This window comes from Bolinopsis microptera, chromosome 3, assembly GCF_026151205.1.
Source record: "Bolinopsis microptera isolate Bmic1 chromosome 3, MBARI_Bmic_1.0, whole genome shotgun sequence".
NCBI classification, from domain to species: domain Eukaryota; kingdom Metazoa; phylum Ctenophora; class Tentaculata; order Lobata; family Bolinopsidae; genus Bolinopsis; species Bolinopsis microptera.
Window position 1 is genome coordinate 12,099,810 of NC_087074.1, and position 267,698 is coordinate 12,367,507.

General features: G+C 38.3%; 14 protein-coding genes and 1 long non-coding RNA gene across 20 annotated transcripts; 7 read left to right on the forward strand and 8 right to left on the reverse strand.

The window, feature by feature from the left end:
• Window positions 1–17,105: 17,105 nt before the first annotated feature.
• Window positions 17,106–43,337, reverse strand: LOC134812393 (segment polarity protein dishevelled homolog DVL-3-like). The gene is made up of 6 exons (XM_063819791.1): window positions 43,277–43,337; window positions 19,940–20,067; window positions 19,550–19,681; window positions 19,266–19,354; window positions 18,380–18,464; window positions 17,106–18,251 (listed from the first exon to the last, which is right to left on the reverse strand). Exons 2-6 carry the CDS (start codon window positions 20,052–20,054, stop codon window positions 18,016–18,018), a joined length of 657 nt encoding a protein of 218 aa, XP_063675861.1. The 5' UTR covers window positions 20,055–20,067; window positions 43,277–43,337; the 3' UTR covers window positions 17,106–18,015.
• LOC134812394 (uncharacterized) lies at window positions 42,933–44,654 on the reverse strand. Its single transcript, XM_063819792.1, has 5 exons — window positions 44,561–44,654; window positions 44,133–44,286; window positions 43,900–43,986; window positions 43,686–43,790; window positions 42,933–43,411 (listed from the first exon to the last, which is right to left on the reverse strand). Exons 1-5 carry the CDS (start codon window positions 44,623–44,625, stop codon window positions 43,283–43,285), a joined length of 540 nt encoding a protein of 179 aa, XP_063675862.1. The 5' UTR covers window positions 44,626–44,654; the 3' UTR covers window positions 42,933–43,282.
• Window positions 44,655–45,228: 574 nt separating this feature from the next.
• On the reverse strand, window positions 45,229–160,716 carry LOC134812098 (inner centromere protein A-like). Its single transcript, XM_063819282.1, has 13 exons — window positions 160,706–160,716; window positions 62,138–62,405; window positions 61,768–61,898; window positions 61,143–61,327; window positions 58,696–58,805; window positions 49,507–49,667; window positions 49,049–49,192; window positions 47,438–47,641; window positions 47,079–47,262; window positions 46,657–46,867; window positions 46,491–46,544; window positions 45,758–46,333; window positions 45,229–45,603 (listed from the first exon to the last, which is right to left on the reverse strand). Exons 2-13 carry the CDS (start codon window positions 62,362–62,364, stop codon window positions 45,529–45,531), a joined length of 2,262 nt encoding a protein of 753 aa, XP_063675352.1. The 5' UTR covers window positions 62,365–62,405; window positions 160,706–160,716; the 3' UTR covers window positions 45,229–45,528.
• Window positions 68,598–76,626, forward strand: LOC134812822 (uncharacterized). 2 transcript variants are annotated; one of them, XM_063820398.1, is made up of 4 exons: window positions 68,602–68,864; window positions 74,074–74,194; window positions 74,318–74,789; window positions 74,950–76,626. In XM_063820398.1, the coding sequence occupies exons 1-4, from the start codon at window positions 68,804–68,806 to the stop codon at window positions 75,370–75,372; spliced, it is 1,077 nt and encodes a 358-aa protein (XP_063676468.1). In that variant the 5' UTR covers window positions 68,602–68,803; the 3' UTR covers window positions 75,373–76,626. The 2 variants fall into 2 exon arrangements, with proteins under 2 accessions (XP_063676469.1, XP_063676468.1); XM_063820399.1 differs by lacking the exon at window positions 74,074–74,194 and having other exon boundaries at window positions 68,598–68,864.
• On the reverse strand, window positions 69,550–78,603 carry LOC134812823 (uncharacterized). The gene is made up of 4 exons (XR_010159962.1): window positions 78,394–78,603; window positions 77,606–77,722; window positions 77,353–77,428; window positions 69,550–70,595 (listed from the first exon to the last, which is right to left on the reverse strand). It is a non-coding gene; the product is annotated as an uncharacterized LOC134812823 (long non-coding RNA).
• On the reverse strand, window positions 91,178–94,749 carry LOC134812913 (uncharacterized). Its single transcript, XM_063820521.1, has 2 exons — window positions 94,689–94,749; window positions 91,178–94,539 (listed from the first exon to the last, which is right to left on the reverse strand). Exon 2 carries the CDS (start codon window positions 94,077–94,079, stop codon window positions 91,365–91,367), a length of 2,715 nt encoding a protein of 904 aa, XP_063676591.1. The 5' UTR covers window positions 94,080–94,539; window positions 94,689–94,749; the 3' UTR covers window positions 91,178–91,364.
• On the forward strand, window positions 112,369–114,222 carry LOC134813194 (uncharacterized). Its single transcript, XM_063820881.1, has one exon. The coding sequence runs from the start codon at window positions 112,369–112,371 to the stop codon at window positions 114,220–114,222; it is 1,854 nt and encodes a 617-aa protein (XP_063676951.1).
• LOC134812894 (BRCA1-associated RING domain protein 1-like) lies at window positions 131,149–134,162 on the forward strand. Its single transcript, XM_063820496.1, has 2 exons — window positions 131,149–131,324; window positions 131,471–134,162. The coding sequence occupies exons 1-2, from the start codon at window positions 131,171–131,173 to the stop codon at window positions 133,705–133,707; spliced, it is 2,391 nt and encodes a 796-aa protein (XP_063676566.1). The 5' UTR covers window positions 131,149–131,170; the 3' UTR covers window positions 133,708–134,162.
• On the forward strand, window positions 134,327–137,729 carry LOC134812153 (peptidyl-prolyl cis-trans isomerase FKBP4-like). The gene is made up of 5 exons (XM_063819393.1): window positions 134,327–134,388; window positions 135,131–135,269; window positions 135,525–135,667; window positions 136,247–136,448; window positions 136,608–137,729. Exons 1-5 carry the CDS (start codon window positions 134,344–134,346, stop codon window positions 137,444–137,446), a joined length of 1,368 nt encoding a protein of 455 aa, XP_063675463.1. The 5' UTR covers window positions 134,327–134,343; the 3' UTR covers window positions 137,447–137,729.
• LOC134813110 (uncharacterized) lies at window positions 139,763–148,209 on the forward strand. 3 transcript variants are annotated; one of them, XM_063820791.1, is made up of 3 exons: window positions 139,763–139,827; window positions 139,995–140,129; window positions 147,107–148,209. In XM_063820791.1, exons 1-3 carry the CDS (start codon window positions 139,768–139,770, stop codon window positions 148,007–148,009), a joined length of 1,098 nt encoding a protein of 365 aa, XP_063676861.1. In that variant the 5' UTR covers window positions 139,763–139,767; the 3' UTR covers window positions 148,010–148,209. The 3 variants fall into 3 exon arrangements, with proteins under 3 accessions (XP_063676861.1, XP_063676863.1, XP_063676862.1); XM_063820793.1 differs by lacking the exons at window positions 139,763–139,827; window positions 139,995–140,129 and adding an exon at window positions 146,353–146,898 and having other exon boundaries at window positions 147,107–148,201; XM_063820792.1 differs by lacking the exons at window positions 139,763–139,827; window positions 139,995–140,129 and adding an exon at window positions 146,353–146,951 and having other exon boundaries at window positions 147,107–148,200.
• On the reverse strand, window positions 148,275–153,835 carry LOC134813109 (histone-lysine N-methyltransferase PRDM9-like). The gene is made up of 8 exons (XM_063820789.1): window positions 153,619–153,835; window positions 152,879–153,419; window positions 152,487–152,702; window positions 151,597–152,357; window positions 151,129–151,335; window positions 150,741–150,950; window positions 150,355–150,471; window positions 148,275–150,185 (listed from the first exon to the last, which is right to left on the reverse strand). Exons 1-8 carry the CDS (start codon window positions 153,806–153,808, stop codon window positions 149,383–149,385), a joined length of 3,045 nt encoding a protein of 1,014 aa, XP_063676859.1. The 5' UTR covers window positions 153,809–153,835; the 3' UTR covers window positions 148,275–149,382.
• On the reverse strand, window positions 153,983–162,522 carry LOC134812097 (receptor-type guanylate cyclase gcy-7-like). Of its 2 annotated transcripts, none has more exons than XM_063819281.1 (19): window positions 161,736–162,522; window positions 161,289–161,509; window positions 161,032–161,154; window positions 160,760–160,877; window positions 160,172–160,645; window positions 159,819–160,012; window positions 159,521–159,631; window positions 159,299–159,370; window positions 158,872–159,043; window positions 158,331–158,492; window positions 157,999–158,084; window positions 157,748–157,851; window positions 157,496–157,642; window positions 157,261–157,341; window positions 156,769–156,877; window positions 156,229–156,412; window positions 155,689–155,793; window positions 155,221–155,357; window positions 153,983–155,059 (listed from the first exon to the last, which is right to left on the reverse strand). In XM_063819281.1, the coding sequence occupies exons 1-19, from the start codon at window positions 162,514–162,516 to the stop codon at window positions 154,421–154,423; spliced, it is 4,020 nt and encodes a 1,339-aa protein (XP_063675351.1). In that variant the 5' UTR covers window positions 162,517–162,522; the 3' UTR covers window positions 153,983–154,420. The 2 variants fall into 2 exon arrangements, with proteins under 2 accessions (XP_063675351.1, XP_063675349.1); XM_063819279.1 differs by having other exon boundaries at window positions 154,324–155,062.
• Window positions 162,523–180,211: 17,689 nt separating this feature from the next.
• LOC134813524 (probable serine/threonine-protein kinase DDB_G0267686) lies at window positions 180,212–191,269 on the forward strand. The gene is made up of 7 exons (XM_063821341.1): window positions 180,212–180,331; window positions 186,252–186,476; window positions 186,711–187,289; window positions 187,669–187,827; window positions 188,010–188,288; window positions 188,419–188,694; window positions 188,809–191,269. Exons 1-7 carry the CDS (start codon window positions 180,269–180,271, stop codon window positions 189,397–189,399), a joined length of 2,172 nt encoding a protein of 723 aa, XP_063677411.1. The 5' UTR covers window positions 180,212–180,268; the 3' UTR covers window positions 189,400–191,269.
• A 426-nt stretch (window positions 191,270–191,695) lies between these two features.
• Window positions 191,696–196,259, forward strand: LOC134813525 (uncharacterized). The gene is made up of 10 exons (XM_063821343.1): window positions 191,696–191,792; window positions 191,952–192,026; window positions 192,222–193,060; window positions 193,198–193,419; window positions 193,532–193,717; window positions 193,883–194,044; window positions 194,276–194,428; window positions 194,871–194,981; window positions 195,146–195,202; window positions 195,650–196,259. Exons 1-10 carry the CDS (start codon window positions 191,741–191,743, stop codon window positions 195,908–195,910), a joined length of 2,118 nt encoding a protein of 705 aa, XP_063677413.1. The 5' UTR covers window positions 191,696–191,740; the 3' UTR covers window positions 195,911–196,259.
• A 43,916-nt stretch (window positions 196,260–240,175) lies between these two features.
• LOC134812523 (protein scribble homolog) lies at window positions 240,176–264,614 on the reverse strand. 2 transcript variants are annotated; one of them, XM_063819995.1, is made up of 14 exons: window positions 264,458–264,614; window positions 264,047–264,153; window positions 249,927–250,180; window positions 248,724–249,125; window positions 248,139–248,263; window positions 247,298–247,430; window positions 246,705–246,812; window positions 244,035–246,489; window positions 243,824–243,884; window positions 242,121–242,193; window positions 241,794–241,898; window positions 241,546–241,667; window positions 241,229–241,323; window positions 240,176–241,030 (listed from the first exon to the last, which is right to left on the reverse strand). In XM_063819995.1, exons 1-14 carry the CDS (start codon window positions 264,586–264,588, stop codon window positions 240,927–240,929), a joined length of 4,275 nt encoding a protein of 1,424 aa, XP_063676065.1. In that variant the 5' UTR covers window positions 264,589–264,614; the 3' UTR covers window positions 240,176–240,926. The 2 variants fall into 2 exon arrangements, with proteins under 2 accessions (XP_063676065.1, XP_063676066.1); XM_063819996.1 differs by lacking the exon at window positions 246,705–246,812.
• Between the last annotated feature and the right edge of the window lie 3,084 nt (window positions 264,615–267,698).

The window sequence follows — 267,698 nt, forward strand, 5'->3', positions numbered from 1 at the left end:
AGACCTCATAGCAAGAAAAAGGAAGGAGAGATACTGTGATGTAGTAAGGCATGTGAGAACGAGGATAAGATTAGTAATGCTGAGAACAGCTCTTGTTGCTCTACGAAGGTTCCGAAGAAAGAAGGTGGAAACTAAACATCAGGCCCATCTATCATAAGTCTCACACGACCTCATCCCTGCCCCTGTAATGGAAGTAGATCGTGTGTTTTGCAACTTGTGCAGTGTGTATATATACACACTGCATATATATACACACTGCATATATATATATATGATTATTAAAGTTTAAAATATTTGTTGTAATGTATTGTGCATTGCCAATTGCAACACTTGATTTAATTGAATGTGTGTATTGTTTGAATGACCTTGTATTTTATTATATTATATTGATCGCTTCTCTCACGTATGCAGGATCTCGAAAAGACCACCGCACATAGAGACAGGCACACCTAGTATGTGGTAATACAAGTTGTATACCTTTTCGCGCGCTGCAGCTGCAGGCTATTCTTTCCTGAGAACATTTTTACAGCGTGTATCAATCCAATAGGAAGTGCACAATAAAATTAAATCATTGACCATTGTTTTGTTTTTTGAGAATGTCATGAGTTTTTCACAATACCAAATTTGTCATCCCTCATTGGAATGATTAGTGAGTTTTGCCTTGGTGCCATATTTAATGACGCGCGTATTTTGCATTTTGGAGCTACAATAACAATTGCAAATTGTCAACTGTGGCGCAATTTACTATTAGACTGGGCCTCGCCACAAATCAAATAATGTTTCTTGCAACCACTTCTTTAGAACGGTGCAGTGCACCACTATAGGCGCAGGGCTGCACCGAGCTGCGAATGACGAAAGATTGATATCGTCAATCAACAGTTAACAAGAAAATGTAAAAGTCGCGTAATTTGACGAAATTCATTGGCAGTAGATTTTGTTGACTGTTGACGGATGTTATATTTGATATTACTCGTTTAAATTTCTTCGAAGTAGCGCGCCGCTTTCTAATTTCTTTTTGATATATGTTGCGCCTTCGGCGGCGCGCGCTTCGCGCGCGAAACGTGGCATGCAACGTTGAACGTATGTCAACTTTTTCTTGAAATGGCCCAATGCAAGTGCTACGAAGTAGCGCGCGCCGGGCTAGTCCATTATTGACTATTGTTAATGATCTGGCCCGGCGCGCGCTACTTCGTAACACTTGCCATCGAGAAGAAAGCGGCGCGCGCTACTTCGAAAAAATTTAAACGAGTAACATCCGTCAAGTCCATTAACATTGGATAATTGATTTTGTTGTATTATATTATGTATTCCGTCATATCGTCAGTAAACATTATAGCTCTTTTAATTAAACTTTAATGTTTAAAAACGTTTATTGGAGAAACTTGGTTGATATTTACAACATACAATATTGGAGTTAATATTATGATGAAAAATAAAAATTGGGTTCACCTAATAACCTTGATTCACAATGTCAATCCTTCGCAGCTCGGCGAGGCCCAATGGTGCATTTCGCCGATCTACCGAAGAGAGAAGAATTATTTGATGCGCGACGCGGCCCAGTAGTGCATCGCGCTACAACTAATAATAGGGGTGCACCATAAAAATAAACTTGCTCGGATTTTAAAAATTTTTGTACCATTGTTTTCTAGAGACTGTGAGAATTTTCACAGTACCAAATTTGTCATACCTTTTTGAAAAGATCAGTGAGTTTTGCCTAGGTGCCATATTTGATGGTGCGTTAATTGACGATGTCAATTCATGGCAGCTCGGCGCGGCACAGTAGTCGCTGTCGCTGTGAGAAGCCTTATTGAGTGCGCGGCGCGGCACAGTAACGCATCGCGCTACAACTTTTGGAACAAAATTAGCTGTAAAAGTCGCGTAATTTGACCAAATTTGACCAAATTCGTTGATTTTTGTCGTATTATTTGGATATATCTTCAGTTCCTTGAATGAGATCATTCTGAAAATTGGCGACGACCTTCCAATAGGGCTTTCACAACTGTCCGAAAAATTTGGTGGATATCTTGTCATACGTTGTATGACCCGCCGCGCACGAAGTGCGCGGCTCCCCCTGTATCGTCAGGACGATAGTGAAACGACCGTGGGGGTCGCAACGTGATACAATGGATATCGGGGTTGATATAGTGATCAAAATGGGGCAAAATACGCTGCTTTTAGCTGTAACATAATGTCTGATGGTTGGATTTGTAGCGCGATGCGTTACTGTGCCGCGCCGCGCACTCAATAAGGCTTCTCACAGCGACATGCGCTACTGTGCCGCGCCGAGCTGCCATGAATTGACATCGTCAATTAAGTTGGATATGCTTTAAACTTTTCGGACACTTTCCTTGTAAGTCTATGAGTAAGCTTACCAATTTTTGTTGCAATCAGAGGTCGGGGAGGATACTTAATATCTATTTGTTTGAAGAAAATTGTGCTGGCCGAAATTAGCGCTAAAAAACCATCCTACAGTCGGCACGCGCGGCTCACTGTCGATGGCGCACTACCTACTAATAACCATGTGCTTGCTCTATCCAGAGCCCTTGCGCTTGCAGTAGCGCGCGCCCGCCTCACGGCGGTTTCTTGACTTGTGAAACAAGCGCGCCCGAAGTGGCTTCACATAGCCACGTGCCTACGCGTACTGCGTGACGCGCTTGTTTCACAAGTAGGATCTTTTGCCGCGACGGCGGTCGCGCGCTACTGCAAGCGAGAGGGCTCTGGTTAGAGCAACGAAGTGGCGCGAAAGCACATGGTTAGGTAAAACCATGTGCTTAATGTGGTTAGGTGAATGCTTTTGTGTTTTGCACCACTGTATTGTGTATTGGTGATTGGGATTTCACCTAATGTAACCTTGTATCACGTTGCAACCCCCACGGTCGTTTCACTATGGTCCTGACGATACAGGGGAGCTGCGCACTCGTGCGCGGCGGGTCATACAACGTATGACAAATGTAACCAGTAACCATGTGCTATCGCACCACGGCTCGAGCGCGCGCTACTGCAAGTGCAAGGGTTCTGGTTAGAGCAACATTGGGATTAGCTTAAGATGGAATACCACACATAACATTGTATCTTGTAGCGCGATGCGTTACTGTGCCGCGCCGCGCACTCAATAAGGCTTCTCACAGCGACAGTAACGTGAATTCCAGTTTTCCAACTCCCAGCTGCTGGGAGTTGAAACTACCGGAGCGCATTTTTATTTGAATTCTATTTGGAGTCGAGCGCTACGTTATACTCTTATATATAGCTCGTTTCAAGACGAAATCCTCATTTGTTCAGTTTGTCTTTCGATTACGTTTCTACTTTTATTTTAAATCGTGTATGCGAATCTTCTTCATTAATCTTATGAACCAGCTGATTTTCGTAACGGAAGAGATATCAAGAATCTGTCTTTTGAGCTTTAGTTACGTTTCTTCTCAATTTTGATAGAACATGGAACAGTTGTCGTTTTAGAACTAAGAACCTGTTGTGTTTTGTAGTAATTAAGCAATCTTGGACTGAAACCATTTAATTCATTAATTCCGTATGATCTATTACTCAGCAAATTGAAGGTCAGGAATCTTTTCATTTACATTGGGAACGGTACGATTACCAGCTTATTAAGCAAATACAGAAACTCGACTGACTTGTTTGAGTTTGTGTAAGTTAGTTCAGTTACTAGAAACTAATGTCCTCTTTTACAGGAACTTCAAAACTGTCAACGCCGGTTTAAATGCTTTTATACAGAAACTGATTTAATATATGTACATATATATATATATATATTGTATAAGGCCCTTTACTTATAATAAGGGTAAGTCAAGATCACTGTCCAATTTTGATATTTCAATTTTCAATCATTGATTTATGAAGTAGCATGGTTGTTGAATGTTGAAATTGGTTTAATAGGCTTGTTCGACTATTTAGGTTCTACTTCTGAGCAGCATAGGCCGATCATAACATATTTCCCCAAAATATCGTATTTCAATATCATTAATATATGTCAAGAGATACATTACTATGTTACCAGGCCGGCTGTTCGGATTAGTATCCATTATTGCTGAGATTAATTATACATGGTGAGTATATTGACCAATACCAATCGTTTAATCGGTATTTACCTATTATCGGTGTCGTATTTTTCACTTCTCAAACATTTTATTCACTTCTCAAACATTTTATTACATTATGTTGTTATCTAGTCTTGCTGCTAAATAGATAAGCCGACAGTGCAGCAGCTCATCGTGACGTGGCTTAAACGCTAATACTACGCACACTGACTACAACACTACAGATAACAGAGACCCCTAGGCTCGGTGGCCCCAATTTAATTGGGCCCCTCCTTCCACATAAGTCCACCGTAGCCCTCCTTGAAGCGTAAGTTTACCTTTCTACATGACTGAATCGACGGAACGCCCGTTTTGTTTCTCAACTGCAACCTGTTTGGAATTGGTCGATAAACTCATTGTATCTCAACTCGACCGTGAATTGCTGCTCTTTGGAGCGACTGAAGATGACCTTCAGTTATGCAAGCAATCCAAGCAGAAAATGCTACGTGCACACATTCTTGACAGTCATAAGTGTACCTCTACATTAACCGAAACTACTGACAAACTTATCTCTCTAACTCAAATTTTTTCGAGATCGTCCACTGATGCGATGACCGGCCTCCAGAACACCGTTAGTGAAGCACAGTCCCTTGTCCAGTCTCTACGTGACCATTCTGCTCACCCTCCTACTCAACCTACAACCACCCTCCCCGAAATACCTGCACCACCAACACCGGTCCAGACTGTGGAACAGCCCTTCTCCAAGCTCGAAACTGGTGACCAGCTGCAGAGGTTTGACTTTAAGAGATTGGACTCTGAATTAACCTATGATAAAGTTTTCTCGAATAGAAAGGTTGCATATTTTGGCGATGCTCCTTACAAGTATTTAGGAGGGTACCACAGGGCAAAGCAATTAGACCCTGAGACGTACCTTGCTGAAATACTTGTAGCAGTTGATGATGTGTGCAGAACCAACAACATCAACTATAAGGATTTCAATAGCTGCATGATCACCAAATATGAATCACACGTCTCGTGTATACCTCCTCATTCCGATGATGAATCGTGTATAGTACCCGACAGCACTATACTTACCATTTCCCTGGGGGGTAAAAGGGATTTAGTTTTTCGTAGACGTCCTCCAGGCGAGTATCGCGATGAAACCGTGACAGTTCAACACGGCGACTGTTACACTATGACGCGAAAATCGCAGGACCTTTTTGACCATGCTGTTCCTCCGCAAACTCAGGCGGATTTTGAAGGTCCTCGAATCAGCTTAACCTTTAGACAGTTGGCCTCGGCACATTCCAGAAAATCTAGCAGCCATCAGCTGCGACCTCTACCCCATCATAAAGTGAACCAGACCAAACGAGTGCTGATACTGTCTGACAGCAAAAACTGTAATTTTGACTGTTCTCAATTTCGTTCACCTGTCATAGCGTTCCGGGAAAACTTATTTTTCCTCCGCGACTTAAAGGAACACCGGGAATCGATTCAGCAAGCCGACATTGTACTCATAAGTGCTGGCATAAACGATATCCAGAAAAACAGAGCGAGTGCCGTCCTGCTGCATAATCACATCAGAAGTTTCATAGAACAGTTCCCGCGCACTATGTTCTTATTCGATGCAGTCAGTCCACTATCGATACATGCTGACCGATTCAACACCCACAACGACATTATCCAGTACCTTAATGAACTCATGTTTAAGTGCTCCCTTCACCATGACAACTTCAGACTCTTCGACAACTCAAGTTTTAGTCTCGCTCACCTCGCTCGTGACGGTCTACATCTTAACTATATTGGACAGAGTGTATTATCAGATTGCTGGGTAAACTGTGTGCTCATTGGACTGGGGTTCAGGCGTGGACCCCTACCTCTACGTGAGCACTTTAAACGTATGATATCTTATCCAATCCCTGGCCACTTTGGCACCTGAGCACGACGTATTTTATATCTTAATGTCAAATTATCATGAGAAAAATATCGAATCCTGAACAACTTTCCAGACTCGCGCTGAGTCGCAAACAATTTCACTAATCAAACAAACGTAACTTATTTGAACAAACTATTACTATATTACTAAATTTTCCGTCATTTCAAATCAAAATTAGAAACTTAAATCAAATTCAAACTCAAGCACATAGCACATAATACAACCAACTACTTAAACGAACTTTTCCCTTATCCAGATTCCCTACCTTCTCACCTTATCTATCACACCTTATCAGCAAAACGCGAAATAAACCCTGCTTGATAATAGTCCACGTCCCTACATCATAACAATCATTTCATATTATCTAATTCCTAACCTCATGCCGTACTCAGACAACGACGACGCAATATTTACATGATATCTACACAGATATTTACACAGTACTCATTATACATACATCACACATTACTGTACATTTGACTCTGTACATTTGACTGATCTGTACATTTTACTCTGTACATTTGACTCTGAACATTCGACACATACATTACTGTACATATGGAAATTAGGCTCATGCACGGTGAGCTGCTGCCATCAAGTAATAGAAGAGAAGTTAAAGGTCAATCATAAAGGTAAAGGTGAAGTTTACTTAATTACTGTAGATAAGTCACGGTACTTTCTACACACAGGACTGAAAGTCTTCGTTAGAAGTATCTGACTAGGTCACGTTATAATTATCATATTTTGTATTAATAGTAAGTCTATACTCTCTTAAATATATCATAATATAACTATAATACTAACGAATATAATACATTATCTCATAGTTCTATGAACGAATCTCAGCGTTGCAACAAATGTAATACACGTATTCCTAAAGCACGTTCGTTCCTGATTTGCAGTCACTGCGACAAAATAAAACATATGAAATGCATGAAGTTATCTAAGTCTGAGGCAAAAATAATTGTAGATTCTGGCTCTGCCTGGATATGTTATGACTGTACGCTGGGTTGACTGTAATGGACTTGCACTTAATCTAAAAAAGACCTGCTATATGCTTTTCGGTGTTAGAAATACTGATAATACTCCAAATATTCATATTGCAGACACACAATTAGAACGTAAAAGGGAAGCACGGTTCCTTGGCGTTATAATGGATGATAAACTAACATGGTCTAAGCATATAGCAGCTGTTAGATCAAAAATGATGCGGTATGTAGGAATTATGTATAAAATAAAACGTCACCTATCGATTCAAATAAGGCTACAGATATATCAAAGTTTTGTTCAATCGCATTTAAACTTCTGTTCAATTGTATGGGGGTTTGCAGCAAAAAATCACATTGAATCACTCTTCTCACGACAAAAACAGGGTATCAGGGCAGTAATGCCAGGTCACATTAATTACTTTTACAAAGACGGTCGACTGCCAGAACACACAAAACAATTTTTCAATAACAATGGTATACTCACGGTGCACAGTGTTATTGTAAAAAACACACTAATTCTCATGCACCGAATCAAACATTTCCGCAGCTCAGTCCCTCAACAAATCTGTATGACTATCCCAGAAAATGCACCCACTGCAAACTCAGATCACGTGACTGCAGCATCCTGGTTAGCCGAGTACAACACCACACATTTCAGATCTTCGATGTTCTTCAAAGGACCTTTACTCTCAATTTATGCTGTAAATGCAAATGTAAGCACCCTACCCACACTTTTTTCCATAAACCTTTTTAAATCGGCTACAAAACGCATGCTCTTGAACCTGCAGAGTGAAAATGACGATGACACGTGGCCCAGTTTCTTATTACATAATATTCCAGGTCTAAGAAGGTCACAACGTGTCTGAAAGTTACTGGACACAACGGTCATTATATCAGTTTAGTGAATTAGTTAATTAGTAAATCAGTTATTAGTCATATGGTTATTATTAAGTACTATATATTATATGATATTACAAAAATAAACTATGAATATATAAAAACTAACAAACTGATCACAGACTAGCGGCAACTAATATTAATGGATAAACCACACATCCTAAATTCCAGGTCCATATTTACACTGCCACATTCCCCACTATCACTATTTTCCTATCAGCACAAACCGTAATTAATTGATTTCAACAATCACAAACACTACATATCCAAAATAATGGCATGGCATAGCAATATCTACGATATCCTAAATCAGTCCCTAACAAACCTAGCGCGAGTCTGAAAGGCTGTTGGAAGCACAGAGTGCTCCATATTTTGTTTTATCAATAAACCTTTTTTTTTCATTTTCTTTCTTTTTTTTTAAATAAATTTATTAACTGCGTGCAAATTTGTGTTTCAGATTTGATCTATTTATGATATATATTTATGATTATGTAATAAAGTTATTAATATTATATTCGTAAACATTGGCTGGCTTACAAACCAGTCCCCAAACAAACAAACAGCTAAATATTAAACAATCGAAACTTAAAAGGACCGTGGCTGTAATTATGTACCCTCCTAGTCTTAGGTTATCATACCCCTATTTACCTCTTAATCACAGCCTAAATGTAGGAGACAGGAGTCATAGAGGAATTTGTTTCCCTTTGAATCAATCAAACTAGATGAATTGTTGTAAATACTGAGATCAAACTATCAATCTACAGGCTATCGTCAAACATGTTGCAAGGCGTCATCTTCAGTGACATAAGCCCTAGAAATTGTAAAAAGTTAGTAAAACCCAAAATTCCTTTAAAAATCTGAACACTCTTAAAACGGTTATAAAGTTAAAATTAAGATGTTAGGAGTAATGGAAGGCCAAAAGGATTTATAGTGTTAATTCCCAAAGGTTTTAAAGTCTTGAGTAGTTGAATATATTTATGTTCACGGACATCCAAAGTTTTAGGACTAGAATTATCAATAATTGACACATTAAAAATTTTGTTAAAATCTTCCCTTTGTCTAAAACCATGATCCAACAAATGTAAACCCAAACTATATTCATCACTTGTTTCATCTACCTTATCACCATTTAAAAGTTTATAATATTTGACCCTATGTTCTCCAGTCCTAACCCGTAGAGATCGAGTTGTGCGACCGACGTAAGCCTTTCCACAGACACTACATTGGAACAGATAAATGATGTTGTAGCTCTGGCAGTTTCCAGGGGAAGCTTTAACCTTCTTGCCGTTCACTTTGAATTCACGGGTGCCTTTGACAAGTTCACAACATTTGCATCTTGGCACATTGCATTTGCTGGTTGGGCCATGTTGAGCTCCTAAAGCAAGTTCTTTCAATTTGACGAGGCGAGATTTTAGGCTTGGCCCTGTTTTCTTTGTGTAACTGAAAATCGTCTTCCTAGGCGTGGCGGATGTTGAGGAGGTCTCTTGGGATGTTTCAGCAGTGTCAGGAGTCATACAATAACATGATTATCGCTTGGGCAAGTTACATTAGGTGAGCAGTCATGTAGATATATATTAGCTGTATTCGATTTAGGTAAGAAGTCACAGAAACTTGGAAGCTGATTTATTTGTATCTCTCCTAGTTCTGAGTAGGCTGCATTAAGGTTAGATGCTAGGGATACAAAATACTTATATTGAATTCATTAGCTATAACTCTGCGATCAGTTATCTTTTCATTGTCTATGGTAAATATAGGTCTGATATCACGTTTCTGTTTGCCACGAATTTTATTTATCAGTTCCCAGGTTTTCTTGGAGTTTCCCTGAGTTTCAAGAAACTTGTCAGAATAATATTCAGATACAGCCTTTTTACGAACCTTTTTTAGAGCCTTTCTATATTTCTATATGTAGTCATCATAACGGTATCTTTTATTACAGCAGATAGAACACAGACATGTGCCCCCTTTTGTGTCAGTTTCGCCTTGTTTACATTTAACTTTCCTGACTTTCGCCCAGTCATCATACAGTCCATGGCAGTGGTTTACTGAGGCTATAATCCCGCCAGTAATCTAGGGGTTGTTCTGGATAGTGCGCTTAGTGGTTTTGGGTACAGCTAGTTTGCAGGTTTCGTCAATGCTGTTTTTAAAGATATCATGAAAGTTAGTAAAATCTATAATTGGTTCATTGTCTAGTTTGTATTTCATCACTTGATTTAATTGAATGAATATATACTGTTTGACGCACTTCCTCTTGTCTAGTTTGTTACCCAAGACTTCAGCAAATTTATCAGTGTTTGATTTATAATAGTCATAATATTGAGTGCGCTTGTGAATATTTTTGGTCTTGCTAATTTCCCAGTCAAATATTGTAAATATAGGGAGGTGGTGAGATAATATGTGATCAGTTATGACATTAGGGCTGGAGTAGATAAGAAGTTGTTTTATCATTTAATAACCTGAATTTGTGTAGTCGATAAGATGTTGTTACCTTTTGTACTTTCATGCTTATTAACACTGCAGCATGAGATTAGTATCCGCTCTGAAACCATAGTGTATAGCGTGTGTATTCTACGATGTTGCCCACATAAAACAAACATACGGGAGCCCTTTCAAATCGTAGGTTGTGTTTTAGTACGGCTGAGGCATTTTGAAATGATGATCAACACGGCAGAATCAGAAAAAACACTGAAACAATTTCCTAGGTTGATATGACTTTATAACTACTAAATTTGCAGGAAGTATGGTATTAGATTCTGATCAGCTGTCTAGACGAATCTTGTCTCTTGCTGAATTGAATTTCAATTATTTCTCTCATCTAATGATGTCGCAATCAGCCTGACTGAAATTGTTAGGTAAGATGTTAAGTGATTTTCAGATTTAATTAATATATTTTAGCTTAGTGATGGGTTAAAGGGTAGAAACTCGTTGAGATAACTGCTTATTCTCTCATGATCAGTGTGTAACTGTCCATAATGTAAAAGTTGTTATCTCACTCTTGTTTACGCTAATATAATGCATTAAATAGGGGTACAATAACTGGGAGGGAGATAACTATTGTTATCTCCCTGGTCCATCATTAGTCGCTGAGATGTTGCTAATTATTTTAAAAACAGAAAGTGGCATAACTTATGTTCTGATAAATATTTTTGCTTCAAAATTTTACAGAATGTCACTAACAAGTAGTCAAACATTTGTGGCAAGTTTTGTGTGAGTGTGAGCTTCACTGAGCTTATTTGACCAATTTAAAATAATTAGCAACATCTCAGCGACCTGTAACAATTTTAAGAGATAAGGATGTGTCCTCTAGAAAGTTTGACTCTGGAATGTTATATGTAGTAATATTATCGGTCGTTAATTTCCGATGTAAATGCTGCATTCGGTAGCATCATTTCGTAGATCATCAGAGAATGCATTTACATCACTGCTTATAATATGATAACATGAGTTATATCCCTCGGTCAAACCTCGGGATACAACTCAAAGTTGTGAAAATAATGTTATCACATTATAAGCAGTGATGTAACTGCTTATTACACCATATAATTATAATACTATATAATAAATAGATTCATCAACGTGGTTCATCAACGTTTCTATAATGATTATAATCGTACTGAATTATCAATTTAGTTTACAAGTCTCTTCAGGTATCAAAGGGACACGCCCTGAAGAATGCAGTGATAACACTAAAGTTATAGAAGCCTACAATAACGATGGTTGCGGTTGGAAAGCTCAGCTCATTACGGTAGAGATTGGGTGTAAGGGCTTTTGGCACTGCATACTGTTCCAGCTCTACCCCACTACTTTGAACTTACGAAGAGAACGAAGAAGAAAGTACTGAATGAGGCTGCTTTGGTCGCTCTTCAATGTTCTTATGCCATCTGGTTAGCCCGTGACAGTAAGAAATGATCTACCTTCTACGACATCGCAAGGTAGAAGCCATGAACTGTGAAAGCTCATTATACTGGGCCCATAAAACATGTGAACGCTGCAACCAGGATCGCAAGTACTGGTTATACAGTATGAGTAATGGCTTGCTGACTAGATGTATAGATGGAGTTGCTATCGAACGATATAGATAACTCAGGTAAACACGTAAACCTAGGTTATTATAGTAATTTGTTGATTTTTCTCATACACATTATAGCTCTTAAATTAGAAGCAAATCAAAGCCTTCAGGTTGTGTAGCAGGTTGGTATAGGGCGTGGTAGGTAGCAGGTTGGTAGTATAGGCCGTGGACTGTGAACTAATTAAACTTGGTAATGCTGAAATTTAACATATTCGCACAGTACACTTTTCTATGTTATCATGATAGTAAATAGGATTTCGGCGACTCCTGGCCGACAGCGACTTACATTCTTACGTAGTATTTCGATCATGTGCAGATTATCACATGATCGAAATACTACAGAGATAAAATGTCACGAGAACGAGCTATAGTTTTCTTGTAGGCAGTGTAATATTATACCGCTTAACTTGTCATTTTCTTCACGGCAGTGCTGTTTTGTTCTGCTTTGAACTAACTATGCGTAATTCAAAAACAAAAAATTCTATCTGAACCGTACGTCGTATGACTTATGAGTCGGACTTTTTAAAGTTGCGTACAAGTATAACGTACTTTTCCCCCGAAACGAGTCCGTACTTCTCATCTTAGATCTCAAGCAACACCACTTTTTACCACTTTTTACCACATTCTTACCACATTCTTACCACATTCTTACCACACGAACTGTGAAAGCTCAGTACTGGGCCCATAAACCATGTGAATTCGAGGAACCATGGAACATTCTTTGAAAATCTCAGGTAAAATTGAATAGTTAGTATGTCACTCAGATCTGTAATCTATACACTCAGCTCGGAGCTTAGTCAACTCCCTACACACATTTAACATTATACACTCCAATCTAATTACCGTTAAGTTCAAGTATTTGATACTAGTAGCACGTGCGCGCGGCTCAGATCACGTACAAGTTTCATATAAAATACACTTCCTTTGGCATTGTTTTGTAAGTCTGCCCGCGCTACTATTCCGGCTGTTATCACTGGCGTGCTGAGGCGCTGGTAAAATATGTTACACTGGTAAAATATGTTACTTTACTTAATCAGCCGATAAGTTTAATGATCAGTGACTGTTTTTGTACGACGCCACCGTAGAATTTGCCACCAAAGATTCCCGGACCCACTAACACTTACAGTGTAAACTCTTGTTACCATGGAGACTTGTAAAATGAACCATACTATTAATTATTATAGCTGATCACTAACTGCAAAGGGGTCGTTCACATATTACGTAATCAATATTTGAGCAACTTTTACCCCACTCACCCCTTCCGTAATCAACCGTAATCAATACCCAACCCCCCCCCCTCCTGACAGCATCATTACGTAATCATGGCCTGACCCCCCCCCCCCCCCCCCCCTTGACTTTTTTCCTAGAAAACACTTTTATCTACGTTTCATGCTACCCTGATCATGCTATCATGATGAGCCGAGGGGGGGGGGGAACTTCGGTATTTTCTTAGGTACGTCACGTGAATTGTCAAGTGCAGACGGTAAAGTGAACGGTTTTCAGTGGTTATTTCCCTTATTTCCGTCGAAAGTTTAAGAAATACGTATGAAGGATGTTTACCTTAGTATTAATAGTTTTAAGAGATTATATTATGTGCAAATGACACGTGACATGGATCAATCAATATCAATATAGCCACATCAATCAATATCAATATAGCCACACACTGGGATATCATTAGACTTAGCTATTAAAGGGGGGGGGGAGGGTCCAATGTACGCTAAATTAGTGTACAAAAATGTAGTTGGACCCGCCCCCCCCCCCCCCCCTATTAAAATCCCAATATTTTTTACGCTAAACAGAACGGCTATGCTAGAAGCCCTAATAAATGGGTTTTATATAGAATTAAATTCTAAACGCACACTTAATTTTCAGGAGGGATCAACAATAAACAAAGACGATATATTTTTGGTCAGAAATTTGCGGAGTTCATTCGTTTTGCCATCAGTCTTGGCTGCAGTTGTATCTCTCAAAATCAGGTATTCACTATATTACTATCCTGCCTGGCTAAAACCCTGATTATTAAAACTAAAAGCCTTCTTGCATGTTCATCGTTAATTAAAAATAAATCAGATTTGTGAATAATTTACTGTCATCTCCTTGGTAATTTCATGATAGAATTTTCTCTCATTTTCATACGTAGTACCTTATTTTCTTTCCCTCAGTGACGGTTCGAGGAGACACTGCATTTCACTGCTCGGTGAAGACACGGGGATATGTTATCTCTCTCAGAGTCCACTGCACGTCGTCACAGAGCCTCAGTCCGATCAAAGCAAGCAGCAAAGATCAAAAGAGACTTTACGTCCAATGTCAAACAGATAAATTTCGACGGAAAATTCCTAGCAGACCTCGGAGGATTTAAGAAAGTGAACAGACTAGGCCCTAGTACAAGATGAGGAGAACAAGATACTCGCAATCTGTAAGACGAGTGACTCTACAGGGACTAGGACGAAGCAGACAAAGTGGAGAAGATAATCGACGACCGGAGCCTAGCAGATAAAATAATAGCCGTTGGATTTGATACGACATCATCCAATATTGGAGTTCACAAAAAAGCATGTACTATTCTTCAGCAATTTCTCAATCGACAGATTCTCTGGATGGCCTGCAGACATCAGGTCCTAGAGGCGCAGCTTGTAAGAGGATCTGCCTCCAAGCATCTGCAGAACATCGTCCTTACCGATATCCTTACTTGCTACAGGAACGACGTGTATATATAGTAGGAGACCTTCTATCCTTTATTATTCACATCCACCAACTCAACAACCAGCCCAGGAAATTACAAGGAATTCCTAGAGCTTGCTTAACTGATACATGGAGAAAGCATAGATATGAAGAAAGGATACGTCTTCTAGATACCAAGACCTGGAGCTGACCACCGTCCACCATGCCATCTGCATTAAGAAGATGGCTCTTCACTAGATTATCTAGTAGATACCATTTCACTGGACGAAGAAGAGAAACGTGTTCACTTTCTTGTCTTCGTTTACTTGAGAGCTTGGTTCAGCGCTTCTTTCCTTGAACCTGCAGCCTCCGACGACATCCGTTTCTTACAGAGTCTTCAGAAGTACAAGAGTGTGGACAGAGTATCAGCCATCACCACGATAGTCCTCAACAGGCACACATGGTACCTGACTGGAGAGCTTATCCCACTATCCTTGTTTGATGAATACCTACCTCTAGAGCGAAGAAGTCTCTTTGTAGCAAGAATAGGACAATAAACTCTTGGAGCAATTCAAGTTGGAACTTGAAAAATTGTTTGGTTGTTATTGAGCCTTATGAACGTCAATTAAGCCTAATTGATCAACATTTATTTGGATATATTTTGGTTTTATGAAACTCTTTATAATGACCAGGTGGTATGACCAAATAAGGATGTTGGTTTAATTTCTTGTACGGATTAGGGTTTTCAACATACGCTCTACACTCTAGTTTGGGTTTGGATTTTAAATAGTCACTAAGGACTACTTGAAGTACGTATGTTATGTATTAGTAAAGTGTTGAGCGATAAATCATCTTTGCATGTTTAGTATAGACCTTGTTGTGAAACTTAGTACGGTGCTCCGCAGTTCAAAGTTAGGAATCATGGTGAGCGATTTGTGTATTTCTCGTAAATCTATTTGCCAATAGTTTATACGAATGACTCCATCATGTACTGTTTGTTCTCTTTAAAGTATGTAATCAAATTATTAGAATATGAAAGTTAACTTACATACATTTTGTGATATGTCTACCACCTTTTCCCACTTGAAATTGCACTAACTTTGTGTAACTGTAAGGTTAATGTCCGCTATCTCATGTGTACACCTTTTGATTAAAAAACTGTTATCAATGGTCTATTTCAAAAGTATCATGAATCTATTACAAGTTCTTTTAGTCGAATGTGATAAGCGTCTTGAAAGTTTGCAGGAAGTCAATCCTTTAAAAGTATACTTCTTGCTTAGTAATTTCTACTATTACACGTGTGTCACGCCAAATTATAATGATATCAGTGTGTAAAGTAATCGTTGACATCACTCCGCAACTGCGCGTCTTTTGGCGCGTATCTTGCTGGAATTCATCAATTCCTGGCTAGATCGGCGAGATGCGCTACTGTGCCGCGCCGAGCTGCCATGAATTGACATCGTCAATTAACATTGTATCACGTGGTGACCCTCACTGTCGCTCCACTTCGACGCTACAGGCGACGCGGCGGGTCATACAACGTATGACAAACATAACAGGGCAGAGGTACTCAGATGCTGTGGGATACATTAGGAAGCGCCTTCGTTTCGAAATCTTAAGAACGACGGTAATTTCTCTCCGGGGAGACAGAGGGGCGAGAGACTGAAAGAACTTTGTCAATATAGACAGTTTAGATTTGAACTTGGAGCCGCAAGGCCAAGGGTGATTTTCAAAATATTGAGTTTTTGAAGGGTTATTTTTATATATAGGGTCATTGTGACATTATGTGTATACTGTTTGAAACATTTTATTATTGATTAGCTTGCCGGCCAGGTAAGCACGCTCGAGTGAACGCTACTCCTTTTTGTGTGATTAAACAATAAGCCATGTTTGTAACTTAGTTAAGTAGGTGTATGTACGTTGATTTCTTGTGAAATTGAAAGGCGTTGAGAGTACTACTGATATAATCTTGATCGATGTATTTTTGTATTTTAAACGCTGATAGTAATACTGATTGTGAATCACTCCGATCCCAGAACATGCTCGAGCTTAATTTGAGACCTCTGGGAGGGGGTACACTAGACTTTTTTACACTATTTTACACTTTTGCCTTTTTTGTGTATGGTGTAATACATAGTAAAAAGTGTGGTAAAAAATATACACTTTTTACATTATTTTACACTATTTTACACTTAACAAAATTATCCTCTAAAAATCTTCTTTCTTCCTTTTATTTTCCAATCAGTCTTCGCATAGTACATTTCCAAAGGTAAAACATACCTTTGGTGAGAAAAAAAGTTCACTTTTTTACACTTTTTAAGACTATTTTAGGCTATTTTACACTACAATTTTTTGCACTTTTTTACACTACACTTTTGCCTATTTTGATGTATGGTGTAAGAAAGTGTAGTGTACACAAGGTATAACAACACTAACAGGTAAAAAGAGATATTTAAATATTTCTACGATTTTTCCAATGAAAAGATGGTTCGATTTTAATTCATTACAATTGATGACACAAGAATCAGATAAGGGATTTCTTAAAACAGCATATTACGAATAACAAAATGCATAACAAAGTAAATAGGCAAATAGGAAACAGGCAATCTCATTTCAAAATTCAATTATCAATTTAATTTAATTGAAAGCAGTCTTTATTAGTCGGACTACTCTATTAGTAATATTACTACTATTACTACTATATAAGTATGGCAGAATAGACATAGTGTTAATCATAATATCAGTGGGAATCTTAAGTAAAGTGTTACAAATTAGGTATTAACTATTAAGGTTTATTAAATGTTAAACATTGGAAATTAACCGAAAGCACGAATAATAAGGAGGTTTCTAAATTAATTAGTTAATTAATTAACTATTTAATGTCTATTTAATAACAAATCGATAAGTTACAATTGAATCAGTAATTTTGATGTGAGTTTATCGACTTCATGTTTAATGAAAAATGTAAAATTGTTCACTATTTAAAAAATCAAAATGTCGAGCGTCGATAATCCCTCATCAAGTCATAACGATACTCTATATTAGAACTTAGCTCAAGATTATGACGTTATGGGAAATTTTATTGCAAGCAATTATATCGAAATCTTCAGTTTACAAATCTATTATAAAAATAGATCAAATGTTACCGTTACCAAAAACAGTTCATGTAACTTGTCAATCATAAAGAAAGACAAAAACTATTATTTATTAGCCATCAAAGCTGCAAATATCACAATAAATCAGCTCACAAATAAAATGTCTTTTGTTGTTTGATCATGGGTAAGTGAAAATCTCATCAAAAATTCAAACTCTCAGCAATACTGCGATTGCGGGTTCAATATCAGGTAAAAATTCCTTGATCGACGAATTGATTTCTTCGCAGTCTTCAAATCTCAAAACTCGGTCTAGTGAGGGGGACCTTGCTCGGTGTCCCGACTACACAGCGTTACTCTTGTAAGTATCAAAGATGAGGCTTCCTCGTCTGGTCAACTTGTTACGGACCGCCTGCCACGTCTTACACGACTTCGACCTGATGGAACTGTTTGAAGATTGGCGGGAGACTGGTCGCGGGGTTGCAGGCGAGGAGGGAGAGTCGAAACAAGGGTTAGAGTAGAACGTTGACTCCGGGGGAGTAAGGTGCTCGGAGTTCTTCTGTATAGCGTTAGGGTGGACTGAAATAAGGCGGAGTGTTAGTTTCCGACAGGCTAATGAATGTTGTTCATAAGTAATTGCTAAGTATGTAGGAGGCTGTAATAATATTTATGTTGAATTATTAAGACTTAAGTTATAAAAAACTCACCATGGCTATTGAAGTGAGGAGAGATGTGATAGTATCTTTGTTCTGAGAAAGTCTGATTGTTCACCGCCGAGACTATAAATCCTCCCTGAAAAGATATCGTTTAGTGATTTACTCTTTATCCTGAGAATCGAAAAAAAGACCTTCGCTGACATGAAGTTGCCATTCTTGTCCAGATAAAGTATCACATGACCTATTTGCCTGCAGTATGAGCTCATTTCGTTGCTGGCACCTTACTTCCCAGACCTATATAATCACTCAGCGTGTCCACAAATCCACCCATAATAAAATCTGGCGGAGGCTTCAAACCGCAAGTGTTACTTTGGCCCAGAATATTGTAACTTTTAACCTCATTCTCAACGATACGGAGATAGTTCTAGAAATCAAATTCCGTTAAGAAGCTGAAAGAATGTCAATGCTGGATGCGTCCTTATTTGTCGAAGCAAGATTTACCAAGATTTTTAAGACTCATATTGTAACCGTGTCACTGACCGCAAACCGGGGAGAAGAAGTTAACTCATTAGTCGAACAATCAATCATGGTGAGACTTATGCTCAGTCAGGCAATCACTTGTCTTACAAACCCCCAATGATTGAGGAAATCCGGACGTATGATCTCCAAGACGTCGCGGGCGTTGACATGGATCATTGTCTCGAGCTCATACAATTCACTCATGACAACTTCATGCTTCAGTAAAATGTGCGAATCTGACGTGTAATGTGACATCAAGCAGGCTGGATTGCCAGTACAGTATGTCTAGTTCAGTATGTTTCAGCCACTATAGGTCTGTTTTAGGTGGTTACCCAACTCCTTAGTAGATCATTCTACTCCAAATGAACTACTCCGAAAGAATTAAGGAAATTACTGTAAGTTTGAAAAAGTAACTCACTTTCAAAAGTCCAGTAGCGTATTTTCTAGCCTCTCTTCTGTCTGAAAATCCGTGGACGTTTCGATACAGCCAGTTCACAAGATTTGTTCCTGAGGTGAAAAAGTCGTTAAAAATAAAAATTAGCTGTACTTGATCTAAGCTACCTTACAAAATGCTATCACTTGACCCAAACCATTTTGATAACGTTTATCGCAGCCAACAAACGTTGATTCATGACTAACGGTATATTGACAATACCTAATTAAAACAGACAATACTCGAGCAACCAGTTCCATGGTACTAACCAGTAAAAGCATCCGGTATCTTGAGTTTCAGCCAGATCCTATCCCTGACGTCCAGTCCAGAGTTGTTCCTGCTCATCACTCTGACAACGTCTGACATCTTGTTATGGAGGGACAATCCTTGTGACTCGATATCTGAACAAAGGTCGCCGTTAGAAGAGCATTGCAATGACGGATAATTACTCATCGTGGTTGGTTATTCAACATGGCGAACAAAAGAATTTGTCATGATTTAATATATGTGTGACGACTATTCAGTTATGCAAAGTCGACATTCGTCCCGTTGTCTACTAGGTCCGTATTAATGTTAAATATCTAAATTTAATACTTTGATACAGACAATGCAGACAACAGGGTGAACGGTTTACAAGGCAACCAGACAGCAGAACAAACCTTGGCAGTCAGAGTTCTGATATGAGTTCAGCAGACAGATAGTTGATCCGTCCGGAGATACGATGAGTTCAGATGTGGTGCTGTTACATCTCGTTCTACAATCGTACACGGTCATGTTGACGATAGTTCTAAAAATAGATGGTGGGGTTAGGTCGAGAGAAAATGTATATTTCATTGATTGTTACGCTAGTCTTAAATCTAAATACAATTTATTAGGGGTTCTTGAAACACTTTTAAAAGTTGCAAAATAATAAAAGAATTGCAAGGTTCACTATAATTTTGATAGACATGGTCCGTAAAATCGCGACGTTAAAAACATGACTAAGCTAAGGACGTTTCGGGTTCTCCCTGGAGAGTTATCAAAGGCGCCTAAGTACGAGTACAAAACAACAAGACATTAAAAAGAATGTCGTATTGAGCATGCTTCATCAAGTGGATCATCGAATTTCGGCAAGATGTAATCGCAGTAATATTACATCTAATCATGCGCAGAAGATGTAATACTGACAGTGGGAAGACACGTTTGCCGGGTGAAGATCAGGTGAATAAAAAGAGTGACAGTGAGACAATGACTCCTGTAGATGTATCTGATAAAGTACTAGCAGTGGTTTTAAACTCATGATTCTCAAACCACAGCCGGATAAGAAGGACATTTTTCAGCAAGATTTAGACAGTTTCTGCCGAAAATGTGGATGCAATACCCGAAAATTTGCGGTAAATCGATAATCCGCGACGTAAATCCGGTTGGTAGTCGGCACACTAATTAGAATTTTAAAACAGAATATTTGGTTCTTAAAAGTTAGCGAGAAAGTCATGGAGAAACGAGTCTTCTACCTTCAATAGGCAATAGGGGCAAAGAAAACTTCAAATAAACTGGCTAAATAGCATGAACACTTACAACTTTTAAAATGCCATCCATTAAAGCTAATACAATCTCCTAAGTTACTTCATAAAATCAATAAAAGCTCAAATAACTGATCAATAATGGGAGACACATTACCAAAGTCTGTAACTCAGAGAGCGAACTGTGTGCCACTTAGTAAATATAGAATTATAAAGCAGTCGAGAGATTGAGAAAGTCTAACACATGTCATTAGTTAAACTGAAAGAGGATGTAACAATAAACGGTGTTGCCTGGATATCTCCAAATTGGATTGGCGGTTAGGAACAGGCCTGAAAGGAGCAGTAGGAGAGCTTATCGGGGCTGATTGTTCAGTCTCCCAGGGGTCCTCCTACATTTCCAAGCATACATCCTCCTAATAGTATATATAACACGTGTTAACGTGCCGTCAGGAAGCCTAACATTTAGGAAATTAACACGCCCTGTCGCCAGATTCTATTAAAACCGGTTTACTTTTAGGAGTTTTATTTGTCAGCGACTGTTAACAAATTACCTCCCACCTTTGCAGGCTTTTGGAAGAAGACGGAAACTAGATTTTTGTTTGATAGTTCAAACGACTGCCGGACACTTCTTAGTTTAGCAAAACATACTAACTAAAAACTAAAAACCGATAATGACCTATAGCAGGGATACCATTTTGTCGGCGACCAGCAAAAAATTACCCTCTAACTTTTAAGTCTTCTGAATCAAGCCGTGAACTGTATTTTTCTTGGAAAGTTCAAACGACTCCCGGAAAAGTTAAAGATTCAGGACGATGGAGTCGCTGATGCACACTGCATTATTTGAGAGCACTAACTAAAAACTAAAAAGCGAGAAAGATACAAAAGCAGTGCTGTAAATGTTGGGAGATATCATTGTAATTTGTCTAATCCCCATCATCAATGGGTTACTATAACAGCTGTAGAGAATCTATAACGTGGGTTCAAGAGCACCCAATTAATAGAATTACCAGAGAGCGAATCAGCGAACTATCCCCCTTACTAATCTAATCTTCCTCTAGCTAAAGTATGAACCGAGGGTCCAATCCTAATTATTTGAAAATGTTAGGGTGCGTAGTCAAGTTCAGGCTAAAGGCGCGAAATGACCTGAAGGTATAGTAAAATACAGTACAGAAAAACAATATAACGTTCAATTTTCAAACTGAGAGACAAAACTCTTAAGTGAAAACTTTGTAATGGATAGTGAATGGGCGGTAGGGTTTATATGAAAAGTGACAGGTGATATGAGTTCGTGTCGACACAAGGTAACAGTAGCTGCTTGTCGAACATATAACGAGGATCTGATTCACCAGAATATTCGAGAAAAACATAAACCACCAGATCTCCTATCATACGACACACGAGAGGGCGATATGAAGTATTTGAGATATTGACTCTCGGTGGAACCCATCAGTACGATTGTTAACGACGACACTCAATACCATGCATCACAACACCAGTATATATATATATATACACCAGTAGTAACAGACTAACTGAGGAATGGAGCAGGAATTTTATTAACAGATAATGATGATATGGAAATGGAGAGGGGAGACGTGACTTTCTGGCTTGTTATCCATGAATAACATACTAGAAAAGGCAGTACCGTGTGTTTACTAATGGATAATATTAAAAAGAGGAGCAGATGTCATGTTTTAGTAATCAAACAAGGAATGTGTTCCCGATACAGGAATGTAAATTTCAGACAGATGAGATTTGCCAGATACGGTAAATTACGAGCCCATGGTCGCACTTGAGCGGATCACTCATTGGAACAAGATGAAGATGGGAAAAAGGCCCGATGTTCCGATAATACTTCAAGTGAAATCCTAATAAAGTAATAAGCGGAGCGACTCCACAGCTGACGGAAGAATGCTGGGAGAGTCTGAGTGACCAATGCATGTCTAATGAGGGCCCTAACTGACCTCGCAGCAAGCAAACAACTCGTCTGATGAGATAAACGGTCAACCGCACAGGATATCATCACGGTGCACTTCCACCACAAGATGTTATCACGCTATCGATTGTTAGAGATATCATCCGTTAAAGAGATATCATCGGTTATAGACAACAGAGGATAATCAAGTAAACAGGAGCTAATGAGTCACAAACTCATTGTAAATACCTCATGGAATGTGTTAAGTAAAGTGCCCTCCTAAACCACAAAACTACGACTATTATTTGCGCAGTGATGACAATGGAACCATTCTGTAGGGCTGAGTTTCAATTAGGGTAAATTGCGGGCCATATTGTAAATAACATGGTGTCATCGTAACACGGTGTCATCAAAACACTTGTAGAGATTTAAACGTGTCTCTGGTTTCATTGGTCAGTTCCACAGGGAGTAACCGACCACTGAGAATATCGTTAAATAGTCACCTCTGAGGAGCAGGGAAGCAAGATAACTGTACAAACTTTTCCACAAACTCCGGAAATGAGACAAGTCTTAACCAATGGTAAACCATCTGATGAGATATCGAAGTTTGGGTAGGGTGGTAAACCACGTGGGTATGATGAGAAACCACGGTACAACGACCAATCAATCTGCCAGCCGGGGCAGCAAGATTTATACTTATTTTAATTGATAATTAATCGCCAAATCTTAGACTTCCTGCTAGCTCTAGATTTTGGTTTGTTGTCCGACGGTCCTTAGCTTTGTAGAGTGGCAACTCTAACTAGTAACCAACTAGTAACCAACTAGTAACCAACTAGTAACTAACTGGTAACTAACTGGTAACGGCATAGTGTTAGAATAGTGGCGGAAAAGTATTAAGTAATTGCATAGTGGCGATGATATTTTCACTTTGAAGGAGTTCGTCGTGACGTTTGCAAGCTTAATATCGTATCTTCAGTGACGAAGAAATAAGAATGAATTTTAAAGCTTTAGACAGAGTAATGAAAGCTGGTCCCTACTGCAACTGAACAGATTTATAAGGTCACTGCAGTGGGAGACCTAGATAAAATAGACATAATGAAACTGTCTGGACCATGTCGAAGTTTTAAAGCTCAACTGGTACTCAAATAAAATAGAATTTGATCATAAAGATCATTCCAATCCGGCCATTATCCCATTTTAAGCCTTCAATTTAAAGTCGAGCATTAGAAATTTGGAACATTCAGCACGATATAAAGCGTCCTCGACTCTACCTGAACAAAAGCAGAAACTCTCAGAGCAGCTAAAAGCGCTAATTTATACGGAAAACAATTACAGCGTAGTGTGTCGAGATTACGGCAAGCTTCCTTATTGTAATTGAATGTATATAACGTGCAGCTAACAATCTACTTATAATTTGAACTGCGAAATTTTGCTAAAATTTAGCTATCTCATTGTGCCATTTTTTATGGAGTGTGGTAATTCGAATAGGAAGAGAGTCCAAAGGGATTATACTGCTCCCGTGACTCCACGCATGTGGTTTGAGAACAGACGCATGGTGTATCGGAAAATCGGCAGAGATCGTCTAGACTCAATACGGTAAATCAAAATTTAGGCAAAATATGTCTGTGCAGCGGGCAGAAAATGAGATTTTGGGCACAAGCAAATTCGTGCTTCACCGTTGACCTGTCAAATTAACCGCGAGCCAGGGAAATGCGGTCATGAAAATTATTAAATTCCGTTAAAAACGCTAACAGTTGTCCGAGCAAAAGCAGCTACAGGATGCAGGATAATTTGCAAAATTTAAAAAAACGTCACCAGGAATGAGGGCTCGGGCACCAGATAAACAAATAAAGCAAGGCGGAAGAAATAAATCCAGATTTAAAATTGCTATGCTCTTCCACGAAACTTGTACTTGGTCCGAAAGAAAAGAATATACAGTAGATCATGATCCTCACAAGGGATGAAGCTGAGTAAAGTTTAGCGAAAAGTAGGATATAGAATAAGGTATATTAATAATTGTGTCTTGCAGCAAAGCTGCGGTCAGTGAACCTCCACAGTCTCTATTCGGTCGGTACTCTAAATTACAGCAACTCAGTGCCAACTTCACTGCACCCTATTCTGGCAAGCAATCAAGCAATACTCGTTACTTTCCAGCAAGCGAGATCTTCCCACGGAATTTTAAAAGAACCCACGAACAATAAAATAGTAAGATAAGCGTGAAGGGATGGAAATGTGCCAAATGCGGCACAATATACTCAGCGAACAACTCCCGTATCCGATATACAGGGAATAATGGAAATTGCATCGTAAATGACTGTTTGTAAATTGTAGCGTACGGCTGACGTTCCTGCAGGTAATTTCAATATGGGGCTGATGCCACCTGCGGCCCCTGATCTGTATTATACCTCCAGATGTAGGGCGGGAGAGTGGACTCATCTAACTCATGAGTTGGTGTTCTAACTTGTATCCAGTTCGAGACTAAACAACCAACCTTGAGGTGACAACCTAAAGACTGGACCCTGAGCATTGTTCGTGTTTGGGTTCCACCTTTTAAACAGGTTTGTAGAGAGTGGGTGTAATTATTTCAACTTAATGTCGGGGAGAGGGGTGGGGTTCGGAGCTCTGAAGACAAACAGTCAGCACGTGTCGGTGAACTGAGAGCCACGTGATGGTCCAGGCTCAGCACCTGGCTTCAATCAACAGAGTCAACAAAAATCTGGTAGCAAAACTAATTACCCAGTCAAGAAACTGGGGAGATGTAATATCCCTGCAGTTGACACTTCCTCTACTTAATATACAACGGGGAGAACTAATATTAGAACCTGATACAAGTACAACTAAGAGAAATAATATCAGAAATGACGATCGCAGAGTATTCATGGTTGAGCGGGTTTAAATATGGCTGGATGGTTTGAAGGACAGTGCAGTCTGATGAGCTGGCGAGACTGAATAGGCCTGGCGACATGACGTCACGTGACAACTGACTAGTTATATGATGTCACGTGACGGATATTGTGACGTACCGTATCACGTGACAGGCGCCGCTCCGTGCCGTCTGGTGTCCAGTGACTTGTTGACGGGTTAACAATATCAGGAGGAGCCTGGGACCGAAGGGACCACCCTGTTATTCGCCATTCTGGGGCCAATCTTAATGGAGAAGCAAACAAATAAGCGTGCTTAAGTGAAATTCTATATGATGGGTGTTATTTATTGAATTCAGATCAAGCTATATCCGGTTTAAGGTATACACCCATATAACACAATCAAGTGTACGTAATCGTTTAGAGCCTTGGTTAACGGATATTGCCATTACAGAAGAACAGATGCAGGCGCCTTCAAATTAACATTAATAATAATAAGACAAAACACTTGACAGCAGAGGAGGAAACGACACCACCTTACTCCCAAGTAAGCCAAACATTCCAGCGAGTTAACAAATTTCAGCAGATGTTGTTTTAGTCGCGGTACCTAGCTCAAGGTGACACGGTCTGAGGAATTAGCCTCCGACCAGGGGAAATGCTGGGTCCCCCTGAGATGATGATTAATGGAGCTGCAGCTGGATCTGGGCGGCTGACACCCTCCTAGACGGTCTACTTATCATGAGCAACACGGTCAGCCGGACCGAACAACAAAAGTGGAATACACAAACGTAATTGTCACTTGCCCGAAACTAAGGAACTCAAGTATCGTTCTAGTACTGGCACGCGACTACCTGATCTATTCAGTGACAAATAGAAGAGGGAATAGGATACAAAGAACGACATAAGTGCCCCTGAAAACTAATTACTGGGGGTACAAAACTTAACTCAACGCCGTGTTTTGCCCAATATTCTGTCTAAAAGATAAGGATTTTAGCGGGGATGATGGCGGGCGATAGGATTAGGAAGAGTCTGACAGACACCTGTGGTTGGACGATAAAACATGGCAGACGGCTGTGGTCGAGGGAGATAACATATCACTCACACATACAGACAGAAACCACTCCCCCAAAATCTGTTCTTCTTCTTTTTTTAAACTAGCTGAATAACGGCGACCGCAGTCTTATTCCTGCTCACTCCGGCCCAAGCAAAAACTCAACGTACGAGCTTGGAAATAAACGTGAAATGCGGTGGATATCAAGTGTTGTTTACGGAGTGGCCTGAGAAAAGTTAGAATTTAAAGAATGGTATGTCGCAAAATGTTACAGTTTTGAAGGAGAAATGATACAGTTTAGCAACTAAGCCTCTCTCCTACGCGGGTGTAAGATATGTTTCTCTAACCAGACTGAATTATTAATGCACATTTTTTGTTTAAACCATACGATTTATAGGTTGCGACGGTGCTTTCACGGAAATCGATTTGTAATAAAAAATAACGGGTTAAAATTAGAGTCAGACGTAAAATGAAAATAGATGTTTTGTTTATAGGGTTAAACTTGTTGTTTACAATTAACCTGGAGACCACCCATATATTTCATAATTTGAGTTAAGCTTTTTCTTGAATAGATTTTAAAACGTCTACGGTAGTAAAAATCAAAGGTGCACTTGCAGAAAATAAGAAATATCTGAAATACAGACCAAGATTTGACAAATTGAATTTTGCAAACGCCTTATTAATCTACGGATTAAATTCATTGTCTACTTTCAACTCCGAATGAACAACAATTTAGACCGTATTTTTTAAAGATTGGCATTAACTTTAACACGCCCTTAATCTTATAACAAAATTCTGACTGGAACCAAGCGATTAAGGGTTGTTTTAAGGCAGGTTGGATTTTTTAAACAAATGTTAGGTCACGATGTTAGAGTAATATTTAAAACTAGAATCCTGTTCAGTGCATAGCTTACTAATTGATGATAATCTTTTATTGTAAAATAATTACATTATTTCCAACAAATTGCGACGAATTCCCAGGATTACTTTTAGTACATATATGTTCCGATGTGTAATGTAAGTCTTACATAAAGTTCAAATTAGTTGACTTAAAACGATATCAGTAAACTTGGATACTATAACGACTATGATCACTTTAAAGACACAAAATTATCAAATACTACTACTTTGAAATAAGACTGTGAGCCTGTTGTTTATAATAAATGGAAGAAGCATAACTCGAGAAAATTCGAGAAATTACGGAACATAATTAACTGATGAACAAAGAGCGACCAAAATCTGAACACCGCCATATGTTAATTGACTCACACAAATCAACATTAACTCAACCAACGGTTCATCTAGAATTATGTATGATGACAGAGGAAATTCCATGTCAAATCACTCAAAGTGCCCATGTCTGAGAATGTGCACCTGACTCAAAGCAACCCCCGACAGCCCACGTGACCCTGTGTAAACATGGTACTCTGTAGTTGTGTCAGAACGGATCTCGATCACGTGGGCCACATCCGGGATACGGGACATGCTTTTCTTTGACCCTGCAACAATCGGCGAACTGGTAGCTACTGAAATAGCTGTGTCACGTGGTTAATGTACCGCTTTTAGGGCCGCCGAAATTGCTAACAGCAGCGTCAGTTTTACTGGCAAAGGCTGCCGTGCAAATGGTAAATAATAAATATCCTTGGACAAAACACTGGTTGTAATAGGTCAAAGGTTTCTCAATCTATTGCGGAAAATATTTGCTTATTGCTTTGCTGGATTCGAAATCAAAATTATGTAAACTAATTACAAAATATTGCATTATTAATCCCATTAATCCTTACTATCCTAATCAACTGCGTCAATTCGATGTAATTCTGTGCTTACTCACCCAATTCACATCAATTAACCTCAACAAATCAGCTCATTGAAAATCGCGTCATAAAGCGGCCGTCAAACTTGTCCACTTCTTGAAGTTGGTACACGCTGGTACACGCTGGTACAAGGGCATCCTACTCACATTATTCAGTTGCCGAGCTTATAGGAAGTTGTCAGCCGCTTACAACTTCCAACAACATATTGATATAATGTAGGACTGCTTCACCTGTTTAGAAACCTAGATCAAAAACAACCGTTCACTTTTTCATCCAGCTTGGCTCCGAGAGAACCACAGTGAGAACTGGGTACGGTCACAATGAGTCTAGGAGTAAGACTAAGGGTGCACAAAATGTCAGTAGAAAAATGAGATGAACACTGTTTTTTTTCTAGAGCTTAATCTCCGGACCAATTTACAACTCTACAAAATATGCACAAGACACGCAGAAAAATAGCATGAACACGCTGAGTAACAAGCTCAGATGGAATTACAACACTTTGAAGACAGCTTTGTGTAACTTTGTCCAAACCATACAAATGAATTCCATAATTTAAATAGATGGACCATCACAAAAGCAAGAATTTCTATCAAAAGAAAATGCAGTTCACAAAATTAAGCAAAGAAAATCTAGAATTAGCAAGTTTCAGGTTGTCAAAATCGCACAATTGTACAAGCGGTTGAACGCTAAACGAGAGCGAGACTTCTAAACGAGGCGGGGACCTATCCAATATGCAGCTACCCGCTCGTCAGGTGACATTCCTTTCGACACGACAATCTGCTCATTTCCGGGATAGGAACGCCGACTGTCACTTGTCAGCAGCATTCCTGGCACCTCTTCAACTCAATACTCTCCGTCATTAACGATTAAATAACAGGAAAATAGAGATGATCAAGTCTACTAAGTATGTAGTGTGATAGAAATAGTGTACTTGATTTACAGTGGGAATATGAGCGGGAATGTGCGGGATAATGTCTCCGCGGAGCCAGCAATTCTGAACTTGTCAGCAACAGACGCGTTTAAATTACCAGCACAAAAAACTTTGTACAGATATTAAGCGATATTTCATTACCAGTACGGATCCTAATTAGTCACATCAAAGGAAATGTTAATAGGAACCAATTATAAAATGCTCCGGAATGATCAGCAAAGGGTAAGTATCGGGACCATTAGAGAGTAAAGAAAGAGCGAAGAAGTCTTCTCGGACATTAGTTGAAGGGATCGAAAAATCTTTGATCTTCACTAATCAGAGCTCTCAAAGTCAAATTACAGCGCAAGTGCTGCCTCATATCTTCAAGCCTTACTACTGACATTGACTAAATCAAATTTCAAATGAATCAAATATTTCATAAACCTGTGATTTAAGCACAATGACTTTAATATCATCACTCATCAGGATAAAGGAAGTATCTCATTTATCTTGTCAGACTAATGCCACAGCGAAAAGGGGCGTGGAGAACCACAAACTGTTGCCAAAGAGAATACTGAAAAGGGGCAGGTTTAAACAAAACTTGGAATTCAGCACATTGAAACGAAATGACGAGGAATGTATAAACTATAGACCAACTCTATACCAAGCCATCCAGGCTATATATAGAAAGTAGTGCCTGTCACGTGGGGTTTTACCTTCCTGGAGGCATGGTTGATACTTGTGTAGTTATACCATAGGGTATTACAACATTTGCCTTTGTGTAACAGTTGTAAGAGCTCTCAGCTCACTCTTACAGCCGGCTCTCACCGCCTTCACGTGATGTTGAGTTTTAGTTTTCAAGTCACGTGATATTGAGTTTTAGTTTTCAAGTCACGTGATATTGAGTTTTAGTTTTCAAGTCACGTGATATTGATTTTTAGTTTTCAAGTCACGTGATATTGAGTTTCAGTTTTCAAGTCACGTGATATTGAGTTTTAGTTTTCAAGTCACGTGATATTGAGTTTCAGTTTTCAAGTCACGTGTCGAGGTAATATCTACAATAAGGCAGGGGCCCGAGCACTCTGAACATATATCTCTTTTAAATAGTTTGGTGGAAGTAATGGAGGTTGATCGAGATATAGATATTGTTCTCGCAAGCATGATACAAATGGGCTAATCAAAGGTAATGTATCTTTGGAGACGGTAGAATGGGCGGAAAGTCACTCTCGTGGAGCCTTGCTGATAGTTAAGAAAATCAAATCCACTAAAATAAAATTAACAGTGATATGGGGGAGGGAACGCCATTTCCAGAACATATGAAGACCTCCGAAATACAAAGGACCCAACGGGGACTCATTAGTCAAAATACTAAAGTAAATTACTGTTACGTGAATGAGAGTATAGGACGTTTGAAGCTTATTCTGGTAATGTTGACAAGTTCAGCATTAAAATTAACAAAATTTTTCCTGTTAACAGAAACGTTCAGACTGAATAGAAACACGTACCACAGTTCAACAACCAGAGTACCAGTCGTTAACAGCTAAGTGGGCTTAATTAATCTGAAAACTGAGCCAGAAAAAAGGAGTAACAACTGATGTATGTGACAATGACATCAAAATGTGATTCAGAGTCGGGCCTTAGACGTCCCCCGGAAATCTCCCAAAAAACTAGAACATGTGCGGGCTGACACAGGGTTAAATTGCACTGTTCGGTCACATTGTCAGCCGAGATATGTCAAAATAGTGCAGGTGTGGGGACTTAGTCTGATATTATCGAGTAGGGTACTAGAGGCAGACACTAATGGTACTGAGCAGTGTCAATCTGACGTCACGTAAACTTTCGTCTGTCACCCTCAGTACCTGCAGACGTGGGAGTAGTCACGTGGGAGTAGTCACGTGGGAGTAATCACGTGGGCGTAGTCACGTGGGAGTAGTCACGCGGTGAGAGGGAAATGTATCGGCCTAACGGAGTACGCAGGGACTAAGAATGGTATTTGTCCTTGAAAAATATCCCTTAAGAAATCATCAACTGTGCAGTGAGCAAATAGTAAACATGAGTGTCCCTAAAAATGTTACTTTAACTCACGTCGCCATATTATGGAAATAAAGGAATACTTACCACAAAATAGAGTGACGCCCCGTTTTTGCGGCTCACAGTCTAAATTGTTTGCGAATTGGTGTTTTAATAGAAGCCATTTCAGCTATAGAAAATAAAAGCGTATTTCCAAGAATTTTCCAATAACAGATTTTTCGTCCGGTCTAAGGGTGGGAAAAATGTATCAGTACTGGGGATAAAAACAGTGATCGGGAGTAAAACAGATACCAGGACTCTGGAGTAAAACAGGGACAGGGAGTACCCCAGTGCATATAATTAAAATGGACCCCAACAAGTCGACTAGTACTACACAAAGCCTATCGTAACGGTCATCTGTTTTATCTCGCTACACTCACATTAATGATTAAATTAAAAGGGACTTAACATCAACTGCAGAATTAAACCTTGCAATATTCGTATATCTGACTTCTTATCAGGTTATGATAAGCGATGCAACAAAAGAGCAGATCCAATTAGCCAGAAAAGTTACGTATTGGATGAACAACTTAATTACATCAACGAATAAAAATCCGTTGTTTGATCAATGATCTGGCTTAAATACTGATTAAACTTCACGGAATATTTATTAAGTTTAACTGAATCATGGAATCCAGCTGTGATTTTGGCTCGAGAATGCACCACAAAGTCTGATAAAGACTTATGTTTTGTTTAATAGTAAGGGGCCAGTAAGTACAGATAAGCAAAACATGGTTAATGTGAGGCTGAATGGGGTGATAGAGCTATTCATTAATTATTATCTTTATAAAGGTGGCACTGTTTATTGGCACTGTGTAGTGGCACTGTGCCATTCATTGCGTGACGAGATGGATTGTTCTAGAGTAAGTTTCGCATAAAGGCTCATATGTTCCCACAGGAATTTAAACTTGCATGAGATTGGAATCAAAACAACTCGTTTGATTATGGTGTTTATCAGAAGAAATCTTATTCAACAAATTCAGTTTCGACAATAATATTATGTGCTTTTTGTCTGCTGTTTAAATTTCCGTTATACAATAGGTATTGCCGAAATTAATATTTGGCACAAATTGATGTATTGACACTTTGCAAGATGTTCTTTAAAAACTGACACACACAAATTCACAAAATGAAGTGATTTGACCTCCAAAATAACCTTAAAATGAGAAAAAACAAGGAAATTAGAAAAGATAATACATAATATCTACTACTGAGCTATTCCAAGAAATCGAGATAATTAGGTTTATTCAATCTGCAGGAAAATAAATGTTACAATCCACGTTCTATATAATATCTGAGTGATTTATATCTAATTCTGTGATCCATACTGGTTAAATGTTCATGCTTAATGTTTACAGAAGGGATCTATCGCTGCTAAACGATACACCTCCTTTACTCGCACCAGGCTCAAGCCAGCTCCATCCTACCTTGGAGAACACGGCAGTAACTGTTAGCTCGGTTAGCTCGGTTAGCTCGGTTAGCTTGGTATTACTAGTGTCAATATAGTTATTGAGCACAGTATTTCTTACAGAGTTCTGTGTCTGTTACGAGAAATTAAAAGAAATAATTGTCGAGAAGTTGGGATGGATCCGAGCTTCGAGTCAAAAAAATGCAGTACACTAAATAGATGCTGCCTTTCCAGAAGAGCAATGGATTATGATTATGAATAACAAAAGATGATTTCTAAATTAGATTTTGTTGTTAAAATTATAATCGATTTGTTAGGAAGGTAGGTCTTTCAATTTTTCATAGCAAACGATTTGTTATAAAGTTACTGCTTAAGATTAATTCTAAACATTAATCCTAAACACTATTTCTAAAGGATTCATGCTACTAAAGATGACTTCAAAAGATTAATTACAGAAAGATTAAAGAAAATTGCCAAAGGTTATTCCGACAGATAAACACAGAGAAAAGTACCAGACAGTCGGTCAGCAAAACCGCAAAATGTAATTAATTAAACGGTCAATTCTTCAAGAGTCAAATTTAGAGGTGTGGATCACTTGGCCCTTAAAGTGTTAAGTACGAAGGAACTTAATCGTCATAATTGTAGGCTCTAGACTCTGATAATCATTTCCAGATGTAAGTAACTTTAGATTGTAACATACAAGTAGTGGTCCGAGACGAAAGGGAAACTCGTTAGCTTTTTGTGTTAAAAGCGATTCCTCGACGGTTATTCACCTCTCTAGATGATGTTCAAAACATTTTGACTCTATTGCACTTTTGTACTAAATGCAATACGGGCGTTTTCAGGGTTTCGCGGTCACTCGAATTTTTGTATTTCAGCCCAGAAACGTCGTAGAGACTATTTCTATTATGTACAACTTATGAAGCAATGTATACCTTAAAATACTTATTTTCGGAAATATGGCCGAAAAACAGTTTTTGGATTGACGCAGTTCACAATTTCCGTGATTTTTGACATTGCCGCCTAGAAAGGTCGTAGAGACTATTCTGATACACTAAAATGTACATAATGGCCACATTTATATACAACTTATGAAGCAACATATACCCTAAAAGGCTTCTTTTCGGAAATGTGGCTGAAAAACAGATTTTTGCCGAGCGAACAATGACAATATTCACAAATGGGCTATTGGACTGTTAACTAGAAAGGTCCTAAAGACTCATGAGCAACATAGCATTTGTCACAAGATGTTAGATGACTCACTTTGTGTCCAGAAACACCTAAAAAAATTGGAGAATGATCTACTTTATTGAGCATCTCTCTTAATGGGCCTGGCCAGCAGCATATTTGAGTCTTACGAAAGGGCAATTTTTCAAAATTACGGTTTTTTAGTAAAGGTCAAAGTAAAGGTCAAAGGGTCAGCTGCTAACAGCAAATTGTTCGCAATTGCCGACTCACGCACAACATATACTCAAAAACGCTCAGTTTAGGAGTGATTAGTAAATAAGTTAAACTACTGCATGATTTGTGAAAACTCCAACAATTTTTCATTGGCACCAATTTAGCCAAAATACATAATAACCAAAATTCAACTTTTAATTTATTCATTCCATGAAACTATGACATGTACTAAGAATACCGGATCTTAAATAATTCGGGATCCGGGCCAGATTGTTGCTTGATCGCTGACCAGTACCTGAGTACCCCACTTTATAATTGTGATTGACTTCGCTACCTCGACCAATATCGGTCTGTAATCCCTGGATTGAGATCTGTTGGCCGCAATTAAATTTAGCTAATTTCCTATAATACTGCAGTGGTTTAATTCCCACTTCAGAATAACCCCATATTCTTTTTGCAGTATTACTATTATGCTAAATGAGTTAAATTAAACTGCGGCCAACAGATCTCAAATGTCAAAAAATGTTGGCCGCAGTTAAATTTGGCTAATATACCATAATAGTAATACTAAAAAAAGAATATAGGGTCGTTCTGAAATGGGAACCAAACCACTGCGGTATTATAGGAAATTAGCTAAATTTAATTGCGGCCAACAGATCTCAATCCAGGGATTACAGACCGATATTGGTCGAGGCAGCGAAGTCAATTACAATTATAAAGTGGGGTACTCAGGTACTGGTCAGCGGTCAAGCAACAATCTGGCCCAGATCCCGAATTATTTAAGGTCCGGTATTCTTTGTAAATGTCATAGTTTCATGGAATGAATAAATTAAAAGTTGAATTTTGGTTATTATGTATTTTGGCTAAATTGGTGCCAATGAAAAATTGTTGGAGTTTTCACAAATCATGCAGTAGTTTAACTTATTTACTAATCACTCCTAAACTGAGCGTTTTTGAGTATATGTTGTGCGTGAGTCGGCAATTGCGAACAATTTGCTGTTAGCAGCTGACCCTTTGACCTTTACTTTGACCTTTCCTAAAAAACCGTAATTTTGAAAAATTGCCCTTTCGTAAGACTCAAATATGCTGCTGGCCAGGCCCATTAAGAGAGATGCCCAATAAAGTAGATCATTCTCCTATTTTTTTAAAAGCATCATCTAGAGAGGTGATAACCGTCGAGAAATCGCTTTTAACACGAAAAGCTAACGAGATGTTGGGATCCGACTATAGGTGCTCAATGCTCATCGGTTAGAACAGATGTGGTAAGTTCACTGATAATTAACTGAAAATTAGATAATTGACTGAAAATAAGCAGGATAAAAGAAAAGTAGTCGGAGTACGAGGGTACGAGGAGGTGATTTATCAGGACGGTCCAGAAACAGTTTATCGGAACCAAGCCCGATCATTAGTCACATATAAATCTGACATGAAATACCACCAGACATGATACAACATTCTGTGTAGTAGATCAATCTACTCGATGAAATAATTACGACACAGCACCGAACAAATCATTACACTCTTATGTCATAATGTAGGTATGAGGTAATGCCGGAGAGAAAGTCGGAGAAAACTTTAAACTAGTGACCACACTGACACACTGACACACACAGGCACAGCTGTGTAGCAAAATGAGGCTCGATTGCTGGAAAATGAGGAGCAAGGTGTAATATTGACATAAGATAAGATGTAAAAGCAGCTGATAGAACGCGGGGTTTGTTTGTTTTTCTTCGTGGGAGTGCATACAAACATAGAGAGAAAGCAGCGGAGCAAACTAGACCACAATGGTTGAGATACTTCCGATCAAGCGCAGTTGCGAGGGTGTGTGGACCCACCCTACTCTTGCTTGATGCTTCTAACAAGTCATCGCATCATGTAACTCAACAAATCAACACAATATTCCGGCTGGATATAATCTATTAATGGATCGGAAGGAGCAGAGGAAATGCTGTATCCAAAATAATGAATATTGTGACCCATTACACATTATTCATTAACGGATCGACATATAGCTCAGAACGAAATTAGATTGCAGACGGTATATACCGTGGTAGAAGTAAAACATAGCCTCCTAAAACTGCGAGCAATTGAATTTACAGAGCGAAATCAAATATAATCAGAAATGAACCGCCAATTTCATTGTCCGCTCGTTAAAGCGGAAACTCCTTAATAAATGTGTAGTTGCGGTAAAGTGGAATTCATTCAGAACTTCAGCAATATCCAATTTCTCATCCTCCAATTTAAGAATTTACTGCGGGTACTAGAGACCAATATCATTAACGATCACCATTAGTCACGGTATTTCGTGACCACAATGACTGATCAACAGGTCACTATTCCATATAGGCAATGAATTTGTAACATTGAAAGTCATGTACCTGGACAAGGGGCAGGCAAAGTGTCAGACGTTATCCTCTTGTGGGCCAAGAAGCCTGAAGAAGCGGACCCTCTAGAATGACTGAAAGTCACATACTATGCGGTAAAAAGGAACTGAAAGTGCGAGCAGTGCTCAGGCAAGAGTTCACCCTCGCAGATTAATGGTATCGGTGGGTACATGCAGCTACACCAACATGTTTTAATTTCTATTGTGTCGATGTAAACGGAAATCGGTATAGTGAGGTAAGAGTCCAGAATAGCGTCACAGCTCCATATTGCGTCACAGCACACTCTACCATACTGTTGGAAGGAAGAACCTCGACAAATAGCAACACAGAGGGGCACTAACGACAGGTTATTTTTGGAAAAAAATTATGACAAAAAGGAGTGCCCCCCTCTCTTGATACAAAAGAGAGTACAGAGTAATGATTATTGTTACTTCGTTAAGTCTACATAAGGTGTGAGATATGAGGTGTGCAGGATGACAAATATAGCGTTGAGTTGTGAGTTTTAACAGCTTTATTGATAGCAGCAGCACTGTTGAAACAACAAACACGGGGCTCAGGACATGGTATGTGCGGCTGGAAATTACTCTAATGAGTAATGACTAATGAATTTCGGTCTCCACAAATCTCAGATAAATTCATTTTTCGATCGTATGAAATTTGAGGGTACAAAGATCGTTATGTTTACAGATCAATGGATGTGTAATACAACAGAAAGGTCCGTTCTACAATAGGCTTGAAAAAGTTCTCGTAGCAAAATGTTCTAGCAAAAATCAAAAGTGAGCACATACTAAGATCTAGATATCTGTTGCTAGACTGCAGATGTACAGAGATGACGTCACTAGTTGTGTACCAAGTGTTAATCACGCTGTACAATAATGACAGGGTCCAGAATGAACGGGCCACACCCAAACCTGGTAATCGATATAAGATGAACCATCAGGGGCCGGTGATGACAGGACAAACGTCAGCCAAAGTATTTGAAGCATGCATAATGATTTGAGGAATATTACTGGGGCAACCTTTTACTAGATCATGATTATTGCGCAATTTGAAGTGTTTCTAAATTATTTCTCACCTAATGTTCAGAAAAAAGTTGCTACAAGTTTTTCTAAATTCGTGCTCGACTGCTAAGGTCAGGCAATCAAATCATTTTCTCGTTACATTGCAGAAAGACACATGACAAATTTCAAAAACAGTTGCGATTAAAGTGATTTCGAAATTCCTGGTAGCCTAATGAAACAACAAATGAAGTTTTCTTATAACTAAAAGTGCCAGAGACAAAGTTGCAACGCTAAAATTCGCGTATTAATGGTACCTAGACGGTAAACGTGAATAAAATAAATACATTTGGAACAATGACATTAGCAATAAAAAGGTGACAATTTTAAACGAATGGTCTGTCTAAGATGGAGTTCTACTTACATCGATAAAAATGTAATTTGTATTATTCCGCAGAAAAAAAGAGAACATATTATAAGCAGAGTTGCAGGAAGCCACACATATACAACTGACCCAAATAATCAAGGAAATTAAATAACAACTAAGATCGATAACAGTCGGGGTATCAGTCGGGACCAGGCAACAGCTGATGAGTTGTAAATCATTATTATGAATAAAAATAACTACGACCCTGAGAAATTTCCCAATATCATCAGAGCATTTTTGCGGGTAAAACTAAAAGTGTGTCGTAATCCTGGAAACCCCACCAAATAATACCCCTCACACATACCCCAAATAGGGTGACCCCACAAACCCACGCACGACTGACTCCAAAACCACGGACATTGCCTAACTACTGTCGGGAGACCCCGCTCTGTGACAAGTGTGATGTCGACCTCGTTTTAGACGGATTCTACCAGACACTAAAGTTCCTAAATAGGTTACCTGCTCCTTAACCTTACTGCCCACGAACGGATTACTGTGAGGTATCTGAAAATGCATGCCTATAAAAGTTGGGGTTATCGGAGAATTTTACAAAAGACAGGATGGAAAAGTGAGCTGTGAACCATGGGAACACAGAGTATACCCATCGGATCTCACCCCGAAAAGAACAAAAAGATTGTTTACTCTTGTTTAACTGAATAACTGACAAATGGACGGTTCGGTCAAAGGGCAAACGCGATGAATAACTCAGAAGGTAAAGCAAACATTTTTCTATATTGGATCTGTGGCAGGAGCTGTCTGTCCAATCGTCGTTAACCCCAGGACATCTGTCTGGCCAACTCTACCGATATCAAAATTACAACAATACACCAAGTGCAAGGACGGGTCGGACTGAAATTAGCACCATACGTAACCTATATCCGCATCAAGTTCAACGGTGATTCGTTATCAAGAACATCTCTCGAACTTCGGCAGCGAGTCAGAATCAATCTGTCCACTTCGTGGTAACACAAGAGCAAATATGTATGCTAGACTGCACTCAATAATGTTCCCCTCAACTTCAGGCCATCACGTCATTTCTCGTTATGTGCAACAAGACACATGACAAATTTAAAAACACAACACAACCCGTCTGAGTCTGGCCATGAGTTAGTTTGATGAAGGAGTAATGGAATGAGATAAAATTATAGGTTGGGTGGAAGAGTGGTCAATGCACTTCTAGTGCAATGACAGTCACGTGTAGGAAGCCACTTGTGTTCAATTAAATCAATTTCTATCTGAGTAGATAAGAACAAAAGATGAATTTCGGCCACCCCGTGACATCGAATTAGAGACACCCATTACCACTAACACTACTAACGCGATAAGAATTGGCAAAAACCAGCAGAGATTGGCCATGTATAATTATCGTTCTGACAGCAGGTGCGAAGAGGATGGAGGGGGGACTGAACCGTAGTTCACCGCCACACTCTTACTGGACCGGCTCTTTGTGCACCAGAGATGAAAAGAAAATACTAACTAGGTAATTGTCAATTAGTAGACGGAGCTGCCATCGGCTGATACCACGGTAATCAATATATTTTAGTGGAGGTGAAAGTGTTAAATTTGCAAATTGGTAAATTATTTCTCGTGAATCGGTTAGAGTACCTAGCGTTAATTGTCATAATTTAACCATTTAAAATTGAGTCCCAATTCATAAATTATACCATTATAGTCGATTGCATACGATTCCCGAAACGTTTAAATTTAAATCCTGATTCAAGTATGCCACCCACTTACCATCAGAGGACTGAAATCTCTGCTTGTCTGCTTGTATTCATTCTTTTAAAAGGGATATCTGATTTGTTGAACGTGGAAGTAACAAATCGCAGTCAGTATGGAGATAAACAGGCATTTTAAATCCCAAGCGTTTTAGAATAAAACTGTTTGAGAACTGCTAAACCCGAAACTATGACTCCAGTCTCCAATTACTCAGTAGACGGTGGTTATAAGAACTTTGATGAAATCAAAACATTTCCTGCAGTTAATCCTTGGATAGCTACTATTCCGTTAATTGGCAACAAAATTTGAGTTTATGAAGGAGTAAGAGAAGGTCTTAATCGAGAATCGTAGTCCGACCACTTCTCAACTAAGTGTTAATAAAACTATGGGGTATTATTTCTGCCCTTTTGTCTTTGGTGCAACGATTGTTTTTGTCGTATTTTTCTTAATCTTCATGAAAGCTTTGAACGTGAACTTCAAAGACCTATTTAGAAGAAAAGTAAAGCCAACCAATGTAACGGAAGGAGACCAGTATCTAAATATTGAAGTATTGAGACCTTCAGTGGTAAGGACTAAGATAAGGATGGTGATGAATGGCAGTGATCATTTAGCTTCGATGTATCGTTCATTTGAATCAATTACAATGATAAAATAACGTATTTCAGAATTTCCATTCGATTTGATAATTAACCCTCGTGGTAAAATTTGACCGTTCCCAATAAAACTTCTGAAGACAATATATATATATTATATAGCTGGATGGTGGTCTCAATCAGTCTTTCTGGCTATTTCATATTTGATCAGACATTTGAGTCGTTTTTACATTCTCAGCTCTGACGAGTAGGGGCAAGTTAACAAAGTGCAAAACTGTACTATTCAGCTAAATAATAGGCTGACGCAACTCCACTCTCAGCGTCCACACCATGCCCTTAATGAAAATATTTACGAGAGAAAGCAACGAAATCAACGTCTAAAACTGCAATTTTCAGGGTTCCCTTACTATCGAACAACCAATGAACAGAGGATGGGCATACAGTACTAAACGGATAATTGGTCGAGATGATGACTTTGAAGCAGCAAAAGCTGATCAAGACGAGATCTATTTGACAGACATCGTCCCGAAAGATACGGAGCTAGAGGAAGGTATACGGAGAGAAACCACTCCTATTGCTAGTCGTGCTAAAAGTTGTAGCCGGTTCTGCGGTCCCGTTGGCGATTAAATAATATTTTTTTAATTTGATAAACTGACAGTAAAACCTTTTTGCATATGACTTCAAGTTCGAGTATTGCACACTTAACCATGGAGAGTAATTTAATTTGATTTATTATTTTGAATTTTTAATTTGAGCAAAACCCATAATCATGGGTAGAGTGGACCGCAACAGTGTCTCTCTCTCCCAAACAAAAGGAAATGATATTAATTTGAATAACCGACCGCAAATGCAAATTGATACCGAGAATGAAATCGGTCGCTCGCTTTTCCCATTGGAAGCGCTTTATTACAATTGTAAATGAATGGGAAAAGCGAGCGACCGATTTCATTCTCGGTATCAATTTGCATTTGCGGACGGTTATTCAAATTAATATCATTTCCTTTTGTTTGGGAGAGAGAGACACTGTTGCGGTCCACTCTACCCATGATTATGGGTTTTGGTCAAATATCATCTCTTTTTAATTACAATGTCAGGATAATTTACAAAGTCAAAATGTAAACTCATAACTTCATTATTAAGGAGGTAATTTCAACGATTTCGAAACTTAACCTTTGAAAACATTTCCTTGCGTTTAGGTAGGCATATCTGTCGATAACTGACTGAATCTGGCACTTTTTACTCATTCAAGTTGGCATTAAATTCATTTATAATGCCATCTAAATGTCGTGGGAAAGCAGAATTTATTCGAAATCACGAATGAGCAAAATTCTCGCCTTTCGCACGTGCAAACTTTGAGCGGACGTTGCGTGCGCATACAATATTAAATCACCGTACATTTTTGCATGTTGGTGTTTTATATATTGTTTAATAAGCATGCAAAGTTCAAAATGAACTTGGATCACAACGGGACTCCAAAGTTGATAAAAATCGTGAAAATAGCAATTTTCAGTGATTTTAGCAATTTTCTATCAATTTGGGCGTGTCCTCACGTGTGCAACTTTTCGATTTTCAACTTTAAAACTAGCCTATTACAAAATTTAGACCTTTAGGAAGCAAACTTGAGCTCCACAACCCAAGGGATGGCCCAACACCAGAGAATACTAATTCACAACTTCAACTAACTTCAATAGCTTTATGAAGGAACAAGGTAGGAAATCTTTCCGATAGATTTTCAGAATGCTTGAACAATTCTCTAACTTGAAAATTTCCTCAGATTTTGAATAAAATTACTTCTTAATGGTGTAAAATCGATTTGAAAAGTTGTTATTTTGTCAAAAATCAAGTTTTTTTGATATAACGTAAACAGAAGTGTAAATGATTATCTTCTAGACCTGTGGTTCGAGATGACTGTATCTTTTATACTTCTGAATTTACGGACACTTGAATGTATGCTACAATTGACTGTCATAGCGTCTTTATATACATATATATATATATATAGATAGATAGATAATAGATATACTTCACGACAATCTGTTGTATAGTACAGGGGTCAGGGGTTCCAGAAAACCCACTTCCCGATACTGCTGAAACTTGAAACTTTTTTTACAGTCGATTTGGTCAACGTCTAGACTCCCTGTAAAGTTTCAGATCTCTAACTCAATTTAACATGGTTTTTAATGCACCTGAATATGGCGATGTTGGGTTTTTTACCGAATTTCGTATAGCAGTGCTGGTATGGGCGCTGGCGCGTATTTTGCGCGAATTTCTTAAAAAACCTCCTCATTACTATTTCTTATTCCTGGCATCTTTGACATTGAATTAGAATGTTTGAACTTGAAATATGCCTGCTGCACTACTTTTGCGGTGAGTCTTAATACCTGAAAACAGTAAAGGGGGTATAATAGTATAGGGGGTAAATAGTATGGTGAGTGTAATGTTGACGGTCATGCTTGCCAGCACTGTGACTAACCAATAACCATGGCATGATCTGTGATCATGATGTCGATTGTCGAGACTATATTGAACCCTTTATTAACTATATATAGTTATACATAGGATTTATTATTATTTGTAAGAGAAGGAAAAAATACTTTTTAAAACTGCCTTACTGACAAGTAGAATTAAAAGAAAATGTTTAATAGCTTTATAGTTAAATTCTTAAAAACATTTGCCGTGAGTTATTCGTTCCAGTACGAATATCGTACTATTTTGTACCATCTATTACATTTGCAGTATTAAAACGATTCGCTGTCCTTTGACCAAACTACCACCAAAAATCTCAAAATGACTATAATACACGTGAATCACGACAATAAAAATGAAGGCTGCTCAACAAGTAAAAACAACAGGGGTTCAAAACTCATAAATAAATAAAGTGATTAATCAAATAGAATATAAACCTATAAAAGATACGTATCTAAAATTGAAGCCGCAATTTACCAGAATTTATTCCGGCTGAGGCAAGCTCTCGACCACGGACAGCATAAACATTTGCTTTCTGATCTTCTGGTTATCAGTTGTTAGCTGCATTTCAGGGATTCCAGCAATGTCCAAATATTTCTGTTGGTCTTCAACCTATCAATGTGGTGTTAAAATTCGTAGATCGAGTTGGAAAAGACATAATAAGATGCGTATTATTTTAAAATCTGACTCGCGGTATCACTTCGTACCATAGTACTCGGAGAATTCAAACTGTTTTGATACTGTATAGAGCTTATATAAGTCAATAGAGCTTATATCTAGTAAAAGCTTTCAATTATATCAAGGATCCAAAAGTTGAAGGCAGTGAGAGATGGGATTAAATGATGATTCACATGAACTGATATTTGATGGCCGGATTGAAAATTACCTGTTTGTCAAGCTGATCAAGAACACCAAGATCAAACTTTCTGAGTGCCTCCTTTTCTTGTGCCTCTAATTCAACAGAATCTGCTTTAAACTCCTTCAGCATTGTCTGAAGAGAATCACTTTTTCAGCAACTATACAAATAATTGAAACTAACCACAGTTTTCTCGTTTTAATTTTTTGAACTTGATAAATCCTTAAGAATCTACGCAATTTACCTCCTCATTTGATGGATGAAAATTCTCGTCTGCCATCATTTGCTCGTAAGCTTCCCCCTGTGCAGATTCTTGCTGCTCTTTTTTGTCCTGAGGATACAGACATTATCAAAACTGAAGGGACAGCAGACTGCTAAGTGAGGCTTAGTGAATTTTATAATAAAGCGGGAAACATTTGAAAACATAATTGAACCTTCGCAATTTATCATAAACTATATTGACAGAAATGAAGAAACCTGGAAAGATTTAACAATGGAGTTCCTCTCTTTAGACAAGCTTGCGAGCTTGATTTGCTGAATTTCTTTTAATTCGCTGATGATACCAAAAACAGTTCCATCGCTCAACGACTCGGCTAACTTTTCTACCTCGTTGTAACTCAAACTACAATCCCTGGAGATAATTTAAACTTGATTTGACTTTGAGACTTCAAGTTATGATAGATTTGGTAGTCTGGAACAGAGCTACCCACCATTAGTCAAATAGCGAGCAATTAGTCAACAATGTTACGTAAAGATCCCTTAGTGTTATTTTAGTCTACAGGTTCGCTGGATTTGTCCCTATTACTGATTTTAGGGCATATTAATCTAATACGGGTATTGGCAGCGCTTTTGAAATAAATAACTGTCAAATTTTTAACCGATCCGGTCTCACAGTCCACACGTACTTGGGTGCAGTTGAATTCCTGGCAGAGATCTTCTGGATGTAAGTTTGTTTGGTCTCCGTAACCATGGTCACCGTACAAATCTACATGCCTATCTTGAAGTTATGATTGGATAAGCCTGTCATTGACAAATGGGACCGGGAGCGGCCAATTAAACAACAGTTACTGGGAATGAAACATATAATCGACAATGAAAAGTGCCATACCCGAGAAAGGCTGGTAGACTGAGATACAATCGAAAGTCTGTACTGCACTGAGAAGACCTAAGTTATTTCCAGATAATTTTATTGCGATGTTGAGGCTAGTTTGTTAGAAGAGCTTTGGACCTAGAATTGGTCTAGAATTTGGCTCAACATCGAATAATAAGTCCTTGTTGTATCTAAAACAAATAAAGTTAATACAGCACAAAAGCGAAACACTGAATATATAGCTCTCCTCAAAACAAAGTAATCTAATTCACAAATTGCAAATCAAATTAAATGTTAACCACCACGCCTCTCAATGTACCAATCAAATCTGCCTAACAATCAATTCCTCAGATTATTCAAAAGTTTCCCTTTTTGGTTCAAGATCTACCCAATAGCCATTAAGATTTGAATAAAAATATACTGTTTGTTTAAAAAAGCTTTGTAAAAAAACATTTTAATTTTAGTTATAATCTTTAAATCAAATATTATAGCGTCTGAGTGTTAGTTGAACTGCTACAAAACTTAAAAACTGCACAATTTTGTCATGCTGTCCTATCTGTTTTTGTGAGTGCAACAAAATGGGTGATACTTAAAATTCAAACCGCAGTTAAGTCAACTATATTAATCAAGAAGAAATTGGCAACCATTATGAACAGCAAAAATCCTTTTTCCGCGTTCATTCAGCTCTACCTACTAGCAAGTTAAGCAATCGGCCGGATGCAGCGATAAATAAAACAAAACATAAATCTTTGTAAACAAATCTCGGTGGACGAAGCTCCTTCGCTACAACACATTTGACAGTTGCAACTCTTCTGGCGACGTTATCCCGATCGTGAATTCGTTCGCTTCTTTCGTACTCTGAAGAAAGAATTGTTAACTAACACATCTCGTTTGTGAAGGACGACGTTGACAAAAATTTAAACTTTTTAGCTAGACCGTAACCAGAACTAATTCTATCCTTAGCTATAAGGCAATTGCAATCAAATAACGTATCTTTAAAATCAATACGTACCGCGGAATCGGGATGATTTTCGATGTATTCGTTGTTGACAGGCTTTTCGTCCGATAACATTACTAACATGTCCTGGTCCTGAGTTAGCCGCGTGTCGCCGTTAAAATTATTCAGCTCTTCGAGGGTATTGTTATTATTAGTAGGACCCTCTGATACTGAATCGTCGAGATCATCCGAAAAATCGATTAATATATTGTCATTAACATTCTGATCGACGCCATTATCCGGTGAAGGAGTATTCTGTTCGCTTATTTCCTCCTCGCGAATTTCTTCCTCACGAATTACTTCCTCGGATGTTTCTTCCGCGAGAGTTTCTTCCTGAGGAATAACTTCTCGAGGAATTTCTCTCTCAAGATTTTCGTCTTGGGTAACTTGTTCCGGCTGAAATTCTTCCTTTTCTACGTCACAAGAGATCTGATCTACATTAGAGTTCATTTCTCCAGTATTATTGCCCTCGTTTGAAGCATCATCTGAGCTGTCCTGACTGTCCTGTTTCCCTTGTTTTGATGCGGATGGTATATTAAGCTTGATGTTGTGTTTGGCGAGAATAGCACTGGCATTAGCTGATATCTCGCGCTGAAATAAAAGTCATTAAAATTCTATATTTTATAATTTTACATTTCTATGATCTCGTTTATTTCCAGGTAACTCATCGACTTAAACACTCGTAAACGGGCAAATGACTTATTATTAAATCAAGTCTTTTCAGGTAATGTGAAATTAAAGTACAAACCGATGGAGCAGTTTCGAGTTTCACCGAAGATCTCTTCAAAATGGCGTCCAGTTTCTAAAAAATATATCGTGTTACCCTAAATTGGTAATGAAACTCTCTGAAAAATGTTTAGATCACAAAAAGGAAGCAAACAGCTAAGCGAGCCCTTAAATCAAACGAAGTTCACCTTCTGTCGTTCACGCCTCTCCTCTTCCTGGGCCGAGCGTTCCTCTTCTGCCTTGCGGCGTTGTAACTGCAGTGTCTCTTGCTCGTCCCGCTGCTGTGACTCCTGACGATCTTGCTCGGCACGAATCCGCTCCTCCTGCTCCTTTTGCTCTTGCTCTGCTTGCTCGAACTCTGCTATTCGGGCTCTTTCCGCATCTTCTTCCATTTGTTTCCTGTTTACAAGATAAGTCAGGCTGGGGATTTCAATTAGAAAATTCGCTAGATATGAGATTTGAATAAAGAATCAGCTATGACTAAATTTCTAGAAATGGAACTTTTTAGATGATAAAGGTACGAGTGTATGGCAACTTTTAATTTGGGGCGATCACAGGAAACGCTTATATTGTAGTAACGATATAAATCCACGATTCGCATTTGGCTTACTTTCTTAGTTCTTTCTCTTTCAACATTCGCAGCCTAGCTTCCTCAGCCTCAGCACGTTTCCTCTCTTCTTCAATCCTCTTCTCTTCTGCAATCCTTCTTTCTTCTTCCTCCTTTATGGCCCGTTCTTCGCGGGCTTTCTTCCTTGCCTCCTCAAGTCGTAATTTTGCTTCCTCTTGTTGGTTCACTGTTTAAAATAGACATTCATTAGTCAATTTATTGATAAAAATCAGTGATTTCAATTATCAGAATATCAATCCCTCATACTGCAGTTTACTCAAACTTGCAGCCATAGAATAATTGAATTATCTATCTTCTTAAGATTAAAGTTATCTTGTCTTCAAGTTAACTTATTGAATTACCTTTAGCCTGCATTGAAGTGTTCATAACAGATTTGGTTGGTGATTCAACAGGTGTATGTTGCCGTGGGTCAGCTTTGCCAACTGATGATCTCCGAGGTTTTGGAGCAGAGGTTTTGGAGGGTGCTGTTATTGGCTTTGACTGAGTGGCTGCTGATTTTCTGTTCATACTGGACGTTCTCGGCTTTGTGTTCGGTTTGGAGGAATCTGCAACGAATTATGTTTGGAGTATCATTGTTACAATTCATTGAGCCTACCCAAACTAGACTATTGAGATTGTTCCTTTCGATTCCTTAGTATACTAACTCATTCAAATTTCAATAATTGTAAAAGCCAGCATCAAATCGATCATGCGATGTGAAATATACTGAAGGTTCGAAATGAATCGAAAGCGCGCGCGCGATCGATAGAATTGAAATTTATATTTATTATATTTATTTAATTCTAAATCTGTTGGTGCGCATAAAAGCTATAAATGAAACCCATGCGCGCTCCAAACGCCTTCTAAAATGGACTCTTCGTGTCCCAAGATCCATGATTTACAGCCATTGCATGCTCGTCGGTCAGTGTTCATACTTCATTATTGTGTCGCGCAATGAATAACTTTGATAAACAATTACGAAAATAGATGAATTATAAGATACGAATGAGAATTCTTCTATTAACTTTATGACTGTATATTATCGTACTTGCATGTTGAATTTACGTCGAAAAACAGTTGCATATATTTGGACAAGCATCCGTCACTTCAACATACGACAGCGATTTTCAACCGGCCAAATAAATTTAGAATTGCTTGCATCAAGGTTAAGGTATGAGTTCAATATAAGAACCACCGGTTCTACTTATTGGTTGAAAAGGATCAAATGTACCATGATTTATCTTCTGTACTGCATTAGTACTACTATAGTGCTGTATTAGTAAACTGTGTACAAGTTGGTAATTACATTTAGTAACAAATGATCCCGGTTCCTAGCAACTAGCCCGTTGTCCACGAGATAGCCGTGCTTTTCTCATGCAATATCCCTAACTTGGGTTAACGTATATTTGTTACTAAGGTGACTGTTTATAAGAATGACCAGTACAGCGACATTTGTTGTGATGTTCCTTCTAGCAAGTTCTAAAGTTAAGGGAGCCGCGCTGGGAGGCTATACTTCTATAAACAATACCAAATATCAAATATGATTGCTTTAACATTACACTTATTCCTAAGAATAGGTGTAGTGTACAATGAACATTCAAGCTCCCTTAGTTTCATTAACATGCAAATTTACAGTGTGTAGCCTCTATATCCTCCGAGTAAAAGACAGCATTACATCACGCACTGGGCCTCAGGACATATGTTACCATGCATTATACAATATGGTGACCACCTGCATGCTACACTATAGTCGGGACAGTAAGTGGTTTATAGTTAACATGGAGTAGAACGCGTGTATTTGCCGGCTACCTCACTGTCTGTAATTTTCAGGCGTCACGGTGACCTACAGTCAGGTTTAGACTTCTTGGAGGTTATGGAATATTCGTTAATTAATGCACTGTTGAGGCTTCTTGAAAAATTCACCATCTAATTAAGGCACAGTTATAACAATACTCAATTAACACTTAATTTACCTTCAGGAGTTCTTCTACCAGAGGGAGTAAAGTTAGAAACTTTGGTAGGCTTCAGAAGATTCTTCATATCAACCTTCTTCTTCATCGTATTCTTCTTATCCTCATCCTTCTTAGTTTGTTTTATAACGGGCTGACTAACTGTACCTTTTAAAACAAAATGACGTTAACTCTAAATATACCGAGTGATAAGTAAAGAACGTTAAGTAAAACAGGGAGAGGGGTGTTGTACTGTTAATAGTGTGATGACATATTGCCTTGTTGCATACTGATTTAAATGCCACCTGCAACCGAGTGCGAATGAGCATACCTTCGAGTTTATACTCTGGCGCAACCAGTAAACTATTGCGAAACAGTCAACTTTAAGTGAGAGATAGTTTTAATTAATCGCCATGTTGTGATGTTGCAACATTCATACAGGGGGGACATAATATGATATGCTGTCTAAATATAAAACTAACCTTTTGTAGATCTCGGGGCCGGGGTAACAGATTTTCTCAGTGACACAGTGTGTACAGGCCCACTTGTTGGCAAGGCCCCCATTGAGACTGGGCGCTTTAAACGCGGTGTGGTACTGTGCGGGCGCAACTGCACTTTGGGACTGGACAAGTTCTGTACTGACCTGAAGTGATATCATGTTACGGGAGAATATTCGGGGTATTTTGTTTCGGATACTTTTCTAGTGTATGGTATGTTGGTGGTTAGTTGAAAGATAACGTGAGATGACCATACATTCTGATATAATCTTTTGAACCATTGGCCTACGTTGTTGATTAGCATGTGTTTGTGTGTCGTCAGTTTTGTGATTCGAGCTTCTGGGCTTGACCAATTTAATTCGTTCGCACATAATCATGATAATCAGTCATCAAGCAGTTGATATAGCTGTGAGCCCTAAATAACATGCTCAAAACATAATCACAGTACTCAAGTTGCTTAATTGTTGCACAACCTCTCACTGCTGATTATATTAAAGCAGTATTTGTTGCAACACATAGACCACTGATAATTTCTATACGTCTGTTGGAGGTTGGTGTACAATCTCAATACAATAAAGAATGTAAGAGGTCTTAAGTATGTGCTCATATAGAATTCTGCACTTTGAATACAGTAATGTACTGTAATGTACTGTACTGTATGGTGATATCTAAAGTTATTCTTCGATAAGTTTAAAATTCTCGTATATTTCGGACTCACAGATTATTGTACTCAGAAGTCTGCCGTCTAAAGTTTACTAGCTACTGTTTGCAATATCTATTTCCAGCTAGATGTTCTGTTAATTGTTTCAATAAAGAGAGATGTTTGCCATTTTAGGAAATGGAACAGACATAGTACAATAGAACTACCAAAACGCGTCAGTAATTCATTACAACAATACGTGATAAACAGCACGTTCTCAAATAAAGTCCTTCCTGTTGCTGACCTTCTTCTTCTTTTTTGGGAGTTATAACAAATGTTCTTCTCTAATTGACGATCTTATCTGTGAGAGTTACATTATACATAAGATTAATAAGCACAATTACATTGACATCGATGTTTTGAGCAAACATCTGCATTGCCCATCTCTAAATGTGTGCAAATACCATTCTGCTGTTCGAGAGTGACAAGGCTAAGACACTTTTAAAAATTTATGGAAAACTGATTTATGGAAAACTGACTGACTGATTTATGGAAAACTGATTTATGGAAAACTGATCTATGGAAAACTTTTTGTTCACGGACAAATTTTAAAATATAATGATTGAAACTATCTCAAAATTATCTTCTTTCGATACTCACTACAAGTTTGTCTGATTTTATAACGAGATATTTCAATCTAAAACTAAATCTAATTGACACGTCTTATATAATGGCGAATTTTGGTTCTGAATCGCTCATAAATTCTATACCACCAACCAAGGCTAAAACTTTTATTAGTAACGAATAAGTAACTTTTAGTAACGGGTTTGAATACTGTACGCTAACTCTAATTTTGATAATTGAGTATTGAAAATACTTTTACTTGAACACAATACACATTGTGTAAAACAATATAATATACGTTACATTGTATTGTATTTCGTGCTTATCATAACTTGTATGTGATTACTAGTTTAACAATAAGTTTACCGTTATACCGTTATTAGAAGATAATGTTACATCTATTTATACTTGTTTTGTTTTGTTTTGATTCTACATTTGTATGCTACATTCTCAATCTCGGTGCTCTGTGCTGTGCGTAGTGAAGTTTATACCAGTGTGGTGAAGTTTATACCATTGTATGTTAAGGGGGCACACCCTCACATCAGCTTGATACGTTAAGGATATAAATACTGTATTCCATTTCATATAACCATAATTACCACTACTCGGCCACGTAACACCTATAAAAGGTGATACAGATTACCCAGCCCCACGCCCATCACCTGGCCAGACAACGTCACCGCTACATTACAGTAACAAAGGCGAAATGACCAGCTATCATATGTTGGGATTACCATTTACCGCGGTCCCAACAACAACAGCACATTGAATCTATGTCACGGATCAAATAACGTACCTCAACCTGCCATTACATAGCGGGGAGGAGGAATACCAGTAATTTTATTATCCAGGTGGTATACGGTACATTTACAGGTGTCAGTGGTATTAATATGAAGAAGTGTGGCTGTCCCAATATCCAGGGTCCTGATTTGATGAATTGGTTATTGAACTGAGTCATGAGTGGGTGTGGGACTGTGGGACGGTTAACCTAATGCTGGGTGAGGAGGATTAATACTAGTAACCACCTAGTAACCACCTAGTTACTACCTAGTAACCACCTAGTAACCACCTAGTTACTACCTAGTAACCACATAATAACCACCTAGTAACCACCTAGTAACCACCTTGTAACCACCTAGTAACCACTTAGTAACCACCTAGTAACCACTTAGTAACCACCCAGTAACCACCTAGTAACCACTTAGTAACCACCTAATAACCACCTAGTAACCACCCAGTAACCACCTAGTAACCACCTAGTAACCACCTAGTAACCACTTAGTAACCACCCAGTAACCACCTAGTAACCACCTAGTTTAATACCTCCAGTTATTAGCCGCCAACTGTTCCGGCTACTTGTTCGCTGCTACCTCAAGTGTACCAGCTTATTCACAAGTCATCACTAATACTATCACTTCTTCAACATTCCTCCACTCTCCACTCTCAAGCTGTTTACAGTAGCAGCTGGTCAGTATACATTCCACCAGTCAGTATACATTCCTCCGCCGATGTTAATTTAGTGGGGAGTTCCCTCTCACTGTATTATACTGTATGTGACTAGAGATTATTTATTCTTGGAAACTTATTCTAGGAAATAGTTTTACTTTCACATAATACACATCATATTACATTCTATAATCTATCAGTTAATTGCAGTGCACCACCTCCCACCCTGAAGTATTAAATTTGATTGTTACTTGATGTCACCGAACAGTTAGCGTAACTTGTAATTTAATTTAGAAATTAAGTCATAGGTACGCGGTGGTAGGTGATGTTCACGGTGTTTTGCCCGTAAAATTATCTCTGTTTTAGGAAGTTGATTGAGCTACTTTAGTGTGTTGCAGTTTACATGTGTTTCATTTTGCCGTGAGTGATTGACTATCATCTTGCTGTACACGACTTTCGTTTTGAATTTATATTGGTTATATGTTTTCTTGTTATGGTTTCCTACAATAATCATCCAAATGATTAGCTGATTAGTTATCGAACTTTGATTGTCGGCCGATAAAATGCATACAATTTTAGCTTTAAATGTGGACAAAGCACGTACTTGTAACTCATTTAGGGATATAAGTATTGCTTATTCTGCTGTGACACTATAGATCCGATCATGAGATTTTTGCTAGTAAATTTGGATGTTCTGATCTAGATAAATCATGGTAATTGAACCATACCATGTATACATGATCACTGATACAACTGTTATTTTGGCTTGCCTCGAGTTTTAAATTTATAGATTGAAGAACTTTTTGATTCTGCAGATTTCTCCAGGCTAACTACCTTATGTTTAGATTCACGACGCTAATTAAACCTAAATAAATGACAGATCCTACTTATCATGTCAAACGTAGATTATACAGATAATTCTAGTCACAGACAATGTTAGAGCATGGCTTGCACTTTAATTAAAACAGAGCATTTACCAAGCGACGTGATTTGCAGCTTATTTGCCATGTCTGATGAACTATTTCTAATCTTCCCTAGATCCTACAGCTGCTTAAACTGCTAGGCCACCCAGTATAATCCATATCTGAGTAGGCTCAATTTCACCAATTTCAAGCTACGCGTCCCTAATTTTTGGGGTCAGCGGATCAAATTTATGGCTTGGTTGATGGCAAACTTTGCTTACCAGAGTTAATTCTTAAAAGAAATTTTGTAAACAGATCCATTCATGACTTTCCAGCAATATGTACATAACTATCGCCGAGAATAAGGTGCAAATAATGAATCAATTTTGTCGGTAATTGAATCCGACAGAAATGAATTGATAAAAGAGACATAATGATAATTTGTTGATGGAATACCTACAATTATATAGTTAATTAATTTAACTTTCACACAGTAAGAAGACGAACGAAGATGTCTCCAGATTTTGCCAACATCATAACATTCCGTCTGCTAAGCGACAGAGAACGATACACTTGGGCAGGATTTTTAATAATGGTGGTCTTAGTATCTTTGTTGGCAAACACGATCATTCTAGTGGGTTCCATAAAATACCGGGCTATCAAAGTACACAGAATGATCATCACCTATATTGAACAAATGGCGATCTGCCACTACATATTTACTGCTTGCATTATACTGCCCAGTTCAGTATGTGCGATTCAAGACAAATGGATCTTTGGGAGGTTGTACTGCGTCTTTTCAGTCTACATTTTGAACTATTTCTACTCAGTTAATATGCTCCTAATTTGTGGCATGGCCACTAATAGACTACTCATTCTCAAATACCCTCTGAAGGCCAGATCTTTTTCAAGAACGGAGGGACACATCAAGGTGATCGCATCTGTTTGGTTCTTGGCTATGCTCTACCTATTTTTGTTTCTTGCATCGGACAACGGTGACTTTTTCGTCAACTACAAAGGATATACTTGCGACTACGGTTTCTCGACCAACACTTGGATTTTGCTAGGCCGTCTTTTCATCAGTCAATGTGTTCCTTGGGTTATAGCGATAGCAGAAGGGATTTTGGTATACCAACTGTACGAATCAGTTAAGGCAGCAAAACGAACTCGAGCAAAGTTTCAGTGGCAGGGAATAGTAACCGTATTGCTCATAGCGGGTGTCTTCATTATATCAACTCTGCCTCAAACTATTTACATCCTGTCTTATTCTGTTTTTTCCTTAGGAGCAAACGACGACTTGACAGTTGGTCTATTATCAAGTCCAACATATTACAGGATATGCACAGCCGGCTACTATTTCAATGTCACGATAAACTTTTTGATTTACTTCGTTATGATTCCGAAATTTAGAAGCTTCCTTCGAGAGCGAATATGTCATCCGGTGATTACAATTTCATCATGTTTGTCATCCTATCTTCTTCTATTGAATGTGACACCAGCAGAAGAAAGGACTAACGAAAGAAGAAGGGTACGAGCAGATACAGCCGTGTGAAGTGTGAACTCAGTTTATAAACTTGTTATGTTTTTACGATTGTAAAATGTTTTTAACCAGTAATTTTTAAATAGTTTTTGAAATTATTATTTATACAGATAAGACTACACAGTTATTGTTAAAACTACAATTAAAATTCTTAAACGTTGTACAAATAAATCTCAAACTTGACCATAACCTGGAATCGGTATAAAAATATGAATGGTAATACATCTCCTTCATACTTTCATATACTGGAGTTGTCATCTCCTTCTCGAGACCCTCGAACCACACATAAATACATGTTTCACTGCTGGGAAGTGTACTAGGCCTATGATCCGAGCTGAATGCTTATCTTTAAATTTCCGAAGCTGTACCATTTTACAACACGAACGTTTTTGAGTTAGCTGCGTTTTGTAATGCATTGATTTACCAGTTCCTAGCTGGATGGAAAAGGGCGTCTCCTTAATTTCATTGAGGCGACAACCTTTGAACCTTTTCGCAGCATTAACAGTGCATTAAAAAGGACTATGGTTGAGGACAGACGTCATTGACTGCAACTTAAAGGTGCAAAATCGTTGTACATTAAATATTTATCAGTCATATTACGGATATAAATGCTCATGCTCATAATATAAGATAAGAAATAAAACCTTATAATTGGCCGGACTTGGTCTGCATAAAAATCTGCAGAACGATATAATTAGTGGGCTGTTTAAAGTGTGATCACGTGATGCTACTACTGGATACTACTACAAATCACGTGATACTACGTGTCAGAGTACAGACTGGATATTATTTATGTACTAGAGGAGTAGTCAGCAGAGGACTCTGTCATAACCTATACTTGTGATTAACCTGAAGTTGTTGTAAAGTGACCAGGTGGTATGATTACCACATGTGTTATCTTATCTCAGTTATTACGCTTGCACTCTGTGGTAATATAGCCTATATTATATATATATATATGAGTGAGTTAACCGTATTTTAAAACTTCCGATTAGTAGAGAACACTTTATTCGAGAACGAACTGAACCTAGATTAGAACTAACCTTCCGGGAAAGATATGTCCATTTTTGACAAAAGATAACCTGAGACGGCCGATTTCACGTGTATTTTTGATTTTATTTTTACGTGTAAGACCAGTACTAGACCAGCAATAGACCAGTACTAGACCAGTATTATACCAGTTTGGTCACTTTCAAGTCGTAAATTTTATAGTTGTTCAAAAATTAGGATAATTTAACAATGTCAAATTTCCTACCAAATATACACACTCATGGAGTTACGTACTATTTACTGTTATATAAGGTCACTAAGACTAGGTGATTTATTTATTCTATAATATTGTGTGTAAGAGCAGTCGTGTGATGAGTAGTAACCTATCGTGTAAAATATTGAATGTAAATTTTAATAAATATATTGTACATGGTTTGAGGGTGTTTTTAAGGATAAACATTACATAAGTCCTAAAAGCTTGAGAGTTGAGAATCAACGCCGCAAATCTTTTAGTCTTAGGATTGTTTTGAAAAATATAACGTTCGCGTTGCATACACAAATCATATTTAATGTTATTGTAAGCCATGAATTTTGCTTACATTAGCAAACTATCAGGAACTTTAATAAAAATTATTAAAAATGCCTTCGTGCAAATTTGAGTTCAGACTTCAGAGCTGAACTCAACAAATACACTTGACATTTTATGTATATTAACCATGTACCATTATACCAGTAGTAATTCTGTTCTGATCGACTAATACGGGAGTACTTACTAATATAGGAGCAGTATATGTACTACAAACTAGGCGTTCTTACATATTTGCATATTAAAATTGCCTCTTCAACATATAGGATGTTGCAATAATTACAGTTTAAGTCAGTGTACTGATATCTTCTGGTACAGTTTCCTGATAGACATTATAAGCTGAAAGAGATTGACTTATTGATACACAATTAGATATTTATGTACTTATGACTATACTATATGTATGTTTCCTTGTAGCAAATAACGGCAGCTGACTTTGTTAATAATATAGAAACTTCGAGAATAACGTATTGTATGGTGAAAGCAGAAAGGAGACATGTTATAGAAACTTCGAGAATAACTTGATGGTGAAAGCAGTGAACATAGACAGCAGGAAAATCATCACAAAGAAGTAAAAATAGACTCTAATATAATAATAACAATTGACGCTGTGAGTGTGAAAGAGTGCGATGATATTTATGAAGGAGCACATGTAAATAGGCATTTCCATTTGTAGATGATAACCAAATCTATACTTTTCACAGTACTGAATGAGTGTTAGAGTTTGTATCTTACAAACTCTTACACTCACTACCTTTACTGAGATCAAGAAAGCTCTCTACTTTAATGACATTGAGATCGTTTCACAGTAGAAGCAGACATTACATCACCTCAATCACGTGACAATGGTGATTTAATGTCCCATCCCTCCAACTTGTACTCCCTCCTTGATTGCTCGTCTAAGAGATTAAATAGTGTAGGGCTAGGTATGTATAAGACAAATGGTTACAATCGCCCAGATCTATAAAATAACGTACTGACTCAGATAGATGTAGCTGCAAAACGCACACTGCACAGATTAAACTTAAGCTATAAACTTGGGCGTGATTAAAAGATGACTCTTACTTGGCAGAATAAAATAGATTGAGCTATGAGTGTACTTCAACAATCAGAGAAGGCGCTTGAGTTATACGAGATCCATTTACAGCGATTCAAATTGCACTTAAAATTGCGAATTTTCCGGAAATATTTGTTTAAAGATTCATATTTAAAAGATTTTGTTAGAGTAATTATTATAATACGTTAACTGATAATTACTTTGTACACGTTGTCGCTTGTCGAGTCACGCTCCATTCGCATTAGTGTTTCTCATGTGATTAGTATAATAAAGTAGGATTAAAAAGAACATTCTGTCCTGTTTTTCTGAGCCAGTAATAATTTCTTAGATGATGACCCGTAAATATAATAAGATAATAACGACCCATGGCCATATTATCATGACTATAATTACTGTGGTGTATAATAACCAGCTTTAGGCATTACAATTCATGATCACGTGACTGTTTGCTAGAATTAGTTCCATCTCACACAGTTGTAAATAATTTGATATATTTTGAGAAAGAGCACAAAAGTGTTCAATGAACGGCGTATAATAATTGTAAACAGTTTCATGTGCATTTAAATGTAATAGTACGGCAATACGTAGAATGAACAACTTTAATGAGGCAAGGGCTCTTTGAACAATATGTTGGCGTCGTTTTAACATCATTAATTATGGGGAATTATGCGGCAGTGATATTTAAGTGGTTGAAGATAAAGGCTTACTACGATCTAAACTAGTCGCACATGATTATATCAAATTATAATTACATAATATTATATTACTATGTTATTATTGTGACGATGATTATTTTATTATCTTATTATGTTTTATGGTTATGAAATAAAATAATGTGCTTGAATGCCGCGCCGGCCATATGAATAGCAACTGACAAAAGTGCCAGGGAATAACCCCCCCCCCCCCCCCCGGAGTAACCATGTCAGAGAGCGGTTCTAAAAGTTGACGTGAAACATTCAGCAACAAACAACTATATCATCTCAAAAATCAAATCTATTCAGAAAAAAAAACCTTTTACTATATCATATACATGTAGTTATCGTAGGACATTTTATTGATACATAAAACACTAAGATTAGCAATAAGCCATCAAAAATCACTTTTCTTTTATTCACGTAATATAGAAATCACAAGAAAATTTATCGGTATGTTACACGGTCACTAAAAAAACAGATACACCACCAACAAGGTGCGATGCAGTGATCCATCGGTAACAGGAGAAATATACCTCCACATCCTTGACAAACGTAGATTAAAGTTAAGTTTAAGTTTGACTAAACAAAAACTTGAATACTTACATCACCATTCACCACAGAACCTTTAATTCTAGCGTAATGTGCTACATATTATGTATAAAAAGTTTTTAAAAAGAAGGAAAAGTTGACGAACCCAGTTTTCTGCTTTTCTGCGGTGATGTTGAGACTCATTGAAGATCTTGATCTGACGGTGGAACCGAAAGCACCTGATTTTACTGGGCTGGCTCGTGAACGTTGTTGTAACTGAAATGTTGGACATGATATATACAATCACAATATATTATAGTGATTAAGACACGAATGTCTCAGTTAAGGAAACCACAGTTGTATTTTTGTAGCTAGCTTCATTCGTGCAGTGTGAACACAATTTGTATGTGCATAATGTATGCTCATACAAAATATGTAAGATTGCGATTGAAGTTAAGCGGGTTGATGGTTGTAACTTGTAAAACATACAAGGAGGATGTTTTGACAGTTGTTTAACTACTATGATTTACACCGAGTACACTTGTTGAGTGTACTATAACATGATTATAATGTAAAACAACATGCTGAGCTTATGTCATGTTTCACCTTTGGAATTCGAGACGGCCTCTCAACGACAGGAGATAGGGATCCGATGTCAGCGGACATGGCGAGAAGAGGGGAACCAGACAACTTTAAATTCTAGTTACATTCTTAACTATGCGATAATAACTACAGAGAAGTAGATATATTAACGAATGTTCGGTTTTTGGAACAACCACGGAGAAATGATTCTCGAACTACTAATGAAGTGATTTTAGCCGTATAAGGTATTATAACGATTCAAAATTGAATGCTCCTTCATAAAACAATCACCGTGTTATGAATTTGACCATTGCAAATCCAGCATTTAATCTAGCAAGTAAAGTGATGAACCATGAAAACTGGCTATGACATGACGTTGAGTTTCGATATTGCAGCTAAAATTCGATGCTCCAAATTCTAATCCAGTAGAACTCTAAATTCTAATCCAGTAGAACTCCTTAAAAAATATCATCTTTAAGGCGAGAAACAAATCTTTAGTGCAGATACCTAACATAATATAAATGCTGTCAGAAACGGCATGATCAATGTCATCTCACAGCCATCACTAGTTTAAGGACAGGTGATAAATACCTCGGCCTGGCTTATTTAAACGTCAGCTCAGAATTAAGATTAAATCATCCCTAGATCGGAACTGTCGGTTAATAATAGGTTATTACCATCGCTATTTGCCTCTATGAGTATGCGGTTCGTATGTTGAACAGACCGTATATTTTGATCAGTGCTATATCTACGTTCAACGTTTTATGAAACCTATAAGTTTTACTCATATATATTATATATGTTGTTTTGACAAAGAAAGAGGTATTAGGTTTGACTCCCTTTGACTACATTGCCGATTGATATTTTTTGTTGTTGATATTCCCGATCGAAAATACTGAAGTACAATAATTGAAGGCTGATTGACAGACAGGTTTAACGTTGATATTTGAACAATCAAGCTGCAGGATCAATGAGTACATCGGAAATACGATGCTGTCCGGTTAACTTTTAACCCAGATTAGTGTTTTACAGTAAAAGCTGAAATACAAACTCTTGACTAAACAGAATACTTGCAGAAGTGTACCAGAACAGGAATGTCCACTATATCTATATATATATAATATATATATTAAACTCAATCTGCACTGCTCATTCAATTAGATATTCAATGAAAGATTGCACGAGATCCGGTCCGTTCAACTGAATTTTCTATTGCTAAGCTGGTCCCGGTTCGGTTGGAAATTATTTATCCAGTCTGCTCCTAATATTATGTAAGGTAAAGTAATACATGTATTTTCCAAATCATTTACAACAATAAACTTATTTACAAGTTGATGATTGGTATCGGTAGGAAATATTGATTACTAATTTATTTAACACATTTAGATTGGTTATTTGAGTCTGCAATTCGAGTTTAGATCTATTTTCAAGAATGACGATTGGGTATGTTGAAGTTTACTGTCCAACTAGACAACATATATCGGAAACTTTTGCCGCATCTCGCCGTAACCATCCTCGATGACTGATGTTCTACCCTAACCATGTCATATTATACCAAAAATGTAATCCTGACTCATGTGTAATTCCGCGTACACTAAATGTAAGCATACAATCTGAGTTGGCAGAACGACAAACCCAAACACAAGAACGAATACACGAATACAAGCGCAGCACAACGAAATGAGCTCTAAAATATGCAACAGTACACATTGCATTGACACTTGCCCTGCTGTGGATAGCACTATTTTCAGTAATCTGTTTCCTGTTGGAATGCAACGTTTGCAGGACCGGAGGCAAACAAGTGGGTAGAAGTGAGAGTGGCAATGTACTAGACAGCGACTTAGCAGTGCAGACAGCCAAAATGAAACAATCTGAATGAACCTCGAAATGAACGATCTGAGATTTGATCGGTGAGATAATAATCACCAGACGCCATGTGCTGACACCTGGTGGTCACAGCAGGGCAACCTGTCAACAACAATTCAAAGTATGTGTGATATGTTCCACACAGCGACCCTATTAGGTATTTACCCGGCGGTCTGCGGCTTCGTGTTTCTTCAGTATTGCCATTTTCTTCTTCTCCAATTCTTCTGCTTGTTTCTTCCTTCGCTCGTCCAATGCTCGTTTCTTTTCCATTTCGCGGAGTTTGAATTGTGATACTCGTTTCCTGTGATTCTCAGGGGAGAACACTCGCTTTGTTGTACTGGGGGATGCACCTGAGAAAATACAATTCATTATTCGTAGCATGCCTAATAGTAACGTTGACGTTTTGTAAAATTCTTATCAAGTAGTATGATAGACCATGGTTAAATACATTTCCATTAACTTATTACTTAGCCAATGAGTTATTAACTATTTATACCACGTCGTCTTGCCCCACGAACCCCTGTCTAGGATCTTGTGTTCAACCGAGAAATCAAACATGGTCCTTTACACAAAACCTAATCTTAACCCTGACCCAAACTATTTAACCTTAACACGACCTCAAGAAATTTACTACAATGTTGTTGGGCTGCTTGGGCAGGTGACGGGGCTGGTCACCAATAAGATGATAACATTTCAGAAGATTGATTAATTACAAACATCTTCGTTAAGAGCCATCATCTGATGAGCTTGACTCATTTATCAGCCAAAAAAGGAGTAGAAATAAACTAACTTTTAACTTTACGAGGACTGGTAGGTGACTTGGAGAGAGCTTTAGTCGGTGTCCTAGACGGTGACAAACTCTTCTTACTCTCCGGAGAGCTCCCTGATTCCATCTTGTGAACTTCAGTGCTGGGCAATGGCCTGAACAACAAAAAATTATTTATTCTTATTTCAATTTCAATTGAAATGCTAAGCATGTCAAGATTAATGGAAAGTTAAAAGTTTTACTGCATGCCAATACGATGTATAGCATAAAACAGGCATCGTATGCAATCTCTGTTTATGTACAGTAATATAAAAAACTTATTTTCTAAAATGTGATTCAATACAGTGAAAATGATTCTTGTTCGAGGGACATATTGGTAATTATTCAAACTTACGTCAGAGAAATTATAGGTTCTGCTGAATAAGTAACTTCAGATTCAGACTCATTGAGTTCACCATTATTTTCACTACAAATTTTTTTAATCTCTTCATTCTCATTATCTTCAAACTCCGGGGGCACAACAGGCGAAGTTGCCGAAGGTGATACTGCTGCTGCTCCGTTGCCTGCAGACGCCTCACCAAGTAAGTCCTCTTGAGGAACGAAGCTATCCATCATTGACATGATGTTGGTAAATTGGGGAGGGAATTCACATCTACATTCACCTAAGGTTACATGATTGTGATTATCATAACGAGGACCATCTTGTAATATAATTCATTAAGACATGCTTTTAAAACACAGTAAAATAAGTTACAACATGCAGAACTTACTTTCACTGTTGTCAAAGTAACCCAGCTTATAATTATATTTACTGCCACTGTGTTAGAGCAGAGTCAGTCTATATTCTACAGTGTGCATGTGAATTGTGCTGGCTGTGATCCACGATGCAAACATAATTACAAACATAGTGCCAGCTTTTACTCTTTAACATTATAAGATATCCTAAAACAGAATATTATCAAAATTGCTGAAAAGCAAATTAATTGTAACTAAATGAACCATCAGCCCAATCGGCTGAAACCATTTCAGACAATCAAATTCAAGATATTGTATAAATAACTTGTATTCTGAGTTCCAGCTGCAGTCTGCACTGGAGGGTCGGAGATGGCTCTTTAGAAGAAATCGATATAGAATTTACCATAATCAAATACACAAAATTACCATAATTAATTCAACTAAATACAACCTTGGATTTATAGAAAGCACTATTAATTAATACCCACACTTATTAGTTCTACTCCATTTTATACAATCACAATACTGTCTTACCCCTAGACCATATTTCAAAACTTTTACCGGGTTGCTATTTTAAAGTGCATTGTAACCCTTAATTGTGCCATCAAGTGCCCCAAGTTATAGGAAAATGATTTTGTGTCATCCTGAGTGACCTTGCTAGATGGTCATTCAAGAAGCTTCTCTTCAAAACATGTTCCAAAATCTCTTCTTCTATTCTGTTGATTTTCCGTTAATTAAAGGCTTCTTTGGAAATAGAAAGCTCAATCGTGTCTTGTGTTATCCTCAGTGACCTTGCTAGATGATCATTTAAGAAAAATTCAGTCAAAACAGTGAAATTTGGGTCGCAGAGGGGTCATTCACATATTACATAATCAATATTTTATCAATTTTTACCCCCTCCATAATCAACCATAATGAAGACCCAACCCCCCCCCCTCCCCTCCTGACAGCAATATTATGTAATCATGGCCTGACCCCCCCCCCCCCCCCCCCTGGACTTTTTTCCCTAAAAAACACTTTTCTCTATGTTTCATGCTACCCTGATCATGCTATCATGATGAGCCGAAATCATTGTTATGATATCCGGCCACGCACCTTCTAAACTACTTACTATTATAACCGGATATTCGATAAATTTCTAAATTTTATCACTTTCAGAGTGAAATTGAGTGGAATTTGAATTAAAATATTGTCAAATTGTTAATATTCTAGACGGTAAAAAGAAAATTTGTAATACGTAATCACTCTCACCGACCTCACTGATTGGTCACAGGTCAAAAATTGAGTGAAAACCGCGAAATGTCGGTCAACAAGACGACAGATAAGGTTCCTTCAAAAATCTTCCAAAATCTCTTCTTATAATATGAAGATTTTCCGTTTAAATCAAAGCTATCTTTGGGAATCGAACTTTCAGCACCTTAATCGTGTCTTGTGCCGTCCTCAGTAAACTTGCTAGATGGTCATTCAAGAAAAATTCAGTCAAAAAAGTGAAATTTGGGTTGCGGAAAGCTAAAATCAGCCTCACTATTACAACCATCCTGTGACTACAGGAAACTTTGCTGAACTATTACGTGACAATTGCGAACATTGTCCGACTATCACGACTATCACAACTGTCGCATGATCATCACTTACTTTGAGTAGTTATTGAGAACAAAGAATCTTAATCTTGTTGTGTTTGAGAAGTCAATTGACAAGATTCTGTTTGCCGGATGGAATGAAAGTACAGTATTTGTTCAATTGCGATAATAAGCATGTGTGATGATGTGATGTCATAAATTTTACTTTAATTTCACTTTACTTTACTTTAACAGTTAGATATTAGGTGTTGCTTGTCAATTTGTAACTTGTAAGTGAATTGAATTCGCCCTGTCAGCATTTGAGCACACCTTCTTTGATATAAGGGTGTCTCATCTCTCATCATAGACAAAATTCGTTCCAGATTATGCAGATTATGCTTCAATCTACTTCAGAGCACCCTGTTTGAGGTATCAGAGGAAAATCTTTTAAAGTAACTCATGCCGGTTTCTTTTTTATTGGATGTATAATTTTCTATTTTATTTGTATTTTGAAAAGGGGATAAAAAAAATGAACCCAAGTCATGACACATAAAGCTGATACATTTTACAGATAAAAAAATATGAACAATAAACCACCATAAACCAAGAATACGATTCAGGTTTGATATGCTACGAATTACACTGAGGGGAACCAGGAAAAGATCAACAGCTTAGTAGCGAGCGTGCTAAATCACTCTACACTCGAACTTAGAGATTTTTCTAAAAAGATCCCTGAAAGTGGAAACCAACTTGAATAGATATATTTTTGAACGCTGATTCCGAATCACCTCACATGACATATGACAACGATGTAACAGATGTTGCCACACCATGTAACGATGTTGCCATGGGGTGCCAAGTCCCCATACATCGTGGTCCGGTAGATTCATTGCGTCTTAATATAGGGTTAAAATGCTCCCCTGGAGAGATCGGCGAAAAACTGACTCGATCATGTGATATGACCATACAAGGAAGTTGGTATAATTTTTCGTTAAGGTCGTTAGGGTTTAAACGTATGTGATATGCTTCAGTTAGGGATTGGGCTAGGGTTAACGTTGGGGTCAGTGTAGAGGGTTAGGATTTCGAACAGTCCTTCATTACTGGGTGGCGATCGCGGATCTGGGCTCGACTTGTCAAAAAACCTGAGCTCACCAGGGCCAGGTAAAGGAAAACAAAGCACAAAAGACCATCAAGACAATGTGTTAAAACAGGCACGTGACAGTTGATCGAGTGTAAAGGAATTAATTATAATCATTGATCATCATCCGCTCAATATTATCAGTGTACATCATAGAAGCTGAAAGTCACACATCATAAAATTAAACAACTCTGACGTGCTTAAATTAATTTTGAGTGTACAGTCACTGTACAGTACAGTGACTGAACGACTATTCGAAACTTTAACCCTCTTATCTTATCCCAAACCTAACCCTAACCCAATCCCTGACAAAAGCATATGCTGAAACCCCAACCCTAACGAGAAATTCGACCAACTTCCTTGGCCTTATAATATGGTCATATCATATCACGTGATCAAGACAGTTTTTCGCCAATATCTTGCCAGAGGAGCATTTTTACCCTATTCTGAATCAGCGTCCGAAAATACATTAATTCAAGTTGGTTTCAACTGTCTAGTGCCCTTTTTAAAAATCTTGAAGATCGACTGTAAAGTGATTTAGCACGCTCGGAGCTGTAAATGGTAAACTGTAAATGATTGATATTGTGAATCAACCCAAATTCTTGACCAGCTTATATTTGTTATTTTACCTGGAACCAATCATTTATACTACATACTAACTTTGATTCACGATGTCAATCAATACTTCGCTGCTCCACGAGGCCCAGTGGTGCATTTCGCTGATCTACCGAAGATGTGGTTTCGAGAAAAATTATTTGATGCGCAGCGCGGCCCAGCAGTACATCGCGCTACAAGTTTCACAAATAAATTCCTTTGGCGCCTTCGGCGGACGCATTAGTGCCGCGCATTGATAGCTAATATTATAACTTAAGTGCAGAGCCCTCGCGCTTGCTGTACACAATACACACACGTACATTAACGGGTGATACTCGTAAAATATCTGTTCCATATATTATATTGGAGTCCAACTCGGCGCGCGTCCTGGACCCTGGTAGGTTATAAACCTACAAACACGTACATAGCGTGTGTCCATCATTGTGAAACAAGTGCGTACGTCACGCCATCACTGATCATGTAGTAAGCGTAAGCACATTGTTAAAATTACCTGTTAACTGACACGCCAGTCCCTGTGCGCGGCGCTCTTTTCAAGTTACCTGGGGACCCCATACTATAATGTTCATTAACATATAAAAATTTGGTGGAATGTCAAGCTGAGCTGCATGTGAGCGTCGCCCAGTAATTGTAGCGCGATGCCTTACTGTGCCGCGCCGCGAACTCAATGAGGCTTCTCTCTAGATCGGCGAGATGCGCTACTGTGCCGCGCCGAGCTGAGATGAATTGACATCGTCAATTATGAATTAACCCATTAAACATGAAACAATGTACTTTGCAATTTGAAAAATGTACTTTTCGTATGCTAATAATTCACTCGCCATCAATTTCTTATTGTTAACGGGTGATACTCTTAAAATATTTTGTATTTGTTCCAGCGCGCGTCCTCGTAGGTTATAAACCTACAATCATATTGCAATAGTGCAGTGCTTCTCGTTAGATCGGCGAAATGCACAATTGGTCTCGTGTATTAGGTATGGGCCACGTCGATCTGCGAAGGATTAACATCGTCAATTAAGCATTTTAACATTTACAATTTAAGCGAAAGTTATCCATTTTTCTTACTTTTTACGCACTTGCAACGCACAGGAAGCCTGCATACAAATCAACCTTATCGTGCTGCACGGTGAATTTGTATTATGCACACTTATACAATAGACATTAGAGGCAACTTTTGGTACAAAATTTATCAATATCGGAGACCAACTGGGCATATTACTTGTAGGTTTATAACCTACCAGGACGCGCGCCGAGTCGGACTCGTTTGGATCAAATATTTTAAGAGTATCACCCGTTAATATATTAAATGGACTTTCAATCAAATAAATCGTGTCTTAAAATTATACATTGTACGTCATTATATATACAGGGGAAAAAGAGCTGCACACATGTTTTATTTGGAAAAGAAAGCCCGACCACTGTCCGCAGACAACTGCCCACGGCTGGGGTAAAATTTGGCAAAAATAAGTAAATTAGTTGATTTTTGAACTACCCTTTTATACACGATATATATATATAATAAAACGTCCTCCAATGATAATAATATACATATATATATTAAGATCTTTACTTAGTATATTCAAACTTCAAGAATGCCAAATCTTTTTCCCTACTATAATTGCCGAGGGAAAAAAATATCGTAGGGAATAAGTAATCGGGTTTGGATATATGAAGTGGAAAAAGGGGGCTACGTTGACGACAAAAGTCTGCTTCTTCGCAATAGACCACTCCCCTTTAATTATTTGTTTAGGAAGCGTCAGCTATGCGTTAATTAATTACACCGAAGTTCCTCCTCATTGTACAGGGATGGTTTAACTACGGCCAAATTCTCGTTTTTATGCTCAATATTTCAACAACTTTATTAACTGGTTAAATCAACTATCTGAACCGATATTTTGTGCAGGAAAAAAGAAGAGAAGAAGCCGGAAGTAAGTAACTATAGAAAGTTGGTGGTTTCAATTTAGTAAGCCGGCTTCACTTAATCTCCAGTTTGGGCTGTGGAAAGAAATCAAGACATGTTAACCACATTCCTGACTGCCACAAACAATTTGACTATCGAGGTTATGATCTGGAAACACATGATTGAAGGAAACTGGACGAACGTTCCATCATATGGCTACCGTACTCTTTACTATAGTGTGGCAAATCCAGAGAACGATGTCATGTTTACAAGTCTTGTCGTCCAGCGTGTAAAAGAATCAGATGTAACACAGCACCGTGCAGTGATAGTCAATGATGATAAGCAGCAAACTTCCGACATGATACCAGTGACATTATCTCCAACTGATATTTTTAAATTATTCAGTTTAACTGTGAAAAAAGCCTTTTCATTTTCAAACAAAAAAGAATATGAAACACTAACGCAAAGTTACTGAGTATAAATCAGCCGACAGGTGCTGAAAATTAAATATATAATGCCTACTGGTGAGACCAGCAGGCATAATGTCGATCTGAGGGGCTAACCCTCACCAGGTCGTGATTAACTCCAACAAATCCGCGGCTCAATTCCCCAACTCCATAATTGCGCGGCTTTCATGTTACTTATATATGTAAATATACGTTTCAGCACTGTGTTACGAGGCAGTAGACCCCCCCCGCGCATTTGATTGGAGTTGATTGTCGCGCGCATTTTGTGGAGTTGGGTTACATCTTGGTGACAGTAAGTAAACACAGATCAGCAATTTAACAGCAGTAAATACAAAATATTATACGCGCCGCGCATCCGAACAAGTGATCTAGCAGCAATTTCAAATATTGTTACCACTTCCTCCGCAAGCTATTGCGTAACGCGTGAGTCAGCGTAAGGTTGGCTAGAGTTGGGTCACGTGATATTAATGTGCTATTACCGTGCTCATATGATCCAGCATATCAGTTTGTTTTATTTGAGATCTCAACTATTTTATGAAGCGGTGCACCGGATAAAAATGTACACTACACAGCTAGCTAGCGCTCACACCTTCACACCCTTTCACCAACTTATTATCGATTTTGTATTAATTTGTATATACATTCCTGAATGTATTTCCTTGAAGGGATGGAGAATCGCGAAGACGATATATTGGAGCTTTCCGATTCTGGTTAGTGAGTCCGATTATGATTTCATTGTAATCTGCTCGCTTGTTTTTTGTCCAACAAAAGAACATGTTTTACTTTATCATCTCTAGTCGTTCTTCTGTGTCGTATAAGAGGATATGTAGTAGAGACAGGTGTGCGGGGAGTAGTTGAGTCAGGTTAAGGTCAGGTCAGGTCAGGTACAGGTTCAGGCTGAGCTAGAGTAGGTGTAGGCTAATAATACAATAGGTATCAGAGAGTGAATACAGTCTTCATGTCTTGTGCAACTAGATCCGTGTATTGTGCGTTCAGTGACAAATTTAATGAGACAGTTATGTTCTAATAAATTTCTAGTAAAATACTGTGGGCGATTTTTTTACGGAGTTAAGCCCCTTAGTCTCCAGCGGCTGGTACAGGGTTCTGTAGCAATGGGAAGTCAATCTGGGAAAGCGGGTCGCAAGAGTCGTAATCGTACTGTTTGGATTGTATGCTGCTGCCGATACTGCTGTAGCTTTCCTGCCCGTACAACGAAACTAAGCCAAACAGCACAGCGCTGCGCTCTCCTCCAAGTGAGGCGATTATTCCATATACGGCGCGCACGTGACCCTCACGTGACACACCATGTATGGAATAATCGCACTTATTAACGGAGATGTCAGGTATGAGCTGGCTGCTGCATTGTAACTCGCGAGGACTAATAAAACGGCACAGTTAAACCTTTAAACAATCGATTACTGAAACAAAATCATATTACCAAAACTAAATACTAATTTACATATTGGAAAAGGGGGCATGGTTCATTAATTCTGTAAAGATTACCCGTTACAGGTCAACTCTAACTAAGCCGTGGTCAAGACTATTCTTATTTCTCGACTGCATGAAGCCGGTTTGAACCCAGATTCGACAAAATGTTGACGGGACAGGTTGTAAATATGTTAATCCTGGTGGTTCGGATAACATCCATGCTGCAGGTCCCGTCAATGTGGGGCCGCCAACGCAATAATAATGTGATCGAAACACAGTTAATCCATTTCTAGACGGTGAATATTCATCTAGGATTTATGTAACGAAGCTAAATAACGTGTGGTATAAATTGACAAACACAACCTTTCTAGCAAATTAGCCATATAATTTAACAGAGCATACTAGACCGTGTTTATAATCGAGACTGTGATATAAATTATTGTACTAGATCTCTAGATACAGCGGATTTACAGGCGTCAGACCTGTTAAATTATTACCACTATCACAACCTTAACGGTTGATGTGTTCTCAATCTTTCAACCAGAATGTATACCGGTACTCAACAGTAAGTCTACTTAACGTTTACTGTTGCAAACTAATGATTAATCGTGCCAGAAAAACGGATTCATGCAATTTTATCAGGATTACAAAGTATTTTAAAAGATAGCTTTGGCACCAAAGATGTAATCCTCAGTAAAATATATCAAAATAACCTTTCTTGTAGATCTCGACTACTGGGTATATTGCTGTTTCAAAAAATTCTTCAGGCTTGAAAATAGAACAGTTGAAATTTGAATGCCCCAACAATCTCCCGTTATTAGACTAATTCAATAGCATTCCCTAACACAACACTTCTTTGTACCCAATGTTTACGTTGCGAATTTACGCAAACACGCACAGCAACACAAAACGTTCGTAACATCGTCTGTAACAGGAGGTCTGTTCGCTCTTTTAGACAGCTTTCCTGTTGGCTTCAATCCAAGTTATCTGGCTCTACTTTCTCTGCAACATCCCTGAAATAGTAACATGATATTTTTATTGGACAATGTTTTAGACTTCTCTCCATTCTGGAGACTTCTCGTTAAATTCAGGAGACTTCTCACAGTGAATGTAATCAATATTAAGAGGCTGTAAAACTAGCGGACTGGCAACATGAGCCAGAATACATGTAAACCAATCTGTGTATTTTGGTATCGGTACACTGGATACCAGGAAACTGGGGCCATTAATAACATTTACACGGTGTACACTCGGCTGTGTAACTCAACACAGCCCAAACCAGCTGATCTGAGCAAATTAAATCAGTGTGGTGCGGGCTTCTGCTGACAAATTAACCCCTCGAACCGCAGTAATGAGGTCACGTGGTCTAGAGCACGTGGTTAGGGCTCAGAAACAATGTACTGCTCTGCTGTATAAGTTCGTGAACACTACCATAACCAGTTTGTTATGCGGGCTGCGGCCATGGAGACGAGTTAACAATAAAATCATGTTTGTTAAAAGCCGCAGGGCTCGTTCCAGGCACGTGACTGAAATGGAACCTAGCAATTGCCAAGCTCACAGTTCATTATAAATTAATTCGCAAGATTTAAGAATATTCTGCCACGCCACCGACTCAATTAGTCCATAACTTGTTAAAACAAGGACAATTGCAGGTTTTAACCATTGCTGGTATAGCTTGACTGTGTAGACTGCAGATACATTAAATTTGCGTGTGTACAGTGTATCATGCCAAGATATTTGATTTTGCGAGTGACAATACCTTACGAATTTAGGTGTATCTAATGTATTACACTAGGTACAAGAGGTTGCAGACTTTATATATATATATACATACTATATGCTATACCTAATGGCATGGGAGCCCAAGATAAGGTTCATAAAAAATTACTTGTGAAAATTTAGATATCAACATTTATGGTAGCTGCATAAAATAATAATGTCAAGACAAAACCGTTTAGCAAGTGTTAAAATTTCGTAACTTTCCAGTTTCGGATATAATCCCTTATTGCGCTTCGAACTATGACAACATAATACATAACATACCTACACACCATAAACCATTCCTGTGAAATTACTATAATGTACAATTATTAGGTGAGCTACTTTATCTAACTAAGCAAGTATGAAGTTTCACAGTTTAAGTTCAATGGTACTGGTGAGGCCGCATTAGGTGTAGCAAGGAAGGAAGATTGAAGTGACAGTCATGTCATTGGCTTCTTTGTATCCTCATAGCATATCTGGTATTTCGAGCAAGGTGTTGCATCAACTATCGGAAAAGAAAGACTTGGCGAGCGCCGAGCACCCATCAGTATGTACAGTAGACAACGCAACCAATTACTAGACTACTATTTCTCTAAAGTCACTGGGAACGTCTTGGGAGCCTTACTTTTGCTCAACTTCGCTTGAAGAAAAAGAGTAGAACTCGGTCAGTGTCTCTAACTACAGCAACTCAGCCTTCTTCTACGGTTATTTGTAGCTGGACTGCAACAATTACAAAGCCATGCTGAAAGAACGTCTGCTCTTTTGAAGAACCGCCATACATGTCACAATGTACATTGGGTGAATATTAAAATATGTGCCCGCAAGTACACGGCTCAATTCTTTACTCGTTGTTTAGCAGACTAAGTCTAGATTTCAAGGTTTCTTCAGAGAGTTTTGAGAGCCCCTCATCCCATTAGGAATTGTTGACACCTCAGATCTTTTGACTTTTGTGTAGAAACTGAAGCAAGTCTTCTTGTCCTTGGCATGTATAGTGTATACTGCATTTAACTCATTTGCCAATGACAGAATATTTGAAGGGTGGTGTTAGAAGAAGTATTTTATGAATGGTATCATGGTGCTAGACCACAAACAGTCATTAAATTCGCGTGTATAATCTAGAATATATGAAGGTGTTCCCTTCTATTTTAAAATACTGTAGTTGTTTGGCTTCAAACATCTTTAGGTACTAGCAAAATTGACATATTTTTCCAAATTTACAGAAACAATTGACACTTTTTGGTACTAGAAAGAGTTGAATGATTCAATTTACGACCCGTAATATTGATTGAAAGCAAAACATAATTTTCCACCAAATGTCTAGAAAAATCTTTTGGCAAGTTAGCAAAGTTCACATGGCCTTCTACACCAGATCTGCAACCTTCGAATAAGATAAAACCCTATAGATAATAACCACTTTATCTACTACTTTCTACAGAAACTTCTTTGGTACAGTTATCACAATTAATGAGAATGTCCATAGCTACAATATTTAATGGAGGCAAGTTGAATTAGCCACATAAAAATAAGAAGTACCTTTTTAGTTTTTATTAGAAGTTTAAAATTTCGTCACAGTTGGCCGTTAGTTTGATGTTACACTGCGTTTAATTTTTCTTAGTTCAGCATTTATTTGTCCAAGACTTGTCCATCAAAGGTACACCAACTTTTGTGACGGGTTAACATCATATGGTACTTTGTGTTTCATAATTGATCCATGTTAAATTACAAATCGAAGTGTATTCTGTAAACATACTGTTAATATGTCATTATCCATTCGATTTTCCTACAATGATGACAGATGCTATGAAAAAGTACTAAGGAGTATCCACAAATTTCGTCGTTTACTTTAAGTGCACCTGACCAGTAACCAAGTTCGGTCTCATACAAATGAAAGTGCATATAATTCAAATATAGCATATTTAAAGATAGGATGTACAAGAAAAGATAAGAAACACATGACATTTAATACAACTCAACATGCAGGTCGCTGTCAAGTGACAACTCTAAACCAATCGAATACTAGGGGTGCTGTCACGTGTTCAACAAATCACAACGGCTAGCAGACCAGTTTACACGGCCTTATGCGAAATCCAAGGAAATTTGATAATTTCCATTTACCAAGTATGTGACAGGCTTGTTATCGTGTGGTTGCTATGTTATCAGGACTCATTCGAGTAACATTTGAAACACCCTGTCAAGAAACTAAAGGCCGGTTGGGCAAGACCTTTTCTGTAACCTACTCGTTATAAATAATACTCAGCGTTACTCAGCCTCTCATTACCTTCAGAGACAATGGCGGACGCCTCCCTCTATTATTCCATATATGGCATGATCAGGAAACATAAAGCCGTACACTAAGACAGGGAGCAGATGTTGAAAATAGTGGACTGAAGTGAGGGAGAGTCGGGAGAAGTAAATTATCCTGTGCGCTGTACTAGGATAATACGTGAAGTGTATTATATTACAGCACCTCCATTTGTGAATCATGAATTATCTGACGTACGTGACTTTGTGGAAATGGCAGTAGAGTTTGGGTACCTTGCTCAATGCTAACTGCAGTCTCCTGGAATGTAAAACCCACTATTAAGTCATGTTGCATAAAAGTCGAGATTACCACTGGGATTAGGGCCGGGGTAGGTGAGAACACAAGATCCACAAGTAAGTAAAGCGAGAATATCTTGAGTTTAATTATGGTAACAGTTATCTGTCCTGTCTAACGACAGTCACTTTCAGAACTGGCCACCTCGTTTCCAGACAAGGGCCCGACCATTGTCCAAGCTCTGGTTTACAAACGAGGGGAGAAGCGGCGGCCTGAGTACCTGCTCAACCACCACCCCTTCTCTGCACCTCTCAGGTATAAAACCCAGAGCTCGTGTGAAACTTGAGAACTTTCAGTTCTTATCAACAAATCTAATTACCTCCCTAAATTACTGGGCACACTAAATTAATGAGTGTTTGGTAACAGAATGTTTGACAGGCGGTTCCTGAGGCTGCTCACTCTGATGGTGGAAACGGACGGGACGGACAAATACGACACAGTCGTCACCACATTGACTTGCCTCATCAACAAAATGGAGCGCAACGAGGTGCTCAAGTTACTGGAAGTGTGCGACGAGCCTGAGAAGATGAAACCCCTGTTTTTAGCCATACCAACCAACTCTGTCTGGAGCGATCAAATCACGGACTCCTTTGCGTTGATCTCGGCGGAGATAGCGGAGAAGTGCAGGCAGTGTCTGGACTGGTGGAACTCCAACGCTCACACATCGCCAATGTATTGGACTATGCCGACTAAGAGAGTCCCAGATCTCTCCATTGAGGAGACCATGAAGTTAGCTTGTCAAGCAGTTCGTGAACAGGCAGGATTTAGTGTTAGACCACATCCGATTATTAAACCCATTTCATTTGTTGACGATGAAAGCGGCACCAAAACCACCATCTGTCTATGTCAGGTTGGTTTCGTAATTAACTTTAAATCTCGTTGGTAAATTTGCATCATGCCTTTATGAATGAATTGAGAAAGGTCTATATTTACGTAAAAAGTTATTACAATAAATAATAATAAGCATTGCGCAATTCAGTAATGAACAGCTAAATCTTCCATGTTTTCAGATTCTAAACGAAGACAAAGACTTTGATGTTGACTCCGTGCACAGGATGTTCTTCCCTCTGGCAGGAGCACTCCAGCACATTCGAGACCCACAGCACCTTCACACTCCGTCCCACGTGAAACATTTCCACAGAGAGCTGTACAATCTAGACCAGACTATCATCGACAAGAGACAGACAGCGCGCCGCTTATCTGAGGACAGCCTCATTTGCTCCCCTTCGCCACTGTCCGACGATGGTCGCAAGCGCAGGATTTCGTCTAGCAGCGAGACAAGCGATGGTCGCAGCCCAAAAAGCCCATGCACAAAATCGCCCCTGTACAAACGGACACTGTCAATGCGGCCTCCTCCAAGCTTTAGTGGAGGAGTAAAACCTATTATTGAGATGCCAAATCTTATTAAGGACCCTAGATTGAAGAGCTCTTGATAAGCTACAAGCTGATGATTAGGTTATAGTTTTTTAAGTTTGGTATTGCATTTATTATACTAGGGCACTGATGAAGGGAAATTCTGGTCGAACTAGACTACATATTTAGGTGGCCAGTTTAAGTTAAACATAATTCTCCTTGGTGTGCTCTGATAATCGTTATAAATTTGTTAAAACGGTTGAAATTGAAGGATGTAGTCGTAAAAAGAAAGAGTGCAGATTAATTTAATAAGGCAAATCAAAGCACTTAAAACATAGTTAATGTAGAATTTTGACAAGCAGATTCTTTTTACTACTACACACTACTTCCACAAATACTATCTTATCTTATGCATTTGCTATTTTTATGGCTGAGTCTTGCTAAAATTCTAGTCCCGAGGATGAAACTACTTCCAGCTTTAACTAACTTCTGCAGTCAGATGTAGATTAAGCTTTTTTTATTAAGTAACTTATAAATGTTTGTGAATGTACGGTTGTTTCCCAGTATGTTTCTGTAAGCGGAAAAATGTTACCTTGACAAACATGTAACCGAGGTAAGGTTGGACCAATTTACCAAAATGCTTAGTACATAATATAAATAATTGCGATTATAGATAGAAATTTATGGAACGAAACGCGACGAAAGATGTCAACAAGTTGAGGCGTGACTAATAATAGATTCCTTAACAGTTTGTTGGGAAAAATTTACAATTACTGTAAAAAGGTAAAATAGCTTTGAAGATTGGTTCAAACTCCATAGTTGTGGAAAACTGATAAATCTCGGTTATATTTTCATAAGAGGTTAATTTAAATTCTATCTTAATTACTCGGCATAAAAATGACAAAAAACGAGCTGGAAAAGATAAAAGGTGTACAGTGTAAAAGCTTGAAAATGGTAGCAGCCAGTTACCATTTCAACTCGTACAGTGATTGTCACCTTTTCAAGCTTTTATACAGCCACAAAAATATTTATCGAGATTTGAGCGTTGTATTTTGATAGATTTTATTGATTAAACTAGATATTTGGATTACTGTTGAATCTACATGCAAAGTAATGTTAAAGTGTTTGAGGCAACATCATTATCAGGTAAAAAAATTGATCCGGATCGGGCCATGGACCTCTGTTATATTCAATATTCATGTTGTGAGAAAACCATCTTTATTTTTAACTGTTTGGGTTTAATCATGTTCAGAAAAATCGCTTTTGGTTGTTTTATCGTGAATTAAGGTTTATTGTTATTACTTTCAAGTTACTAACCATCACATTTTCTAAGATGAGAGCGTTTTATTTGTTCAAGTATAGAGCTTGCACGTCTAAAGATAATATGCACGGATGTAGTCTATTATAATTACGAACAAGATTCAAAACTGGGGTTTAAACCGGGGGCCCTGAACTTGTCTGACTGTATCGCTTATGTCAAAGGATACCAATTTCCATCTGCACATACGCAAATTCCAATTATCAAATGTTGGTGCCTCTTAACAAGCCATTAGAAATGTGTTGAATTTATTATAATTAGTTTGCCAGCTAAAGACTCTTAAGATACAATGGTGATACATATCTACACTGAATAGATCATCAATAACATTTAATCAATGTTAAAGTGTTGTACATTCTAGTGGTTTTTGTAACAAGACTACAACTATGAAATCACTCTTTTTTGTATTTGAAATGAGCTCTAAAGACTAAAATTGATACGTTTGAGATTTGGGTAAAATTCCCAAAATTAAATGTTCGTAGGTGTTAAGTTAATTAATTAAGTTAATTAAAACAGGTCTTCTATTCACTAAATCGCGACGAAGAAACATAATTCATGCACATAAATAGGAGATGCAACGACTAGATTTGAGTATGATTCAATCTCCTTTCTTTTAAGCCATCCCCAGACGCTCCAAACCATTTCGCGACATTTAACTTATTAGCGTTAATTTTTGTAGTCAAAATAAGTCGTCGCATCCCCAATAGTTTAATGGACATAAATAAACACATGTAGGACTTACCACTTTTTCCTAAGAGTGAAGAAAGCGGACATCTCGAGGGTTCAGAATTCACCAACTCTGGAATCACCCGTGCTTTCTGAAAATCGATATAATAATGAAAAACCACAAAATTCAAACGGAGCTGAGTCAAGTCAGAATGATGTACAAATTAAAGAGAAGTGTAAAATCAGGAAAAGAATCATTATCATGTGCGTTTTTAAACAAACTTTTTTTAGGAAAATAGACAAGAACTTTCATGGAGAAATTTACAAACCTCATTTATGTGAAATGTACAAGCAGTGAACAATCTGATGTCGTTCGCAAAGGAACGAGCTGCAAATTATCTTCCATACAGACTATCAGCCGGCTACAACTGCTCAACAACTATGATCTGAAATTGATAACATGAAAAACAAACTGACGGCGGAATAGCTCAATTATCACATCAAGTTAACTCTTGATCAAAACTGGACAGTGTGACTGAAGTTGTATTATGGTCTAATAGATGTGGATTCTGGGAGAGGCATATGTTTTAAACATCTCTATCCAAATAATTGCTAATTTTATGAGGTGGGTTATAGAAGTTTTGTACGAGAATCGATACAAATTTTAGAAACGTTTGTGTAAATTGAAGGTGGAAATTTGATGCCGAAAATTTCAAGAAAACGAATAAAAATATAATTTTGTGTCCAATTTTGTCTATATTTGCCCAGACAGTGCCCTATTTTCTGAAGAAAAAAAATCTCGTTATACAAGCAGTGCAGAAAAAGTCAACTATTGCGACAAAAAATTCTGAAATAAATTAAACCTTACATCATATCAAAGATCAGAAATCAAGAGGAAGTTGATTGAGTGGTATCGGTACCACGTGTAGATAAATAAACCAATAAATAATTGAACAAATTAATTAATTGCAATTTTGGTTCTTGATATCAAAAAGGAGATGTTCAGTGTATATTACAGCAGACACCACAGTTTAATCGACCTGTGGAACACTCGCTATGTAGTTGCAACATACATCAACTTCATAAGTAGTGTGAAATAAATATGTCTCTAACTTACCACGGACGTTTTTCCGTGTAACATCCAAATAAACTTCAACCATATGGTCTCTGAGTGATAATCATGTCAAGCTCCATTGACACACACATCCACAGACATCCAAAATAACACCAAACCAATGTAAAAGTGATAGGCCCTGCAGCCGACTTATCGCACAAATTCAGCGAACAGCGACGAACGCTAAAACTGATGTTCACTGTATTACCAAAATAGAGTGGGACATATCTGCATGATGTGCTAAAAAACTAGCATCACGCAAATCTGTACCTGTATAGAATTCACAAATAACGTATGCGCGCGCACAACATTTCTGTCATGTTGCGCGCGTAAATCTTAAATAAATTATGCAATCACAAATCAGGATTTGTGATAGTCATGTACACATTAAATCGACGTATCAAGTTTGTACATGAAATTACCAATTACCAAGTACCAAAACATAATAGGTAGTAAGTGTCAAGTGGTGCAAAATTCTACAAAAATGCGAACAAATCTTCACCTTAAAATGGCCCACAGGGCACAGGAACAGAACACTAGGACATGATGCAAAGCAAATGGCAGAAGTCTTTTGAGACTAATTTGATGAAATTGATGCTGACTCAACAACATCTGATGGGAATAACCCAGCAATGATATTTAAAGCCTGAAAGCAACCGCTTTCAGAAGCTCTGATGATCATTTGGGACATCTCCTTCAGAAATGGTCAAGTTCCTTCAGTCAGCAGTCTATACGGAACAGTATTTCACACATGTGTTTAATAAAGGAAACAAAACAGTCCCGGAAAATTAAAGACCTGTCTTATTAACTTCCCATATGATCAAAACGCCAAATCACGTTTAAATGTGGGACAATTATGAAAAAATTACCTGAGGTACAAGCAAAACTGCGCGTTTTGCTCTAGAAACACACTTTTTTAGAGATTTTACCGGCGTATAATTTAACGGGTGATACTCGTAAAATATTTGTTCCAAATATTAAAGGACCGTCGACGAGTCCAACTCGGCGCGCGTCCTGGTAGGTTGTAAACCTACAACGTATAATCTAAAATCACCTTATTTTTCCAATTTTACGTTTCTACTAACATTTAAGAGGGGAGGGGCGCCAACAGGCAACGTTACGCCACTGCTTGGGTTCTTTGTTCTTGGAGAGTTCAAAGACGTGACAAAACCTGTGATGCAACGAATCTTGGAATAGACTCACAACTCTGAACTCAGGGAACTGAAACTCAAATCCCTGCAAAGACGCCGAGAACGCTATACTAACTGCTAACATACATATTCTGTGGAAAGTTCTCCAGGGTATATCTTCAAATGATCTAGATATACAGTTCAGTGAGAATGCCAGACTTTATGCACACTCTACCTACGACAACTCATTCGCAGTGAGATCTGGAAAACTATGGAATGTTCTCCCCAAAAGTATCAATAGATTAAACCCCGACATAGCATTGTGTGAAGTGAGCTATGTGCCCATCCTTGGAGAACCCGGCGAATGTCCTTGCTGTACGGCAGTGTTAAACAAGGAACTGAAACCGACGGGTTCCGTTCAGGCCCTTCACACTTTGCTTTTGTCTAGTTCTAATGTACCGTCACAATAGTGACTTTAATATACTGCGCAACGCGATTTACCGCGGCAATTTTCTCTCCCCCAAATAGGGCTTAACATGCATAATATAAACAAACAAAATCCCAATTAACCACGGACAGCATGTTACAACTCACAATATATGAATTGTGCTAAGCTTGTTAAGATTGCTGAACACAAACCAACTTTATTTTAACTATGTGACTGTGATACGAGAGAGAAAATGAAAAGTAGCATTGTTCAATTCCGATATTTGGATACAGAAACCAAGCAGTTACACACCTGCTAATTTTGAGCAATACTTTAAAATATGCTGAGATATATTGGAAACAAGATGAAGCGAGAGCAGAGTTCGGTTTTCGGAGAGAATCACAGCGAAAATTTTGCTACACGTTGTATACTTCTCGTGCACGCGCGATCAAAAGGGGTTGCAGCGTGTGTCAACGAAAATTCTAAATGTATACCTAGATCGAAATAACCGTAGATCGAAATAAACTTCCACGCCATGCACAGTGTTATACACGGTGGAAAATTTGTAGATTCTATTCGTGCATAAAATAATAATCGACGATAAATTGGTAAACGCGCGTTTACTGTTATACTGACGATATTCGTCGCGCGCGCGATAATCGACGATAATCGTTTATATCAAATGATAATCGCAAATATGACAATTACCGCGCAATCAGACAACGATAACACGATAATTGGACGATAAAATTTGTTAAAACAATTTACACGTTTTCTAATTGATACCAATATTTCAAAGTTTTTATAACGTGATTTTATTGTTTTATAATGTAGTGCCGCGCATTTACGTTGGAGTTTTGATATCTTCAAATCTAACTTAGAATCGAGCGCTATTGAATTTCAGTGCCTGGTAACGCCGCGCCTATAATGCACGCTATAATGCAGCTCTAGACTCCCAATGCCGCCATTATTTCAATTTAGCATTTTGTAACGTTGTTCCTGCTGTGACGTCATTTATATTTTGCTATCTACAACATGCAACTACAAGCAGGCTGCATGCATGTTTCATAGATACAAATGCTGTCCTCCCCCGGTCTCGAGTGATGTCTAATGCTTCGAGGTATTAAATTAAATTGAATAGTATTTAACAAAGGACTCAGTTGTGTTTAGTTTAATCTAAGTTTCAAAAACTTCTATTTGATTGTCATCGTGTCATGCTTAATATTGTATGCTATACAATACGTAACTTATTAGTAATGCAATGACTGTACTATTTTTCAGCATCTCTGATTATGGACCAGAGAGCATAATTGATGCAAGAGTGCGTCTAGAACGGGAGAGAAGGCAGCGCTCACTGGTAAAGAAAGTCACAGCCGGTGAGCTGTTCAAGTCACTGAGACGATGATTTGTTTGTCATGTTGCCCACAATAATCTTGTATGAGGCCATGTTTGTTTCTTGAGCCCACAATAAAATTGTATGAGGCTCCATCGTGAGCCCACACTAATCTTGTATGAGGCCATGTTTGTTTCATGAGCCCACACTGAAATTGTATGAGGCTCCATTGTGAGCCCACACTAATCTTGTATGAGGCTGTTTGCGGGATTAACTGTAACCCGGCAGCTAGAAGAACAAAACTCTTAAATGTCCCTGCCACTGCTACCTCGCTCTCATAAAGGAAGGCTGCAAAACAACCCCTGTCGGCGACTCAGAACCTGATATCAGAAGTCCTTGCTGATGCTTCAACAGAAGTAAACCAGACGCTACCTTATATGGAATCCCTAGGAAAAGTCGTCCAACGAGCCAGAGCTTCTGCCTCCGGATCTGCCCAACATACCGAGTCGAAGACTTCTCTTGAATTCGTTCTTCCTCTCAGCTGCACATCTACAAGAAGAGACGAACAATTTATCCTCTTTGATGGGAAGACTGACCGAGATTTGAGAGAGCCTTCGCCACCAACAGGGACCTTCAGACCCTCGCAGAACACAACAATTGGATTGTTTTGTTTAAAAAATTCATTATTATCTGAAGAATTCTAAAGTAATATTTCAAACTGTAACATATTTGAAAAAATTATGTATTCTGCAGACTATAAAGGTTGGAACGTACATATGGAAAGCTTATACCACGCTCTGTGAAGATCTGGACTTTGTTTATGCCTGTAATGTTGCTGATGGGACCATGCCCAACACTTACAGCAGTACAACAGACTTTGGTTCCATGATTCACCAAATTGAGAAAGGAGAAGTGATTACTAAACGATCAAACAGTGGACCACATTGCTCGAAGTATGATCAGTTCATGAGGAGCATTAAAGTGATTCCTGAAGCCTATCATGGGGTATCACTTACTGGTGTACGCTCAGGATATTTCGTTAAAGCTAACCATGGACCATTCTGGCAGGATAACTTCTATAATAGCAGGTAATTAAATAGCATCATTCACAAACTCACATCACGAAGTATAATTATACCGATCACTAGGTTTAATTTTGCCAATCTCAAACATTCACTATTATTCAGTCTGATAAATCCGCTAGACAAGCAGAAATTCCAACCTCGCTTGTTGGCCCTCGACAGAATGAGGTTGGCATTCAAAGATGTGCTTCTCTCTGGAGGGAAAAATGCTAAGGTCGATAATGTCAGTCAAATCGAATCCTTAAAGAATGCAAGGGACAGATTTTTGGTAGAATACCGGCAATTAGCCAAGACAACCTCTGTCAAGGTATGCTTAACATCACAGTTTTGTCAATTGTTATTTTCCGTATCTAATCTATGACTTAATTTCAATTCATAATAATTGGAACATTCATCATATTAATAACTTGGTTTTGTTAGGTCCACATTTTGGAGGACCACTTTGTTGAACAGATACAGTTGTGGGGTATGTTCAGTGGATCTTGGAACGAGCAGGGTGGGGAGAGTACACACGCTCTCTTCAACAGGCACCAACATATGACAAATCACTACCGAAACGACGAGGAAAGAGTGGTGAAAATTTGTGAACTTACTACACGAAAGTATCTCCTCAAGGTTAAATCAAAGCAAGATGATACCTAATCTTGTATGAGGCTTAGTTATGAGCCCATCTATATCTTGTATGAGGCTTAGTCATGAGCCCATCTATATCTTGTATGAGGCTTAGTCATGAGCCCATCTATATCTTGTATGAGGCTTAGTCATGAGCCCATCTATATCTTGTATGAGGCTTAGTCATGAGCCCATCTATATCTTGTATGAGGCTTAGTCATGAGCCCATCTATATCTTGTATGAGGCTTAGTCATGAGCCCATCTATATCTTGTATGAGGCTTAGTCATGAGCCCATCTGTATCTTGTATGAGGCTTAGTTATGAGCCCATCTATATCTTGTATGAGGCTTAGTCATGAGCCCATCTATATCTTGTATGAGGCTTAGTCATGAGCCCATCTATATCTTGTATGAGGCTTAGTCATGAGCCCATCTATATCTTGTATGAGGCTTAGTCATGAGCCCATCTATATCTTGTATGAGGCTTAGTCATGAGCCCATCTATATCTTGTATGAGGCTTAGTCATGAGCCCATCTATATCTTGTATGAGGCTTAATCATGAGCCCATCTATATCTTGTATGAGGCTTAGTCATGAGCCCATCTATATCTTGTATGAGGCTTAGTCATGAGCCCATCTATATCTTGTATGAGGCTTAGTCATGAGCCCATCTATATCTTGTATGAGGCTTAGTTATGAGCCCATCTATATCTTGTATGAGGCTTAGTCATGAGCCCATCTATATCTTGTATGAGGCTTAGTCATGAGCCCATCTGTATCTTGTATGAGGCTTAGTCATGAGCCCATCTATATCTTGTATGAGGCTTAGTCATGAGCCCATCTATATCTTGTATGAGGCTTAGTCATGAGCCCATCTATATCTTGTATGAGGCTTAGTCATGAGCCCATCTATATCTTGTATGAGGCTTAGTCATGAGCCCATCTATATCTTGTACAATTTATATTTTATAACAATATTATTCGTACATTAAATCAATAACGCATTTTCATTTGTAAACCTTGGCTGCTGAAGTCATATGTGACCGCTCTCTAAAACAACCACCACCAAATTCTAGTTCTAAATTGAAATTTGCCACAATTAATAAACGGAATGCGCAGATCATATTAATCTTTGGCAACGTGAAATGTGTGTTCCTACTATAATATTTGTGCGCGCGAGACATTCTTTCATTTTAATCTGCCATAGGATCATATTTTAATTCGTTGTGTGGACTTTGCGATGCTTGATAATGTTGCAGTAGTGAACTATATATGGTCATGACATTCAATGGGACCGTTTTCCCGGATAAAATACTACCATAATAACTGAAGTTATGAAATATTTATGTTTTCGATGATAGTATGAAATAAATCGGAATACGTGCATCAGTCCTGTTCTTTGCGTGGGTAAACCATGATAACATTATTGATTATGATGATCGTTACCAATTAGAGTGTCACTGTTAATCGTAATATATATATGAGGCTTACGGTACATGCATCATATGAAATATCACCATAGAAGAAAAATAATTTTAATAGGTATTTATGACCTGGTATCAGTAAACGTTAATTAGGCCGGTAGCTAGCGTAGCTAGGTGCGGTACGTGTGCCAATTATTGTATCTACATTACAGCGATCATTATATTCCTGTTATCACAAAGTATGAATACCCAAATGCACCATCTTTCTAATTCAAATAGATCAGAATTCATACCATGTACATTATCAAGTCAACTGTAGTAACTTAGTAAAAGCTATTTTTGATATGTTCTCGATTATCGTGCAATCACAGTACGAAATCACAATTATCGTGCGATATCAGTGCGACATAACAATTATCGTGCGATAACAGTACGACATCACAATTATCGTGCGATAACAAGACGATCCTGCGATAATCACGCGTTTATCGTCAAGTACCGCGATAATCGTGCACCACAAACGATAATCGTCTCGCATGCGATAAACGCGCGATAATCGTTGCAAGATTAAAATCTGCGAAATGGTCAATATTTTCCACCGTGTATACTGTACACGTACGCGCGTGAATTAATAAACGAAACATGCGCTCGCGCTGCTTACCTTGAATTTCACACGTAGCGCCAGGCTACATTCGCGTTGTGTAGACCCTTCTCCCACATTCACGGATGAGTAGCATGTCACCAGTGACCAGACACCACCCTCTGCCATTTTCCTGCGAGACAATAACAAATAAGTTAATATGAATAGGCAACTAATAACTCCATTAAGATCTTTCACACCTATCTGATTTTTATAAAACAATATTGGAAACGTTTCACAGGAAGCATTAAAACACTGACGGACTATTTTAGTAAACCTAGGAATCTCATAAAACAATAACAGGGATACAATTACAAAATACAAAGGACACTTTATCATCTCACCAATCATCAATATCATATGCATGTTAACAACTTGCAACTAGAGCTTTTATCCGCGAACTTAAATGCCTTCAAATATCTAAATTGCACTCAAGATGATCACTTTGGCGACCATGAACCCGGCTGAAAAGTGTCTCCCTTTGATTCAGGCTCTGATTTGTCCTTGAATTTAATGTTAGGTCCAGCACTAGGAGCTGATGCATGATCTAAACCTTTGTTAGGAGAAAATAACTTGTCCATCCCATCAACTGGTGAGGGTTCCGATTTAAATACGGGAATTTGGGCCTCGTCACTGGAAGGAGGTTCACTTCTTGTTCCGGTTAACCACGCCTGCCAGGCTGGTGGTATATCGATATTGTTAGGGTCATTATTATCATTTTCATAATATCGCTTGGGCTGGGACGCACCTCTGAAGACATAGTAATAGGTATTTCCGAGAGTATCTTTACCTACAAATTCCATTCGAGTACCTCCGAGTACACGGGCGAAGAATTTTATCATTTTACAGTTTCACCGAGAGTATGTCATTGCTAGGGGAGTTAGTTATAATAGTTTGGAAATAGGTTCGAAAGTATATTATTATATTAATTTCTTTAAAATATGTAACCACACCCTAGCTAGACAGTATGTAATCGATTACGAGATGCGTTACGTGCCGTCTAGCTTGAACCAAAGACTCCATCTCGTACTGCAGTCTGTCTGCTATTTTATTCTTCCTTGATCAAAGTGTTTAATAGACAAGTGTGTTAACCAAACTTGTATCGAGTCTAAAAATTGAAATTGCGAACTCAACATGTAAAGTATTGGTCAGTTCGGATAAATATTTAAGACTTTAAGATGAAGTAACCCATTACGTGCCGTCTAGCTAGAACGACGACCGAATCACGTACTAAGAAAGTGCCGAACATGACAGCTTGAACGAATACTCCAACTCGTAATCGATTACGTGACGCGTTACGTGCCGTCAAATTTCTGATGTCGATTGTCGACGATTGTGTTATGATTCCAACAAAAAGAGTACTCTTTTCGATGATTTTAAATAAAGTGAAACATTGTTTAATAAATACTGTAGAGCATAGAGAATTAGAGAATTAGAGAATACATATATGTTTAATACAACGTTCAAGATTCCATTCCATACTGTATTTTTATTTACAAAATACATATAATACATTATAATATATACAAATTGATACATAACTCAGCTTCAGACATACTATCGAACATTATTGAATAAGAACTAAGTATAACATGATAGATGTATATTGTATATTTATAAATGATAAATAAATTCGAAGCTCGATGTACCAAGTCTCCCATAAGGCCATGCTTAGAATTCAAAATAACTTGGAGTATTAATACTAAAGTAACCTAAAGTAAGTAGTATACATGCGATCTTCATCCAGGATTATTACTAATTGGAAACCCTTCAAAATCAAACGTTCGTCACGAAATCTTGGCAATTTTGATAAGTTTGTTGTTACAGCCCACTCTGTATCTGACAAATCTTTCAAACTCTCTCTGAGACTCACCATCAAGCTGATCTTTACTAACTTTACTTAACACAGGTACTTTGATCTTCGAACGGAGCAAATTGTTCATTTTCAATCGGTTGTATTGGGAGTAAAATGGATGGTCTGTGGGCAAGGTGTCTTGCTTTTCTTGTGGAGTTGACTGATGAGAGGTCAAAACTGACAAAGAGTGTTGGATAAACTGAGATCTTGCCGAATACCGTGTCATCTTCAAAACACTAAAGATGAAATGTAGCCATGGTTTTCCTGATTAGATAGAAAATAAATTAGTTTGATCTCAGTCAGAGTTTTAATGGTACCGCGACAATTGACCCCCCGACAATTTACCCCCCGACAATTGACCCCCCGACAATTGACCCCCCGACAATTGACCCCTATGTAATTACACTGGGGTCAATTGTCGCGAAATTTAGGGCTGAGTACGACAATTGACCCCCGACAATTGACCCCCCATGTAATTACACTGGGGTCAATTGATCGGGTTAGGGTCATGAGGGTCCTGGATCAGGATCCTGGGTCAGGGTCTTGGGTCAGGGTTAGGGTTAGGGTTAAGGTTAGGGTCCTGGATCAGGGTTAGGGTTAGGGTTAGGGTTAGGGTTAGTGTTAGGGTTAGGGTTAGTGTTAGGGTTAGGGTTAGGGTTAGGGTTAGGGTTAGGGTTAGGGTTAGGGTTATGGTTAGGGTTAGGGTTAGGTTTAGGGTTAATGTCCTGGGTCAGGGTCAGGGTCAGGGTCAGGGTCAGGGTCAGGGTCAGGGTCAGGGTCAGGGTCAGGGTCAGGGTCAGGGTCAGGGTCAGGGTCAGGGTCAGGGTCAGGGTCAGGGTCAGGGTCAGGGTCAGCCGGGGGTCAATTGTCGGGGGGTCAATTGTCGGGGGTCAATTGTCGGGGGGTCAATTGTCGGGGGGTCAATTGTCGCCCACCCATTTTAATGTATGCATATTATATATAATAATATATAATAATTGTAAGCTAGCTTTGAACGTAACTCCTGTTCATTACATCAAGTTGATTCAAGAGTATACTGTATAGGTAGGTATCTTTAAGATTTTTAAAGTTCTAAAAATAATACATACAATTCGATAAGCAAAATATAATCTATAAAATAGACACACATACAAAAAGAAACGAACGCCGCAGGTTTTTACTAATACCTGTTGAGTATAAACATGTACAGCATCTGAAATTAAATTGATATTATAATGTAAATGGTATATTTAATTCTCTTGGTAGTACTGGCGGCACCTCCTAACCAGATCTACATCTGTCTCCTATTTCTAGCTCTCTTCCACTAATAACATCCTGGTAATCAGACACAACCTCTTCATACCACCCTCAATCCCATGGAAATTATTGAACGAAAAACTCAAAAAAATCTCTTTGTCAGATCTTGAAATCGCTCATTTTTCAAATATCCGTTTTAATAGAGGGATATATCTGATCTAACTGTGTGACTGCAATTACATCATATTTCCTGAAAGGTTATTCACTGACTATTTTAAGTTCGATGAATGTCTAGTGAGCATAACAACAATACAATTCGTGAAAGGATTTTATTTAGCATTGTAATTTCTGTTAAAGCCCAGCAACAATTGTGCTAACTTTGATGGATATTATGTTAATGGTATTTGCACTCCGGATGGTACTTTAATACAATTTCACGAATACTGACTAGACATATTAATCACGTAACGTGCGATGACTAACGTTACTAACGTCAACATAACAACATTAAAGTTGTACAATTTCACGAACACTGCAACTAGAGTCAGCTCCAACGTGGTGTAGACTAGTTATCATTTGTCTTATAGCTATACAGACTCTGATATTTCTGCGTGTAGACTAGTTATCATTTGTCTTATAGCTATACAGACTCTGATATTTCTGCGTGTAGACTAGTTATCATTTGTCTTATAGCTATACAGACTCTGATATTTCTGCGTGTAGACTAGTTATCATTTGTCTTATAGCTATACAGACTCTAATATTTCTACGTGTTGTGTTCATGCTTACTTGTTTTATAACTTCTCTCTATTACCAACTAATGAACTTATTTACAGCAATTGAACTACATCGTTCCGATTTTAATCAGAGGCAACATACAGGTTACATTTTGCTAATAGTGCGATACCGCAACTGCTTACAAATAGTAATTAAAAATCGCTAGAAGAATGGCTGAAATTATCACATCACCATTGATATGCACCTGCAGCTTGCGCCCGGCTCGCGGGGCCGCTGCGCCGGTACTGTCAGTCAGGAGGGGTCCGGAAAAGCTGTTCGGCAACCCGGTCCTGAGTTTAGCTGGCGGTTCGGCGCAGTCTGTTGTGTGGGACCTGGATGTGCCCCCGCTAGGGTGCATGCAAACTGAAGCTGCCCGTCACCGAGGCCTTCTATATTTATTTATGATATCACTTATATGCAAATAAAACCCAAATTTAATTCTTTCCTTTACTAAATTTGGGTTTTGGAGGAAACAAACACCGTGATTTAGCTGGACAATTGGTTATATTTGCAGCCTTTAGGTACTTTCAGGTTGGATAATTCAACAGCGTAGTACATAACGTTGCATTACACAATTGTTTAGTTTAACACATCAAATAACTTATTAATGTTATTTCAATTCAAGATGTAAAGTTTTAGAATTACCTTCATAGAAGCTTTCACAATTAGATGGACTGTGGTCCCAAGTTCCTCTTTTGTTTTATTTTCAATTATCGACAGTATATTACTTACCATCTGATTATATGCAATGATAATAAACTTCCTGGGGATATGTTTTTTGGGGGAAATATTGTTGTATACATCAGTTCCTAAAGATTTGTGCCTAAACCGCAAATCTTTTAGAATGTGTGTGTGTTTTTCATGATTTTTTAAAGCAATACTTTCTTTCCAGTGAAAGCAGGATTAATGAACGAATAGTGTGACATTGGGTTCTCAACCATGGAAATTTAGAAGTCCCTACATGCTGTTCTTTCTGGCTCCATGTGCTAGTTAGGGGTCTGAGGTATCCGAAAAATCATGTTTTGAGTACCCAAAGTGTTCTGGGTGCCAGGAATGAGGTTATTAAAGCGGCGAAAATGACCGATTTTGGACTATTTATGAGCTTTTTTGCCCATTTTCATGAGATAAAGAATCAGGAAAGCTGCTCTAGATGATTGAAATGGTTGATACCAATGAGGATACACCCAACACACATAAATATTCGTGATATATGTGATTTTAATGAGAAAAATATGATCTCAGGGCCCATTTTATACCAAAATTTGCCAAAACCACTCGCACTTGTCAAAGCTTCCTCATTTTAGACACATTTAATGATTATTATGGTATCTAACTTATGGTGGATCTGATAGGAGTATGTCTTAGCTTCATTTTAAGCCATCAATGAGCATGCTGGTGTGTATGAAAGTACTTTTATCCTCCCAGGCATCATGTAGCCTCCAGGCTCGACAAACCCCGACAAACCCCGACGCACCCCGACGCACCCCGACAAACCCTGACATATCCTGACAAACCCCGACAAACCCCGACAGACCCCGACATATTCCGACAAACCCCGACAGACCCCGACATGTCCCGACGTGTCGAGATATGTCAGGGTATGTCGGATTATGTCAGTTTGCCCAATAATTTCGGTATCAAATTGACGAAAATAATACTCTGGAGCTCTCATAACGAGGTAATTTAAGTGGGTATAAATATGTCGTCAGTCCTTCCTTCCTTCCGTTAGTTACCATGACAACTAGCGCGCAGTGCAGCGCGCGAGTATTGCTTGCGGATATTTAATGTATATATAGCTAGCATGTCAATGAATGCGCGGCGCGAGTGTATTTTAATGTATGCTATGTTATGTACAGTATTAGGTAATAAGCCCAATTTGTACATGGCATGCGTAGTATAATGTACTCTGTGTATATTATTATTATGAATTGAGCTGATTAGAGCTTATATTTATAGTTATAGTGAATGGAAATCTAGCGTCCGCCAAAACGAAACAACGGGCGCAATTCTTGTTAAAACTGTGCACTCAGTATAATAATAATCTAATACGCACTATGAAGCTATGAGCACGAGAGAAGAGTACGATACCGGACGGGACTGCAAGAGTGTGAGAAAGCAAGAGCGCAGCGCAAGAGACCAAAAGAGCAAGAGTGGGAGACAGTAAGAGCCACAGGATGAAAAGAAAGGAGTGTTGCGTCAGGCTTTGCTACGCCGCATCGGTTCACTTCCTTACCAATACTTGCCTAAATCCAATTCAATGAAACAAGCGATGCTGAATAAAAACAATAAAATTTGTATCATGTATTTTTAAAAACATACATACATACGTATAAAAGTTGTTGAAAGTTTCAAAAGTATTACTAATACTAAGTAACTTTTAAAATGTACTTTACAAGGCATTATACAACTTAGAAGTACACGTATCCCAAAGGCCAAAATATCATGCAATTTGTAAAATTTAAACAAATATTCCATCCTCTGACATGACATTCCAGTAGTTCTTGTTAATACTGTTGACAGTGTATCCTCTAGACGTAAGCTGAACTTTGTGCCATGTGTCAGAACCAGGTTCTTGGAATACTACTGTGTCTCCTTCACTTACTGCAGTTATCAAGCCTTGATTGTTCTTCATAGGTTTCCTTGCCTTTGGAGGTTGCTTTGTTTGTTCCACTTCTTTGGGAGTTGTCTCTATAGTTGGTTCTGGAGTGTTTTCAACTTCAACTATTGTAGGCTCTGAAGTTTCACCAGGTAGGTTGTTTGTTGGTTCCTGTGGTTCTTCTTGATCTGTCGTTCTAGTAATGGTTTGGATCTCAGGTATTACTTGAGCACTTATCTCTTCAGGATCGAGATTTGGAGTGTTAAAGTCTTTTTGAGTAGAAGTATGATCAGAGTTTGTTTTTTGAGCTCTGGATTGAGATCTTTCTTTTCTATTCATCTGTTCATCTGCTTCTTGTTTTAGAACCATCTTACATGGGTGAACTTTAACCAGTAATCCACCATTTTTCACAAGAACGCTTGTACCGTCTTGTCCGATGACTTTCGCTGGACCATGCCATTCTTTAGTGTTTGTTCTTTTGAAATATACAGTGTCTCCAGGTAAGAATCTTTGGTGGGTTCCTTCGTAAACCCGTCCTATTAGTGCTCTTCTTAACCTGTCGCTGTTTTCCACTTTGACATAAGCTTCTCTGGCCTTGTGTAAGCTGTTCAAATGATTTGCTACAATCTGGCTAGGTGTTGTCCCTTCAAGAGCAGGAAGATTGCTGGAGGTTACACCTGGAATGTTAGGGTTAGTGCCAAACACTAGTTGATAAGGGCTGAAGCCATGTATGTTGATAAGGGTGTTCTTGGCATGTACTGCCCACATAAGTGCCACATTGAGAGGGCATTTTACATCATAGAATACCTTCTCTGTCATATCTCCAATGAGGCTGTTATGTCTCTCACAAACGCTGTTAGAGAATGGCGCCTCTGCGGCTGTTGTCATTTGTTTAATATCAAAGCTTTCACATAAAGATTCAAATGCATAGCTTACAAATTCGCCTCCATTGTCACTGAGAATTCTTTGGGGAGGTCCGAACATAGAAATCCAAATCGTGAAGAATTTATCAATTACTTCATCACTGGTCTTGTTTTCCAGTACTGCAGCGCTTGAGAATCTTGTAAGGTAGTCAATAGCATGGAGGATCCATTTCCCTTCAATCAGTTTCAGATCTATAGCTACCAGTTCGTTGAAAGAGTTAGCCATGGGTAGAGAGACTTTGGGTCTGGGATGTGCTCTCTTGTGTGTGAGGCAAAACTCACAAGTTTTTTCAAGATTCTTTAGGTTCTCTTCTAGGGCTTCTAGCTTGCCAGCCTCTACTCCAGCGTTTTTTAGTAGCTTGACTATTCTGTCAATGGGGGCATGGGCAAATCGTTTATGCAGTTTGTTTGCTTGCTTTTTCAAGTTTATCTCTTGGGACCTTTCTTCAGCTATCAATATTGACTCAAATTTCACGTTTTGTTCCTTGATTGGGATCACATAGTGACCTGATTCAGTCAACTCTAGCTTGTAATCTTCTCCACGGATAGTAACGGTGTCTGTCTCGAAATTAAGGTGTACTCCCATGTTCTTCATTGACATTAAAGATAATAGAAGAGGTATGTCACTGTTAACGATATGTACTTCAAGCCAAATTTCGTGGGTACAAATTGTGACTGGGATGATCACTTTCTTAGAAGATTCTAGGGTTCCTACTCCAAATCTGAAGATTAGCTCTGCTGGGAATTCTTTAACAGTGCTTCTTGTCTCATCATCTAGAGAATCTAGAAAGCATGAATACCAGTTTTCCCCGGCTACTGTTCTACTTGCTCCTGAGTCTAACAAAGCTTTATTGACAGTTTCTCCAACTAGAAAAACAGCTTCTTCTTCTTGACCGACGTTGGATTGGAAGAATATGGGTTTCTCTGTAGGTGTAGGTTCTTCATAGTATTCTTGGTCATATCCGTAAAACTCTTCATTGTTGGGAATCATGTCTGATAGATAATAAGGAATCTGCTGGTTGTAATAGGCTGGGTTGGGCGGTCCTTGTCTGTAGCCTGGTTGTTGGTTGTTAGGGCGTTGCATGTACCTCATTGAGCGTTGGTTATAAGGCATGGTGTGTTGTTGGTAAGGCGGCCTTTGGAAGTTCATTTGCTGTCTGAAAGGAGCTCTAAGAGGGCAGTCTCTGATCCAGTGTCCTGGAGAGTAGCACCCGTAGCAAACCTGTCTGTTGTCATTTCTCTGGTCAAAAGGTCTTTGTTTTCCTCTAACATTGTTTCCAGGTCTGTTCCTATTGAACATTACTTGCTCTTCTGGGAGAGCATTTGAGTCTGTTGCCTCTTTTTCAAAAGCTTCTGTTGGAAGTTGTCCATCGTCTAAAGCTAGATAGCATGGCTCTGCTTTCACTTTAATAGGAAGACTATCAGATCCTTCTGCTTTGGACTTATTGAGTTGGGAATCAGCCAATCTCATGAGTGATTTCTTCATATCTTCCATTGTCATAGCTGTGCAAGTGGCTCTAGCTAACTTCTCATCTGCATTGGACAGATTGGCAGCTTTTAGTAATTTATAGGCCAGCACTAGTTCAGGAAGTGTCACTCCTTCTGTCTTCAGTTCTCGTTCTAGACTCTCGAATATCAGGATAAATTCAGTCATTCTCTGTTCTGAGTTTCTTCTTTAGTTTTCAAATCTTTCATATTTGCCAAGAGTATCATCACTCTCTAGGTAAATCTCATCTAACTTGGCTATAAGTAGCTCAACACCGACTTTAGTCTCAGGTGGGTCAGCATCAGCCTTCTTGGTCTTAAGAAGTGCTTCATCTATGGTTAGAGCAATGTCTAATGCTTTGTCTTTGAGAAACATGATCAGCGTCATTGCTTTGTGTTCTTCTGATACCGTTGATACAGTTGCCCATATCTTAGCAAGCTGGCGGTACCGTTTATAACCAGTCCCATCAAATGATGGTGTGTCCTTTGACATCCTCACAGTAGTTGACGTAGTTGTAGTTGATGTAGTTTGAGTTTTAGTTGACGTCGTTGTAGTTTGAGCTTGCGCTTGCTGCTACCACTGTTTATTGCTCTGTTATGTGCAATGAAACACGCTGGTTGGTATCTATCTGAAAACATATATAATTTGTAATGTAATACATTATAGAATAAATGCAATTAGAAATATCAATAACAGTTCCTATCTTACTAGAAAGATTAACTGAAAGCTATATTAGGAAAAGCTAAGCACAGTTACAAAGTGTAACACTCTACTCACCACAGTAGAGTTCAGGGTGATCTTGCTATAGGGGAAAGATTGGTTAGAACAGCCACATTGTACCAACTCTCGCTCTTCGTCCACGCTTTTTCGTCTACTTGGCGTAGGGCGCGGTAAGATTTTATGTAATCACTCGCGTACTTATCGCCCGCTGTAGTGATACGTACACATGGTCTTGTGGCTTCAAATGACCCCTGTAATCAATGTGCGGGGCAGGAGGGTCAAGCACTCTTTTTCTGAAATGAGCCTCCTGAATCCTGATCCATGTGTGGGGCAGGAGGGTCAAGCACTGTTTTTTTCAGGTTGACCCTCCTGCGCCATTATACTGCCATTGATCAATCTTCTTTAGGCAACTTCCAATCACTTTTCATCCATTATTAACGAATCCCGATAAACCCTGACAAACCCTGACAAACCCCGACAAACCCCGACAAACCCCGACGCACCCCGACAAACCCCGACACACCCCGACAAACCCGACAAACCCCGACAAACCCCGACAAACCCCGACAAAACCCCGACGTGTCGAGGTGTGTCGTATCATGTCGGGCCCACCGGCTACATGATGCCTCCTCCCGTGGCCGTCCATTGATATAGTCTGGGCCATGCGCGCGCGCGCGCGCTTTTACAAACATGAATTTTCTCCCTCAGTATCTATCTAAATCTTTTAAAGACATGATTTGAATGCTATCCTACTCAGCACATGAGTGCTACAGGATGGTGAAAGAATTTCTATAAAAAATCGTTAAATGTGGAAGATATGAGGTCATTATATGTGTGTGCGCGCGCGCGCGCGCGCGCTTTTACAAACTTGATATCCTCAGTCCTTTCACATATACTGAGATTTTGTTTCAAACTTAATTGACTCTGAACCGAAATTGCCAAAGGAAACAGATAGTGTAACTCAGAAAGACCACAAATGTATAGTTTGTGAGATATTGAGGTTATACTCCGAATAATTTACAATGATGTCACACCAGAAAACCTCTATTTTTGGTATATTTAACCTCATATCTTGAACGCGCAGTACTGGATTGAGCTAAACTTGGTCAGGTTTTGTAGCCCTGACTATCCTCGATCATATGGAACAGGAATAAAACTGTTTAGATGTTCTATCTTAATTATATTAGGCACTTAGTTCTGAAAAGTGAGAATGTCATTAATACTGCTTTCACTGTTTCAGATGTTTTTGATGTTTCGTCATAAAAAAACGTTTGACCCTAATCATTATGGACTATATCGGCCGATCGTGCGGAAAATTGTGGTATTTAAGGTCAATAGTGCACCCACCGCACTTATATGTTGCCTCTGATTATAATGAACATTTACAAATCAGCATCAGAATCAGCTTCCAGCAGCGACTAATCAAATCCACCGATCAATCGCACATGTAGAAACAAGTTCAGTTCGCCTACCACTATTTCTACGAATTTTTCATTAAATTTAATATGTTCAAAATTGATTGATTATTAGTGGGAAGAAGAGCCACAATTTTCTGACAAATGAGAGCGATCATTAACATATCAACTTCCAGTCGTATAAAATGCAAGAATATTATTTAAACAAAATTAATAATTCAGCTATGTTTTAATGATAAACTGCTGGCATTATTACGCTTAACATTACTGTTCAGTTCTTAGGCGTGTTAAATAAAAACGATGTTTCAATTGCAAACTAACATTCTTTTGAGTTCGATTTTTTGATGCACTAAAACTAGTAACAGTATTAATAAAATTCGAATTACCGAATTAGTAAAATCCGAAAGGAAACAGCTGCGGTAAATTGGGATTTTCGGTAAATCGGGGATTTATTGACATAGTGAATTAAAAAACGGCATGCTTAGCCAATAGCCAAGTTGATCAGATTCCAGAATATTATCGATCGTGACGTTCTCTGATGAGAACATTAAAAAGTAAAAACCCATGTGAATTGTAATCCTATGTTTTGCTAGTAAAGTCTTTACAGATTTAATTATATTGTTTAATATGGCTATATGTTAACAGCTAAAAGACATTAATTTACGTGTATAAAACGTGTAAAAGTAGGTTGACGCTTATAAACAAACGTTAAAATCATATTGTGCGATGTTACAATTTTATGACTAGCTCATCATTTAGGACGGTGTTTTGTTCCGCTCTCGTGTCCACTGTCCATGTTAAAGCGGGTATCATGTGATTCGGGTATCATGTGATCCGCCCTCGTGTCCATCCTTTTAGGAAAGTACCGCCCTCGTGTCCACCCTTTTAGGAAAGTACCGCCCTTGTGTTCTACGGCGTTGTGTCCTCCGTTCTTGTGTCGACCGCCCCTTGTGTCTCGTTCACAATAAAATGTAGTCATGTAAGGATCAAAGCAGTAACATTGCTTGATGATGAAAAGTGACGAAAAGCTATACATGTCAAGGGTTTAGACTTCAGGCCACTTGGACATTTACTGCAGTGCTAAAACTGTACATGTCAAGGGTTCAGACTTCAAGCCACTTGGACATTTACTGCAGTGCTATTTACTGTGTTGCTTCGTTTCCGACCTCACTTTTCGGAAATGATACGCTTATTTTACGACAGGGATCTTAGTCTGAAGTCAATCTATCTCCGGAAGTAGCAACAATTCAATGTACCTTAATCCTATTAGGTGACGTCATTAGGTAATTAGGGTGAATCAAGGAAAGATAAACAGCATCATGGTTATTTCTCATTTGTTTACTTTATTTATCGTTTCATATTTCATTCCAGATCTCTAGGCAGCACTCACCGTTTACTTGAACTTCCCTGTTTGACTGTTTAAAAAACATTTTGCTTGTGTGATGCTACTTCGGTAAGATTTTTCACTACCATTCTTTATTATAATACACCAATAAAATTGCATGACGTTATGCGATGTCACGTAACTTTTGTAATTATAAGATCTGAACGGTCCCACTGTTTATTATAATAGACACTTATCATTACTTAAGTAAAGTTAAAGTATCTCTTACTTCAAGAAGTAAAGTTAAAGTATCTTCAAGAAGTTCCACTCTGATGCTTTAAAACAGATAGACAATAACACGGATAAAATCAAAATAAATATGGTTAGCAGCCACCAAAACACTGAGCTTCATATGGAACGACTCTAGAGTCTAGTATCTCATTATGATCACGCGATACTAGTATACTATTCAAATAACATCTTCATCTCATTTCTCAAGTGGTGTGCTACTTATTTCCGTCGAAATGTTCATCTTTTTGCACATATTATACTGGCAAGCACACATTTAGCTTTTTTACGTAACCTATTTTAAAGCTCTAGATTTATTTCAGTTGCATAGTATTATACTGCCTCGAATGCCCCCCTAGAATGGTCAAAAGGAAAGAATTAATTTCATAAAAATGATAACATCAAACCGATCTCATCGTTACCTAAAAACGTTCGTTCAACTACTAGTGCAAGTATACTGATACATTCTGTCGGACATGAAAATGTTCATTTAAATCTAGTGGAAGCTGATAATATATTATCAATTATTTTGTGCATTTCGTCCATTTTTTCAACCCTTTCCGTCCAACCTCAAAAATAGAGTTCCGATTGAAAAAATCGATCCTATATTATTATTTATAGTATACAGGACCCCTATCAGCCTTTATCATACCATCCTACCAGTGCGTGAAACATTCATTCTAAAATTAGAATGTATGCTCATATAGTTTGATGATGTTTAGTCTGCATAGTGCATGTAACGGTCGTTTCATTACTTCCTCAATTTCATTGAAATTGTTGAAAGATTTAGAAAATATTCTCAAGTACAGGGGGGGGGGGGGGGGCGGGGTCATGAGTATTTTTGACCATTTTTGAATCTGAGAATTTGACCATTTTCGCCGGGAATACTCAAAAATTATTTTTGAAAATCTCAAAAATAGTGATAAACCAAATCATTCTTCATATCAGTGCAATGTGATCGAATTGAGATGAAAAAATACTCAAAATTTGAGAATGAGTTTTTCGCCTGAGCCCCAGAAAACTTTTCTCAAAAATACTCAAAAATAATTTTTGATAATGAGAATTTAGCCATTTTACTCATGACCCCCCCCCCCCCCCCCCCCCCCCGTTACTTAGTATGTGTTTTTCAAATGAATTGGAAGCATGCACCTTAACCAACTCATGAGTGTATTGTTGTCTATTAAGAGGGTATATGTCTATTGTCTGTCTTTCTTAGACGGACATCTAGGATTAAAGAGCTGACATCTAGGACTATTCATATGGAGTGGCACTTTTTGAAAGAGGACATAATATATTAAATCCAGAGAGCAGGCTTTTTATTTAGTATAATGGAGGAGGTTTTTAATTTCAGAATAGGAGGATTAATTTGACTGGTGAGTCAGTTGGAATGCAGAGAAATCCTCATAATCTTATGATCAGAGCTGTAATTGGAAAATAATCATTAATGATGTAATTGATACCTATGTACTAAATGCTTTTTACCGCATCAAAGCTGGGTTAGATTGTGAAGCATGACAGCATCAAAGAATAAGCGATAATTCCTTCGTAATCATAACGTCTAATCTCAGACAAGTCTCACAATTATCCGAGTTCAGCGAATTAATGACTTTCAAGAACGATATGGGCTGTACCGATTTAATGTTCTCCTGTTGCATCTGCATCGTGTGTGGGCCACATTTCACCACTTTATTAATCGTTCATCTAGGCCTAGCCGGTTAGTTGGTAGGGGATCTGATCAATCCTACCAGCTAATATTTAGAACATTAAAGGTTTTAAAGGTTTTGAATGTGTTAAAGGGTGTTAAACTGAACTCAATTTACAAATGGTTTTTTGTATCAATAATCAGTCAGTTAGATTATGTATTATGCAAGAGTAAAGTAGGCTTCTAACGATGTTTCGTTAGCCAGTTATTGTTGTTGTTATAAATATCGGTAGCCAGTCTGTCGTCTGATCAGCTCTGCGAAGAGCTAAACAATCTTATTTCGTGATTGAACAAGCTTCAGTAAGCAAGTATAATCAGTCCTTGATTTCTTCTCCGCCCTTACAAGGGGCACTGCTTTGTTGCAGGAATGTGCTGATTATTCTTTGTTGAGTTTCAGCTAGTAGTAGTAATCTTGTTGTTTTTAAACTCATGATGCACGGTTGATTTGATCCCTGCTAAAGCCTCACGTTTTTTGCTCACGTGTTGTGAGTATCACGTTTTCACGATGTCTCGGTATGCTGTTAGTCGTATTGTCTCGATTTGTATATCGACCAGACCATACAATAGAAATGGATTATTTATCAGTCAGATAAATGGCATTAATTTTCACAATTATGCTGGTATCTTTGTTAATTTAGTTTAATTTTGGTGCAAGTGAAAAATCGTATTACTTTAAATAGCACAATCCACTATATCCAACAGTTACGGTTAGATATTTCACTTTTTTCACGCTAATAAAATAACACTGATTTTAAGACACACCCGAAAAGCGAAATCTCTTAAAACTTTAATTTCCCTTTTAAATGACAAATGATAACGTTGAATGATCAGGCAACATAATATTTTGTAGCAAACAACATGGAGACGGATCTATACAAAAAGGCACCTACTACGGATTCAAATGACAGATTTGGGGACAGAATATTACGAACAGGTAGTCTTCCGAATTCAAAACGACACAGAACGAACTTTTTGGTACTGTGGACTGTAACTGTTCTACTAACATCGCTTATAGGAGACAGCATCATACTTTTCGTCACTTTCAAATACCATACAATCAAATTGCACAAAGTTGTGATAGCCGTAATGCAGCATATGGCAATCTGTGATTTATTGCAGACAGTTTTCGTCGTATTTCCTATTACCCTATCATTGATATTCGATCGCTGGATGATGGGCGAGGTTTTCTGTCATATTCAGGACAGTATTAGATGGAATGGTTGCATGGTGACAATATTGTTAACATGTGTTTTAAACGACCCTAAAGATGATAATTGTGAAGCATCCTTTAAAAACAGGAGCCTGGTCTTCACGATTTGGGCACAGAATATGTGGGGTGGTGTGGCTATTTTACCTCGGCGTAGAAACGCCACAACTTTATTTTATCATCTACGGAAGGGGTACAATAGCTTTTAGCTACATTGCCTACATGTGTGAATATTCATATTTTAACTCACATCTTCCAGAATGGTACACATATTACGCTCTTATAACTTTATTGGAGTCCCTGCAATATCTGTCCTAATCATAATAGCAACGTCAATACTTCTTCTAGTGATAGCAAAGGGAGTAGCAGCTCAACAAGGCGACTCACTGCGTTGGAAGGGTATATCCACAGTGCTGCTTACTGTGGGTGTACTGTTAATTTCTCAGATTGGCTGGTGGGTAATGTCATCAACTATTCGTGGTGGTGGATCACAACGAATATTAATTAATTTGCAGTTTCTTAATATCATGGCAAACTTTTTTATCTACTCCCTAACAGTGCCAAGTTTTCGACTCTCTCTTAAGCTAAAGATATCCAAAATCATCTCTGCTATGAAACCCTCGATTCAGCAAAGGCAAGGAACCCTTCATGGAACCGATACAAGACCAGCATCCCGTCCTAGGCAAGAAGCACCAGTGCAGGTATAAATTATAATGGTATAATAATATTTAAGTGTCAAGATTTAAATAGAACCAATATTTGTACAGTAGATTTTGATTGTTAGTAGGTAAAAGTTGGTGTATTCTTGTATTGAAAACTAATTTCGTGGATGTTATTATTTATCATATTGTTTGTTCTGCAGACACTTTTTTGTTTGTAATCGTTTCTCAGCTGTCAGGTTCAACATTATATAAAATTGGGTCAGATAAACTCTTATCGACATAATATGAATAGTATGCAATGATTGTAATGTTCTGTTTTATTTGAGGAATTTTAAATTCAGTTTCATTATATTGTTGTACATTTTCTCTTCATCTTAATAACTTTTTATGTCAGAAGTATTTTAACAGTGGAACAAATTTTAGTGAAACAAATTTAAAATTTTATCCTTTATTTTACAATCATAATATAATAATATTTAAACCTTAATATATTCACATTTCTATTTAAAATTCAATTTAATGTATAAGTCAATAATTGGCCGCCAAAGCCGCGCATTCTTGAAAACAGGATTAAATTGTTTATGATTATACGACAAATAGAAATAAATGTAAAACTATCCGTGGTTTTTTTAAATAAATTATAATCTTACCTAAATCCAAAGCCAGCTTTGTAAAATTTACTATTAGATCATAATATATCGTCAGTTCTAAATATTTACAATGCAACATTTCATTAATCTACATACAAGCGTACTCCAGCCCCTGCACGCATCCGTTCTTATGCGGCACGGCTCAAGCCGCGCACGCACGTATTATTTTATACTTTTTGCTTTCTAATAAATATCGTGTCAATGTGTACGTCTAAATGTTCATGTTTTGTGTAAACCGAATCCAATTGAGATTAGTGACAAGGATAAGGACCCAAGTGCCTGTACGGCTTTTTCGGACCCCTGTGGACCACTACTCTTGAAATCGCTCTATACTACAACTATTGAACATTTATAACTGTTATATAATATATAACGTCATTTGACAATTATTATCATTAATCTACAATGTACAATTTAACTTAAACTGTCTTGCTGAGGGGGAGGAGTAAACGCTTCACAAACTAAAGTACTTACAACATACAAAATTTAAAACCATCAACACGGTTATAGTTAATATCAAGGGCCAATTTGGTATACCTCTATTTCGTTGTAATATCTAGTATATCTTCACATCTTAATACTATAATGAAATACAATAGGATACATGTTTCGAGAAAGAAAGGTTGGTCCGATTATTAACAAAAGTAAACAAAAGTCCATCAGGGAATCCACGGAGTCGAAAAAGGTACACGGCTGCTGTCTGGTGCTGCTAGGCATTTATTGATCAAGATGTTTTATTGTATTGGTTTTTGATGATTCTATTGTTCGTGACTAATCAAGTTCTAAGTGGGGGGGGGGGTGGAGGGGGGGGGGGGGGGGGGGGGGGGGGGGAGGGGGGGGGGGGGGGGGGGGGGGGGTATAAAAGTGCCTGCTATAAGATACTCGTCATCTCATGCCAAGTATATGAATAAGAATAAACAATACATTTCAGTATTGACCCATCCAGTAAAGTCCGTCATAACACACAATTGTTAAACAACTGTCAATTGTCAAACAGTCTTTGTGTGTTTAAGTCGCTGAGTCGCAGTAAGACAAGTTGTTACGCGCGCCGCGCCGTTTAATCCAGTCGACGTGATATTTGACAATGAAAACGCTACCGAATTATAGATATTCGGCGCAGTTACGTAGAATTTTACTAGTGGTGCAATACTGGTAACACTGGGTGTACACAGATTAAAGTCGCTAATTTCATATACGAGCCGTTGAATATCTCCAATTTTGAGTGAACCGTGAGCAAGTTTTACATTCAATTGTTCGGTACTAGTGGTTTGTGTGTATATATATATATAGATCATCTGTGGAGTATGGTGTGTGGACTGTGGTAAATAATGTGTTTAGTTGGAGTGCAGTGGTTGCATGTATGAGGAAAGATAAGTGGTTATTTTAGTAACTCACATTAATCAAAACTTGAGCTCATTTGTGGCAAAATTAAGCTCACACCAATCAAGTGTATCATGCTTGAATTGCAATTCTTGTAAAGCAATTTTCAATGTATTCTTAAACCCGTTTGTCGGAGTAATAAAACTTATCTTACTTGATGTTTGTCGACAGCTGTTCCACATGTAGGATGATTGGTAGATGAATTGTGAGGATGGTTGTGATGTGATGAAATGATCCTCTCGTCGTGGTGACCTGTTAAATGATGAGTACAGTGATAATGGTTCCTCTAACTTATTAATTTTGAATAGTTCTAAGAGACAAGTGTACTTATACAGGTTGTGAACAGTTTTTTTTTAATTTGAAAATTCAATTAATTATTATATATATAAATCAAGCGTTACATTTCAGCCAGCCATGCAAAATTACAATGACATATTTTGATATACTAATTGATAAATGGAACTGCAATATAAGTTGCTTAATGTTTGGCCGGATGACAACTAACTAAAAGAGAAAAATAAACTTGATTACATAATAATTAATTCGGCTGAACCAACACATAGCAAGAGCCACATTAACATTGGGGCCGTCTACCAAATTTGAATGACATACAATAACAAAAAATCAAACATATCATAAATAATTATATATGGATTTTGTTCATTACAATTCCGTCACAACTGATAGAAGAAAAAAGAAAAGGTCAAGCGGATAGGAAATTGGACGGCAGAATTGTAACCAACAAAAACAAATTTCTGAGAATCATAAGACTGATGAGCTAGTCTGGCCAGACTGTATCGGCAGCCCAGAGGTACTTGATCAGATTGGCCTTAAAAGTAGAAATCCGCTCTGACTGCCGGATACATACTGGTAGACTATTCCATTTCAGCATAGATCTATGAAAGAAGCTATTTCGGAAGGCATCCGAGCAGGGCACAGTGGTACTCATGTAAGTTGAAGTATCCGACCTATCAATTATTTGAGCATTGTGCCTAGTGTATCGGGTGCCCTCTGGACGGCATAGGACTATATAGGTAGGAAGCGAAACTGGGATTATGCTATTCACTATTTTATAGAAGGTCATAAGATCGTTATAAATAAACTTCTGCATGACAGGGAGAATATTTAGCTTCTTTTGCTCTGTAGCAAGTTTATCGTCATTATAACTCGAGTAGGGTTCACCATTGATCCATTTAATAGCCCTCTTTTGGATAGCAACAAACTGTTGAAGATGAGTTGCAGATTGAGGGGGACCATATGACAGAACAATGTTCAAATATAGACCTAATTAACGCCAAATAGAACGATCTTTTCTGCCTTTTATCAGTAGTGAAATGACATGTTCTCTTAAGTAGTCCAAGTCTGGAGTTAGCTTTGGAAACAAGCGCTTTACATTGTGCACCCCAATTAAACCTGGAGTTTATTGCGACTCCTAAATCTGACTGAGAGGGCACAAAGTCAATATCACTTCCAGAAAGTTTATAGAAGAAGGTATTGAATGGCAAGTTATCCAGCACGTTTCTTTGCAGGGACACAGAGAGGGCTTTGCACTTTTGTGGATGGAACTTCATTCGATTTCTCACTGACCAATCATACAATCTATTGATGTCATTTTGGATTATGTGATGGTCAGGGTAACCAAGAATCTCCCTCCAAATTTTAGTGTCATCTGCATACAGGGCGATATTGGTGCCTTCAGAGACACAGGAGAACATGTCATTTATAAATATTACAAACAATAGAGGGCCAAGTATAGAACCTTGAGGGACACCAGACCGAACTGGTAGAGAGGAAGACGTTTGGCCTCCTATCACTACTTGTTGTTGTCGCCCCTCAAGATAGGACTTGATAAATTTAAGCATTAGTCCATCGACTTTAAAAATATTCTTTAATTTACTTAAAATGAGGTCATGCGAAACGCTATCAAAAGCTTTCGCAAAATCAAAATATATTATATCAGTCCTGGACCTGTTGTTCAGTGCAAGTGCAAGATTGTCCGTGAAAGGTATCATTTGGGTTGTGCATGAACGTTCATTAACAAAACCGTGTTGTCGGTCATCCAACAGATCAGAACATGCAGCGTATAATGCAGTCTTTATGCACCTTTCAAAGACTTTCATTACAAGAGATGTTAACGAGATAGGCCTGTAGTTCTCAACCGAAGACTTATCACCCTTTTTGTGCACTGGTACTACAAGTGCCAGCTTCCAATCAGGGGGTATGCATCCGCTTGAGAAAGACAGGTTAAATATAACACTAAGTGGGTATGCAAGGCTTTGGGCACAGTTTTTGAGGACTTTCCCATGAATCCCATCAGGGCCAGGGGCCTTGTTAGGATTTAACTTTTTAAGAATCAACAGAACATCTTCTCTATTAAACACAAGACTGGAAAAACAATCATCACGAAAATCTATGTCAATGCCATAATCGCTCTCTTGAGAAAACTGCTCATAAAAATATTCGTTAAAAAGGGCAGCTTGATCAGATGGATTGTTTCGAAAGCGATTATGATATTTAACAGTTTCAGGGATCCTGGTTGACTTTGATTTAGACTTAACGTAGGTCCAGAATTTTTTGGAGATAAGAGCATCATCGGAGTCATCCTCAACACTGAGTCTCATTTTTTCGTCCATCATATTTTTAAATTTTGTTCGAAATGCACGAAACTTTTGTTTATGAGACTCAGAGTTGCTCCCCTTATGCCTTATTCTCCATTTCTCCTTATTTCGTAGGAGACGATCACATTCGGAGTCATACCATGGAGGCTGGAACTGAGACTTAATGGTCTTTTTAGGGATCCATCGGTCACAGGCTGCATCAAGAACTCCTCTGAATCGACTCCAGGCAAGATAAGGATCATTACACTCAAATATACTATCCCAATCGATGCTAAATAACTCAGAATTCAGGCCCCTAAAATTACCTTTACTATAATTAAAGATCTTTCTTTTAGGCTGCTTAATATACTTGGTCTTAACATCAATGTCAAATGTTATACAAAAGTGGTCGGACATACACATTTCGTTTTGATCTAAAACTTTAACATTCTTAATAAGGTTCTGAATGTTAGTGAACACAAGATCTAAGGTGTTGCCTGACTTGTGAGTAGGGGAGCTGATAAGTTGTGTATGTCCGAGGTCATCAGTGAGAAAATTTACAAAGCTAGAATGTAGCTGGCAAGATGACTGACCATCTGGCCAGGAAATCGAAGCTAAATTAAAGTCCCCTACCAGAATGTGTCTTTGCAACTTTCTGGCAGATGCTAAAGTAACAAAATGTTTTTTGAAAGATTCAAAATTATCTAAGCCAAGCGTTCCTACTCTATAGAATGTAGATATGCAAAAGTTTCTTCCACACTGAGTCTTAATTATGACGGATAATAATTCAGCTTGAACACTAACCTTTGAGAACTTTAGACTCGAGATATCAATGTCTGTTCTATGGGCAATCAGAACACCACCACCGTTTTTTCTGAATTTCTTGGGCTGGGTTGCATCCACTGGATGCGATCTTAAGGATCGATCAAGCCTAAATACTTTGTATTTGTCAGGGAGCACTTCATTACTGAGAATAGAATTTTTCAGCCATGTCTCGTTTAGAATAATGATGTGAGGCTTATGTTTGTAGATATAACCATGGAATTCATGTATCTTGGTCATATTTAGTGGTGGTGTTCCTGATGCTAGATCACGGGTATTTAGGAAACCATGGACATTATTGTAAACAACGGATAAATTTGGTCCAGGGTTCAGTAAGGAACAATTACAAATTACTATCAGGGAAATATTAAGGAGAGATAGAAAAACCAGACACACCTAGACATGACCCCAAGCCAGCTGCTGGTAATACCGAAAAGTAACTTAACAGTCTGTTTCGGTGACATGGTAGGTGACAGTTCGGTTGTTGTGGTAGATAGCAATTTTACAGAAATTGCAGCTAAGGCTGTCCCAATGCCCCTCTCCCCCCTATACACAAGTTTAAAGTGTCTGAGAAAAATGGTACAAAATATTACCATAAAGTAAAGATTTATGGATGACCTCAAACATGGTACAGAGTGTATTTTAGGTCGGAGGGGAGCACTAGGGAGTATATTAGCATCGATAGTCAAAGAAAATATATACAAAATAACATAAAAATAAAATAGACCCAATAGAGCACATAACATATGACGAGACAGAAGACAGGACAACAAATTTTCCCCGTTACCTCTATTACTTTTACTGATGATAACATACCTAGAAAACATACCAGTTGCAACACGGTGTTGTTGAGCTGATATTCCCATAAAACTTATAAGTATATTATTAACAGAATTGTGTCTCGCCGTTGTGTTTTGTTAGGTATTGTGCTATAATATGAAGTAACATACATTATGCTATCACTTCGTTTGAGTACATATAAATAACATCCAAATGATCAGATCCAATAGGATACTGATGCAGACAATGAAAAATTGAATTGAATTACCACATCAGTATCCCAATGGATTAAACCACTTTGAGTGTATAATTCTGAGATAGAACTTTGCCAACACTGGCATCCCAGCCTTGGGGCTGGGATGAATATCATAAAAGCCCCTATTGTCACACTTAGGAAATAATCTCTCGTTTCTGTTTCCAAAGCGGTCTAAGAAAGCCCAAAAAACATCAAGGTAAAACAGTTTATGCCTAGAGCAGCGATCAAAGATCAAATTATTCATAGCACAAACATTACCAGGGATTTTCTCTTGTCCGTTGGGGTGGACTGGTGGAATTGCTTGTACAAAAACACGTGCATTCGGATAAAGTTTCTTTGCTGTCTTCATAAGGTCACTCACAGGGGTCTTGAGATGATTGACACCCTGGGTACAGTACCGGATGTCGTTGGCACCGAAGCTTAAGAACAGTTTCTTTACCTGCACTAGAGGGTTCTTTGTATGAAAGGCCTCAATAGAGTTCTGTATAGCGGAGATCTTAAGCCCACCCTTAGCTATGTTGGTGACAGTTTCTTTACCTCTACTTAGGCGATCAGCGTCCAATCGGGCAGCAAAGGAGTCACCAGCAATGAGGATGATAGACTTCTGGTGTTTGTGGGAGTCTGTGATGGGAGCTTTTGGAGATACTTTATTAGGACTGTCGGATGTAGGAGAAGGAAGAATAGGAAATGAAGGGGAAGAGGGGGGTGTGGCTAACTTTCTGAAGGAGAGACTATACCTCCAACAAATTTCATTGTCAGAAGGTACATCTCCTGGTGCAATCCTGTGCCTCATGACTTGCTGTGCACCAGGCTTCATGATGTTCAGTGTGCCATTGGTGGCAGGGAGGGTGAAGTCTGCGTTAATCACCTCTCGGGCTGGCCTTGACCTAGAGGCCCTAGTTGTGCGTTGTTCTACTTGGGTTGTATCAAGCACAAACTCAAGCGACCGTGGAGCCCCTATTGAGTAAGTGCAAATGGAGCTGGACTGTGATATTATTAGGTCTTCATCATCTTTATGGAGGCTTAACTTAGCTTGCTGAGTGTCGTACCTAGTAACAAGGCAAGCATCCATGTTGTTGGAGGTGGAGGGGAGGTCATTAATAAGTCCCATCAACTTAAAGATGCTAGGGAAGTTGTTGATGGGATGTGGCTTGTTAACTATGTTTCCAAAACAGTAGTTTTCTGTCGAAGGGCTTAGCCATAGGGTGTGGACTTTTTTAGGTTTGCCTTCAAGATTCATTGAATCTAATTCTTCTGTGATTGCCTGGAATAGACTTTCGTCCATTCCAGGGAGGACCGGAACATGCTCTACGAGCGGATGTGGGCTTTGCACGAAATTTTGAACAGTAGTTTCCTTCTTGTTTTTCTTTTCCTTCTTCTTTTCATCTATACGTTCTATTTTAGAAGCAAGCTTCTCCTCTTTCAGACTGTCCAGGATACTCTGAGTAAGGAGGGTATGCATGTGTTGCTTTACTTCAATAGATAAGTTTTGCAGTAAGGTGAGAAAGTTGGCGGGCAGTGTTGGCATCTTGTTGTGAAGTGTGGGAGGATCGGGAGGAGACTGGGTGATCCGGATAAGAGATCAACATCAGGATGTTTCAGTGGCACCGTTATAAACCATAGCGATCTGGATCTCGTACCAGACTGCAGGAGCCCTGGTAGTACAAGACTACCAGGGCATTAGGAAGAAACGATTACCACCTCAACAACCTGTCATCTAACTCAGATCCATCACACCCAGGACACCGGCAGACTTTACTCCAGCGATTTACTCATCGGTAGCCATGCCTAAATTATTTGTTATATAGTAGTGTTGAAAGTATTAAAACAATTTCTGATTCTTAAACAAGGGCTTAGAGTGTTCTTTTTTGTAGAAGTCCACACCTAGTCTTTGCTCACCAAATGGTCGTGTCCGGGCACAAGTTCTAAATTTTTCTAAGGAAAGAAAAATTTTTTTATTTTTTAGGAAAGAAAAATTTTTTATTTACCACAAAACAATCAATACATAATGTTATATTCATAAATAAATTCAAATTTCAATTTCAAACACATATACAGTACGCCGCGCACACAGCCACAATTTTCAATTGTTCAGAAATTCGTAGGTCAGCTGTAGGCGCCGCGCGCAGGATCTATTTAATTGTTATCTTACAATTACATGTCGCATTTCTTAATTACTAGAGCCAAAATTTCAGAAGCAAAATAATTTAAAACATATTTCTGTCGTTCCCGCAGTACAGGTTGTGAGCACTGCGATCTAATTAATAGATCGAAAAATATTGATGGAGAAATTCCAAAAACCGCGCGCTCTTTATTTGTGATTAAATTGAGTGCTATTATATTTGCGCCTCTGTGAACAGCAGTACCGCTCAAGCATGAAGTACTAAGCGGTACGCAGTTCTGCGTGAGGCGTAGACATTTGTAGCACACGTTTCATTCAACTAATCAATTATGTGACATGTAATTATATTAAAGCAAAAAGAATATTAATTTTAGTAATAATTGACGTAAACATATGTGTTTAAATAACATTTATAATCTAGCGAGTTACCAATAATATAATACTATTTGTTTGTATTATTGATTATATATGTTTACACTAGCCTATATTATGATGGAGATATACATTATATAATTGCTCCAATATTCAACACTGCTAAACAACAAATACCTACTCGCCCATCGATGAAGCAGTCGCCAAAACAAAGCTCAAAGTTAATATACCTTCGTACTTCGTTTTGGAAACTGTAGAATGCCAGTAAATAATTAGTGTTTCAATCGTGTATTCGATGGGCAAGCACTCGCCACTCGAGGCCGAGACAAACGGCACCGGCTCCGCCCTGCAACCATGAAGTAATGTAAGCAGTAAGGCGGGGCGGTGGTATGCGCCGTTTATACGGCCCACAGCACGAGACATTTTGAGCTCCAAGACTTAAGACTATAAAAGTCCCGAGTTAAACGTAGCGACTTACCATCGTCAGCCGTCAAAAATTTAGAATTTGTATGTTATAAACTCTACATCTGATATCAGTATAACATGTAATTTAGTTTGTTATTGGCTAAATTTTTAACTCGATTAAGCGATGCAGACGGATGAACTAGGCTCCTCCTCCGTCAAAAACACAATGAGAGGGGATTGTGGAAGGACACGAACACTATTCGTTAACTCGTACCCCGGGTACCCCCTAGAACTATATGTCCCATCAGAGAGAGCCCATCACCCGTCAGATCGAAAACAGTGTTTTAATTTTGATATATGATGTACCAATTACAATAAATGGTAAGTCAAGGCTGACGTTGGTAGCAAATAATAAAGTGACACGTTACAACAAAATAACCACTACACACTACACACTATACGCTATAACTATTGTACACAGTACACAGTATAACTAAAATATAAAATATAAACAAGTTACAAGAGACAAAAGAGTTTACAGAAGAGTTTTACATCGGCTCAGCACCGCCAGGACATTGGCTATACACGTGGGTCAATTAGTTTGATTTGGTATGGTTCGACCGGGAAAGGGGTCGAAATTAGTGCTCTTAATGAGTCATCACTGTCGTCTGAATATTAGAGCGGGAACTTCCCAAGTTTCGGCCGACAACGCGCGCGCACAGCATCGGCGCGCAATGCTATGCGCGCGCGTTTCCATATTGCTGAGTCATTCGGCGGTTGCGCTCAGCGTAACTTGGAAATGAGTTGTATGTTGTTTACCTAAATTCAAGCATGGCAATCATAGATAAGCTTGTCAGTCAGTAAGTGCTTTAGTGGGAATAACAGGCAAATAAATATCACTTCTTAATCAGAATTCAGTGAAATTTTTGTCACACCACTCAGTTCCATACCGGTTTTGAGCTCTTAGAAGTGACTGTTTAAGTAAATTCTTGATAGATCTGCATGTGGAGGTGAAATTTAACGGGCCAACTTTACGGAATTCATTCCACAGCCATGCAGATTTATAAACAAATTGATTAGTTGGAGAGGGCGTAATGAACAGATTATCTTTCCTATTTGATATGTTGAATAAGTAGTATAACGAAATTGGTACTCTTGACTTAATGATCTTAAAAAGTTCCATTAAACAACGGTATCTGTACAGGTTCTCTGTAACAAGTAATTCATGTTTTGTGAATAGAGGCTTAGTGGACTCTTTAACATAGAATTCAGATCCTAGACGTTGAGAATTAATTGGTCTTGCTCTAGCACATGTCTTGAACTTGTCTACATAAGCTTCATAGTCTCCAAATAGAATCCTGATACACTTCTTTTGAGTAATAAATAGCGGTTTTAACTGATTATTGGGAATACCTCCCCAGACAGAAATAGCATAACCTAGGTGTGATTCAAAGAGGGAATGATATATTTGCTTATATAGTGATTCTGGTAAGCATTTCTTAATACGGTAGATACGTCCACAAGCACTTCTTAGTTTCTTGTTGAGGGATGATATATGTGGTTTCCAGCTCAATTTATCATCCATGATTACTCCAAGAAATTTTGTCTGACTTACACGTTTAATTATTTTGTTATTATTACTTCTCCGGGGTATTCGGAAGGTTCTCCTCAAGAACGGTGACATCAGACTGGCAGCAGTTTGAGATAGGAATCTTCATGGGGTGTGTGATATCAGTCATCTTGTTTGTCTTGTGCATGAACCTTGGGCATGAACACCTAAAGTCTAAGGTTCCGAGAAGCATTGAGTACATCAAGGATGACACACCGATACCAACTCTGAAGCTGTTTATGGACGATAGCTGTCTGACGACCGCACGTGCAGAGGATATGCAAACGTTACTCAATGTGTTTCAGAAGTACGTGGACTGGTCCAGATTTAAGTTAAAATCCTCCAAGTCCAGAGCACTGGTGTTGAAGAAGGGAGTGGCTGTGAGGTGGGTTGAGGAGGTAGTGGTAGGAGAGGAGGAGGTGGAGAGAGAAGAGTTGTGTTTGCAGTTGGGTGGTGAGGTGATTCCGAATGTGTCAGAGAAGCCGATAAAATTCCTTGGGAGATGGATAAGAGTGGAAGGAAATGACAAATCAGTCATCGACTCAACCAAGGTCGACCTTAACACTTTTCTTCGGAGACTCGATGAAAGTTCCCTTACTGGACTACAGAAGTGCTGGGGATATCAGTACATGGTCCTTCCAAAACTGAAGTGGCCTCTTGCTATCTATGATATTCCGATCACAACAGTTACCAGATGGGAACAGAATACCAATAGTTTTCTCAGGAAGTGGTTAGGGGTGGGGCACACTCTGAGTGGTCTTTGTCTGTTCAGTCAATCATCCAGTGTGGCCTTACCGGTGAGCAGTTTGACGGATACATGGAAGATAGAGAAGTGTCGACTGTTGCAATCCTATCAGACATCTAAGGATGACCTGATTAAAGCAGTCCAGCCCCAAGTTCGTTCTGGTAGAGTTTGGATGCCTGAGACAGAACTGGAAGAGGCCAGAAGAAATTTGGTCTGTGAATCGGTGCGAGGGATGGTGCAACCTCAAAAAAGAGTTGGCATCGGTTTTGGTGACTGGAAAAAACCTTGGGAGAGGATGGATGAGCGGGAAAGAGAGAGGGAGGTTATGCTGAGAGTGAAGGAGAACATTGAAAGAGAGAGGGAGGTGCAAGTAGGTTCTCTGGAGATGCAGAGCAGGTGGGGTGAGTGGAGAGAGCTCGTAATGAAGACGGATTTGAGCTGGCATACACTTTTTAAGTATGGTGACTCACTTATTGGGTTCATGCTAAGTGCTGTGTATGGCACCCTCTTAACTCCCTCCATGGTTTCCAAGTGGAGTGAAGATGAGGATGGGAAGTGCAAGTTATGTGAGGAGAGGATGGGCACCATTCAGCACATTTTGGCTGGGTGTAAGGTGGCCCTTAGTCAAGGAAGGTATAGATGGCGGCACGACAAGGTTCTGAAGCAGATCTCTGAACAGGTTGTCTTCCATTGTGATCGCCGAGTGAACACTTATAAGAACAAGGCCGGCGATGGAAGGCAGTTCATTGATTTTGTTCCTGCTGGGAAAAGAAAAGCAGGTACAGACGACCGGAAGGAGAGTCGTGGTTTTGGGATCCTGAGTGGGTATCGGGATTGGATAGTGCTGTCAGACCTTGAGGGGCAGCTTAAGTTTCCCAGTGAGATTGTGGAAACACGGCTGAGGCCGGACCTTGTGATATTCTCAAGATCGGCAAAGACAGTTATTTGGTGGGAGCTAACAGTACCATCTGAAGAGCGGATCGCTGAATCGCACGAGTACAAGCTCGACCGATACAGCGGTCTGCAGGCTGAGATTCAGGCGAAAGGTTGGTGCTGTTATAATGCCGCAGTCGAAGTTGGAGCTAGGGGAGTTGTTGCACAGAGTTTGGAGAGAGCTGCGAGGAGGATTGGTTTTAGGGGAAGAGAGCTGAAGAAGCTGGTACGGGACAGCGGGAAAGAGGCAGCCCACTGTTCCAGATGGATTTACTTGTTATCGAGAAAGAGGGAGTGGGAGTTCAGGAAGGTTGGAGCTTGAGAGTTCACTATAACATCTAGAGGTACCATAAACGTTATCTCGTCGCCAATTGCGAGCTCTAACGGGTCTCCTTAAGTGACTCTCGGATCAGATGGTGGTTCAAGGGTGGACTGCTGGGGCGCCTGACAGGAAACCGTATTGCGATTAAAGCCCCGAAACTGTGTCAGGTTGGTAACTGATGATTCTGATCCATGCTCCTGTGAGTTTGCTGTTGTATCTCAACTCGCTAAACTGAGGCATCTCCGCATCTTGGGTGAATATGCGTACATCTTCATACTAAACCCAGGTGTGGCATGTGTCAGTGAATACGGGCGAGCGGATGCAATAGCGAAGGTGGTGTGGCAAGGCCTAAAAGACACAGTCAGATAGTTGTTAGCTCGCTGACTGTAAGGGAGAAGGTATATCCGTATTTCGCTGCTACTGATGCAGTCCTTGATCTGGCAATCAAGGCTTCTCTGTTTTTCGTCTAACTATGTACCGTTGGGCTTGTGGAACCCGTAGGGGGGACATACATAGGTTAGAATGGTTTTTGTGCACCAAGAGGAGTGAGGGAATGAGGGTTGAAGAGAGAGAGCTAGAGAGTTGTTAGGGTGGTTAGGTTCAGTAGGTGGAGTGTTTGGTTGGAGCGTTCTGTTTTTTGCTGTATAGCATTTTAGTCACTCCGCAGTTTATTAACTGTGTCTCAACTCGACAAGTTTTGGCTATGTATATCGGCATCTAATTCGTTATTATTACGTTTAGAGGGAGAAAAATACATGTAACAACACTTCTTTACATTAATGTGCAGTAGGTTAACTCCCATATACTTGTTTACGGCCTGTAGTACTTCATTAGCTAATTCATATGCTTTATTTCTCGAATCGGCAGCGACAAATATATTAGTATCGTCTGCAAATAAGACAAATTTACCCTTTTTAGTTATATTGCATATGTCATTGATGTACAGTAGGAAAAGTAGAGGTCCTAATACACTACCCTGAGGGACCCCGAATTCGACCGGTAATTCATCAGATTTGGTATCCAAAACGTTTACAAATTGTTTCCTATTAGACAAATAACTAGAGATAAGATTCAGAGCATTTCCTCTTATGCCGTAGTTATTTAATTTTGTAGTTAGTTTACAGTGGTCTAGAGTGTCAAAGGCTTTTGGGAGATCGATAAAGATCCCTAGGACATGTTGCTTTTTACTAATTAACGATTCTATATGTTCTACAGAGTAGTTCAGTGCATGGCTGGTGGAGTGTCCTTTTCTAAAGCCGAACTGGTTTTCATGTATTATACCCTTGGAAGTAAGGAAACTATAGAGCCGCTTATATATTAACTTTTCTAGAATTTTCCCGAATACAGGTAGAGTTGATACTGGTCTATAGTTTTCTAAAAGCTGTTCATCTTCTTTTTTGTAAATGGGGCTGATTCTCCCAGTTTTTAATTCATCGGGAAAGTGGCCTTCTTGCATGCATTTATTAAAGTATCTAGCTAAGTACGGTGCAGTAATTTGACACGACTTCTTGATCACATGAATAGGTATGTCACTAGATTTCCCGTTTTTTAGTTCGTTTATGATCTCTTTAATCTCAATACAGTCACAATCACAAAGAAAAAGTAAGTAAGCTTCTTTATCCCCAAATGGAATTCTTATACACTTTTTCTGTGTTTTAAAGAGAGGTTCGAGTCGGTTGTTGCTAATACCACCCCATACAGATATTCCAAATCCCAAATGTGATTCGAATAAAGTATGATATAAATCCTTATAATACTGTTTAGGGACAATGTGTCGTATTCTGCATAACTTACCTACTTCACATTTAAGTTTTGAGTTAAGTGACCGTGTGTGAGTTTTCCAATTAAGTTGATCATCGATAATGACACCTAGAAATTTAGCATCTTGGACTTTTTTAATGACAACATTGTTCAAAGTTAATATGTTCTCGTCATTTTCTACTTCCTCTTTGGCACGTGACGGTCTGAAGTGGATAAAACAACATTTCTTAATGTTAATTTGTAATAAGTTTAGTTTCATATACTTATAAACAGATGCTAAAACTTCATTTCCCTTTTCGTACAGTCTTCTGACACAAGTTTCTTCAATAAATATGTTAGTGTCATCGGCAAATAGTATAAACGTTCCTATAATTGATGAGTTTCGGATGTCATTTATATAGATGATAAACAGCAAGGGACCTAAACAGGACCCTTGGGGCACTCCGTAGACAACGGGCAGTTTCTCAGAGTCTTCACCTAATACTGAGACATACTGGTATCTATTCGACAGGTAACTTGCTATAAGGTTATTTGCATTTCCACGGATCCCATAATTTTCTAACTCATGCAGTAACTTTTCATGTGAGATTGTATCAAAAGCTTTGCTAAGATCAATAAATATTCCAAGTACGTGTTGTTTTTTCTTAAGACGTGATTCTATGTGGTTAACTGAGTAATTCAAGTAGAAAGTGGTATTTCAATCAACCTGGTTCCTGATATAAAGCACGTAAAAAACCATCTAGAAGACTACATCACAGAGAAAGAAGAGAGCGACCTTATGAACATGCTACAGACTCAACTCGCAGAATTCTCATTAGAGGGGCAAAGAAATGTACTTCAATATGGAGAGCACTACAAGTACATGGGTTCTAAGTCAAACCCTTTGGTGATGCCTGAACCCATCAAGAAACTGATGGAGCGTCTCAACAATGAGTATGGGTCTTCACACCAAGAGGAAAGGCACCACTACAAACTAAACTCTTGCCTAGTGAACATGTATGATGATAAGGAGTCTACTCTCCCAGAACACGCAGACAATGAGGGGGATATTGACCCAAAGTCATCTATCTTCACCATATCTCTAGGGATCCCACGTCACCTTCAGTTTAGGAACTTGCAGTCTGACGAAACAATGACTGTCAAATGTAATAGCAGAAGCATGTACCAGATGACTAGGCATAGTCAAGACTTCTTCAAACACACCATCAAAAAAGAAGATGATGATTCTGTCCCTGACGGCATTCGCTTCAGTCTAACATTCAGGGCCATCCATTGGTCAAACTTCAACTCAACTATTCTCATAGGAGATTCTAACTTTGGGCCGATAACATTCGGAAGCGGCAAAGGTAAACTTGGTGAATCGACCCCTGGCCTCAGATCTTGGGCTCCTACAATAGACTCAATAGACCCACTATCATGCACATCATACCGTAATGTTGTGCTAATGGTGGGCACTAATGACCTTAAGAACAAAATTACCGACCAAAAGGTCAAAGAACTTTATAAGCAATATAAAACAAAACTTAGTCTGATAAGGAAGTACAACCCTAAATGTAAAATATTCATATGTCCAGTACTTCCCACAAAATCACACGACAAGAACCGTAGAATTTGTATGTTTAATAGATTTATTGCTGAAGATTTATGCCAGTGTGACCTTAAAGTTATCCTAGTTGAAGGTTTTATCAAGTTCCTAGACAAGCGAACAAATCTTTTAGATTATGATCTTGCAAAGACTGATGTTGGAGATGAACTCCATCTCAATAGAAAAGGCACCAGCATCCTTGTTGTCCTATTAAAACGCTGCATCTTTCAATTTAAATCTAGTAAAACTAAATTATCAAACAGTAGGTTATATTCTAACGCACTCAGAGGTGGCCCACCAAACCCTGTATAGATAAATGACTCCATCAATCAAACGAGAAATATGCGACTGCTGCAACAAAAACGTCCTTATTGGTCAAGGATACTTGGAATGTCAAAATTGTCCCAAAATATTACACAAATTATGCTTCAAAAATTCAAAATTTAGCCAAGGAGGCTCTGGACACTTATGCACCAACTGCTTCAGTATTAGTGTCATGATCTACAATCCCTTTAAGGAACTCATAGGACTTGACAAAGAGTCTGATGATAAGTTCTACTCAGAAGACTTCCTGGAGTCTTTTGACTGTATTAACCAAGCATCCACAATTTTGGAAAACTGTAAGAGTTACAAACTTAAATCAGTCCATGAAAAGGTCCCTAATAACTCTGATTTTAGCACAATGTTCTACAATATAGATGGAAATCTATCCAACTTTGACTCCTTTTCTGCAGAAATGAGCATGCAAAAACTTACCTACTCAGCTATTGCTCTTGCTGAAACAAATGTTAATCAAAACAAAGGTGATCTGTACAAATTAAGCAACTACTCGCATTTCTATAATGATAAAATTCCAAATAAAACAAAAGGAACAGGTGTCTGTTTATATATCCACTGTTCCTTCAATGCAACCATAAACGACAAGCTTATCAGTACAACTAAAAACCTTGAATCACTCTTTGTTACTGTCAATAAAGGGACTGAAAAAATTAATGTTGGTGTGGTTTATAGATCACCCAATGGGGACTCGAAAGAGTTTCTCAATGAGTTGACACACCTGAAGTCACTCTTCCCCAAAGACATAAAATCTATAATTTTGGGAGACTACAACTTTGACCTTCTAAAGAGAACAAATCCCACAACTCAAAAATTTGAAAATTTGTTTCTTTCATTGGGATTCTTTCCGCTCATCTCATTACCAACTCACTCCACAAACATTCACCAACATTCCTGCATAGACAATATACTCACCAACGACATTGAACACGTCACGATGTCTGGGGTAATTGATGATATGAATTCCCACCACAAACCAATCATAGCCATGTTCAACCTTTGCATGCCTATGAACGAAACTTCTTCAGACAAAAAGCTACTCCAACACTACAGCTTCTCCAAGAAAAATGTTGATACTTTAATTACAGACCTTGAATCCAAAGAAGATATCATGGCAAACAGTACCAACTTTGAAACCTTCTTTAACATCTTCACACATACAATTGACTCTAACTGCAAACTAGATAAACCCAAAGTCTCCAAAAGAAATCCAATTAACAATCCTTGGATGACAGATGGAATTTCAGAAGCTATTTCAACTAAAGAGGAGCTGTATGATGACTGGATAGCCTCGAAAAAGTCAAAAGAATTTAGTCCAGATGGAAATATTGATCTCCACACAAAATTTTCAAACTATCGTCGATGTCTTAAAGGTGTAATAAAAAGTCAAAAAAAGAAATATTACTGTACTAAGATTATGGATCAAGGAGACAGCAAAAAGACTTGGGAAGTTATCCATGAATTAAGAGGAAAATGCAAAAAAACCATAAAGCCTCAATTCTGTGTCGACGGAGTATGCATCACAGAACGTAGACTCATAGCCAACAAATTTAATGAGTACTTTGCCTCAATAGCATCGAAATTGAATGAACAAGTTGATGGGGAAATGAAAATTGAGCCACTTCCTTCATTTGTTGAATTTTTACCAAAAACTAACCCAAATTCGATGTACTTAACAGACTGCACTGAGAGTGAAATATCTCATATCATTTCTGAGCTACAAAATGGCAAAGCTAGTGATTTCCCCATTAGTGTTATTAAAAAGGCCTCACACATTCTCAGCCCAGTGCTTTCCATACAATACAACAACCTTATGTCAACAGGATGCTTTCCCGCCATCCTTAAGATAGGTAAAATTAGCCCCATCTACAAAAAAGATAACGAAGAACACTTACAAAATTATCGTCCAATTTCCACTCTCCCAATTTTCGGTAAAATTTTTGAAAAGGTTATCTACTCACGGCTTTATGGTTTTCTCTCGAGTCAGGGAATACTGCACGATAGCCAGTTTGGGTTCCGAAAGGGTCATTCAACATCACATGCACTCAACTACTCTATTCACCACATTCAGCAGTTACTCAAAGCCGGTAATCATGTTTTAGGAATCTTTATCGACCTAAGTAAAGCATTTGATACAATAGATCACTCAATACTTCTCAAAAAATTAAACACATACGGGATCAGAGGACGGGCACACAAACTCCTGGAAAGTTATCTTTCCGACCGTAAACAATATGTTGGTGTGCTCAATGAAATATCTGATACTCTACCTGTGCTTTTTGGAGTGCCACAAGGGAGCTGCTTAGGGCCCCTTCTGTTCTTAATTTACATAAACGATCTTACAAACTCTGAAAAGAACTCTAAATTTGTTCTATTTGCTGATGACACAAATATCTTCGTCGCTGCAAAAAGTAAAAACCTAGCATACAAAAAAGCCAATGAAGTCCTAAATTCCGTACACCGCTACATGCTTGCCAATAAACTTCACATAAACACTGGCAAGAGCTGTTACCTTGAATTCTCAAACTCTCGATCCAACAAAGATAAAGATACACCCTCTGATCAAGAAATCAATATCAATGGCATACCCTTGGAGAGAGTACATGAAACTAAATTCTTAGGTGTAACAATCGATGAAGACCTAAACTGGAACGCACATAGAAGGAAATTAGCAAAAAAACTAGCCAGCTGCTGTGGCATGCTAAATAGAATTAAAGATAACATTCCCACATCACTCCATAAAGATCTATATCACACTCTGTTTGAAAGCTATCTTGCATATGGTATAACTGTCTGGGGAGGGGCATCTAACAAAAAACTTGAACCTCTGTTCAAAGCACAGAAAATGTGTGCCCGCATAATGTTTGGAGATAAAGAAGCATACTTGGATAAATTTAAAACTAGTGCACGATGCAGACCCTACGGGGAGCAAATCCTGGGCAAGGAATTCTACAAAAAGGAGCATACAAAACCCCTCTTCAACACTCATGAAATCATGAATGTGCATAATCTGTACTTCTACCATTGTATTAATGACATCTTCAAGGTCTTGAAATATAGAACCCCTTTATCACTATACTCCCTCTTTGAAACATCTGGCAGACTTGGCAAAGAGACACTAATTCTCACACCTAAACCATCAGACAGCTACATATACAGAGCAGGGACAATATGGAATACAGTACGACAAAATCTCATGCTAACTACATTCACCTGTTATAAGCCCAAACACCTCAAATCATCCATAAGAATCACCATCACTCACACTCAAAAGGAAGGAGAACCAAATGACTGGAACTTAGCTTTAAACAGCGTTCGACAAAATTCAAAAACTTTAAAATTGACCTTGCCTAGATTACTTAAGCTTGAAAAAGCGGTAATATCTAGCAAAATATAACTTGCAGCAGCCCCATACCTTGTCATGAACATAATATCGAAACTACCTCTGTGATCACATCTTTCTCTGGGTGCAAAATGAATATTATATATATATATAATAGGTTTATTAGTTTTATAGAAATTTAAAAGTTCTATAGAAATTTATTATATAAGGATTATATAAACATTTTATTTGTGTGTTTTGTGTTATGCATTTTTATACCTATTTTAGAAGAGATTTTTATAGAATGTTAAAAGTGCAGTAGGGTCAGTTTCAGACGAATTAAGCATAAATGACATCACTGCCATGTCTGAAGTGGTTTGTAAATGGGCCATTATAAGCCCCAAGCGTTTTGGTCCCTCATTCCTGCCACTCAGCATTGCCTACTGTGAAGTAGAAATTTTTCGTTTTGTTTGAGAACCAGTTTGGTTTTAGGAAGAGTCACTCAACTAACCACGCCCTTAATTACTCAGTTGACTATGTAAACTCCCATATAAAGGAAAAGCAACATGTATTAGGTATCTTTATTGACTTATCAAAGGCATTTGACACTATCAGTCACGATAAACTTCTCATAAAACTTGACAAATATGGTATAAGAGGTAACGCAAACGAGCTTATTGGAAGTTACCTATCTAACAGACAGCAGTACGTTTCAGTTTTAGGTGAGGAATCTGATAAACTCCCTGTTATTTGTGGAGTACCACAAGGTAGTGTTTTAGGACCGCTACTGTTTATAATTTACATAAACGATATCTATAACTCATCAGACCTAGGAAAATTTATACTTTTCGCTGATGACACCAATATATTTGTAGTCGACAAATCTGTCCAGAATCTCTACCAAAAAGCTAATACTATAATGAATTCTGTTTACAATTATATGAAATGCAATCTTCTCCACATTAACATCAAGAAATGCTGTTACATTCACTTTACACCAGGAAAGAAGGATGTAACTAGTAGTAGTAGTAATAGTAATGATCTTATTTTAACGTTGAATAACACAGTCATTAAACGTGTTGATGAAACTAAATTCCTCGGCGTTATTATAGATAAAAACCTTAACTGGAAACCTCATACTGCATATCTTAGTTCTAAATTAAAGTGTGAAGTCGGTAAACTCTGCCGTATGAGAAGATTTATACCTAAAGAGCTGTATAATGACCTCTACCACACCCTCTTCGAATCTCATCTAGGATATGGGATCTCAGTGTGGGGAGGCATATCGAACAATAGGCTTGAACCAATATTTAAAATTCAAAAAAAGTGCACTCGTATTCTATTTGGTGATCAAGAGGCATACAGTAATAAGTTCAAAACATGTGCTAGAACCCGCCCAATTGGATCCCAAAAACTTGGAGCCGACTTCTATAAACGAGAATCAAGTAAACCCCTTCTCAGCAGAAACAAAATACTCTGCGTGCATAATTTGTATAAGTACCACTGTCTACTTGAAATGTTTAAAATAATCAAACTTCACACTCCAATACCGATGTACAATTTATTTCAAAAGTCACCCCGACGTGATAACTACTTTATTAACCCCGCTGCAACCAATTTGTTTGTATATAAAACCTCGAATATGTGGAATAAATTCCTTAAACCTTCTAGTAAGATTGACTTCTCGTCCCCAATTGCACTTGTTAAAGGTCGCATTAAAACTATGCTACTCAATGCTCAAAAAGCTGGAAACACTGATGAATGGTCAGAACTCAACTTTGATGGAAATGACATGTGCCTATAATAAGAACATACAAACTAGTCCATATAGATTTCATACTACACACACAAAATAACACACACAATACACACCACAGTCAAACATAGAAACTATATATTCACGCATATAACAGAGAACACAGATCAGCTCATCCGCTTTACACTAGTGTCTGGACTTGTCTGGAGTGTACGTCTGGAACGTGGGACGGACTCACAAATATATTGTGTAAACGTAGCGCGCGAAACTTAAATATTGTATAACTCTATCATTTCATTACCCAGCGTGATTTACCGCGCCAGATTAATGAAATGACGCCGCGCTATATCCGTGAACCTACCGTCACTTATATCTTATATTTTATATTTTATATTTTGTATCTCTTACTACGTAACGCGAAATTAAGTTGTATCACACTCCCGGTTTTGGACCCCAATGTTAACCTTGCAGCAACTGTGTCAGCCCAATATACTCTAGAAGTATGATCACACTTATTTTAATGAACAAAAGACCCATAATTAATATAATCAGATACTCGTCAACAGCAGCAGTTTCCGTCCGTGTGATGTGTTGTCCTCCTCCTTTCTGTGTCCCCGTCGTTTTGTTTTGTGAAATGTATTGTAGTAGTGTTTTAATATTTAAATCGAACGCAACTCAATAGTTAATAATAACAAACACAAATACTATTTCAAATAATTGATTAATATCGATTTATACGAACCAAACATTAATTATTTTTTAATAACCTTTTATATATGTGTTAAACGATCCAGGGCATATCTAAAATTCGATAATGAACTTCATATATTATTAGTGCCGCGTGCTGATAAATATTCTGGGAATCAATCCACCCAATCGTGGCGATAACATATTTTTGTGCTTGGCCGGTTTTAGGTTTGAGTTTGTGCTCCAAAAGTGGTAAATCGGGTGCTAGTAAAGCTCTTGCAGGCAACTGGCTCCTTTTGCCAACTGCTTTTGGTTTAAGCGCTGACTCACATTTGGAACTGGCACTGGTATAATTGTAATATCCTACGAAGTCAGCATGCTATATTATTTTGCAAAACTCGTTTAATATCTTGACAATATTTAAAGTTTATGGATTTAGGTTTAGGCGCGGCGCACCGCTTATATGTTATAGCTCATTCAGCTTCTGTTTTCAGCGATGTGTTGCTACACACTGTATAGCATGTGTGATGTGGATCAAGCGCAGTGCCGCGCCTAAGCAGCAAAAGAGTTATTTATTTTAAAATTTATTTTTGTATCTCAAAAATGATGTAAAGTTTTTAATATGACGTAGAATTAAAGCTATTTCCGTACAGCCTAAGTGCTAAGCACGCTCGTTAGAAAAACTATGAACAATGAACATAACATGCTAGCTTTCTTTATTTTTGTAAGTCGCGTCGGCTGACATCTTGGGTTGTACTGGATGTAACAAGTTTATTATCGGATGTCTACTTATATTTATTATGATATCATTATTCATTGTAATGGCAATAAAATTTAAATTTTGTTTTACTAAATTTTGTTTTACTTAATAGAGAAACTGACCTTGTCTCACTAAATTTAACCACTTACCATAATAAAAATACTAACAACCAAATAAAGTTTTTAAATAATTATATACAATCACCAAAAATATTTCCTCAAGTTTACTTCTAGCTAACTAGTTCGTGGTTTAAGCTCTTATTTTATTTATGATTAAAGGAATGTAAAATAAAACTTTTCGTTTCATTGAAAACTTTTCGTTTCATTGAATTTAAAGCATAACTAGTCGAATGATTTTTAACAGAATTTAAATACAGTGAAACTATACTGGGCTTGCATGCTCAGTATTTTTAGTCTCTCAAATAACCTGTCCAGTCAAATAACCTCAATAGGGGCCTTATATTGGAATACAACCCAATAAGTACTTACATAACCAAATGCGATAAATCACATTTCAAGATACCCAGTATAAGGAGGCAAAATATATACTCTACGGTAATAACAAACTTATTTCTTTGCTACTAAAAATTAAAACTTACCTCTTCAGTCTGCTGCCATTTTCCTACGCGTACGTCATCTTTAAATATCTCACAACTTTGGGAATCCGGATTCATTATTATTTGTCTGTTGAATTCAGGCTGCTGTCCATGTTGTTATTGTAGATGGGATTTGGGTGAGATGTGACTCGACAACAAATATGCAAGCCAAAAACGATTATAAAACTGTAAAAAGGGTACATTCCTGTTGTTGTTCTAAATAACTTTTGGTAGAACAACTTGATTACTCACTGTATAAAAACGGAACAAATACAACTAATCTTCACATATTTAACCTTGTCAATACTGCCGTTAAATAACTTAAAATCTACATAACTAAAATAACCACAGATTACTCGATTTAACTACATAAATATATTTCTAACCAAACACTCGAAAGAGTATGGTTATTGAGTAGAGCTCACAGTCCGAGTTTTCGGCTACCAGCACCAAACCGACGTACCTATGACCCAGAATCCTTGTTTATATAAGGTTTGCACCTTTTCCCTCTGCCTCTTCCATTGATCAAGAAAACAGCAATTTCAAGAATGATCAGCCTCGTCCCTTTGCCTCTTCCATCAGAGCCTTAATGTCTCCGACCTCCACACCCCTCATTTAGTCCATCCATCCCAAGCTTGTAATTTCCCTGGTAATTGCTTGAAGGCTGTCATCAGAAGGTCTTTGACCGTCCATGTTTCTCAATTAGACCTGTATTTACCGCTTCCGTTCTCTGTTCCATGAGTCTCTACCCCACTTTCCAAAATCTTTGATCCTTAGTATTTTGACTGAAGGTCGTTTAAGGCAAAGTTACGTGAATCCTTACCGTTTCTATCCAATATGTTCTCCAGTGGCGTAACTTAGGGCCCCGCAGACCCCGCTGTGCGGGGGGGCGCCGTATAAGGGGGGCGCAATTTTCCTGAATTTTAGGCCCTTTCACTGAAAAAACGTCTTGTTTGTGTATTTCCCTGTCCAATTTAGCGGAAAAAATATTTGGGGTATCCTTTTTTGCTTCAGGGGGGCGCAAAAAGCCTTAGGGGGGGGGGGCGAGAAAAAAGTACCCGACCTTTTTTTTTTTTTTTTAGGGACACAAAAAATTTTAGGGGGGCGCTTTTCGTCACTGAGCGGGGGGCACCAACAGGCAAAGTTACGCCACTGATGTTCTCCTTCTGTACTTGGTTAACTTCCGATAGCTTAAAAACCCTCAATCGTAAGGTAGTAACTCCCCCTGTTTGTCGCAAAGTTTATCAATTAAACTAACTCAAACCTTCAACCATAAAATTTCCCAGTAACTCCGTCAGTTCTTCATTGTCCTAAAGCCAAGTTTACCTAAACCATTAACGCCAAACGGGCCTAAACCGTAAAATTGTCCTAAACAAATAGGAAGGTATAAATTTAAACTGTTAACCAACAATAATAAATAATTACTGGTAAACCAAACTTTTCTCCAAAATGTATGTCTGCACTCAGGGCAACAAAATTCATCTAAAGCTGAAAAAATTATATTAAGTTTTACTGCTAAATTGGCCAATTATAAACACCCTTGTAATGCATTCTTATACGTAAATGGCTATTTTTTAAAAATTCAATATTATAGTAGCATGATTAGTTTTTTTACAGGCTAAGTAACCCCTAATAAAGTTTTCGCTTTGTAACAAAGTGAGAAATTTATCAAATTAGTTGCAAAACTAAGTAAGTGTTAACAGTTTAGGTACAAAAACTTTAACTCTTGTCTTCACAAGATTTACAGTTTCAGAAATTTCACAATAGCGCTCGATTTTTGGAAGATTTAATAAAGTGCGCGGCGTTCTAAAGTTTTCGTCGTTTCTAGAAGGTTCGACGTAGGCTTAAATTTATTTGAAAACCCCTTTAAATGGGAAAATTTATTTTTAATTATTACTCATTACTTAACTGCAGGGATGAAATGACAATTGTGCAAAACAGAATTTTTTCTACAAAAGCTTAAAATTGTTTCACACAGCGGTATTAAATTGGTTTGATTCACGATGTCAATCCTTCGCAGCTAGGCGCGGCCCAGTAGTGCATCGCGCACTATTTTACTATATATAAAGCAAGACGACAGTTATCCGTGCCATGTTTTACTGACACCACGGCATCAACTTTAACGCGAATATACGCTATTCATATTCATTATTACATCCTGGGTTGTGCTGCACAAAACAAAAACATAAAACATTAGTTTTCTTTACGGCTATGATATGGAAAAAATAATTATTTAACAAATGACATACAGGGTATGTAAAAAAACAATAAAATGGGCCCACCTTGTCATACGTTGTATGACTGATGACCCGCCGCGCACGAGTGCGCGGCTCCCCTGTATCGTCGAAACTCACTATAGTGAAGCGACCGTGGGGGTCACCACGTGATACAAGCAACAAGGCCCACCCAGTCTATTTATTGGTCGACAAGTTTGCAACTCGGCGCGCGTCTTGATAGTTTATAAACCTACAAACGGGTCCTAGTATACTACCAACTACGGGTGCGCGCTATAAATTAGTGAAACAAATTTTATCTACCAATCATCCTACACGTGGAACAGCTGTCAACAAACATTAAGTAAAATAAGTTTAATACTCCGAAAAAACTGGCTTAAGAATATATTGAAAATTGCTTTACAAGAATTGCAATTCACGCATGATACACTTGATTGGTGTGAGTGCGAGGACTCTGGTTAGAGCTGAGCAAGAGCAAAAAGGACGTCATTTGCTTTGCTGACATTGTCATGATTGCTTCGCTTCGAAAATCGTTGACGATATCGTTGCTATTCATAGCTACGATATGGAATGGTTGGCATCCTTAATTCACACACTGGGATTACAGATTATGGTGGCACAAGCGTGACTTATACCTACCTCCATAATATAATGCAGGTTATCAGGAAAACAACAATTTCAGGAAAACAACAATTTTATTTAGTATCAGTTACAGCAAACAAAAAATATATTTTATATAATATAATATAACTAGGACGAACTTTAGTTTAGAAATCTTGGGGGACTTGGAGTAGCAAGAGATTGACTAGAAGGTATATACCTTTTACCAAAAACGTCGAAAAGAATCCTGGGTGATACAGGATCGGAGAGTACAGACCATAAAGTTTACGCACCCACCTTTGCCTCCAGAATTCTTGGTTGGTTGAAAATGTATGCTAACTTGGTCGTTTATACTCCAAGTCCCTTTGTTAAAAGAAGTAATATTATGTACGTCTGGAGTTAACTTCATTCAATAATAACAATATCAATATAGTCAATATCAATATCAGACTAAACTATCGAATAAATTATCAAATATTATTTGTTAATTCGATCTGAATAAAAATTTAGTTAAGTTAAGATATTAAATAATTAAAAACATTACAACAAGTGGTTAAAAACGCCCAAAATTGATCTGAGAGCTTTTCAGTCTATAATACAATCATGATAGTAATATTAAGTGTGTTAAGTGTGTGCTGCTGCGATTAGAATAGATTACTGCAATTTAAAATTGTTTGGATTCCAAGTATCTTTTAAATCAGCAGCCTGTACTTGTAATAATAGTGCCTTGGTTCTCAATTTTATCAAGTTAATGGAAGTTTCTAGGCAATTGCTTGAGGTTAGAATTTTTTTATGAACAGTGTTCCAAAGCTTGGCTGCAGTGAACAAAAAAGTATTTGATTTATTAAGAAGAATAACCGTTAAACTCGTTGTACGGTTTGAAATGTTGATGGCCTCATAAAGGGAGTATGGGCAGTGGTACTTGATAATCTTAGAGAATTCTGAAATGCAATGGTACTTGAACAAGTTTTGAACTGTAAGAATTTTTAGTCTATTAAAAATGGGTTTTGTATGCTCCTTTTCAAAATGTTTATGGCCTAATCTTTGCATACCATATGGTCTAGTTCTTGCACATGTTGATTGTTTATCTAGATATGAGTCGAGATCACCAAAAAGGATCCTTATACAGTGCTTCTGAGTGATAAAAAGACTGTCATTGGACCGTTCCTTCAAAACTTCCACTACACTACTAAATCTCTTCACGGTGGAAGTTTCCTATAAACGACGAGACTGCCATTTATCCAGACTGTCATTTATCCATGGAGTGCTTGTTAGGTGAGGATCTAAATTGCTTTTTGTTGTGATGTGAATTTGTGGATTTTATTTTTAATTGACCATTATATATTACGTTGAAACAGAAATCCAGCTTCTCTCCGTTCCTCACACACTTAAACTATCTAATGGAACAAATAGACAGGATGGTGCAAGACTGGACATCAGTGCGATATCGTTCTGGTCGCCGCTGGACAGGGCATTCACAGATGTAAGGGTACTTCACCCTCAAGCCTAGTCCAACAGTGACAAGAGTATGTCGCCACTGGTCTTCAGTACTACAGGAGAAATGGCAACTGAGGCTTCACAGTTCCTAAAACATCTCGCTGAAAAGATCAGCCTAAAGAAAGGCCAACGGTATTGTGATGTGATGTCATTTGTCAGACGCAGACTGCGTTTTGATCTACTCAGAACCTGTATAGTCTCTATCAGGGGGTACAGAGGTACCAGAACCCTTCCACCCACGGCAATGAGTGATTTGGACCTTAACCTGATCAACACTCTTAAACCCTAAAAGGTCATGGAGTGCTCTAGTTGGATGGGGGTCTAAACTGCTTTTTGTTGTGATGTGATTTAGTGGATTTTATATATACAGGGTGGGCCAAAAGTCAGTGTGCAAACGTTGGGTCTTATACCTCCGCCGTGTTTTATATTTGAGAGCTGTTGCTTTGCAAATGGCATACTGTACTTACTGGTTCGAGGATTCCGTCGTCAAAATTTGAAAATTCGAATATTTTAGACCACGCCCATTCAATATTAAAACACCTATATTGTTTTCTCTGAACATGCTGAACGCCTAATTTTTTCAGAGACGGTAGATTATCAAATGTTGCATATGATCTGAAAACATGAGGCAAAACGGATTAGAAATAACGAAGTTATCAAGCATTTTGTGTATCTCGTTAACAAAATTGACTGGGTGATTATGTGACACCGTGACACGACACCTTAATTGGGCACCCTTGACAATTCCCATAATGTTTAAAGGGGTAGTTAACGGGGTCACCTTATCACGTGATTAGGTAAACCAATCACCTGATCACACGTAATGAATAAACTTGTTATGCTTCATATCTCGGTCATCTGAGAAGCTACAGTTATAATTCTTTCAGGACAAACGTAATTCGAATGGCCAAACACAATTCAATAACATTTAGCTTGATCCGCCTATCCAAACTATCAAATAAATGTGAAAATGAACCTCCATTTGAAAAAAATGAACGTGAATATTTTTCGAGTTGACAAATTCCTCGAACCAGTGGTGGTACTAAGTCATACCAGAAGGAAGTATTTCAATTGGGCACTCAGTGACCGAGCTATTAAGGCCAACGTTTGCACACTGACTTTTGGCCCACCCTGTATTATTACAAAGGGTTTTATTTTTACCTCAGTTTTTAAATTTGTACCATTTTTACAGAATTTTTATATAGGGTCATGGCTATATTATGTGTATATTGTTAGAATATTTTCATTACTTTAGAGTATCTCGCTGATGTATCAATCTCACGAGAAAAACAAAAAATGTGAGTACAATGACAGAGTCCTCAATGTAGAAAAGGCTACTGTCACGCCACTGGTAATCAGTACTACAGGAGGAATGGCTTGTGAGGCTTCATAGTTCCTAAAACATCTCGCTGAAAAGATCAGCCTTAAGAGTGGCCAACGGTATTGTGATGTGATGTCATTTGTCAGACGCAGACTGCGTTTTGATTTACTCAGAACCTGTATAATCTCTATCAGGGGTTACAGAGGTACCAAAACTCTTCCACCCACGGCGATAAGTGATTTGGACCTTAACCTGATTAACACTCCTAAACCTTAAAAGGTCATGGAGTGCTTGTTTGGTGGGGGTTTAAACCGTTTTATGATGTGATGTGAATTTATGGATTTTATTTTTAGTTGAACATTTTTAAATTACAAAGGGTTATATTTTTTTTGTACCCCAGTTTTAAAAAAATTTCGTCTGCTTTTGTGCCCGTAAAAACTAATATCGTTAACATATAACTGTCTGAAGCCAAGTTCAAAGGCGCACAGCTGCTGATGGCGCAAATAAAATGGGTCAACACAGTGACCTCTATAAAGAATTTGCTATCCTCACTTACTTGCTCGCTCTGTTCTACCATCATGAAAAAGCCAGCTAGTGGAGGATGTTCTCACATGTACTGCCATGACTGCATCATGAACCATTGTGAAGGTAAATTATTATATCATGGCCTTTTCTTCGAAAGAAGAGATTTAATTTTAAGTTATTCCAGAAGGAGTGTCAATTTCTAAAGGATTTTAATGTGTTTTTGGTAGCAATCAATGTTTAGCAGTAAAACTTATAAAAATTTTTTTCAGCTTTAGGTGAATTTCGTTGCCCTGAGTGCAGACATCCATTTTGGAGAAAAGACTTGCACATTCATCATGAGATAGATCAGATTATAAACTTATGTGAAGATGTGTTGCCAAAATTTGAAGCAGATTTCAATGACACTAATCCCAGGGACTGTTCAGAAGACATTTTAGAACAGGAAAACAATAAAACAGGAAACTTCTTAAAACAGTCTTCTTTGAGGGAGGAAGGGGGTGTTGAGAAAGAAACTGTTGCCAATATTGATGTGGATGATGGTGTAAATATTTTAGATGATGAAAAAGCACCCTTATTCCATACACCTCCAGATAATGATCAAGATGACCCAGACTCATTTGTTACTGCTAGTAATGAAAGCCCCAAGCAGCCAGTTCCAAACACTGATCTTCAACATTCTGGTATAGCTGGTTCCTCTTGCAGGACATTGAATTTGGATCAGCAGCCAGAACAATACTCCAATTTAAATTCTATATTTGATGACTCAAATGACGATGCAGATGATCTTCCAGTATTTGATTTGATTTTAGAGATTAAAAGCAGTTCGGAATCGCATAGCAATATTGATGCAGGTAAAGGTAAAGATATGCACAAGGTTTCATTACCAACTACTCCAATCGAAAATGTGAGTCAGAAATCTTGTCATGTAAAACCTGTTGGAAGAACATACTCCATGAGAAATAGGCATAAATGTCCCAAAGTACCTGTCCACAATGTTGTAGATGATGACTCTCAGATATCAAACTGGCTTAAGAATAGTGTCCTTTTTGAAGAGATTGATAATGTTTTGGAACCAGGAAATGACCAAAAATCAAAAGCAAGAAGAACTAGGAAGAGCTCATCATCAATAAAAATTGATGAACTTATTACGGATAGTGACAAAGGTTTAAAAGTTCCAACAAAAAAACTGGAGAGAAAAGATGATTTTAAAGGTTCAATGAGCACAAGAAGTAAAAGGAGCAGTTCTTCCTCAATAAAAAGTGATCTTCCAAAAACACCTGTGATTAAGAGAAAAAGTTCTGAAAACAAAGCAAAGCCAAAAAGAGTGAAAACATCTCCTGCAACAATTCCTTTGTCTGAAATCAGAACTCCACAGGCAATTATCAAAACACCTCGTTCTAAACAAACAGCTGCAAGAACTCCTAAAACACCTACATCGACTCCAAGAAACAAGAGGAATCAGAAGGGTGAAACCTTACTTCATAAGGCTGCAATAACAGGTGATTTTGAGAAGCTTAAGTCACTGTTGGTTGAAAACGAGATTGATGTGAACAGTAAAGATAATGCTGGATGGACCCCTCTTCATGAGGCCTGTATCAAGAGGCATGTTGATTGTGCAAGACTTCTCCTGAAGCATGGGGCCCAGATTAATGCTAAAGCAGAAAATCATGATACACCACTTCATGATGCCTGTGCTAAAGATGCTGTCGATATCATTGAACTTCTTCTTGAAAATGGAGCATGTAAAATACTTAAAAACCTAGATGGCTATACCCCTGTAGATTGTGCTCAGTCAGATAAAGCACTACAATTACTGGACAAAGCAACAAGTGCTCAGAATCTGTCTGTACTAGATGAAAATCATCCTCCTGAAGAATCCATGGAGGATGTCGTCATAGCTTTTTCTGGAGTACCAAATGCTAAATTTGGAAAGTACCAGAAGATGAAAGGACTGACTTTTAAAACAGTAGAAGAAGTGACAAACCAAGTTACCCATTTAGTTTGTGCAATAGACGAGAATAGCTGTTGTAAACGTACAATAAAGTTTATGAAGGCTATGGCACTGGGTGTAATAATCGTTTCAGTCAGATGGTTGGATGAGTGTGCCAAGTCATCAAGTTGGATAAATCCCTTGGAATATGTGGTAAAAGGAGCTTTGAATTCTGCCAAAGGTGCTCCACTAAAATCATTTTCAGATCAGAAAAACGGTGTTCCAAGACTGTTTACTGGCTTAACCTTTTTCATTGACAATAAAAATAATACAAAAAATCTCAGCAAGGATGTTATCTCTGATTTAATTCAGTCGGCTAATGGCAAATTGTTGAGCAGGGCCCCAAAAGAGCCTGCTTTAAAAAAGACTAAAGTATACCATGCCGAAGAAGACTCAATTCTCCATCCTCAGTCTACTATCATTATTAGTGAGAGCCAAACATCAACTGAATTATTGGTAAAATCAACGAAATGGATCATGGATTGTATTTCAAGTTACATGTTGATCGAACAATGAGCCATTATTCATTAAGCTATCTTCTTTTTAAGAGTTTGTGATAAATTCCACTATTCATTTTGTATTCAATAGATTCTAATTGTTATTTTGAAATTTATTTTTAATCTTCTGACTGTACAGTATAACCTCATATTCTTTATCTTGGTACAGCTGTTTCCTCAATAATTACATGTTTGGACGTTTGCAAATAATTTTCTTTAGCAGACCAAATTATTAATTGATCATTTTAGTATGATTACAGTTCTGAGTTAAAAGCATGTGAATATGTAGTAGCCTTTAGGTACAAACTCAAACCTGTAATGTTTACAAAATGCTGAAGCTTAATTATCAAAGTTTCTTACTATATACTGATTAGCATAGCCCTTAATCATGGCCATGTTCAATTTGCATTCGTAAAATACTTAACAATATCAGTATGTAATTATTTAGTTCAAGGTTTTTTATTTCTAAATATATGATGTGTTGTATGTTGTAATGTTGTGTGTTATTATCAAAGAATGGATTCGGCATAGTTCCCAAACTATATTATACTGTATTTTGAAATTTAGCAATCAAATATATTCATTTTTGATTTGTACGGTCACCTTGTTTTGAGATACCATATCTAACATTTCCCCCCAGTAACAGCAATAAGCCATGGTTGACGTAAGCAAAGCACAAGATGGTGGAATCCTCAAAAAGGTGAGATTTAATAATAGTTTAAATAATAGAGTATTATTGGGTAATTGTCCTATAAGCACAATGGAGTTGTGCGAAGCATAAATTACATTAAACTATATTAATCTAAACTACACTACACTACACTACACTACACTACACTACACTACACTACACTACACTACACTACACTACACTACACTACACTACACTACACTACACTATACTACACTACACTACACCAAACCACAATACACTACACAAAACTACACTACATTACACCACACACCTCACACTACACACCTCACTGCTCACACTACACACTACACTACATATTACACTACACTACACACTACACACTACACACTACACACTACACTACACTACACTACACTACACTACACACTACTCTACACTACATATTACACTACACTACACTACACTACACTACACTACACTACACTACACTACACTACACTACACTACACACTACTCTACACACCTCACACTACACACTACATAACACTACACTATACACTACACACTAGCGCCACTACACACTACACTACATTACACCACACACTACACATCTCACACTACACACTACATACTACACTGCACACTGCACACTAGTCACTACACACCACACACTACACTACACTACACACTACACACTACACTACACTACACTACACTACACTACACTACATTACACTACACTACACTACACTACACTACACTACACTACACACTACAATATTCTCAGATACTAACTGAAGGAGCAGGAGATACTCCCTCGAGTGGTAATGAAGTGAAAGTACATTACACCGGGCGTCTTCTTGATGGCACCGTCTTCGATTCAAGCAAGGATAGAGACGAGCTCTTCAAGTTCAAAGTTGGAACTGGTAAGTTTAAGTCTAATCTTAAACAATACGTCGAAATTTGTTCTTTATTTTTCTGCTAATTAAACGGTCCAGGTCAAATTTTATCCTTATTAATACTTTAAAACCTTGATTTATACGGAGAGCAAACATCAGGGGCTCACAGTAAATCAGGGTTCTTGGTAAACGGAGTTTTGTTGTTGCTATAAACTTGATTTAGAGAAAGTGTTTAAAAATGTTTTTTTGTATGAAAGGATAAATCTAACCATTACTCCTCAGGACAAGTGATAAAGGGCTGGGACGAAGGGATAGTAACAATGAAAAGAGGTGAGACAGCTGTGTTAACTTGTAAACCAGAATATGCATACGGTGCTAGCGGATCTCCCCCTAAAATCCCACCTAACTCTACTCTCGAGTTCGAGGTGAGTCCACTTTTTCAAATCCATCATAAGTATTGAACAGTTTATATGCTAAATTAAACCCACCGTCATTGGCCACTTCAAATGATCTCAACTGTTAGGCAACGAAACCATTTCTTTTAAATTTTAATCCTTAGAAATGTACGCTGTATTTTCATTAAACAGCCGTCACTGCCAGAAACGGTTAATTTAGAGCTCGACTTTTCGGTCACACTACTAAATGTTGTATTTGGCACGCGCGGTAAGATTATCCGTGTCCTTTATAGGCTTTCTGGAAAGTTCGCGCCAAATTTCAGAAAAATGCGTACGTGCGCTGCATTTCTGGAAGGCCGAGGTGCCAGACCCTTGGGCGGGTTTTGTCCAATTAAAATTACTATCGCAATTAGAATATTAGCTAAGTACTTCACACAGCAACCAAGCGTTGTTGGTAATGTTCTACAACGAGGTTCATCATCTGAAACACATTTCGCGACATGGTCACATTACAGTAGTTGAGCAACAAAGGAAAAGGGAAGGTCCATTTCCATTACGTCACTATGCGACTCACTGTCCCACCTCTTACCAAACTCGATTAAATTTCAGGTTGAGATGCACGATTTCTTCGGAGATGACTGTAGTGATGACGGCGGTGTCTCGAAGAACACCACTAAGGAAGGTTCCGGTCTGTCCAACCCGAGAGAGGGCTCCACTGTTAGTGTATCCTGGTCCATGAAGCACTTGGACAGAGATCTGGAGACTAGATCCGTCAAGTTTATTCTGGGTGATGGCGCTGGAGAGGGTGTTGGTAAGTGCTTTATAAAATATAATTTGTCCGTATCATCTTCAAAAAGACTGTTAATAATGAATTAAGATATTGGATATATATTGGATATATACTTGTATTGTCGGATTATTTCCAACCACAAAGCTCCCGGTTTACACGTCTAAAACTTCCACTTCTCAGTTCCTGGCGTTGAGAAAGCCCTGCTGAAAATGAAGAAAGGAGAATCCGCTAATGTAACAGTGAAGTCCCACTACGCATATGGCGATGTTGGAGACGCTAAACTCGCTGTCCCAGGAGGAGCTGATTTGGTTTACAACCTTACCCTAGAGGACTTTGAACAGGCTAAATATAAGTATGAAATGTCGAACGCCGAAAAGATCGAGTTTGCTGAGAAAGCCAAAGAATTGGGCACGGAATATTTCAAAGCAGGAAAGTTCGACCTGGCTCTGAAGAAGTACAAAGTTATCACAGAGTATTTGGAGCCTGAAGCGGAGGATTTTGATGACATGCCAGACAGTGATGACGAGGATAAGGACGGAGAAGCTGAGAAGAGCGAAGAGAAGGATCCAGAACACGAGAGAAAATCACAGCTGCTTCAGGTCGCTAGTTACAGCAACCAAGCTCTCTGTCTATTGAAACTTCAAGATGGGATAAACGCGTTCAAAGCGTGCGAGTCTGCTCTGAAGCTTGATCCTAAGAACATCAAAGCTCTATTCAGAAGAGGACAGTCTGCTGAGATGAGCCAGGAATGGGAAGATGCCATCGGTCACTTCAAAGCCGTTCTGGAGGAAGATCCCAAGAACACAGCCGCAGCAAGCAAGATCAAGTTCTGTCGCAACAAAGTAATGAGCTTCAAACAAGCCCAGAAGAAGAAATATGCTAACATGTTCGAACGTACCAACTTCAAGGAACCAGAGCCAATCAAGGACGAGAACAAAGTCAAGCCTGACTTCTCAGATGACGAGGAAGGAGAGGCTATTGGGTCAGATGAAGAGAAGCCTCAAGAAATGGAGGTCTAAAACTTCTCTCTGTGGCGGATATTGCACCCTCTAGTCTCCCGACCCTGAATCTGCTTTAACCTAGCTGAGATTTATCTTAAAGAGGTGCTGCATTTATCCACGTTCACATGATATATGTTGCTATATTTTTCGTGTTCTTACAGTTGTTGAAGAATTTTGCTGCTACGTTTCATATTGAATACCTGCAATGCCTTTGGCTTGGCCGACACTTATATTTTACGTTTTTTATTATTTGTTACATCATTCTTCAAACTGTCAAAAGTTTTAGATGATTATTTTGGAAGATTATTGTTTTCGTTTGTTACACTAAATTATCAACTTAAAAATCGAACGAAACCCGGATAGGAACTCTTGATAGGAATCAAAAAGGACCGAGCGAATAAATTGTGAAACTATTCTAGACTTATTCGCAAAAGTACACATAAGCCACTTGCTTATAATTCACATTGTCCCCCGTTCACAAAAAATAAACGGCAGTTCATTATATTAGTTCCTACTTCCTATTAAGTTTTGCATATCACTGTTCATTTTAAGACGTACGTTAAATACTTATATTGTGGATCAAAATTTTGCGCAGTCCCAAATAAAATAAAATTGCAGTCCTAGGACATGTGACATGGGTAAATGGACCTAAATGAGTTCCGGCTCAACTTTCATTGATAGAATTAGAATCTGCAACAGCTACAATTTCATTAACTGATGATTATATTTGACTATTTAAATTAGTGGTGGCAGTTGGCACTGTACTTTCCGTGTCGACAAAGCACAGACACAGATCTGTGACGAGACTAATGTAATTCTAGTAATTGTAAAGGTCAGCTCCAGGTAAGACGTGTGATGATAATAAGACACGTTACTGCTGTCCCGTGCCCATAGTAACATTAACGTACCAAACCTTAAAATGAGCTCAATTCTAGGCAATTCTAGCAGCTTTCCTGCGACCGTATACTTTTTGCTCGTTGTCGGAATCCTGTTTAAAACGTCTCGTCTTGTAGCCATGAGGTCGCCCTCCAACGGGTTACTAGCATATTATACTGTACAGTTTAACCTTTTATCACTGTCAGTCCCACCTGCTGACCATGTATTAACTTATTAAACTTTGCAGCATATCTTAGCCACGTCACATTTCACAAACAGTAATATTATCACTCATTACATTATCGTTTAACTTGCAAGTTGCGAATATGTCATATATTCTGATCGGCTCACTTACTCAGCTTGTCACTTACCCAGCTTATTTACTAATTACTCTGCGATGACGTACTACTACTGGCACTGCTGAGTTTGTAGACTTAAAGGCCTGCACACAGCATGAGAATGGAGAACAGCTTACCGTCAAACCATTTAGCCGCTGGTCATTTTCATTGTTATCAATATCAATGTCGGTATGTAAATGTTGTCATGAGAATTGGAATTTTTGCCCCTCTTTATTCAGTTCTACTTTTCGACGAGTAATATACTAATTAAAGTAATGTAATAGGTATTCTAGTAAAATGTCGAGCATCTTTGATAGTTCTTACTATTATACTATCTATTAGTATTACAGATAGGGATTGTGGGAATGCCTTCAAAAGACTACCATATCGGACGTAATTTGACCGGACATTTTGTGAGCGGACATAATTTTGAACGGGCATTAAAATGAACACTCAAAGTCAAAGACATTCATTTAATATATTTAATTTAAATAGTACCTTGTCGGACTTTATTTGAACGGACATTAAAATGAACGCTAGGGCCTCCAGCGTCCAATTAATGTCCGTTCAAATAAAGTCCGATAAGGTATATCCAATTCTATTTGAAAGTGTTCGAAAATACAAATTTATTATCGATTCGAGGGCCGAAATTACCTGAAATTGCAACAAGAATAGTCTCACAATATTTACATTAAGATTTGAGTTATGAGGCCGATTATCCCTATCTTTCAGTAAGGTTGTGCAGTATGTGCACTTGGGTCTCGATTCAATTTTATAAATAAAATTTTACAATTACAAATATTTTTACCACTGATTCCGAATCAACCAGATAAAATTGTATGTATAGGTATTACTATTAGGTATGTATTTTTTAAATAACGTCCGATTTGTGTAATATCCCGTCCACTTTAACGATCGGTCGAAATGCTGGAAGGGGGCGGCAAAATGTTGAAGGGGTAAAAAAGTAGTTCTGACCTTTTTCCACTATACTGTGAGTGAGTGTGGTCACTAATATAATACTAATATAGATCTCCAATTATTTATATACGAAACCCAAGTCCAATGGCAAAATCAAGTCAGTCATACAACTACCATGGCGCCAATGGATCCATTGAAGTAAAGCCGATGCAAATCATGTTGCCAGATTCGCTAATGGATCCACCCCGTGTCGCCAACAGTACAGTGGTAGGTAAAGTCTAGACTTGGAGCTCCAATGATACTTACATACATAGGGAATACTTGACTTTGAATAAGTTTTGGGTTCTTGAAAAGCAGAAATGTGGACTTTTGACTATTCGCTATTTGAGTTGCAATCACTCGCATATTACTATCTTCTTATAAAAAATCATCAGATGTCAAGGCCGAGATCAACTGCGAGTCCGGCAAAGTTTCTCAGCATCTCAACAAGATCCACCAGAAGCATGAAACTGAGGCTGTTTCCACCTGATCGTGCCAGAATGCTAGCCAGAGCTCACTGCTCACAAATGGTAAGAATTTTTAAAATGTATATTTTTCATTTTTTTAATCAACTATATACAGCAAACACAAGATAATAGAAAATAAATCATAAAATCGAGTGGCCGAGTAGTCTCGACTCACCCATAGCTTCTCCATAAACGTCTATCATGAGCTTTGTACACTAAATCGTTGAAATTACTTAAACTAAATATTTTATTTACAATCACAATAATATTCTTTGTCATAATGTCTTTTAATAATAAATCAAATAAATTTGAACGAGGTCTGCCCCTCCTTCCTTTGTAGTCAAAACATCCTAAACATGCAAATCTAAAAGATAAGAAAGCGGGAGTGTCATCACCGCTTCTGAGAACGTGCCCAAGCATCTTCCATCTTGATCCTTTCAGTAAGGGGTCTGACATTACATCTCTTATATAAATTCTCGTTACTGATAACCGTAGGCCAATAGGTGTTGATTATCTGTCTCAGATGCTTTCTTTGAAGAACGTCGACAGATGCCATTACGGTTTCAGGAGCAGCCCAGCTGCTACAGTTATACAACAACACTGAAGTGACAAGAGCTTCGTACAGCTTCAGCTTTCTACTCTCACTGATCTGAACAGAACTATTCAACCAGACTTTCTTGTAGGTGTAAAAGGCAACATTGGCTTTGTTGCGTCTGTTGACAATATCTCTTTCTGAACAGAGCTTTGATCCTAATAGCACTGACTCTCGCCACTCTTCATCTCCTCTAATTTTATTGCCATGGGCATCTAAAGCATCTGTATCTGCCAAATACACTCTTGTAAACACTGTCTTAGATTCGTTAACAAAGAGACTCCAATCCTTTAGTATATCACTGGCAATCTCTAGTATCTTCACCAGGCTCTGACCATCTTCACTCAGAAGCTCAGCATCGTCAGCATAGGCGGACTCTAACGGGAGGCCTCTATCAGAGACTGGGGGTTCGGTCTAGGAATCGTGACACTGATCACGGCTCTGATGTGATTCAGGGCACCGGCAAGGGTCAATGTAAACACTTTACCTGCCAGACTGTCTCCCTGGTAAGCGCCAATATTAGTCACAAATTCACCAGACTCAGATCTGTTGACCGTCACCTTGAGCTTTGTATTTGAGAGGAGGTACTGAACTAGGCGAATGTCGTCTCTAGAGCATCCTGCATCAATGAGGAGGTTGATGATGGTCTGTCTGCGGATAGTACTAAACGCAGCGGTCATGTCAATGTTGATTTTACTATACTCAAACTCGCGCCTGGTAACCACTGATGTCAACATTCTCTGAGACCATACCAGGTCAGCACAACTGCGACCCTGCTTGTATGCCGCCTGCCAAGGTCCAGTGTACATATCAACGTGGTAATTGATTCTGTTCAAGGCTACGAGGGATAGGACTTTTCTAGTTCCATTTAGCAATGTGAGGGGCCGGATAGACTTTATCGGACCACGGGGTTTTCCTGGCTTCTGAAGGGGTGTCAGGATACCTTCTCCAATAGTACAACGTGTACGATGCCTTTGCCGCTACAGAATGAACACTTGGATATGGTAGATGATGCTATGGTTATGAATGGCCAGTTCCTTACGGAGTATGTGAATCAGATACACATGGCAACAGTGGCGTAACGTTGCCTGTTGGCGCCCCCCTGCCGAAAAAAGCGCCCCCTGTTGGCGCCCCCTCCCCTTTTGGTGCCCCTCCCTAAAATTGAACAAATTAGGTGATTTTAAAGAATACGCCGGTAAAATCTCTAAAAAAGTGTGTATCTAGAGCAAAACGCGCAGTTTTGCTAGTACTTTAGTTAAGTTTTCGAAATTGTCCCACATTCAAACGACGATTTGGCGCCCCCCTAAGACGGCGCCCCCCTGCACAGCGGGGTCAGCAGGGCCTTTCGTTACGCCACTGCATGGCAACTGACAGTATTTTCAAGGAGATTAGAAGTAAAATCGGTGCCGAACACAACGATGATGTGCAATTTGACAAACTGAACCAGAGAAGTGTGCCTAGAGAGAGGTTATCAGAATGGCTAGAGACAGTGTGCTATTTGCTGAACGATTATTGTGGTCCATTGTTACAATCTGCCACAGAAACAGCTACCGACAACAGGGTGTTCAAGAAAGAAAAAATAGAAGATGCGACTAAGATCATAGAACTGCAAGAGAAGTTACTCTCTAAGCAAGAAGAAGATATGACAAAAATCAGTGATCTGCAGGAGAAGTTAGCTTTGAAGAAGGATGACGAGATTGGAACTGTGAAAAGTGCAGCTCAGAAAGAGATTAAGACCTTTTCGTCTCTGTTGAAAAACACGTGCAAAAACGCCTTTGCACCGAAGAAAATCCAAGCTGCAGTGAAAAGGGTTGCCCTAGAAGAAGATCGAAGTAAAAGTCTGATTATCTTTGGGATTCCAGAGACTGAGGAGAACCTGGATGCTAAGGTATCTGGTATTTTGTTGGACCATCTCAACGAAAAACCGAAACTTTTGAGATGTAATAGAGTTGGAAAGGACACAAGTGAACGAGTCAGACCAGTTAAATTCACTTTGTCAAGCTCAGATCAAGCTCGTACCATCTTGAGCAAGACTAAGTTATTAAGACATGTAGAGGGGTTTAGTTCTGTTTACATAACTCCTGATAGATCAGCTGCAGACAGAATAGCCTACAAGAAAGTTGTCGTCCAGCTACTCAATAAAAGGACAGCAGAGCCGGACAAAGTTCACGTAATCAGGAACTTTAGAGTCATTAGCTCGGAGAAGGAGCCTTGAGAGTTTTATATTTTCTATAAGTACAATATTATATGTTTTGATTAATTGATTAATTAATTGTTGCTAGGGCCCAATGTTATTGCGGGTGTGGTATTTACTGCACACTACCGTGTTTTGGTTACCCCTCTTTCAATACATAATTTGGGTTTCGATATTCTGGGATAGTGAAAATTAGGGCTATATCGGTTTTTTCCTTTTATAACTGGGTTTATTTAGAAGCGTTCAATTCTGTATAATTATGTATTGTTTGAAAAGTTTTAGATAAAGCTGGGATGTATGTGTTGGTCTCAAAGGAGAGATTGTAGATCCTAGCCAACTCACAGTGGAGGGGATATCCAGCAGCTTTCATTAGCTCATTAGGTATACCGTCAGGGCCACACGCTCTACCGGATTTCAGCTTCATAACAGCACGGCCAACTTCTTCAGGTGTTATGGGACAGAGGAGGCTTCCAGGAGGGTCTATGAATGCTGGGAGGTGGGGTTCATCTTTGTCATTGAACTCATTATTAAAGTATTCTTTAATAGCTTCTGCTTTTAATGAGTCAGAACCTAAGGTGTTGCCGTCTGCATCGTGGACAGTCACTCCATCTTTCTTCATCCTACACTGGGCCAAAGTTCTATTCGCTTCAAACATGCTTCTGCAGCTGTCGGTGTTGTTGATGACATCTACTAGGGCGTTAGCAGTGGCCGCGTTGATAGATTTCAACCTCTTTTTGATGGTACGTTTGAGATGGTTAATTCTTTTTCTGAGGTCACTCCTGTCACTTATCCCTGTGAGGCTACATTCTTGCTGAAGGGACTTTCTCTCTGCTGAAAGTTTAACGACAGTTGGATCGTCGCTGTACTGATGAGGCTTCCCCGGAGGCACTTTACCAACCACCTGGACGGCGCATTTACTCAATATACCAAAAATATCAGAATTTTCAGAAATAGCATTATTAGTTAAAACTCTACAATCAATATTACTTTTAAAAGAATCAAAAAAAAAAATGTATATAATATACAGGGTGGCCCATAAGTGACTACCCACACGCAACCTCTTAATAACTCACGTAATTCGTCTCCAAATTGCACAAAAATTTCAGAGATTATAGATATGGGTCAAACTTAGATTTCCTGAAAGTTTCGTAAGCCACGCCCAATTACAGTGGGCGTGGCGTGACACTCCCTCTTTTTCACTATTGTCTTCATAAAATGAGAACGCTTTAAGCTAAGAACTCAAAATTTTTTGCACACATTTGGCTTGATAATTGAAAACTTTTCCAAAAGTTTCAAGTTCATTGGTTAAAATATGGCTGAGTTATGACCATTTTAAAATCCATCGGATATGTGATCCGAGCACTCAGTCAGTGATATTTGCACTCAATTACTGATCTCGTCACCCAATCTGATCAAGAGTAAGGCGTTAGCGTGTATTAATGAGGTTCATCGGCAAGGGGGTGGTCGGTTGAATTTCATCTGAAATTGTCGTTTAATCTGAGGGTAGAACTCCCCATTTTCTTTCTTCAGGTAGATGAACAATCGTTGTTCTGCAGTAAAGGGAGGATAGTGAACCATTTTCGATGATTCAATGGATGGTTCATTCCTTTTTATTGATTGTTAGGAACCTGTGACTAGCAGGGCTAACAAGCCCTGAAATGGTGACACCATCATAAATTCGTGTGATAGCGTTTTAGGTGCTGTCAGCTGTATAGGCCGGCCCATAAGCAGGCTGCAACCAATCAAGCGGTGCATGTGAGCCAAACAGGCCATTAACCAAGTGACGAGATCACTGACTGAGTGCTCGGATCACGTATCCGATGAGTTTTGAAATGGTCATAACTTAGCCATATTTTAACCAATGAACTTGAAACTTTTGGAAAAGTTTTCAATTATCAAGCCAAATGTGTGCAAAAAATTTTGAGTTCTTAGCTTAAAGCGTTCTCATTTTATGAAGACAATAGTGAAAAAGAGGGAGTGTCACGCCACGCGCACTGTAATTGGGCGTGGCTTACGAAACTTTCAGGAAATCTAAGTTTGACCCATATCTATAATCTCTGAAATTTTTGTGCAATTTGGAGACGAATTACGTGAGTTATTAAGAGGTTGCGTGTGGACTGTGGGTAGTCACTTATGGGCCACCCTGTACTATAATCATTTTGTGCTACACTTCATACCAATGACATGAGCACACTTCCAACTGATACAACTTTGGTGCATACGCCATGGTTTGTATTTTTAACAGCCTACATAATGTTTATGATACATATATAATGCAGTAAAAACCTGAAAATTGAGTTTTGAAACATTTAGCAGGTAGCCTGGTAGTGGTAGCAAACCTGTCATGCTCTCTCCCCTGAATCCATGATATCTATAACTTGAATTGATCACGTGCCATACATATTATATATAACTGATTTCAGTTATATTCATTTAGTCATAGATAATGGTAATTATTGTTGAAATATTATACATCATTTAATGACCTCTCTGACAGGACGAACTATGAAATTACAGCACCTTGTTGATTTGGGCACATATTTCTGGGTCTTTCTTAGTTTAACCCTCAGGATTTCAGCCATTGAAGAATGAGGTGATCGGAATATTTCATTCAATCGAAGTTTAGATCACAAATTTATTCAAGACAAGCACTATCATTGTTTTGTGATAGCCTGTTAGTGTTAGTGTTATATTTATAGCACATGCATTTTGGCCGTCATAACAGCTATTTGAGTATTATGAGAGTCAGCCTTGATGTTTGATGCCTCCAACACACAAGTGGCTTGATAGGCTGCCTGGTTATGCGCTGATCGAAGAGCTAAGATTCTATTAAATTTCCGATTGCCGACAATCATGATTATAATCTGCAATTGTAGCAAAACTTGATGAATCTTTAACGCATAATATAAAGGCACGCAATATCGATATCATGTAGGTTTACAAGCTTGATAGTCATACCTACAGTTTACAAATCCACTATCTCTCCTTGTATTTTAATCACAAAGTTACATGTTATCTTTATCTACTTATTTCAAGCTAACGAGCGTTATTTATGATAATTGTAGAACATGGTCAACTGCATGTTAGACTTGCTCCCACGCTCAGACAGATTGTCTTGAGGAGGCCATGTCATTGGCAAAGTCTACGTCACCAGGTGCACTTGGAGAGAGGGTGTGCACTGTACCTGTTTGACCACTTTCACTGCTGTACTTGTAGCAGTCTCTGCTCCGACAGATTTTAACCAGCGTTTGCGATTTGCTTGTGAGCATGTCATAATATTATTTTAACAAGATTATATCATGACTGCTGGACTGAAAAAACTACTTGTCGTAAATATTAAAATACGACACAGTTTTAGTCGAGTTATATACTTCTGTTCTATTCTTAAAATACCAATACATTTTTTACGATTTTCCTGACTTGGTTATTCGAATGATATTTTCACGTGGCCGTAAAATATCGGATTGAAAAATGCACGTTCTTTGTTGTGCATGACTTAAAATAGCATAACGACTGTCTACTAATGCTAATGGTGAACATATCTTAAAAATCCAGATCAATCCTTAAACCACAAAAAATCAATTTCGTAACAGTGACCACGGTAATTTAATAACATTATAATTTAATATTTAATTCCCATGCTACGAAGCAGTGCCAGTTAACCTACACTCCAGTGCAAAGAATTAAGTACTTATATTCAGCTCCACTTTTTATTTGAAGGAATTAAACAAATTTAAAATCAAAACGCAAGACAAGCATATTCCTAGTAACGTAATAGCAGAAAAGTAATATAAAACCGCACTTCCAGCCGTATTACACTATATTTTCTAACAAGTTTACGTATCACCTTCAATCTCATCACACAGGATTCTTTTAAAGTTCTTAATTCATGGTTTTAAGTCTAGTAGTCTAAGCCATGTGATGCACTGTTCAAATGTAACGTTGTTGGTTGCGGTGCTGATTGTGTGCTCAGTTGTTTTCAAATTTACTCTGAGAATTTCTAGAACGATGATTAAAGCTGATTTACGATACATGTATCAGTAATGGTTTGTTGTTAGTATTTGCTTTGCTTTCCGTTATGAAGCCAAAATTTCCCAAGGTAAATTTGGAATATGCAGATAACTTCGAGTGTAAACATTCGTTCCAGTGCACAGTAAAAAGTTGCTGAATCAATAAGCATTGGACTGAAATTCTCCTCATGTCTTAATAAAGTTGGTCCCTTTATAGGAGAGGTTTGACTTGTTCTATTTTCAGGTGATGGAGGCACTGACCAGTAGCCGGGCGCTGGATGAAGCGATCAATGAGGGTTCTTCTGTCTCGTACAAAAACCTCCCCAAATCCTCACTACCTCATTCCAAAAAGACCCATATATATGAGGGTATTGACATTCATGCCATTACTCGAGACATCCTCGCTCTGCCTCGCTCTTCATACTCGAAGGAATTAAATAACAGCAGGCAGTATTCAGTGAGCATGAAACTGATTACCCAGCCCCCATCTGAAGCAGAAGCTAGATCGAAAAAAAGCTCAGAGAGCGCACCAGTTGACCCGGGATTTAAAGTGAGTGCTAAGTACAGACAGTTTATTGAGAGTAAGAATAAATCCGACAGTTTTGGCAGACTGCCAAATCTGTCTCCCCGATCTGTGGAAATACCAACAAATTATAACAACTTCTTTTCTTCTGAATTTGAACGGAGCAGACTGCAGACAAGTAATGGACAGAAGGTCTGCTCTAACAAATACAATGGAACACCACCCGTAATAAGATGTTCAGAAGACCTGAAAGATTATGTACCTCCTGAAACCTACCCTACCATTGAGAAACTCATTCTTCATATAAACGATGTAAAACGAATGATGGGTAGAAAAAACGGAGCTGGTTCAAAGAAGGTTCAGAAAAGGAATTTCAGTAGAAAGGCGCGATCAGAAACTCTAGGGTTAGCCACCAGGCCCACGAGTGTCACTCCGTCACAGTGCAAAAGTTTGGGATTCTCACGGCACAAGTCAGTTCTAGATCATTATCCCGAGTTAGCTGTCGGACGAGATATTCTAGGATTTTCGAGAAACTGGCCTCGAGAAGGAATAAAGCGATCAGTCACCCCAAATGATATGACGAATTCAACACTGCCATTAATCGACATAAATCCTCCGAGATAAGGTGAATAAGATCAAGATTATTTCAGAACAAGTGTTAAGCAAATGTTAATTTAGAAATGTGATGCTTTGTAATAACAATCTTCACGTTAAATAGATGATAGAGGACTCGACAGTTCATCAATGCAAAACTTGAATTACAGAACTCAGATTTAAAATAGAAATAATTGAGAAGCAAGACGGTTAGTTATTTTATATTAACCAAAACTTATTTATTATTTCGTACAAATTGTCATACAATCTAATTATATGGTCATTTATGATAATGAAAAATTTACATGTTATTTAACGGCAACATATGCTAAATAGCAATAAAGCATATGATTCGGTCAAATATAAAAATCAATCTGAATACAATTTCTTGTGATTAAAATTCAATTATTTACTGAAATTAGCTCCTGCGAAAGTTAATTAATTGAAGCTCATCCTCCCTTAAAATTTCTAAAACTGCTATCGCCTGAAACATGAACAACACTGCCTATTCGTATTCACAATCACTGTTATCGAACATAATGCCAAAGTTTTATTTTTTAAACACAAAACAGCATAGCTCACTTATCATTTGGAAGAATAATTTGCAAGATTTCAGAATCAATCTGGGTTGTTTCTTAGTTTAATTTAGACGATCAGCCAATACAAAATGAAATTGAAAAATTAGGTCAATTTAGCATATTCGATTCAAAAGTTGTAGTCTCTCGATTAGAATTATTAGACGACTGAAAGCGTGTTATTGGCACAGGCACCACTGAGAATTCAATACAATTTACTGCTGGTTAAGAATTAACTGTATACTATACCTGTATACGGGAATAGCTGTATACGGGAAACAGACCTACGGGACACGATTGACTATCGTCTTCAGTCCAGTGGCGTAACGTTGCCTGTTGGCGCCCCCCCTGCCGAAAAAATTCAGAACCGGGTTCCCGCGCGCGGGAAACTTTATGTCACAGTGAGTGTGACATTTTGTAGCTACATCAGAATTTTAACGTTTGGCGTTCGCGCCGCCGTCAGAAATTCCCTCAAAACACAATAGCTATAGGTATAGACATGTCGCTCGGCAGAGATTATATTCAATTTAGTTTAAAGAATACTGTAAAAAATTAACGTTCAAGTGAACGATAACATATTCTCGAGGCTCTAATAGCTCAATCATGAACTTGGCAACAATGTTGTCTACCACGTGACAGAAAAGGTAAAATTATAAACTTCAAGTTCACACAGCACACTAATTAATTATATTCAGGATCTTAGTAGTAAAATGTTCTGAAAGGTTTTCATTAAAGGAATTTTACAAAAACAAAATTCTAAATGAGTTATAATTAGTGATAAATTTATAGTATGGCAACCATAACAACATTTGTGTCCGGGTTCGATTTTCAATCGATTTTGTTCTTGCAAGTGATTTCATGGCTGGTCTTGTTTACTCTTCGAGTGAACCTATTATCACAGTATGAACATGAGAAGGGTCTTTCTCCCGTATGTATCCTCATGTGGGTTGTTAGACTACCTTTCCGAGTAAACCTCTTATCACACACACTACACTTGTGTGACCGCTCACCAGTGTGAGTAGCAGAATGTCTTTTTAGGTCGCTTTGCTGTGTAAACCTTTTAGCACAGTACTTACACTCAAACCTTGAATTTAGTTCTGTGCTATGTGTTCTCTTGTGTCGTGTGAGATGAGTTGAAGTGTTAAATGACATAGGACACACATCACATCTGTGTTTTAGTACTGGGTGTTCTGTTCTGATATGATCATACAGTTCCTGTTGGGAGGGCTTCCTAACACCACACTGCTTGTACTGACACATGTATGTCTTGTTCGTGTGGTTGTTGTAGATGTGAGTAGTGAGATGCTGCTTCGTAATAGCAGCATAGTCACAGTGTGTACACTTGTACTGCTTGTCCCCCGTGTGTGTTAACATGTGACATGTGAGGCGGTGTTGGTGATCAGTCCTATATTTACAGTAAGGACAGCTGAGTCTCGCTACCTTATCGTGTACTGTCCTGATGTGCCTAGTTAAGGCACTTCTCTCAGTGAACATCTTCCCACACCTGTCACACTTGTGTACTTTCTCTCTGCTTGATACTCCTAGAGTCTTCCCACAAGTGTGTCTCTCCAGTTCTTGCTGCGTCTTGAACAGCTTCAGACAACCAGTTGCAGTGCAATGATACTCTTGTCCTATTTTGAAAGGTGGTTACTTTAAAAATAGTGAGATGTAATTACCATAGTCTCCTTGCAGCCAAAATCCCGAGATTGGATAATTAAATTTAACGTTTGTAGAAAACTCGAGATGATTAATTATGGGAGAAGTTTCGACCACTAAATAATAATAAGAGGTTGATCTTACCAGCGTCAAGATCAGTTTGCAAAGAATATCCTAATTCTTCGAAATAGTCCTCTCCGTAGAACACTAGCAATTCCTCTCCCAACCCAATAGGCTTATACGAATAATACTGTATTCCACCTATTAAATTATTATCTTTATTTCAGGAAACACTGAACAATGATCCAGGCAACTAACCATCAAGTTCATCAGAATACAGTTCGACCTATTTATGGTAAGTTGAGAAAGTTGTAGGTGGCCAGAATGTAAACATAATGATCATGACTAGAACAAATAGACATCACTAATGACACAAAGATAAATTGGTGATATCTAAAACTCTTTGCACATATTATTGTAAAAAGATAATTTATGCCTAAACTGAAGAATTATTGCACCCTATATCATACCTGGAATATTTCTAACTAGGATGTTTTCCTCACATTGACCGCGAGCACAGTTAACAAACCGTAACCAGTTGCTAGCCCTGTGACTCGCCCCGTCCAGGTAGATAACATCTCCGTCCTGACTCACAGCCCGCCACGAATACCCACTCTCTTTATCTGCAGACTCTAATTTCTTGTACTCTTTCTCAGATATTACCTTCCCTTTGTAGTTACCTGATAATGAAAATGTGAATATCACAACTTGTTTTATTTTAAATTTGAATGAGTGAACACAAGATCTTAAATCAACACCTTCAAAAAAATGTGAATAAAAGTTTGGATTAAACAGGTGCCCCCTACAGAATGGTGGCCAAAAGAATGATAGTAATTCTCAGTAAAACAAATAACTTACCCAATATACTTCCTGGTTCGATAAACAGAGTCGCAAATACTCCATTTCCAGCCCTAGGAATTGTAGATTCTTTAATTTCAATACAACTAGGAACTGGGAAGTTAGCAGTTTTCTTAGTTCCAGGTTGGGTGATATCTTCTAAAAAAGGGAGTAGAGGACCATGAAGTCCACATTCTCCTCTCACATAATCTTTACACTGCCAGCAAACTGCGGACATGAAGATCTGTTAATGATAAAATACATTCAACGACGATTTTTAGTCACTGGGACAAACACCGTTCATCGTCCACCGTTTAAGGGCTTTTTAAAGGCTGTTCAGCACCGTTTACCCTGAATCCCCAATTTTGGCATTTTTATGCGGGATTAAAACATGCAAACATGATAGCGCATTTCAAAGTGAAATGGTCAATGTTCTTAACAACCAGTGCAGTAAGAGCGAAGTTGACGGTGAACAAAAAGTTGACTAACAATATTCAGACTGTAAGACCTCCTCCAGATCTTCAATATCATCACGATATATGACCCCCTCTTTAGCAAGTCTAGGAGGGTTACTGCGTCTATTTTTAGACACTTCTCCTGCAGCTGCTTGGGGAACTGGTGTTGTGAAATCTTCATCTCTAGTGATTTTATCTGTTCCACTAGTATTATCTGTTTGAGAAACAAAGGTCAGTGCTTGTGTTTCTGTTCCTTTCTCCGAGCACACTAGTTCAGCGTTCTTATCTTCTTTATCCTCATCAAACAGACTCAGCAGATATCCATCATCCAACATTCCTAGATACTCGAAATCATCTATCTCTTCCTCTTTCTTCTCAGAGTCAGGTTCTGTCTCAGGTAACCAATAAGATGGACGAGGAATATTGTCAATATTCTCGTACACTTCTCTGTTACTAAGGATAGTGGGGAGTTTCTTTGTTTGTGTAACAGAGCTGGAACTGATATCAGACCCAATCAAGTTTCTTACATCTGGTGTGTCACCAGTTTTTACATCATCTGATTTGTTGGTTTCACTATTTTGATGAGAACTGTTACTCGTACTGGGAGGTTCCCTATCACTAAGTTCAATATCGCTACAAGATGGCTGGTTGGCATCAAGGTTGGATGTCACTATTCTTCCATCGGTACGTGGTATGGTACTATAGTTAGTACTCGTTTTAACTTCAGTGTCCTCATCATCTAGCACAGTGATTCTGTCCATATCTTTGAGCACCTCCTTCACCTTTTTATTATACCTGGAAGATGGACAATTAAATTGTACGCAATATGTACAATTCACTAGCACTATGCCATTAATCAAAATGCAGAAACATTTTATGCGGTCATTAATTTTGAGAGCAGAACAGGAAAGAGATAAAACTTACTCCTCTTGGGTCATGCTATCATAGTCGTCATACAAGTCTAGTGCTCGATGGAGACAACCATTAGTCGGATCCTTGATAATTCTACCATACTGATACTGCTCCTCCTCGTCTTCAGACACATCTTCCTTATCCTTGTCTGACATGAGATCTTTGTAGAGATCAGGGGGCAGCTCAATTCTCTCATCATCTGAGGATTCTGAGTACTCTGAGTTCTCCCTGAATAGTAGTTACTATTAGACAATTCATAGCATTACTATTTACTAAGTAGAAGTAACAATCTTAATAAGAAGTCAGGACTTTGAAAAAAAATTTTGCGAGGAAGCAACACATGTAATCTATAGCGCAACCAAAATTATTTAGTTAGATAATTAGGTAAGCATATAATTACTAACATGTCCTCCAGGAACTTTTCCCAGCCCCCAGGATAAGTCTCGCAGGTAATTTTATAAAACTCCTCATCAGACATAAGAGAGTCTATGTTAGCCTCACATATTTCATGTGTATACTCTGGGTTTTCTGCGATCAGTTTACACACATCTACAGGACCATCTCTGAGATGAGAGGTTAGATTCTTGTTAACAAGTAGATCTTGTAGTGCTGGTATAGACTCCGGTTCTGAGTGTAGGAACATCTCCAGTTCCTCTACTTCGGGAGCTTCAGCTTCTTCGTTTACAAGCTGAGTAACTTTTCTTACTTCTACACATTCCACACAATCCACCTGTTCTACTTTGATATTATGTTTCTGACTTCCTCTTATCTTATTTCTGCTCTTTTGAGACTTATTCTTTTTCTTGGGTGATTTCCTCTTCTTATTAACTACTGGACTATCTTTTTCACTGTCTGAGTATCTGTCAGAAGGATTCCTGGGGTCCGTTTTAACTTCATCCTCGAGCTTTATGAGACCTTCTTCGTGCTGCTTCAGCAACGTCTCATCTGTAAAAAAGTAGATATGTTGAATAAGAAAACCAATATAATAAGGAATTTATTTTCTAAATTTCATTAGAGTCAATTATAAGTACGGTTCATATTTGAATTGTCTCTACCAAACATTATGAGAAAAGGAAATGCAAACTTCATCTACATTAAAATCCATGAAAACCAAACTATAATTATAAATAAAGATAAAACGCACACTCTGAGAAGGCTGAGGTATGTTCCTCCCATTCTTTAGTCCGGTAACATTCCAGAGGTTCATCTAGGGTCATAAAACCGAGTTCAACTAGTTTATCTCTGTTATCTCTTATTCTTTTATATCTTCTGAGACTGTGTTCACACACCCCTCCGCAGTACCGGATACCTTCAAATAACTTCCACAGTGACATTGTGTTCTAATACCAAGTTATTAGTTAGTTTATTTTATTGATGAAGCTAGGATAGCATAGGATATAAAGATCTGGGAGAAACTTGATAAGTCTATGGTGAATACTAAATACGCGTCAGAAATCAATCTTAATTATTTGAGATGAATAAAACTACGCAGTGAAAAGTTTCAATTTGATAATGTAAGGTTAGTTTAAGCTAATATATAAAGATAAACATCATGAACAATGAACATACCATACATTTTCGACTTATAATTAATAAACTCTAAATATTTAATATAATAAATTTAAATTAACAGCCCAAAAATCTAAATGTATAACTACAATCACTAACGAGCTCAAATACTACTAAGAGGTCACGTAAGATGATTATTGCAGTTCATATCTTATAACTGCGTTTCAATCTGACCACGTATATCACGCGAGTGCGGTGAGTTGTGACATATTGTGACTGGTGTAGTGAGACATTAGATAAATTGTGATAAAGTACAATGATTGACTATGACATAGTTTAAATCAATTGGGTGTTGTTTTAGACATGGGTAAGAGTTTTTACTGTCTTGACAGTTGACATTGTTTTCGTTTTCATTCCACTTTGACGCTGTCTTTTCTTTATGATTTTTCTTGCTTATCGGGGCAGCTGGGGGCAGCACTGTCACTGGGAGCAGAAGCTTCTTGCTCATCAGGGCAGCTGGGGGCAGCACTGTCACTAGGGACAGAAGCTTCTTGCTCCTTGGAGTAGCTGGGGGCAGCACTGTGACTGGTGCCAAAAGCTTCTTGCTCCTTGGAGTAGCTGGGGGCAGCACTGTGACTGGGGCCAAAAGCTTCTTGCTCCTTGGAGTAGCTGGGGGCAGCACTGTGACTGGGGCCAAAAGCTTCTTGCTCCTTGGAGTAGCTGGGGGCAGCACTGTGACTGGGGACAAAAGCTTCTTGCTCCTTGGAGTAGCTGGGGGCAGCCCTGTGACTGGGGGCAGAAGCTTCTTGCTCCTTGGAGTAGCTGGGGGCAGCCCTGTGACTGGGGCCAAAAGCTTCTTGCTCCTTGGAGTAGCTGGGGGCAGCCCTGTGACTGGGGGCAGAAGCTTCTTGCTCCTTGGAGTAGCTGGGGGCAGCCCTGTGACTGGAACCAAAAGCTTCTTCCTTCTTGGAGTAGCTGGGGGAAGCTGTAACCTTTTGTAAGGAAGCTGTAACCTTTTTTAAGGATTTTGATGGTTTTTTAACATGCAAACAATAGGCTTCGTACACTTGACCGCTCTGCTGAAATCAATAATACATATGATATCAGATCAAACTTAATCAACAACACTGCCCAATTTATCTTCAAATTTCCCCCTCGCCAACCAAGACTAAATAAAGTAAATTTCAATTGTGATCACTTAACATTTATATAAATAATGGAAGTAGAACGTTTTTACCTCATACTCTTGCTTTGCTCCCCAATCTAGGACTATGTCATTATCTGGCACATTACTTTCTCTTTCTTTTTCACTTCGTATTGGTCTGTCACTTTGTATTGCTTTGTGAGCCTCAGGACTTACAAGTATCTCTGAACCTGCAAAAAGTTTTGGATAAATTTATAATATCTTTTATTTCTAAATAGGTCAGAAAGTTTTTAAGGGTTCTTTTGCGGAAGTGATAAACACAGATCCCACCTCCAGATAGTTGGAATAGCTGAGTTTTTAAGGATATAAACACAGACCCCACCTCCAGATAGTTGGAATAGCTGAGTTTTTAAGGATATAAACACAGATCCCACCTCCAGATAGTTGGAACAGCTGAGTTTTTAAGGATATAAACACAGATCCCACCTCCAGATAGTTGGAACAGCTGAGTTTTTAAGGATATAAACACAGACCCCACCCCAGATAGCCCCATATTCTCACCTTGAGTTAGAGAGCACAAAGTGTCAGCCATCTCGCACACCCCCAGAAATGCAAACTTCGGAGCCATGTCCTCACCGTTCCCCAACAAGCCTGTGTGTATTGTACCTGGGGATGAAGTATCTATTAGCTTGAAAGAGTTTCGTTTGTTGTGTTCAGTGTTTGGTCCAAGTTTCATTATCTTCGGCGTCACAGAAGTAATAATTGCAGCCGGTAGATGTTAAAATATACAGTTCCTAAGCAGTTGCTAAGGCTACTAGACACGAGAGGATAGCATGAGGATGCTATGAGGGGGGGGGGGGGGGGGGGGCGAGGGTATGTCAGCTGGGTGTGGAACAGATTATAGGAAGATGAGTTAATACAACATGTGAGTAGTCGCTATGTCACACCGGTCTGGTAAAAGCTGCCGACGATACCACTAATAAAAACAATAAATTGGGCGTGAAATGGATCGAAATAAAGTTAATTACAGAATTTTTCAAGTAACTCAGACACGTAGAATATCTTATATTTAGGAAAATTGACAACACATAATTCTCATACCAGTATGCATTCCAGCCTTGATGCAGACATTTACATCCTTTAGATTAGCGGCTTCTATCTCATGTTCCATCTTTAATATCAATTTCTGGATAACTTTTATAGTTGCCAAGTGATTAGAGTTCTGGCGCTGGCTTTCTGTTACACTGCTGCATACCCACATACGACGAGCTTTCTGCCCTTGGCCCTGGGTGAAAGCTGTTAGAAGATATTTTTCCATCCTTGAATTTCATGACATGGAACACGCAAGACGTGTTGATACGTTTATCAACTGCAGGGTCTTTTCCTAATTTAAAAAATGGGTGCCATAGAAAGGTATCACCAAAAGATTGAAATTGGGCTGTGAGATGGCCACTATTAGCTGTTATTGGTTATAAGGGGGCTATAGGATTAGAATTACACTCGGTAAAAGCATTGCGTACAACAGAAAATTCGGTCGTTGACCTGTTGAAATATTAACTACATTGCATCAGTATCAAATGCTTTTATTTTTATACAGAATAACAGCCATAAAATAAGTTGAATAATAATTATAGTACTCACAAAGAAGAACCTGGTACCATGCCCGAGGTGGTCTAAAATTGACCTGAACTTCGTTTCCAAGTCCACCACACTCTGGAGTGATTTGCCATGCTGCAGTGCGTTCGTCAGCCTGAGGGTCACAACAGGTAAGGTTCGACACGTCTTCTTCTTTCAACAGAGTATACTGTTTAACTCGGGCTTAACTCGAGTTTAACCCATTTTATATTTCGTTTGTTTTAAAAAAAATTACTTATCGCCACCCTACCAAATATCTAAAAGATTGCTTGAAAAATAAAGAAATTCAAAACGACTCAACTGCAGTTGAGCCCCTTTTGTTAAAGAAGGGAATTAACCAACTTTACAGAAATTTTGTAGGCAAGCAGCCAATAATAGAAATACTTACCACCGGGCCACCAGCCTGCCCCGCTATAGTTATACTCAACCATTATTAGCTGATAACGTTATATATATGGGAGTCACGGTTTCTAAGAAGGTCAATAATTACTAGCTTACCCCGCTAGTTCGATTACTGCAACACTTGTGTCTGGTAACCTCTCAGGCTTGAAATTGTCCAATCCAGCATTCATTAGGATCCTGAAAATATTCTTCAAAGCATCCCAATTTGTAAACTGCCATGCTATATAACGATAAAGACACCTAATTTCAAGTGCAAAATAGTGCATAGTGGGACATTGTGAGTATTAGAGTATGGACTTTGGAGAATGAGAGGTCTCAGAATTCCACTAACTTGGGAACAAAGTGCTCCTTCAACTCGTTAACTTTCTTGTTCTCAGCGTCCATTTGAGATTCTTTATCAGCCGCCTTTTCAGCCAGAGCATCGCTAAACTTCTCCATTCTCTTCACCGCACGATCCAAGAAATTTCCTTTCTTTGACCTGCCCAAGTTGAACATGAGTATATTCTACTATTCTATCCTTCGTGCGACTTATCTTATTATTGTTTCATAGATAGCACTTCATTTATTCGACGATCAAGCTTACCCTTTAGGATCGACTCTTTTCAGTCGAGTAGAAATCTTCTTGAAAGCATCTCTATTTTCAGGGTTTTCATGCCACCAGTTCTGTTTTACCATGTTCGAAATTCTCTGAATTTTTACTCTAGTAAAATCCTTAAGTAAACAAAATGCTGCAGGGGTCGCAATGAAAGTTAGAAATTTGAGACTGGGATAAAAGGTCCATAATTATACTTAGGAAACTTGACACAAGAACATAGTTGGCTACACAGTACACACCCTTAACGGCTTGTTCCTAGTTTGTCCACTAAAATCAGGGCGGAATGGTTGCTCAAGAGTCGTATCTTTAATCTTTAGAATTATCGCTGCGGAGAGAATACTTTTAAAATAATAAGACTCCAAATCCACTGTCCAATACTCCAAAATTATTGGGTCCAGGGAATACACAGAGCCAGGGGTTAAAATCATTAATTTATCCGTTTGTTTCTAGTTGGAAAAAGGTGATCAAATCAGCAGCAACAAAACAGTTGCGCTACTGTAGGAAAAGTTCTTAAAGCTAGGAAAATTGGCTGGGCGCCTGTATTACCAGTTTTATCATAAAAGTCACTCACAGTTAGGAGTTTCAGAGTTTTCAACAGAGTTAAGGTTGAATGGGCCTGCTGTGTTGATAATCTCGTGGACTATGATTGCAAAACTGTACGTATCTCCAGCTTTAGTTCCACATACGTCTATGTATTTCTTTCTTACTAATTCAGGAGCTCTCCACAGTAAGCCTGAGCACAGAAAATTAACCTTCCAAAGCGTGAAGACACGTGGTGTAGTCACGCGGTGTAGTCACGTGGTGTAGTCACGTGGTGAAGTCACGTGGTGTAGTCACGTGGTGTAGTCACGTGGTGTAGTCACGTGGTGTAGTCACGTGGTGTAGTCACGTGGTGTAGTCACGTGGTGTACCGTGTAGTCACGCGGTGTAGTCACGTGGTGTAGTAACGTGGTGTAGTCACGTGGTGAAGTCACGTGGTGTAGTCACGTGGTGTAGTCACGCGGTGCAGTCACTCGGTGCAGTCACGCGGTGCAGTCACGTGGTGTAGTCACATGGTATAGTCACGTGGTGGCTGGTGCACATGACAGACCGTCAAGTTTTTGCTTTCTTACGTTTGTTGTGTTCCACCTCAGAATGATGATACAATTTCTTCATATCAGACATGAATACACATTCTCCATAATCGCCTATTTTCATGGTGAAGTTGTCAGATACTAGAATGTTGGTTGTCTTGAGGTTACCATGTGATCCTATGTTTGTTTTGTTGTGAATGAATGACATCCCCTGTGTGAATGAAATGAAATGAATTAAAATGAAACGAAATGGAATAATGTGCTTGTATACCGCCCATATGGTTAGAATGAAAACAAATCGAATATATTGGAATATGTATAAGCCCAAATGCATAGAACCATCAGCCATGCCATGGAAGGCTGTGTGAATATCAACAACCAGCGAGAAGTTTTAAAATGCCTAGCTTTCGGGGTTTTAAACACCATGGTCTTATAAATCAAAATGAAATGTGCAATGAGGACTCACTGTTGCAATATCATCAATCATACTGAGTTTCAGAGTACTGTCAATTTCCATTGTCTCGTCGTTTAAAACATCCTGATATCGTACATTCAATTATTAACCAACAAGTTCTCAACTTATTCTTACAACAAAGATGTCATATTAGAGAAACTCTAGAATCTAGATATGCCATGCCTCAGCGAAACCAAATCCCGTTAGAGATCAAAGTAGTTAACAAAAACTAACCATCAATGTTCCTTTCAGGCAATCCTCGTTAACGAGCCAAAAGTAGTTAGACAGAGGATCCTGGCACAATCCCACTACGTTCACCAGATAATCACTGTTAAGATCTTTCAGCTGAAAGGGTAGATGTAACAAGAGGAAAAATCCCACTTTGTATAATGCGTTCCATCATATTTCAAGAAGATCAGGTCTCCATGATCCATCGACTGATCTACAGTCTACACGAATCGTATAAAGTTTGTAGTAAGTACACGATTTCAAATGCAAGAAACATAATAAATTGTATTCACTATCCACTCACGTATTTCAGCTCCTTCATGAGGTCGATATCGTGGAAGACGTTAGCGAAAATCTCACTAACAAGAGGTTTATTGAATACGTGGAGATTTTTAAACATTTTCCTCTGCCCATTAGAGATCTGGATGGAGTCCAAGGATACAGTTTTCGCAGCTGTCACGGCTTTAAGGTCCGTGACCGTTGATGTTCCAGATGATTCTGAGCAAAATGAATTTCAATCTCTTGTACTTTCCGCGGATTAATTAGAAAGTTTCGCAGTTGTCAATAGTGCATTCGCCTTACAAGTTACAATAAAAGAAAATGGTTGTCAAAAACATGGTCTCTCGGCTGAAAAGAAATCTTTAAGTGAAAACAAACCAGTTTGAGTTTCGTCTTCATTAAAATTAGTGTAAACATGAGTGTTAACATCATGTAACTCTTTGAAGTCAACCCTCCAACTCAAATCCTTAAGATCCTGCTCCTTCTTATAGCTCCTGTAAACACATGCAGCAACACCCATCACTACCACTACTGATCCAATTACAATACTGATTATGTAAATAATATTCTTGGTACCCTCGCTCAATCCCTTGCACCCTTCGTAACCACATTTGGGACGTAGTTCAGGTATTTTTTTTCCATTAGGCCACTCAATGTCTTTCAATTCCACAGAAGCGACATATCCCTTGACAGTTTCAACCTTGCCATTATATTGAACCGGTTGAACCTGTCCTACTAGATACCATGTGTTGTTAATCCCAAAGTGTGAGACGTCAAGTGTTGTTTCTCTGTCTCCATACTTATTGAATTTAATATTGCCGGAGAATGGTTGGATTCCTTCGAAATCAGCCTCTGAAATTATGAATTATATTTATATGTTACTTTTTGTTGGAATTATTAAATTGATACAACATCAATAAATGATTTGGATTTTTAACCACTTTGTCGATCAATAATTGCACACACCGGTCCAGGTTTCATGATCGATGAGATAATCGTAGAAATGAGACGGATACTTTTTCTCCTTGATTGCTTTCATTAACAAAAGGGCTGCGTCGTGAGTGTATCCAGACCAAGTAGGAACCTGATAAAGCAATTAGTAAGAAAACAGAAGGGAAGAGGATCGCTGCGGAATGGCTAAATAGTATTAAAGTAGAAACTGATAAAATAAAATAGTAAACATGTTGAGATTCTTGGTAAAAATAAGTAAATTCAGTATAAAGGTATCAAGTGCATACTGGTCTGTTTGGAGTCCATTTGTGTTTGCTTTTAAGTTTATCGCCATAAAAGTTGTCTTTAACTTTTTCTGAGAGCTCGTCGTATCGTGTTTCGTTAAACACATCTGTAAACACGAACATATTCTGAAAATGATAAAGTTCATACTCAATTGAATTTGTATTGTAATGTCATCACTGAAATTATAATTGAAACGAGTATTAAAAACACTGACGTAAAGACGTAATAAGTAACTAATGCAGTTGGCGTCTAAACAGACCCTGAAAGCAAGTTTAGCAGTCTCATCATCACTGGACTTAACAAAATTATCATGTATCTTCAGAATGTCCTCGGCTTTGTAAGAAGGTCGGGGCCAGAGTGTTGCTGGTATTCCGATAATAAGATAATCTTCGAACGAGAATTTATCCGACGCCGCTGCCGCTCTGTACATTGATATTGCCGTGTTTCTGATGAAGCCAACACTACCAATAACAATTACAGCTGAAATGTATACATTTTTATTAGTGCAGGGTTTTGCATTGCATAATTATTATTACCATAAAATAAAACAAGGCGGCTTCATAATATAATGCAACACAATTATAATATGCATTCAATCTTGTTGAATAGGATATACAAATTTTACTCCGGAAAGCGGCATGAGCAGACATTGTTACAGTCATGCTACACCACCGCTGTGATTTATAACTCACAAAGTTAGACTTACCCCTTGTTTGAGTGAGAGCATCAGCGCAAGTGGTGTCGAAAAAGTCAAGTTTTGACATTTTCTCTCTGAACAGGTAGTTTTTATCAGTTGTAGCTCCAGAAAAAACATCAAGCTCATATGAGCTTAGATGCACTTCCCAAGAAGAAAAAGGGCTATCGCTCTCCACATCCCTTATGGTCGTTCTAATGCGATCAGCTATTTTTTCAGATCCAAAGGAGTTTTCATGAAAGATCTTTAACTCAACTTTTCTATTATTACCTCTATGATCTATCGAATACAGAAAATCAAGGACCCCATTTGCAATAAAAGACGTGGTTGGTCCTAGTCTTATAGTCGTGCTGAAGGTGTTAATCTTATCTTTTCCTTCCTTCTCCAGTAACAAGTCCCTGCCATTGTCATTGTAGGTATGAATGTATGGAACATTGCACATCTCTGAGCCAAACGCACCCTCTGCTGATGTAGATACACCAATTATTCCCTGTAACTCATCTTTCTTGTTCATGTCAAATATCTTACTCAGTGTATCCCAGGTCCGTAGTGATCTTGTCAACGAGTCCTTTGAAAGATCCGCAGTTTTAAACACTACATTGAGGTCTCCGTCCCAGTGGGTTTCTGTTTCATTTTTCACCAAATCTATCATTGGTTGGAAAAATCCTTTGTAATTGTATAGAATTGTGTTGGTATCCATCCAATCATAAGGGCTATGTCCTAGGAAAACTGATACATCTTTTCCAAGCACACACCCTGGAAATAGAACCAGAGCGACTGCTACAAATGACATGAAAAAATACCTGATGCATAATTTTTATTATAAGATCACAATAATTTTAAATTAATCGAATTCGGTACTGAGTGAATAATTAGAATTTGTTATATGATATTATACGTTTAGAATTCTTTATAATGTCATTATTACCATTATAAATAGGTATAAACATCTTCTCTAAGTGCAATCCTAGGAAACTGAACCAGAGCAGTTGGGGAGTGTTCACATATATTATGTCAGCAGCTAAAGGAAGATAGGGTTTGGAAATGCTTACAGTTGCTGACAAGGGGGGCCGGGGCTGGGGTGTGGGGTGTTGTTGGGTGGGGGGGGGGGGGGCGGGGGGGGGGGGGCGCAAAAATATCTGAATTTTGGCAATAAATGACATTAATTTGATTTACAATAAAACTTTGCAAATTTTCCAACTATCATTATCACCACAACCCCGAAAATATTCAGTGGTTTAGTAGAATATGGCACAGATATATCATCCACAAAAGGATGCTTGTCACTATCAACGTGTTATGTAGTACGAAATTATTAAATGGTCTGATAGTGCACATTTTGAATTGTTCCAGTTCTACTTTCTAATCATGAAACCTATCTAGTAGCTATTATCTGTTATTGTGACAAAATGAACCCATCATACACCATATACGGAAACGTTCATTGAAGTTTGAGGATATTGGTAAACAAAAAAATAGCGTTTTGAGGTTATATCTGTCACATTTTATAGAATTTTTAATTTTAGGTGCATTACCAAATCAAATCAAATCAAATCAAAATATAATGACACAAACATCATCACACATCATCAAAAATATATCTACGGGTAAACCGCCCCTAAAACGTCACCTGTTTTTTGGGCCCAGATTGCCGAGTTACGGCTAAATTTACAGGGTTCTGAAGTGTCTAGGAATAATATTTAAACCTTTTTCTAGCCTGCAAGGAAGATTTGGAGATTTGAAAATAAAATCAGGTACAATTTTTTTGACGTTGAAATGGAGTCACTTTTAAAACACCACCCCTAAAATGTCAACTCTATATGTGCATATATGTGTGATAATTACAAAATGTACAGGAGGCCTGGTTTATCTTTTGTCACTAGTACTATTTGTTTTGTCTTATTAAAACATTAAGCTACTTGAAAACATTCACTCACTAAAGGAAGTACCTCAAAACCGTAATCACCCCCTAAAATGTCACGTGCACCACCCCTAAAACGTCAGCTAAAACAGGTTGTGTAGCACTCAGAATGTTGCTCAATTATTAATTTTAATCACTTCTGGGACAAATATAACCTATTTCTGAGAGGTGTCGACCAGAATTTCTCTCTCTGTTGAAAAAAAATGGTGGAATTTAGTCAATTTACTTTTTGTGACATTTTGGGGACTTTTTTTTGAATACCCAGAATTTACGGCAAAACAGTAAATCAGTCAACAAAATTTACACCTGTAGTTAGATTATCTAGTTATAAACTAACAATTGGCACAAAAGAAATGGATTCAATGTGATTTTAACCTAGTGCAAATTGCATGTTTTAATTGCATTTTTTGGGATTTTTAACATCATCCTGCATTTTGGCAATTTTAGTGACCTGTAGTTAACTAAGCCAACCCAGTAATCGATCTGACCTTCTCTATAGACTAGATTTGACTGCTTTTAGCAAAATTGAATGTCAAAAACTACGGTTTTTGGTACTTACTAGTTTATGGTAAACCTATGATATGCCCCCTAAAATGTCATTTTTTTCTCCCCTAAAATGTCAAATTTGTATTTTGTTCGCATGGTGTGCGATAATAGCTCTTGTTTTGGCACTTGTTAATTATTAACATCAACTATTAACGAAATGTGAGTATGCATTGCATCTTAGGAAAAGCCTAAGTAATTTGATCAGGTTAAAATGACATTTTAGGGGGGATAATTAGACATTTTAGGGGATGTTTATTGCGATTAATAAAATAAAACTAATTCCTTGAGCTGCCAAAGCTTTCCAATATTACCATTAGATGCTAAATATGATGTTTAATAAGCTGGTACCTCCATTTTATGGTGCTTGTAGTCTCAAAGCCAGAATATGATAAAATTACATTTTAGGGGGCGGCCAGGTGACATTTTAGGGGAGGGTAGTAATATTGAGTAATGTATAACTTTCCATATCTCCAGTCATATGTACAAAGTTGCTAAAATATGTAAATATCACTATCCTAGACCAAAACCGAGTTAATATTAATGAATTCCAGAGTTATAAAATTGTGCGCTTTTTTTCAAAAGTAAAAAATTCGTACAAAGTGAAAAAAATGCCCTTATGGCATCATTTAGATTCAATTTCAGGATGTGGCAGGGTCTGAATGATAGTAAAATTGAGTATGGAAGATACAGTTTATTCTAGAGAGGGCAGTTGATGTTAACATTGTCATCAAAATTACGTGATTAAATTAACATTGCTTGCCCTATTTTGAAGTTCATCATATCTCTATTAGAATTCAATGTTCTTTCTAGAAATAATTGGTAGATTATTATCCGGCACATCACAGCTTTAGTTTATGTGTTAATGTTAAGTTACATTTTAAGTCACTAAAAATGTGACAAAATTTACATTTTTTGCCCCAACAATATAAATATAATGCGGAAAACTGGTATGGGCTGCTATATTTCTTGTATTAATCAATTTCAACCATAATAAGAACTGTCGATGTTAACGAAAAATTATCAAAATTTTACAACAAATTATGTGACGAAATTAGCATTGCTTGCCCTATTTTAAGTTCAATCAAATGAACGTGTCCAAACGTATATTTATAGAATGACAATGTGACGTTACGTTACATGACTCGATTTACTATACAGTAAGAGCATAAATGACAAAATTGATTGACTAACGTTCCCTGCTGCAGTAATAATTTTAACTTAGTGTAAAATAGGAATATTGTTCAACAAATCAAAACTCAAGTTTACCTGGGGAACCCAGGCTATTATGTTTATAAACATAAAAGAAATTCGGCGGAATGACAGGCTGAACGCCGCCCAGTAAAACTCAAGTGTAACAATTTTGAGTTTAAGTAAAATACAATTTAAGTAAAATACAATTTTTATTTCCACAGAAAAATTTGTCATACGTTGTATGAACCGCCACGCACGAGTGCGCGGCTCCCCTGTATCGTAAAAACTCTACACTCTACAGGGGTTGTAGTGAAACGACAGTGAGGGTCACCAGGTGATACAAAAAAGAATCCATACAGATTGAATTGTAAATATTCGATAATTCCATTAATAATCATTAAAAATTTCTTTGTCATTTGTAAAATCAAAAACGAAAAGCCATACGCTGAACAAGCGCGGCATTTTTTCTGCAGCTGCCTAACTTGTAGCCGCTAACATCAAAGCCGCCGCGCGGCAGTTAAACTTTGGAAAATATTGTCATACTTTGTATGACCCGCCGCGCACAAAGTGCGCGGCTCCCTCTGTATCTTCAGGACGATAGTGAAACGACCGTGGGGGTCGCAACGTGATACAAGGAAAATATACAAATAAAGGCAAAATACTCAAAAATCACATAACATAAAACAAATTTTTGCCACAAATTCTTCCCTCATGTTGTGACTGATTTGGGTAGAGAGCTTGGATTTTGAAGAGGATGAGTGGGGGAAGTTATATTTGGTGAGAAGATTAGAGAGGAAAACAAATTTTTTTAGGAAAACAAATTTAAATTTTGGTATTTATTAATAACAATCAAAACATATCATATCATAAAAATAAAGCCGCGCGTTGGTTGACTGCCTCAGTAAGGTGAATAATTTAAGCTTGAAGGTGCCCTGCGCATTTACAGAACCTTATGCGGCGATCACATATTCATGAGGACCTGTGAGCGCCAAATTTAATTTAAAGTTTCTAGAAATCATACATCACTACGAGTTACTCATGCTTTTGTTATTGGGAACTGAGATCGCTATCGTGTAACTAGAAGCAGTATATGCAAAGTAACTTAGGTGATAGGTGATAGGCAATATGAAATTACACATCTTACTTTAACTTTATCCCGTCACCCATGGACTTATCAATTAACGGCTGGTGGTGGTGTCATCGTTTGTCGTACTCAAAACGTTTCGCGGTTGCGAATGCCGGCCCATCGAGGAAAATCTTTTTACTTTCTATTTTAACCATTATAAAGTGTGATTAGTCGGATATAGTACTGAGTTCAAACAGTCCCCGAAACGAAAAAGCAAACATTTGATTTTTGTTTCGGCGACTGAATCGTCGATGAGCCGGCAAATATTTGTTGTCGAGTAGTGTTGAATACTCATATTAACATGATTATTGATTTAATTTAGGAATTGTATATAAATATCTTTGACCAAGTTTAATCATTAATTGTTAATGAGAATGCACCCCAGCGCTGGGCGCGCGCGGCGGCTTTGATGATAGCGGCTACAAGCTTGAAGCCAGGCAGCTGCAGAAAAAATGCCGCGCGCGTTCAGCGTGGGGCTTTTCGTTTTTGATTTTACAAATGACAAAGCAACTTTTAATGATTATTAATGGAATTATCGGATATTTATAATTCAATATGTATTGATTCTTCTGTGGAAAATAAAAATTATATTTTACTTAAAAATTGTATTTTACTTTGGATTATAAGAGTGCGGATTGTCAGGTATTTCATTCATTTATACTTAATCGGTTTAAAGCTGTATATTTAGAACTCACTATTGTTTAAACTACGAAAGCAGAACGTAGATAATGGACAATATACCGACGACAATACCAAGGACCCGAGTGCCGCATTGACTTTTCCGGATCCGTTTTTACCTAAGAGATGTTGGTGTACCATGGAAGGCCCAGCATAATCTGCTCGTGAAATGCAGCGGAGAGAAGTTCATTTTCAGTGCTTTCAAGGCGACTATAGAAATCTATTGCAAGTTTGCAGGCTTCAAAGAAGAGGGGGTGGCGCCCACTTTCGCCCCAGCAGCCTATATTTGATGCTTTTGAATGGACAGACAAGGACCACTTGATAAACTTAAGGTGGAATCTTTCATAGTGGTCTTGTGAGATGTAGTGAAACAAATTTTTAGTGAAACAAATTTAAAATTTTATCCTTTATTTTACAATCATAATATAATAATATTTATAAGCCTCCGTTTTGAAAGTTTTAAATTTTAATACATTCACATTTCTATTTAAAATTCAATTTTATGTACAAGTCAATAACTGGCCGCCAAAGCCTCGCATTCTTGAAAACAGGTTTGTTTGTTTGAAAACCAGTTTTTTGCTGGTACCCATAAGGGCTTTGGAACCAATATATAGTAAATTGTATGAATAAATCAAATCCCCGTGGGGCACGCGACATTCAAGGTCTAGTTGCAAGCACATGTTATAAAACATTGTAAAATAGCCTCAAGACCAGAACTGCATATTGCTTGGGCTTTCAGCCCAGTTTGCTCAACAGTTCGTGGCATACTTACCTAACTTAAAACCTTAGTGCAATGCTTGCAACAACTAAAATCCTACTCTATAACTAAGTTACCCTATTACGTATAATCTAGAAGAGTGATGCAAAAAGTCAACTGATAACGCAGTCTAATCATACTCTTATCAGTAGTTCCTCTAACCTCTGTTCTCAGTTATACAAAAAGTTTTAACTCAATGAAATTAACGCCACACACATACACAAATGCTTGACTTTCTCAAATAATTAGTCACTCAGCGACACAGACTTTGTTGTTTTTTATGTAATATTTCTTGCTCGGGTCCGTCTTGATTCGCTCTTTCATTTCCTGTACGAGCTTTTGGCGAGAGATTCGCTCATCCTGCGACCTGTCTGGAGATAAGTAGAGTTTGTTGTAGTTGAAATTGTAGTCTGCCACATCAACCAATTTCAAGACTTTCGCTCTGCTCAGAAATTCACGTACAATTTCAGAATCTCGCATAGTAACTTTTATCGGCCGTGATCGAGGGCTGTCAGACTTCTTTACTCCCACTCTCTCAATGTTTGTTATAGTCGGCCTTCCAATGAACTTCATAAAACCCCAAATATCACCCACGAGATCCCGTTCGTTCATTTCTTGCTCTTCACATTCGAGCTGTTCTGGGGCCCCGAAGATGATAAAGTTTTTCGACCGATCATCTTCTGTAATCGCCGATTTCACAGCCATTTTGATTTTAGCTGGAGAGATATCATTAGCTACGCTGTTATTCTTCACAACATCTGTAAACAGTTTTATTTCTGTTTTCACTGTCTCCTTCACTGAAGCTAGTTTACCAGATTTGCATTGGATGAGCTCGTTCTGAGTTTTTATCTGTTCTGATTTCTGTTGGTCAAGCGTCTCTGCTGCTGATCTCAAAACAGTTCTCGATTTACATATCATAGACCCCATCTTCAAAACTATTTCGGTTATTACATCCTTTGTCACGCCTTTTGGCTTGAACAAGTCATGAGTGAGGTCCTCTAGTTTCCTGCAATTAAGTTTCGCTAAAACCGAGTCTGATAAGTCCTCAATCTGTTTCTCCAGTTCGTGAAGAGTACTGACCGAAAATTCCATATTGTGTATACTTCGTGTATAGCAAAGCTGCACAGTAAAAGGCAGTGCAATTACCTATTTACTGATAAGAGACAACTGATATCAACTCACAAGCGAAAAGATTGATTGCAAACAGGATTAACTTGATTATAGTTATACGACTATGTAAATTTAAAACTATCCGTGGTTTTTTCTTTTAAATAAATAAATTATAATTTTACCTAAGTCCAAAGCCAGCTTTGAAAAATTTACTATTAAATCATAATATATCGTCAACTTTAAATATTTACAATGCAACAATTCATTAATCTGTAAACACGCGTACTCCAGCCCCTAAACGCATAAATTGTTATGCGGCGCGGCTCAAGCCGCGCACGCACGTATTATTTTATACTGTTTGCTGTCTAATAAATATCGTGCCAATATGTACGTCTGAATTGTAAACGTTCATGTTTTGTGTAAAGTGAATCCAATTGGGACTAGTGACAAGGATAAGGACCCAAGTGCCTGTACGGCTTTTTCGGACCCCTGTGGACCACTACTCTTGAAATCACTCTACAACATTGAACATCTATATCTACTACGTCATTTGGCAATTATTGTCATTAATCTAACTTTCTAATTAATTGCCGAGGGGGAAGAGTAAACGCTTCACATTAAAATTCAATATACAAAATTCAAAACCATCAATACGGTATTAAATATTATGGACAAGTCTATAGATCTATTTCGTAGTCATATATTCACATGATTTGCTTTATATTATCTTAATACTGTAATGAAGTACAGTAGGATTTGTGTTTCGAGAAAGAAAGGTTGCGGTCAAATTATTAACAAAAGTAAACAAAAGTCCATCAGGGACTCAGTGGAGTCGAAAAAGATACACGGCTGCTGTCTGGTGCTGCTAGGCATTTATTGATCAAGATGTTTTATTGTATCGATTTATAATGATTCTATTGTTCGTGACTAATCAAGTTCTAAGTGGAGGTATAAAGTGCTGCTCAAGATACTTCGTCATCTCATGTCCAGTATAATGATTAAGATAGTATACAATGCAGTTTTAGTAGTTGACCCATACAGTTAAGTCCGTCATAACTCACAATCGTTAAGTCGTCGGTCAATTGTCAAAGTCGTTGTGTGTTTATTCGTTGAGATAGCAGTAAGATAAGATGTTATGCGCGCGCGCGTTTAATCCCGTCGACGTGAAATGTGACAATGAAAACGCCATAGAATTATTATTTTCGCGCGTTACGTAGAGTTTACCAGTGTGTAATACTAGTTAACACTGGGTGTACACTGAGTGTAAGTGTAAGTTTCATATACAAGCCGTTGAATATTTCCAATTTTGAGTGTATCGTGAGCATGTTTTACAGTGCGATTGCTCGGTACTAGTGTGTTTGTGTATATATATATATATATCATTTGTGGAGTATGGTGTAAGTAATGTTTTTGGTTGGAGTGCAGTGGTTATATGTATGAGAAAAGATATATGGTCATTTTAGTAACTCACATAAATCAGAACTTGAGCTCATTTGTGGCAAAATTAAGCTCACACCAATCAAGTGTATCATGCTTGAATTGCAATTCTCGTAAGGCAATTTTCAATATATTCTTAAACCCGTTTGTGGGAGTATTAAAACTTATCTTACTTGATGTTTGTCGACAGCTGTTCCACATGTAGGATGATTGGTAGATGAATTGTGAGGATGGTTGTGATGTAATGAAATAATCCTCTCGTCGTGGTGACCTGTTAAATGATGAGTACAGTGATAATGGTTCCTCTAACTTATTAATTTTGAATAGTTCTAAGAGACAAGTGTACTTGTACAGATTGTGGACCGTCAACAACCTGTGGGTTTTAAACAAGGGCTTGGAGTGTTCTTTTTGGTAAAAGTCCACCCCCAGTCTTTGCTTATCAACAGGTCGTGTTCGGGCACACGTTTTAAACTTCTCTAGGTAAGCTTCTCTATCCCCAAACAGAATTCTTATACACTTTTTCTGTGTTTTAAAGATAGGTTCAAGTCGGTTATTGCTAATACCACCCCACACAGATATTCCAAATCCTAAATGTGATTCAAATAGAGTATGATATAAATCCTTATAATACTGCTTTGGGACAATGTGTCGTATTCTGCACAGCTTTCCTACTTCGCATTTAAGTTTTGAGTTAAGTGACTGCGTATGTGATTTCCAGTTAAGTTGGTCGTCAATAATAACGCCTAGAAATTTAGCTTCTTGAACTCTTTTAATAACTACATTATTTAAGGTTAGTATGTTCTCGTCATTTTCTACTTCCTCTTTGGCCCGTGAGGGTTTAAAATGAATAAAACAACATTTCTTAATGTTAATATGTAATAAGTTTAGTTTCATATACTTGTACACAAATGATAGAACTTCATTTCCTTTTTCGTATAGTCTTTTGACACATGTGTCTTCTATAAATATGTTAGTGTCGTCGGCAAATAGTATAAACTTTCCTATAATTGATGAGTTACGGATGTCATTAATATAAATAATAAAAAGTAAGGGACCAAGACAGCTCCCCTGCGGCACTCCATAGACTACTGGAAGTTTCTCGGATTCTTCACCTAATACCGAGACATACTGGTATCTGTTCGACAGGTAACTTGCTATAAGGTTATTTGCATTTCCACGGATTCCATAATTTTCTAACTTATGCAGTAACTTTTCATGTGATATTGTATCAAAGGCTTTACTAAGATCAATAAATATTCCAAGAACGTGTTGTTTTTTCTTGAGGCAAGATTCTACGTGGTTCACTGAGTAATTTAGGGCATAACTGGTCGAGTGATTTTTACGGAATCCGTACTGGTTTTCATATAAGGAGTTCTGTGAATGAAAGAAGCTGTATAATCTATTGAATATAATCTTTTCAAATATTTTACCAAACACAGCTAGCGTTGATACAGGTCTATAGTTTTCAAGGAGTTCCTGGTTATCTTTCTTGTAAATGGGACTAATCCTTCCAACTTTAAGGTCATCTGGAAATATGCCATCTTTCATACATTCGTTATACAGTACAGTGAGTAAAGGAGTAACTATTTTAGAGGACTGCTTAATTACATGAATCGGTATGTCACTTGCCTTGCCATTTTTAAGTTCAGATATGATTTTGCTAACCTCGTCTGTTGTGCAGTCATGCATGTAAATGCTGGAAGTGTTTGAAAGCGGTAGATAATCATAGAAACTAGGTATACTGTTTATGTTAATTTGTCCAAGATCATTGTAAGCGGTATTTAGGTCAGAGGCTAATGATACAAAATATTTATTGAATTCGTTTGCTATGATCCTTCTATTTGTTATCTTAACGTTGTCTATGGTGAACAGCGGCTTTATTTCACGCCGCCGTTTACCTCTTATACGATTTATTAGTTCCCAGGTCTTTTTACTATCACCGCTATTTTCAGCAAATTTACCAGAGAAGTATTCTGTTTTCACAGTTTGACGTGTTTTCTTTAGGACTTTTCTGTATTCTTTGTAGATAAGGTAGCGACTACGTTTTAGTGAGCATTCAGGGCACTGGCAAATGCCGCCCTTGTTATCAGTTTCCCCGAGTTTACATTTTCTATTTCTTATCTCGACCCAATTTTCGTACAGTTTATGCTGATTATTAATTGAGCAAATGAGACCGGGAGTTATCCAAGGGTTAACCTGAACAGTTCTCTTAGAGGTTTTCGGGGTCTCTAGTTTAAACGATTTTTCGACGCAGTTTTTGTAAGTGTCATGGAATTCAGTAAAGTTATGGATTGTTTTAGTTTTAAGCTCATCTTCAAGATCCACAAGGAAGCCGTTAACATTTGATTGACAGAAGTCGTAATATTGTTTAAAAGAAGTTTTTTCAGAGTTGACTACAACATTCCAGTTAAATGTGTTAAAAATAGGTGAGTGATGTGTTATTCGTTCTTTAAGGGTGCCTGAAGTAATCACATCCTCAATATCGTTAGTAATAATGTTATCTATGCAGGATGCTTTACAGCCTGGTTTTTCGTGGGTAACAATAGATATTAACGGACAAAATCCTTTACTGAATAATATTTCTTCATATTTTTGAACATTTTTGTTATCTTTATCATGAAGATCGATATTAAAGTCTCCAGCTAGATAACTAAACTTCGGCATGTGATCAAGAAGGTTAGAAAGTTCAACTAGAGCTTGGGAAATACAGCCACTTGGTGGACGATACAAAACACCTACATTAACAGGTTGATCTTCGTTACTTAATGATAAGACAAGTATTTCTAGATGTTCTGTGACTTGTGATATATTCTCAATTACAGTAGCATTTAATTTATCGTCAACATAAAGGGCTACTCCAGTGCCCTTTTGTTTGTTAGGTGCTGTGTCCTGATAGTAACTATTATAACCGTCGAGCTGAAATAGATTGCTTGATTCTTTTCCAGTGTTGGTTTCAGCTAGGGCTATTACGGAGAATTTTGTTTTGTACCTACAGGTTTCAATGGCAAGGTTGTCAAAATTTGATTTATTTCCATCAATATTTTGAAAGAGAATAGATGATTGTTTCTTTACTTGGTTGCAGAGAATATTTGTAAGGTCAGATGCAGTGTATGAGTTACAATCATTTAAAGTATTTGAGATTTTGGTTGTGTATTCGTCTAGGTTGTTGTCGTCGTCGTCATTGTCAGTGAGTAGTTTAAATGGGTTGTATTTAACCTTGTCTAAATGGATACAACGAGTACAGTAAAACTCATTAGATTGGCTATTTGGATTTGATTTGCGATAGCATTTATGGTGCATTATGCACAGTATGCTGGGGGTTGGCTTTGCTATCTGTTTTGGAGAGGTATCTCATGGTTTTTGAGTGAGGACATAAGATTTGGCAGCCATAGAGCAGTATCGGTTTTATTAGAGAGTCAATTAAATTATTTTACTGGTCACGTGTATGGTTAAGAGTTTTATGACATTGAATGAATCTATTTATTACGAGTATTAAGGACTGCTAGTATATTTTATTTATTTGTTTTCACTTCTGCACGTTTAGGCAGTTGCTCTTGTGACCAGAGTTTTAGAGTTATATATATATATAGAGAGTCAAATAGAATGTTTAGGGAACGGTGAGAGAGGGTATCTTTGACGATATTGCCTTTGAGGCCATAGAGAGCACGGAGAGCCTTGGCCCTCAGTTCAGTATTTGCTGCTGTAAAAGATCCATTTCTGTGGAATATAATGCCAAGATAGCAGTATTTTTCGGTGTGTTGGATGGGCTGGCCTCCCAAAATGAATGTTTCATAGGATTGTTTTCTTTTAGGAGGGCAGAATATGAGAATCTTGGTTTTTTTAATGTTTACTTCAAGGCCCATAGAGTTACAGAAGTCGAGTAGGATGTTTATATTGTATTGCAAGGCCTTGGGACTTAGGGCAAGTAGGACAAGATTGTCAGCCCAGAGCAGATGTGATATTAGGATGTCAGCTAGAATTTAGGATAATCACCAACAGATTTCAGGAGAGATGACAAGTCGTTGATATAGATTTTAAAAAGGTCCGGTGATAGGGGGTGTCCCTGCTCTGTTCCTTTTCCAATGTCAATATTATAATTAGGGGACAAGAGCTTGGAGATTTTTATATGAGCTATTGAGTTTCTATACATATCACTTAGGCAATTGAAGAAGTTTCCAGTTATTCTAAGGCATGTGATTTTGTGCAGAAGGAGGTCCCTACATACAGTGTCAAAAGGAGAAAAAAGAAAATGCACAATATTTGGACTACCTCAGGGGGCTGTACTCTCACCTCTCCTCTTTATCCTATACATAGCAGACATGACGCACAACACCCCAGAAGAGGTAAAAAGATATCTAAGCTGCTACAAATTTGCTGATGACGGTACACTTATGATTTCCTTTGAGAACATCTCCGGATGCCATGAAAAAATGCAGATGGTATGTGACCACCTCAGCAAGTGGTGCATCAAGAACAAGCTAGTAGTGAACTGTGATACAAATAAAACAGAGGCAATAATCTTGAAAACTGCAGCCTATAATGAAGAACAGAAACCTGCAGAATTATGTATTAATGGGAAAAGCATCAACTACGTCCAAAGTACGAACTACGAAGGTCCTTGGGGTAATAGTAGATGAGGACCTCAATTTCAAGAAACATGCGTCTCAAAAACTTAAAGAATGCAAAAGAAAGTGGGGATTTAAAAAAAAAGATCTGGTTTGACAGCATCGAAACAAATCTGCAATGCAGAACTGTCAGTAACAACAAGGAGACCAAGATACTCGGTGTGATCACAAAGATCAAAAACAGTGGGCTGCTCCTAGACAAAAACAACTTTTTATTCGGGCACAACAGGAGTAAAAATCTGGACAGCCGAATAATGGACTACATTCACGGCAGCTCACCACTCTTTGCGAATATCCAAAAGATCATGGGTGGTGGCAGTGGTGAGGCCTGTCGTTTCTGTAACAGCTTCATTGATTCTCCCGTACACCAGCTCCTATTGTGTCTGGAGGTGCAAGACACCAGTTACCTGCAACTGAAAGCAGAGCTGGGTGGGGCAGACTCACATTCCTATCTAGATGAAGTGTTAACAAAAAGCAGCACACAAAAAGTATTCATTAGGAGAGTCAAATTTCTTTGGGGACAAAAAGGATGCTCTCCAGGATTTATCCGACTAGAAATATCATGAAATAAAGACTCTGCAAACATCTCAGAGAAATATTACCACCATAAAGAACAAAGAGGGAGTATCCTGGACCCCGAAACTCACCACTTTTCTGTACTTTCAGAGGTACCAATGTGGCAGGAAACCAGGGCTCATGCTGCCGCTGAGCTAAAGCAGTAGAGGGGATGGCGGCTTCTCTAGGATCTAACACGTCCTGAAGCAGACCAACACTATGTCCCAACGCACTGGTGTTGGGATGTCTGCCCCCGGTGCCTGTCCGGGTCAATAAAGCAGTCAAGCATCATGTATGTTATGTTGAGCATTCTCAACCAACAAATGTGGGAACTCCCACGAAAGACCAAAACAGATCTAAAGAGACACTTAACAACATTGGAAAATAGACTTCAATTTGTTTATATAATTTATAACGCGTATATTATTGCCCACGTTAAGGGGCCTGTTAATAATTTATTAAATTATTAGCTATTTTAGATTTAATCATAATAATATGATATGATATGTTTTGTATTCTGTGTAAAATTATCTTTATCCCGGTTGTTGCGACAAGTAAAAATGCTCTTATTAAGGAAAGGAGATTACTCTACGTTTCAATGTAACTTCATCGTATTCATGATCTCTAATTATTTGTTATATAGTAGTGTTGAGAGTTTTAATACTTTCAACAATGCGACTCATAAATAATACTCCAATCCGGATTTTACATGATATGTTTTGATTGTTATTAATAAATACCAAAATTTTAATTTGTTTTCCTAAACAAGAATTGCGCCCGTTGTTTCGTTTTGGCGGACGCTAGATTTCCATTTCACATTTACTATAAATTTAAGTATAAGCTCCAATCAGCTCACTTCAATCTTCATGATAATAATATTGATAAATTATGCATTAAGTACAGGAAACACTTGAAATTCAGTTCAATTGCCAAAGAACTTAACTTGTAAAGCAAATAACTTAAATTGTAAGCAAAGGTAAACTATACTCGTGTACACATCAATACACTACGCGTGCCACGTACAAATTGGGCTTATAACCTAATATTATACATTACATCGTTTACATTAAAACACAGTTGCGCCGCGCATTCATAGATCACAGGCTATCTATACATCACATCTCCGCAAGCAATCCTCTCGCATGCGCGCGGCTTTTCCGTTGACATGGTTACTAACGGAAGTAAGGAAGGACTGACGACATATTCAGACCCACCTACGGCAATCTCCAAAATCCACGTTTTTCTGCAAAAACCTCCATTCGTAACCTTTCACTATTGCCTTTTTTCAAAAGGGTGAAAAGGAAAAAATTTGTTTTCCTATTTCAGGATTACTATTATTGAGTATTCACTTAAAAGTGATTGTCACTTTTATGTCCTTGTGTATCCTTGTATTTCTTGTATCCCTTGTATCCCTTGTATCCCTTGTATCACTTGTATCCCTTGTATCACTTGTATCCCTTGTATAACTTGTATCCTAGGCAAGAGCAATGTTAATCTTTATTTAATACCCCACCCAGGCCCAAGAGCAATCCATTCAATTCTCTCTGTGAACGAACAATATACAGCCTATTATAAGAGCCCAGATTTCCACTCAAATACTGGCAAGTGCATAATGCTATAGGACCTTAAAATAAAATTGAACCATACAAACTCGATTTATCAATTTTTCTAAAACTAGCATTATATAACATTTCTAAATTATCCCTACACACTTGTAAATAATTAGAATTGTGTAACTTAAATTATTTCAGAATTACAACTATTGGGTACTCAATAAAGTAATTATCACTTTTGTATCCTTGTAACCCTTGTATCCTTGTATCATTGTATCCTTGTATCCTTGTATCCTTGTACCCACTTTAAAATTTTAGTCAGAACTATATATACAAAAATAGCAGACTTAAATATAAATTAAGAGCCAATACATTAAATTGTCATTTGGCTACTTTTATTAAAAAGGGTTTTTATAAAGTATTTAAAGATGGCACGTATTCTGCATGCCTGTTATAGAAGTGTAGGGCTGTATAAAAAAATTTAAAAAACAACACCATAGTATGACATCATGACGCCGTATCCTTGAGATTACATTTCCTTGACATTTCCACGACAGGGTAGAAACGCATGTTTCATTTTAAGCACAGGCTTCTGGATCATAACACTCCAAAAATTCGTAGACAGAAAGCCTACATTGCTAGTTTGAATTTGTTCGATTAGGTTTTGACTTTTCTTGATTCTATTGATTATTAAAACGTTTTGTAACATTTCAGTATGAGATTGAATTGGAATTTTACATAGTTTAAAAAATTGTATACTGTATAGCCCTTATTTTGTATGTTACTCACTCATCTCCATTTAGATAAAATAAGATTTGAATTAGTTAGCAAGCTAGAATTTTTAAAATCTTGCTTTCAGTGAGGGTGAGTGAAATTGGTAGAAATAACCATACCTATTATCATTGCTTATTATCATTAATGTAACATGTAAAAAGCATACTACGCGACGTTTAAATAAGTAATAGCAATTAACATTTGTTACCCTCAGTCATAAAAACTGCAGTATTATGGCAGTTGTAAGTGACGACAACATAGAAAAGACGGTTCCAGATGAGCCTCGACCTGCTGTGTACAGATTTGTTCAGGAAGCATTGGATGCTCTTATTGTTAAGCATAATTCTAAGATAGGAGAGAAAGATGATGGTAATTTAACTGGAGACTTAAACAAAAGGTGTAATCAACTTAATTCTGCTAAGTACCTGGGTACCATGGAACACAGCTATGAAGAAATGGCACCAAGACTTGCATACCTCCTTCTTCATTTCACCCAGCACACATACCTTGTTAATAGTATCCTATCAGATGCATATGCTGCTTGCACTAACTTACAATCCCGCACAACTGTCTTCAATGAGTTGATGAGATCAATTGATTGGGGCCGCATTAGTATCTTCAGTTTTGGTGGTGGCCCTGCTGCAGATGTAGTTGGTGTCCTCATGTGGTTACACAGGTTTGGGTTTCAGACCAAAGTCCAGGCTGCAATGGCTGATACTTGCAAACAGTGGGAGGCTACTACAAATTCAGTGTTCAAAATGATGCAGTTTGAATCAGAGGACGATAATGCTAAACCTACTCCTCAGCAGAAATACACTCATAACCTTTGGAAGCGGTTGGATGGGGGTATCAAATATTTTAACTCCAGTTTGAAATCACCTACTACTTTGTTCAAATCAGGTTCTAAAGAAATGATTGCGATTGGACAGGCTGACATAATCACCCTTCCCTTTGCTTTGAGCTCAGTAGCAGATGCACCTGAAACATCTAATGCTCTTCAGGGTATGTTAAATGCTGTGAAGCCTGGTGCACTTCTTGTCTATGTGGACCACACTGAAGGAGGACAAACAGAACTGATTAACAACTTGGCTTATTGGTGCGGCATGAGACGAATCTATTTCATGAAGGAAATGAACTACACTATGCCTAAGTATGAAGAAGCTGATATCTTAGAAAACTATGCTAAAGATTTAGATGACCCTGTCCCACGTGAGAGTAAAGTCACAGCCATAGTCTACAAAAAACCTAGTGGCTATTCTTACGACAGAAGGATGAAGATGAGTAGACGTGAGCAGAACAACATCAAACAGGCTCAGATCCGTCTCAAGAAAAGTAACCCTGACTTCAAATTGTTCCGCCCCAGTTTCTACTGACACTGGTAAACTGTACATGTATTGACTTAATTTATTAGTTGAATTTATGGATTTTTGTACACCACCTCAGAATTTGCTCAATGTTTTTTTGGGTAATTTCAAGCTCTTTAATTTATTCAATCTTTCAAGGCTAGATAAAACCATCAGACATTGATGCTAGCAAATTTTAATTTTCTAACTTTGTAACTTGTGCATTGTATAATTTGAACGTTGATTGAATTCTAGTTTGAAGTTTTTATTGTCTAAAGTTCAATTATTGGGAGGTTTGTTAATGATATTTTTTCCAGTTTAATTATGGTTTTTGGCAAAATCACTGGTGTATGGTATGTATGGTATGTATGGTATGAGCTTGTTTTTATACGATTATTGGAGTACTTGAATGGAAAGCTTTAATTTAAATGATATATTATATGCTATATATATTATTAGTACATTATATGCTATACCTCAGATCGAATCTGTCCCAAGATTTTGTGATTTAATTTTGATTGTATTTAAATCAAAAGTTTGCACTCACTCAAATTTTTCATAATATGAAAATTGTTAAAGTTTTTATTCATTAAATTCGTTTTATTGTGTCAAAATTTGTTTCTATTAAAATTAGTTTTATTAGATGAAATCGTAAATTTACATATCCTCACGATTAGTTAACCTTGTATATATAATTTTTATTTCAATTGTTTTGATTTATTATCAACTTGTGTATATCGGGAAGGTGATGCAAGAAATCTTGCAAGAAATCTTGCTCTCCCTCTTCGAGAGTTTATTAGATTATTATATTATATTTACCACACTTGTTGCCAAACTTCATTCATAATGTATAATATTGATAATATTTATTCTATTGTAGGATAAATGATAGGATGAAGAGCTGCTGTATCAAATGAAGATGAAAAAGGATGAACTTTGCCAATATCACCGCCGCTGAGCACAACCCTTTACAGAAAAGACTTAAGATAGAGGTTTGTCTACACTTGTACAGCATATTTTAGTTAAGTTACACATTTCATAATAGTTTAGGTAATTCCTTAAAATAAGGACTACTCGAATTCTCGAAAGAAAAAATGTTGTGTAAGACTTTTCCTTTGTACACACCGGTCATATACAATATACATACCGCATCTAAGGTATTGTAGTTCTATCCACCCCCAACATATTCCTATGTCAATAGATAGATTTAGGGACAGTAAAGTCTCTATTTCTTAGAATGTATTATTATCCTTTAGTCCCTTTTATAGTGATTATACCTGTATGACTAATAGAGTAATAGCACTTGTTTGAGGTCCGCCCTTCGCAACACATTTAATTGGACACTTTTTAAAGAAATGGTAATATTTGTATAGGCCTTTTGAAATAAAATCCTCCAAATGCAATGACTATTCTCATAGTTATTGCAACAAGTATACAGTACTTATTCAAGGTCATTATACAATATACAATATACATAATATAGTCTTGTGGATGCGCGTTTTGAAGAAATACCTCGATTCCAACTTCAAAATATTTCAGATTGACACATTCATGTATACATTTGTGAAGAAATGTGTTCGATTTGTTAGTTTTAACTAAATGTTAAACTATGTTATTAAGTGTTAACAATTAATAACTTGTTGCAGTATTTTACTGTTCAACTATTTAACTGTTAACTGAATAGTAGAGACAGTATGTCATGCTATTAGCATGGGAGAAAGGAGTGGCTCAGCTAAATCAGTCGACTATCACATGTATATAGATTTTGATCTGGTTAAGTTATTCCTTGTCAGTATTCAAAGCAACTTGCTCTCAATCAGTAACCACTTTTCTTTATCGGTCAAAATATTCAAAGTTTTTCTTTATAAAAAGTCTTTTTCGTTGACGTTTCCGATCATGATTTCACATGAAAATCTAATTAACTGTGCAACTGCGAATTATTGGTTTAGCCACAAAATAGGTTTTACCTCCTAACAATGAGCTTTAAAGAGCTTACCTGCTTTACTGTATGCGTGATATTTAGATCACAGCGATTCTCAAGAAATTACTTTTTCCTAAAGCAATTTAAAAGAATCGTCTCGAAACAATGAAGGCAGAAGCCAGAAACTCAACGAGTAAAGATTACGCCAATTGATCATGGTCATTAAATATTGCAAATTTAAATTTATTGTTTAACTTTCAGTGTAAATAATTCTCATTCAGTCGTGTCTGTTGTGTGCGACTAGTTACTGTAATTATACAGTAAACCTCGTTTACCTCTGGTTCTTCCGATAAGAGTTCAGAAAGTAATCTTGTGGAATATTTTCTGCCACAAACTGCTTAGTTACAGTGTAACTTCAGGAGCCACAAACTGCTTAGTTACAGTGTAACCCCAGGAGCCACAAACTGCTTAGTTACAGTGTAACCCCAGGAGCCACACACTGCTTAGTTACAGTGTAACTTCAGGAGCCACAAACTGCTTAGTTACAGTGTAACCCCAGGAGCCACACACTGCTTAGTTACAGTGTAACTTCAGGAGCCACAAACTGCTTAGTTACAGTGTAACCCCAGGAGCCACACACTGCTTAGTTACAGTGTAACTTCAGGAGCCACACACTGCTTAGTTACAGTGTAACCCCAGGAGCCACAAACTGCTTAGTTACAGTGTAACCCCAGGAGCCACACACTGCTTAGTTACAGTGTAACTTCAGCTCAGGAGCCACAAACTGCTTAGTTACAGTGTAACTTCAGGAGCCACACACTGCTTAGTTACAGTGTAACCCCAGGAGCCACAAACTGCTTAGTTACAGTGTAACCCCAGGAGCCACAAACTGCTTAGTTACAGTGTAACCCCAGGAGCCACACACTGTTTAGTTACAGTGTAACTTCAGGAGCCACACACTGCTTAGTTACAGTGTAACTTCAGGAGCCACAAACTGCTTAGTTACAGTGTAACTTCAGGAGCCACAAACTGCTTAGTTACAGTGTAACCCCAGGAGCCACACACTACTTAGTTACAGTGTAACCCCAGGAGCCACAAACTGCTTAGTTACAGTGTAACCCCAGGAGCCTAACATGAAGTGTTCATAAATCCCTGAGAACGACCATACCTTGCGTGCGTCAGAAATACGTCACGAAAATGTGGTCTAAACTAATTAATTGATCGCGAAAATTGAATAAGTATTTCATTATAGGAGTACTGTACTACTAAAATGTAATCGTTATTTCTTATCGAATCTTCAGACCCAGACGAATGTTCTTTGATATAACATTTTTAGTCGGCTAATTCGTTGTCCCTTTTTGGAACTATTCTGGTGCATCAATAACTTTAACTATATAATATCGATTTGGGTTAACCAACCTTCGGTGGAAAATGAAATGGTGCAGTTCTTCTGTATATTATATTGCCATGTGTTTTGTTCCATTTTTAACTACATGCGCTGTAATTAAAACTTCGCATTAGTACTAGGGGGACCCCTCAAATTTCTTCAAGATACTCGAGGGAAGATTCTGCCGGGATTATTACCAGTAAGTGATTACAACATGACAGTGTTTCTCAACCTCGTGTTGTTTGTGTACGTTTTTAATGAGTATGGCAATTAGAGGATAAGGCTATAAGGAACGTTGCGATTATTTGTTTTTACTCGATCAGCAGATTCCACGTTCCTGTTCCCCATTCCCTTAAAATAATTTCTTTGTTATTGTAAGACCAAACTGTCAAGCAGCTCTTCCTCAAATGGTATGTCACGTGGTGTACGAGCGGTTACCAGATAGGCCAGCAAAACTTTGTGATTATGCAATGTGCCATTGTCTTCTTTTGTTTTGACAACCTTGAGCTATTTTCAAATTTCAATCCCCGTTCAAAAACATATCTTAAATCAAACCTTCTATTATTTATTATTTACAAATTATTGACACATTTCTATATTACTTCTGTCCTTTTTTTGGTAACTGGCGGCACTAAACTTCCGCTGACAAAATATAACGTTTAGGTAGTTTTTGGTAATTACAAAAATACACTTCCCCTTATTAAGATGTAAGAGTTTTATAAATGTAAAAGTTTAGCGTCCGAGGTTTGCAGTTTACGCCCACATTTCGGTGCTTGAGGATGTTTATTTTCAGTAAAACATGGATTGCTGCAGATTATACAGTATATCATGTAACATGTCAATCAGAAAGTCATAACCATAGAAGTGTGGCCCAATGGTGTTTCTTTCTATCTAACATACACAAAGTTCAGTGTCTTAACATACAAATTGAGTTTAGTATCTTGCTTTAGGTGACTTCCTTTAACAATACGTCTTACAAACTAGCTTGGACTGTTGCCAAGCAGCCATTATCTTTCCTGTATCTCTGTATGCAGAGTCACCGTTAATTGCCTCTTACAGTCATAACAGCAGTTCAGTAACTAAGGTTAAAGGTAGTAATTGCCAGGTTACCTGCAAGAAACGTGGTATAAAATCAGAGCATTGTATCAAATCTTCTAGAAGATAATGCTATATTTTTTTTATTGAAATCTTTCAATTATTATCATCAGAATTTATTACAATATCAATGTTGTATAGAATTTCTAAAAATGGACTAGAGAAACCAAAAAATGCCTTGACAAGTGTACAGCGATGATAACAATCAGGGGACACCAATACACCCAAATAACCAAACAAAAGGCCTCGAGAGACCTGATGAAAAGTCGAGCAATTACATTGGGCCCCAAGTGCAGAAGGAGAAAAATGGGCAAATAATATGAGCTGTGAACTTAGGAGGCATTTCTAGGTTTTTAAGAATAATTGCCACAACCCAAAAATTCTCAATTACAATTGGCTGATTTGTAATATTTCCAATGGAATGAAGTTTTAACGATAAAATTTAAATAATTGAATATAAAAGACTAAATCAAAATTGTATCCGAATAAAGCAAAAATGCGTGATGAGTACCTCAAAAAAAATTAAAACAAAAATAATAGAGAAATACACTACCCGTAGTCTGGAGAAAAAGAATTGTCAGGATCTGAACTAGGGTCAATATCTACAGATGCAGTACAAACATGTTCCTTCCAGATGTGTTTAATAAGTTCTGTTTTAAACACACCTGGTCTGATAATCTCTCGAAGGGAAAGAGGAAGTCGGTTCCAAGTGAGATGAGCTCGATAAAAGTAAGATTTAGATATAGCTGAGCCAGGTGGAATTGAAGATATTACTGATAAGTGATCAAGATGTGAGCTTCTCAGTCGGCTTGACCCGGAGAAGAAAGTAAGGTACTGAGGCAGAGTGGTGCATGGGTGGTATTGATGCACTAGGGAATGAAAGAACTTGAGATCATGGTAATCAAACCTGTACTTTAGGGGCAGAATATTTAACTGTTTACAATGGGCATTATAGATTTCCTCTACACTATAGCTTACACCGTAATCATTACGAATCCATTTGAGGGCCCTTTTCTGCAATCCTTCAAGCCTATTGATAGTGCTACTGGATAAATATATAATATATATAAAAATATATTTTCTTAAAGATTGAACAACCGTTCATTTACTTAATGGATAACCAAAATATGATGAATGATGCTGATTTCTGGCAATTTCCTTCACGATTTGATAGCTCGACAAATCTTTAACTTCGACGTCATTGGAGCGTACTTTGGATTGAAATGCTGATCGGGAGCAAGCGATTTTTTTAAATGATAGTTTACACATTTAATTTCTAGCGAAACTGTATCAAGTAAGATATACGTTGTTCGGTAGGAAGTTTAAACGTTTCAATGTACCACAACAATTCAAGTCACAACTATCATGTAATCCTGAAGCTTCATATATTTTCTCCGGGAACTGGTCACGAGGGCGGAGGTCACAAGGGCGAAAGTCGATCACAGGGCGGAAGTTTCCTGAAACGATCACATGACTCCTTTTATCATGGAACCATACACCGTCCTAAATGTTGAACTAGTAATACTTCAAAACCTGCAACATCATACACTTACTTGATTAGGTCTCCTCAATCATTCGAGTGGCCTGGCTGCACCAAAGAACTCATGTTTGTGTCGTAATCTCCTTCCAGTGTTTGCAGTAGCTAGCCATCTCGTTCGCTCCTTCTCGATCTATATCAGTGTTTCCTGAAAACGCTGCAGCATCTTCCAGCAAACATTTCATCCACAACATCACACAACTTACTTCTAAATTGTAGAAATTATATTTCTTGGATCATTTTAGTGATCCTGGTTACGAATTTATTGTAACTTTACTTACAAAACACACAGGGTTATAGATAACTTCAAACGCTTAAAGTTAATATAATTTACAATGTAATCAATCAATTTTGTCAAAACCCGAATAAAATAATATCACTACATAAATAATTCACATAGCACGTATAGTCATCTCCTTATAGATGTCTAGAGATCTCAAGTTTTTGAAAAACGTTTTAATTTTGATAGGATCTCCAGTGAAAAGATATGCAGGGTGCAGAGTTACATAGAATTAGAGTAATGTAGATCTAGATATGCGTAATGAGTATAATACGACCACTTGGTCACGTTTCATCTGTACTGCAGACAGCTCTCACAACTCTACATTACCTTAATTGTGGCCCGTCTGTACACTAATCATAATTGTTAGAAACCACCCGAATATTGTGCTTTACCATGGCATATACCCTCGACCATAGCAGCCTACAATTTGACATATAATGTATCTGGATTGATCGAACTGAACTTCCCGCTACTGGCCTACATATCTGCATAATAAATGGAGATTTAATGGAACGCGCGAAATATTTAGCGTTGTAGTAAGCCAGGCGCCAGTCAGTGATTAAAAGCGCACGACCTACATTTTTTGTGGACTGTAGATTTGCTGAAAAGATACACTTCGCGTGTTTTCCTAGTTCATGACATCACTTGTCCAGACCGTTACACAGAAAATAAATAATCCTCCATTTCAGACGAGATCACCACCTCCATCAAGTTCGTATACTGGCATGTGCCCGACCTCTTCCAGTCCCCAAATGCCGCTACCTCCTCCCCTCACTTTCAACAGCACGAAGAATAAGTCCAAGCAGCAGGCGGCGCTTGTCTCCCCAGTAAATGGCGTCCCGTCGGTAACGCCCTACACTGGTCAGGCACCCCAGAGCTGCCAAGTCCAGTCACAGCAACAGAGAAATAGAGAGGTAATATATCATTCTTTGGTATTCGTGGTCGAAGTAAGCGGTATTGCGGTAGTTTTAATTAAATAGGACTCTCATGACTGTGGGCCAAAAGTTTAAAAGTTTAGGTTTTGTTTTAAAGTCTTTATGTTAAGTTAGATCACGTCTTAGATTCGAAGCCATCGATGTGTTACCCTTATATCAGGCCTGTGTTTAACATTCCTGTCAATACAATGAAATTTACACAAGCCTTTTCAGCCAGTCGTCTGTAAACACTCAACGGAAATGCTCAGCAAACTGAACGCAATCTCCAAGGACCTGATAGCCCTAGCTGAGCTGGTCAAGGACGTACAGAAGCAGCAGTCACAGCTAACACACCAACTATCAGAAACCAAGGAACGTGTCTTGCAAAACACCGATTTGATAAGGACAGTAAGCGAGCAGTTCAAAATTCAGATGTCAACCTTGCTGCAAGGTCAAGTCGAGCAAGCAGATATCGTCCGAGCTACAAGTCTCAAGTATGAGGAGCAGATGAGGCTCTGCAAGGAGGATGTCGGCATTTGTCAGAACATGTGCAGCGACATAATGAAGCAAAACGAGGGTTTCACCTCTACACTTCAGTCGATACGTGAGGCTGTGATGCAGACAGCGCAGAATACCAGCACTGCCGCACTGGAAGCAGCAAGTAACACTCAGCTACAGAACGCTGTGCCACACCTTACACACGATCCCATGCCAGCCAACAGCTCTTTACCACCTAGCAATGATAACATTCATCCCACTAACCTACAGCAGCAGCAACAGCCGTCCTCCCAACCCATCCAAAACCAGATTCAGGTATCTAACCCCTTTATCCCTTATATGGGGCCTGCTCTTGTGCTCCTATAATTGTTGAAGATTTTCGATGTTTACACCATCTTAATTTGTTGAATATAATATCGCGTTACATAATATCCACAATGCCTATATATATATATGTTAAATATGTTACGAGATAAGCGACAAATGTCTATTTTATTGAAGTCCATGTGGTGGGCTGCAGATCGGAATTTCACGGAAACATTCACCACCCACTTTCGATTTACAGCATACATTTCGCTAGATGTCCACTGTACAGCCTCGTATACATTGGTGCTTTATATAAGGCTTCCCGAATAAATATTTCAAATAAAATGCGTGTACCCTACATTAGGTATAACCCGTTTTTATCCGACAGACGAACCAAGGTCAGGGTATACAAGTGCAACTAGCACCAGGCAACTACACAACTGCTCCCACTCTGCAGCATTTGAACAAGAGTAATCCCGGTCCAGCGCAGCCTATGCAGATCCAACTTGGTGATAACAATAAATACTATTGTATTGGACCTAATGGGGTATGTAGTCTCAATGTTATCTCTAAAATGATCCAAGTTAGAATATTAATTACCTGCTTGTAACTGTGGTACACTGTGGTACACTGTGTACACTGTGTACACTGTGTAGTTCCGGCACTCTGATTAAACCCTAATTAAGATTAGTTGATTGGCAGTCACTAATAATTTGCCCCCTATTTCAGGTCCAACAGTCTATTCAGATGTTTAGTGTGCCGCCACAGCTCCTTCAAGGAATTCAAGCAATTCAGAATATCCAGGGAGGCAACAACTTGGTGCAGATAGTGTCCCCAGCAGCTGCCGGACAGATCAAACAGAAGTCTAATAGGCCCACTGAGATCAGGCCAAAGACAGTCTCCACACCAAAGAAGATGGAGACAAGCAATGGTCTCTATCCTCCAACATCTTGTAGTGTCAACAACTCCTCTCCTAAAACGACCAACATTCTGGAAGAAGCGAGCAAGGTGATTCATAAAATATAGCCAAAAATATTGGACAGCTAAGTTTAATTTTCTGATAAGTCGCTGTCAAAATTACTATAGGTTATTTTCTACTTTGTCAAAAATGAATATATTAAATACCATTAATCCTCAGGTCCTGTCAAATCCGAGTATGGAACAAGACTCTGACAGCTCTTTCCACCTCTACAACCACAACAACTCTGAAAAGGACGCCCTGTCCGAGGCTATCATGACAATCCCGACCACGTACGCACAGCACGGCAACAACACGAACTTCAAGTTCGAGTGCAGCGATAATATGAACGATGGGAACCACGGTGATGAAAGCAGAGCGATGCAAGTGACGTCGGAGATGCTCAGCAAAGCCATCAACGTAGTGGAGGGTGATCACAATCTCTACTTTGATAAGGTAATAAAAGTTCCTTTCTTTGTCAGGCTGTTTTCTATCGTGTATCTGGTATCGCCTCCACAATTTCGAACACGAATTCCTAAAATTATCCGTCTTATTTTTTGAATTTTTCAGGTTTTGATAGGTCCTAACAACGGCGATAACCAGCAACAGAAACAACAGGATCATCACGTGCAAATCCCTTCGTTTTTACCCGAGGAAGTAATAAACTGCGTCTACAGGAAGAGCAAAGAACCTTCCATATATGCACTTAACATTTGTCGTGAAATCCTCACTCGAGAGGAGTTCATTAACAATGACTTTAAATCTTTTGTCAGTAAAAATCCCCTGAAATACAAATTCATCGAACACTTGTTAACGACAAAATTTGGCCTGTACTCAGATCACCTTCAGAGCATCCTCAAGGATGTGCGGATAAAATTTAACAATTATCATCGGCACGTGAAGCGTTCTGTGCGGTTAAAGGAGATCCAGAAACAGGAACAGCTTCAGTTGGAGATAGAAAGACTGGAACAGCAGCAACAAGAACAGCAGCGGTCCACTGATGAAAAAATGTTGGAGTTATTAAAACAAGAGCCCACCTCAATGGAAGACGGTTCATACAAACTGATAGCTCCAAATCAAGGCCAAGCCACTACGTCGTTTGCTTCCCTAGTCCCAAACCACGGGCAGCCCTCAACAACCTTTGCATCAGACAACAGCTGATCACCGTGGCAACACCAGCACTGGTGATAATCACGTGTCTTGCCCTGCCCTAGCCCTCTCTCTCTCTCTCTCTCTCTCTCTCTCTCTCTCTCTCTCTCTCTCTCTCTCTCTCTCTCTCTCTCTCTCTCTCTCTCTCTCTCTCTCTCTCTCTCTCTCTCTCTCTCTCTCTCTCTCTCTCTCTCTCTATCTCTCTCAGGAGGTCCGAGCCAACCCTGTTGAGGAACGATGAGATCGACAGAGAGTCTGGTATTTTGTTATCATTTGGTTATCGGTTCATCTTCTCAAGGGACAGTTCCAGTGGTGATGCAAGGAAATCTAAGAAAATTGACCCTCTCAGCACTTCAAGCATCCGAATTCCCTTTAAAACGCAAACTTTCTTGCTGAAAACAAACTCACGAAGTTGTTGTATTTGGATGTTAGATTGAGAAAGTGTATTTTCTTGAGCAGTTCATTATGTTGATTGTCGCTGTTGAATATATGATGATATATGTGCAGATGTATATTTCAATCCCTTTAATGAAACGATAGATCAGTATTTATACAGTGTTGGTTTTAAGGTACACGATATTAATAGTATCTATTGTTATACTGGTGTGCTACGTTTGGTTAGGAATATTAGCGTCACTCTGAAATGGATAGGATATAACGGGGACGAGATGGCCATTTTCCGGTCCCTCCCAGCCCCCCGTATCATTTGTTTCCTGATCTGGACAATAGTACCGAACCAAAAATTTGTCCAGCACTGTCATACGCCTTCGAGCCCATATAATTCTGTAGACTTGGCCTATTAAAAGGTAGAGCTCGAAATTTGTTTGTTTCGACGCTTAATTAACAGCACATAACGTGCCAAAACTAAGAACTATTTCTCGCCTTACAACCTGTTCTACATTATACTTGCCAATTGCCATGTGATTTTATTGTACGATTATTAAATATTGTTCTTTTAATCTGAATATATAATGTCTGTTCACGATTTTGTCTATATATATTATGATATTTTAAACGTTATAGGTTCATAAAGTTGGTGTTACATATTTTTTGCTCCTTTTACACTTTTTTCCTTTAATAATATATTTTAGCCTCAAGAGTTTTTATCTAGTTACATATCACCCGAGCACCTGGTTTGGTTAAAACGGATGGTTTTTTATTATATCCTAGATGATGTTTCAAGCATAATAGTGCACGTGGTGTATGTCTTCAAGTTTGATTACTTGATTTTTAGTTTATTTTTATACATTTTGTTAATTTTTGATTTCATAAACTGATTTCCACGGTGGAATTCTCAAGTACAGGCCTCGAAGTGAACTCACGACGATCAATTTTTTATTGTTTTGCTTTGTTGGTTGTCTCCTGTGATGTTGGTTTTCTCCTGTGATGTTGCAGTTGGTTTTACATGTATGATTGTACGCTTCGTCGGTTTAATCAATAAGGTCCTGAAAATATTTATTTTCATGAAAAATAATGAAATTTTTTGCGGAAACTCTTTGAGGCCTGATCTGTATGATACTTTAAAAAACAACAACTGCTTTATCGATGAAAATAATGATGTAAAAATTTTGCGATTTCTTGGATAAAACCTTTCCTATTAATCAATCACAGTAAATTGATATTGTTAAAAGCTAATTCAACTTATAGGTGCTTAATAAAAGTTTATAGAATATACGTTAACTTGATTATTTGGCACAGATAGTGTTAATGTTATAAATCCCCGTATCATTTTACATTCTGAAGAAAATGTTATGCGCTTACGCTTAGCCCACTTGTATTATTAACCAGACCTGGAAGTAATTCACAGAATTATATATTATAAGGTCACTTTGTTAATGTAATAATTTATTTTAACCAAATATTATACACAACTTCTTATTTACATGTATGCTTCATGTAATTAATGTTTTTAAGGCTTCACCCCGCTCTCAACTGTACACCTGTCAATGATGTCTAGAACCAGCGATATGTAATTCCTGTAGTTCCTATCATTCTTAAGAATTTGATACCAGACACTACTGGGTGGGCTAGAGAAAACTAATTTCCACATTTTACGTAAAATTTTCACATTCTCTCATTTGTTTTGTACCTACGACGAATAATTTTTGGATTTCACTTTCCAATATCACTATGATTAGTTAATTTTGGACAGTGGGCTCATATAAATGTTGACATCCAAAATCGGTCTGCACTATCTTAGTTCAGATGGTTGATATCATACTAAAATTATCAGTTTTCTCTGGCCCACCCTGTACTACTGTAGTCTGGTATCATGACGTAAGCCAAAAGAAGCCCGGTTTCTTATATCTGAATATTTTAGGTCAATGTTGTGACTGTACAAGACCGGTCAAGTATGAAGTTCAGTGCATCTAGATTGAAAGAGCTAAAATCAAAACTAGCTTCTGGTAAGTTCACGCGATATTAAAATGCGTTTGTCGTTTAAACAGTATTTATGGTCTTATCATCACCAAAATATATCTCTTTATGCATATTCGTAAAATGTATGTTTAATTGACCTTCAAAACATATTACATATTATGTTTTATCATGCTTTTATTTTTCAGGCGAGATCTCCAAAGTTGAATCTGCTGAGCTTAAAAAATTAAAGAAACTCAAAAAGAAGAAGCTGCAAGAGAAAGGTAAATCTCGAAGTTTTCCCCGTTGGTTAATACTTTAAAGGGTCTAAATTTCGACTATTTGAAAGGGTAATTGATTTTGATGAGCCGTAGGCTTAAGTAAATGGATCATATTTCATTATTTTAAATCGCTATAATATGATCTTGCAGCAAATCTGCAAATTAGCTAGAAACTATGACTAATATAGATTTGTTCAGGTAACACAAGTAGTATCTCTACCGCCTCATTCAACACTACCCTCAACACAACTCTCAACACTACTATTGGTGATGATGAGGTGTCCTTCAGTGGCGAGAAAGACGAGACTCAGATTAAAGATGTGATTCTCGCAGTTGAGGAGGATGTGAGTCCTGTAGTTGAGGAGGATGTGAGTCCTGTAGCTGAGGAAGATGTGAGTCCTGTAGCTGAGGAGGATGTGAGTCCTGTAGCTGAGGAGTTTGAGCTAAACGTGGAAGAAGATGAAGGGGACAAACCAGCAGAAGTGGTAGATGAAGTTGAAAACGTAGAAGATGAGAGTAATGAAGACAAAGTTGAAGATGAGGTTGCTGTCGATGAAGAGGAGGAGGAAGCAGAGGAAGAGGTAGACGAAGATGATATTGTTGCAGAGGTTGAAGAGAGTGAAATTGCTGTAGCAGAAGAAGAGAAAACAGGTGAGGAAAAGGCAGAAGAAGACAGTGAAGAGGAAGAAGAAGAAGAGACGATCAGACAAGAGAAACACGAGACCGTCACACTGGACACCACCCCAACACCTGACATCCTCCCCGACAACACATTCGCTTCACTCACTCCCTACGTCTCTGAGAAAAGCACCAAAGCTATCACCGACATGGGCTTCACCCACATGACACCTATCCAGCATAAAACCATCCTGCCTTTACTCAAAGGAAGAGATGTGTTGGGTGCCGCCAAAACAGGATCCGGTAAAACCCTAGCCTTCCTCCTTCCCGCCATTGAGCTGCTGTTCAAGCTGAAGTTTAAGCCTAGGAATGGTACTGGTGTTCTGATTATATCTCCGACGAGGGAACTTGCACTTCAGGTTTGATAATTTCGTCTAGATAATTTTCTCGTTTACTGTACGAAATTGGGTAATTCTGGTTGAATTATTTTTCTTGAAACTTCCGATTCCCGTACATTATTGGAGTCATAATCACCATAACAACCCCATACTCACAGATATACGGTGTGGCACGTGACTTGTTGAAATACCACAGTCATACATTCGGTATCATAATGGGCGGCGCTAACCGGAAAACAGAAGTTGAGAAACTGGGCAAGGGAGTGAACCTGCTGATCGCTACTCCCGGTAGATTGCTGGACCACTTGCAGAACACGAAGAACTTTGTCTTTAGAAATCTCAAGTGTCTCGTTATCGATGAGGCTGACCGAATTCTGGAGGTATGTTATGTTTTCTACTTTTAATAATAACGAACAATCTCTCTGATTTCTGAGTTTATTTTTATATAAAGTAACCGATAAAATCCCGTACCACAGTCTTTGTCTTTTACAGGTAGGGTTTGAAGAGGAGATGAAGCAGATAATTAGGCTGGTCCCTGTCAAGAGACAAAGTATGTTGTTCTCGGCTACACAAACCCGGAATGTAGAGGACCTGGCCCGGATATCTCTCCAGCAGGCTCCTCTCTATGTGGGAGTGGACGATGAGGAGGAGAAGAGCACGGTAGAGGGACTTGAACAGGTTAGAACACGTGACCGATTATGAGACGTGTCATTGGATATCTTTTTATTTGATGAAAACTACGCAGTTTTTTCGATTATTTTGACTAGTACGGGTTTAAAGTTTTACCCAAGAATAAAGACATGCCACAATATGATCCAGATATTGAGATATCGACTCCCCCAGGGATATGTGGTTTGTCCGAGTGATAAGAGGTTTATGTTGTTGTTTACATTCGTCAAGAAGAATAAAGACAAGAAATGTATGGTATTCTTCTCTACATGCAGTGCCGTGAAATACCACGCCGAACTGTTTAACTACATCGACATCCCCGTCAAGGATATCCATGTAGGTACAATTTCTGACAACTCGAAATCAGAACTTATGTGTATCCTCATTTTCATCCACAGTTAAAACTTTGGTTAACAATCATGTTAGAATACTATGTTCGTCTGAAGTCTGATTTAATCGTCTTTGAATCTGATACTCGTCTGTAAAAAAAGGTTTTCATTGTAACAAAGTTACAAATTTATCGTAATGATTCAAGTATTAAAAACCTTCACGTTATACGATGTACAGGGCAAGCAAAAGCAGCAGAAACGAACGACGACATTCTTCGAATTCTGTAACGCCAGTAGCGGTGTTCTGTTTTGTACGGACGTGGCTGCCAGAGGGCTGGACATTCCTGCCGTGGACTGGATCATTCAGTACGATCCACCAGATGATCCTAAGGTATGTACAGTCGCGAATCTGTGTGTTATATGGGTTATTAAAACAGTGTCTCGTTTCAATCTAGAGACCAAAAAACGTGGGGAGAGTACTCCCCTGTGTGGAGGCGACCTGAACGACAGGTCACTGTCCTCCACAAAATTATGTATGCAAACGTAGGATTTATACGGCGATTCCGCACAAGATGTATCGTTGTGTTTCAACTTGTATAGCTATAAGCTCGAACGTTTAGTTGTGCTGGAAATATTAATTCAGAGATTTGCTGATCAATTTAGTAACAAAAATGATGTTATTAAATTGATTTCAATGATTGACAATAAAAACATGCTGAGAGAAGTAGGCAAGAAAATATAACATAACGGAATTTGGGTCAATGTTAAAGCTGGAAATTCTTGGCACTAAAATGATGTGTAATTCAATCAGCGGCTGATAAACCACCCTTCAGGAATACATCCACCGAGTAGGGCGTACAGCTAGGGCAGGTGGAGCAGGAAATGCTCTTCTCTTTTTACTCCCTCAGGAGATCGCATTCCTCAGATACCTCAAACATGCAAAGGTAAGTTCTCAGTCATTGTAATGTTTTCATTATCAATATTCAATGCCACATTATGACTCTGATTCGTGAGCGATTCGTGCAGCAGTTCGACGTTAGTTGACAGGTGTTTTTTACTTTAAGTTTAATGGATATTTTTATCTCCTTCTAATTCTCCTATTTCACAGGTTCCCCTAAACGAATACAACTTTAGTAACAACAAAATCGCTAACGTGCAGACTCAGGTAAGGAATATTTCTAAAATTTAATAATTCCAAGAATTGTAATTTCCTCTATATAATATGGTCTGTCAAAACAGCTATAGGTATTAGGTACAGGGGTAGAAGTAACTACGCACACGCAACCCTATAATAACTCACGTAATTCGTATCTGAATTGCTAAACAACTACAGATAATATAGATATGGGTCAAACTTAGAATTCCTGAAAATTTAGTAAAATTTCATCAATTACAGAGGGTGTGGCACGCCACTCCCTCTTTTTCTCTATTGTCACCAAAAAGTGAGAACGTTTTGAGTTAGGAACTCCAAAATTTCCAGACACATTTGGTTTGATAATTGAAGTGGTTTCCTAAAATTTCAAGTTGGTTGTTCACAACTAAGCCGAGTTATGACCATATATATGTGTCAGTGTGAGTTGTATGATAATATATAACACGACTCTCTTCGCAGCTGGAAAAGCTGATCACAAAGAACTTCTACCTCTTCAAATCGGCGAAGGAAGCTTACAGAGCCTACATCCAAGCCTATGCCTCTCACTCCTTAAAAACAGTTTTCGTGGTCGACAAGTTGGATTTGTCTCTTGTTGCTAAATCTTTTGGATTCCAAGTACCTCCTGCAGTCAATCTCACTGTAAACAGTACCAAACGGAACAGTAAATCAAAAGCAGACAAATTCAGACATAATAAGAAGCAGAAATTTACAAGGACCTAGAAGTGGCGAGGGATTTTTTAGATTAATTTATTGTGCCCTGGGCTGAATTTTAAGATTCATTTATTCTGTTTTAAAGTGTCAGCTGAGTATTGACATGAATTTCAAAGCCAAGAGCGTTGCCTTTAAATACATAACAACGTTTGGTTAAGTAAAATAGCAGTTGCTGAGAATGCGAGTCTCAGAATTGTCCTGTGAAATTTCTTTCATCCTTATTTTCAGGTTTTTATTTGATCATATTTTAACGGTATAGCGCATATCTTCAGTTATTCAGTAGTTGTTGTGGTTTTTACATTAATTTATTGACCTCTTTTACCATTTATCCTGTCTGAAACCGGGGTAATTTTTCTGAGCTGGCGTTTTATTTTTATTACAATTAAACAAGCCATGATGAAACCAATGTATTTCCATACTTCATCGTATCCCCGCAAGGGTTATGCTTTTAATGTCGAAGCTTGGGCTCTTACTGATTCGCTCGCCCAAAATTATCGCGTGATTTTTATAGTTTTGCAGCCGAACTTAACGGTTTTTCATAAACCCTAATCCCAACTATAACCCTGAACATAACCCAAAAGCTATCCATAACCCTAACAAGGTCAAAATTAACGGGTGATAATATATATTTGTATCAAGACCGTCGACGAGTCCAACTCGGCGCGCGTCTTGGTAGGTTATAAACTTGGAGGACTTCGGAGGGCCGCGCAAACTAGCATTCTTGCTTCGCATACTTGTCATACATTGTATGACCCGCCGCGCACGAGTGCGCGGCTCCCCCTGTATCGTCAGGACGATAAAGGACTATAGTGAAACGACCGTGGGGGTCACGACGTGATACAATCTCATACAAGGTCAAAAGGAAATCGCGTCACGTGCGGAATCATGATTTTTCATCACGGATGTTACTCGTCTTCACGTCTTGTAGCGTGATGCGTTACTGGGCCGCGCCGCGCACTTAATTATATGCTTCTCGCTAGAGGTTCCAATTAGAATTAGACCTCTTCAGGAAAACACAACATTCCAGTATATTTATTTCTAGTTCCTAGCAGCCAATAATTCAATTTAATTCCCCTTGATGGTTCCAATTAGAATTAGACCTCTTCAGGAAAACACAACATTCCAGTATATTTATTTCTAGTTCCTAGCAGCCAATAATTCAATTTAATTCCCCTTGATGGTTCCAATTAGAATTAGACCTCTTCAGGAAAACACAACATTCCAGTATATTTATTTCTAGTTCCTAGCAGCCAATAATTCAATTTAATTCCCCTTGATGGTTCCAATTAGAGTGAAACAAGAGTGAAACAAATTTAAAATTTTATCCTTTATTTTACAATCATAATATAATAATATTTATAAGCCTCCGTTTTGAAAGTTTTAAATTTTAATACATTCACATTTCTATTTAAAATTCCATTTTATGTACAAGTCAATAACTGGCCGCCAAAGCCGCGCATTCTTGAAAACAGGATTAACTTGATTATAGTTATACGACTATGTAAATTAAAAACTATCCGTGGTTTTTTCTTTTAAATAAATAAATTATAATTTTACCTAAGTCCAAAGCCAGCTTTGAAAAATTTACTATTAAATCATAATATATCGTCAACTTTAAATATTTACAATGCAACAATTCATTAATCTGTAAACACGCGTACTCCAGCCCCTAAACGCATAAATTGTTATGCGGCGCGGCTCAAGCCGCGCACGCACGTATTATTTTATACTGTTTGCTTTCTAATAAATATCGTGCCAATGTGTACGTCTAAATTGTAAACGTTCATGTTTTGTGTAAAGTGAATCCAATTGGGACTAGTGACAAGGATAAGGACCCAAGTGCCTGTACGGCTTTTTCGGGCCCCTGTGGACCACTACTCTTGAAATCACTCTACAACATTGAACATCTATATCTACTACGTCATTTGGCAATTATTGTCATTAATCTAACTTTCTAATTAATTGCCGAGGGGGAAGAGTAAACGCTTCACATTAAAATTCAATATACAAAATTCAAAACCATCAATACGGTATTAAATATTATGGACAAGTCTATAGATCTATTTCGTAGTCATATATTCACATGATTTGCTTTATATTATATTATCTTAATACTGTAATGAAGTACAGTAGGATTTGTGTTTCGAGAAAGAAAGGTTGCGGTCAAATTATTAACAAAAGTAAACAAAAGTCCATCAGGGACTCTGTGGAGTCGAAAAAGGTACACGGCTGCTGTCTGGTGCTGCTAAGCATTTATTGATCAAGATGTTTTATTGTATTGATTTATAATGATTCTATTGTTCGTGACTAATCAAGTTCTAAGTGGAGGTATAAAGTGCTGCTCAAGATACTTCGTCATCTCATGTCCAGTATAATGATTAAGATAGTATACAATGCAGTTTTAGTAGTTGACCCATACAGTTAAGTCCGTCATAACTCACAATCGTTAAGTCGTCGGTCAATTGTCAAAGTCGTTGTGTGTTTATTCGTTGAGATAGCAGTAAGATAAGATGTTACGCGCGCGCGCGTTTAATCCCGTCGACGTGAAATGTGACAATGAAAACGCAATAGAATTATTATTTTCGCGCGTTACGTAGAGTTTACCAGTGTGTAATACTAGTTAACACTGGGTGTACACTGAGTGTAAGTGTAAGTTTCATATACAAGCCGTTGAATATTTCCAATTTTGAGTGTATCGTGAGCATGTTTTACAGTGCGATTGCTCGGTACTAGTGTGTTTGTGTATATATATATATATCATTTGTGGAGTATGGTGTAAGTAATGTTTTTGGTTGGAGTGCAGTGGTTATATGTGTGAGAAAAGATATATGGTCATTTTAGTAACTCACATAAATCAGAACTTGAGCTCATTTGTGGCAAAATTAAGCTCACACCAATCAAGTGTATCATGCTTGAATTGCAATTCTCGTAAGGCAATTTTCAATATATTCTTAAACCCGTTTGTCGGAGTATTAAAACTTATCTTACTTGATGTTTGTCGACAGCTGTTCCACATGTAGGATGATTGGTAGATGAATTGTGAGGATGGTTGTGATGTAATGAAATAATCCTCTCGTCGTGGTGACCTGTTAAATGATGAGTACAGTGATAATGGTTCCTCTAACTTATTAATTTTGAATAGTTCTAAGAGACAAGTGTACTTGTACAGATTGTGGACCGTCAACAACCTGTGGGTTTTAAACAAGGGCTTGGAGTGTTCTTTTTGGTAAAAGTCCACCCCCAGTCTTTGCTTATCAACAGGTCGTGTTCGGGCACACGTTTTAAACTTCTCTAGGTAAGCTTCTCTATCCCCAAACAGAATTCTTATACACTTTTTCTGTGTTTTAAAGATAGGTTCAAGTCGGTTATTGCTAATACCACCCCACACAGATATTCCAAATCCTAAATGTGATTCAAATAGAGTATGATATAAATCCTTATAATACTGCTTTGGGACAATGTGTCGTATTCTGCACAGCTTTCCTACTTCGCATTTAAGTTTTGAGTTAAGTGACTGCGTATGTGATTTCCAGTTAAGTTGGTCGTCAATAATAACGCCTAGAAATTTAGCTTCTTGAACTCTTTTAATAACTACATTATTTAAAGTTAGTATGTTCTCGTCATTTTCTACTTCCTCTTTGGCCCGTGAGGGTTTAAAATGAATAAAACAACATTTCTTAATGTTAATATGTAATAAGTTTAGTTTCATATACTTGTACACAAATGATAGAACTTCATTTCCTTTTTCGTATAGTCTTTTGACACATGTGTCTTCTATAAATATGTTAGTGTCGTCGGCAAATAGTATAAACTTTCCTATAATTGATGAGTTACGGATGTCATTAATATAAATAATAAAAAGTAAGGGACCAAGACAGCTCCCCTGCGGCACTCCATAGACTACTGGAAGTTTCTCGGATTCTTCACCTAATACCGAGACATACTGGTATCTGTTCGACAGGTAACTTGCTATAAGGTTATTTGCATTTCCACGGATTCCATAATTTTCTAACTTATGCAGTAACTTTTCATGTGATATTGTATCAAAGGCTTTACTAAGATCAATAAATATTCCAAGAACGTGTTGTTTTTTCTTGAGGCAAGATTCTACGTGGTTCACTGAGTAATTTAGGGCATAACTGGTCGAGTGATTTTTACGGAATCCGTACTGGTTTTCATATAAGGAGTTCTGTGAATGAAAGAAGCTGTATAATCTATTGAATATAATCTTTTCAAATATTTTACCAAACACAGCTAGCGTTGATACAGGTCTATAGTTTTCAAGGAGTTCCTGGTTATCTTTCTTGTAAATGGGACTAATCCTTCCAACTTTAAGGTCATCTGGAAATATGCCATCTTTCATACATTCGTTATACAGTACAGTGAGTAAAGGAGTAACTATTTTAGAGGACTGCTTAATTACATGAATCGGTATGTCACTTGCCTTGCCATTTTTAAGTTCAGATATGATTTTGCTAACCTCGTCTGTTGTGCAGTCATGCATGTAAATGCTGGAAGTGTTTGAAGAATTAGACCTCTTCAGGAAAACACAGTATTCCAGTATATTTATTTCTAGTTCCTAGCAGCCAATAATTCAATTTAATTCCCCTTGATGGTTCCAATTAGAATTAGACCTCTTCAGGAAAACACAACATTCCAGTATATTTATTTCTAGTTCCTAGCAGCCAATAATTCAATTTAATTCCCCTTGATGGTTCCAATTAGAATTAGACCTCTTCAGGAAAACACAGTATTCCAGTATATTTATTTCTAGTTCCTAGCAGCCAATAATTCAATTTAATTCCCCTTGATGGTTCCAATTAGAATTAGACCTCTTCAGGAAAACACAACATTCCAGTATATTTATTTCTAGTTCCTAGCAGCCAATAATTCAATTTAATTCCCCTTGATGGTTCCAATTATAATTAGACCTCTTCAGGAAAACACAACATTCCAGTATATTTATTTCTAGTTCCTAGCAGCCAATAATTCAATTTAATTCCCCTTCATGGTTCCAATTAGAATTAGACCTCTTCAGGAAAACACAGTATTCCAGTATATTTATTTCTAGTTCCTAGCAGCCAATATAAATAATTTAATTCCCCTTGATGGTTCCAATTAGAATTAGACCTCTTCAGGAAAACACAACATTCCAGTATATTTATTTCTAGTTCCTAGCAGCCAATAATTCAATTTAATTCCCCTTGATGGTTCCAATTAGAATTAGACCTCTTCAGGAAAACACAACATTCCAGTATATTTATTTCTAGTTCCTAGCAGCCAATAATTCAATTTAATTCCCCTTGATGGTTCCAATTAGAATTAGACCTCTTCAGGAAAACACAGTATTCCAGTATATTTATTTCTAGTTCCTAGCAGATTGGGCGACATCTGTCCGACAGCGACATCTGTCCGACTCAGAAAATAAGTTATTTGGACAATAGTTTATGTCGGATCCTACCGTACGATTTTCTTAAAACTTTCCATAAAGTATGGTGGTTATAGGACGAATAATCTGTGTAAGTTTGAGCGAGTTTCTCTGTGCCAAGTTTAAGATATTACATTAAACACAAAAAATATATCCAATTCGGTGGTTTTCAGTGGTTACAAAGCATATATCTGGAGATCCAACGATACGATTTTCTTGAAACTTTCTAGATAGTAAGATAGCTTTAAGACAAATAATTTGTGGATAAATTTCTATGTGCCAAATTTGAGATATCACTTCAAATACACGAAAATAGTGCTGTCGGACAGATGTCGCTGTCGGACAGATGTCGTGTTACCGAAACACATTATTTAGTTCTTGATGTCAAATAATCTAATTAATTTCAGTTTATTTAATTCTAGTTCTTGGTTTCCAATAATTTAATTTGATTCCCCTAGAATCAAATTAAATTATTATTTAGTTCTTGATGTCAAATATTCTAATTAATTTCAGTATATTTATTTCCAATAATTTAATTATCTTTTTGAAAATAATAACCTGGGTCCCCAAGTGAACCCAGTAAAATGAACCCTGTAATTTGAATAATGACTAATGAGATCATTTAACTAATTTAATACTTTTAGCACAAATGGATGAACTTTGGGATGAATCAGATTGCGACGATTTTGATATACCACCGGTTTGTTTCATATGTATAAATTTTCTTTACTTTCCACACTTGTATCTTACCATCCTACTGCACCCAGTCCTAGTTAGGTGTCAGCACTTCACTACATAGACCGGCCTTAGGCCTACCACTCCACATCCTCACTTCACGTTAACTTCTCTTTGATCAAATTATATGAGGCACAGTGTATAACACTATAACTATAATATTTGACATTTCCGTAGGGCAAAAAGCATTGTTAATATATTGGCAGTTGGGCCAGTGCTGAGCACTTTAAATTGTAAAGGTGCATGGTAATGTGGGATTATGGTATGGATGTCATATTGCTGGTGTGGCGTCCGCAATATTATCAGTCGCCTTTGAAAAGATACTACAGATTTTCTTTCTGTATATTAATATACAGTGATATATATGTGACTTGAAGTAACGAGACTAGGATGCTCTAGGATCAGGAGCGACAAATGATCAATTGTTTTAGATGCTTTCTGCAGAAACGGCCCTAGCGAACAGGGGGATGGTTGTTCGCTTGAGTACTATGACGCGGTTATACAAGTCTGGCAAAACAATTTGTGACCTGCATATTCAGGCCGGGCGCCGCCGTAGACTCAACACATGGTGTGTGGGGTATTTACCTCGGGCACACACCTTAATCTCTCGACCGGCGGGTCACACCCAAATCTCCTGCTCCAACTCTTTCAAAGGCTGGTACCCTACTACTACGTGGCCAGAAGGAAATTCTTGTAGGAACTCTTGTAGGAACAATAAGAGAACATTACAAGAGGGATGAGCTGGGTGTATGCATGAGGGATAGTGGCGTATATTTTTTGGGCATTCAGGAGCATCGGGTAGTAGTACATAGCACTGAAATCGGGTATCAAGATCTTGGAAGCTCTCACTTCATAACAACTTCGGCATGGAGGACCAGCAATGAGGCGGTTGCTGGTGGGGTTGGTAATGTCTTGAACAAAAATACAGTATTCAACTCATTGATTAGTGTCTACTCACATGATAGGAGAACGATGGTAGCCAACTTTGCAGGGAGCCCAGTCACAACTGTTATTGTGACTTATAGCCCGACAAAGGGGGCAACTGTCGAGTGTCGATGAAGCAGAAAACTACTATGACAGCCTTGGTGGCGCCATAGATAAGATACCAGCCCACAATTTACTATTCGTTGTAGGAGACCTCAATGCGCATGTCTCATCATCAGGAAACTGGACATCTTTCCATGCACAAGGGTGGTGGTTAAATTATCAAAATCTGATAGCGTATAATATTTGAAGGGCCCTAGAAAATAAATTTTGTTGTTATTTAATTTTAAATCTATTATGCCTTACTCGGGAATATTATAGCGGGTAAATTCATGACTGGGAGAATTAATGACCGGGAAAAATATGGCGGAATTTTCCAAAACCCACCAAGCATCAAAATGTATTAATATTAGTTTACCTTACTCGGGAACATTATAGCGGGTTAATTTATGACTGGGAAAATTAATGACCGGGAAAAATATGGCGGAATTTTCCAAAACCCACCACTCTATCCCAGTCATAATATTCCCGAGTAAGGTAATCATTATATTTATATTATCTGAATTATATTGTATGAACTACATAGTAAAAGTTTGGAGCTATGTCTGCTGAAAGTCAGTATTTTAAACGATTGAATGGTTTATGATTATTTCCACAGGGAAAGAGACCGAAACCGTCTAAGCCACTTGATAGCTCTTCTCACGTTCCCGAGGTAAAACTGTAAACATAAATTATGATGTTGGTCAAAACTCAAAGAGTATTCTGTACAGCAAATTACCACCTAGTATATGAATGTGATAAGAGCCATGAGTCAAGACACAAGCCTGCCACTGGGGTGTGGCAACCCTGTAAAGGGTTGCCGGAGACATTTATGTGTAGAAGATGGAGGAAATTGGCGGTTGAATTGAGGCGTGGTGTTATAAGTTAGTGAAAAATTGTTAGCAGACATTGGGGGTTCTGTTTATAGTTGTTACTATAGGTTGCAGTCTTGCTGTGACAAAAAGTCTACACTAAAACATGCTTTAGTTTATATTGTGTAATTCAAGGATATAAAATGCAGCTTCAAGGTGGATATTGGAGAGCTGACGAAAGATTGTGGTATTTTTATCAATGATGGCTGAATATGTGATAAAACGCAATTTCCCTCGGGCAAGGTGATACTTTGACTTTGAGTCGATATTTGACTTGGTAGATCAAAAGATGTTAAACGCATAAAATCGGGTGTTCAATAAATGGTCTGTAAAAACTGTAAATTGGGAAGATTGCTAAAAACACGAATAATAAGTAAGGGTTATAACTTCAATCAAGCTCCACATAATATACAGGATGCTTACATTTTTTAAATATCTGATATTCTATCAACTCTCCAACTAGTAAGTCTTCACCTATTTCTAATAGTACTATAAAACGTATTTGGAATCTGTTGGACACTTGTCCCACAAAGGGCAAATTACTAGAAGACCAATCACAAAATCTTTGCACGAATCGAAATTTCCGTATTTGAAATTCTCAATCAATAGATAATTTGGGGCCATGTTAACAACGGGGTAATTTTTTGGTGTCAATTCATGTCGGAATAGTCAAAACTTCAAAGGGAACGATTTCCAGCTCCATAAAAAGCCGATTATTTGGCATAATGTCCAAATATGGGCATACAGGCCTTTGAATGTACAATTTTCATCTATAAACATTCATAAATTATATAAAGTAATTTTTGTGGTTTTTATGTGCAACGATTATAGATAAAATTGCAGGAGCGGTCTTTCCTCTAGAGTGCTATTAATGTTGTCAGTGGTAATGATATAGCCAGTCCCACTTCCTGAGTCTGTGCTTGACCCATCTGTGTAACAAGTAATCGTCTCGGTATTCAAATTCAGTGTTGTTTGCACTAGGAGTTGTTATGTTAAGTGCCATTCCAGAATCAATCATGGTTGGTATTGATAGATCTCTCGGCTTTCCATCCCAGGTGAACATGGCTATTTGAGTTTTACACTGTTTCTCTATCGTGTTGATAGTTTTGCATATTCTGTCCCAGATGATATATAAATCATTTCCTTTCGTAGAGGGCCCACATCATCTGCAAATACCTGCAGGTAACTTGGTTATCTTTCATAGCTGTACAAGCAAGGAGATTATCGACTACCAGGTTCCATAGGAATGAGGGAGTATGCCTCCTTGGGAGCACTGCCTCCTGATCCGAACCCGAATTATCCTTATGATTTATAGTTACGGTAGTTAGTAGCTAATCACTAATCAACTAATAACTATAAAAAGGTGTTCCCCGACAAAAATGAGAATAAATTAAATCCGGCAATATTTTAATGAATCATATTTTCTGAAAGAATTGTCAAGTTATTACTTATACTTATGTATCTTTTTCAGGAATAACTGCACAGAATTCAGCAGATGTTTTCGAAATAAATCTTCCAAACGATCATGACCTGCCAAAGGATGACCTGCCCATCGAGTTTGACGTTGAAAACACAGGACTGGACAATTCTGTCGAGCCAGCCCCCTTACCCCAACATGAGATTTTGGCTCTAAGATTGCTTGCTATGAGCAAACAGATTTCAATGAATCTGGTCCCTGAGTTACGCGAGTCAGGAGGCTCTAAATCAGAAGCTGAGCTGTCTAAGTGCACATCAATCATTAATTCGATGCTCGCAAGCGTTGGGGTAATTGTCTATAATTTGCACATTGTAACTGTAAGGTTTTCTATAATTGAGCAATCAGTTGTCAATGACTAGACAATATCATGTACTTAAAGTTTTATAAAGGTCAATTGAAATCTTTTAAAACACAGTGCAGTATGCATTTGAAATACAAATTTCAAGACTTTGACCGAAGTGAACATATTGTCCTCTCCTAATATCGTTTGGTTTCTACAATCTACATAGAATTATAAAATCTAGATAGCTCATAGCTTATGCTAATAATCTTCATTGTCGAATTATTCTTTAATTATTTGTGTCTTTTTAAAGCTAAATGGGAGTTTGATGCTGGAATTTTGAGATTTTCGAGAGCAGCCCTTACTTTTGCAAATTGAATGATATGTAAAATCGTTTCAGGAGATGACTGCAAATCAACTGAGAACGAAAGAAGCCAATTAAGAACAACATCAGAAGAACCGACGACCAAGAACCGAACCGAGTCAAGACTGCGTTTCTGGAACTTTTCCGACGAACATCCCACACGTTTATTTATTCTAAATTGTCACGTGATCAAGAAAAATTGGTTACCTGAACTTTGTTACCTTGTTCAAGACTTCTTAAAAGCTGGCAGAATTCCCAGCACTTTTAAGACTAATAAGGCGGAGACGGGAGAGTGCTCCCAGTGATATGAAACTGTCAGCCAGCCTGTTACCACCGGTTAAATTATGGTGTTTGAATATGAACATGTGTAGTTGCTAAATGCTACCGACCAAGGGAAAAATTTGATCTTAATGAATAAAAAAGTACCACGTATTAATATTTTTAATAAGTACAAAAATTTTTATAATACTTTTTTATACGTTTACTACGTTTTTACCACTTTTATACGTTTATTACGTTTTTAGCAATTTTTATATGCATTTAAGGTTCAATTCATATTTTTGACTCTAAGTAAAAACTTTTAAAGCTTTTAGAAGTTTAGGTTTCACAGAACTGTGTGCATTTAACTATTATAAACGTACAAGCAGTCGTTCACATATTTTGGAAACTCCCTCCCCTCGGATGATTACGTAATATGTAAACGACTTCTAGCATAAAGTCTAAGTAAAGAGTTTGACTTTCTGTACCAAATTGTACCAACATGCTTTACTATAAACGTACGGCGCGAGAACATATCCTTGTCCAAAGTCTGACAGCCAACAACATGCGTAGCATTCCCTCAAGAGGGAATAACGTAATCGCCACCCTCGCTAGATCCAAAATCGGCAAAATGCGCTAATGTTGATTCACGATGTCAATCCTTCGCATCTCCCCGATCTGCATGTGGTTGCGAGAAGCATTATTTGATGCGCGCGCGACCCAGTAGTGCATCGCGCTACAAGCGCTAATGGGCCTCGCCGAGCTGCGATGAATTGACATCGTTAATTAATTACGCGTCTAAATTTCTTCGAAGTAGCTCGCGCCCGGCGCCCCAGGAACCCTGACCGGATGGGGCTTAACTTTGAAAGTAAAAGAGTTGGAGACTTCCGGTTTTTTGTAACATGTTCCTTTTTAAAAGTAACGTTACCTCTCCAGGAGGAAAATTCAAGACAACGTAATTGTTGTCAATGTTGAGTTATCTCAAAATCTCCAGAAAAGTCCCCCTTCGGGCCGATCAAAAGTTTGCAACTTTAACTTTGCGGATTCCTGTACTCTGGTTGGCTGAATTGTGTCACGTGGTAGCTGAAACATTGGAATACGCCACGCGTGCAAATCATGCTTGTTGTCGCGCGCGAGGTCAAGCCGTCTGTTTGTAGCGCGATGCACTACTGGGTCGCGCGCGCATCAAATAATGCTTCTCGCAACCACATCACGTATGCAGATCGGGGAGATGCGAAGGATTGACATCGTGAATCAAGCCGTCTGTTTAAATTAAACCAACTCTAGTACCACCACCAGCCGGTAACTTTTCCTGGGTACGAAGTAACCAATTAGGGCTATTAAATGCCGAACACAAGGATATTTCGTATTCGGATCATATGCCTGCAGGCTGTCTGTCGCTTAAGACCATGGTCGCTCTTAACTGAGCGATAAGTGACGTTAAATGAGACCGTGAGCACCACTTCTTGCCAATTTGCTTTTGAATTACGGCCCAATCATGAAGTTAAACAGTACAAGTTGTGTTTTAACGGCAAAATACAGCGAATTCTAGCCCTTGAAAGTTGTAGGTTTGGAAGATCAATACGGCTGCTTTAATTCTTAAAAGTCTTAAGTTAGAACGGCCAAAACACCCTACTCGGCGTCAGCCAGCTGCACCCAGGAACCCTGACCGGATGGGGCTTAACTTTGAAAGTAAAAGAGTTGGAGACTTTCGGTTTTTGTAACATGTTCCTCTTTTAAAAGTAACGTTACCTCTCCAGGAGGAAAATTCAAGACAACGTAATTGTTGAGTTATCTCAAAATCTCCAGAAAAGTCCCCTTTCGGGCCGATCAAAAGTTTGCAACTTTAACTTTGCGGATTCCTGTACTCTGGTTGGCTGAATTGTGTCACGTGGTAGCTGCCTGAACATTGGAATACGCCACGCGTGCAAATCATGCTTGTTGTCGCGCGCGAGGTCAAGCCGTCTGTTTAAATTAAACCAACTCTAGTACCACCACCAGCCGGTAACTTTTCCTGGGGCCGCTTTCTTTTCGAAATGGCTTGTAAATGTGGGTTTATAACCTACCAGGACGTGCGCCGAGTTGGACTCGTCGACGGTCCTTGCACTTGAAACAAATATTTTACGATTATCACCCGTTTAGTTAATGGTTAAGTAATGTCCCGAAGCAAGTGCTATACTTTTACTACGCGTTATAAATATAATTATAAGTAGACAAGGAGCTGCACTCGAAGTCGATACACGTTGCATAATTATATATTACTTGTATCATAATATAATAACAGAGATGAGAGATCATCAATCATGCATTTGAAAACATTACTACTCAGAGGCACTTAGTCTTACTGGGCCGCGCTCAGCCTGTCATTCCGCCGAATCTCTATTCTTTATGTTTATGTTGGAGGACTTCGCCGCTTCGACGCGCCGCGCGAACTAGCATTCTTTTATTTATTTCAAAATTCAAATAAACTTTACATCAATGTATTACAGTTATATTCAATAAAAAGACCACAATATCTCCTGTGAAGCAAAAACATGGAAAAAGAGAGCTAGAAAACTATTCATGATACTCAACACTACCAGACTCAGCTGGAGTGAGAAACAATATGTAAAAACATCAAGGTAAAATTTATTTCGGCTGAACCATCGATCGTTGATCGTTGATCGTCGATCGTTGATCGTTGATCGTCGATCGTTGATCGTTGATCGTCGATCGTTGATCGTTGATCGTCGATCGTTGATCGTTGATCGTCGATCGTTGATCGTTGATCGTCGATCGTTGATCGTTGATCGTTGATCGTTGATCGTCGATCGTCGATCGTTGATCGTCGATCGTTGATCGTCGATCGTTGATCGTCGATCGTTGATCGTCGATCGTTGACCGTCGATCGTTGACCGTCGATCGTTGACCGTCGATCGTTGATCGTCGATCGTCGATCGTCGATCGTCGATCGTTGATCGTCGATCGTTGATCGTCGATCGTTGATCGTTGATCGTTGATCGTTGATCGTTGATCGTTGATCGTTGATCGTTGATCGTTGATCGTTGATCGTTGATCGTTGATCGTTGATCGTTGATCGTTGATCGTTGATCGTTGATCGTTGATCGTTGATCGTTGATCGTTGATCGTTGATCGTTGATCGTTGATCGTTGATCGTTGATCGTTGATCGTTGATCGTTGATCGTTGATCGTTGATCGTTGATCGTTGCTCTGCTTCGCAGAGCAACGATCTCGATGGGTTGACATCGTCTGTTAATGATGATATTATATAATTAAGTACATCATTATTCATTAAATACCATTCTAACATAATTTAATCCATTCTAGGAAAATGATGTGATCTTGGAGGCTATTCGTCTACTCGACGTTGGTGGTTGCTCTACGGTGTACCAGTGCTGCTAGCCACGCCAGTTGCTGTTGTATGTTGGTGGACTTGTGTTAGGAGTCGTGTTCGTCGGTGTGACCTGTGTACTATCAGAGTGTACGGTCGGTGTGACCAGTGTCTACTATCGGTGAAAAGATAGATTACAGTGTACGGACGGTGTGACCAGTGTGGACTATCGGTGAATATAAGTCAATTGGATTGTACTTAAGATAGATTCCAGTACGAAGAACTTCAGAGAAGAACTCCACAGATCTCAACAGAAGACAAGTAATAGTGTCGGTGTATTGTAGAGATCTCAACAGAAGACAAGTAATAGTGTCGGTGTATTGTATAATCCTGGACCAGGCAAAAGTCCTGCTCACATTGGGACGTTCGCTAAGTTTCTCGATGTAATTCGACTTATATGACCCTAAATAACATAATTGACTCGGGTACATTTTTTCACCAGTGGGGCATTCCTCAGAATCACGCCCTTTTTGACCGCACCCATATCGCGACCCCCACTATAAATTATCTCGGCTTCTGATTGAGATACAGACCTCAGCCATGAACCAAAATGTGCCTAAGATGCATGTTTATATTAGTGCTATGAAGATACTTAAGGCCTAAGAGACTTAGTTTTTGAGAAATCGCCAAAAATCCGATTTTACTATACTAGCAGTCTCGAGAGTAACAATTATCACACTTATTTCAAGATATCTCCGCTTCTGATTGGAGCTAAGCGCTCATCTTGGGCATTAAAATGGTCAGAATCATCATATTGAGTGGGGTAGAGCATGGTTTTAAAGTCTTCAGACTTCAGGTTGTTGAGTTATTAGGTCAGATCCCATTTTTACGCTCTCGCGAGTAGCGATTGATGCACTTATTTCAAGATATCTCAGCTTCTGATTGAAGTTTAGCGCTCATCTTGGGCATTGAAATGGTCAGAATCATCAGATTGAGTGGGGTAGAGCATGGTTTCAAAGTCTTCAGACTTCAGGTTGTTGAGTTATTAGGTCAAATCCCATTTTTACGCTCTCGCGAGTAGCGATTGATGCACTTATTTCAAGATATATCAGCTTCTGATTGGAGCTAAGCGTTCATCTTGGGCATTGAAATGGTCAGAATCATCATATTGAGTGGGGTAGAGCATGTCTTCAGACTTAATAATTTGATAACTTCAGGTTATCAAATTATTAGGTTAAACCCTATTTTTATGCTCTTGCAAGAATGGTCACTGCAATGGTGGAAATATTTATTAAATGAACTGTAATTAATCGCCAGGAAAAAGTTGTTTGCCAAGAAATATCAGTAAAATGTCACTAAAACCTCTAGCACTAGGAACATGCTTTACCCCACTTAATATGATCATACTGACCATTTCAATGCCCATGATAAGCACTTAGCTTCAATCAGAAGATGCGATATCTCGTAATAAGTGTGTCAATCGCCACTTGCAAGAGTGTAAAAATTTGTTTTATCTCACACTTATTTTACTTCGGAGTATTCCAACAGCCACATTGTTACACAAGTGTAACTAGCCAATTACAGGAAGCCGAAGGATTTAATTAGGCCAGTGACGGTTAAGGTAGTGTGTACCATACTTTCTTCGCCCGAGACCTTGCTGCAATGGACAGCTTCTCATTTAACCCTCACACACGATTTCTCGAATATTCGGCTGAGTAGACCGGGGGGCTGCATAGACCACTCAGGATCTTTAGCTGAATGTCGACGACACTCACCCCACGACTAGGCAGGCAGTGGGTTTCGAACTCGCAATCTCACGATTACAAATCCGATGATTAACCAACTACGCTACCTGGCCGTTAAAACCTAATAATTGAACAACCTGAAGTCTGAAGACTTCAAAACCATGTTCTACCTCACTCAATGTGATGATTCTGACCAATTCAATGCCCAAGATGAGCGCAATTAGCTCCAATCAGAAGCTGAGATATCTTGAAATAAGTGCATCAATCGCTACTCGCGAGAGCATAAAAATGGGATCTGAACTAATAACTCAACAACCTGAAGTCTGAAGACTTTGAAACCATGCTCTACCCCACTTAATATGATGATTCTGACCATTTCAATGCCCAAGATGAGCGTTAAACTCCAATCAGAAGCTGATATATCTTGAAATAAGTGCATCAATCGTTACTCGCGAGAGCGTAAAAATGGGATTTGACCTAATAACTCAACAACCTGAAGTCTGAAGACTTTGAAACTATGCTCTACCCCACTCAATCTGATGATTCTGACCATTTCGATGCCCAAGATGAGCGCTAAACTTCAATCAGAAGCTGAGATATCTTGAAATAAGTGCATCAATTGCTACTCGCGAGAGCGTAAAAATGGGATCTGACCTAATAACTCAACAACCTGAAGTCTGAAGACTTTAAAACCATGCTCTACCCCACTCAATATGATGATTCTGACCATTTTAATGCCCAAGATGAGCGCTTAGCTCCAATCAGAAGCGGAGATATCTTGAAATAAGTGTGATAATTGTTACTCTCGAGACTGCTAGTATTATATAGTAAAATCGGATTTTTGGCGATTTCTCAAAAACTAAGTCTCTTAGGCCTTAAGTATCTTCATAGCACTAATATAAACATGCATCTTAGGCACATTTTGGTTCATGGCTGAGGTCTGTATCTCAATCAGAAGCCGAGATTTATAGTGGGGGTTGCGATATGGGTGCGGTCAAAAAGGGCGTGATTCTGAGAAATGCCCCACTGGTGAAAAAGTGTACCCGAGTCAATTATGTTATTTAGGGTCATATAAGTCGAATTACATCGAGAAACTTAGCGAACGTCCCAATGTGAGCAGGACTTTTGCCTGGTCCAGGATTAGTAGTAGAGAAGTTACATTGATTGATAGTGATTTGGATACTTTATATAATTGAAGTGATTGAGTTATCATATATTGAATTACTATTTACCTTTGTTAGTCATTGCAGTGAGAGTGCGTAGTGGAGTGTGTTATTCTGTAAAGCAATTGACTAGGAAAGTTTCACGTAGTACAATATTGTGTATTCTCTCATTATCATTGTTCAAGTAGATAGTATTGTGTATTATCTAAATTTAATTATTCCAGTTTTATAATATCGTGTTTATCTTATTATCATCGTCAACCAATGTTTATGAACATAATAGCCTGAGGTCCCCAGGTAAAGAGGCACTAAACACCGTGTCGCATTTGCATTGGATGCTTTCCAGGGGGAGGCACATGATATCAATTACCAGAGAGCTAATTTCCGGGTATTAGTTCGTTTACCATGGTAGTTTTGACATACGTTGCATGCCACTTTTCGCGCGCGATGTTTGGATACGAAACATGTATCAATGGTAGTTAAGAACGCTTCCATAGAGCAGTTATAAATCTAACAGAAGGGAGAAACGGTAAACAAAGAAATCCAAAATCAGAGAAAAGGAGAAACAGTGTCGTCCTCATGGAAGATTATATTTTGTGGAAATCGCCCAATTAAATTAGCACCAACGTCCATGTTAATTTCAGTTTAGTGCAAAACCGTTTACTGAAATCAAAAGATTCGTTAATAAAAATAGGGAACCAATAACCATGATCGTTCATCAGTTCTTCGAAGATAATTTCAAAACGTAAAATGTAGGGATTTGTATTTCAATTTTAGTTAATAATAATAACACTTCTTTTGAAAGATTAAACTTAAAGGGGTTAATCATTTTTATTAATTAACTTGTGTTTATCTCAAATACTATACTAATATCTCAAATACTATACTAATAGTGAGTAAGCATTTACTTAAATTATGATCTTAAATTAAATCCACTCAAACAGAATAAAGCAATTCTAAAAACCATTTTATCGGCCTTAGTTTAGACAAAAAGTTATCCAGAATTAGGACAGTGTTACCAGATTCCTTAAGAATTCCATCCGATAACAAATGTCAAGGATTATGCAATCACATGACGAGGACAAATGCTACCTGAATATTCTTGAAACAACCAAAACTATTATAATGTGTTTTGAAGATAGGCCCTGCAAAGTGCATTATCAAGCCTTCAATTACTTCCGTTCACTGAATAACAAAATCACGCCAACCTGTGCAAGACTCACAACCAAGCACACTATAACAACATGATAAGGTCCAATGAAGACAGCGAGAGTGGTACTTGTTACTTGACCTATTACACTTCCCACCGACATCAGGGAACCGCCCAGAGACAGTCCTGAGAGTCCAAAATACTCCACATCGAAATGCAGAATGCTTAGTTCTGCCCCTTGCATAGAATAGCATAATTTCCCTATTCCCATCATGATGGATTCCACGAGTAAGCCAGGTCTTGCTAGGATGATCCCGTAAGATATAGTAAAACCAAGCATAAATATGGTTTGGAGAGGCATAAACTTGAAGTGTGGTCTAAGAAAAAATCCAATCGGCCGTCCCAGGATATTGGCAAGGCCATTGACTGCAGCAAGGATCATATATTGATCTCCATGTACAACTTCCTCACATTTATCGGCACCTACGCCGGATTCAAGGGGTAAGTTGTAATTTCTGATAATTACTGGAAGAAGCATGATGCTCCATATCCTATGAAATAGCTAAAGCCCCCGAAAAGGCTCGCCTTTAGAACTCTCACAGGAAAGTTTTCAACGGACTGAGATCCATTTTCAACTTTGAGCAGACTCGTTGATTCGGTAGCTGTGCCTTCTTCTTCAATGCAACAATGTAGCATGATTATCGGTGGAATAAACAAAGGAATGGATGTTAAGAGGACAAACACTCGCCAGCCTAGTGTATCAAGAAGAAGACAACCCAGCAGCGGAGCCCATGCGCATCCGAAAGTAAATGCAATACATTCATGGATGAACGAAAATGTTGGTAGAATCTCGTAAGAAGAAATATTTTTAGCACCGAATACTCCAATCGTTATTGCGTTTAACCCACAGCCAAATCCTATAAAAGCTCTCGAAACTATAAATGTATAGTAGTTGGGAACCAATGAGCAGAATATGGTAAAAATGATGGAGCCGTACATTGAACAGAGCAAAGTGTTTTTTTCCCCCAAATTTCTTAGCCAACGGTAGAGCAACAAGTAGAGCTATACCCATAAAGACATAGAAGACGATAGAAAGGGTCCCCTCCTGGAAAAAAGAGACATCCAGCTCACAGGACACCTTTTGTGTGATCACTCCAGGCATATACATTTCCACCGCGTCACCAAACTTAATCAACATCGCTAGTACAAGAAATCTGTAGTCTCGTTTGGTCCATCTCGCAGTTTTTGGGCAGGGCGTCATTTCGGATTCCTCCTGAAGGGCCATTCTCCTGAATTAAATTTAAATCATTTATTGTTGCTCTGAAAAATGTATTCGGGACTTGGATTGTATACAATATGATTGAGTACAATAACCTTGAGTATTTTCTTGGTTAGCGAAACCCCATAAATATAATTGTAATAGTAATAGTATCAGGGGTGTAGAAAGAGAGGGGGGGGGGGCAGAGGGCGGAAAGGGCCAACATTTTTAGGCTCATTTGGCCAATTGGTCATTGCATTATCCAAATTAATTGCCTTACTGCTAAAGAAAAATTGTAGTCCAAATTTACATTCTTCATTGCTAGAAGCAAATTGTCCGAAAAATTGCAGATTCTCCCTCTTTGCACCCTTTTTGAGATCTATTACTGTGAGTATATTTTCAAAATTTAAAGGACTTTATCCTTTGACCCCTAAATACTAAACAGCAAAGCCAAAATCTTGCTTGATTTATCATTTCACTAAATGATTTCACATTGCTATAATATTATATATATAAAATATAATTTATTGCAATCCTGAAAGCAAACTCTCTGAAATTCTTCCAAAGAATACAATATGGGAGCGTTCACATATGACGTCAGCAGCCGAGGGGTAGGGGCCTTGGAAATGCTGACGGTTGCTGACGGGAGGGGGGTCTGAGCCCTGCTGTCGTCAGCAGAAATGTAACGTGAATTTTGGCAAACATTTTTGTTTCAAACCAATTTTATTAACAATAACAATAAAACTTTGCTAATTTCCTTAATATTAGTATGTAGTACCTCGGTGAACTAAACTCTGTCGACTAACTGTTTAAATCATTCGCATACTCATTTTTCCTGCCTACACCCGTCAGCATTTCTATACGAAAAACTTACTTATCGTACTGATCAACTCAAGGCGTACTCAAAACGTGAAAAATCGAAAATAAGTTCAAAGTTTAGTACTAAATTATAAATGATGTGGTTTATTAAGTATAGCTGTGGTTAGTTTACTACCGCCCTAATCAAATACAAATTTCAAGTGTGGCAGTGCAATTGTTTCATATTGTAGCTCAAACTTGGCTCTCCTTCAAATTTCTATCTATGTTGGTTTTGTACCCGTAAACTCTTAATAACTTTTATGTTTTACGTCTTTGTTTTTCGGAGTCAGTCGATACTTTCCCTCATCACATCATGATTGCTTGGGTCTGGAGGCGATCGTGTTACCACTACACCACCCGGCCGATTATTTCTTAAGTGGCTCACAAATAGGAGCTCAACCATAATTTCTTGCATCGTCACAAAAAACGTCTGTAGCTTAATTAAATTTCAGATCATATCATTAATGGGTTATACATATGATTGAACGAAACATTAGCCATATTAACTGAATAGTATTATTTAGGCTTTTAACAACCATATGTTTTATATCTCACACCCAAGTGACGGAAGTGCCATTGATTTTAACCTGTCGAAAATATTTCAGGAATGATTCCCGGAAGCAATTATGTTCCTTCTTTTTGCACTGATCCCTACTCTGTAAAGCTGTAACTATAAAAAACATGGACTTTGATACGATTCGTTGATTTTTTTGTGAAAATGTGTGTGTTATATTTAGATAGTAGATAATGATCAAAATTCAAAATTGGTTAGACAACTTTGCATGTAGTTAAAATGTAATTTTCAGCGTTGACAAGCTTGAAAATTATTTTGTTCGATTAACCGTTCAAAGGTTGATAAGTGTGATTAAATTTTATAAAATTCCGATATTCTTCGGCGTTAAAAAAAATTCCGAATCTTATGGAAGTAAGGATTTCCAAGTGTCTTATCGAAAGTGAGTGATAGTCTATATGTATATAGCGCCATGAGTTGGCACAGAATGTTTTGTCTCTGATTTTGATAAATTTGGTACCAAAAGTTGCCTCTAAGTGTGAATAATGCAAATTCACCGTGTACAGTGTAGCAAAATAACGTCGAGCTATATGTGGGCCTCCTGTGCATTACAAGAATGTACAAAGGACGAAAAATGGGTAATTTATTGCTTAAAATGCCTATAACTCCTAAAATATTGAATATTTTGAAATAATTATTACAGTATCGTAATGAGCTTAGTCAGACGCAACTTTTGGTACCAAAATTATAATATTTGAAGCACAAAAATTTTTCAAAAATTTGTTCAAAATTTCACACAAGGGACCCTTGTGTTCAGATTGAAAAATTTTGAAAATAATTTTCCTTTAAATCTTAAAATATTAGTACTAAAAGATTCGTCTCGATGAGCTGATTACGATGCCATAATAATTATGTGATAATAACTGAAAATGTGAACGTTATAGGCCAAAAACTAAAAATTTGCGCGAAAAAAGCACGCGCGGCGAACAAACGCCGTGTAGCATTTTTAGCGAAAATTACTACACGGTGGATTTATTTTATTCACATTTTTAGACAAATTTTGGTACCAAAATATATATATCGGAATCGGAGAAAAAAAGTTCTGTGCTCGCGCTTGGCGCTTATTATTAGTATTACACTGACTATAAGAGTATTACACTGAGTATAAGAGTACTATGAGAGAAACACTTGTGGCAATTTTATTAACTGATGCTCTTATTTGTAAAGCTATCCTCAATACATATAATTATACAGTTACAAAGTGTGATAACCGTTTCAACCGGGGTCGAATTCACAAAAATAATGTAATCGTAAACCATTAATTTAAAGCAACCGCCGCTCCTCAAGGACAAAAGAAAATCGCGATTATTTAGGCCAAAAATCGCAGCGCCGCGACAAGTCAAACTAGGCAAAATCGGGGTGAATTTGCGGCGAAAATAATGTATTTGTAGAGCTTAGTTAGATGTCATAAATTCGTTAACTAGCTTGTTAGTATAATTAATAGATTAGGGAGCAACAGGCTCGTCAGGCAAAACAATAGCATCTATATTAATAATCTTAAGTGTTAAGATCTAAACAGACTCGTCTTCGTGATGTTGTTACACGAATAGGGTAATGAAAATTACTAGTTGGTTTGTGTGTGGATAGTAGGTCTGTGCGGCTTTCTAGAGATAATAGAAAATTATTATAATTTTTACGTAAGAATCATTATAAAAGTTATGTTCATATAGAAACAAGGAGAGTAGCTTACATATTGAGGCACTTTCCTTGTACCTATCGAGAATGACTCAAAGTTTTTCTGGAAACTACTTTTGTTCATGTTTCATGCTTCCATGAGCATTATGAGCCGAAAATACTTTTTCGGTTTTCGAAGTCCGCACCTACCCTTCGATATAAAATTTTGGACTCGAGGGTTCTCCTTTGTAATGCGATCTCGGAAGGCAGGCCTCCCCTTTGCAATTCTTTTATGATCTCCCTGGGCCGCAAAGTATAACAACCAACCCGTCATTATGAAAAGTATTCATCCATGATCCAAGGTCACAAAGGTTTATTCGTCAGTGCCACCACGATCGTCAAATGTATTTCTTGAACTTGTTTTATTTGACGTTTCAACAACGTGTAGCAAGAGGTATAAAACGTGTAGCAAAAGGTATACACTATACAACGTGTAGCAAGAGGTATAAAACGTGTAGCAGAAGGTATAAAACGTGTAGCAAGAGGTATACAACGTGTAGCAACATGTAGCAATTTTCACCCGAATAAATACCTTCAGAAGGAGGATTTATGCCTGTGGAAGGTGCTGAATATGCGATAGAAGCAATAGATGGTCCAGCAGCTGGATACGCTCTAACTTACAACTCTGATAGAAGAAACAACAGTTCATACTGGGTCCACACTCAGCCAACATACCGTCAAGATAAACATGATAAGTGGAGAATAATGTATACTACTGTTAACTCTGAACCTTGCTATAAGATCGAAGTTCTGCACGGTGAGTGCATCGTATGTACTTATATTGTTCAGTTTTATATGCGAATTGAATCATTCTACATAGAACACTGAACAGGGTCTCATGGATATTTAAATTAAACAACAGTCTAGTAATGGTATAGTAAAACACTGATTTATCGCAAACCCCGATTTACCGCGACTATTTCTCTTCCCCAAACTTCGCGGTAAAATGTAAATTGGGGATTTACTGTAGCTGACTTCTGATAAACATATAAAAATACTCTTCTTTGTAGGTACAAATTGTGGTAGGATGCTATAGTGGTACATAGTGATACACACGGTCAAGACGGACGAGCACTAGTGCATAAAACCCCACAGATGAATGTTGGATGATTGAACATGTTACCCAAGATAACGTTACTGTCGGCTACAAACTAAGAAAATCTCAAAACAGGCACAGGAACAAGTATCTGGTGTCAAGAAGACTGCGGGGTGATGGAACCTGGTGGGTTGATGTAACAGATCAGGGGGGTGGAGCTGAAGACTTTTTGTGGAGAATAACCAAGTGTTGAATGTGTATTGTGTAAGTAAATGTGGAATATGTCATCTGATTTCTGTTTGCTATCCGTTAGTTTAATTTCGACAATTCTTTAAGTTAGACCTTACTCAAGGAAGATTGCAATCCGGATTTTTGAGAAATAAAACGAACTTTTTGTGATGTGATGTGGAGGCAGCTGCCAATAATTCAGGGCAGTATTTGTAGATTTAGAGGCTAGAGCATATTATCATATGTATTTTATTTTTAATTGTATTTACAGTCGATTGAATTTGCAGCGTATAATAACAATGTTCAGCAGTTAATAATAACAATTATTGTGTAACGTTTACGATCCTTTTATTGATTTTATTGATTATTATAACATTATCAAACGCATTTTATTTAGTTCAATGAAGTTAAGTTGTAGATAGTAGTAAGGTAGAATATAATAGAATTGGAAATCTCTACTTTTACTTGTTAGTGTTGCTTGTTGGTATTTTAACGCAGCAACTCGGTTTTGCTAACGAATCTGCGGCTTTCGTTTCCTAAAATGAGGATCGCGACGTGAGACAAATCAAACGCACTGTATTAATTTTTTCAAGAATAATCATGTTTGTGTCACATTTAAAAGTTTAACAGCAATTCCAACATTAAAACATATAATTATAAATGTAACTGAAATAAAATTAAAAGACTTTAAAGGCTTTATAAATTATGGCCCTGTTGGTTACTTTATAACCCTGTAGGCTGTAGCTGATAAACAATATTTAAGTGAATGTGTATTGTGTTACTATTGTGTAAGTTCGGTTGCACGGCTCAAGATTTCGCATGTTAATTGATTGGAGCCGCGCAATTTGACCGACCTCAGATCTTACTAATACTAATAGTAATAACTTAATGTTACAATCAGCAGCATTTAAAATAATAAAATGTGTTTCACTAGGTGAATCACCGTTCGGCCAACAAAGTTTCCCAACATTTGAAGTAGCTATACGTGGACACCACAACGGTTTTCTGTGATGGTATGGTGGATAGTAGTCAAGAAGAAATCAAGAATGATACTATCTGTCGCGTGGTTCAAGTTAAACCTGATACTGTGGCTTTTTACTATCGATATGGGAAATTTCTGTCGGGTAAAATGAACCCTTAATTTCTCTAATTTTTCTTAGCAATGTGTGGTTTAGTTATGTTTCCATATCAGTACTCCACAATAAGCCCTAATTCAACTTCCAGAGGAAATTTTATATTGACTGGTATGATTGCATACGCCGGCTACTCTTTTATATCAACTAGCAGGAACCCTTATAACCCTAAAATGGTGTCAAGACTCAAGAGACTAAAATAATTATAACCTATTTAATTCGCGTTTTTGACACCACTTGAGGTTCCAAATTTTGGGCTCTAAAATTCCTATTTTTTGGCCGATTTTTTATTTTTTCATGCAGATTTGGAGGCTATTAAAGTATTTGACACAGTCAAAAAAAGTTTCAGTTGTATATCTTTTGCGGAAAGTCGCGTTAAGTTGATGCCGTGGTGTCAGTAAAATGGCACGGATAAACATATACATATATATCGTCTCGCTTTATATAAAGTAAGATATGAGTCCCACGTCAGTTTCAGGAAATACTAAAAATGCCTCATCTCATTCAGAGATGAGGCATCTTTATCAGCGTGCACAAACAACAAAAGCTGTAACTAATTGTTAATTCTAGTACTCTAGTAGTCCTTAAAATTAGAGTTAAATTTGACTTCCAACACTGCAGCTCAGCCAAATGGAACCCTTCAATGGAACAGAGGAGGAAGCCCTTATGTTTGGGAGTTTTTCCACGTTGGTAGAGTGGCTGATGGAAGGATAACATTACTCTCATACCATGGTAAATACGTGTCAGCTCAATCTGATGGTAGGATTGAAGTTAACAGAAATAAAGCTCAAGCGTGGGAAATATTCAGGCTGGAAGAAGGTAAAGTTCCTGTTAAGCGACGCAACAGTGATACTGACTACGCAGCATCATTAGCCAGTATAGGTGGAGTCGGACTGGAGGGGCACCAATAACACCATGGGTTTTATGTTAGTGCGAATGCGACATGTCAAGTGAAATCGTTTGGTAGCTCAGAGATTATCAGTGTGATTAAAGTTGGACACAATGTGGTCGCTTTCAGGTCTCGTTTTGGAAAATACCTTTCCGGTTAGCAATCACATTTTCGTTACATTCTATATTTTTACACATTTTCATATAAAAAATAGAACATATTCATATTCTATTTTGATGAACATATTGTTGATTTAATTGTACCCGATATTGTATTCATATTACAATATTCGAGTTATGTAGGTACTGCCCAAAAAGGTAATAATTGGGTATTATGCCTCTTGAAATACCAAGAAATACCGCTGTTAAAATTCTAAAACTCTCCTCCACTCTTCAGCCCAACCTAATAGAACACTACAATGGAACCGAGATAAGGTACAGATCTGGGAGCAGTTCACACTTGCACGCTGTGATTGTGTCGAGGAAAAGTTCACGTGCCGATCCCACCACAACAAATACATGTCAGCTTCGCCTGATGGAGAGTTAGAAGTAGATAAGTTGTCCGCTTCAAGCTGGGACAGTTTACTGTTGTCAATACTTAATAACTGTTACTGTCATCAGGATGTAACTAGGTCGAACGGAAAAATTAGGTCTCACGCAGGCGCGGCCTTTAAGTGTATTTATAATATGTATCACGCGCCTGCGTGAGACCTAATTCCTGCGTGAGACCTACCTAATTTCTCCGTTCGACCTAGTTACATCTTGGTGACAGTAGGCTTTGAGATTTTTAACTAATAAAGCACTCGTGGTTTCGAAAAAACTTCGTTCAGTTCAGGTCTTTGTTTGATGTCCTTTTCAAATCTCGCTAGATTTATATTGTTTTCATAGTCGTATAGTATACTGTAAGAGTAGAGGCGATTTACAATCTGATCATGATTGACGCAGTGAGACCACGTGATGCCCAAATAAGAAGTGAGACGTCAGCCACTGGTCATAATATTTTAGCTTAACGATATTGATTTTATTGTAATAAATTATAGCAGTGCTATTTGTCAACACTGCAAATTTACAGACATTGCAGTACTTGTAGATTACTTTGGAGATTACTTTAGAGATTACTTCTAGATTACTTATAGAGCTAGGAAAACCCGACGTTATTTTCGATGTTCGACTCCGATCTTGATTATAAGTGATAAGAACCATTTGATGTTTTGAAGATAGTTAATTTGTTTACTGTCGTAAGTGGTTGCGAGAAGCATTATTTGATGCGCAGCCTAGTACTAGTAGTGCATCGCGCTACATAACAAATTAAGTTATACCTTATATCTTTATATCATATTACCCCTTTTCTGCGCGGAGTTCAAACTTTGCGTGCACGATAAGAAAGAGTTTCACGACGTGTAGAAACCCTTACTGGATGGGGCCTAACTTTGAAAGTAAAAGAGTTAGAGACTTCCGGTTTTTTGTAACATGTTTGTCTGGTAAAAGTTTAAGTAACGTTACCTCCCCAGGAGGAAAATTTAAGTAGTTGTTAATGAGTTATCTCAAAATCTCCAGAAAAGTCAAATTTTGGACCGATTATAAGTTTGCAACTTTATCTTTGCGGATTCCTGTACTCTGATTGGCTGCATCACGTGCTATAAGCTGCTTCAACATTGGAATGCACCACGCGTGCAAATCATGCTTAATGTCGCGCGCGAGGTCAAGCCGTCTGTCTAAATTAAACCAACTCTAGTACCACCACCAGCCAGTAACTTTTGCTGGGCAAGGTACTAATACTATTAATAATTGAATTGTGCCCTAAATCGGGAAAAAATAGACAACTGTGACGCTAATTAATTGGTAGTTATGTGGTATATCTAATGGCTCTGCATAGTTATTAGTTTTGCATTACCTAGCTGGGGACCTCAGGGCCAGGCTATTATTTTCATAAACATAGAGATTCGGCGGAATGATGCACTGACAGGCTGAGCGCGGCCCTGTAAAGTTTTGCAATAATTTACAACTTCGATCGGAATCGAGTTATGTCGAAATGATACGTTATTAATGATGTTTCAGTGGGCGAAATTTTTAACAATTCTGAGAATAAACTATGAGTGACAGTCTTAAAGTATTTTTAAAGTTTCGCTATAACACCTCTCCGGTCTTTCTGCCAGTTAGAGTGAAACATATATCAGTGCGAGGTCTTATAATTATGTACGAGGTCGAGGAATCTAATCACAACACAATTACATGACTGGGTGAAGAGGATTATTGTTATTGATCACGTATTTTTATCATTACTGAAATGGTATGGTGTACGTGGTCGAGGGTACTTTACTCACTAGCCAGGGTGAATGTGATATTAGGAAGCGAATTACAGAGTTTATTTTTACTTTAATACGCGTATCGATTACTGCGTGCAAATTAATACAGACATGGAGCGTTCCTAGCACTGCTGTCTGTTTCATTACCTCCCCTGAGTAATATGAACTATAAGTATAACAACGTCGGACTATGTGTACTTAAAAAGTATGATAGAATATAGAAAGCAAAATAGTTTACTGCTTAAAATTTTAATAACAAATTGTGAAAGAGTGGTCAACACTCAACGTAAATAAAACGTGGTCATCGTAGATACAACAATGTAAATATAGCCATGACTTTTACTGGACCTCCAAGGATCATTATTTCAATAGAGCACCGCTATCATTTAATTCGATTGGAGAAGCAAGAAATAGACAGACAAACTCGGTCTTATGCTCAATGATTAGTTTGTGCAAGGGTTATTAAAAATTGAATAAAAATGCAAATTCAATAAACGAATTATTCTTTATAATTGTTAGGCTGCAGGCTTGGCTACCCCGTACTCATAAAATAATCCACAACCTTCTAGAATATTCTGAGCACAGCCAATGAGCGGCCAATGAGCGGGCTTATGAAGGAAAGATCTCAAGTTGAGAAGGTGAAAGACATTTTTCCAAATACAGGGTGTACCACTACCACAGAAAGATTAACCCATTAGGGATGATAGGGTTGTTTACGACCTATCTTTTCTAGAGGCTATAGATGACAAACAAAAATATTTGATTACACAAATTTTATGCACAGGTGTTCAAAATTTATTGGGCTACATTATTTAGTTCGGAATATGGACCTAATGAGTAACTAACAATTAAAGAATTAAGTTAATTAGTCGTGATAATTGGAAATTATTCCAATTAACTTGTGGCCTTTACAATTATTGGGCAATTTAAACTTCATGAAGGTCACGGGTGCTATGCGACAAAAGTTGCGGGCAACGATTTCCTGAAGGCTAGTGAAAAGCCCGTGATAATCAGATGTTTGCAAGCAGAGCTAGACGCTGTGTTCCAACTGCGGTCGCATACGACCCACTTGTCCGGGTCACAAACGACCCATCAAGTTTAACCACGTCATTAATAGATTAATTATCAGTACCAATATCATTCGGTGGCTAACCACTAGGTCCCATGAGATCCGTGGTCTCACGCAGTGGCGTAACGTTGCCTGTTGCCCCCCCCCCCCCCCCCCCCCCCGACGAAAAAGCGCCCCCCTGCTGGCGCCCCCTCCCCTTTTTGAGCCCCTCCATAAAATTGAACAAAGTAGGTGATTTTACAAGTGTTTTAGAGGATACGCCGGTAAAATATCTAAAATAGTTTGTATTTCTAGTGTAGCAGCCATCAATGCGTTTCTTCAATTGCTCTGTCAACGTCCACGTTTCAGAACCATAAAGAAGTATTGACTCCACAGTAGCAACAAATAGACGGATCTTTAGTCCTCTTCTAAGGTCAGACTTCCACATCTTCTTTAGCTTGTGGCAGGCTGCCCAAGCCTTAGCTTTTCTGACCCGCAGGTCCCTCTCTGTTGTTGCTATCCAAGCTCCAAGGTAAACAAAGTCTGTCACCTTTTCCAGCTGGTTTCCAGAACAGCTTTAAGACTACTCGCCTCCTCTGTCATGTTCAGAGTCATGAACTTAGTTTTAGTGCCGTTCATGGCTAGCCCAACACTCAGTGCTGCTTTCTTAAGCGTGTCCAGGAGTAGTTTTGCCCCTTCAATGGTATCAGTGATAAGGGCAACATCATCTGCAAACTCGACGTCTGCGATCTTCTCGGCACCAATCCTTCTACTCCGTGCAGGCCTGAGAGTGAACCCAGAGTCCGAGTCATCATCGTCTATAGTCACTGTCATGATATAGTCAATCACGATAATGAACAAGTACGGGGCAAGAGTGTCTCCTTGCAGAAGACCCGGGTTCAAATCCGGTCGGATGCAAGTCGGCTAGTTACCAAACTGTGATTTGGTACAGCTTCGGCTGGTGATAGTGATACGGATACACACTCTCTGGCTCGTAGGACTAACCCCCCTACAGCTAGTATAGTGCCTCGGCACAGAGTGGCTTAGGGTTACTGAAAAGGAGATAAGCATCTCAGGCCATCCCAAAGTTCGGGAGAGACTTGCTGTTGTAATAAATACATACCTTTGCTGTGACTGAATGCAAATCACAACCTTCGAAATCCTAAGAATAAGTCCTAATCCTCGCTTCACGTCCCCTACTCATCTCCTTCATCGTCCCATCAACTTTGTAGTTTTTAAGTCTAACCTATCTCCTTGGACTTGCTTTTATGCACACATCAAGAATTTTTATTAGCATTTAAATTATTATATTTTATTTAATTTCCACTTCGTGATATTGTAACGCGGTTAAATTCTAAGATTTTATTTTCATACTTTTATTCGGCTTTTGTTTTATATCTGAACTTATTTATGAATTGATGTATAGGCATAGCCAAAACGAGTTCGTTAGTGTTCTCCTTGGTAATCTCAAGTTTAATTCCAGTTTAATTTAATTCCAATTTAATTTAATTCCATACGACCGTCGACCTTTTGTCTTTGATTGTGGAATTCGATTAAAAGTTCCTTTGAGATCCTTGCACCTCTCAATACTCCTTCCGCGGAACAAGTGGAGAGCAGTTGGAATTTGTGTTACCTGGACAATTAGATGAGGATCACGCGTTGCAAGGAACGTGCCTATTTATAAAATTAGCTACTTTGCAGGGTACGATAAATTTAGAGTAATTGAGTATGGCTCGATTCTGTCTTGCGGGCCATACTGCATGTTTCAAGTAATGCTTTAAATTCTTTCTGTTTATAAATTTGACCAAAATCCATAATCATGGGTAGAGTGGACCGCTGCCAGTGTCTCTCCTTCCCAAACAAAAGGAAATGATATTGATATTAATTTGAATAACCGTCCGCAAATGCAAAATGATACCGGGAATGAAATCGGTTGCTCGCTTTTCCCATTCATTCACGACTTACGAATTGTAATAAGTTTCAATTAATTACCCAGAAAACCTTACCGCCTGCCGGGCTTGTTAGAAGTTCAAGTAGAGGTGCTGGTGATCATTTTGCATTTGTCAACAGCAGTTTGTCTTCTCGCGTGACGTAAAGTTTGCTTTTCGCACGCTTGATTGAGCCTAGTAGCCATGAAGACCATATTAATTTGCAAAGTTAAAAAGCTGTGATCTTTTATTTGGCCCAAAATCAAACTTTTCGGTTTAATTCAGAATCTAGGTTGTCCCAAATTTTGCTCCTGGTGAGCCAACTTTAGATTTACGATACGAACATTTTGTTGAAAACTGGAATGTTCTATCTATTTTACTTTTGGGGATATACCCCAGCCGGTAGGGTTTACAATGCTGGTATATCAATCACATGCTGCTTATGCGTCGATACCTAGTATTTCGGGATAAGGTTGGTAGTAAGTGTCCAATTAGCTGATGTTTATTGAATATTTATTACCGAGTACAGCTGCCCCTATTACAATTGACACCACCACACTATTACAATTGGCCATGTTCTTATTTGAATTTCTTTATACTGATGATAAGGCCAAAAAAGCATTTGACACAGTTTCCATTGTATATCTCTCACAGTTTTTGCGGAAAGTCGTGTTAAAGTTGATGCCGTGGTGCCCTCTAATCTGATCCCAACCCTAACCCTAACCCGATACCTAACAAAATCATTTGCTGGAACACTAACCTTAACGAGAAATTATACCAACTTCCTTATAATTGTATCATTAGGTAGTGCGCCATCGACAGTGAGCCGCGCGTGCCGACTGTAGGATGGTTTTTTAGCGCTAATTTCGGCCAGCACAAATTCTTGAAACAAATGCGTATTGAGTAACCTTCCCTTGATCCAATTTTAACAAAAATTGGTAAGCTTAACTTACTCATAAACTTACAAGGAAAGTGTCCGAAAAATTTAAAACATAGCATATCCAACCATCAGACAATATGTTATAGATAAAATCACCGTATTTTGCCCCATTTTGCCCCATGCCATTTTCATTACTATATCAACTCCGATATCCACCAAATTTTTCGGACAGTTGTGAAAACCCTATTGGAAGCCTTATTGGAAGATCGACTGTCAATTAAAAAGTGATTTAGCACGCTCGTTCTAAAAGTTTTGTAAAAACGCAGTTATTTATTGTGAATTTGTTATTAACTTTACCTGACTTTAGTAGGAGTATTCCAACGAAGCGAAGTAGAAACAAAGATGCTGGTCTTGCTAACTGCATTAGTAGTAGCTGCAATACTGGGTACAACAACAGCCGATGAGGAAATTCCGTGGATCAACGAAGTACCATTAGAAACTGAAAATGCCATTGAAATACCATTCGATGAGGCTACACAAGCAGTGGAATTAAAAGTAAAATTCGGTATCGTCAATGTACCGTTTTATTGGTACCGCATAAATCTCCGCGGAAACGATGACGAAGTGAAGCTTGGATGGGCTTTTAATAATCCGGCAGATACTTATTGGTAAGGCCCCCTGAAAGGAGAACTAATGCCTCCAACTTGGGGTATAACGCCGTGCGAATCAGGCTCCTTCGCTCCGTCAGAGAAAACGCTTCCACTGCCAGAGAATTTTGTCTTTTCTGAGGAAGAGTCGATTTGGACAGTGTGGAAGGACAATGGGAAGCTGAACGTTCTTTATAGTGGAGAAGATTTTTTGAGAGATGGGTATCCTGGTGTTACATGTTAGTGATGAATTCGATTGTGAAACTCCGAATGATTTTCAAGACGGGACAGAACAATCATGGAAACCATATTGGGATGCAGAAATAAAGAGTGTATCCTTCAATATTTTCAATAAGGAAAAATTTGATGGATACAGAATTGTCACAATTCCTGGGAAAATTGTTCCAGAACCAGGTAAGAATGAATATTTGTAAAAGGCGCTGTTGAGTATTCACCTAATGTGTCATATTTCATGAAATAAGAAATTTAATTTCATTGTTAAACTTAAAGAATTTCGCTCTAAATTTGACATAATGAACTTGGTTTAATCTCTTCTAAATAAATAGTTTTAGTCATATAATTGTACAAACAGAAATGCTTAAAGGTCTGTTTTCAGAAAATAATGACGACAGTGGTGACGACAGTCATGATGACGACAATGGTTCTTACAGTGGAACTACCCTGCTCTCTTGCAGTTCAGTGATTGTAACTGCCCTTCTGATGGCTGCATTCTTTTAGTATAGAGTTTCTATTGAGTGTAATAATGTCAGCAACCTAGAGCATGATACGCATAAGATAAGGACATACGTGCATTATTAAATAATCATATTTGCTTTATTAAGACTATCAAATAGTATTAAGAAAGAAGCTTGAGAAGCCTTGCCCTGCATGCTATATAATTATATGTATAATCGTATAATTATATAATTATATAATTAGGTATACAATTATAATTATATAATGATTTATTAAACACTTCCAGTGTGGTGGTAATTGGTATTTAAATTCGTACTCGGACGATTTAAATAATGTTGTAAAACTAAAAGTGTTTAGTAGAGCGTAAATTATTTTTAAATTTTTCATTTCATTTCAAATTAGTATTGATTGGATACACCAGAAGTTTGGAGATGAAACAGTTATGATGTAGTAGTCTTGCCCTTGGTTTTAGGGATGATTCGTTAGATTTTTAAATGTAGTTTTCACTTTGTAGCAAAGTTTAAAATATACCTTAACCTTGAACTTAGACGCAACTAGCTCGAAGAGCTGTCATCAAAATTATCGTGCATTGAAACCATATTGCATATGCATAAGTAACGAATAAATCTTAGTACTAATTAAGGACGATTTCGATTGTTCCTTTAACTTAAATTTCACTTAAAATTAAATGCATCAAATAAAACAAAAGAGTTGTGTCATGAAAAGTGAAAACTGTCGTCTCTCTGCTTCTGCCTCTGTCTCTGCCTTTTTTACTTTTAGGGCAATTTTTCCCTTATTGATCAAAACAAATATATCAGACTGTCTAAAAGTATTGAATGCCCAGCTTTCCGCACTGAACCGGCCAGGATTCGGCTTGTCATACGTTGTATGACCCACCGCGCATGCGTGCGCGGCTCCCCCGGCCCGGCCCTGTATCATATCAGTGAGGTCATTCCGGATTCCCGATCTCATTTTTAAATCCCGGGATTCAAAAAGTCCATGTCCCTTTTTGAACTACTGCCAAGCAGCAAAACATTTTGAAGAAAAGGAAACTTCTGAAAAGAATTGTTCGGTGCTGCATGGTGGTTTCACTGAAAGCGAAGTAGAATCATATTGAAAGTGATCCTCAAAAAGTTTTACATCGTCAACTGAATTCGCATTTTATTTATTTGACGGATGTTACTCGTCTAAATTTCTTCGAAGTAGCGCGCGCCGCTTTCTTCTCGAAATGGCCCGATGGCAAGTGCTACGAAGTAGCGCGCGCCGGGCCAGATCATTAACAATGGTCAAAATTCGCATTAGACTCGGACATCCAGCTTTGTTTGCAAAATTCAAAAAGTAATAAAGTCGGAATAATCAATTGACGTGTAAACGAAACAAACTCTGCATATATCTGAACTCGCGTTATCTGGGGATCTCAGGCTATTATGTTCATAAACATAAAGATCAGAGATTCGGCGGAATGACAAGCTGAGCGCGGCCGCAGTAAAACTCGCGCGCAGCAAAGCAACCACACTCCACAAAATTTAAAGGGTGATACTGAATCATGAATACTCGTAAAATATATGTTCCATATATTACCGTCGCGTCGACGAGTCCAACTCGGCGCGCGTCCTGGTAGGTTGTAAACCTACAACACAGAATTAAAAACAAAGTGGTTGGATCCGCTTTTACTTTGCTGGGCGGCGCTCAGCCTGTCATTTGTCATTCCGCCGAATCTCTATGTTTATGAACATAATAGCCTGGGGTCCCCAGGTAACTCTTACTAGTACTAAATCGCTTAACGGGTGATACTCGTAAAATATCTGTTCCATATTTCACCTAACCATGTGCTTTCGCGCCATTTCGGGCGCGCTTGTTTCACAAGTCAAGGCGGGTGAGGCGGGCGCGCGCTACTGCAAGCGCAAGGGCTCTGGATAGAGCAAGTTCCATATATTGGACCGTCGACGAGTCCAACTCGGCGCGCATCCTGATTCCTGGTAGGTTGTAAGCTTACAATAAATCGCTCGCCCAAATTTTAAGAAAATTCTTGTGAGTATTGGTGTATTTTTGGACGCTGATTCCGAATCACCCCCATGACATAAGGTAAAAAAATGCTTGGTTTCAATTATAATAAGACTTGTATCACGTTGTGACCCCCACGGTCGTTTCACTATGGTTTATGGTGTTACTGGGCCGCGCTCAGCCTGTCATTCCGCCGAATCTCTATTGATGAACATGATAGCCTGAGGTCCCCAGGTAAACTATGGTGACGATACAGGGGGAGCCGCGCACTTCGTGCGCGGCGGGTCATACAACGTATGACAAAATAAGACCTATCCAGGGAATCCCAGTATTCAGTTCTTGATGTCAATCAATTCCAGTATATTTAATTTTAGTTCCTGGCATCGCATCCAATAATTTAATTTAATTCCCCTAGATGGTTCTAATTAGAATAAGACCTATTCAGGAATCCCAGTACTCAGTTCTTGATGCTCAATCAATTCCAACTGTATATTTAATTCTAGTTCCTAGCATTCAATAATTTAATGTAATTCCCCTAGATGGTTCCAATTAAAATAACAAATAAGACCTATCAACTATCCAGGGAATCCCAGTATTCAGTTCTTGATGTCAATTAATTCCAGTATATTTAATTCTAGTTCCTGGCATCGCATCCAATTGATTCACGATGTCAATCCTTCGCAGCTCGGTGAGGCACAGTGGTGCATCTCGCCGATCTACCGAGAAGCATTATTTGATGCGCGCGCGACCCAGTAGTGCATCGCGCTACAACGCATCCAATAATTTAATTTAATTCCCCTAGATGGTTCCAATTAAAATAACAAATAAGACCTATCCACTATCCAGGGAATCCCAGTATTCAGTTCTTGATGTCAATTAATTCCAGTATATTTAATTCTAGTTCCTGGCATCGCATCCAATTGATTCACGATGTCAATCCTTCGCAGCTCGGTGAGGCACAGTGGTGCATCTCGCCGATCTACCGAGAAGCATTATTTGATGCGCGCGCGACCCAGTAGTGCATCGCGCTACAACGCATCCAATAATTTAATTTAATTCCCCTAGATTGTTCTAATTAGAATAAGACCTATTCTATTCAGGGAATCGGGGGGGGGGGGGGGGGGCCAATGGCATAAAATGGCATAAAATGGCATAAAATGTTGACGGATGTTACTCGTCTAAATTTCTTCGAAGTAGCGCGCGTGTTAGGTACGTGTGTATTACCTCAGAACTAGAAGTTAAGTTGAACCCCAGTATGCTGCGTTTAATTCCAGTTTAATTCCTTGGCATAAGGTTTCATAAAGATGAATCAAGTGATAACTTATATGATTAAGATCCGATTGGATAGGTTTGCAGAGCAATGCAGCCATTGGTCAGAAAGGACATTTAGTGTTATTAGAATTATTTATAACGAAATTATTGGATTAATAGAGTTATTGAATTCATCAATTAGTGGAACGATATTTTAACCAGTTTTAAAAACCGGGATTTGTATTAATAATCTGTTTGTTTGCAATAACCTGTTTGTAATAACCTGTTTGTTGCTACCTGGATAACGCGCTGGACCGCCTCTTCCACTGGAGCTCCTCTTCCACAGAACACCTAGACTACAAAAAGATGAAAGAAAAGATTCTCACTGCCGTTAGCTGTGGCCGTCTGCCTTTAGCCTTTTCCCGAACGCCTCTCCTATGATTGTTTTTCCCTACACGGCCCGGGTGTTAGTATGCTGCGCTCTCTCCCACGTCACTAGTTTCATAAATAGAAGTCACCAGAACATTGCAATTGGTTCCCGTCACTTCCGTAAATTCCCGCTAAGCTAGGAAGTTTGTTGCTCGAGGTAATATTGTGGTGAGCCTATCCTACCTGGTTGCTTGTCCTAACCTTAGCAGCACCTACATTATTACCTCGACATTCCCCTCCCACGGATTCTGCCCTCGTTGGCAGCATTGAAGGAACGTAGCCATGATATAGCAGCTACCTGTCCATCGTCCAGAGAGAGAGTCAGCCAGTCCGTTATAATACACACCAGTTCCCATTGATCACCCAGCTACCCAACTGATTTAGGGTAACGGACTTTACCATGAGATTGAACACTTATTTTATGTACGATTGGATTGGTCTTGCATTATTTTACAATCCTTTACTTATTCACTTGTTTTAATTGGTTATCTTCCAGATATAAATTCATCTAAAAGTTCGAAGTTAAAACTCTAGATATAAATTAACCTAAAGGTTCGAAGTCCATAATTATAACATAAATTCCTGTCATAAATCTACCATCGTACACTGAGAGTTTGGGTTTGAACTATGCCCTGAGTGAGTCTCAAACCGGGAGGTATTCCATAATATCGGAACCTGAATATCCATACTCTAGTTAAAAGGAGCCCATTATACGTAGTTAAATTAATACCATCACAATTTAATGAAATATAATAAATAAATAATCTCTAGAAGTCATGGAAAATTGGAGCAGTAAATAGGCCGTTAAGTAAGTTGTCGTGCTGAAATCCGAGTACGCATCTTAACAATGTAGCCCTAATGCGGCTCTCTCTGTACAAATTTTGGTAGCAAAATTTCAAAAATCTGGAAGAGACGCCAAACTTTAGTTTGCTCGTTTTTCTTGTTAGTGCACCGTTAGTGCAATTTGTTTATTTACATTGATAGTAGTTGTTGCAGCCATCACCATAGAATGATGAAGCCACAACTGAGAAGTTTTGATGATGATATAATGGTTTAGTGTAGAAGTGGAAAAGAATTTATAAGATATTGTGGGGTAGATATAATGATGATGATATTTGGGCAAGAGGGATATGATGATGAGAATTGGGAAGAGATTTGGTAAATGAGATGAAGATGTGATGATGATGATGTGAAAGGGAAAGTGGTGATAAATACCATAGGTAATATACGGCCGTATAATTGGGTATAGATGGGAATGATGAGAGGAGATGTATGATAAAGTTGAGAAGATTACGGGATATTATGAGATGTTGAAATGTGAGACAAGTATATTATGGGGAGATAAACTGCAGTATAAATTATTAGCCGGCTAAAGGGATACGGGGTTCAGAAGATGTTGTGAAGTTAATGGGAGGAGGTGCTATAATGGTTGTTGACAAGGCGTTAGTTTTGATAAGTAGATGGGCTTCTTATCTGTTATTTGGGTGTTGTGATACCGCCAAATGCGCGCTTGGTGGTTAGAAACACTTCAGATCCAGTGAGACCCTTCGAACTTTGAAACTAAGATTGGCAACATGATTTAGCGTAATAGGGTATGCGGACGTGAAGAAGAGAAGATATTTGAATTATGATGAGACAGAGGGAGATTTGATAAAGGGGTTGTTGTTTAGAAATAAAGATGATTTAGCGTAATAGGGTATGCGGACGTGAAGCTAAGAGAAGATATTTGAATTATGATGAGACAAAGGGGGATTTGATAAAGGGGTTGTTGTTTAGAAATAAAGATGTTAGTGTAATAGGGTATGCGGACGTGAAGATGGGGAAGATGAATTGAGATGAGACGAGATGAGACGAGTAATATGAGATTTTATAAAGGGTATATTGGTTAAAGTTGGCATAGTTGGAAATATGTTGGGAGATAAGGGATACACATTTTATTGGATGCAGGGTATTTTAAGTTGTGAGTGTTGGCTGGTGGCTGCACAGTTATTAATGCAAATTGATTGTTTACTGCATCATGCAGTATTATTATTTTTTATCTTGAAGTTTCCGCAGAATACTGAGACAGATCAGCAGCTGCAGTAATTCAAGTATTATACAGAGCGTGAAGAAGAATAACGCCTGTCTTTTAGTTACGAACAAAGTTGAGAGAACTTTGAAGGTCAGAGGTTTTAACGAGAATAAATAAGTTAGAATATTGTTTTTTTAAAGCAGCAAACCCTTTTGTGCTGTGTTTTGAATTGTGTAACTATAAGTAGATTCGGCTGATCGAAGTATAGCCGCTAGTTGTAAGATATTTCAAAGCCAAGTAATTTTAGTTTGGGTCAAGCTTTTGTGGTATAGAAAGTTTATCTGTCGTAAACAGGTACAATCATTATTTCATAATACAGGAGTTATGAGTTTCCCTATCTAGGACCCAAGCTGTCAACGCTGTGGATACAGCCATCACACCGGACATTAATGACACGACCAATAAGTTAAACACTATTATTGATTTACTATCTGTTAATGCAATCAGCCAAGTCGTACCACGTGAAGTTCAGCCTGTAAACCCAAATACCGATACTCCCGCTTACAATAATGGCCTCAACCTCCCATACAATTACCAAGGATCACGAGTAAGCATCGGACTACCAAACACAAATTACCCTGGACAACAATCCAACAACTTTGACAACATGGCTTTCAGCAGCCAAGATGCACGCTACAATGACCACTACAATGACCATGAGGACAATGACTTTAATTATAGGTATTAAGTTGTGGGCATGTATATTTCTTTCTTTTTTTTTCTTTTATTAAAAAATTAATTTATTGAAGCTTGTGGCAACAAGTCTGTATATTTTAATCATGACACACCAACATTTATACCAGATTCCTGGAAATCCTTTAATTCCTGATAATGGCATTAGTGGCTCTACAATCTACATTTCTTAGAAATTCCGAAATTCTCTGTGCAAATTTAATTAGTCCGGATATTCCTAGAAATCCAGATCCGCCCGTTATATTAAATTTTATCAAACCTTATGCCCAAGAATTTAGAGTTTGTTTTGAAGAAAAGATAGTTAGTTTTTCAAGTAGTTTTTTAAATGTACGATTTTTTTTAAAACGATTAAAGGAAAGGGCATTGGGAAGAGGGATGAGCTCCTTATAATCCCAGTGCCCAACAGGGGGAGGCGGATCCGCGAGGATCCGGGGACACGTTAAACAATTCTATAGTGCTGGAGAGGAAACTGAAGGCTCCCGTGTCTAACGAAGTGTGAATTAACACACTGCCTTGGTACCCTCTAGTCGGCCGTGTTTTCGGGCTACCTGGTGTTCAGTACCTGGAGCTTGTCACCCCCAGGACTGAACATACGTCCCCAGGCAAGTGGAACACGGTGGTACGTGGACGACAGTCCACACCTAGCTAGTATCTTATCTTTTTGAACCCCACAAAGGTGGAAAATTACCCAGAAAGGGAGTAAATAAAAATTTGGAAGATAAGATCTAGTGAACAGGCAAGGCAAGAGAAAACGGTCAAAGTTCATAGTTGTGACAGCTAAGTCCTCTATGGATAAGACCGTCGGTGGAACCTAGGAGTGCCAATCCCACTTACTGGTCATCCATCGCTACAGACTGGGTCCCTTGCCGGTAGGTTCACATATGCGTAACATCCTTTTATGTAAAAGGTTGCGTGATCTGCTCAATGTACAGTCGGGCCTACATAAGCTAAAAGCGACTTGGTCTTTATGATCGTCCAGTTAGTAAGCGAATGTAGCTGTTGTGATCAAGGGGATTAAAAAGTGAACCTTGGGAAGCAATGGGCAGTTCTTTAAACTGCGGAAATGGGGTCAGCTCAGACTGCGCCTGGTTACACATAATGATTAAGTAAGAATAAGTAAGTAAGTAAGGGTGCATAAAAATTAAAAGTTATGATTGAATAGAAGCAGTTGAAATGTAACAGGAGGTCGAAGACCAGAAGTGTATTTTATAAAGTTCTTAAATTATAGATGGGGTTGTTATGACGGGGACGTCCTAAAATTGATCGGGGACATGTTAGGTACGTGTGTAGTACCTCAGAACTAGAAGTTAAGTTGAACCCCAGTATGCTGCGTTTAATTCCAGTTTAATTCCTTGGCATAAGGTTTCATAAAGATGAATCAAGTGATAACTTATATGATTAAGATCCGATTGGATAGGTTTGCAGAGCAATGCAGCCATTGGTCAGAAAGGACATTTAGTGTTATTAGAATTATTTATAACGAAATTATTGGATTAATAGAGTTATTGAATTCATCAATTAGTGGAACGATATTTTAACCAGTTTTAAAAACCGGGATTTGTATTAATAATCTGTTTGTTTGCAATAACCTGTTTGTAATAACCTGTTTGTTGCTACCTGGATAACGCGCTGGACCGCCTCTTCCACTGGAGCTCCTCTTCCACAGAACACCTAGACTACAAAAAGATGAAAGAAAAGATTCTCACTGCCGTTAGCTGTGGCCGTCTGCCTTTAGCCTTTTCCCGAACGCCTCTCCTATGATTGTTTTTCCCTACACGGCCCGGGTGTTAGTATGCTGCGCTCTCTCCCACGTCACTAGTTTCATAAATAGAAGTCACCAGAACATTGCAATTGGTTCCCGTCACTTCCGTAAATTCCCGCTAAGCTAGGAAGTTTGTTGCTCGAGGTAATATTGTGGTGAGCCTATCCTACCTGGTTGCTTGTCCTAACCTTAGCAGCACCTACATTATTACCTCGACATTCCCCTCCCACGGATTCTGCCCTCGTTGGCAGCATTGAAGGAACGTAGCCATGATATAGCAGCTACCTGTCCATCGTCCAGAGAGAGAGTCAGCCAGTCCGTTATAATACACACCAGTTCCCATTGATCACCCAGCTACCCAACTGATTTAGGGTAACGGACTTTACCATGAGATTGAACACTTATTTTATGTACGATTGGATTGGTCTTGCATTATTTTACAATCCTTTACTTATTCACTTGTTTTAATTGGTTATCTTCCAGATATAAATTCATCTAAAAGTTCGAAGTTAAAACTCTAGATATAAATTAACCTAAAGGTTCGAAGTCCATAATTATAACATAAATTCCTGTCATAAATCTACCATCGTACACTGAGAGTTTGGGTTTGAACTATGCCCTGAGTGAGTCTCAAACCGGGAGGTATTCCATAATATCGGAACCTGAATATCCATACTCTAGTTAAAAGGAGCCCATTATACGTAGTTAAATTAATACCATCACAATTTAATGAAATATAATAAATAAATAATCTCTAGAAGTCATGGAAAATTGGAGCAGTAAATAGGCCGTTAAGTAAGTTGTCGTGCTGAAATCCGAGTACGCCACTTAACAGCGCGCCGCTTTCTTCTCGAAATGGCCCGACGGCACGAGCTACGAAGTAGCGCGCGCCGGGCCAGATCATTAACAATGGTCAACATAAAATGGAGACTTTTTCTATGGAGAAAATGGAAAAACCCATGAGTAATTCTCCATTTTCTCCATTTTATGCCATGAATTTTGTCTTCGAAATTTCATCTTTAACACCATTTAACACCTAAATTGGACATCCTAACATGTTTATTCACGCTTACTAGGGGCGTAACAACAAACAAGCTTATGAAAGCTCATAGTAGGCTACTAGATGCTTATACTAGGTTAGTATAGGCACACTTCAGGCAAACTCATAATTACTCAAGCCTAGTGTAAAGTTATTTCTACAGGCTACATGACAGCAGGAGTGAGTAATAGGGGAGAGTAATAGGCACTGAGAAGTGAGACCTAAATCCTCGACAGTCGAAACAAGCTCGCACTGCAAAGGGGAGGCCTGCCTTCCGAGATCGCATTACCAGGGGAAGCCTCGAGTCCCAATTTGTGTATCGAGGGGTAGGTGCAGACTTCGATAAACCGAAAAACCAAAAAAATATTTTCGGCTTATAATGAAGAGGGTAGCATGAAACGTGGAGAAAAGTGGTTTTTAGAAAAACTTTGAAACATTTTGACTTCGAAAATTTTCGGCCCGAGTCATTCTCGATACGTACCTCTCGTATCGAGAGCTCCCGATTCCGAGCTCGTGTTGCAAAGGGGAGGCCTGCCTTCCGAGATCGCATTACCAATTACCAGGGGGAAGCCTCGAGTCCAAAATTGTGTACCGAGGGGTAATTTCTAAGTCAAAATTTTTCAAAGTTTTTCTGAAAAACACTTTTCTCTACGTTTCATGCTACCTTGTTCATTTTAAGCCGAAAATATTTTTTCGGTCAAAATTTTTCAAATTTTTTCTGAAAACCGCTTTTCTCCGCGTTTCATGCTACTCTGTTCATTATTTGCCGAAAATATTTTTTCGCTTTTTCGAAGTCCACACCTTCCCCTCGATACACAATTTTGGACTCGAGGTAATGCGATCTCGGAAGGCAGGCCTCCCCTTTGCAACACGAGCTCGGAATCGGGAGCTCTCGATACGGGAGGTACGTATCGAAAATGACTCGGACCGAACATTTTCTAAGTCAACATTTTTCAAAGTTTTTCTGAAAACCACTTTTCTCCATGTTTCATGATACTCTGTTCATTATTGGCCGAAAATATCTTTTTTTTAAATAATTTTTCTCGAAATTCTAAATTTTTCAGGTTTTCAATGGCATAAAATGGCATAAAATGGAGACTATTTCTATGGAGAAAATGGAAAAACCTATGAGTAATTCTCCATTTTCTCCATTTATGCCATTGGCCCCCCCCCCCCAGGGAATCCCAGTACTCAGTTCTTGATGCTTCCCTGGAGAGTTATGGCATATGGGCAAAAAACCGTTTTGGTCACGTGACAGGCTAGTAAAACATGAATTCGATTGTTTAGGGCTCAGGTTAGCCTTAGGGTTGTGGTAAGGGTTATAGAAAGCTTCGTGGTTATGGTTAGGGTTGCTTGTTACACACACCCTATCAAGTTGATCATTGTTAATCATTAATGGTCTGGCCCGGCGCGCGCGTAGTGACATCCGTCAGTCGAGACTCAAGAGGGCTTTGATTTTATCTTAATATGTAATATATACTATTACTATTACTAATCTGGTTCCGCTGTAGTATAGCTTGGTCAGCTTTTTAATTTATCCGGGATCATTATTTTACGGATGGGGTACGGATGATACCCGTATATAATATATTTGATATCACTATAAAACCCAGCGGTGCGTCGATGAGATTAAAAATTAAAAAGTCAAACCCAAGATTTTGAAGGTTTTAAACGTCAAAATAAAATATGATAAAATTCAGTACTTGTACATACTATGTTACAAAATAAGTAAACATCAATATCAGCTTTCAAAACGTAAGGTAACCCCAGCCATACTCGTAACACAAACAATATCATGGTGCTGTCTAACCTTCCTTCTCGACAAAAGGGCAATTATTTTCATGAACGTTTAGGAGCGCAATTAATAAGAACAATTCGTTCTTATGGGCTGTCATTTCCATCGTCCACTAAAATAATTCGAACATAAAAGAGCAAATAGCGATAATCTCAGATCACTTGGATTCATCATGCATCAGTTGTGTTATTACGATGATATTTTCATATCTTGGAGCAAATAAATATTCCACCGAATATTATGTTTAGATATAAAGTCAACTGTCCTCATCTCACCATGTGTTAAATGACGATAATGAATCTCAAACAAAAATCAGCTTAATGTCCAAAACATTTTGGATATAATTATGATAAAATTGTTATCTTAAAACCAGCTCTATTTCAAATATAGTTTCATTCAAAGAATCATACGCATATGCTAACAACTAATCCTAAACTTTACCAATATAAATCACGATTGATATAATATATATTATATAAAAATGTATTGACAAGCTATCATAGAATTCAAACTCGATGAAAACGTGAAACACGGTGTAACAACGAATATTATGTTAAGAAGTCATTTAAATCAAATTAATCTGTCTGAAATTCTAAAAATGAAGTCTGAAACCCGAAATTTTGAGAAACGGTATTCAACGTAGCCCTAAATAATCTGTAAAACTCGATGATGAAAATTATCTGAATTGTAGGGGTAAAACTTAAAACAATAAATCTAAATATTAAACCATTTGGTTTGGTAGAATTTCTCTATCAATCTGTTACTGAATATAACTCTACTACACACAAATTACCATGTAAATGTAATCAACATAAAAATGATATTAATATTATTCGGTTTTATAACAAGGACTGAAGAATGAAAGAAATCGAGCAGCATGCTTATGAGAGGCAGAGTTAGTGATGGCAACATAATGACGCGATTGACATCTCCAAATATGGTTATCACCAGATATTGTCCCGCCAAATATGGTCTTTAAACGATAGTATCTATCGCATTATTATTCATTGATTGCTCTGCCGAACCCACATGACGTTTGCTGCATTGTCACGGATATAGTCTTTGATTTTCAGGAACACTTCCTCCATAGAAACCCCACTAAACGTTGCTGAAAATATAAGACTGTGAAGGAACGTTCACATATAGTATATTTTTAGATCTCTCCGGTTCTTAATGCAGCATATTTGCGCGTATTTTTTTGAACGTTTCTTAATCCATAGATTTTCGATAGCTGGATCATAAACTCTGGAATAGATCTGCGGTAATAGTACTTAAACTCCATTTTAATATTGTTTATCGAACTTACCACTAAATTTATCGCTGAAACCGCGTTCCAACTTGACCGCTTTTTCAAAGACTTTCTGCGCTTGCTCAATCGAACAGCGCTCATTAAACTGCTGTCTGTTAAAATTTACAGGTTATTAATTTCAAGTTAAAATTTCAAGTTCTGTGGAACGGGATGTTAAACTGTACAAGCAGTTTAGGACCGTTTATCATATTATCTTTTATATAATTAACCATAAAAATGTATAAACTGCTAAAATGGAGAACATAAATAAAATGGATCATGAATATTATCCAGTAATTAATCTTAATTGATTAATTAATTAGTTGATTAGTTACCTGATGTCTTGAGCTGATTTAAACTTGACGAATATTACGATAGGGAAGAGATCGACCGAATGCAGTCTGTCTATGGAGTGTATGCCGACGTTTAGCACACAGTGCCTGTTCGCTTTTGCTACCTGATAAAAATAATTTCTTCACTGATCCCTTTCAAGACTCAGTACCAGTATTACAGTGTTCAAGCGGTATGTACTAGGTAATTGTGAAATCGTGGGTAAGTTTATTGATCTTTTGTAAAGCATTACCTCTTTAATAGCGTTGCCGCTGTAGTAATATGTGTGTCCGCTGATGTGTCTGCATTCCACAAACTTGTCGTCTTCTCTACCAGCTTGTATATCTTCTATTTGTTGCTGAAGAAAGCCCATTTAAATTTTTAGGACATATCGCAGATTGCTCTTCGTTTTAACATTAAAAAAAAACCAAAAACTGCAAATATTCGTAATTACCACGGCCCATTATTGATGTGAAGAGAAGGTTTCAAAAGCAGATCAATTTTAGATTAATGGACGAACAGAGTGTTATTTTTAGTACTTATTATTTGTAGTCTTATTATTATTATATATAGTACATACCTGCGAGACAAACCAGAAGTCACGACCGTTAACTTCGTCTCTGTCTGGCGGTCTTGTCGTATACAGAATGCATCTGTAATTTAAAGAGTATATTAACTGGATCAGAAAACAGTTTGACGATATATTAACGGTGCAATTTTCTCACCAATTTTAAATGTGCAAAAGAAAGGAACAGGTCAATAAATCAGAAGTGTCAAATTCAATGATAAATAAAGCAATATTTTACTGCTGTTTGCTCATTTACAATCAGTTATTCTAGCTTTTGCAACAATTTTAATTGCTCTCTTATCAGTTGTTTTATCTTTACATCGACACGCCGAGCTACTCAGCTTGCCTTTGCTTTGTACAATGGACTTCTCTGTGGAAAATTTGAACAGACTCGAAAAAGAGTTATCAGTGGCGTTGTGTGACATCTTGAAACTCTCGAAAACTCAAACCGTTACAGAGCTGAATCATTCGAGATTAATGGGTATAACGAAAGACCCCTTGGCTACTGCTGTTGAAAATCTTTCTAAATTGATGACAGGCAATATCGAACTATGTAAATCTGCGGCCAGTACGATAGACAGACTGAAATCAGAGCAGCTTAATTATCAGAAGGATCATATCAAACAGCAACAGAAAGAGCTCGACTCTGTCCAGCAAACTGTACAAACTGAGATGAAAAAAACATGGTGCGACATCGTGAAGGAGAACTGTGAAACAACTACCAGTGCTCCGTCGATTGACAGTATAAAGACAGCTGTGAAAACTGTAGTTGAAGATGACGTCCGCAGTAAGAATTTCATTGTTTACGGTGTGCCAGAGAATTACGGCAGTGATCCACATATAGTGGCAGAAGAAGTGATAACCGAAATTTGGGAATCTTCGGTGTGTGATCCTAAAGTGGTGGCAGCAAGTTTGATCGGGATTAAAAAACCTGCAGATAGTGGTAAAACCGAGACCGATAAAAGTGACATTGGCTTGCACGGAATCAGTCAAAATGGTTCTTGCTCGAGCAAGAAATCTGAAGAAATCTAATTATGTAGCGTACCACACATGGTACATCACACCTGACAGAAATAGGGAGGAGAAAGCAGCTCACCAGATACTCGTTGTAAAAATGAAGGAAATGATTACTGCTCAGCCAACAAAGTATCATTATATCAGAGACGGCAAGATTTTTAGTGTAGATAAGGTCAAGATGTAACATACAGTATTTTTGATATCTGATAACCACAGTACTTTGATTTAAGTGTACTATAAGGCTCTTATCTATGGCTGTTGCGTGTATTTGTTGATTTCGGCGTGTATTTGTTGATTTCGGCCGATAACGAGGAACTTTTAATTGCGAGTTATATAGTTATATAAATGCAACCGTGATTGTAACTCAGGTATGTGATGACTTGTAGAGCACACATCGCTGAATAGCAATCGCGATGCAGGTCTCACCCAGGCCAGGTTTATCTATAGGGCTCTTTTCTGAGGAAACACTGCCAGTTGTTTATGTATTGTGTTGTGTGCTAAGGTGCATCGTTTCATTTTTGGATATTTTGGTACGTCCTAAGCAAAGGGAATTTATATTTATCTAATTTTATGTAATTATTCTATATGTAATTGTAATACTTTAATAATATAGTAAACATTAACCAGTGTACCAAAAGCTGGTCCCCAATCAATCAATCATTTCATTGACAAAAAACACGGGACAGTGAGTGACATACCTGTTGAACATTTCGGGACAGTCGTTAACAAGACGGTCGTTCAATAGCTCTGTCAGGGGCCCTGAACAGTGTTAGATTCATGAAACTGTTTCTACTTGCAAACCAATAACAGTCAAGGATGAAATTAAGACCTTTAAGGAATGCGGCCACAATCAATGTTGTGAACTTAGAGATCAACAACAGACGAAAAAAAAGAAGCTCTTAAACTAACCAAGAATAATAATGGGTCGACAGAAGCTGAGATCCTTCCTGAGTACTGGCTCGTAAGGGATGATATCACTAGCGTTAAGCTGATCGTCTACACTTCCAGACTGACTCAAACCATCTCCCTTCTTAAACACACCCCCTAGCAGAGACTTCTTGCCCTTTCTCCCTCCTTGCTGGTCTGCGGGAGGACCGAACTTCTGTTGAATGAACTGGATTGCGCGGTGGTGGGATGGGATCTCACCACATTGCACTGCAGTGGCGCCGCGCAGTAGTAGCCCTAGCCACCAGCCTTCCTGCTCCATACTCTCGCGATCTACTACATGGAACACATCACCTTCTTTGAAACTCAGCCCTGAGTCCAGACCTAAGCTGAACGAGTAGAGAGCTCGTACAAAGAAACCGCTTCTCATGCTTTGATGCATCTCTCCGAACTGCTTAGGATTTTGTTGGCAGATTAGATTCAAGTTTACGCTTGAAGAGAGAATACCGACAGCTTCGTCGTGAGTTGCATTCCGCAGATTCCTGCCGTTGACCTCAAGAATTTGATCCGCACATCGTAGTCCTGATTTGAAGCTGAGGCCTAGTTTGTCTAATTTGTTTACAAATATACCGCTCTGTCCCGAAGTTGCAGTGTAAACTTCCAATCCGAGAGATGTTTGAGCATTAGGTCGCCTGATGTTAATACGGCGCATGGCATAAGACGGCGCGAAATTCCTAGGATCCATCATATGGGGAGGAGCCCAGTCCTGCGATCTGGATCGCTGTAGATCATGTCCCGCTTCAGGTCTGTTTTTCAACAGATGTCCTTGAGATGAAGACCTCTTAAGTGGGTCTACTGGAGGTGGCATGTGATTCTGATAGAGCCGATCATCGTGGAGCTGCGGAGTAGATCCAGCTCTGTTCATACCACGTGTATCCTTGAAGTTAGCAGGTGGTCCGAATAAGTCCTGATCAGGTGACATAGGTCGTCTGAGATCCTCCGTGGAGCGACCTCTCTTATAGTCCCTAGCTGGACCTGGCATTGCACCATCTACGTTATCTACATCATCTATATCATAGGGTAGAGTGGAGAAAGGCTTTACCACTCTCAGTACACACTGATCATCCAGGTTACTCAACAAACCCTCCGCATATTTGCGGCTCACATTCACCACGTAAGATCCGTTAATGGTCAGTATTCTGTCCTGTTTGTCGAGAATACCCTCAGCTTCAGCGGCTCCACCAGGCAGGACCTTGGCGATGTATATACCAGGATCCTGGGTCACATCTTCACTCTTACCACCGATGATACTAAAACCTAGCCCTCTGTCTAGGAATGGCGACAGGTTGATGATCTTGATGAGCTCCGGAACGAACTTCCTCCTAATGACCAACTCAATACACTCTCCTGAACTGGTGAGGGTGCTGACTGCGTACTCGTGCTTTACTTTAGAGAGATCGTTACCGTTGACAGAAAGTATAGCATCATCACGGTGCAGGACTCCGTCCGCGACTCCGTTTGTCTGGACTCGTAACACGTAGATATGTGAGTCCTCAGGATTATCCTTATAATGGGGGTTATCAATACCACCTCCAATGGTAAAGCCAAAGGATCTAGCTTTGTGCTGAGCTTTGTTCAGCAAGATAACCTTGATCTCACTTCTCCAATCTCTGTCCTCAATGAAGTCCTCGTCTTCAGGAACAAAAGAAGCAGGTGCTGGCGGTGGGGAGGCAACACGCTCAGGTGCTGCTGCCACTGATCGTATAACCTCAACTGCTACTGGTGGAGGAGCTTGTTGTTGTTGTTGTTGTTGTTGTTGTTGTTGTTGTTGTTGTTGTTGTTGTTGTTGTTGTTGTTGTTGTTGTTGTTGTTGTTGTTGTGGAGCACGCTCCAACTGTGCAATGTGGTTGTGAAGCTTCTCTATCTCGTCCAGTGCCTGCTGGTGATCAGCGGCGATCATTTCCTTGTCATCCACTGCAGCCACCGTGTCTCTCTTGAGCTCCTCGCATTCTTTGTAAATCTGGTCGTAATCACTCATTGCAGTGTTCCTCTCCTGGGTCAACTGATCTAGTTTCCCTTGGACAGTGTCTAAGTTTTGTTGTAACGTGTCTCGGTCCCCAACTAATGCTTCTTCTCTCTCCGCAACCGTTTTGAATTCCTGGCCCAACAAAATGAGCTTTCGTTCTGTCTCGTTGAACTTAGCCTCAAATGTATCAGAGATACTCTGCTGATTGTTCAAGCTCTGTCTCAATGCTGCGATTGCCTCTTCTTTCTCTCCAGAAGTGCCGCTCATAGCTTTCTTAGTCTCCTCTAACTCATCCATAATCTCCTCTCTTTCCTTCAACAGATGCTCAATATCACTTCTCATCAGATCGTTTTGCTCGATTAACTGTTTCCTCTCGTTCTTCAGTTCATCTGCTTCAGCAACAGTGGCATTTAGCTGGTCTGTTACCATTGCATTCTCAAACGCGATGTTGTTCTGAAACAGAGAATATTGTGGATAGGGACAAATTCTTGGGCGAATGGAGGATTCCACCACACACAATAAACTCGTGAAATAAAGCATACAACTCATTCACATCATTCATACCTCATATCAAGCACTATATAATCTTAAATGCGATCATAAAAATTTTAGATAAATATCAACTTAACTTTACAAAAAATAATGTTAAAAAGTCGTTTCATGCTGACCTTCTCATCGGTTATTTTAGCGACATTTTGGTTTAACTGCGAGAGTTTCTCTTGAAGATTCCTGATCTCTGCAGACTCTCCTGACTTGCGCTCCATCAGCAGAGTATTCTAGAGCAATAAAAGTTTGGTAAAATTCTGCTCGTTTGGTCGAAGTCTACAACCCTTACTAATTTTTATGGGGTACATCGAGAGCACTTCATCTTATTCTAATTCTAATCTTACGGTTCAATTAAAAATAGATTTAGGGAAAAATGTATGTGAAGTAACTAGCAGGTAGTACTATTATAGTGCAACTATAGAAATAAAATACGTCAAAGGTAAGCAAAACATGTGTAGTATTGTGTTGCTGTACAGTGGCGAGGAAATGTAAGTGTTTACATTGAGCCACGTGGGAATTACAACTATGCAAAGTATTCATATATGTACCAAACTTTCCCATACATTCTGTTTGGCAACATCTCATCATAACCATGCTTACAACCATTCACCAGGAATGCAACATACTTAACATGCTTTTATAAAACTGCATGTCAAAACATATGATCTAGAATGTTTTAGAGTTTTCTAACATCCTTTCGATTTAAAAAACGTACCTTATCTTGAACAGCCGCATCCCTTTCTCTTATTGCAGATTTCACCTCTTTTCTCGTGTTATCGAGCTCATCTTGTAGCTTCTCGTACTGCAACAGTGTCACTGAACTACTGGACAGTTTCGTAGCGTGCTTCCTGAAGAACAGAAAGTGTAAAAGACAATGAGAAACTAACTTTAATATACCTTACAAGACATACTTATGGCGGCCTAATTTGCGACGACCGAAATTTTGGCGGTCCGAAAATATGGCGAAATTGAACAAAAACCGTCAAATTTCGGACGTCACAGAAAATAAGGGTATTTTTCATCATTTTTTGTGACAGTAAGCAGTAAGGAAATTTCTGAAATTCGGTAAAATCATGTTCAAACTTAGTCTGTATTAAGACTGTAATACTTTCATGTTAGCACATACATGTATTTTAATGCAAATTTAAACTGTATTGCTTGACATTCAATTCGTCATTGGTGTGGTGATAATTTGTCCCAAGATGCCAGAATTTATTTATTTATTTTACTTGATATTACTTTTTAGAAACAAAATAAAGCAGTGAAGGCACAGTCATTGAAATAAGCTAAAAGATAATGCGACGGATTCTATTACGACGACCGAAATTTTGGCGGTCCGAAAATATGGCGAAATTTTCGGAAAACCGCCACATTTCGTACGTTATAAATATGTAAGGTAGGTTAAATTGAGGCCAAATGACTTTTCGAATTTGATTTCAATCACAGTCTCATACCAGCAGCTATATTTCACTGACTTGAATAACAGTAAAGAAAATCAGATATATTTCAGGTTTCAATTTCATTAATGTAATGAGGGAAAATCATAAAAACATTACCTCTCCTCTTGGAGCTCTTCTCTAAGAGATTCACATTCCTTCTCCAGTCTAGCTTTATCACGGGCTTCTCTTCTCCGCTCATCTTCGCGGATATCTTTCTGGTAGGTAACATCACCAACTTGGCGCTGAAAATAGAGGCGGTGTTTGTGTTAAAATTGTTATAATTGACACAATCATATAGTTAACACTATGCTATTGTTGACATTCAGTCGCCTTTTCACATCACACTGTCTGTCTGTCTGTCTGTCTGTCTGTCTGTCTGTCTGTCTGTCTGTCTGTCTGTCTGTCTGTCTGTCTGTCTGTCTGTCTGTTTGTCTGTCTGTCTGTCTGTCTGTTTGTATGTATGTATGTATGTATGTATGTATGTATGTATGTATGTATGTATGTATGTATGTATGTATGTATGTCTGTCTGTCTGTCTGTCTGTCTGTCTGTCTGTATAAAGGTCGAAGGATCGGTCTGATTTCCAGTTTTATAGTAGATAAATCTCCCAGTAGGTCTGTCTAGTGGTTCGTTTCAGAAGTTCAGTCAATCAGTCAGTCCTCTGTCGCGTTTGAAAAGTCTTCCAGCAGTATTTCCATTTACCTGTAAGTCGTCCATCTCTCGCTTGAGCTTCTGATTTTCTCTCAAAGCTTCATCCCTCGCTTGTTCAGCCAAATCTTTGTCCTCCAAATGTTGGACAGCTTCCCTCTTACTTACTGCTGACGCTTTCATCTTCTTCAAGAACTCGTTCTCTTTTAGGATTATACTTTGTTCTGTTTCCATTGCCAATTTTTCTGTGACGACCATATCTTTTTCCCGTTCAAGGTTCTCGTATTTAGTTTTCAGTCGGCCTAATTCTCGGGCCGACCCGGTATCGGCTTTGATCTTTTCCAATCCAGCTAACTTGCTGTTCTTATCTTCTATTTCTTTTTTTAGTTTCCCATTTTCAGCTTGCAGTTCTTTGATACGATTGTCATCTTCTTTATTTGGCACTGGAGCCGGTGCCTGAAGGTTGAAGAACTGTGATACCTCTTCGGGATTCGAAAGGAATAAGTAAGTGCTGGGCTAGCATATTTTAGAATTCAAATTAGTTGATAATCGCCCAGTCCTTCAACTAAACAATATATAATATGTTTGAACAGTGCCTCGGGGGGACGGCATCACAATTGTTCCGACCAAGAAGCCTGCTGATTGGTCGATAGACTGCGCGCGTAGGGACGCGCGTTCGAGATTAGCTCAGTTACTCTGCGTCTTGACAAGCTTAAATATCTCGCACGTTCCCGAAAGCACAAATTAAATCTACTCCAGGGTGCGACTCAGGAAACATGACGTCATGAGCGAAACATTCCCTGACCTGAGCATCTGCTGCAACGCCCCCGCGCCGTAATACTTAACCTTAGATGTCGAAAAGTTGATTTGATGATCTAAAAAGAATATCTACGCCCAGAATAGGAAAGTGTGGTACTAGTTTCATAAATCAGAGGAAGCATTTACAGGGTACTCAGCACAAAACATATCTGTTGACATCTGGAACTCTAACAGCACAGGAAATGTGACAAACTCAATTCCCCGGAGGTTTGATTCGAGTGACTCAACTACTGTAATATGTATCTGAGTAGCTGAACTACTTATTTTTTCATCCATTGCATCTCTATTCTCTAACCATGTATATTGTATAAAACATTCATGACAAAGTTATGAAACTCGATACATTGAAAACATCTGCTAAAGCAGCCGTTACACTACTAACAGTCAAGTTGACACAAAATGTCAGAGCTCTAAACTTTATTGCACATAAATACTTACACCATTAGAAGTTGGAGCAAGGTGTCGGGGAGTGATCACAACTTTGGGTTTTGGAGTAATTTTAGGCTTGGGCATAACTTTAGGAACAACAGTTTCCGGTTTACTAGTGTTGTTGCTATTGTTTGCTTTGTAGTCACCGGGCCGAGCTGAGTTTTTGAACAAATCCTCTGAAATTCCTCTGGACAGGCTCTTTTTGGGTGATGCTTTTGGGGGTGGAGGTCGTGGGGGCGCATTCTCGTCCTCTGAACTCGTATCTGAAGAGACATTAGTTAATATACAAGTCACTATTATAGTAGATAGGATTTAGAAAGCTTAATTTTAAAGAGAGAACTCATAACCGTCACATGTGAGTAAGGTACCTCCAATTTCTTGCAAATTCGTATAGTTTAAAGAATTTGCATTTAGAGTTTTTACGAGATTCAAAATATTCAAATTTAAAGTATACAATTTAACCCTGCTTAGCGAAATATAAATATACAAAATTATTATGCCAAAAATGGAGCGTTCTTTGGATACTGATTTGTATTAAGATTTAACTTAAGCAGTTATTCTAATCAAGCAGTGCTGAAATCAGCTAAACTGAGTTCATCTGCCAGCGTCTCCATCACGAGTGTGCTAAATAGAACTGGGAAAATACTGAGTATCACTAAAATAATTAGTAATACGACCCCAATACACTTCTAGCTCAGCATTCTTGACATACCTCTTATATTTCTTACACGATAATTTTGTGTCATTCCACCTGTATAGTCACCAGCTGTACAGTAGTGACAAGGCAGTTAGAATCATTACAACTTTGAGTGTGTCTACTTGTGAATATGATTTTAAAATGATCTAACACCACACAACTCTGATTTGTATAAATCATTTTATGAACTTGAGCCCTTTCCAATAACGATCTGTGAGAATATGAAATGAACACTTTAAAGCGATGAGGTCATTTTTAATATTATACAATTCTACAAGTTCCTGAGTATGGAGCTTGAAGGATGTTATAAGCATGACAACATACCTAGAATACCATTCCTAGTACAGTCTAGACACAACATATCATAACATACAAAGGCGGTACATTTTCTACATTTCATAAGAAGATGCAATTAATCAATCCAGGCAACATATATATGTGTGTGTGTGTGTGTGTGTGTGTGTGTGTGTGTGTGTGTGTGTGTGTGTGTGTGTGTGTGTGTGTGTGTGTGTGTGTGTGTGTGTGTGTGTGTGTGTGTGTGTGTGTGTGTGTGTGTGTGTGTGTGTGTGTGTGTGTGTGTGTGTGTGTGTGTGTGTGTGTGTGTGTGTGTGTGTGTGTGTGTGTGTGTGTGTGTGTGTGTGTGTGTGTGTGTGTGTGTGTGTGTGTGTGTGTGTGTGTGTGTGTGTGTGTGTGTGTGTGGGGTCACGAAATCCTCTCCGAACCTCCACGTGGTGTGGCCTGGTTGGCACTAACGGGTGGTGTGCTCTCTTGTTGAGTACTAAGGTTGGGACTTGCCAACCCAAAGTTCCCATAGGAACCAGGAAGTCAACACTAACAGCTACCAAGCACCAGGAAATTTCTCTTTCAGATATCAGGTTACAAGATAGTTCACACACAAATGACGATACGTTAGACACAGATACCTAGCTCTAAGAGCTATTAAATCACCAGGAAATTCTCTTTCAGCTTTCAGGTCCCATCGAAGTCACCCACCACAGAGCTAGGGATTCCAATTCGCTCATCCTGACTACAAGGACACACTGATAATGAGTAGTCTTGGCACTTCTCCCTCCAGTAACCACTTTTCAGGTCTTTTCAGTTAAGACAGCTAATGCGTAAGGGCTGACACACGCTAGACACAGGCTCGTGATAAGACAGAATTAGGGATTTCAACTCTGACTACGAGGACACACTGATAACGAGAATTCCTGGCACTTCTTCCTCCAGTAACCACTTTTCAGGGGACCGGGTTAGCTTTGCCACACTCTTTATTGAAGTGTGACTGGACGCTCTACAATCATCTAGTAGCAGCAGAGTTTGACTGACACCCTTACTGGTTCTATTCAGTTTCTACAGCGGAAGTTCTCAACACTCGAAACAGTTCATCTCGGACATCCTGCAGAGATGCTTTATCACAGCCTGCCCCATTACACGGGGAACCCTTAGATCTACAGTACCCTGGTGGACAGCATAGCTCACTAAAGCATAGTGGACCTCTTAAGTTCTGAGACGCAAAGCTAACCGGACCAGGAATAAACATCAATGCAATGCTTAGGGGATGCAAATAGGACATACAACGTTTAACGATTTACTCGAACTTTTGATTCATTTTTAAGCTCGACGTTACATGGTATCAATTCAGGACAGATATTCCTTCTTCAGGTTCATTGAGGAAATCGTACCCGCTATTTGCGTTATACATGGCAAGTATCTGGACTAATGATAACTTAGGATCTCAATCAATCATAAATTCCTCTCAGATTCCCAGGCTGCATTTAAAGCCCTTAACAGCACCAATTTTAACTCCAGGTTCGTTCTGAACATCTCAGACCAACTCAACTCGCTAGGTTTTCTCATCGAGTAGAACTTTGTTCCAGGACATGAAGGAGTATACGGTAAAGAACTAGCGGACGAATTCGCAAGGACGTTCAATCCAACAGCATCCCCATAGGACCAGAACCCTTCCTCCCAAATAGGCCACACTCAGTGACAAAGGAACATTCCACTTGAGATGTACCTCGGACACAAATATAAATACAGGAACTCACATCAGATGGCTAACATGGTCGCTTTCAGGATAGGTCACAGCCAACTAGTTTATTTTCAGAACGTGGCAAACAACGTCAACTTCGAGACGCAAGATTGTGAACACTTTTCAGGAGAAGCAGAAACATCCCAGCACCTCCTCTGCAAGTGCATCCAGATCATGAGGTTCAGAATGAGGATAATTGGTAAACTCTACCTTAACAACAGTAAACTACAATCATATCTTCAAATTTGTGGAACAGTCGACAAGACTGGATAGGGAAAACCCTTTTGGGTAACCTCCTAGGATAGACGACCTATTTGGATAAGCATCTAGGACATACACCAAGGCTCATAAACAATCATACACTAGACCCACACAGGACTATCTCAGATAGTGACACATATTCAGGTGTGGACCATGCTCGGAAGTCCCTCGCCTGCCCGCCAAAGAAGAACATCTGAAGTGGGTTTGCTCTGAGCAAGGTAGTAACAGCTTCGAGACTCCAGAGGTCTGTTGCGTTGATATCTATTATTCTATGTTTTTGTATATACTTAGGGAGTCCTGGAGTGTGGCTAGCAGGAGTCACACTCTGTGGGCACGGCGAGAAGGCCTCCCTCTTCACTAGGAGACACTGTGTGTGTGTGTGTGTGTGTGTGTGTGTGTGTGTGTGTGTGTGTGTGTGTGTGTGTGTGTGTGTGTGTGTGTGTGTGTGTGTGTGTGTGTGTGTGTGTGTGTGTGTGTGTGTGTGTGTGATAAATGGCACGTAGCCCATGTTGCCATGTGTTCAAATGTGCACAATGAGTAATGACGTTAAATATATCAAGTTTCAAAACACAAGTTTTATAGATCCATTATCCCACTTCTAACAGCACATCATTCCACAAGTTTAATATCACATACTTGTTCCATAATAGCACTGGACCAATGACAAAAGTTTGTCTGTAAATAATGTAACACACACTCATGGAGATAGTTTATGTTCCAGGCAGGAAGTGTACGACAGTTATCAATAGAACTTAGCTGCACACAGCACACTGCACATTACCCACTGCACACACAGCACATTACCCACAGCACACTGCACATTACCCACTACTCTACACTTAGCTACACAGGTGTGTAACTTGAGAGGATGGGTTTGTGTGTACACAATGAGATGATCCAGTTGGGAACTTGGATCAAATTTAGCGGGTAATGATACTGACTGTTTTGTGGTTGGCGTTTAAGAAGGATGTGAGATCCTGGTAATTGAATTTAGGAACTGTGTCTCATTAGAGAGTGATTTCACTGATTTGTTGATATTATCCACTTTCTCGCTTTAAACGGTAGTATTTAATCCAAGGCCTAATGCCAGAAGGTCACACACTTGACCTCCTGGTTTGGTTATAATGTAGATATGTGATGATTACGGGGCGGGCATGAATACGAAAATATTCCCTGTACTTCAGTCTTCAATACTAATTATATATTTATTATGTACCTCAAATACTCATTATATACTCCAATATTCATTGTTCTAGGCTGACAAAAGAAGTAGTGAATAATCACAAGAGTTCTGATAGTTAAATAGAGAAAACAAAGTTGACGATCAGGTCTAAAAGAACACATCTGACAACGTCTTTAAAATGAGAAAGAGCTGCCATTTCAAACAAAAGATAATTGATTATGTAAAGTAAGTTAGGCAATGTTAGGTAAAGAGCAAACTTCTTATTCCTGTCAAAAACTTACCTTTCTTTGTTACAAAGATACTGAAATAAAAAGGTTCAATTAACGGCAGGTGTCATCTGTAATTATATCTTTTACAAGTACAAGTGTCCATGTCACTGTGTCAGTGTACTTTCCTTGTTAACATTGTTGTGAGATATCTAGTGTCTAAGTGAGTAAGTGGAGGGAGGCAGTTAATAGGTACACCAGGTTACCTACACTTGGTACACGTAGCTAAATTGGATAAACTTGGTTTACGTCGACTATCATGAAAGGAAGCTGTAATTAAAATAATCAACACCGCTGTTTAGTGTTTACAACTAGGGGCTATGAAGAGTTGCTGAGTAGAAACAAGACTGACCCATTGTTCGTGTTATCATCAACTCTTATCCACTCTTATCCACTTTCTAGAAATTTCCATTACATCCTTTCAGCTCTCTTCGCTTAAAACAAAGAACGCTAAACAGAAGATGAGATCAGAATCCAAATACAACTCGGGAAGGTCCTGGGCCTTGCCACAACATGCTATATGGCACGCATGGTGTAAATAATGCTTCTTCTTTTCGGGGCTCGCTTCATGCATCTTAAATGCTTATTTAGTACAAGATACAAATAGATTATAACGGTCGTCGGTTAAATGGTGTCAGTTAATTTATCATTTAGCAGAATTATCCACAAATATATCATTAATCGTTAGTCATCTTGTTCATTTTTTTTCTCTGTACGACTACAAAATAAAGCAAACTTTACATCTTGAAGTTAACACCCTACGCGCGTGGGGTGGACTCCTGGGGTGGACTTTTATTCAGCGCGTATTTTGTAGCCTGTTCAACTTGACGTTTTGAATCGTTACTATCTCAATGTCACAGATACATAGAATGTGAGGTGATCATCTTAAAGAGAAACGTCTCAGCTTTCACCTGGTGTAAAGTTTATCTTTGTTCTCAAAATATAGCTCGCTCAGTGTGCAACAGAAGTTGACATTACAATAACCACGTCCGCGACCGGTCGTCAGATACCGGAGTCTTGCACAAAATTGGGTCCCTAAATTAAAATTTTATGACACAGTTACGATGAACTAGTGTCTAGGGAAACATTTGGTGAAAGTTTTAACTCTCTACTATAAAAATAGCGATAGTTATTGAAGATAAACGTGAGAAAAAAATTCCCCCCCTTGTCGGGGGGATTTAAAAGCTCCCCCGGAAAAACCCCCCTTCCGTTAAACCCCGTGAAACGTTTTTAAAAAGCGTTACGTGGCCCCCACGTGGGACAAAATGCGCGGTTTGGTTTGAAACCCTTCCTCGTGGGAAAAAAACCTGATTTGGGCCCGATCGATTTTGGTGGGGAAAAACCCCCATTGGGTACGGAAAAGGGGGGGCAAAAAACCCCTGTTAAATTTTGTTTTCCCCAAAAATTTTTCCCCCCCTTTTTAATTGCTCAGTGCGTCAGTTGTTTTTTGTTTTTTCCCTGGTTAAAATTAAAATTTTACTCCGGGCATTTTTTCCCCCCCTTTTTTCCCAAACCAAAAGAACGTTTCTTTTTTTACGTGAAATTTTTGTTGGGCTTTACCCTAACTTAGTCTTTTCATTTTCACTTGATAAACTTTAATTCCCTGTGCCAAATTGCCCGGAAAAACCCTCAAATTTTTCTTTGGGGCCTTAAAAGACTTTTTGGTTTACTGCAACCCAGGCCCCCTTTAAATGCAAATATTTTTTTTTGAGCAGCCCTTTTGAAATTTTTTGCCTTTTGGGGAAATGGGGGCTCCTTTTTTTTTATAAAATAAGGTCAATTTTTCTTTTCGTGAAACAAATTTTTCACTGAAAGTGAAGGGGCAAAAAAAGCAAAAGGGTTTGGGCCGGGTTTCCCCCCCTGCCTTGATTTTACCCTTTTAAAAATTTTCCCTGTTAAACAAAAAATTTAATCGTTTAATGCAGCGATTTTTAAAACCCGTTATTTAATTTTTAAAAATTGGTTTTGATTTTGCCCGGGTTCCCAAACATCCTTATATCGGGTTTTAAAGGAAAAATTTTTGAAAAAATTTCCCTTTTCCCCTTTTTAAAAACGCCCCTCTTTTTGGACCACCAATGGGTTAAAATAAAAATTGGGGTTTTAATTTTTTTTGGAATTTTTGTCCGACATAAATTTTTAAATTTTTTTTCTGTTTTCAGCAGATAATTTTTGGTGGAAAAAGGCACGGGAGGAAAAAGGGCCTTCCCCGTCCCAAAAAAAGCCCCAGGAAAAAAAAGGGCTTTGGGAAGGCCCTGTTTTTTTTCCAAAAATTTAAAAACCATTTTTATCACAATTTGTGGACCTTTTTTACTCAAAAACAAAAAATTGGAAAAATTTAAATTTTTTAAAAAACCCTTGGGAAAATTTTTTTTCCGGGGCCCCGTATGGGGGTATTTTAAAAATTTGGTAAACCGCTACTCCAGGAAAGGGGAAATTTAAAACCATCTCAAAAAAAAAGGGGGGGGGGGAAAAAAAAAAAAAATCCCGGATTTTCCCTTTGTCGGATCGCCAAGAGTTTGAGGGGGGGCTCTAGCTTCCTGGCCCTTTCAAAAGCGGGGAAAATTTCGGGGGGGGGAGGCAATTTTGGGCCCGTGGGGGGGACAAATTAAAACCAAAATGGGGGGCCCGGTCAGTTGAAAAAAACCCTTTTTTTAGGAGCCGGGTTAAAACCTTTTAGGTAAATCAAATTTGGGGGCCCCCAAAACCAAAAATGGGTTTTTTTAAACCCTTGGGTTTTTGTAGCAAAAGGGTTTTTAAAATTCCCAAGGTTTTCTTTAAAAGCACAGTGTTTAAAAAACCTTTAAGGGATACGTGGCCCCTAAACTCTGTTTTGTTTGATAAAAAAAATTTTTTGGGGTTTTGAAAAAATTTAAAATTTTGGGAAAAATTGATGAAACAAAATACTTAAAGGAAGGTTTGGGCCCGGTAGGGTGGTGCTTTTAGGGGGACGGTTTAAAAAACTCCCGCCCCCAGATATGGTTTGGGTTTTTTTGGGGGGAGGGGGCTTTTTGGGGCCCCTGTAAAAAGGGTTAAAAAAGAAGGGAAAAAACCCGAATTTTGTTCAATGATTCTTTGAAAACCCAATTTAAAAAAATTTTAAAGAATTTAATGAAAAAAAATTTTGTTTTTTAGATGGGAAAAAAATTTTTTTCACTATTTTTTTATTTCAAAATTTTTTTAACCCCGGGGGTGACATGCAACCAATTTTTTGTTGGGCCCTTTGGGTTTTTTTTCGAAAGGGACGGGGGAGGATCCAGGGGTTTTCCCAATTTGACCCCCCTCCCGATCCTGCCCGGGAAAATATCCCCCGGTTGATCCAGGGGGAGGGCCCGTTCTAGGAGTGTTTAGTTAACCCGGGTGAAGGGGGAAAAATATCCCCCCCGATTAAAAACGTCAACATCTGCAAAAAGAAGGGATTTTAATTTTTGCTCTTCTTGTATTTTGTTTTTTTTGCCCGGGGGTTTGTTTTTGTATTTAAAATTACTCTGTTTTGTTTGGGGCCTGTGTTTTGTCTTTGTAAACGGGGTGTGTGGTTTGATTGTACTGCGTTTGTTCTGTAATTTTTAATTAGTGTTTCTGAAGGAAAAATGAGTGTTTTTTGTGTGGGTGTTGTGTGTTGTATGTGTTTGAGTTTTGGTTGGGTGTTTTTTGGGGGTGTTTGGGGTTGGGGGTGTTGTAAAGTCTGTTGTATTTTTGGGGTGAATTTTTGTTTTGTCTGTCTGTGTGTCCGTCTGTGTCTGTGTGTGTCTGTGTTTATTGCTGTGGTCTGGGTGTCTATGTCTGTATGTGTTTGTGGGTGTGTGTATCTGTCTGTCTGTCTGTCTGGTCTGCTGTCTGTCTGTGTGTGTGTTGTGTGTGTGTGTGTGTGTGTGTGTGGTGTGTGTGTGTGTGTGTGTGTGTGTGTGTGTGTGTGTGTGTGTGTGTGTGTGTGTGTGTGTGTGTGTGTGTGTGTGTGTGTGTGTGTGTGTGTGTGTGTGTGTGTGTGTGTGTGTGTGTGTGTGTGTGTGTGTGTGTGTTCTTTCATAGAAGTTGTTATTTCCAAGATACGAAGTTCGAAAAGCTTGCATTTAGTAATAGACGAATTTTGCAGCTGATATCAGAATCGAAATGATGATGGTACTACACGAGATGCTCATGGAAAAGGTATCAGTTTGCTTTCCTCCTCCCACGAGCAGTACAAAGTGTGGGTTCAACTTTAATCTGATAGAAGATATCTATGCGGAACCCAAGCCCGGCTATGTCTGTACACAATAACGAAAGAAAGCGGTAAGTTTTTAATCATGTAAATGTTCGGCCGAACGTTTGCTTTCATTTAGACTAGTGACGAAAATCAACAATCGTTTGCCAGTTTGGTTAGTAAAATCGACAAAAAATAGTCCATTCCCCAAGGCCATGATATTCGAATTCTGCCCGTTGAAATCGGCCACTCTGATTTTTATCATTGAACTGTGCATTGATGACATGTTCATTCTCTACAGGTTATGCTGCGAGGGCGTTTAGCTCGATAGATGTTGAAAATGCCCACAGCATTATAAATCATTTGGACCGCCGAGGGGTCCAAAACTCCTCAATCGAAGAGCTTAGTAGACATGTCAGCTACCTACAAAGACTTCAAATTCTCAGGAAAACCTCTCTAGGACGGTAATACATTAACTTGTTTAGTTAATAAATTTAATAAGTAGATTTTGAGTGATGATTACTCAATACTGATATCGAGGTACCATAAAAAGGGTATATAAACTTATCACTTATGCTTATATGCTTATACTCTTATACTATCAATGAATATCAAATCGCCTTTTCTAGTTATCAAACCCAACATAAATTAAATCTCTGCCTACAAGGACTATTCGATATTTACAACAGACCGAGTGAATGTCTCAATCTTTTCAGGAAGCTTTATACTCCGACATCCACAATTTACCACGCCCCTGAGATCGACAAAGGTCTTTCTGATAGATTGACTTCCAGCCAATTCGATTTATCGAAGCCGAGTGGGAAGAACAAAGAACTGAAACCCATGGTCGCAACGATGCTCCTCGCGGACAAGGGAGAGTTAGGGCCATCGGTGGTCACAAGACTGCAGAATATTTATTTTTTAAGCGTTGAGGTTGTCACGAAAGCGTACTGTAACGGGACTGTATCAGATTTGAGTGATTTGATTTTGTGATTCGCAGTTCACGTGATTTTATTGTGATCTTAGACTGTAAAAACTATAAAGGTTCAAGTTGAACTATCGTCGCCATGATTATGTATTTTGGAACTGTTCACGTTGAAATTGCTTCGTTAATCAGCAGTCTTCCTTGTATATTGTTCCTTGTATTGGTTACCTTCTACTGTGTAATGCAGCTACGATCAACGATACTTAGCTAGTACATTCATAGTAACTGCACTGAGAAGAGTAAAAAATTTGAGCTTTGACAGAATAACATTTCCTTGTTTTTAGATACGGTTACTATTCTAGTGAGGGGTTCATAGCTGACCATTAAGGTCTTACTCACAATAATTTGTGCTCTGATATTGGCCGTACTGACTGCTGTTGAAAAAGCCACGCCATCAGATGCGCGTCACGAGAGTCCACCCCACTACGTACAAAATTTGAAATTTTCCCAAAAACTTCTGATTAAGCTAGTTTGTTTTCAATAACTTTTGCAATATTAACAGTAGACCCTTCAAATTTTCACCAAATGTTTCCCTAGACACTAGTTCATCGTAACTGTGTCATAAAATTTTAATTTAGGGACCCAATTTTGTGCAAGACTCCGGTATCTGACGACCGGTCGCGGACGTGGTTATTGTAATGTCAACTTCTGTTGCACACTGAGCGAGCTATATTTTGAGAACAAAGATAAACTTTACACCAGGTGAAAGCTGAGACGTTTCTCTTTAAGATGATCACCTCACATTCTGTGTATCTGTGACATTGAGATAGTAACGATTCAAAACGTCAAGTTGAACAGGCTACAAAATACGCGCTGAATAAAAGTCCACCCCAGGAGTCCACCCCACGCGCGTAGGGTGGTTAAGAACTTCGACAAAAATTTGCATTTTGAAGTCTTTCAGAGAAAAGCAAACGAAATTTATCATTGATCACGTGACTATAACTATTTGCTGTTCACATAAATTTGAAATAGGACAAATTTATCATCGCATAAAACATATTCAGCTAATCCCTACACCTACAGTAAACATGACAATAGTCACTACACTGCAAGTGTGCAGTGTGCACACACAATGTCATAATCCTAATGACACCGGATATGATTGCATCATTACATTTGTGACACAAACATATATCCGATTTTCGTCTCGTGATTCTTGATAAATTGTGAAAATCTGTAGCCAGGAAACGTAAATCGAGAAAATGTACTTGATTATTTAGAGATTATCTCTAAATAATCAAACTTTTGGGTCCCAGAATTCTGATTATTTAGAGATATTATGATATACCGATCTAATTATACCGATCTAATTATTGTATCAAATGTTGAGTATTTACCGATCTAAAGTTATTAAGTTATTATGAATCATAATAAGCGGTCCCAGTCGATCCTTGATTAGATGAATACATTGTCACCTGTAGTAAGTACAGGGGGGGGGGGGGGGGGGCAAAAATCAGTGTGCAAACGTATAGCTTAATAGCTCAGTCACTGAGTGCCCAATTGAAATTATTCTTTCTGGTATGACTTACTACCACCACTGGTTCAAGGAATTTGTCAAATCGAAAAATATTCGTGTTCCTTTTTTTTCAAATGAAGGTTCATTTTCGCATTTATTTGATAGTTTGGATAGTCGGATCGAGTCAAATTTTATTGAATTGTGTTTGGCCATTTCAATTACGTTTGTTTTGAAAAAATGAGAGTTCTAGCTTCTCAGATGATCGAGATATGAAGCATAACGAGGTTATTGGTTTGCCTAATCACGTGATTAGGTGACCCCGTTAAACTGTTTAACAATAAACATTATGGGAATTGTTAAGGGTGCCCAATTAAGGTGTCGTGTCACGGTGTCACATAATCACCCAGTCAATTTTGTTAATGCTGTCTCCAAAGTATGTTATTTGAATCAAAGGGACTTATCAAGAATCGGTTCGAAGCTTTCCCATGACCTAAAAGTTCAGTTAGTTCACTCCAATATTCTCTGTTTCATAGACTACTGCAACTCAGTCTATTATGGTATAACAGAAAAGAATCTCCATAAGCTACAAAAGATACATAACAATGCTGCTAGATTTATCTTTGGTCTTTACGGAAAAAAGATACGTGAACCTATCATGCCTTACCTCAAAAAGCTCCACTTTCTACCTGTTCGGTTCAGAATCAAGTTCAAAATATCACTTCTGGTCTTCAAGTGTTTTAATAACATAGCCCCTCAGTACTTACAAGGACACATCAATCTAAGGGAAGTACGAAGACGAAGTTCTAGACTAGATGATGACTTTTATTTGTTGAAAGTTCCTCCTGCTCCTCATTTCAGACGAACGGATGCTGCATTTATGTTTTGTGGACCAAAAATTTGGAATGAACTACCCTACTCAGTGAGATCATTATCATCTGTAGAATGTTTTAAAAATGCCCTAAAGAAGTTTTATTTCCACCTAGCTTTTGATAATATTTCTAATATTTGTCCATAATGAACTGTCTGAACTGATATGAAAGTGCATAATTTTGGTAACTTCAAACAAATATTTATTCATAAAATCTGAACTGATAAAAAAATCCATAATCTCGGATTTTCAACACTAAGTCTCGCTTGAATGACTTAAATGTACATCTTTGTTGGGTATATTTTTATGTCGAAGCGTGTAATAAATGTTAGAATTTATTTATTTATTTATTTAACGAGATACACAAAATGCTTGATAACTTCGTCATTTCTAATCCGTTTTGCTTCATTTTTTCAGATCAGATACAACATTTAATAATGTACCGTCTCTAAAAAAGGCATCTAGCATGTTCAGAGAGATCAATGTAGGTGTTTTAATATTGAGTGGGCGTGGTCTAAAATATTCGAATTTTCAAATTTTGGCGACGGAATCCTCGAACAAGTAGGTACAGTATGCCATCTGCAAAGCAACAACTCTTAAATATAAAACACGACGGACGTATAAGACCCAACATCTGCACACTGACTTTGCCCCCCCCCCCCCCCCCCCCCTGTATATATATATCCGATTGCAAAACCTATTTCTAGGAATCCTATTTTTAGGAATCCTTATTCCTAAACGACAGTTTGAAGAGTAGTAAACTTGTGTGATTGTTATCATTCGAGAAGATCTATTCAATTTTACATCATTATGGTCCTCAGAATAAGACTCAATTGACATAAAAGAAGCATACTTGATACAATGCCACTGTAGAATTGATTTACTTAGAGCTCATAGAGATAGTGATTCAGTGAACCCAATAAATGATAACTCGATCTTAATTCTCAGGAGGACCCTCAAGGTGCACAAATCAGTGATCTGCATTATTTGTGACACAAACATAAATCCGATTTTAGTCTCGTGATTCTTGATGAATTGTGATAATCTGTATAGTAGCCAGGAAACGTATAGTAGCCAGGAAACGTTAATCGAGAAATGTACCTGATTATTTAGATCATATCTTTAAATTATCAGACTTTTGGGTCCCAGAATTCTCATTATTTAGAGATATGATATCCCGATCTAATTATTGTATCGAATGTCGAGTGTGTACCGGTCTAAAGTTATTAAGTTTCTAGTGTAACCCGTTGCCTACGGCCGGGACTTCACTATCGCAGTTGAAATGCAAAAGTATAAACCCGCCTATTAGTATTATAATATTCGAAAACACGCATACCATTTTCGTAGTTAAAATGGTGCGAAAGTATGAACTCGCTTAGTCCAAACAGACAGCAATTTAATTATGAGTGCCCCTTATGTATCTAATAGTAATAGCTATACTTGATAGGCAATCTTGAGGTACGCTGCCAAATTACCTAATTATATAGCAAATCTGTTAGGGGGGGGGGGGGGGGGGAGAGAGCGAGAGTGGGAGAGAGGAAGAGTACATACGACACTTTATTATCACATTTGTGATTTGGGTCACAAAAATATAAATTAAACCACTTACCACCGCGACCGGCCGATTAATAATTATTTGGCTTCGTCAGAGTTTTGTCGAAACTATACCGAAAAAAAGCAGTTCCATAACTTAACTCTTACCGTTTTCTTGATTAAGCCGCTCGGAAATTACACACGAACGAACACACACACACATTTGAGATTATTAGTATAGATTATAATGAACACATTGTCACATGTAGTAAGTATATTAAAATATATCCGATTTCAAATCCTATTTCCTTAACGACAGTTTGAGGAGTAGTAAACTTGTGTGATTGTTATCATTCGAGAAGATCTATTCAATTTTACATCATTATGGTCCTCAGATTAAGATTCAATTGACATAAAAGAAGCAGACTTGATACAATGCCACAGTACAATTGATTTATTTTAGCTCATAGAGATAGTGATTCAGTGAACCAAATAAATGATAATTCGATCTTGGTTCTCAGGAGGACCCTCAAGTGATCTGCTTTATATAGTCGTAACTAAGGTTTAATACACTCGAGCTCACTGCTCAGTGCTCATTACTAAGTAAAGATGAACACGTGACCTACACAGAAATAAATAGCACTGAAAATGAGGAAATTTAAATAACATACCGTCAAATATGTGCATGAGATTGGGATAAGAGAATTCCAGGGCCATCTTGAGAAGGTTTGTTCCGTCATCTCGCTTCCTCAAAATATCTAACATCTTTTCGTTCTTCCTGAAGCATGACATCATGTTAACATAGAAGAGCACACTGTGCCCTGAATTAAAGATCTCATTTTAAAAGATATAGCATGTAAACTAAAAATAGCCAAATTTGGGTGAACAAATTTGATTCCTAGCCAGTTAAAAAATGCAGCCACCAAGTCTTCTCTTTAGTCGTTACCCCTAACTCCCAAAATGTTCATCACTATCCTTCCCAGACGAAAATTTATAGCTTAAAATGTCTGTAACTTAAAAAGTTTCAGTTATTTTGTGCAAAAATGAATAGACCACGTCTTGTGTGATTATTATAAACAAACCTTCTGATAGTGAGCTGATTTTCGATCTCACCAATCAGGTGCTCCGGGAGATGTTTTCGCAGCACCGGCAACACTTTCGCCACTCTGATCTCCTTGAGAAGGACATCTCTGTTTTTTTGTAACACTGACATTATCAAGCTCTTCTTATTTACATGGCAATGCTGTAAAAGATTTTGATGAGTTTGTTTAAACCAGAACAAAGTTGTGTTTCATCATTTAGCCAGAGCTACATTAAGGGGACAAACACCAAAACCGCTAATGATTTGGCCGAGGATTTGACTTCATGTTTGAAAAACTTTGTATTTCAATTATGTTAAGTTTGCCACTGTTATACCGATTCTTTAGTAATTTTTCCATCCATCTTTTTGTAAAAAGAGAAAATGGACGTTTACGAATGGTTGTTGGTGCAGAAAGAGGGCCTTTGGAGATCTGGTAGGTGGGTTTAAAAATGTCCTCATTCTTTCCGTTAGTCACACTTTACTGAATTTATCATGCCGATGGCATGAGGGAGAATTGTGGTTTATTCAGTAGTAGTAGAGAAAATGGACGTTTACGAATGGTTGTTGGTACAGAAAGAGGGCCTTTGGAGATCTGGTAGGTGGGTTTAAAAATGTCCTCATTCTTTCCGTTAGTCACACTTTACTGAATTTATCATGCCGATGGCATGAGGGAGAATTGTGGTTTATTCAGTAGTAGGTGCGCGGCATATTTGGTAAACACAAAACAATTTGTGCATAGTTAAGCATACTAAAATAACGTTTCTCTTGTCTCATGTATAGTACAGAAAGTAAAACTAAAAAATGTATTTGGTCGTAAAATCTTTAAATAGGGCTGTATTAGTAACTTTACAACTTAATAAAACGCTTTATATAATTATAAATTTTCCACAACTAAGCAGTAAATAGGTTATGTCATTTCAACACATTACCAACATGACAACAAGTTCTAAATGAACTAGCAATATATGGGAACTAGCAATACATGACGTATGATATTAGAACTGCTCAATGGAGCATACAGACTCGCAACAATAAGCGCATGACACAGTACACACCAAAATATTTTACAAGAATACATTTTACAAGAACGTTCAGCGGCGCATGTTCAAACTCGCAACAATGCCTTGTGTATGTATGCAATACATGTCATTGTACAAGTTGTGTATGAAAATAGATGAGCGTTAGTTAATTAATCGAATCAAATCAATGTTCTTAATTTTATGGCAATTCATCATAAAGTGGTTTCTCGGATCTTAAGCATGATGATATTAGAAAAGAGATTAAAACAATATTTACGTTAAACTAAATCAAGTGATGCAATTGAAGACCAACACCCAGGATGAAGCCCGTCTGGACGTAGCAGCTGTTGGACTGTATGCACCATTCGAAAGAACATTCTTTGACATCAGGGTCACTCATCCTAATTGCGACTCCAATACATTTAAGCCACTAGATAAAATCTACAGTGCGCATGAGAAAGAGAAGAAAGATCTCTATGAGGAGAGAGTACTTCAGTCAGAGAAAGGGTCCTTTGTCCCACTAGTCTTTACAACATCCGGAGGTATGGGCCCACTCTGCACTGTGTTTGTATATCGTATTTCTGAAAGGATAGCTGACCACAATAAAGAAGCTATGCCAGGTCAAAAATCACATCAGAACACGATTCAGGTTTGATCTGCTACGAAGCACACTCATAGCACTCAGGGGAATCAGAGGAAGACAAAAAGCCCAGCACCTTGGACTGGATGACGTATCCTTCTATCTCATTCCTCAGAAGACGAGCTTTGAGCTCTCTTAAGTTTGTTTATGTAAATTTTATAGATAATTTATTGTAGCTTTTATAATGTGTAAAATTTTACGGACAAAATGATCGCAGGGGGGACTCCCAACCCACCGCCTCGGCAGGTAGTTGATACACCCTTCACAAGCAAGAGCCACTTTGGAGTTTGGTCTACTTGCTGTGAGGTGTCTCAGCTACATGGGTTGGGGGTCCCCCCTTTTTTTTCTTTTTTTTTGCAATTGGCAGAGCACAATAAAATCAAGTGTTACAATTGCAATTGGTTGATAATATTATGAAGTGAACTAATCAGAGCTTGCAGTAGGTAGAAATCTAGCGTCTGCCACCACGAAAGAACGGGCGCAATTCGCGGCTAAGGTTTTTTTTACTGAACCTTTAAATTAATAAAATCGAACATTATACACAAATAAGTTCAGCAATGGTAATCGTCTAACTATAAGGATAAACACATAAAAGTTAACTACAGTCAATAAATTAATAAATAAAAACGGCAGAAAGTTCAAAAACCAGGGCAGAAAATATAACGCTTTGTAATTTAAAAATTGTCAACTAAAAATAAAATTCCAAAATTTCACAGCACAACAAGATGCAATTCGGACCCTCGCCCATCAAACACTCCCCGACCTTTTATGATCTAGGATTGTTGATCAGGTTTGGAGTGTTGATCAGGTTAAATTAATTCGTACAAGAGGCTCTCCAAATGATTATTTGATTAACAATAGATGACCAAGTTACAAGCCGAATAAAGTAGAAACTTTAGTACAGTGAAGAATTACAATTTTTGGCGACGAAGCAATCATGTACATAATACCAATAACACAGTTTTTGGAATGTTATTCCACGATATGAATTTTGTGAGTGTAACTGTTGACGGTTGTTACTCGTCTAAATTTCTTCGAAGTAGCGCGCGCCGCTTTCTTCTCAAACGCAATAGCAGTCAGATATAACCTTACCTGAGGACCCCAGGCTTTAATGTTGATAAACAAGAGATTAGGCGGAATAACAGGCTGAGCGCGGCCCAGTAAATATAACCTACCTTACTCGGGATTATTATAACCGGGATAAAGTGGTGGGTTTTGGAAGATTCCGCCATATTTTCCCGGTCAAACATTTTACCTGTTTACCAGTCATAAAAAACCCGCCGACTCAGATTATGGGGTTCCAAGGGGGTGGTGATCATCATATTTTACCTAAAGTCTCAAATGTGCTAGAGAAGACTTTTGAAGCAGTGGATGGAGGGCTGTAACTTTATTGGCGGTTGCTATCATAATTTCGTTATAAAAATCACAATTTGGTTATAGAAATCAGATTTCAGGGTGGACCGTGATTTTCACTTTTCTTGCCCATGAAGTGAGTAAACTGTGCCACTATTTCATGGTCCACGGTGGATTGATTACTGGAGCAGTTGAAGATGCAAAGCCAAGACGTTCCCCAATACCAAGCG

Coding starts and splice junctions, on each gene's coding strand:
- LOC134812393 (XM_063819791.1), bottom strand. CDS start 20,054: ATGACCGTGTACGATTGTAGAACGAGATGTAACAGCACCACATCTGAA. Junction 18,465..19,265: donor ACGCTACTGGACTTTTGAAA/GTGAGTTACTTT, acceptor ATATCTTTTCAG/GGAGGATTTATAGTCTCGGC. Junction 18,252..18,379: donor TCCTCACTTCAATAGCCATG/GTGAGTTTTTTA, acceptor GCCTTATTTCAG/TCCACCCTAACGCTATACAG.
- LOC134812394 (XM_063819792.1), bottom strand. CDS start 44,625: ATGGTTACGGAGACCAAACAAACTTACATCCAGAAGATCTCTGCCAGG. Junction 44,287..44,560: donor AGGAATTCAACTGCACCCAA/GTACGTGTGGAC, acceptor AATTATCTCCAG/GGATTGTAGTTTGAGTTACA. Junction 43,987..44,132: donor CCATTGTTAAATCTTTCCAG/GTTTCTTCATTT, acceptor CTGTATCCTCAG/GACAAAAAAGAGCAGCAAGA.
- LOC134812523 (XM_063819995.1), bottom strand. CDS start 264,588: ATGTCAGTGTTACAAAAAAACAGAGATGTCCTTCTCAAGGAGATCAGA. Junction 242,194..243,823: donor TGTCCCGAAATGTTCAACAG/GTATGTCACTCA, acceptor TTTAAATTACAG/ATGCATTCTGTATACGACAA. Junction 241,668..241,793: donor GCGGCAACGCTATTAAAGAG/GTAATGCTTTAC, acceptor TATTTTTATCAG/GTAGCAAAAGCGAACAGGCA.
- LOC134812097 (XM_063819279.1), bottom strand. CDS start 162,516: ATGTCATTTGTAGCAGTCGCTCTGGTTCTATTTCCAGGGTGTGTGCTT. Junction 160,646..160,759: donor CGATCATGAAACCTGGACCG/GTGTGTGCAATT, acceptor TCATAATTTCAG/AGGCTGATTTCGAAGGAATC. Junction 156,878..157,260: donor GCAGTAATCGAACTAGCGGG/GTAAGCTAGTAA, acceptor TGTGACCCTCAG/GCTGACGAACGCACTGCAGC.
- LOC134813524 (XM_063821341.1), top strand. CDS start 180,269: ATGAACTTTGCCAATATCACCGCCGCTGAGCACAACCCTTTACAGAAA. Junction 187,290..187,668: donor CCATCCAAAACCAGATTCAG/GTATCTAACCCC, acceptor TTTATCCGACAG/ACGAACCAAGGTCAGGGTAT. Junction 188,289..188,418: donor TTCTGGAAGAAGCGAGCAAG/GTGATTCATAAA, acceptor ATTAATCCTCAG/GTCCTGTCAAATCCGAGTAT.
- LOC134812153 (XM_063819393.1), top strand. CDS start 134,344: ATGGTTGACGTAAGCAAAGCACAAGATGGTGGAATCCTCAAAAAG. Junction 135,270..135,524: donor CAAGTTCAAAGTTGGAACTG/GTAAGTTTAAGT, acceptor ATTACTCCTCAG/GACAAGTGATAAAGGGCTGG. Junction 135,668..136,246: donor ACTCTACTCTCGAGTTCGAG/GTGAGTCCACTT, acceptor ATTAAATTTCAG/GTTGAGATGCACGATTTCTT.
- LOC134812098 (XM_063819282.1), bottom strand. CDS start 62,364: ATGTCAATGATGGATAGCTTCGTTCCTCAAGAGGACTTACTTGGTGAG. Junction 49,668..58,695: donor GCAGAAAAGCAGAAAACTGG/GTTCGTCAACTT, acceptor ATATCACTTCAG/GTCAGTACAGAACTTGTCCA. Junction 47,263..47,437: donor CACTTCAATGCAGGCTAAAG/GTAATTCAATAA, acceptor TATTTTAAACAG/TGAACCAACAAGAGGAAGCA.
- LOC134813110 (XM_063820791.1), top strand. CDS start 139,768: ATGCAAATCATGTTGCCAGATTCGCTAATGGATCCACCCCGTGTCGCC. Junction 139,828..139,994: donor GTGTCGCCAACAGTACAGTG/GTAGGTAAAGTC, acceptor AAAAATCATCAG/ATGTCAAGGCCGAGATCAAC. Junction 140,130..147,106: donor GAGCTCACTGCTCACAAATG/GTAAGAATTTTT, acceptor TTCTATTTTCAG/GTGATGGAGGCACTGACCAG.
- LOC134812894 (XM_063820496.1), top strand. CDS start 131,171: ATGGCGCAAATAAAATGGGTCAACACAGTGACCTCTATAAAGAATTTG. Junction 131,325..131,470: donor CATCATGAACCATTGTGAAG/GTAAATTATTAT, acceptor AATTTTTTTCAG/CTTTAGGTGAATTTCGTTGC.
- LOC134813109 (XM_063820789.1), bottom strand. CDS start 153,808: ATGTCACTGTGGAAGTTATTTGAAGGTATCCGGTACTGCGGAGGGGTG. Junction 150,951..151,128: donor CGAACCAGGAAGTATATTGG/GTAAGTTATTTG, acceptor TTTCATTATCAG/GTAACTACAAAGGGAAGGTA. Junction 150,186..150,354: donor GCAAACTGATCTTGACGCTG/GTAAGATCAACC, acceptor CTTTCAAAATAG/GACAAGAGTATCATTGCACT.
- LOC134813525 (XM_063821343.1), top strand. CDS start 191,741: ATGAAGTTCAGTGCATCTAGATTGAAAGAGCTAAAATCAAAACTAGCT. Junction 193,061..193,197: donor CGAGGGAACTTGCACTTCAG/GTTTGATAATTT, acceptor CCATACTCACAG/ATATACGGTGTGGCACGTGA. Junction 193,420..193,531: donor AGGCTGACCGAATTCTGGAG/GTATGTTATGTT, acceptor TGTCTTTTACAG/GTAGGGTTTGAAGAGGAGAT.
- LOC134812822 (XM_063820398.1), top strand. CDS start 68,804: ATGTATTTCCTTGAAGGGATGGAGAATCGCGAAGACGATATATTGGAG. Junction 74,195..74,317: donor CCCTTCTCTGCACCTCTCAG/GTATAAAACCCA, acceptor AATGTTTGACAG/GCGGTTCCTGAGGCTGCTCA. Junction 74,790..74,949: donor CCACCATCTGTCTATGTCAG/GTTGGTTTCGTA, acceptor CCATGTTTTCAG/ATTCTAAACGAAGACAAAGA.
- LOC134813194 (XM_063820881.1), top strand. CDS start 112,369: ATGAACCTTGGGCATGAACACCTAAAGTCTAAGGTTCCGAGAAGCATT.
- LOC134812913 (XM_063820521.1), bottom strand. CDS start 94,079: ATGACTGAATTTATCCTGATATTCGAGAGTCTAGAACGAGAACTGAAG.